At 54.5% G+C, this 201,859-nt stretch overlaps 3 protein-coding genes across 4 annotated transcripts; 1 reads left to right on the top strand and 2 right to left on the bottom strand.

The window, feature by feature from the left end:
• Positions 1–333: 333 nt before the first annotated feature.
• GCK (glucokinase) lies at positions 334–56,460 on the bottom strand. 2 transcript variants are annotated; one of them, XM_079931702.1, is made up of 11 exons: positions 56,375–56,460; positions 48,076–51,202; positions 11,335–11,497; positions 10,600–10,754; positions 9,464–9,583; positions 7,691–7,786; positions 7,403–7,502; positions 4,170–4,353; positions 2,861–3,016; positions 2,081–2,314; positions 334–1,823 (listed from the first exon to the last, which is right to left on the bottom strand). In XM_079931702.1, exons 2-11 carry the CDS (start codon positions 48,118–48,120, stop codon positions 1,679–1,681), a joined length of 1,398 nt encoding a protein of 465 aa, XP_079787828.1. In that variant the 5' UTR covers positions 48,121–51,202; positions 56,375–56,460; the 3' UTR covers positions 334–1,678. The 2 variants fall into 2 exon arrangements, with proteins under 2 accessions (XP_079787828.1, XP_079787829.1); XM_079931703.1 differs by lacking the exons at positions 48,076–51,202; positions 56,375–56,460 and adding an exon at positions 15,597–16,442.
• A 45-nt stretch (positions 56,461–56,505) lies between these two features.
• Positions 56,506–66,822, top strand: YKT6 (YKT6 v-SNARE homolog). Its single transcript, XM_079931704.1, has 7 exons — positions 56,506–56,787; positions 59,239–59,321; positions 60,510–60,610; positions 61,625–61,729; positions 62,017–62,082; positions 64,330–64,431; positions 65,133–66,822. Exons 1-7 carry the CDS (start codon positions 56,684–56,686, stop codon positions 65,166–65,168), a joined length of 597 nt encoding a protein of 198 aa, XP_079787830.1. The 5' UTR covers positions 56,506–56,683; the 3' UTR covers positions 65,169–66,822.
• A 2,459-nt stretch (positions 66,823–69,281) lies between these two features.
• Positions 69,282–164,146, bottom strand: CAMK2B (calcium/calmodulin dependent protein kinase II beta). The gene is made up of 24 exons (XM_079931701.1): positions 163,961–164,146; positions 130,466–130,560; positions 112,103–112,162; positions 105,059–105,113; positions 101,279–101,344; positions 95,473–95,545; positions 92,052–92,154; positions 91,880–91,963; positions 91,080–91,174; positions 90,798–90,920; positions 90,255–90,338; positions 89,456–89,498; positions 88,459–88,533; positions 83,253–83,293; positions 83,018–83,089; positions 81,488–81,532; positions 79,876–79,924; positions 78,365–78,478; positions 77,943–78,023; positions 76,763–76,876; positions 71,932–72,007; positions 71,732–71,826; positions 71,317–71,551; positions 69,282–71,098 (listed from the first exon to the last, which is right to left on the bottom strand). The coding sequence occupies exons 1-23, from the start codon at positions 164,023–164,025 to the stop codon at positions 71,319–71,321; spliced, it is 1,941 nt and encodes a 646-aa protein (XP_079787827.1). The 5' UTR covers positions 164,026–164,146; the 3' UTR covers positions 69,282–71,098; positions 71,317–71,318.
• Between the last annotated feature and the right edge of the window lie 37,713 nt (positions 164,147–201,859).

Here is a 201,859-nt window from a genome sequence, read left to right as displayed (position 1 = left end):
TACTCTAATAACCTATATGGGAAAAGAATCTGAAAAAGAATGGATATATGTATAACTGAATCACTTTGCTGTACACCTGAAACTAACACAACGTTGTAAATCAACTATAGTCCAATATAAAATAAAAGTTAAATTAAAAAAAGATGATAACATCCAAAAACCTGAAAAAAAAGTGCGTGCATGTTAAAATCTTACGAATACGTGTTCATAAGTAACTGGTCTTAGGCCCTAGGTTTGGCTAACTTGAAGTAGGCATTTCATTCAGGACCAAATTGGAAGGACCGCAGAAATCATGTGACTCTTGTAATCCTGGCCTCCCACTGCAGTCACTGTCACAACCCAAGTGGCTCCAAGGGATCCCCTGTTGAGACCGACCTGCAGCAGAACCAGTCCCAAGAACCAGCCGTGCCCCTTCCCAGAGCAGCCCCACTCCTTCCCTGACACTCCCTTGGAGCTCTCGGAGACCTCAGAACCACACCCCGCATCCCACAGGCTGGTGGGCAGAGGCCTGGGCAAGTCCAGGACCTCTGACCACACCCCGCCACACCACCCCATTCCTGTTCCTAAGGCCTGGTCTGTCACTCTTCACAATCCCTGGCATAGCTCTGTGGAGAGGATGGCAAACTCCAAAACACGCCTAGGCCTGCAGAGTGTCTGTGTACATGTGACCACGTCTATATGTTTACTGTCCCACAGTCTTATACACAGAGATCAAAGAATGGTGGACAAGGTCATGTTCTAAACTTTTAATTAAAAAAACCCACACAGTCCCAGGTTGGGCATGGAGAGGTTGGTGTGGTACATGGAGGTCTGGTGAGAAGAAAGAGGCCTGGGTTGTCCCTTGGGGGTGTGCTGAGTGCTGCTGGGGTTTCTGAGTGCCCAGCGCCGTGGGAGCTGAGGACTCGATCCTGGAGATGCTCCCAGGCCTGTCTGTGGGTAGGGGGACTCCTCCTCTTCCTGGGCCCCTCTGGGCAGGGGCTTTGGGGACTCTGTCTCTTGTACCTCCTGTGAGGGTCCATCCCAGAACCAGAAACCACTCAGGGATGGCAGGATGGGAGGGAAAAGGCTGCCATCTCCAGGCCTCGGGGTACCCACAGCCTCCAACATGGAGCTGGTCCCTTCCATTTCCCAGGCCTGGGTGATCTGCAGCTCCTCGGGGCCCCCTGTGGAGCCCAGGTCTAGGTCTGGCCAGGTCATGAGGGTTGCCTCCCTATGTGGGCTGGGTTCCCAGGGAAGCCAGGCCATGGTAGAGTCCAGAGGGCACCCCCTTCCCAGAGCAAGGGCTGAGCCAGGCTGAAAGCTCCAAGAGGCAAGCAGTGCAGAAATGCAACAAAATCCTGAGTTAATAACTCCCTTCTGGGCCCCTGATTGCAGCAAGAAAGGTGAGGTACTTTGGGGGTTCTCCATTCCTGTTCATCTCAGCCCCCAACCCAGTCAGGGCCCTAGGGCTATCCTACCAACTGACCCTGAGAGAAGAGGCCTGCTCAGGGCCTCACCGCATCCCCAGAGAAGCTTTCCCCATCTCCTGGGGTGACAGCGGGGATGGGAGGCATCCAAGGTCCTTACAAGGAGAAGCCTCTTGACTGGACCAGGTTGGGGGCACCTGTAGGAAGTGTGTCCCCTGGAGCCCAGGTCTAGAAGCGGCCACAGCCTCCTCCTTGCCTTGCAGCCTTTATTCTCACTGGCCCAGCATGCAGGCCTTCTTACAGGCCACCGCGGAGATCAAGGCCGCACCCCGGCCGCTGCCCTCCTCCGACTCAATGAAGGTGATTTCACAGCTGGGCGTCAGCCTGCGCACGCTGGCGTGGAAGCGCTCCTTGAAGCTGAGCAGGGGGCAAGCGGGGCTGCGGTTAGTTAACGCGCTTAAGACAGGGCAGGGGGTAAGCCAAGGGGAACCTCCCCCTGAGTCTGTGGGCTTAGGGGAGCGAGGAGATTAAGAATCCTTGGGACCTCGGAGAGCACCCGTTTCGGTCTGCATATCATAGATGGAGACCGATGCCCGGGCTCTGCCCTTACGAGGCGAATTCACAAGAGGGAGGCTGGACCCGGCGGGGAGGTGCAGACGGCTAAGCGGGCCCACCTGGGGTGCAGCTTGTACACTGAGCCGTCCACGCCCACGGTGATGCGCATCACGTCCTCGCTGCGGCTCTCGCGCATGCGGTTGATGACGCCCGCCAGCCCCGCGGCGCACATGCGCGCGGCGCGGGTGGACACGCTCTCGCAGGCGCGGCGCACGATGTCGCAGTCGGTGGCCGATGGCCTCAGCCCCAGCGTGCTCAGGATGTTGTAGATCTGCTTGCGGTCGCCCGAGTCACTGCGGGGCGGGGACAGGAGGGCGTCGCGGGAGGGTCACTTGGTCCCGGACCAGCCCAATCCCCACAGCGGCGGCTTCTTCTCCTCCCCCTGGCCACCTCTCCCAGGCAAAGCGCTTTTGGGGCTCAGGCTTCCGAGCGGAGCGGGTCTGACTCCGCCAGGGACCAGCAGTAATCTGGTCATTACTCCTCTCTCTAAACCCAGGGTTTCCGCCCTAACGTGGGTGACACTGCCGCGCCTCGGGGCTGTTGCGTGGATGAAGTGAGACGAGGTCCACAGCGGTGGGAAGCACAGAGAGGATGCCTGGTCTCCGTCAGCTGCCCGACGCCGGGTTCCCCTGGGGGCTGAAGGCTACTACTGCCCCGGTTGCCCCACCCCGGAGCCTTACCAGGTCCTGGGCTCCTGCCCACTGACCTCACCAGGGCCCCGCCCCTGCGCTCTGAGCCCCGCCCGGGCCCCGCCCCCACGCCCCGTGGGTCTGGGTCCAGGACCCACCCCGCGCACGCCACCCGTGTACCCCACCCTTCGACCCCGCGCGCCCGCGCACCTCTCCACCTGCGACACGAAGCGTGTCTCGAAGGCGCCGCGCGTGCGCAGCTTCTCTGAGGCCTCCCCGTGGAAGAGCAGGTTCTCGTCCACAAGCTTCAGCAGCACGAGCCGCACCAGCTCGCCCATGTACTTGCCGCCGATGAGCTTCTCGTACCTGGACAGAGAGCAGCCGGGTCACCCCCAGGAGGGAGGTCCCCACCAGCAGGCAGAGGCCAGCCACCACCCCCAGTCACGGCCACGAGGAGGCCATGTGGGACGCTGTGACCACCCCCCGCCTTGGCAAAACCGGGTTCATGCCCGTTCCCACATTTATCAACAGGGGCTTTGGGGCCTTGGGAGAACACTCTACTGTGGGGCCTCGGTTCAGTCCCTCTGAGGCCATCCTCAGGGAGGACCCTGCGCTGAGCCCACTTGGGTTTTCCCACAGCTGTGGAACGAGTGCTGTTCTCATCACCCAGTGTCAGTTGGGGGAGCTCAGGCTTAGAGCGGCTAGTGACCAGCCTTGGGCGGGCCTCTGCTCACTTGCTAGGGCTCCTAGGTCCCTGCGCTCCTGGAATCCACGGAGTTGGCCCGGTGGCGCTAGAGTCTGTAAACCTCCGTATTTTCATCTTGTAGCACATTGAATACTACCGACCTAGCAGAGGTTTATGAGAGCCCGAGAGGAAGCTCATGAAAGCATTAGCACGTGCCTGGCGCGCCGCAGAAGGCGGCTGATAAAGGAGAGCCCTGACTCAGGACAGGCTCTGTGAGGGCTGGCTCTCCAGCTGTCCGCCAACCCGCAGCACACCCCCAAATACTATGATTCATTCTGTGAACGTGTTCAGAGCTGTACTTTGGGGAACTCTGGGCTAAACCCAGTTAACGTTGCTGGGGGGCGTCTCAGAGCCTTCCTGTGCCAGGGGTCACCTGTCGGAAGCGGGGAGGTTCCTGCTCATCTATCCACAGACCCTCTTTTTTTTTTTTTGGAGTCTTAGTTTGGGCACACTGCGCGGCATGTGGGATACGACCAGGGATGGAACCCACGCCCCCTGCAGTAGAAGCGCAGAGTCTTAACCACTGGGCCGCAAGGGAAGTCCCCATAGACCCTCTTTTTAAAGACTAATCCTTGGCATCTCTCACTGTTCCCGGTTTACAGAGGGGCACACGCATACGAGCTGAAGGAAGAGAAGAGCCAGCTTACGAAGGGATTGTCAGTTTGCTTTTCCCCAGAGCTGTTTAAAAACAAGCCCATTATCTGCGGGCTGGCCCCATCTGCCGCCAGAGCGGGGCGGGGCCGTCGTGTGGGGAGGGGGAGGGGCGGTCCTTACAGCTGCTGGCCGGGGTTCAGGGAGTTCTCGTCCACCACACGGTCGTACTCCAGCAGGAACTCGTCCAACTCGCCCGAGTCCCCGAAGGCACCCCACTCGGTGTTGACACACATGCGGCCCTCGTCCCCTTCCACCAGCTCCACGTTCTGCATCTCCTCCATGTAGCAGGCATTGCAGCCCGTGCCTGCAAGAGGCGGCAGCGTCAGGCCGCACCTGGCGCTGCGCTTCCTGGGATGCCTGCTCTGCTGGGTGCATCCCTCCGGCAGGAAGCCCCGTGTGGTCCTGTCTTCCCAGCTTCCTTGAGCCCTCCACCCCCAGCACTTCCTACATCCCCTGGAGCAAAGGAAACCAGCTCTCCCAAGAGCTGGAAGACCTGGGTTTGCTGTGTGACCTCAGGTAGATAAGCCCAACTCCCTGGGCAGTTCCTCTTCCCCAAGAGGGGTTGGTAACACCTACTCCTATTACCTAGGTAGTTGAGAGAAATGAGGGAAAGAACATGTGTCAGAGTGCTTTGCCAATTAGAGATGGGTATGGGATGTTATGATTTTGTCTTATCTATGCACCACCCTTGTGTTCTGGCACTTTCTAAGCATGTGTTTGAGCTCCTCTGTACCAGGCTCTGTTGTGGGGAGGAGGCGGGCACCCAGAGGTGAGTATGTCACAGCGTGGGCCCTTGGGAGCAGCACACGGGCCATTGCAGGCAGGCCTGGCTAAGGAATTTGTAATTTGCAGCGTCCCATGCAAAGTGAAAACATGGGGTCCTTTGTTCATAAACTGAGAGTTTCAAAATGGTGACAGCAGAGCTTCAATCTGAACGTGACTGCACAGCCCTCAAGCCATCAGGGACAGCAACTCAGTCATGCTAACCTCACACCAGCAGTGGAGCTGCCTGGAATTCAGGCCCAGTGATGCCGGGCCTTCCAAGTTTTTGTGGGGAAAAAACAGAAATCCAGACTTTGATATGGTTTCTCCCAATGTTTAGTGCTTGGTGATTATCATAAACATGTTTCTAAGCACATCAGGGCAGATGCGACCACGCGCCACTCTGCCATCTCTGCTCCAGATGGGGCGAGCCCGAGGCAAGCGGCTGTAGAGCCCAGGTGGTGGTGTCTTGGGGAACCGGAGAGAGCCAGGGGAGCACTGCCAGGGCCCCTGGAGCTCCTGTTTAGGTGTGGACTTAAAGAACTTTCCTATCAAACTCTTAGAGGAAAACAGGCAGAACACTCTGACATAAATCACTGCAAGATCCTTTTTGACCCACCTCCTAGAGAAATGGAAATAAAAACAAAATAAACAAATGGGACCTAATGAAACTTCAAAGCTTTTGCACAGCAAAGGAAACCATAAACAAGACGAAAAGACAAACCTCAGAATGGGAGAAAATATTTGCAAACGAAGCAACTGACAAAGGATTAATCTCTAAAATATACAAGCAGCTCATGCAGCTCAATATCAAAAAAACAAACAACCCAATCCAAAAATAGGCAGAAGACCTAAATAGACATTTCTCCAAAGAAGATATACAGACTGCCAACAAACACATGAAAGGATGCCCAACATCACTAATCATTAGAGAAATGCAAATCAAAACTACAGTGAGATATCATCTCACACCAGTTAGAATGGCCATCATCAAAAAATCTACAAACAATAAATGCTGGAGAGGGTGTGGAGAAAAGGGAACACTCCTGCACTGTTGATGGGAATGTAAATTGATACAGCCACTATGGAGAACAGTATGGAGGTTCCTTAAAAAACTAAAAATAGAATGACCATATGACCCAGCAATCCCACTACTGGGCATATACCCTGAGAAAACCATAATTCAAAAAGAGTCATGTACCACAATGTTCACTGCAGCACTATTTACAATAGCCAGGACATGGAAGCAACCTAAGTGTCCATCGACAGATGAATGGATAAAGAAGATGTGGCACATATATACAATGGAATATTACTCAGCCATAAAAAGAAACGAAATTGAGTTATTTGTAGTGAGGTGGATGGACCTAGAGTCTGTCATACAGAGTGAAGTAAGTCAGAAAGAGAAAAACAAATACCATATGCTAACACACATATATGGAATCTAAGGGAAAAAAATAGGTCATGAAGAACCTAGGGGCAAGATGGGAGTAAAGACAGACTTACTAGAGAATGGACTCGAGGATATGGGGAGGGGGAAGGGTAAGCTGGGACGAAGTGAGAGAGAGGCATGGACATATATACACTACCAAATGTAAAATAGCTAGCTAGTGGGAAGCAGCCACATAGCACAGGGAGATCAGCTCGGGTGCTTTGTGACCTCCTAGAGGTGTGGGATGGGGAGGGTGGGAGGGAGATGCAAGAGGGAGGGAATATGGGGATATATGTATATGTATAGCTGATTCACTTTGTTATAAAGCAGAAACACACCATTGTAAAGCAATTATACTCCAATAAAGATGTTAAAAAAAAAAAAAAGAACTTCCCATCCAAAAGGTGAGAATGAAAGGAGGAGATGTGAGAAACTAGAGGAGAGGCAGAGAGCAGGTCGCTGTTCCCTTAGGACATGTGCATGCAATTGGAGATGGGTCCTAAGAATACAGAAACCCTCAGGGCTGGCCCTGAAGAGGCCATGGAAGCAAACACATTTAATGCTGACTTTCTGGGAACCAGGGAAATACCCACTCGCCTGTGTGTCCAGTAAACACTCCTCAGTAAACACTCATTGTAAGGCCTTGGGAACTTCTGGGAAAGGCCCTTGGTTGGTGGGAAAGGGCCACTGGGGCCAGTGCTGCCTCCTTTCCTGGTACCTGCCTCCACTTCGGGCAGGGCAGATGGCTGCCCCGGGGTGTGGTAAGACTGTCCAGGGAGGGATGACACCACTCTGGTTTATCCTCTTCCACTTGGACAAATCTGTCCAGGTCGGTCAACTTACCAGATAAGGTGATTTAATTAAATCCTGATGGGCCAGGTGGACGTGAGCTGGTACCCCATCTGAGGCAGTGACTTGTGAGTGTTGAAATGCTTCCTACCAATAAACAGCACCTGTTTATTGGTACACCCAATACCAATGTACATTGGTGTACTGTCTTCCGGGACACCCCTGCTGCTCCCTAGGACCCTGGGCTCCAGCACCTCTGGGGTCCATGACTGGTGCAGAGGCCGTGTGCAGCCTGCTGAAGACGGGAAGCCTCGGCCCCGTCTTTGGTGGTGGCCAAGGCCCCTGGGTCAGGCAGGGGGCGCATCCTTACCCACAATCATGCCAACCTCACACCGGCGGTCTTCATAGTAGCAGGAGATCATCGTGGCCACAGTGTCGTTCACCATCGCCACCACGTCCATCTCAAAGTCCTGCCAAGAGGCATAGAGGCAGTGGTGATGGGGCTGGGGGGGTTCTCAGCCTGCTCCAGGCCAGTCCAGCCAGGTGCAGAAGGCAGAGTCCACTTCCTGGGGGGATGCCCAGAAAGCCCTCCCTGGCTTCCCCGCAGGAGGGGAGGGGGAGGGGGCCCAGGGTAGGGGCAGCTGCAGATGCTACTCACCCCTCTCCGTTTGATGGCATCTCGCAGGAGCCCCACGATGTTGTTCCCTTCTGCTCCTGAGGCCTTGAAGCCCTTGGTCCAGTTGAGAAGGATGCCCTGGGGGGAGAGGGGGGCCTCGGTGGCTGCTGGATGCTGGGGGCAGGCGTGAAGGGACGGGAGCTAACTTGGACCACAGGGATGTGTACCCACTTTATAATTAACTTTTCTTTTAAATTAATTTATTCATTTTTATTTATTTATCCGGCTGCACCAGGTCTTGGTTGCAGCACGTGGAATCTTCGTTGCGGCATGCGGGATCCTTAGTTGCGGCATGCGAACTCTTAGTTGTGGCATGTGGGATCTAGTTCCCTGACCAGGGATTGAACCCGGGCCCCCTGCATTGGGAGCACAGAGTCTTAGCCACTGGACCACCAGGGAAGTCCCTGTGCACCCACTTTAAAGCTGAGGAAACTGAGGCTCAAAGCAGCCGTATAAGTTCAAGAAGTGTTGGAGGTAATTTTCTACCAATATCTCCTATTTCTGCAGGGCTGGGTCCCAGCCAATTTAAGAATGCTTGTGTAGTTAAGCCCAGGGTCGTCATCCCAGAGTGAGGATGAGGTCCAGAGGGGCGCAGCCAGTAGAAGATCGGGGTTCCTCTCCTGTGTGCACCCTCTGCGTGTGAAGGTCCCACCTGGCCCTCAGTGCCCAGCAGGGACTGGGGCTTGGAAAAGCAATATGAGACGTCGCTCCTGCTACTGCTTCTGCCAGGAGTACTGACCTGGCTTTCTCTCTGACCCAGAGGTCCTGTGTGTTATGTATAACTGTGCGTATGTTTGGATAATTTACACACACGTGTATATATGTATGTATAATCAATGCGTGTGGGTGTGTATGTATCGTTGACCTGTGAATGTGTATATATGCATGATTGACATGCGCATATATGCATGCATGTATACTTGACGTGTAAATATGCATGTTTATAAAATATGCACGTTTATATGCATGTATACTTGATATGTATAATTTACATGTATATATGTACGTATGATTGGCATGTGTAGCTATATATGAATACATAACTGGTCTGTGTATATATGTATGTATAATTTATGTATGCATAAAAATATGCATGTACAATTTATGTGTTTATATGTACGTATAATCGACATGAGTGCATGCATGTGTATAATTTAAATATGTGCAGTGCATACATTTATGTGTACAATTCACATGTATAATTTATGTGCATATATATGTATAATTTACACATGTCTATGTGAGCATGTATAACTGGTGTGTGGTGTGTGTGTGTGTGTGTAATTTACATGTACGTATGTGTGTGCGTGTAACTGTGACAGCCTAACTTGCCAGCTGGAAGTCAGGGTAGACCCTCAGCCCCGGCACATTGCCACCTCTGCCACAGGCAGCGGTACAGCATAGAGGTGACACACAGGTGTGCTGGAGCCTGTTTGCCTGAGTTTGAGCCGCAGCACCGCCACTTCCCACCATGGGCAAGTTGCTACACCTCAGTTTCCTAACCTGTAATGGGGGAGATACGCACGCCTCATAGGGTTGTGGGAGGCAAATAGTAAGAATCAGCTAATACGATCATTTCCCAGAGTCTCACGAGAGGTAAGTGATGGAGCCAGTTTGAATCCAAGGCTCTTTCCCAACAATGGGAGCTGCATTTGAAGGCAGCACAGGGCAGAGTTCATGGGTGCCCTTCTCCGGGGTGTCTGTCCGTCCATCCGTCCACCTCCCCCCACCCACTCACTCTACACCTGGTCCCACCTTGTCGATGTCTTCGTGCCTCACAGGAAAGGAGAAGGTGAAGCCCAAGGGTAGCTTCTTGTGCTTCATCTGATGCTTGTCCAGGAAGTCGGAGATGCACTCAGAGATGTAGTCAAAGAGCTGCGGGACGCACACCGAGGAGGCCATCAGCGGCAGGGGCGAGCCTCCTGCCGAGGCGCTCCTCAGCCCGTGCTGAGCCACAGGGCCCCAGGAGAGCGTGGCCTCCGCACTGCTTGTCGGGACTCAGGCCCTGAGCCCCGCCCCATGCCACAGTCCCGCTGACAGCAGCCCTCGGGACAGGGCAATGCCAGGACGACGGGGTTGGTCCCTAGCCCAGCTGTGCTCTGTTAGCCTGGCCCTCCCGGCTGGACCCGGTGGAGTCCAGTCTCAGGCTTTGGACAGAGGCACATCCCTGGCGATAACTACGATTTCTGACTCCAGCATAGAGTGTTCTTTGTTGCCTCCAAGTGTTCTGGCCACCCCAGCCCTGGGCCTGCGAGGACCAGCTGCCACCCCATTCACAAAGGCCTATCCACAGAGCTGGGCATTACAGAGTGCCCTGCTGATTGACCGAGCTCCCTGGTGGCACCAGCGTTGCTCCACGCCCAGACCCACGGCATGTGGGGCTGCGGCAAGGACAAGGCGGCCGCTGGCCTCCTACCTTGAAGCCCTGCCCCTCGCGGGGATTGGCTCTGGCTGCTCCCCACCTCCGCCCAGGGCTCATCCTACTTCTGTGGTCCTTCCCGAGTCCTCCCCGTGGTCAGATATTAGCATTGCAGTCATGCCACTTGGCATCCATGCTAGTGGAGGGTGAGGGCGACACGTGGGGTGGAGATAGAACGATGGGCTGCGAGCCTGTTGGACCAGCGTGCTCTCTTGGCTGCCCTGCCTTGTTCCAGATCCTTCTGGGAAATTGGGCAGGGGTGCGACCTTCTGGGGCCACACCCAGTGGCCGTCCACCTAAGCCTCTCAGCTCCCTCCTCCTCCTGCAGCAGGGTCCCCTGAGGCTGGGCCCACAGCTCTGCCCGCCCCTGGTAGACAGGTGGGCCCTCCCACCAGGACTAGCCATGCTCTGAGATCCTGGGTGGTCCTGACCGAGGTCCCTGGTCCCACAAGCCCTAGCCCGAGCTGCTCACCATCTCAGCAGTGCCCGTCATGGCGTCCTCGGGGATGGAGTACATCTGGTGCTTGGTTTTCACACTCCACTGTCCCTCCTCCCCTTCCCCCACCTTCACAAGCATCACCCTGAAGTTGGTGCCGCCCAGGTCCAGGGAGAGGAAATCCCCGACTTCTGCAGCCACAGAGAGAAGCACATCAGTCTCATGGGCACCGCCGGGCAGGAGCCCCCAAACTGGGAGAGGAGGAGGGGAAGGCATGGTGGGGGGATCAGAAGAGCTGGACGAGGGGCCTCCGATGCCAGACATCTGGGGGACCCCAGGATAAACTGTGGAAAGGGCAAAGGTGAACTGGGGAAGGCAGCAGGAATCCCTTGTCTTGGGTTGAAGCTGCCCCCAGCCCAGGGCCCACCTGAAGACCTAGGAAAATGGCCCAGACTCAGGATTGGGCTGGGAGTCCCCCAGATGACTGCGGGAAACCAGTTTCTCATTGTGAGATGAAGAGAGCCAGTTTCCTGAGGCCAGAGTGAGCCTGAAGGCCCCAGGGCTGGGCCAGCGGTGCAGAGGGTGAGACCTGGCTGGTGTCTGGGGCACAGCATTTTGGGGAGCTGACTCGGGGCTGCTGGGGACAGTCAGGGCTGTTAGGAAGGGCCTGGGGCACTTCTCCCTGCTGGGGCCAGGGGAGAGCTGCCTCTGGATGAGGACCTGATGGTTCCCATGTGAGTCCCATCCCTGCCCCACCCTGGACCGCGGTACCTGAGCCTTCCGGGGTAGAGCGCACGTAGGTGGGCAGCATCTTCACACTGGCCTCCTTGTGTGTCTCCAGCCTCAGGCCTCGGTCCATCTCCTTCTGCATCCGCCTCATCACCTTCTTCAAGTCCTCGTCCTGCAGCTGGAACTCCGCCAGGATCTGTTCCACCTGCACAGGGAGGGAGATGGGGAACAGCTGGGCGGACGAGGGGCTGTGCAGTACGGGGAAGGGGGACCACAGAGTGTGTGTTTCCCACACACACCGACGGTCTCCTTTTGCCCCCTGACCCTGGGTCCAGGATGGCCCATCATTTCAAACTACCACAGTTACAACCAGTTGAAAAATTAAGACAGCACAGTTCCAACGCCAGCTTCCAAACAAATGCAGCTTGGGGCGTGTTGGGGGGTGAGGGGCAGAGGGCAGACATGGCACCTCCCTTTGTACCCCTGATCCAGGCCAGGGGAGGAGGGAGGCGCTAACCAGGAGAGTGAGTGAGACAGGGGCTGGAGGAGCCCGCCTGGAGGGCGATGGGCAGCTGGCGTTACTGTCTAAAAGATCCGATCATTATACCTCTAGGAATCTATGCTAAGGGAGTTAGTGGGCCAGTGCGTACACATGTCCGTAAGTGATGGTCAAGACACACTACTTAGAGGTGAAAGTTAGTTAGAGGTGTCTGGTGGACTAAAGCATGGCAGTCCATAGCCTGGAAGGCGCTGAGGCCCTCAGAGGGAGGAGAGGTCCCTATACATTGACAGGAGGGAGGCTGGTACACAAAGCTCAGATTCAATTCCGCCATTCCCGTGAGTGTGGACGGCCTGCGTTGGGTTCTCCTCCCGCTTGCTCATCCCTTCATGGTGGCATGACATTGGGCTTAAACACCGTGCCCATGCCCACTAGTCCCCCGGAAGCAGGGACCCTGCTCTGACCTTGCGTGTGGACCGTGGTGTGGCTGCCCTTTCCCCTTTGCACAACAGCACGTGTTCATGGAGAGAAGACCACTTTGATTCCCTACATATTTGGACCAACAAGGAAAGGGAGGCTGCTCGAATAAAAGCCGTGGGTCCACTCTTCAAAAAACTCCTACTCTCTCGCTGGTAGTTTTCCATGTAAGCTCGGGGGGTGGAGATGCTCTGAATTCCAATCAGGAGACAACACGGCTGCTTGCCCCTTCTTCCTCAGTTTTTAGAGCCCACATTTTGTTGGGGGCCTGGGGAGCTATCACGTCAAAGGAAGACAGCCCCTTCCTAGGCCCAGGGGACAGCCCGTGACTGAGCTAAGCCAAGCCCAGCTATCTTATCCCCTTTTGCTGGTGACTTGGTTTAGAGATGGGCATGTGGCCCAGTTCTGGCCAGTGTCAGGTGAAGGGAAGCCTGATTTTAGCAGGAGGGGGGCCTTCTGGGAAGGTCAGTGCGCCTCTAACTTTGTGAACATAGCTGTATGAGGGTGTGTTGACCGGCACTGCAGCAGCTATCCTGAACCACGAGGAGACAAGGCTGAAGAGAAAAGGTTGTTAGCATATTATAGATGGCAGAGAAGAGAGACAGAGTGAGCCCAGCCCTGATGACATCACTGATGTGCTGAGCCAACCCTGGACCCACCCACCTCCAAGTGCCGGTTGTGGGAATAGATACTAATCACTTAAGGCCACAGTCAGTCAGGTCTTTAGTTTCCTGCAGCCCAAAGCACTCCTAATGCATACAGATCCTTACTTAGGAGCGAATTCTCTTACCAAAACCTCACACTTAGAATTTAAACCCAGGGAAGGTCACAAAGGGATGGGGCTGATAAAGTCTATGACAAGACACACAGAGTCAAACACCAGTATTTGCTAAGCCATTCTGCAGCTCTGGGGTGAGCTACAGCCCCAGATGGGGTGAGGGTGCAGCCCACCCCAAGGCCGTCCTGGCAGGACATACCCCCGGAGAGGCCCTCACGCTCTGTGAAACGATCCAGGCTGTCCTCAGAGGCCATGCCTACAGCCTGGCCTCGTCTCTGTTTCTTTCACACACTTTCAAGTAAAAGGCGCCAGGAAGGAACAGTAACATTAACATTTGCTGAATCCTTGCAATACGCCAGGCTCTGAGGTGAGTGCACTACACAAGCTGCCTTTCTTTCATCCTTGACACAGCTCGGGGGCGGGGCTGGCATCCGCTCATCTTCTAGATGCAGCCACTTGCAGCCAGCACAGAGTGAGGCCAGCACCCAAAGCCACGCACGCAAGGGCCGCTGTCAGAAGTCCTCAAGAGGCTGCCCGGCATCTCTCCCAAAACAGAACTGTAAGACATCACGGCTCTTAACAAAAGCGATGCTGACCCTGCAGAGGTCCAGCCCGCAGGCCCTGCTGGGCTCCATCCCCTCCCTCTCTGTCATGGCAGCCCAGCCAGTGGCCTCGAGCCTGGACTCATGAGGGGCTGTGACCCAATGCCTTCACCCTCTGTGTCCAGGCCCATTGTGGGCAGAGTTTGGGAAGGGTGCTGGAAGGTTCCATGGCTGCAGTCCAACACTCCAGGCGGCCACAGGCTCACACGGGCCTCCAGAAACCCTCCCTGGGGCCGTGGGGCGCATCCTCCATGGTGGGTGTGAGCCCCTTTCTCGGGTGCATTGGGGCCTGCAGACACCACAGTTAGCCTGCAACCCTGAGAGGAGGCACTCCGACCTTACCCCCAAGGCTGCGTGTCTAGGCGGACGCCAGTTGGGTTCAAGTCACGGGGCAGAGGCCTGCCTCACAGACCCCGTGGAAACATCCCCAGAAGCAGGCACTGTGCACCAGGCCCCGCTTGGGGCATCCCCAGTTCTCCCTTACGCTTAATCCCCCTGGAACCCAAGCATTTTATCATCTCCACTTCCTTTCCAAGGCCACAGATCTAGATGCTCGGAGCTGGCTTTGAACCCAGGTGCTGGCTCTGAGCCCTCCTCCCCTCCCTACCCCGCTGGGCTGCCCAGCCCTTCCCTGAGCGCAGGCTGGGTGTCCGTGCAAGCTGGCTTAAAGGTCTTGCCGAGCAGCCTAGGAACCCCAAGAAGCCACCTGTCCCCCCCAGGTCACAGAAGAACAAAGCACAGACAGAGCCTGTCCCCCCAGCCCTGCCCCCATAGCTGCACCCCTGCCTGCTCACCAGGAGGTCACAGGACACAGCATCAGGGCTCACGGCTGCACCCAAACATGGTGGGAGGGGGTCTCCTCCCTGAGCAACTCTCTTACTCTCCAGGCAGGGCCATTGCCACCATCTGACAGTGCCACAGCCCCCCAGGACTCCGGCTTCTGGTGCCCTGGCCCGGGGCTTCGCAGGAGAAGAGCCAGACTGCCCAGTGCCCTCTGGCTCTCCGGGGTCCTCCCATCCTGGCTCTCCTGGGATTCTCCAGGAGAGTCTGAAGCTGGCGGGTTGGGGACACACTTCCCCAGGAGTATGCGGCAACTGGCCCAGGGTCACCCACTGTGTGTACACAGCCATCCCATGGCTGCAGCTGGACCCACGCAGGGCTCATACTGCCCTCCAGGACACTGGGATGGGTTCTGGAGCCCACAGGGCACCCAGCGTTTGCCCAGGGGCCCCATGCCTTGGCCCTCTGGGGCCCATCCACTGCTGTGCAGGTGTGGGAAGCCCTCTCAGACCTTTCCCTGTCTCCTCATCTGTCAAATACAAGCCCCACAGGATGTCCTGCCATCTTTCCTGAGCCCTTGGAGCAGGGTCCCAAAACACTGACTGTGGCATAAATGGGGCAGGTGTCCCCAGCCGAGCCCCACCAGCCCCCGTCATCCCTGCCCAACCAGCTTGGCCCCTCCCACTTTGCTTCCAACCTGTACAGCCTGTGGCCTTGTCCAGACCCGTGTCCTTAAGGACTGTCCTCATACTGATGGCTGAGCGCTACGAGGGGACGTTCTGCAGACTGAGAAGGGGTGGGTTGGGCTGGGGAAATCCGCCTGGTCTCTGCAGGCACATTGGCGTGTCTGTTAGCCAAGGGGAGATGGATGCCAAGTAGCAGTTGAATAGTGAGGCCAGAGCACAGGGGACAGCCTAGCACTGTCAGCCCCAGGAACAAGTCCCCTAGAAGAGGCCGTCCCTGGAGACCCCTCCTGGAGAGGCTGGACAGTGGGTATCGGGAGGGACCAGCTGCCTCTTAGCCTCCGCACCTCTGCGCCTCCTTCCAAGGGGTCCAGAGCTCCCCCTAACCTCCACTCTACCAAACCACTTGCCCTACCCACACAGGAAGAACCTGCCCCAGCCGTGGCCCTGGGGACCACTTGCCCTGGCTTTGGGGTGACCCTTACCAGATTCAAAGCTGTCTGGACCCAGCTCCTTGTGGCCTCCATCGCCAACTCTCTGAGGCGCCAAAAGGTAGGTTTGCGGGGAGGTAGAGACACTCCTGTCTGCGGAGGCGCAGGCTGGGCTGCAGGCCGGGAGTCTGAGGCCCGCCCGTGCAGGCGTGAGCCGCCTAGCCGGGGAGTTGCCCGCGCAGGCCGCCCAGGGCTTCTGCAGAGAGCATTCAGCAGCTGGCTGTTGAAATACTCAGCCTACCGCCACCGGGTCAGACCAGGCCAAAAGGGCAGACGAGGCCTGCCTGGAGTGAGGGGTGATAAGGGCCACGAGGGGAGGGCTGTGGGGTGGTGCCCCATGCCTTCAGCCCACCGGGGTGGGGATTCGTCGCCCAGAGTTTCTGCGGAGGGAGCAGAACCGTTCTATATGCGCTCCAGTCCTTGGATGTGCCAGGGCGGCAGTCATCACGCTGCTCAGGTCAGGAAAGCACGTTGCAGAGCCGGGCAGACAGGGCGGGGCTGCTGAGGGGCTGGCCCCATGCAGGTCGAAGGGTCTGGGCTTGCTCTTGGACCACGGGGATCTCTGGCTAATTTTCACCTGGGGCCTGTCCTGTACTTGGGAGGGGAGACAGGCTGGCGGCTGGGAGGCCAGGCCTGAGGCCCTGAGCAAGGCAGGCTCCTCGTGAAGCAGGGCTGCAGAGGGCAGGGACCTCCTGGGCCGCTCCTCTCCTAAGCCCTCAGAGCCCTGCCGTGTGGCCAGTCAGGATCGGTTGGCAGGATTGGTTAAGGGGGGCGGGGGTTGCACGAAAGACCTCGGTCGGGTCATTGAGAGCCAGGCTCAGGCCCTGGGCAGAGGCGGGACTGGAGGGTGGGGGTGAGGGATGGTGGTAGGTGGGGCCAGGAGGTGGGGTGGGGAGGGGAGGGGAGGGGAAGTGAGGGGGAGCAGATGGAGGCGGGGTGGGCACCACCCTGATGACTGGCCCCACCCCCACCCAGGGCCATCTGCCCCCACCAAGTAGAAAATGCTTGTTTTCATCAGGGGTCTTCAATTGTAAATCGTCAAAACCTGCCTCAAAAGGCCGGGAAGGTCATCCTTGGGTTTTGGGTCTGCAAAATCCAGGCCAGAGCTCGCTCTGAGAGCCACCCCCTTCCCCACTCCCAGCTCCCTGCCCGGGAGTGAACCCGTCCTGCCTGGACCTGCAAGAAGCTGCTGAGCCCTGCTGAAACCAGCAAGAGCTCAGGAGTGGGCGGGGTTGGGGAGCGGTAGCCTGACAGGATGCCAGGCTCTCCCGCCAATGGCCAGTGTGGTCATCCCTGAGGAAGCCCCTGACATGACTGATCCCCTTCCCAAAATAGAGCCCCAAGGGCTTCACCAAACCCACATGTGACAGATCACTGTCCCCCCAGCCCCTGGCTCTGAGCCGCTGTTTGCACAGGGTGGGCAGGGCTCACCCCTGGGTTTGGAGTTGGGGGCCTTCTGGAGCAGCCAGGCCAAGAAGCAGCTGCTCTTCTCTTGGTCCAGGCACATAGCACCTGAGAAGACGATCAAAATCCTCCAGCTCGGGGCTTCCCTGGTGGCGCAGTGATTGAGGGTCCGCCTGCCGATGCAGGGGACGCGGGTTCGTACCCCGGTCCGGGAGGATCCCACATGCCGCGGAGCGGCTGCGCCCGTGAGCCGTGGCCGCTGGGCCTGCGCGTCCGGAGCCTGTGCTTCGCAACGGGAGAGGCCGCGGCGGTGAGAGACCCGCGTACCGAAAAAAAAAAAAAAAAAAAAAAAATCCTCCAGCTCTCCTCTGGGAAGTGGGAGAGGACAGGGCTGGGCAGAGATCAGTGGGGCCCTTTCTTGTTTGTTGGACTTCCAGTGTCCTCTCTGGCTTGCACTTTGACCAGCAAGCACCCCTCACCAGAGCCCTTTCCTGGGGCTGCCTCCTTGCATTCCCCAGCACCTGTGAGGGCAGGAAGGAAGGCGTCCAACAGCCCCACTTCCCCATACTAGTTAATCCTCCGGAGCCAGACTCTCGTGCAACATGCCAGCTCTCCTGTGCTCCCACCACAAGAGGTGTGCCCTGTCTCACCGCTTCCTGTTTAGGTGAGGGAGTGACCCCAGAGGGTCAACACTGGGCTGGGGTCAAGGATCCCTGCAGCAAGGGATAGACCTGTCCAGAGAAGAGGGGCCAGGAGAGGGAGGGCCTCAGAGACAATGGCTCCAGAGGGATGCCCAGGACATAATTAGAGTCTTCAATATCTCAAGGGTTGTCCTGAGGAGGTTGAATGAATGTGGTTTCTGCTTAGACTTCCCCCCCCAAAAAAAACCAGAACTGCACAACAATGGGCTAGTATGTCTCAGCAGATAGTGAGCTCCCGACTTAATAGGGAGAGAGAGATGTGGGGCATCTGAGAGCAGGACCAGAGGGACTTTTCTCTATGTCCCAGTTGGTACCCTCATCTCTCGGTTGCTCAAGGAGCTGACTGACAGGCATGATTTAATTTTCTTTGTAATTTATCTCTAGGAAATAATCTGACAAATTCGGAGATGGATATTCCAGGTTACTCTTTCTAGGATCCAAAAATGGGACATAATCCTCACACCCAACCTTAGGAAATTGTCTAAATAAATTATGCTACATTTATATGCAGTCATTTAAAATGGTAAGATTGATCGGCCTCTATTGGCATGGAAAGATGTTCATGACATCCTGTTTAAAGAGAATGTGGTGGCTACCCTCCAAAAGGGCCTCCAATGAGCCCCATGTCTTGCATTCAACCCCCCGGGTAGGCTCCACCCATGCTGAATAGGTCTGGCCTATGTTACTAATAAGCTATTGCAGAAATGACGGAGCGTGACTTGTGAGGCTAGCCCATCAAAGACACTGAGGCTTCTGCTTTTCTCTCTATTGGATTCTTTACTCTGGGGGAAGCCAGCACCAGATCATGAGGACACTCAGGTTGTATTGGGAGGTCCACTGAGAAAAACTGAGACCTCCTGACAATGGGCATCTCCAACTTGCCAGGCAGGTGAGCGAGCCACCTTGGGAGCAGATGCAACCATCGAGCCTTCAGGTGATGCCATCCCAGACAACATTTTGACTAAAACCTCAGGAGAGACACCAAGCCAGAGCACCCTAGCTGAGCCACTCCTGGACTCCTGACCCACAGAGACAGTGTGAGATAATAAAGGTTTGTTTTTTCAAGCCGCTAAATTTCGAGGTAGTTTTTTACATAGCAATAGAAGACAAATAGAAAAAACAGTTATAAAATATAGCATGATTCATTTTTGTCATGTATATGTATATTATATCTAATATACACATGGGAGGAAATACAGAAAAATGGTAATAGTAGTCATCTTGATAATGGAAATATGAGTGACTTAATTTTCCTCTTTGCTTATCTGTATGTCCTAAGTTTTTCTGCAATGAATGTGTATTAATGGAGTACTGTTTTAAAATCAGGTTGAAAAATAAAAAGTTTGGGCCTTATCTGCTATTTTTGCACAGAGGCTCTGATGCCCAGACTCTGAAGGATGCGGGCTCAGAGTTAAATGTGTCAAATTGCCGGCCCCCATATTCCAGTGGGAAAGAAAGCGGGGCTGGGATCTGGAGATGCCAGCCCCTCCCCAATGGCCTGATGGCTCTCGGCACCAGCTGGGCAACAGTGTGGGCACTCCCTGACCTGAAGCAATGGGGCCTGGAGGTCAGCATGGCGTTGCACGTGTTTGCCTACAGCAGGGTTGACTGGAGACTCGCTGTGCCCTTGTGTAAGGGCAGGCCAGGGGCCTGGTGGTGAGAGGGTGTCAGGCAATGTGGCCATGTCAGGGATACAGGCAACGGGGAGAGGAGACAAGAGACAGCAGAGTGGGCTGGGGTCATGATAACCACAGCTGGTGAGTACCCAGGGGCTTCCACGTGCTGGCTGCTGTGCTAGATGCTTATGTGGATCACAACTGGCCTGAAAGCCCAGGGCAGTCATTTTAAATGTGGGGAAACTGAGGCCCGTGGGAGTTAAGGGAGTTCCAAGATACCACAGCCATTAGTGACTTGGCCAGGATTTGCCTACAGCCCAGCCTGACTCCAGGTGTACTGGAAGATTAGTCTTCCTGACTAGAGGGGGAGGGCTCCTTCAGGGCCAAGCACATGCTGAGGGTCCGGAAACAGCCTCTGGAGCTGCTTCCATGCTGGAGCGTCAGCTGGTGGGGCTGGGACAGCAGCAGCTGCCAGGGTCTGCATGGCATGGTGCAGCCTCTGACAGCAGGTGGGCCTGGAGGCCTGGGGCCAGGTTTCAGGGGGACACCTAAAGGCTGTGGCCATGGGAGGGGTAGGGGAAGAGGGTGGGTGAGGAACAGGGAGTGTCCGGCACATTGGTTGGGGAGGGGGAGGCAGGCTGTGGGATCATCCAGGACCCCTACAAGGAAGGCAGGATAACGCTGGGGTGACACAGGAACACGAGGTCACCAGCCTGAGTCGGAAAACTGCAGTTCACTGGCTGTAGGACTTGGGCAAGTCCCTTAGTTTCTGGGCCTCAGCTTCCTCATCAGTAAAGTGGAGGTAACGACTTACCTACCTCACAGGGCTACTGAGGAGATTCAATGGGATAATGTAGATAAGACTCTTGGCAATACAAGTTGTTCAATAATTTGTAGCTATTTTTACTACCAAAGGATGCTTTAGCCCCTGGGTCAGAGTTTAGAATACAGGCCGTCCAAAGCTCTAGATCTCTAGCAGGTCCTAATCCAAAGCCCCACCCCCATGCCTGCTGATTATTTTGGTGTTCTGAGGAGGCAGACACGTGGCACAGCCTCTTGGATGCCACTCCCACAGTAAACCAATGAAGCTTATTGTCTGGAAAGAGGATGCCGTCACAGAAAATGGTGGAGTAGGAAGTTCCAGAGATGAGTCCCTCCACCAAAACAAACACTACACTAGAAAAAAATGATCAAAATAAACCTGATTGGACACTTATAGCAACCAGGGGAGTGCTTGATGAAAGGAGAGTTTGCTGATGGTTTGTAAGTGAGTAGTGGACACAAACCAGCTACCAGCCCCGTTCCCCACCATGGCCATGGGAATGGCACCCGTGTTCCTTGGGCAGTCAGGACCTTGGGCTGTGCATTTTGGTTATTCTGGTGGTTCCCTGAGGGCTCAGTACAGAGCTTGCCTTTGTTTCATCCTCCTCAGGCTGCAGCAGCCTCCCTGGTGGCATTTAGCAGAAGAGTTAAAGAGACATACATAACAGTTTAATTTTTTTTGTATTGTTTTGTTTTTTGGATCCAGACATTTAAGGATTTCTCTGTCAGGTCACAGGCTGACTGCAGAGAAATCAGAACAGAAACTTCAGTGAACATATACAACAGGAAATACGGATTTTGAAAAAAAAAAAAAAGTTTGGATAAGTCACTATACAAATGAACAACTGCAGTCCTCAACAAGCAACAAAACCAATCTTTACAGAGGGGGAGAATCTGACTTCCAGAGTTACCACAATATAGTACTCAACAAAAAATTAGAAAGCATCCAAAGAAACAGGAAAATACGGCTCATTCACAGGAAAAAAAATCAATAGAAACTATCCCTGAGAAAACCTGAACACTGGAATTTACTAGTCAAACACATTAAATCAATTGGAATTACCAGTCAAAAAACTTAAGTTAAACATGCTCAATGAGCTAAAGGAAAAGAACTAAAGGAAATTAGAAGAACAATGTATGAAAAAACAGGGAATGACAATTCCCTAGAATTTAAATTATAGAAAGGAACCAAATAGAAACTCTGGAGCTGAAAAGTACAATAGCTAAAATGAAAAACAACAAAAAAGAAAATGCTAGAGGGCTGTTTTGAGCGGGCAGAAGAAAGAGTCAGTGAACAAGAAGATGCGGCAGTTGAACTTATCCAATCTGCCTAGCAGAAAAAAGAATGAAGTAAAATAAGCAGAACCTGAGAGACCTGTGGGACACCATAAAGCATTCCAACGTAAGTACTGCAGGAGTTCCACGAGGAGAAGAGAGATGGAAGGAGGCAGAAAAAGCATTTGAAGAAATAATGGCTTAACAATTTCCTAAAGTATTTAAAGTATATTCCCCAAAGCATTAAAAATGCTAATCTTCATAGCAGCATTATTCACAGTGGCCAAAAGGTAGGAACAATCTAACTTTCCATTAACAGATGAATGGATGAAAGAAAAGTATTATTAAATATACTGGGATATTATTCAGCCATAAAAAGGAATGAAGTTCTGACACACTACAACATGGATGGATGTTGAAAACATTATGCTAAGTGAAATAAGCCAGACACAAAATGATAAATATTGTATGATTCTGTTTACATAAAATATCAAAATAGGGGCTTCCCTGGTGGCGCAGTGGTTGAGAGTCCGCCTGCCGATGCAGGGGACACGGGTTCATGCCCCGGTCTGGGAGGATCCCACATGCCGCGGAGCGGCTGGGCCCGTGAGCCGTGGCTGCTGAGCCTGCGCGTCCGGAGCTTGTGCTCCGCAACGGGAGAGGCCACGACAGTGAGAGGCCCGCGTACCGCAAAAAAAAAAAAAAAAAAAAAAATCAAAATAGGCAAATTCATAGAGACAGAAAGTAGGATAGTTGCTACCTAGGGAATGGTAGGGAGGAATGGGGAGTTACTGAGTTTTCTGCCTGGGATGATGAAAAGGTTTTGGAAAAAGTGATGATAGTTGCACAATATTGTGAACGTAATTAATGCCACTGAACTGTACACTTCAAAAGTGGTTAAAATGGCTAATTTAATGTTTTACATGTTTTGCCACAATAATAAAAGAGAGAATACTAACAAGCTGTTTATTTTTATGGTAAAAGCAAGTTTTTTACTGCCCCAAATGGAATCACCACTCAATCACCCTTGCACCTTCGTTCATTCTTTCAACAATGTTTACCAGCAGGTGCCCTGCACACTATATGGATGTGATATGACTTATGAATAGGGTGAGGGAAATCTACTTCTGGATTGCCCCAAACTGGACATAAGCCTGAAGAAGGTTTTGAGAAGGCCCGTTCAGTCATTTCTGTAAACAACAGGTCTCAGACCTGTGGCAAAGACTAATTCTCACTGTGATCTGTTGTTTTGGATGCCACTAAGAGGGGAATAGGGACTAAGAAGAAAGACAATATAAAAACCATGTCGAGGAGAGAGATTTTGGTTGTAGTTACTGCCACCATTTGTCTATTAGCAAATAGATGCGATGCCCTAAGTTTTTGAGGAATTGTATTGCTAACCCCCCCATGAACTTGGCCTGAAAAAGCTTTTTTTTTTTTGCAGTACGCCGGCCTCTCACTGTTGTGGCCTCTCCCATTGTGAAGCACAGGCTCCGGACACACAGGCTCAGCGGCCATGGCTCACGGGCCCAGCCGCTCCATGGCACGTGGGATCTTCCCGGACCGGGACACAAACCCGTGTCCCCTGCATCGGCAGGCGGCCTCTCAACCACTGCGCCACCAGGGAAGCCCTGAAAAAGCTTTTGATTGCTTAAGCCACAAGATAATCCTTGGGCCCCCAAACTTTATCAGAAAGAAGTAGGCTGTGAAAGGGTATTACATCATAGAGGATAGTGGTCAAAGAAGAATCTCCCAAAGGGTGGGCCCTGGGGCTGCAGAGTCTCCCCCAGAGGGCAGAACTGGAGTCCTAGGGAGGAACATGTCCCCACCAGGGCAAGGTCTTCCCAGTCCCTGCCTGGTGAGATTTCATCATCACTATGGATGTCACTTCTTTGTTTTCCATTCTTCCCCTTTCCCAATAGGAATTTGGATTGTGGACACTCTGCCCACTCCCCTGGTCCTGGAGGGAGGGAGGAAGGATGGATGGTGACTCATCTTTCCTTCCCAGACGATGGGACCGTGCTCAGCATTACTTGCACCTGGTGGAGATGCCTGCATCTCCCCCTGGATACGAGGACTGTGTGGGATCTTGGCTCATCACCTTTGGGGAGGGATGAATGTGAATTCTAAGTGTAAGAAGAAGGGTACCCGTGGACTGTGGTAGAGATTACCAGCTGTGGGCCAAAATCCGTGTCCTCTTTGCCCGCTGTGATAACAACTCCACGTGCATGGCTGGCTAGCCACTCTGTATTCTCAGCCTCTCTTGCTCTGAGATGTACCACCCTGCGTGAGCCTACCATTTCCTGGTCCAGGCTTTCAAACAGAGTGGCTTTTCTAGATTCTTTCTTACCTTTCTGCGGGCTTCATCACACTGATGATGAGGAAGCTTTAGGAGGCAGTGGAGACAAGAAATGTAAGATGCCTGGATTCCTAGATTACCATGTAGAGGACAACCTCTCAGCCAGCTCACACTTGCATTGACTATCATATGAGCCAGAAATACAATTCTGCTCTGTAGACCCATTTCCTGTTTTGGTGTTGGTTACAGCAATTAAGCTTGCCCTAATTAATACTCAGAATGATAGCACCAATGAGCAAAAATAGAGCTTGGGAGGGGACTGAATCACTCATTTATTTAACATTATTAAGCACCTAATTTGTGCTTAGTATGAGGTTTGAAAATGACTAGGTTTTAGTTCTCAAGGAGCTTACAATCTAGCAGAAGGAACAAGCAAATAACAAGTACAGACTGATACTGGCAGAGCTACAGAGTCTTGGGGGAACATGGAGGAGACTGATGGGGTTTTCTGGAGAATAGGATTTCTCAGTACTGCTTCCTGCTGCCCTTAATGCATGAGTGGGAAGCGGCCAGCAGAGAAGAACATTCCAGATAGAGGGGCCAACAGGACAAAGTCAGAGGCATTTGGAGAAACACCGATACTTACAGTGGTTTGAAACAACATGCACAGAGGGCACACCCAGGAAATCAGATTGTTGCAAATGGCATTTGGGCTAAACAGGTAATCCGAGTTGGGTTACAGATCCCTTTGAAATGCATAACCATGAGTATACCGAAAATAAAAAGTATGCGTAGGGACTTCCCTGGTGGTGCAGTGGTTGAGAATCTGCCTGCCAATGCAGGGGACACAGGTTTGAGCCCTGGTCCGGGAAGATCCCACATGCCACGGAGCAACTAAGCCCGTGTGCCACACCTACTGAGCCTGCACTCTAGAGCCCGCAAGCCTGCATGCCACAGCTACTGAAGACCGCACGCCTAGAGGCTGTGCTCCGTAACAAGAGAAGCCACCGCAATGAGAAGCCCGTGCACTGCAACGAAAAGTAGCCCGCTCTCGCCGCAACTACAGAAAGCCCGCGTGCAGCAACTAAGACCCAACAATGAAGACCCAGTGCAGCCAAAAAAAAAAAGTATGGGTAATAGCCAAAGCAATACTCCAAGGAACATTCATGCCCTTAAAGGCACTCACAAAAAAATAAATGGAAAATCAATGAGCAAAGCATTCCTCTCAAGATCTTAAAATCCCCAACACAGAGAAGATAAAGTAAACCTAAGAATAAAGGAATCAGTAATGATAAAAGCAGAAACAAATTGTACAGAAAGCATGCAAACAAAAACAATAGTAAACTTGATTAAGAAATCCCAAACCCAGATCTTTAAAAAGACCAATAAAATAGCAAACACTTGGTCATCTAATCAAGGATAAAAGAAGACACCAATAAATAACTTCAGGGATAAGAAAGAGACATAACCACAGATAAAGAGGAGCTTCAGATGTCTTATGAAAGTTATGTGTAAGACTTGCTTCAATAAATTTTTAAAATCTAGAGAAAAGGGATGATTTTCCAAATAATATGAATTATCAAAATTGACTCAGGAAGATAAGAAAAACCTGACCAGATGGAGAAAAATAGAAGAAATGTTAATAGATGTCAAAGAACTTCCCTTAACAAGAATACCAGGTCCTGCTAGGTTTTTTGTTTGTTTGTGGTTGCTGCTGCTATTTTCATATGGCTATGGAAATGTCCAGTGCAAGGCCTGGTCCATAACAAGTCTTAATAAATGCTTATTTAATGACATGATAAGTAGATAAGACTTAATTGGCAGGCAGGGACAGTATGTGAGGGGCCCAAAAGTTGGGGCTGTGTGTTCAACTGCGTCCTGCAGACAGTGGAAGGCCGGATGGTTTATGACAGCAGGGGGACAGGGGGAAGGGAGATGCGGTGGCAGAGGTGGGATGGATGGGGCTGGGAAAATAACAACAACAAACAACAACAACAATAATGGCTGTTTATGTGCTGTGCCAGGTACAGTCATCAAGACACAGAAAGGTAAGTTACTTACCCTTATCACCCTGCAAATATGAGGTTCAAACTCAGGCATTCTGTCTCAATGACTCTTAGTCACTGAGCTATCCAGCCCCAGACGAGCTTGGGGTGTCATCACAGGAAGACTGCAGCGATGGGTGAGGGCTGTTGCCCAAGGGTTCAGCAGTGGGAGCAGAAGGCTGTGAACCCTGTTCATAGAAACATGTTTCCACGTTCCTAATAGGATCCCTGTAGCTTTACTCTCACCGCTTTGGCAAAACCATGTCTGATAAAATGCCTTGTGTCCAGAACATATAAAGAACTCTTACAACTCAATAAGAAGACAATAACCCATTTTTTTTTAACATTTTTTGATGTGGACCATTTTTTTTAAGTCTGTATTGAATTTGTTACAATATTGCTTCTGTTTTATGTTTTGGTTATTTGGCCCCAAGGCATGTGGGATCTTAGCTCCCCGACCAGGGATCGAACTCCGACCCCCTGCATTGGAAGTCGAAGTCTTAACCACTGGACCACCAAGGAAGTCCAATAACCCAATTTTTAAAACCTCACAAAGAATGCCCAATAAGCATATGAAAATATGTACCTCATTAGTCAACCACTGAAATGCCAATTAACACCACAATGCTCTGCAACTGTACACCCACCGGAACGAATAGAAGTTAAAAGATGGCCAAAAGCAAGTGTTGGGGAGGACGTGAAGTTACTGGAGCCCTCAAATATTAGGAATGAAAATGGTACAGCCCACTTTGGGAAAGAGTTCGGTGGTTTCTTCCAAGGTTAAACATACACTTGCCACCTGACGCCACCTGGCATCACTCCTAGATATTTATCCCACCAAATGAAGACGCAAGTCTACACAAAAGCTCATAATTGAATATTCACAGCAGCTTCATTCATTGTAGCCAAACCTGGAAACCCCCCAAATGCCTATTAGCTAGTGAATGAATAAATGGACACATAGCACATCCCTGCAGTGGACCACAGCTCAGCTGTGGAGAGGTAAGAAGGACTGGCAGACTGCTGATATGTGCACAGCATGATGCAAAGTCAAAGAAGACAGACACAAAACACTATATTCTCAATGATCCCACTTATATACAAAAGGCAAAACCAAAGGGACAGAAAACAGACCAGTGGTTTCCAGGGTCTGGGAGTGGAGGAGGTGACTGACACCAAGAGGCTGGATGCACGGCCACCATCAAAAAATCTACAAACAATAAATGCTAGAGAGGGTGTAGAGAACAGGGAACCCTCCTGCACTGTTGGTGGGAATGTAAATTGATACAGCCACTATGGAGAACAGTATGGAGTTCCTTAAAAAACTCAAAACAGAGCTACCGTATGATCCAGCAATCCCACTCCTGGGCATATACCTGGAGGAAACCATAATTCAAAAAGACACATGCACCCCAATGTTCACTGCACTGCAGCACTATTTACAATAGCCAAGACATGGAAGCAACCTAAATGTCCATCGACAGATGAATGGATAAAGAAGATGCCGTACATATATACGATGGAATATTACTCAGCTATAAAAAGGAACGAAATTGTGCCATTTGGAGAGATGTGGATGGACCTAGAGACTGTCATACAGAGTGAAGTAAGTCAGAAAGAGAAAAACAAATATCATATATTAACGCTTATATGTGGAATCTAGAAAAATGGTACTGATGAACTTACTTGCAAAGCATAAATAGAGACACAGGCTTAGAGAACAAATGTAGGGATACCAATGGGGGAAGGGAGGGTGGGATGAACAGGGAGATTGGGATTGACATACATGCACTACTATGTATAAAATAGATAACTAATGAGAACTTACTGTACAGCACAGGGAACTCTACTCAGTGCTCTTTGGTGACCTAAATGGGAAGCAAATCCAAAAAAGAGGGGATCTATGTATACGCGTAGCTGATTCACTTTGCTGTACAGCAGAAACTAACACAACATAGTAAAGCAGCTGTACTCCAATAAAAATTTATTAAAAAGAAAAAGAGGCGGGATGGAGGGAATCTGTTGGGTGACGGGAAGATTCCGTATCTCGACAGTGATGGTAGTTACATAACTGTACACATTTGACAAAACTCATCAGACTGTACACTTAAAAAGGTGAATTTTACTGTATGCATTTTATATCGTCATTTAAAAAAGAAGAGTAGCAGTTGAAGTTGAAGAGAGTCAGGGAACCACATTAGAGGTGGAAAGACACAGGCGCCCGTGCAGAGAGCTGCTGCCTTCCTCAAGCCTCCTTCTGCAGCAGGGTCTCTCCACCCCGAGGAGCCAGGACCCTGGAAGTCATCGTTCCAGCTCCCTCGTGGCACTTGGAGCAGGAGATGGGAGCTGGTGGACACTTGCTACCTACCTGACCTCAGACATGTGATTCATGCCTGCTCCTAGGGGTGAGGGCAGACACTGTTTCTTGCCCCCCACCACTGGTTCCCCTTCTTTCTTGCTCATGGACCCTCCGTTTTGTTTGGGGATCAGGTGGCGACATGCCCAGCACTGGGGGATGGCCCCATCTGGCCTAAAGCCCACCCCTTCTGGAGCTGCCAGGAGGGAGGCACCTGGGGAAGATGTGGCAGCAGAAGGCCCACCCCTCTTGCATTTGGAGCCTCACTAGGTCTGTTGGTATCCCTTGTGCTGTGGCTGCACCTTGCAGCCATGAGGGGGAGGTGAAAACAGCCAGCACAGCTGACCCAGAGCCTGACATCAGGGTGTCACTGTATTGGGCTGAGAACCACTTCTGGCCTGTTTATTGTGTGAGATTATGAGCCCTATCAGAGAACTCAGTGATAGTTGGGTATCTGGTACAGCCTACTGGACCCGAACTGCCACAGTGGGGACTAACAAGTCATTCAGCTCTGCTGCATGTGAGAAAGCCTAGAGAGGGGGAAGCAAGGGACAGTGGGACACCCATAGGTAATTACCCTCAACAGGGTGGCTCAGGAAAGCCCCCAGGAGGTGAGGCAGAAGCTGGACTTTACTCCCTTCGAGGTGATGGAAACCAGCGCTCTGCCGGAAAATGGTTAACAACTGGCTCTCCAGGGGAAAAGACCTGAGTGGAGGAATTGAACAGAGGCCCCCCAGCCTCCCTGGAACCTGATCCCCTGACCCTTCTGGGCCACCTCCCGGAGGCTGTGGCTCTGGCAGTGGCCATGTGACAACGGCATGGGGGCTCTGCTACATGCTCCCCCCATCGCTCTGGCCCCACCACCTGCAGACAGAGTTGGGGCTGTGTCTGAAAGGATGGAGGGAAACGCCCTGTTCTACCCTCTGACTTACTCCATGGCTAATGGTGCCACTGGTCAATCTAGGTCTGTCGCTTCTCCCCACATGGATTCCCCAGGTGGCTGAACTACACTCATGACTTTGCAGCCACTCTGAAAACATGTTGGTGAACTAATTTCCAAGAGCAAGAGCCTACATTCCTTGTTTTAAATGAAAAATAAATGATGCCCATCCAAACACTCCATCTCATTCTCCAAATATCACTAAAGCTCTCTTTATATACAGCAATCCACCAACAATTTTTGCATACTATAAAGCATTCAAAACACCAACTACCTAATCATTGAACTCTTAAAGAACTCAGCGGTGGCTGTATTTGTATGGAGTACACAGTGGTCCTGCTCACGGCACATAACCTATCACGTTATAGGTGGTGTTGGTACCTGCCACGATTCCCTTTGCTGGGCACTGCACCTGCTCCCCAGCTGCTCCAATTGGCTGCCAGCAGCTCACAGCTGGACCCTTCTCCTAAGACTTGTCTTCAGTCTATGAAGTCACCCCACCCATAAATACCTGGAAGGTTATGTGCCTCCGGGATTGGCAGAGAAAATACAGTGTGTCACGCAATATTGGGAACATATATTAAAAATTTATTTGTTGTTTATCTGAAATTCAAATGTAACTGGGCATTCTGAATTTTTATTTGCTGAATCTGGCAGCCCTGGCCCTCCCACTGGGACCCCCAGCCAATGACTGCCCAGTACAGGAGCGCAGAGGCTGCCCGGCCTCAGCAGGGATGACTCACGACGCCATCCATGCTCCAGAGCTCCCCGTGAGATCAGACTGGGGATTGACTTCTGCTGAATCCGAATCTGCCTCCAACCCTGTCTTACCCCAACACCCATGCACCTGGCCTCACCTGAGCACACCCTCTCACAAGTGACCGGTACCGGAAGCCTCGTTGCACACCTTGTGGGACCCTCCTCCTAAGCCCTAAGTTGGTGCCAGGCTGGTCTTAGAAGTGAGGTGGGGCTCTGGAAGTGGATTGTTTGCAGCGGGATTGACGAGAGGAGAGGAGCGTCACTGGTGGCAGAAGCAGTACTGGTGGCAGACTTCCACTGATTCCCATGGTGGGGGCAGAGCGCTGATGGAAGGGAAGGCACCGCCCGTGTGATGTCTGGCGCCGAGGGCTCTGCGGGGGGACATCAGCCTAAGGACCGTGCAACTGAGTGGCTGTTGATAAGTGTCACAATGCACTGAAAAGAGAAAATGCCAGGCTCGGATCTCTTGATTTAAAGCAAAGTGGGAGAGGAGGAGGGTCTTCTGGGCAGTATTTGTCTCCTGCACCCAAAGGCCAACAGAGCTGGAGACCAGATGCAGGACTTAATTGTAAGGGAGCAGTATATGAACTTCAGAGAGGGCAAGCTTGCCCCATGAGGGAGGAGTGTGGGCAGTGGTGTGCTGGCCAGTGGTTAACAAGTGGCTCTCAGGGATGATGGAGGTCCTGGTTGGTAGCATTTTCTTTTTTTTTTTAAATTTACTTATTTAATTTATTTATTTTTGGCTGCATTGGGTCTTCGTTGCTGAGCGCGGGCTTTCTCTAGTTGCGGCAAGCAGGGGCTACTCTTCGTGGCGGTGTGTGGGCTTCTCATTGCAGTGGCTTCTCTTGTTGCAGTTGCAGAGCGTGGGCCCTAGGCACGCAGGCTTCAGTAGTTGTGGCACGTGGGCTCAGTAGTTGTGGCTCGCAGGCTTAGTTGCTCCGTGGCATGTGGGATCTTCCCAGACCAGGACTCGAGCCCGTGTCCCCTGCATTAGCAGGTGGATTCTTAACCACTGCGCCACCAGGGAAGCTCCTGGTAGCATTTTCTGATTTTCATGGTGTAAGCCCTCCCTCCATGGCCAATTTCAAGCTGCCAACACGGCATCACTGAAGGAGGAGTTGGAAAGAGAGGCATGTGATTGGCTTTCCGAGTATGTGTAGATGAGCTTGAGAATTTTGAATTCCCAGATTCCCATGCAGCCTCTGCTCTGGGCTTACAGAGTAGCCTTGTTTTGAGAAGGAGGCCTTGTCTCCCTTGACGACAATGCAGAAGTCTCAAAGAGACGATGTATGTCCTTCTCAGGACCTGCCTCTGCCTCTCCCCCTGGCCATATGCACTAATGTCAAATCTCAAAATGGCCAGTTGGGGAAGGCTTGGACCTGCTGAGGGAGGAAAAGAATGATATGCTGAGGTTTCTGCAGGCTCTGGCTAACATGTTCTGGCCGGAAGTGGGAGACTTGACCTGCACGTGCTGGACCAAGGCAGGTAGACTCTAAGGAGAAGGGTAACTTTGCTGACAAGGCAGCATTCACTGGTGATGCAGGATTTAACACCCTGGCAAGGGTCCCAAGAGAGGGTTCCATTACATTGCTGGGGTGGCTCTCAAAGCTTTAAAAAAGCAATGACCCACATTAAAGGAGGTAGAGTCTTACTATATAGCACAGGGAACTATATTCAATATTCTATGATTATCCACAATGGAAAAGAATATTAAAAAAAATATATATATGTATAACTGGATCACTCTGCTGTACAGCAGAGATTAACACAACACTGTAAATCAACTATGTTTCAATTTAAAAAAAGGAGGCATAGGGCTTCGCTGGTGGTGCAGTGGTTAAGAATCCACCTGCCAATGCAGGGGACATGGGTTCGAGCCCTGGTCCGGGAAGATCCCACGTGCCGCAGAGCAACCAAGCCCATGCGCCACAACTACTGAGCCTGTGAGCCACAACTACTGAGCCCACAAGCCACAACTACTGAAGCCCGCGTGCCTAGAGTCCATGCTCCGCAACAAGAGAAGCCACCACAATGAGAAGTCCGCGCAGTGCAACGAAAAGTATTCCCCGCTCCCCACAACTAGAGAGAGCCTGTGTGCAGCAACAAAGATCCAACACAGCCAAAATTAAATAAAATTTTTTTTAAAAAGCTTTAAAAATAAATAAATAAATAAAGGAGGCAGAGGTTCTTGAGTTTATATAGCAGACCGTGGAGGAAGTGATCAAAAGGATAAGAGAAATGGGTATAATAATGTTGATCTGCTCTGTAAGACTGGAAAACCCAAAAGGTGGCCATACTCCTTGGAAAAGTAGAGGGATACTCTGTTTTCCAAGGCTGTAGGGGACATGCTGATGAGGGGACATCAACAGAAAGGCTCAGAGGGGGCTGTCCTCTGTAGACCAGAGCTGATGGGAGGAGACGTTGTTTCAGAACTACACTCCTTAGTAGCAGTGGGGATGCCAGATCCCTTAATGGCAGAGACCAGAAGCAAAGCAGGAATAATTACCATACTGAGCAGCAAGACTGGCAACCAGAGGGGGTTGGCCTACAGGGACCTAAGGAGAAAGCTGATAGAGTGTTGTATCCTTCGGGCCAAGAAAGGGTGAGCAGAAGGCTGAGGTCAGCCACCCCAGTGGAAAGTTAAGATGGAAAGGCGTAGTTTCCAAACCCGAGCCTGTTCTCAGGTCCAGAACCCATTGATTGAAAGAGGGACTGAGTCTCCATGAGGAAGGAAGGACCCTGAAACACCACGGCAAGTATATATAATAGGGATATGTGGCTATTTGTCTGAATACACATAATATTCAGATACTTCAATGGCTATTTCATGGCAATTGACATTGATATCTAGGGTCCCAATGTATTATCATGGCTCCCCTGTTAGCACAGGGGCATACTGGGGTGAGGGGATAAATAGGGTTCTCGCCCTGGTCTGCCTTATGTGGGATCTACCAGTTCCACGGATTCACTCAGTGGCCACTTCCCTGGATCCTGAACATATAATTGGAATGGATTTACTTAGCTATTGGAAGAGCCCTCACAGTGGTTCCTTGATCCATAGAACGAGAACATTTGTAATAGGAAAGGCCAAGTGCAAGCCCTTGAAATTGCCACACACACACACACACACACACACACACACACACACACACGAGCCAAAAGAAAAGTGTCAAATCCTGGGGAAACGGCAGAAATGATTGCCATTCTTAATGACTCAAAGGGCGCAGGGTGTGGGTCACATCATATGATCATTAAATTCTCCAGTCTGATCCCTGAAAACTGAATGGATCAGAATGGATGGCAGTGGACTGACTACCACACATTCAGTAATACAATTGCAGCTGAAGTGCTGGATATAGTATCTCTTCTAAAACAGATTAACACAGTTTATAGTAGGTACATAGTAGGCAGCTATTAGTCTGGCAAATTTATTGTTATGGACTGAAAGTCCCCCCAAAGTTCATATGTTAAAGCCCTAACCCCCAGTGTGATGGTTTTTAGAGGTGGGGCCTTTGGGAGGTAATTAGGTTTAGATGAGGTCATGAGGGTGGGGCCACCATGATGATATTAGTGTCCTTACAAGGAGAGGAAGAGACGGCAGCTCGAGCTCTCTCCATCATGTGAGGACACAGTGAGAAGGTGGATATTTGCAAGCCAGGAAGAGGGCTCTCACCAGAACCCAACCCTGCTGGTACCCTAATCTCGGACTTCCAGCCTCCAGCACTGCGAGAAATCAATGTCTGCTATTGAAGCCACCACCCATACTGAAGCTATGGTATTTTGTTATGGCAGCCCAAGCGAAGGCATTCATTGTTTTACAATTCCGTTCAGGAAGGAAGAGCAGAAGCAGTTTGTGCCCACATGAGATGGATAACAGTATTCAGTCACAGTCTTGCTCCAAATGATGTGAATTCTCCTGCCCTCTGTCACAGTACAGTCCCAAGACACCTAAACCATCTGGTCTACACAGACCACAGAACACTATATTGACTCACCATATTGATGACACCATGCTAGTTGGACCCACCGAGCAAAAGGGGCAAGTACCATGGATGTCCTGGCGAGGTACACCAGGAAAAGACTCAGGGGCCTGCCACATCAGTGACGTGTGAGGGGCCCAGTGGTCTGGACATGCCAAGGACAACTGCTTTCCAGTGAGTAACAAATGATGTGCCTTCTTCTCTTATCGCTAAGAAAGGTGCACAGTGCTTGACAGGCCCCTTCAGATTTTGGAAGCAGCATATTCTGCCCTTGGCAATACTGTTCCAGCCTATTTACTGGATGAAACAGAAGGCTGACAGTTTAAGCGGAGACAGAGAAAGAAAGGGCTCGGCAGCTAGTCGGCCACAATCAGCCCTGACTCTGAGGCCATGTGACGCGGCAGCCCTGATACTTGAGGTGTTACACTGTGTGAAGTGTGATAAACCCCCAGAGGAGGGTCACAGACCAGAACCCGGGCTCTGCACCAAGGTCCTGCCAACTGCAGCAAAGAACCAAACACCACTTGAAAGGCAGCTCCTGGCCTGTCACCGGGCATAGGTAGAGACAGAGCATCTGACCATGGGACATCGAGTGACCACGTGGCCAGGACTGCCCGTCATGAGCTGAATGCTGTCAGAGCTGCTAAGTCATCAGATCGGGCAGGCCCCGCAGGCATCCATCATAAGATGGAAGTGGGGCATCTGCAACCAGGCTCAAGCAGGTCCAGCTGCAGGAACAGCTGGCCCAGACCCACCTGTCACCTACCACTCCTGCACCGATGCCCCCGTGCCCCTCTCTCAGCTCACAGATGGCCTTCCCTTTGCCTGGCTGTGGAGGAGGGCAAAAACCCACCCACGCTTGGTCCACGGACAGGTCAGCTTGGCCAAGCTGGGTTGGTACAAGCTGGGAGTGGACTTCTGCTGCACCGCAGTCCCACTCAGGGGTGGCCCCAGAAGACAGCGGTGAGGGGAAATCCTCTCAAGAGGCAGAGTGTGGGGCCGGGCACCCAGTGACTCACTTTGTGAGGAGAGAGAAGTGGCCCAAAGGTCAAGGTACGCAGAGACCATGGACAGGGGTGAATAGCTTAGCTGGAAGGAGAGAGATTAAGAGGACTGGGGACAGGAGAGGTGTGGGGAGGAGGCGTATAGATAAATCCAGGTGCATGGGAGTTACTGCCTGTGAGAAACCATCTGCTAGAGAAGAGGCACTAAATAAGCACGTGGAGGACTGACCAGCAGCTCCTTACGTCAGCTCAGTGTTTACACGATGCCCTCACAAACCAATAACAGTGGTGGCGGAGGTGGAAGCATAGGCTCCCTTTTGCCAAGACTGATCTAGCTTTTGCTGCTGTCAAATGTGTGACCTGCCAATATCAGAGACCGACCCTAAACCCCTGGTGTGACACTGTTCCTCCAGGAGACCAACCAGCCACGACTCGGTGACAGGTTGACTACCCTGGGCCCTTCCCTCTCTGGAAGGGGCAACAGTTCATCTGATATTCCAGGCACGCATCTGCCTTTCCTACATTCAGTGTTTCAGCCTGTTCCACCAACCGAGGAACCACAGAATGTCTGATCTACTGATATGAGATCCTCCACAACACGATCGCAGACGAAGGGCCCCTTCATGGCAAAGGAGGCTTGGCAGACAGCACACGGTCCACGGGATCCACTAGTCCTCCCACCTAGAAGCTGCCCCCCTTATACAGTGGTCACACAGCCTCCTGAAGGTACAACTGAGCTGTCAGCTTGAAGATGCTCCCCTATAGAAGGGGCAGGTGACCTCCAGGGTGCAATGTCCTCTTTAATGGCCACTGGGTGATGCTGTGTCCCTAGAAGGTAAAATACATGGGTCTGGGAACCAAAGGCTCTTCATCACTCCCCCCGACCCATCTGGGGAACTTGTTCTTTCTGTACCCACCACCTTAGGTTTTGTGGGCCTAGACGTCCTGGTTCTCAAGGGAGGGCTGCTTCCAGTAGAGGTACAAGAAGAGTCCCGCTAAATTTAAAGCTATAATTGCGACCTGCTCACCCATGCTCCTTGTGCCGGTAGCCAGGCAGGCAGAGGACAACAGCCAAGGCCAAGGAGCTCGACTGGGTACAGTGAAGGGCACTGGGTCTGGGGTGGCTGGAGTGTGGCTGCAGATTTCAGGCCTTGAGGCTAAAATCTGGGCCGCCCCATGAGGGTCTGGCTCTGCGCTGAGGCCACGGGAGGTTCTGTGCAGGGAAGGCACACCTGGAATTGGGCTCAGATGGCTCACTCGGGAAGCAGTGGGAAAAGTGGGCTTGCAAGCTGAGGACCTGGAGTGGGACGGCCAGCGGAGCCAGGCGTGGGGGCGAGGATGGTAGGGCGGAAGGGCTGCTGGGGCCAGCTGGCCAAGGGGCACACAGCAAGGACGGGCTATGCAAGACAAGAGCCCAGAGCAGGCCTGTGAGCGTCTTGGTGAGTGGAGCTGGGCTGCGCGGGGACCACGCTGCTGTTAGGACAGGCATGGACGGGGGTCAGGCCGGGTGTGCCCAGAACAGGACCCTTGTCCTGCGTCCCTACACCAGCCCCCTGACTCCTGAAGGCGGCTGATTCTAGTGTCTCAGGCAGCTAGTGCCTCGGGCTGGGCCGGTCAGATTGCGCGCACCCTGTGGCTCTCCAGTGGGCTCGTGGTCCCAACAGAGCCCCGAGGAGTCCTTCCTGGGAATCGTGTCTAGCGGCAACTCACAGGGAAGAGCCCTCCTTTCCCTCTGGTTATAAGGCTGTAAGGCTGTGAGCCTGGAGCTCCATCGTCAGGTGGGGAGAGTGACGCCAGCCCCAGACAGAGGTGGACAGAGGGGCCTTGGCTGCCTTTGAGTCTCAGGTCCTGCTCCCCAGAGCTGTCCTACCCTCAGCACATGGAGCTCGGTCCCATCAGGCCAGTCCAGCCCCTCTTTGCTTCCTCTGGTTCCACTGAGTTTGCGTTGCTTATGGCCAGGGATTCCTGACGATTCCCTGGGTGACCACCTGTCAGAGTGGCTGTGACCTGTGCTATTGAGGGCGGTAGCCACTGGCTACATGTGGCTCTTGGGCACTTGAAACGTGGCAAGTCCACACTGGGAGATGCTGTACGTGGAAAATACACATGGCTTTGGAAAGCAATAGGAACCATAGCGTGTGAAATAGTTCATTGACAGTTTTTATGCAGATTACACATTTCAATGATAATATTGCTTTTGTTTTTTTTCTTGGCCGTGCTGCGCAGCTTGCAGGATCTTAGTTCCCCAACCAGGGATGGAACCTGGGCCCTCAGCAGTGGAAGTACAGAGTCCTAACCACTGGACCGCCAGCGAAGTCCCAATAATATTCTGTTTATAGTGGGTTAAATAAAGCATTATGAAAATTAATCTCTCTACTTCTTTTTACTTTTGTAACGTGCCTACTAGAAAACGCTGCGTTTCCCCCGGACAGTGATGTGCAGGGGTATGTGCCTGCATTGGAGGGAAGGCTGACTGAGGGTCACCCATCAGACACAAGCAGAGCACTTGGCCGTGGACAAGGGGAAAGGCGGGGGACCCCTGGCTCTTCCTGGCGGTGCTGTCCCTTCATCCTCACGGACCAGAAGCGTCAAGTCCTTGCCCCTCCCCTAGGGAAGTGGTTTTCTCCTGTGCTGCAGGGCCTCATGACCCAACGTGTCCCGTCCTGAGTGTTCTTCCTGCCTCGAAACCCTCATGGGCACATCCCATCTGGGCTGGCTTCCCCCACAGGCCCCTGTGCAGCATCCCTTCTTGCTGGCCTTCCTGGCCAACCCACCTGGAAAAGATTGAAAAGGAAGGGCGTGCCGTGCACCTCATCCCAAACTCCCTAAGATGTCCAGGAGCCACTTGCCGTGGTTCTCAGTCCCTTCCTTCTGCTGTTTATGGGCCCCCAGGCCCTCCCCTAGCCTGGCCTCTCCTGCCCTCCACTGGGCCACGCAGGAGACTGGTACCAATTCCTGAACGTAGGGAAAATGCAGGCTGTGACCTTGCACGGGTCTGGGCTTGGGCAGCCTCCTCTTTTGCCCTCCTCAGGGCTGCCCAGGAGCGGGAATAGCTCTGTGTGGTCTGCTTTATAAGATTTTGATTAAAAGTGTCCGAATTTTTCTCTTTTTTGGCTGTGCCCCACGGCATGCGGGATCTTAGTTCCCTGACCAGGGATCGAACCTGTGCCTGCTGCGTGGAAGCGCAGAATCTTAATCAGTGGACCACCAGGGGAGTCCTAAAAGTGTCAGAATCTGATTAAAAGCGTGTGTGCAGTCGGGGGCGGGTGTAGGGGGCGGATATCTACAGCTGCAAAGAATAAGTCCTCAAAGCCAGTGAGCCAAAGGGTGAGGCAGGCAGGCGGGGCTGTGCCCGTCACTGAGCTGGGGGTGGGGGCAGGGAGGCAAAGCCACCCCCTTAAGAATTCCTAGTCCCTGGAGTCTGTGAAATGTGGCCTTACACGGCAAAAGGGGCATGGCAGCTGTTAAGAACCCTGAGATAGGGAGATGGTCCGGGATTATCCCGTGGGCCCAATGACATCATAAGCATCCTTAGAAGAGGGAAGGGGGAGGCAGGAAGATCAGAGAAGATGTAATGACAATGACGGAAGCAGAGATCGGAGGGATGGAGGACGCAGGGTGAGGACTCTGTATCTTCTGGAAGGGGATGCATCGCGTTCCTCCTTCCATCTGTCTACTTGTGGGACTTCTCTGCACTTCTACTCACGGTGGAAGTGTTGTTCTGGAAAGGTCGGGGCTCAGTTACCTAGCATGAGGGCCCCACCCTGCTCATGCCTGCAAGAGGTGCACACTCAGGGGCTCACACCCATACAGCAGCCCAGGGGGGCACTGTACAGGAGGGGAAACTGAGGTCTGGAGGGATTTCAAAGTCGCCGAAGGCCACCCTGCTGGAAAGGGGAAGAGTGAGGTTGAGCCTGCAGCCCAGCCAGGCACAGGCTGGGAGCAGAGGGCAGTCCTTGGAGGTGGAGCTGGCCTCCTTCCCTTCTGGGTGCCCAGACCAGTTCTGCTCTCTGGGGAGTGCTAACGAGGGAGGGTCTTTATCTCCTCCCCGCCCCTCACCTCCCCTGGGGGCCAAGGATGGATCTGCTGGGTCCTTACAGGCCGGAAGCACTCCACCCAGGTCTGTTGCTGATGCCCTGTGAGGGACAAGACAGACGGGCTCCAGGCTAGGCATTTACAACTTGGCCTCCTGTTCACATTGCTTGGGGTGAGAAGAAGATGGGCTTCAGGTCAGACATTTACAACCAGCCTCCTGTTTGCACTTCAAAATAGAAATAACGACAGAAACAAGGTAAACAGCCAGGCTTTGTCTCCTGAAGACACTTTAAGATAACGGTCCTGGCAGGAGCAGAGAGGGACTAAACCCTGTTTGAGTGAAGGATCAAGAGGTCACATATTTCCCATCCTTGGGGCAAGGGAGACACTACACATGCGCAGAAAGGCTCCTTGGGGGTCAAAATGGAGGGGGCGCTACCCCATAATATGTGATGCCAAGGCCCCCCCATAGGCCTCTGGGCTGGAACCCATCATGAAAGAAAGTTGCGCACACACGTTGGGGAGGTCCTAGGGCAGGACAGGTGTGGAAAAAGAAACCAGGTAATTGGCCAAAGGTAAACAAAGACCCGGAAGAACTGCCCTATATGAATGCTTTAACCGCTTCTTTACCGCTCTCCTCCTCATTAGGGAGGACGCCCACACCCTTGCTCACCGGGTGTGCATCTCTGCCTTACTTCTGTCTTAACTAAACAAACGGTTTCTCTGTGTGCTCTCCCACTTGTTGTACTGTGTCTCTAATAGTCAACTTGTACCCGTTTTTACAGTTTTTGCCTCCTTGAGAAATGCAGTTTTCACTGGGGGCAAGGGCCAGGGGAATTTTGTTTCTAGCCTCTAGCCCCTGGTGGTCTAGCAGCTAGGATGCCTGGTTTTGATCCAGGCTGCCCAGGTTCAATTCCTGGGCAGGGAACTAGATCTTGCTTCAAGCCACCACTCACTGCCGTCTCTCCGAGATCAAACAGGTCTCCTGCCTGGGCAGGGTGGCCGGCACAGTGGGCCGAGGGATGGGCAAGCCCAGGGTACCCAGCGTGGAGGACCACAGCCTGTGCCGAGCTGGCTCACCACTCAACACCCAGGGTCCTGCTGAGCTGTGTGTGGCAGGGGTGTGTTGGAAGGTCAGCAGGCATCTACAGACATTCACGGAACATAAGGCCATGGTCCTAAATGTGCTTCCGCAAGCACACTATGCTAGGACACCTTAGAGGGGCGGAAGCAAAGGAGACAGTGTAGGCACTATCAACCCCGGAGCAGTGAGCAGTGGTGGCCAGAGCCCTAGGGCCTCTCAGAAGCTCCTGGTCCCTGCGTCCCCATCTGATCGACCTCCAGCTACACCTCACAAAAGTCTCCACACCCAGCCTAGGCGGCACACGCTGCTATTGCCCCATTTTGCAGACCAGGCGGGTGAGGCCCAGAGCCACGCAGATCTCACCAGGCCTCGAGGGAGCTGGCTCCAGAGCCCATGCAGGCTCTGCCCTCTGCAGGGGCCACCTCTGGGCTCATGAAGTCACTGCCTAAGAACACATGCTCTCACTGAACCCAGGTCTCCATCACTCACCCTGTGCGACTTCAGCAACTCACGGGCTTCTCTGCCTGCAAAGCCCTCCTCTGTGAAATTAGGGGCAGGGCAGCCTCCGAGAACCATCGCCAAGAACAGCCAGTGGTTGAGCAGTGGGCAGACCTGGCCGGTGGGGACTTGGCAGCAAGGGCCCATCGCTGGGGCTCTTCCCCTCGGTGAGACTCCTGCTTGGGTCCAGCACCAGTGGGGGAGACTTGGAAGGCCTGCCCGCTGCCGCCAGCTGGGCAGGTGCAGCCTGGTGGGGGGCAGCCGAGGGGGGAAGAGCAGACATGGATTGAGCGAGACATGTGAAGAGCAAGTGCAGGGATGGGAAGGGGGCAGTGATCGGGAGCAGGGCAGCAGCGGGCCCTGAGGCATCGGGGCCCAGGGGCAGCCGGCCGCCCACCCGGAAGGGTGGGTTCTCTGGCATGGTCTGCCCGCACACCTGACCCTTTGTCCCCCTTACCCCGCAGGACCACTCGTGTTCTGGGTACACACTCTGGCCTTCATGGCCTCTGCAGCCCCGCTCCCCCCAGTGCCCCTCCCAATCACCTCCCTTCGGTCTAGAACATGGCTGGGCTGTCAGCACCAGGCAATTCCCACTGGTTCCAGCAGCTGGTGGGACCCCCAGCACCCAGCTTGGCGTCCGGGGGCTGCCCTGCAGGGAGCATGTGGGAGGCTCAGAGTCCAAGCACCCTGGCCCGCCCCAGCCCTCAGGACGGGACCTTCTGGCGTCAATGGCCGGAGGATGAGCCAGACTGGCTTTCTCAGGGGCCAGGGAGAGGCCTGGGCCAGAAGCCCAAGTCTCGTGGAGAGGAGAGTCCAAGACCCAAAGAGAGAAAATGTGAACACGTGTCCGAAAAGCAAAAAAGACCAAAAAAAGACCATCTGAATCAGGGGGAAGTGGTCCATGTCCTGGGGTGGAAGGTTCATCTCTCCCCAAGTCAAAACCCCCATGGTGCTTTTTATGAAACTTGACAACTGGCTTTCAACTTCACTGAGAAAGGGGAGGCAGGAGCCGGCACCACAGCTGCATCTGAAACGCAAGTGGTTTTAGCGTTTTAGTTTACTTCTTTAGTTTTAGTTTACTTCTGCTTCCTTGGAGCAGAAGTAAACAAACAGAAATGGACCCTCATCAGGCACATGTACTTGCTGGAACTTCGTCCCATAAAGCTGGCTTCTCTAAACAGCTCGATGGCCTGTACACAAACTGGTCACCAGGAAACGGCTGCTCTTTCAGAAATAAAGGAATAGAATACATGGCGCAAGAGAGGAGATGGTGGTGGTCAGACGACCAGGGGCCTTGGTGGACGCCAAGAAGCTTCCTGGGAGGCCCCTGGAGGCTGAGGAGGGAAGTGGCCTGGAAGAGGAGGACGTGGGCTCAGCAGGGAGCCCTGTGCTGAGCAGAGGAGGGGTGCAGAGGAGGGGCCCGAGGGGACTCCAGTCTGGGAGGAAACTGGGCAGGGGGCAGACCCAGCCCTGAGGGACTGATGTGGGAGGCAGCAGGCCTGGGGGGGATGAGGGGGCCTCTTCTCAATGTGCACCCAGCCTGAGACAGAGAGAGGGACAGAGACACAGAGAAGCAGCGAGACACACAGAGAGAGACACAGTGACAGCGAGACACACACACACAGATGAAGAGACAGAGAGACAGACCTAGAGAGACACAGAAAGAGAGGGAAAGAAAAAGAGGCAGAAATAGACAAAGAGAGAGAGATAGGGAGATAGAGACACACACAGAGAGACGCAGAGACAGAGACAGAGAGACAGGAGAAGGAGAGAGACAGAGAAAGAGAGAGAGACAGAGGAAGAGCCGCGTCCTCCTGAGGATCAGCGCCCACCCATGAGACGGGAAGTGAGGTGAAGGTGGAGGGGCTGGGCCAGGCTAGGCCTGCCCCGCTGTCGCCGGGATGGGGACACATGGGGAACACGCCTGGGCTGTCCCCAAAGGCTGCAGCGCAGCCCACAGTGGGGGCCCCAGAACCTTCTCTGGAGGGCCGCCCTTGAATGCAGCTCTCACGTCGCTTGCCTCAGGTGGCTTCAGGGCAGCTCGGCAGAAATGGGGGAGGCGGCCGAGAGCACTCTGTGCCTCTCCCCCGCTCCCACCCTCCGGTGCTGCTGCTGCAGGAGCAGGCGTGGGCCTGGCTGGGTCTGCACTGCGTCTCACTGCCGGGTCCCCTTGGCCTGCTCCTGACCCGAGAAGCCCGACGATGACGCCTCTCCAGAGCACAGTCATGCTGGGGATTTTAATGCTCTTCCTGAGGCGCCTGGACCCTGAGGCCTGGGACGCAGGCAGCTTGCTCAGCTCTCCTGGGGCAGTCTCTGCTCCACGGCCTCCCAGCCCAGCCCCGTCACGGGACCACAGGGACAATGTCTCACACTGCTCAGAGCCAGAGGCTCCTGGCCGAGAGGGGCCCACGGCAGGCAGGCACAGCCCCAGCCCCTGCTGCTGAATCCACACCAGCCACGGGGAGCCTGGTTCCCCCCACACTCAGGGTCTTATCACCGCTCTGCTCAGCGGAGCCATCTGCTCCTCCCTGCATAGGCCCCTTTCCCAGAACACCTGCTTGGGGCCCACCTGGAGCTTCGCGTCCTCCTGAGCATCTGGCAGTAGCAAGGTCTCCAAGGGGCTTGGGGGGCAGGGCATCTCTCCTGCTGGGGCCCCAGATCCACTGGGACAAGTCCTGCCAGGGAACCTGGATGCGCATGCCTGCCAAGTGATGCAGACTCACCCCATCTCTGAGCCTTCTCCTTCAGCAGTGAAGTGCCCAGGGCAGCTGAGGGGGGCTGAATGGAGGGAGGTCAGTGCCCCCTATGGCTCTCACCCCCACCCCTCATGCTATAGACTGAATTGTGTCCCCCCAAATTCATATGTCGAAGCCCTAACCCCCAGTGTATGGTGTCAGGAGGTGGGGCCTTTGGGAAGTGATTAGGGTTAGATGAGGGCATGAGGGTAGAGCCCCCACAAGAGGAAGAGATCAGAGTGCTCTCCTTCCCTCCCTGCAACTATGTGAAGACACAGCAGGAAGGCAGCCATCTGCAAGCCAGGAAGGGAGCCCTCCCCAGAATCTGACCATGATGTCACCCTGATCTCAGACTTCCAGTGTCCAGAACTGTGAGGAAGCAGTGTCTGCTGGTTAAGTCACCCAGATGGCAGCTGGGCAGACTAAGACACCTGGAGTGTTACCTTCCCAGCTTTCCTCCTGAAAAGTGCTCCCTAAACCCACCACATAAGGCAAACTGTACCGGCTCTAGAGCCCCCATCGCTCCTGCCCACCAGCAGAAGGGCACAGATGAGGGAGGGGGAAGAATAGACCAGGAACTTCCAAGGTGGCTCCCAGGACCCAATTTCAGGTCTCATAGAAATTGTGGCCATCAAGAGATAGAACTCCATAGCAACCTAAATGTCCACTGACAGATGACCAGATAAAGAAGACATGGTACACATATACACTGGAATATTACTCAGCCACAAAAAAGAATGAAATAATGCCATTTGCAGCAACATGGATGGACCTAGAGATTATCATACTAGGTGAAATAAGTCAGATAGAGAAAGACAAATATCTTATGATATCACTTATATGTGGAATCCAAAAAAATGGTACAAATGAACTTATTTATAAAACAGAAATAGACTCACAGGCATAAAAAACAAACTTATGGTTACCAAAGGGGAAAAGGGAAGGAGGGATAAATTAGGAATTTGGGATTAACAGATACACACTGCTATATATAAAACAGATAAACAACAAGCACCTACTGTATAGCACAGGGAACTATATTTCTTATGTTGTAATAACCGATAATGGAAAAGAATCTAAAAAAGGATATATGTATCTGAATCACCTTGCTGTATACCTGAAACATTGAAAATTAACTATACTTCATTAAAAACAATTTTTTAAGGAAAAAGATGATATTTTTAACCCATTTACAGATGATAAAACTATGGGGAAAAAAAGAGAGAGCTCCATGCCAAGGGAATGACTCTGTGGTGGAGTTCCACAGCCGCAGGCTGGAGGGGAGAAGAAGCAGCATCAGTAGGAGCGGGCCTGCCCCCAAGGAGCTCTAGAAAAACCACGTAAGAAGCTGCCATCCCCCCAGGGAAGACACTGAAAACGGTACTGAGGCCACACACTCTTGCAGATTATAGGGGGATGACCACAGGTGATCCGACAGGTACAGAGGCAAGATGAACCAGAGAAACAGAAACGGCAAAACCAGGACTTCCCTGGTGGCACAGTGGTTAAGCATCCGCCTGTCAATGCAGGGGACAGGGGTTTGAGCCCCAGTCCGGGAAGATCCCACATGCCACGGAACAACTAAGCCCGTGTGCCACAACTACTGAGCCTGCACTCTAGAGCCTGCGAGCCACAACTACTGAAGCCCGTGTGCCTAGAGCCCGTGCTCTGCAACAAAGAGAAGCCATTGCAATGAGCAGCCTGCGCACCACATCGAAGAGTGGCCCCCGGCTCGCTACAACTAGAGAAAGCCCGCACGCAGCAGCGAAGACCCAACACAGCCAAAAATAAATAAATAAATACATAAATTAGAAAAGAACGAGCAAAACCAGCAGCACTGCAGTTCCCTCCAAAGCAACCCGAACGCTCTCCTCCTGGGAGCCTGTGTGGATACAGCCCCAGCCGACCACTCCAGGCTACACGCTGGCTTGGGGTGGGTGTATCACTTCCCAGGGATGCAGGGCTGGACCTGGGTGGGCCTGGCAGCAAAACCTCAGATCCTTAGGACGGCCCTGAAACCAAGCTGAAGCACCCCCACCCCGCTCCCCCAGCCCCCAGACAAGAGGTGGGTCCTCTGGGCAGCTAGGACAGACGGGAGGGGTGTGGACGTCACAGCCCCACGCCTCCGTTGTCTGGCCCTGGCACCTTGCTAGCTGGCACTCTAAGGGCAGCCGGCACAGGCCTAAGACAAGCGAAAAAAATCAGTAATACTCAGGCCCTCTTTCTTTAGAAATTTGGCATTTTGCTCATCGTAATTTTTCGCATGGATTTTGATTCTTTAGAATTTGAATTAGAATATTATTTATCTTGATGACTGATGTTTTTGGTACCCCCTAAGGCACGTGCCAGAGGCAGTGCCTCCCTCTCCTCTCTGCCCTGACAAGGCTGTCAGTGAAACACCCCTCCGTCCCCCACCAGCGATCTGGAACCAGCCTGGCTCCTGAACGGGGGCCGGCACACCGCATGTGTGGAACAGAAACGGTTTACCGCGTGGAGCATTGTGTCCCTGGGACAAACGAGAAGGGGGCGTGGGCCAGCCCCAGTCTGACGTGGTGGCCTCCCCACACCAGCTCCCCACGGCGAGCCACAGGCCCCACCTCTCACTGTCGCCACGCTAGCTCTCTGCTTGTGCCAAAGACCCCGCCTCCCTTCTCCCCAGCTGGCCTCCACGGCCCCTTTGCGTAGGATTTCTCATCCAAACTCCGGTCATCGGCCCAGGAACCAGCAGACGTGGGCTTCCTGCTGCCTGCAGCTGCGGGCACCCCGACCCAGGCTGGTTGTTTTTCTCCCAACATCATTAGCTCTGCCAGGAGCAGAACGAGCCCAGTGTTTATGCTGACCTTGTCATTTCACAGAAGAAGGAGAAGAAAAGACATGTGAGGAGGAAACCATGCCAAAGGGACTGGATATGGGCCCTCTCCTCCGTCTCCCCCGCCCCGCCTGGCTTGGGGGAGCAGGCAGGCTCTTCCTTCTGCCCTGTCACCAGCCCTGGCTCCGCTCGCACACAGGGCTGGCTCAGAAGACGTCTGGATTTTTCTTTGCTTTGGAAAAAGTAACTGCTCTCAACTCCTCACCAGGAGCAACAGCCCTGAGGCTTCTTAGGAAAAGATTCCTGCAGGGAAGCGCAGGCATCTGAGACCTTTCGTGATGTCTGTTGAGTCTTGCCTCATGGCTGGGCAGTTGGTTCTGCCACCAAGATCCCAGGCCCCAAGCCCCCCAGCTGGGGCTCTAAACTCCCCGGACCCTCTTCCCAACAGAGGTCACCTCCTGGGCCTCCTGGCAGCCTGTGACTTCCAGGTCACAGGGCCGGAGTCTGGAGCAGTAGGGAGAGGACCTGGTTTGCCCAATGAAGTCACTGTCTCAACTGGACAGCTACATGTAAAAGAATGAAATTAGAACACTCCTTAACACCATACACAGAAATAAACTCAAAATGGATTAAAACCTAAATGTAAGGCCAGACACTATAAAACTCTTAGAGGAAAACATAGGCAGAACACTCTATGACATAAATCACAGCAAGATCCTTTTTGACCCACCTCCTAGAGAAATGGAAATAAAAACAAAATAAACAAATGGGACCTAATGAAACTTAAAGGCTTTTACACAGCAAAGGAAACCATAAACAAGACGAAAAGACAACCCTCAGAATAGGAGAAAATATTTGCAAATGAAGCAACTGACAAAGGATTAATCTCCAAAATTTACAAGCAGCTCATGCAGCTCAATAACAAAAAAACAAACAACCCAATCCAAAAATAGGCAGAAGACCTAAATAGACATTTCTCCAAAGAAGATATACAGATTGCCAACAAACACATGAAAGGATGCTCAACATCATTAATCATTAGAGAAATGCAAATCAAAACTACAGTGAGATATCATCTCATACCAGTCAGAATGGCCATCATCAAAAAATCTAGAAACAATAAATGCTGGAGAGGGTGTGGAGAAAAGGGAACCCTCTTGCACTGCTGGTGGGAATGTGAATTGGTACAGCCACTATGGAGAACAGTATGGAGGTTCCTTAAAAAACTACAAATAGAACTACCATATGACCCAGCAATCCCACTACTGGGCATATACCCTGAGAAAACCATAATTCAAAAAGAGTCATGTACCAAAATGTTCATTGCAGCACTATTTACAATAGCCAGGACATGGAAGCAACCTAAACGTCCATCAACAGATGAATGGATAAAGAAGATGTGGCACATATATACAATGGAATATTACTCAGCCATAAAAAGAAACGAAATTGAGTTATTTGTAGTGAGGTGGATGGACCTAGAGTCTGTCATACAGAGTGAAGTCAGAAAGAGAAAAACAAATACCGTATGCTAACACATATATATGGAATCTAAAGAAAAAAAAATGGTCGTGAAGAACCTAGGGGCAAGATGGGAATAAGGACGCAGACCTACTAGAGAATGGACTTGAGGATATGGGGAGGGGGAAGGGTAAGCTGGGACAAAGTAAGAGAGTGGCATGGACATATATACACTACCAAACGTAAAATAGATAGCTAGTGGGAAGCAGCCGCATAGCACAGGGAGATCAGCTCAGTGCTTTGTGACCACCTAGAGGGGTGGGATAGGGAGGATGGGAGGGAGGGAGACGCAAGAGGGAAGAGATATGGGGACATATGTATATGTATAACTGATTCACTTTGTTATAAAGCAGAAACTAACACACCATTGTAAAGCAATTATACTCCAATAAAGATGTTAAAAAACAAAAATAAAATAAAAGCATTACCAAAGTCAATGCCTCATAATTCACTCCCAGCAGGTCGTCCCTAAAGCACCTGCACATACAATCAGATATTGAGGCACAAACACTTGGTCAAGTTAAACAAACCACTGAATACAGGAACGTGTAAGAAGCACTTCTAGAAAACCGAATGCAGCAGAGAGCTACCTTTTCCTTCTTGGCGATCTCCATCCTGGCTCTGTCATCCAGCATTTGTACCGCAGCCCGCCTGGGGGAGCTGGAACCCCTCAGTGTTCCCCAATGGGCTTCCAAGGCAGAAATATCCCCAGGCTTCTCCCAACCAAGGGTCACGGCCGGCCCGAGTGTCTGGTAGAATATGGTCCACCTTCTGGCTGGCTTCTGGCTTGAGGTTCAATCACAGAGTTTCCTCCTTTTCATTGTTCTCCAGCAAGCCTGCCAGCCTTCTCTTCTGGGTCCTAGTCGGGACCCTTCCCCACTGAGGCCTTGTCAGGCCAGGTATCATCGGGGCAGGGCCATTGCCGGGCTCCAGAGCTGGTCAGCACTGGTCAGCTTTCTCTCCGGGCTGTGCTGAGCTGTGACGGCGTGGTGTCCTCTAGACAGACTCAGCAGAAAACGTCTTCTTTCCTCCTGTGGCTGGGGGACAGCTTTTGAGTAATTAAGCTGTGGGCGACTGTTCTTTTCTCACACCCCAACCTGCTTCCCTGAGGCTCAGTCACGGCCCAACACTTCCTGCTCTGACCAGGTATGGAGTGGGGAATTCTCCTGCCAGGGCTTTCTGCGCTCCTGCGAGGGCCCACGCTGCCATGGCAACCAGGAACAGGCCTCTGCGCTCACACCCTCCAGCCTCTGCAGGGCTGACCATCCTGTCATTAGAGCTGCCATGCAGAAAACTGGGGCTGATGGCAAAAGGCCTCCATCCCCATCACCATAGCGACAGCCCAATCACCTTATCACCGCAGACTTTGCCACCTGTCCAGTTCCCAGGGCAGGGTCACAGGGTCTTCCAAATTCATGTCCTAAGGAGGAGAGGCCCCCTTGAGTCTGGGAACCAGAGGAGAGGGAGCAGGTGGCTTAGCCAGTGGCATTGCCACACGTGCCCAGGCCACCCTCAAGCTTTGGTCACTGCCTTCCCTGACTACCATCTGGAAACATGAGCTCTGCTGGGATCCAGCAGAGGGAGAGGGAAGGAGTGGCCGGTGAGATCTCTCCAAATGGGTACGCTGAAATATTTTTAAACCAATTTCGTATTGATGGTCATCTGGGCAGTTTCCGTTTTCCCCTGTTATAAATCTTGGCCTTTTACCAGGGTCAACACGTGCATGTGTTTCTTCTGGATGCTTCCTAGAGGCTGAATTGCTAGGTCCAATGCTGGGCACATTTTATGATTGTGCAGACAGGACTACATTGGCCCCTTCAAATGGCTTCACCAATTAATCCTTCCAGCATCATTAGGAGTTTGACTCCATGCTGGCCAGTCCTTGAGATGATGAATCTTTATAACTTTTGCTTATCTGTCGTCTCATTATCATTTGAATTGCAAAGTGCTGGACACCTTTTCATATGTTTATAGTTATTTGTATTCCTTTTTCTAAGGATAATTTGTTTATATTACTTAACTGTTTTGTTATTGAATTGTCTTCTACTTTTCAATTTGTATAAACTATTTTTATATTCCATCCATAATATCTATTAATCCTTTTCTTGTTGAATATGCTGTATTACCTATTGCTAAACATATGGCTTGATCAATGGTGTCTTTTAACACACAGAAGTATTTCTTTTTTATGAATTTGGCTTTCTTTCTTTTTTTGAAGCTCGTGTCTTGTTAAGAAAAGCATTTCTGGGGGCTTCCCTGGTGGCACAGTGGTTGGGAGCCTGCCTGCCAATGCAGGCGACACGGGTTCGAGCCCTAGTCCTGGAGGATCCCACAGGCTGCGGAGCAACTAAGCCCGTGCACCACAACTACTGAGCCTGCACGCCACAACTACTGAAGGCCGCGTGCCTAGAGCCCGTGCTCCACAACAAGAGAAGTCACCGCAATGAGAAGCCCACGCACTGCCAATGAAGAGTAGCCCCCACTCGCTGCAACTAGAGAAAGCCCATGCGCAGCAACTAAGACCCAATGCAGCCAAAAATAAATTTTAAAAATATTTTTTTTAAAAAAGAAAAGCATTTCCCATCCAAAATTAGAAAAATGTTCTCCTACATTTCCTTGTAATATTTTTCCAATATTTAAAAAATGTTCAGCACTTCAGCCCCTCTGGAATTTGCTTGTGTATAGTATGAGGTAGGAGTCTAACATTTGTTGGCTACCTTTTCCCCACTGATTTGTATTGATAACTGCACCACAGTTTATGCTCCATTGTTGTATTTCTCTGTTGTGAGGGAACGGCTCTGCTCTGGTCACCTTGCAGGTGTCCTCAAAGGCCACCAGGCCAAGTCTGGGACCACAGCTAATCTGAGCCTCTCAGAACACTTTGTGATACTCCAGGAACTGAGGTTGGACTTGTGAGGAGCTGCTCTGAGGCCACCGCCCACTCTCTTCCACATCTGCCCAGGAGGCATCAGGAGGGTTTCCCCTCATCTCTGGTTCCGAGATACGAGGTTTTCTGTCCCTGCCCCCAGGGTGTAGCTGCCATCTAGAATGGGCTCCCAGCCAGAGGTGATGCCTTGGGGTGACTTGAGGCGCAGGCATCCAGCTCTCTTTGGTTGGGTGTCATCCTTTCTGGTGCATGGGACAAAGATGGGAAGTGGCACATTTGGGTGCTTTTTTTCTTTCTTTCCTTCCTTCCTTCCTTTTCTCTTTCTTCTCTTTCTTTCTCTCTCTCTCTTCCTTTTCATTTTGCTGCCTGTGTCAGCAACAGACTGTCTAAATGTAAAAGTGGCTCTTGGTACTCTGCCTGCCTTGGCCTCAGCTCTGTCTATGAGCTGGATGTCTCTCTGTCCGTTCCTGTAGATACCACATTCTTTCAGTTGGCACTTTTCAGTTTTTTGATATCTGGTGGGAAGGGATCCCTTCCTTTTATTTTCCTACAAAATTTTCTTTACCATAAGGCTTTTATCTTTCATATAAATCTTAGAATCTACTCTTCCCATTTCACTAAAATAATGCTGTTGATAATTTCATTGGAAAGGCATTGAATTTGTGGATTTGGGGATCCATTTTAGAGAACAGACATCTTTATAATGCCAAGTCTTCTCATTCAGAAATGTAGCCAGTTGCCCTGTTTGTTGAAGTCTTCTTTTATGCCCTTCAGGTGAGCTTCATTATTTTTCTCTTATAGATCGTATATATTTCTTATTAGATTTATTCCTAAAGAAAGAAAATATATTTATATGGAGGAGAAATTGTCATTATAATTATACTGATTGAAACGTTTATGATTCACAAAGTACTTTTGTATTCATTCTGTCATTTGATCAGACAGTCTTGGGGCAGTAGGCAGGGGTGGTATTATTTTTACCACTTTCAAATGAGTTCACTGAGACTGGGGATGTTGAAGGATTGGGCTGCAAAGGCTCACCATCCCCCAAGGACAGGGGCCAAGGCAGTCCTCATGCAGAAGTCCCAGGCCCTGCTGCATAGCCCTGCGGCCTCCCTGGCCACAGATGACTGGAATGTCACCTGATCCAAGGGCAGCCACACTGCACACAGGTCAGAGCCTTGGGAGTGACCTCACAGGAGACATTTACCCAACAGGGACTACTACTACCCAACAGGTGATTTCACGGGGGCCTCAAAGTGGCAGAATCGCTGAACATTCAAGTCTCCACAGGAAAGTCCTGCATCTTCCTCCCTAGGGTGAGGCAGAGGATGGTACATTCCTGGGGGAAGTATCTGTGGTGCAGGAAGGAGGAGCGTCTTCAGGGCTCCCCTTGCTTCCTCCCCGCCCGCCCCCACCCGCCCCTGCAGCTCCGGGACCTTGTGCTTCAGGCCCTCACTCTGCTAAGCCCCCATCACCCCGCCTCTCCCCAATTTAAACCTGCCTACCCTGGTTAGCCTCTCACTTTTTGCCATTCTCCTCCTGCCCTCTTTGTGTCATTCTAGTGAAGCTCATATAAACATATGTATTTCATCTTCTATGTTTAAGCAGAAGTTTGTACCAATACTGTTTGGGGTTCGCTGACCTTTTTAACCTGGGCAAATCCCATTGCTTCTCCCAAGTGTCAAACACGAAGTCCTGGGCTTTGCTCTAATTGGACGGCCTACGCTGCTGGTGGGGGGAGAAGGTCTGCATTGATTGGCTGAGACGTGGGTCAGGTGCCCATCTGTAGACCAATCTCTGAGGCAATAGGGATGGGACTGTGTTGATTGGCTCAGACTTCCTGGCACCCATGTGGAAACGGGGATTGTGGGGATGGAGGGGGCTGGGGAGGGGGCTCTATCGCTTGCACTTTCAGATTCTTAGTCGTGACTTTTCCTTTATGATGACTCCCGTCCTTGCTTTCTGCTCTCAGAGGTCCTGGGGACCAGGCTGCTGTGAGGCCCAGACTCCTCTTTCATGGTGGCCGGCTCTGCCTCTTTCCCAGGGCCTCTGCCTGCCCCCCTTCCCCCCTTCCTATTCTGCAGACTTTCTCCCACTTTCTGTGCAGGGCAGCACCACAGGAGTAAGGGCGCCTCAGGTCAAGTCACCTGCCTAAGTGACCATGTATCCAGAGTGGGCTACACATCCATCCCTAGATCCGGAGCAGGGGAGGGGTGCCTGGTGGTACAAATACAGCTCCTGGGAAGCCCCTGCAGGAGAGGCAGTTCTGAGGGTGCCTGTCCCTCTATTTCAGGGAGCTCCCAGCTGCCTCCTGTCTTCCTTGGCTGTGATCTCTTCCTGCCCACTGCCTCCAGGTAAACCTTATAGTATACCCGGTCCTCTCCTGCTCTGTCATCTTCTGTTCCCTCTCTGCTGGTGGCAGAGCCATGTCTGTGCCTGTCTTCCCTGTGGCCTGGAGAACCGAGTGGGAGCACAGGACACGTGGGTAAGCAGTGGTGGTAGTCAGCAGCCTTCCTGGGGGCTGGGTCTGCTAGTAGACCCCAGTTGATGGCATCAAGTCCATGCTCCTTAGACTTGGTGAACTACTAAGAAGGTGTAGGGGAGAAATAATTCTCCTCTGCCCTCTTTGGCTCTCCAGCTGGGCCTAGGAACTAAACTGACATTAACAGGAGAAAGGCATACAGGTTTTATTTAAATTTTTACCTGTACAGAGGCGCCTTCACGAGAGAATGAAAATCCAAAGAAGTGACCAGAGAAAAAGCTTTTATACTTTTATAAAAAAACAATAGTGATGTGCTCTCAACTCCTTTGGAGGCCTGACCACATTGGTGGCCCCTTTCCTGGGAAGGCTGTGGAGGCTGGTGTTAGGCTTAGAGTGAAAACAGCCCTACTGCCCTGGCCTTGACTGGCCGGACAAGGTGGTATGGGGACCGAGGCCACTGAATGGCTGGTTTCCCCCCTGGGCTGGGCCTCCTGGAGTATGCCCCTCAGCCAGCTTTTATCCAGCTCCCTAGAGGGTTCCACTGTGCAGCTAAATTGAGTGCCTTCCGAGAGCTGAGCAAAGCCTCGAAGGTGGGTGGCTGCCTGCCTTGCCCAGTGGGGGCGAACTTAGAGAGCCTCAGCCATTTGTCATGGGCAGCCTTGTTCCAGTTCTGTCTGCAGGGCCCAGCAAATGAGGGGGGCCAGGACTCCAGAGAAATATGCCATCCCCACAAGTGTGGATGCTGCATGCATGACGTCAGCGCCCTGCCCTACAATCTTTTCTATCCCCATAATTGCAGACTTACAGGACAGCTGCAAGAATGGTACGGTGAAACTCCTGGATACCCTTCATCCTGACTCTTTAAATTTACCGTATTTGCTTTACCGTCCATATGTATCATAGATCTGAACCCTTTAAGAGCATGTTTCAGACAGGCTGTCCTTTTACCCGAGTACTTGTGTGTATTTCCTAAAAACAAAGAATTCACTTACATAACCACAACACCATGAGCAAATCAAGAAATTAAAACAGATACAATACTAATCTGCAATCTATAGACCTTCCTCAGATTTCAGCCTACCATCAAATCTCCACTTCCCACAGCCTGCAGGACACCTGTAACCCACCATGACCTCTCCTCCTTTTTGTCATGAACGGTAACAATACACGTAATCATCATTGTTGTTAGTTGTTAAACAGCTACTGTGAGTAGAGCTTGGAACATAATGTCTTATCATTCCCAGCAACATGCTTATGGAAAGGGTATTTGTCCAGTTTTACAGATGAAAGAGAGAGAGACTCAGAGGAGTTAATGGTTTGTTCACTTCTGTGGTTTTGTGGTTTGTAGAAGTGCTGGGACTGAATCCAAGCTGGGTGACAGCTGGGGTGTTGGAGTGGAAGGTGGGTCTTGCTATTAGTAAGATGGATGAGCTTGGGGAGCTGGTAACCACATAGGCCAAGCGAGGCTTTCTGGGGTGATGGAGGACAAGCAAGGCCAGAGAGGAGGGAGAGCGCTGCTAGAGCTGTGAAAGTTTGTTACGTGTTTTGGTGTTGACGTGTGCCTCTTAGGAGCAATTTCCTTAACCTGAATCTCAGTTTCCATGTCTGTAAGGTGGTAATAATATTTTCCTCTGTTTTTGTGAGGATTAAATGAGGACGCATATGGAAAGTGCTTGGTGTAAGGGAAACTTCAAGACAATTACTATTACGTGTCACGTGAATACATTTAAATCTATTCCAACCCAACACTGTCCTCCTGATTCCTCCTTTTGTACGACTTTTAGTGGCAAAGGAAAAGGGACTTTGAGAACTGTCTTCAAAAATGGCTCTCACCCGCCCCCTATAGGTCAACCATGTCAGCGCAGTCAGGATGGGGCTGCACAGCTCTCCACCATCCCGTGACACTGGCCTGGCGTTGGCCAAAGTCTGTTCTTAACGTTTAGTACCAGCATGGAGGGGATGTGGGAAAGCTCTGTTCACCCTCTGCACTTGGAAATAGCCAGGGAAGAGGGTCGGTGAGGAAGGTACTGAGTGAAAGCAGGTGGTGGAAACTTCCTTCAGCCACAGGAATATTTAGAGCAATGGTTCTCTAAGCCACTGTTCCCCAGGGTCCATTTGGCAATGTCCAGAGACATTTTATTTATTTGTCTGTTTGTTTATTTTTGGCCACACGGATGCAGGATCTTAGTTCCCGACCAGGGATCAAACCCGTGCCCCCTGCAGTGGAAGCTCAGAGTCTTAACCACTGCACAGCCAAGGAAGTCCCACCAGAGACTTTTTTTTTTTTTTTTTTTTCAGTACGCAGGCCTCTCACTGCCGCGGCCTCTCCCGTTGAGCACAGGTTCCGCACGCGCAGGCTCAGCGGCCATGGCTCACGGGCCCAGCCGCTCCGCAGCAGGTGGGATCTTCCCGGACCGGGGCACGAACCCGTGTCCCCTGTATCGGCAGGCGGACTCTCAACCACTGCGCCACCAAGGAAGCCCCAGAGACATTTTTGGTTGCCAAATGGCCGGTGGGGTGTCACCAACATCTAGTGGGTAAAAGGCCTGAGATGTTGCCTGCAATGCACGGACAGCCGCCAACAACAAAGAATTATCCAATCCGAAATATCAACAGTGACAAGGTTGAGACACCCTGATTTAGGGTAATGTTTAGAGTGATGCCGTTGGTTTTTCAAATATTACCATCTCTTTCCCATCATTTCAGATCTGGCTGCTTCTAGCTTCTAGCATGATAGTTGTGTAACCCTTCTGCCAACTTCCAAACACCAAGGTTCTTTCACCTCTGGCCTGCAAGATGCTTTCGGATAACATACCATTTAACAAACAAGAAGCATGAAAGATGTACTACTCTTAGGGAACTGAGCCTCATTCATCCCGATCCATTTAAAAAGCACTATTCCAACATCTCAAGCAAAGTAAGTTTTTCCAAGTCACAGTAAGCCAAGCTGCTCCCTCAGTTTGGAGATGAATTTCTGCCCCTTTTGAGGTGAAGTGGCTCTGCTACTCTGTGAGGTCAGCAGTTTGGCTCCCAAATCAGTGGTTAGACATCTGGTTTCCCAGGTGGTGGGCAGGCCCAGGAGCCCTCACCCCTGCGGGCTTGTGCTGAAGGGACCTGTGTGACCAGGGACTTGCTCCCAGGCAGGCAGGAGGAAGGCGTGGGAATGGCAAGAGAGGACTCAATCATCTGAAAATGAGAGGCATGCCTTCACCTCCCGGCAGGTCCCTGCCTTTCTTCACTCAGAAAGGAGATATGATTCACAAAACACTTTCCAGGGACAGCAGTTCGCCCATAAATCAAAGTCCCTTGTGTGGGGTTTACAAAGCCCTAGCGTGTGGGTGGGACTCTGGGTCTCACCGTTCGGAGGGAGGACAGCGCCGGGGGACACAGGCGACCCTACAGGGCTCAGAACGGACCGGGAGGAAGCGAAGGGCCCCTGGGAGAACTCAGGACGGCCAGGGAGAAAAGGACAAGCCCTCACAGAGAGAAGGACAGCGGGGGAAGGCTAAAGACTTACGAGCAGCGAGCCGGCCGGCCTACGAAAGCCCGAAGGGCGGGGACCGACCTCATGCGCACGCGCAGCACTCTGCCCCGCCCCCTCGCCCGTGCTTCCGGCTGCTCCTTTCTGCATCCGGGGCACGAAAACCCTTCGGTAGGCCTCGGGCGGCGGCCTCTGATCGGAGCCGGAAGTGGACCCAGAGCCAGGCGGAGGAAGCCGGCGGCCGACCCGTCAGCAACCTGTGGTGGTCTCGAGGGGCGGTGCTGAGCTGCTCCCTGCGAGCCGATCCCGCGGCCAGGCGGGTAGCCGGCCCGAGGGCGCGGCGCCATGAGGCTGTACAGCCTCAGCGTCCTGTACAAAGGCGATGCCAAGGCGGTGCTCCTCAAAGCCGCGTACGACGTGTCCTCCTTCAGCTTCTTCCAGAGGTCCAGGTAGGCGGGCCCAGGCGGGCGGCGCCCGGGCGGGGAGCCCCGGGGTCGGGGTTGGAGACGGCCCCGGAATCGGGGAAGGGCCGTGGCTCGGCCTCCCGCAGTGGAGCCGGCGGTGGCCTCTTCCTCGGCCTGCGGACTGTGCCTCTGAAGATTCATGTTTTTTTCGATCGCAAAAAGCCTTATCCCATCGTAGAACGTAATGCTGTAATCAGGGTTTTTCCAAATTTCTGTCGTATAAAAATTATTAGGGGGCTTTGAAAAAGTGCAGATTCCCCAGGTTCACGTCCAGTGGAGGCCCAGCGATCTATATTTTAAACCAGCAACGCCCACTTAGTGATGCTGACCTAGGAAGTTCACGTGCCACTCCTTAAGAGCCACGTTTGTATTATCTGGTGGGGCTTTCCAGCAATTCCGTATGAGAGATATTGGTATACTGTCGTATTTTATGGGTGAAGTCACTGAGGTCCCAAGAGATGGATGGCAAACCAGCCAGGACCCCAACGCAAATCGTACGCTCTTTATGGTTGGGCGTTAGTGGTACAGAAGGGTTCTACGGTGAAGATTTGGAAGGAAGCGTGGGATTTGTAGCGCTTACAAGCTTTTGAACGTTCGTGAGGCACTTTAATGCAATCAGGTGTGTGTTAGAATTACCACAGACACTTCCAGCCTGTTCGTGGGAGGGATGGGGGTGACTCAGGCACAAAAGGAGAAGGACCCTACAGAGTCTGGGTCTGTGGTCATCCAGACTCCGGGTCTGGGGGAATCTGCAGTCTGGGTTCTGTTTTCGCTGCTTCAGTGCGGCTGTTTTGTTCTTAATGAGAGTGGCTTACTGGCAGGATCTCAGACAATTCCTCTTGTTATTTTGTCGAAACTTTCTGCTTCTTTCTGGGTCCTTCTTGGCACTTGGTAGCTTTCTTTATCATGACCTCTAGTCTCTGTTCTGTGTCCCTTCTTTTCTGTGATCGAACTTTGGGAGCTAACTTGGCTAATTCTGATTCTTTCACTTTTTCTTTTTCCCCTCCGCACGTATACTGAAGATTCTCAGAGATTTCACTGTAGGACTTTCACCTCACTGGTTTGCGATACTCAGACCAGTTTCAGATGATTAACACAACTGCGATACTGTAGGGACAGCTCTACCAGTGCCTCTTAAAACAACACGTAGTCCAGCCGAGCTCACTGTTTTTCTCATAAGTCCTCTTCTCTTCCATCCTGCCTGTCTCAGGATTATCAGAGCCCAAGCCTCAACCCTTCGAAGGGTTTTCCAGCTTTTCTGGCCCTTGTAGGCAGACTCTCACAATGAATGCAGTTCTTCATTTGTCTAATTATAGTCCTGCTCTAAGCTCTGTCTCTTTTTAGCTTTACTGCAAGGACTTCCTTATTTTCAGAGTTTTCTCTAAGGGATCATCTTGATCCTATCACCCTCTCAAAATAATAATAACAAGTAATACTGTGCGTCAGACATCGTGCTAAGTGCTCATCTAATCATCGCAGTAAATCTCGATTTGTAGATGAAGCCTGGTGCAGTAAGTACCTTGCCCCGGAGGTCATACGTCTCATAAGTGGTGGAGCTGGGATCCCAGCCAGGGAAGTCCCCTCCCGAGTCCTCAGTCGTCTGTGTGGCTCTCTGTGCGGTTTCAGAAGTATCCACATCTGCTGGGGCTAACTGTGGATTCCCCAAGTCACGGCCCTGTGCTGATGGCCCTTTACATGGCATTCCCAGTCAGAGGCTTCTTGTTAACTTCGCTTCCTCCAGCTGGACCGTCATCACCTGGGACCCTTCCTTTCTGGCCACATCTCTCAGTGGGGCCCGTGAGCCGCCTCCTCCCTCTCAGCCTCTGTGCGAGCCATTTTCCGTTTCCTTGTCTTGTCTGAGCTCTTGCCCTGCCTTCCTTCCAGAGTGCCCCGGGCTCATAGGGTAGATTTGACCCAGCAGACCGGAGGCCTCGTTCTCTGCCAGAGCCAGCAGTCACTGCGGACATGTCGCATTGCCGGGTTCAGCCAGTGGCAGCTGCCATAACTGACTGTGCATCCGCCGAACAGTTGTTGCCACTTACGTTATTCTGTCACACATTTTACTTGTCCCCGCTTCTCAGACGTCAGTGGAGCCTTGAAAACAGGAGCTGGCTTTTGCTTCTCCGCTGTGCCCCAAATCATACACTGACCAAAATGTTAAATTAAGTATAACCTGTAGAAAGTTCCCTGGAAGTCTGGAAGTGGTTTGTTTGAGCGAGCTAGGTAGCAAGCAGATGTGGTTTGAATGGTCTTGGTGATTTCTAATTACCTGTATTTGTGATCATTGACAGGGTGTTTATTATTTCGTCCTAAGGTTGGGAGGGAAAGGAATGAAACCAAGAAGCAGTGTCTCCTTAGTGTATACGCTCAGAGGTCCCTTTCCACTGTGTTGGGGACAAGGTGACAGGAACAGGTAATATGTGTTGTGTTTCTTAGCGTTCAGGAATTCATGACCTTCACAAGTCAGCTGATTGTGGAGCGCTCCTCGAAAGGCAGCAGAGCTTCTGTCAAGGAACAAGGTAAGAGGACCTGCTACCTTGTGAGTGTGTGCTGGCCTGGCTGCCCCACCTCAGGCAGCTCGGAGCTCGATCAGCAGGAGTGGTTGCCGCGTGATGAAGTGGGCTACCGGGACCCCACTCCTCTGCTAGCTGCTCTCTTCCCTCCTCCTCGTTTTCCTGTTACGCAAAATTCTATGCCCACTGTTGGTGTCGAAGTTGCCTGGTTAAAATCACCCCCAAAAGCTTGGACTCGCTTAAGATTGGGGTCCGCCTCTCGGAGCAGTAAGTGGCCTTCCTGCTGTGTCCTCTTTCCCCTCTGGAGTTGTAGACATCTCAGGAAAGGACGTCCACCCAGCCCTGTGGAGGTAATACTGTATTCTGTGCTGCTTAGATTTTTGCCCAGGAATCTGGAAACTCATTATTTTTTCCTCTTGACCTTAGTTTTTTCTTTTTCATGATTCAGGTTTCCTTTAAAAATTTTTAGACATTTATTTTAGAGGCATTTGGTGAGCTGTGTCATCTCTGAATCCTTTTAGTGACAAAAATTAATTTCAGGAGTTGTGACTGTTTTGCAGAAGCCCTTGTATAGACTGTACCTTTTGATAATTTGATGACTTCAGCACATGCTTGAGACCCCAGCCAGCTGTGGCTAATTTTTTTCTGGATGGGCTTTGTCTCTTCCTCCCATCCTGCCCCGTCCCCGCCAAGGCCCACCAACAGAGTGGAGCAGGCTAGGTTGCTGTAATGAGGAAGGCTGAGGCCCTGACAGGTGATTTCTAAGAAAGTGGAGGCTGCTTGGCTTGGCCAAGGTTCCATCAGCTTGGGAGCAGAGCACAGCAGAGCCCCAGAGGGCTGCAGCTTCCCAAGATACAGGCGAGCCTGACCTAGAGCTCAAGGACGTGACTTGGACATGCACCTGGGGCCCTGTTGCCTGGGATGTTTCTGCACCACTGGTGCTCCTTTAGACCCTGGCTTTGCACGCTGGGCCTTGGGGCATTCACTCACCCTGCAGCAGGTGTTGGGCCGCGCTGCCGTCAGAACTACACGCGCTGTCCTATGTGCAGGGCCTGACCATAAACCTCACTTAGAGCCGCTTCGTTGGCCCAGGAGGCAGGAGCCCAGCACTGTAACACTCTGACTGGTTTTGGTGGTGAGAAAGTCTAAAGCCCTCACGTCACCCTCTGTGTGTCTGGCCTCTTGTCTCCCTAGAATATCTGTGCCATGTCTACGTGAGAAACGACAGTCTGGCGGGAGTGGTCATTGCTGACAGTGAATACCCATCCCGGGTGGCGTTTACCTTGCTGGAGAAGGTGTGTCTGCAGCTCGGCTGGACTGTACTTGGACAGACGAGTGTGGACTGGGGCCGGGAGTGACGACAGGGCCCAAGGCGGAAGGGGCGAAATAGTGTGTCCAAAATCAACCTGTTCTCAGCTTTTCTCCTCACCCTAAACCAAGAGAGAGTGTGGGAGCCTTCCCAGTCCCGTCCGTCCCACCCCACCGTACCCCCTGCCCCTGCCGATTTCTGCTTCTCACCCTACTAGTGTCCCTGGTGCTGCCTTGACTCTTCTTGTTGGCCACAGAGTCACAGCAACTCTCCTTCCGGGAGGGGGCCCTCGCGTCAGCTCTGGCTGTGCTTTTGCCCCCGTCACTCCTCTTGCTGGCTCTCTTCCTGCCTCTGCCCTCAAGTCATGACTTTCATTTCTTTCTGAAGAAAGAAATGCGTGCTCTGCCCCGTGACCCACGTCCCCTCCTCCCCTCTTCTGCTCCGACAGGCTCGTAGGGCACACACTGGGCCCCTCCCCACCTCTGTGCCTCTGCTGCAGGAGTCCCCCTGCTGGCCCATCGTGCAGTTACAGCAGCTTCTTGCCCCGTGTGGGGCTAGCGCCGCCACGTTCTTCAGTGTGTTTGTGTGGTGCTAATGATAAACTCCTCAAAGGCCCTGGCCTCACATCCCCCAAAACACTCATACACTTATAAGCACATGAAATCTGGTGGCTGCTTAAACTCAAGGGACCTAATTACCTTTCTGAAGAATTGTTTTGGAAAATTAGAGGGCCAATATCCTTTGTTCTGGAAATTCGTAACCTGATAAAAGTGGAAATCTGTAGTTTGAAATTCTAATACTTCTGTCATTCACCAGATGAGGTTCATATGAGGCTAGGCATCCTCGGTTTTTAATTCCCAGAATACTGAGGAAGGAGGAACTTGAGCTTAGATTTTCCCCTTGCCATTAGCCATCCTCCTCTACCCTCCTCCCTGGGTCCTCTCTTTCGGATGAGCACAGCAGAAGGGAGGGCGTGTTGCTGAGCTCCTCTGTCCTGCAGGTACTGGACGAATTCTCCAAGCAGGTCGACAGGATAGACTGGCCAGTTGGATCCCCCGATACCATCCAGTACGCAGGCCTGGACGGTCACCTCAGTAGATACCAGGTAGGGTGTAAAGACTGTGCCAAAGCTGTGTGGAACAGAAGAGCCGGTGGCCCTGGTGGCTGTGGCTCTGGGTGATGTGGATGTTGATGTCCTTTTGAAAAACGCAGGGACCCACATTAAGACCTGGAACCCGAGCTCCTAGGCAAGCTTTTGCTTCTCTATCATGTGGTTAAACAGCCTGTGGTTTTTAACTTCTGAAAGTGTGTCCAGCTCACTTGGTTTTGAGCCCCGTTTTCCAGGTGGCCACTCCAGTCCTGACATGGTTTTTATTTTTGGGTCTTTCCTAGAACCCCCGAGAAGCTGACCCCATGACTAAAGTGCAGGCTGAACTAGATGAGACCAAAATCATCCTGGTAAGTAAGTAGGAGAGCAAGTCCCCAAACTGAGGGGCAGAAAGATTTGCCGGTAGTCAAGCCCGCGCGGCCGACACTTGCTTTAGTTGTAGTCGAAGCACTTTTCTGAAAGTGGTGTTTGCCCACCTGTCCCCGTGCATCAGAGGCCTCAAAGCCAGACTCACTCAGACAACCCTAGCAGGATCCCTCCCGCGCCCCGTCTTGGTTAACGGCACCCGTTGTTTGAGGGACCCAGCATATTCCCGTCCGCGCTCCCTGTCTGGGTAGTTACTGGGTTCGGGGGATCTGAGTTCTGTGGTCCTGCCTCTGCAGTGCCTGTCTTAGCTTGAGCCACTGCCCAGCAGGCGCCTCCCTTTCAGGGTCTGGGCCTCGGCACAGACTGAGGCTCACCCGCTCTGACTAAATGCAGGCCCGGTGTTGTCAGAATCAGGCCTGTTTTAGAAGAGCGGGAACCCTGCATTTTTAGCTGAAATATCCTGGTTTGTAATTGCTTCAACATTTTCTTAAAACTCTGAGCTACCTTTGGCCCTCAATCAGCACTGGCTTTGATTCTTGGGGCCTCTGCCTCTGACTGGTCCCCTGGCTTCCTGCCTCCCTCCAGTCTTCTGTCCACTACATAGTAGCTGTTGATCTGTCACTCTTCTGCCTGAAGTCCTTGGCAGCTCCCAAGTCAGCTCCAGGATAAAGTGCAGGCTCCCTGACATGGTCCCGCATCCCGGGCCCTCCCTCCCTTTCCTGTCTGCCTCCTGCACGGGCGCCCTGCACTCAGGCCACCAGGGTACTCGGAGGCTGTTCAGGCCCTTTCCGAATGTCGCTGCATTGTCATTGCACGTTTACGTGAATCCTGACCCGTGTGCGAGCTCCCAGGACTGGGAGCTTATCCTGAGCTTTACGCCCCTGCTCACAGAACAACGCCCGGCTTCGGCTTAGGGCGAGGGCTTAGCCCGCGCCCGGCAAGTAATGGACACCTAAGTAGATGGATATAAAACCCAGGAAAGGGGACTTCCCTGGCCGTCCAGTGGTTAGGGCTCCACGCTTCCACTGCGGGGACACAGGTTCGATCCCTGGTCAGGAAACTAAGATCCCACAAGCTGCGCAGCACAGCCCCCCGAAAATTAAAATAAAACCCAGAAAAGGTGGCCAGACAAATCCTACCCCAAATATAAAACTCCTACCAACGCTGGCTCAGCTTTCATGCACAGGTCTGGGGCAGGACCCAGCAGGCTGTGTTCTATAAAGAGCATCCCAGGGGCTCCAAGCCTAGGTCTTCTAAACCATGCTTTGGATAATGTTTGGGGGCTTTGGAATGAAAGTTAGATGTGACAGTTTTCAGGCACTTCTCTGTCTTTTGTGACATGTTTCTGCATGTTTCCTAACCGAGCCCTGTCTCTGCCTTCTGCTGCTTCAGAACCTGCGCACGTGAGCACCACAGAGCCGGGGGACACATGCTCCCCGTCTTTCCTTCTCTCTCCACTGCACAGAGCAGATGGGTCCTGGACACCCAGCCCATTCTGGCTGCAGTGATAAAATCTGGATTACTGGTTATGCTACCTTTTATCCCATTCATGTCTTGAGCCAGTTAACTTTTTATGGTGGAAATCTGAGTTGCTCGGCTGTGTGTAGAGATAAAGCACATTTTTGCTCACTCCTCATTCTGTGCCGTTTCACATGTGCAAAGCTAGGTTCGTGCCACTTGTTCTGAAGAGGCCTCTGAGGGCCTTGCGGCTGCCCTAGCAATGGCCGTCTGGGGTGGGAGTGAGTCGGCCACTTCCTGATGGTCCTGGCAGTGGGGCTGGGGGCTCTTCTGAGGGCCTCCATCCCTTCACCCGTTCAGAAAGGGTCTGTCTGTACTGCCTAAGTGCAGAAGTGCTCTCGCAGAATTGACAGTAATGCGATTTAGACACAGTTCCCCTGGGGGAACAGGAAGCGTTCTGTGCAGTAGGAATGTGTGTGTATAAATACAGGCGTAGGTGATCCCTCCTGGAGTGTGGCTGGCTGAGCCTGTGCTGTGGAGGATTTGGGGGAAGTGCTTTATGTCCCAGTTAGAACCTTCTAGGTTCTCCAGGAAGGTCACTAGGTCCTGTTTCCTCCACAGGTCTGGGACACTGTGTCTTGATGCAGTGGCCCAGATATGGCGGAGGGGCCCAAAGGAAGTGCTTTCTTGTGACTGAGCTTCTCGAGGGGGCTGGCGTCTACTCACTTTGTGAACAGAGCAAAGTGTTCTTTTCTGTTTTTCTTCTTGTCCAGCACAACACCATGGAGTCTTTGTTAGAGCGAGGCGAGAAGCTAGATGACCTGGTGTCCAAATCCGAAGTGCTGGGAATACAGTCTAAAGCCTTCTATAAAACGGTGAGTGCGGCCCGGCTCCCGAGCACCCCTTCCCCAGAGCAGTGCTCACCACTAAACAAGTCTTCCTTGGAACGTTCAGTAACGTGGCCGGTCAGTAGCGGCAGGTTCACTGGGGCGCTGTGGGAGCCTAGGTGAGCTGGGGCCTTGCCCCGCCCTGCCTCCAGGCTCCCCCCTTTCAGTTTGAACAGCGGGGCGCTGCGTTTACTTGGTCCATCCACACACACGTTTGCTCTCACGTGTGCCTTGGAGGGCGATGCCAGTGGGGCTAGGGGGCATCTGCGAACAGGAGGTGAGAGGGAAGGTAACGGAGGCCCCACAAATGAAGTGTGAACCTCTCTGTTCTCTGAGGACATCCTCAGGAAGAAGCACCCCTGTGGGTTAAGACAGCTTTACGGGGAGATGGGGCCGGAGCAGAGGAAGAGACTCAGCCAACCCGACTTAACGTTCCTGTTCTTTGTACTTGGCTTGACAACAGGAAGTTTACTTCCTTACTGATAGCGTTAACGGAAGGCGGACAAAATAACTTCAGGGGTATGAACTGCTCCTGGACAGCTTCGCTCCAGGCGTCGCGGACGGGCCGGTTCTCTCTCTCTCTCCTTGCGATTCCCGGAGCCCCCGGTAAAGCCGCCCAACCCCCACGGAGCCCCCAGTGCTACGTGTGCCGAGGTCCACCTCTTCAGCTCTTCTTTGTCTCTTTCCAGGCCCGGAAGCAAAACTCGTGCTGTGCGATCATGTGACAGCGGCCGGCAGAGGCCCCTGCGCTGGAACGCCACCGTCACTCACATCGGAACTGCAGCCCCCAGGGAGCAGACCCACCGTGGAACGACCCGAGTGGGACAGACTCAACTTTGGCTTTGGAGCTCGTGGGAGGAACCGAAGGGTGGAAGGGACCTGGGGGTGGGGAACGTTCAGATTCACATGTCTAGTAATTTGAGGCCCCCTAAACGTGTATTTTGGGGCCGAATGAAACCATAAAGCTCAGTGACTCCTGTAGATGCTGCAGGGCTCGTTTCTAACCCCCTGGGAAGGACGTGTGCAAGGCCCACGGCGGGGTCAGAGCTGGCTCTTTGTTGATCGTCAGTACACCTTTGGGTTTTATCTGTACGCTAGCTGTGTTAACAGTCCAGTGAGTGGGGTGCCCTGACTACAGGGCTGGGGTGGGACAGACAGCCACTGCGGGCGCAGTGGGCGTGGGGGGCGCCAATGGGGGCTCGGGCCAGCGTGTCCATGTCGGGAGGAGACAGCCACTGGGCTTCACAAGTTCTGAGACCTTGTTTGCGCTCCTGCTGAGGTTGACTTTCTGCAGTGCCCGTCCAGCGAGCTCCAAAGAGATGCCTTGGAAGTTCGGGAGGGGCACCTGCCCGGACTTGCGGTCTGGCTTTGAACATCTGGATCATAGCAGGGTGTGCTGTAGGCTCTCATGAACAGGTTTCACTTGCCTTTCTGGTGACAAGACTGTCCTGACAATCACCTGGGACTTAACACACGTCTTAGCAAGTGACCTTTACTGTGGCCACCACTACCAGGCACCAAGAGAAGGTGCCAGCCAGCCCGGGGGCTCCCAGCACCCCACTTACGGCCTGAGCCTTCCACACTCCAGCCCAGCCCCCTGCAGAAGCACCGCTGAGCCCGCACCCTCCCCCCCCCACCCCAGCTGCCCCCAGCAGCACGAGGCCCACGGCTCTGAGGCCCAACCCTGGAAACAGACACGCAGAGCAGCCCAGGCAGTGGCCCGGGGGGCTCTGGGCCCTTCTCAGCCTCTCTGGTCCCTCGGGCCCTACTGCCATGTTCCAGACTGCCTCCTGGGGCCCTGCTGCGCTTCTTGAGGACACAAGCTCGGGATGCCCCTGCGGGACTCAGTCTCCGCGGAAGCCCGTGCTGGGGTGGTGTCAACCAGTGTGGTCTCGTCCCTGGGTGTCCATCCCTGCGCACTCTGTTCTTGCCCTAACTGGGAGGTCCCACTGCCCTGACGGGCAGTGCCAGCGGCCGCGAGTTCCCTTGCTTGGGCCAGAAGGTGGGATCCGCGTGGCTTCCGAGGACCCCACCCGAAGAAATTCACCTGCCAGCTGCCCTTTTTCTCTAAAAGCAGCCTGCCCGTGTGAGTCCTGCTGCCGCGGATGCCCCTGAAAGGCGCAGACCCAGCCTGCTCGCTGGCGCCTGAGGTGGCCGTGAGCTCCCCTTAGGAATGATTTGAGCTTTGTCTGACTCTCCTCCCACTTCGGAGGATACTGGGGAGGAACTGGGGGTGGGGCTGGCCGAGACCCCGCATCCGGCATTTCCCCAGCTCCTCTTGTATTCTAATGTTAAATCGTTTGGCAAAGTGTATTTTAATAAGTGCCGCCTACCTTTTTCTCTCTGTGTTCTGTCTGAAAGGTTCCTATCTGGATAAAGTTGACTTTTGAAATTCCAAAATAGTCCTGTGCTTTGTTGGAGCCCCAGGGACCCCTTTCCGCGGGAGCCCTGCCCCTCCGCGCCGTGTGCCTGCAGAGCGTGGGGTCCCCCGTCTCCTGGGGCAGTTCCTGTGGGGGGAGACAGCATCTCCCTTAACCCCCCACCCCCGCTCCCCTCCCCACCAGGCCCAAGCGGTCATCTCCCCTCAGACTTTTCTAGCAGGAAGTGGGTGACGGAGCCGCAGAGCAGAGAGAAGCCCTGCTCTGAACCCTGTGACCTGGTTCTCACTACGCCTGGGAGGCTGCCGCACAGCCACAGGGCCGGGGCCACGCAGATGGGAACCCCTCCAGCGCGTGCTGTCTTTGCTGGGGTGTGGGAGCTCCCTGTGCTCCAGGCATCCTTGCAGGCCTGGGACTCTCATCCTCGTTTAGGGGACATCCTCGGCAGCTGGCCATCAGACGGTCTGCAAACACTTCTCAGTCCGTCTCTTCGCTGGCCTGGGGCCTGTTTTCAGCCTTACTTCTGACCATCGCAATAGGGAGCAGTGTGGGCATTCCCGGCTTTTCGTGCCCAGAGGACCCGCCAGGGCAGGGTTTTTACCCATGGTGCAGGGAGCTATGCCCAAAGCACGTGCCTTTTAAAATGACAAGTGAAAGGCCCTCTCACTGACCTCCCTCTGCCCATCCTGCCGGCCCTGCTCTGGGTTTCGGAGTCCTGGCACACCTCAGGGTTCAGAATCTGCAGTGGGGGGGATGGGGGGTGGGGGGAGGCGGTGGCGGGTGCCCGGAGGGAGGCCTGGCCTGGAAAGCCTCCTCGGATTACAGCTGATAGGTGAGTGGAGCCCTAGATACTGCGGCGGCGGGGACAGACTCCACTCGCGGGCTCTGTCCTAGATTCTCTGTGCCCTGCTCTCGGATCCTCCGAGGTGCTCCCCGTGCAGCCCTCCCTCCTGCCTGCACACCTGAGAGCCCCTGCCGGGTATCGGCCACGGGGCCGACAAGCTGGCATCGAGGGCCTCCTGGCCCATCTGAAGGTGCCTGCAACCAGATGCCGAGGCTGGAGGAGGAGGCCTGTTCTGTCCCAGTGGACAGGACTGAGCTGGCCCGAAGCGGCAGCTGTCTCGTCAGAAGTCACTTGGACCCCCCTGGGTGGGCGCGTTTGGTGTATCAGATTGTCTTGAAGCCTGTATTTCTGTGCTGAGTAAGCTCGAGGCGTAAGGTACAGACTGGCAGCAGGGCCTGGGGACCAGGCGTGGAGGTGACGCTGCCCATCTCCACAGGAGGGTGCCTCTGAGGTACCAGCAGGGCTGCCCAGGGTCTGCCTGGGAGCGAGGTGGGCCAAGAGGTCTGCGGGAGGGACAGCAGAGCACAGGCAGGCCCCAGAAGCCCTCGCCCGGCGGGGCCTGAGTATGTGCGGCCACGAGGGCAGATGTCCGGAGGGCCAGGCGACCATGCAGCGGTGTGGTCATGTGGCCACGTGGTCAGACAGCCGCGGGGCCGGGCTGCCATGCGGCTCTGTGGTCAGGTGATCAGAAAGGCCAGCAGCCACATGGCCAGCGCTCACTCAGCCACACAGGCCGAGGGTGAGTGTTCCCGAGGGAGGCCCAGCAGGCTTTTGTGTCCCCTGCTGTAGGGGTGCCATGGGCAGCCAGGTGACACGTCCCTCCATGCTGGGGCTAAGCTGCAGAGGGAAGGCCTGGTGGGGACCACCTGGCTGTGCCGACCCCGGGCCCTCGCTCCCTCCCGCCCTCTCCTCAGTCTGGGACCATCTGGGAGCCTCCGTACCTGGCATCCCTCTGTCCCCCTGGTCTCTGCTGGGCTCTTGCCGTGCGGGGCTCCTCGCAGGTCTCTCCGGGCCCCCGTTGTCATCGCCCGCTCTGTCCTCTGCATCTCAACAGCCACTGCTCTTCTGCTCCTGACGTCGGTGTCTGACGTCCACGCTGGCCTGTGTGACACCTACATGCTGTCTACACAAATCAGCGTGAGGGCCCACAGGAGCAGCGGGGGCTGGCCTTGGGCACCGCGTGTTCTAATCAACGTGCACGAAGAACGGATGGGTGGAGGGAGAGATTGGACAGGGCAGCAGGCCTTGGTCCTGTGGCTCTTCCCACATAGATCCGCTCTCCCAGCCTCATCTTCAGAGGCCACTAGGGTGACGGGAGAGGTTGGGGGCGTGGGGACTCAGGGGTCTGTCCAGGGCCTCAGGGGAACCAGAGGTTGGGGTGGGGATAGCTGGCAGAGCTTGACCTGCAGCGGCACGGAGGGGCCCCACCTGGGCGTGCCATCCACCGAGACGGGCTCGGGAACGTCTGGCCTAAGGTTTCTGCAGCCTGGCCAGCCCGGGGCGCACATGGTGGAGAAGGGACCTGCCGTGAGGTGAGGGGTCAGCAGGGTCCCAGCATAGAGCACGCGGATGCACTTGAAGCAGTTTGTCCTGTTTTCCTTTTATTTGCAGTTTCCCGAGACAGAACAAAATAATAATTTTGTACACTTACAAGGCTCAGAAAGAAAAGACAATGAAACTCAGCAAAAAGAGAGAAGAGGAAAGGCCGGCCAGCACCGCAGGCAGCCGACCCTCTGCAGGGCGGGCTGGCCGACGCTGCCACACCGCGGACATCTAGCTAGAAGAGCGGGTGTGGCTTGCTCATGAGGGGTCATGCAAAAGAACTATCCCCCAGAAAAAAAACCCCAAATTATCCCAGACAGGCAGCTCCGTGGAGAGAAGGGGTAGAGGAGGGGAGGAGGCCCAAGGAGGCGAGGTTGGCCGGGCCACACGCTGTCCACGGCGGGCCCTGCCGCTGCCCGAGGCCCAGGGAGCCTGGCAGGTGTTTACCCCGCGTCCGTGGGTGGGGACAGCTGTCCTGAGCACAGCCGCGGACGGGCAGGCGAGCGTCCACTCTGAGTGTCTGTCGATGGACAGTCCCCTTGGAGACCAGCATCCTGTGTCCTGTTCCCCACTCCAGGCCCCTCCCTTGGCTTGATTGGGGGGGAAGATAAAGAAAATCCGTGTTGAAAACAACATGAGTGGAAGAGGGCAGGTACTGGGGCAGGGGGTCCTGCACCTCTGCGATCACGGACCCTGCACCCCCCCAACCACAGCCCAGCGGGCCAGCTCAGACCCGCTCGCACACCCAGACGACGGCCCTTGACTCTCTCTGCCACCCCCTGGCCACGTGGCCCATCCCGGAGGCTCGCCACAGTGCCCGCCAGCACGCAGGGGGACCCCAGGTGAGCCCAGCCCGCCTTCTCCCAACCCCGGGGTTCCCTGTCACACGCAGCCCCGTGCGGCCCTCCGCTCCCTGCTGCCCTGGGCCCAGACTCCGAAAGCGCAGCTTCCTTCAGCAAACACCTGCCTGGACTCTGCCTCGGCCTGGGAGCCAAAGGCACCCACCCGCCTCTGACCCCTCTCTCCTTCCTGCCCCACACCCACACGGGGGGAGGGGGGAGGGGGCAAAGAGGGAGAGGTGCCTGAACAGAAGGGAGGCCAGCCCCGGGGTCCCCTGCACACTGGGCCGCAGCCAGCAGCATCCTCTCGGCATGTCTCTTGCCAGGCATGAGGTCTGAAAGTAAGGGGTGACCCCCCTACACCCCCTGCCCGACCCAGTGCACCTCCCTGGCCCCAACGGGGCCAGAGCTGGAGCCCTGGGCCCGCCGGGCCTTCTCCGAGGGCTCCGCATCCTCCCAGAGGGGCTGGCCCAGCCTCTGCACTGCTCACCCATGCCAGGGACACCGGGAGCTCGCACCTGCGCCTCCCCGGGGAGGACAGGAGGGAAGGGAAGCAGGAGGGAGGACAGCCATGCTCAGCCCCCCCAGCCCCTCCCCAGACGACACCTGACACTCCTGACAAGGAGCCATGCGCGGCAGGGAGGATGCAGACGCGTGGGGGTGGGCGCCACCTAGCAAACACCGTTCCTTGGGTGGCAGGCCCCTGCGGACAAGTTCACTGCCCCGGCCGGTCCCCGGAGGAGGCCAGGAGCAGACGGACACGTGGAGCTTAGGCGGGGAGCGGCCAGAAGGTTCGAAGCCCCACAAACGCCAGGGCTTTTTACAGCTTTTTCCCTTGTTTCGTTTTTTTTCCATTTCATCCGACATCAATTTTGTGTGTGCGGTTGTCGTCTTGTTTTTAAAAAGAAATCACATCTGGTCTTGGTTTTCTGCAGACACAGGCACCAGGGGAGGAACGAGGCAGACACAAACATGCGACAGGCAGGCCGTGCGCCCGAGGGCAGCTGGGCTCCAAACACCGAGTCTGTCCCGTGAAACCAGCCGCGGCAGCTCTGAAACGGGGCGGACCGAGGGCGGGCAGGTCAGCGTCCGGCGGCCGCTCTCCGTCTGACACGGGTTTGGCGTCTGCAAGGTGGGCGCCTGCGAGGCCGCCCGGCGAGGAGCCTGGAGGCCCTGACCCGGCGCCCCTGCCCCCCTAACACCACGCTGGCCTCCCCACGCTCTCCGCAGCCCCGCCCGGGCGGCGCTCTCCTCCCCCCAGGGCGCTCACCTTCACTGCAGCGGGGCCACGGGCGCCCCCGAGCAGTGGAAGTGCACGTTCTGCCACTTGCCGTCTCGGCGGTGCCACACGCGGGTCTCCTCGGACTGGCTGGTGCGGGGCCGGCCCTGCCCGTCGATGTACTGCGTGAGGCGGATGTAGGCGATGCACGCGGCGTCCTCGCCGATGACGTGCACGTGCGGGTTCAGGATCGTCGTGTGGATCGGCTTGCTGTTCTTGGCGAGTACTGTGGGCGGGGCAGGGGCTTGGCACCGCGCCGCCGGCCCAGCCCCCTACGAGCGCCGGCCCGGCCACCCCTCCCCCTCCGGCGGGACGAGGACGGGACAGGGCTTCCCTGCGCGCCCGGCTGGGGGCCCGCGGGCTCCCCGGGGGTGCCGCCCTCTTCCTGCCGCCGCCCCGCACTCACAGTTCTCGAAGTAGAATCTGTGGAAGTCCATCCCTTCAACCAGGTTGCCCAGGGCTTCGGGCTCAAAGGAGGTCAGGCCTGGGTCGCAGATTTTCCTGGGGGGCAGACCCAGGTGAGGAGGGGCCCCTCAGAACCCGCCCCGTCCGTCCACCCCCCTCCCACCCCGCAGCCCCAGGATGGGCCCAGGAGCCCTGACTCACGCATAGGCCTCAAAGTCACCGTTGTTGACGGCCTCGATGAGCTGCTCCGTGATCTTGATGATCTCCTGCTTCCGCGCTGTGGGGGACAGCCGCCCAGTGACCCGTGAGCCACCCCCCTGCAGCCCCGGGGGGGGTCCCGCGCAGAGCACCCCCCGCCCCCTCCCCCTCCCCCCCCAGGAGGGACCCCGAGGCTGCCCGGCTTAGACTGCTCCCTTCAGGGACACCAACGGGGTCCCCATTTCCAAGTCCAACAAGCCTCTGTCTTATTTGTCTTAAATACAACATCCCTGAACGACGGAAATACTCCATCCAGAGTACAAAAGGTCTGGAAGAGGCAGGAAGGGGAAGCCAAGCCTGCCACGCCCCAGTCCTTCCGGCTGTATCCCCTGGGCCCTCCGCAGCTGCAACACTGTGACCAGCCTTCCCAGCTCCTGCCCGCCCCCCACCACGGACATTGCTCTCATAGGCCTTCTTCGGGAGGCAGCTGTCTAGGCCGCAGGCTGCCGCCTGGCCTTCCACCTCCTCCAGCCTCCACCTGTCTGCGGTCCTGGGACCCCAGGCCAGTCCTCTGGCATCACCTTTCCATCCTGCACCCTCCACCTGAGGCCCTGCGCCAGCAGCTTTCTCCGGGTTCCTGCCCACTTGACCTCTGGTCCTGGACAGACCCAGTCCCCCGGGTGCGCGCCTGGGGGCTCCTTTATCTCTTTAACTACCATTTATTTTCAGGCAAAACATTTTAAACACATGGAAGAAGCAGAAAGAATAATATAGCCCACAGCCTGCTGATTCAAATCTGAACCATTTTCATATTTGCTTTAGATTTCTTTTCAAGAAATAAAACCTTCCAGATAAAGATGCAGATGCCTGTGTTCCCCTGAATCTTGTTGTTCGCTCACCCTCCCCAGAGAAGTACCGTCCTGAGGTGCTTAACCACTTCTGTGCAGATACAGAAACACCCAAAGGCACACAGGAAATACACACGAGTGTGCACACAGGCACAGACGCATCCACACGTGGTGATCTCTTAAAGCAGTGATAACATGCCAGTGATAAAACTCAGACCCAAGAAGGCCACCGAAAGCACGACCCCAGGAGCTCTGTCCCCCAGTTCCCTCCCCGGTCACGGCCACACCAGCTGCGCATGTCTGCGCACTCCCAGCATGGGTACTGGTGTCCCCCCTGCTCCCAGCAGCACATCGGGACCACAGACTCTGCACGGCCACTCCTGTGGGATGGGCATCCCCACTCAACCAGGCCTAGTGATGGGCATCTGTAGGTCTCCAGTCTTCAGCTGGCAGAGCAGCCGGGACCAGGACACACGTGAGTTGATCTGCAGGCTACATTCCCAGAGCGCGGGTTGCCAGCTCCAAAAAGGTGCAGTTAGCATTTTGAAGCATGTGCCCACGGCCCTCCCATCAGCACCTTCGGCTGTCTGGGCGCTCACTTTCCCAGGCACCCAGCTAGGAAGCGGACAGAGTCCATGGTAGAAGATGCTGCCTGCTGCGTGCGAGCCCAGGCGTGCCCGTGTCTGAGCTGGGAGCCTGGGTCGTGTCGCACCAGCTCTGGACAGTGGCTGCAGGGTGAGCTCCATGACACCCAAGGGTGTCATGGTTGAGCGCATGCATGAGCATATGTGTATGTGTGTGTGCACCTTCGTGCACACGTGCGCAGGTGAGAGAGTGGGCATGTGGGCATGCGTGTGTGTGTTTGCTGTGTGTGTGTGTGTGTGTGTGTGCGCGCGCGCGCACACCAACCCGCAAGCACGCGTGGGCTTCCGCTATATAAAAGAGATGCTCTCTCTGGACCCGGCGGCGCTTCTGCCGCCGAACTCCGTGTCTGGACTACAGCAGGGTTTGGGCTTAAGGCTGTCTCTGCAGAACCCGAGCCCCACCTTGTCTGGTCAGCCCTGGAAGCTGGCCTCCAGGAGGCGGGCTGTGGGCCCAGCTGTCCTGATGCCCCACGTCCACCTGCAGAGCTCGGTCCCAGCACAGCACGTGCAGGCCGGCCTCTGTCCTCACCCTCTGGGTATTCCACACCTCCACCCACACACCGCGCCCTCCCTCGCCCATCCCAGCACACTTCGTCTCCCCTCTCAGGGCTTCCCCCGCAGCCTGCCCACCTCTCCACCTTCTGCCTGGGCGTTTCACAATTCTGGGCAACCCTCTCTCCTCTGGGACCTCATCCACCCCCATCCCCAGTTCACCTGTCACCTCTGCGGAGGTGGCCTCGAGCTTCAGGCTCTGATCTCCCCCCAGTGCAGCCTAGCTCCCCCACCAGACCCCGCCCAGAGGGGGGGCAACACCCAGCCCCTGCCACTTCCGTCCCTGCCCAGGGCGGTCTGTCACCCGGGACCTCGCCGCCTCCCGCCTGTGGCACCAGGTCCAGCCCCTGCTCAGGAGCCCCCACCTCCCACGTGCGATTTACTCTGTCAGCTCCAGGCCATCCTGCTGATCTCGCCAAGGGGACGTCTACGCACCCCGACACCCCGACACTTGTCAACCCCCCTTCTTCACAAACGTCGTGAGCCGCCCCCGCCCCATGTGAGCCCTTAGCCAACAGCCTTGCAGCTGGAATTGAGTGACCTTTTCTGTTTTGCTTCCCGTGCACTCTGATTTTACAGTCACCCTACTGCACTGTGGCGAGCTGAATCTTCCACTTAATGAAGTAATATTGAGCATTTTTAAACAAAGCGTAATTAAAAATGGAGTCAGTGTAAAGAGAAAGAATTAAGTAAATAGAAACCTAGGGTCGCAGCACACATTGCAAAGTCTGAAGTTTAGGAAACAGCCACCACGTCCATTCTGCAGATGGGAAAGCTGAGGCCACACGAGCCCAGTCACAGCCCAGGAGTGGGCTGGACGCTCCTGACCCTCGGAGGGGCTGCCGCCCACGTCTAACCCCACGCTGCGGAGCAATCCTTCCTCCCCCCCAGTGGCATGCTGCGCGAAGGGACTCCTGGGGGCGGGGGTGAGGCTTGTTATTGAGGACAAGCCCCCCCCACCAGACAACTCCGGGGACGGAGCTGAGGTCTGGCTTGAAGTGCAGCCCCCATGTCCCCTCCGGCTCTCCTGGGGTGAGTTAACAGGCCAGGGAGGCCCGGCCACCGGCAAAGGGTCCGGGGGTACCCCAGTGACCCCAGGCTGACCCCAAGGCCTGTCCCTCGGCAGCTGCAGGGGTGCCAGGATGCCCCCAGCCACCCCAGGGAGGCAGCTGCACAGGATCAGCCTGGATTGTGCGTAATCCCTGATCGTGGAGAACACGGCCCCGGCCAGTGGGCACCGACCCCATTTCCACACTGAGACAGCTGGCGGGGACGTTCCCGGGAAAGGAGGGTACCCACAACCCAGCCCAGGGATGGCCCTCTGCAGCCCGGGCCTCGGTGCCGTGAGGGGCCGAACCCTGGTCCCAGAGCTGGAGAGAGGGCACCCCGGCTCTGGCACTCAGCCCACTGAGCGCCATAACTCACCCCACAATGGCCCCTCAGAAGTCCCTTCTCCGGGCCGGCCCCACCCACGTTCCTTCACCCGAGGACCCTCACACAGGCCTATGGAGCTGGGATGCTGGGAACTCCGGGTGAGAGGAGGGTGCACATCCCAGCACGAGACCCCTCTCCCTGAGGGAGACTGATGGGGCCCCCCCGCCCTCGGTGCCCCCGGTGCCCCCCAGGGCTTTGCATCTTCCCCTCCCCTGCACCCTGCAGGCCCGGCCACCCTCCATCCAGTGCTGGTCACAGCACCTTCTGTGGCCACACCTCCCGGAGTCAAGCTCAGGACAGACCCCTAAAGGGGCAAGCCAGTGCCGTGGGCCCCCCAGGTCAGCCTGGGGTGCTCAGCACCCGTGGCATGCCCTGTCCTCAGAGGTCCCCACCTGGCCCGCGCACGTTCCTAGGGTGGGTCGCAGCCCCGGGCCGAGGTCACGCTGCAGGTGGCCCCCTTGGGCACAACCCTCCGCATCTCCTCCCCTCATCGTTCTCATCTGTGAAAGGAGGGGCTGCAAGGATCCCAGAGATGGGGACGTGGTGGCCTCTAGACTCGGATAGGACGCCGCACAAATGGGGACGGGGATCGGCCCCCTCCCACAGGCTCCGCTGTGCGCCCGCCTGCAAGACCCTGTCCCTCACCTCGGACACTCGCCTCCACGCCCCTCAGGCAAGCCCGGATTCAGGCCACAGTATTCAGGCCTCCGTGCCTGCCCGGCTGCTCCCAGGGCCTCCCTCCCCCCTCCCTCCTCTCGGCCAGGCCCCTGGGCCTGGCCCACAGCAGGTGGGCGGGGGTCAGCACCCTCCCGGCCCGGCACTCACCCAGCCTCTCCCCCGCCATGCCCGGCCCCCGGCCCCGCAGCCTCTCCTCTGAGAGCCCGGTGTCTCCCCGGAGGTGGGGATGGCTGCCGCCCTGGGGTGTCATCCATCCCTGTAAGCGATACTGGCGGGCGGGCGGCAGACGGGCTGCGGCGGCTCCTCCCTCCCTGGGGAGGTGGCCCAGCCCAGCGCCTGCCCGGCCGGGCCCCCACCCCTAGCATCACCGGCGGGGGCGTAACCCCAGGCACCACCCGGCCGGCGCCGTCCCATCCTCGCTGCGGAAGAAACCTGCAGACTGCAGACCCTGGGAGCGTGTGGCTCTAGATCACGGGAAACTGCTTCCTGGTTCTCTTCGCACACGTGCATGTCTTTAGCCAAACGGCAGCTCCGTGTGGAATTCCCTGCACCCCACGTCCCCCTACCCCCGAGCCGGCCCCTTCCCAGAGCCAGGGGGCGGCGCACCGCAGCCAGGGGTCTCCACACCCCTGTGAGCCCCCAGGAGCAGCCAGCAGGGCCACTCAAGGTGCTACTTACACAGGGTGGGTGGGGAGCCTGGGAGAGCCGGAGGAGGGCAGGGTGGGGGGCCCTGGGCTTCTGGGGTCCCCGAACCCCTCCTCACCGTGTTCAGGATGTCAGAGATCCTGAGGGCTGGGGCGGAACAGACGAGACGTGAACACGAGAAACACGAGGCAGGCGGGAAACACACAGAAGACAAAACCTATGAGCTGGTGAGCCAAAGCCAGAGAGTGGGGGGACGGGGGGGTCACGAGGGGACATGGGGGATGGAGGGGGACAGAGGGGGGACATGGGGGATGGAGGGGGACACGAGGGGACATGGGGGATGGAGGGGGACAGAGGGGGGGCATGGGGGATGGAGGGGGACAGAGGGGGGACATGGGGGATGGAGGGGGACAGAGGGGGGACATAGGGGATGGAGGGGGACACGAGGGGACATGGGGGATGGAGGGGGGCAGAGGGGTGGAGAAGGGACGTGGCAGTGGAGCGTGACAGAGAGGGGTGTGGGGCACAGGGGGAAGCTTCAGGAACGTTCAGCCAGCTGCACCTGTCTGACCAGGTCGGTGGGGGGACGTGGAAAGCTGCTGCGGGCGGAGGGTGCCCTCCATTGAAGGGCAGCCTGGCCCAGGAAGGGACAGAGGAGACAGCCCAGATGCAGGACAGGCCCTCGGTCAGCGCCCGACAGGTGAGGAAGGGGTGAGTGAGTGAAGGATGAGCAGAACGTCCGGCCCCTCTGTGGAGAACCCAGTTCTGCAGGGAGGCCGGGCCCTTTCTTCTCCCCTTAAACCCCCAGGCCTGTGGTTGAGAGGATTTCTATAACAGCTCCTTGTGCCTGGGCTCCCCGAGGCTCCCCGGGGCCCACACGGAGTCAGCGTGACGGGCAAGGGCACGGCCCAGGGCCCGAGGGGCAGGGCACATGGGTGGGCGGCCTCAGAGGGGCCCTGCCGGCTGCCCTGGGCCTGGGAGACCCTCTGGGGGAGAGGCCTGGGGCCCCGGACAGCAGTGCGGGGAGCAGTGTGGGAGGTGAGGGTCGGGGAACCGGGCTGGGGGGTAGTTAGCGCGTGTGCCCCCCGACGGCCAGCCAGGCCACACAGTTAGCCAGGCCTCGGCAGCCCGGCCTGGGAGCAGCTGAGGCCGTGCACGGCAGGACGCAGGAGCCACTGGGCAGCAGAAGCAGCAGGCCTGGGGCACTACTTACATGGGGTGGGCGGGGGGCCCTCGGCTTCCGGGGTCCCCGAGCCCCTCCTCACGGAGCTCAGGATGTCACAGATTCTGGGGGCTGGGTGGACAGGAGGCAGACATATGAGGAGGCTGCCGGGCGAGGCTGGGGGAGAGGAAGCAGGGCCCCTGCTCTCTGCCGCCCTGGGGCCTGTCTCAGCATCAAGGAGCCCTGGCCCTGACACCCGAGCAGAATGGTGGACCGGGTGGCCCCCAGGCCAGTGGGGAAGGCCCGCACGGAGGGGGGCTTGAGGGGCAGAGGCCCTGGGGAGCCTCAGAGGGGGGCTGTCGGGGGCAAGCTGGTGCCCAAGCTCGGCCAGCCCTTGGCTCTCAAGTGCCCCCTCAGAGGAGCTGCAGGCCCTTCAGGGAGACCCCCACAGCAGCAGGGGCCCGGCTACTTACATGGGGTGGGCAGGGGGCTTATGGGAGCCGGAGGCGGGCAGGGCGGGGGGCCCTCGCCTTCTGGGGTCCCCGAGCCCCTCCTCACGGAGCTCAAGATGTCAGGGACCCTGGGGGCTGAGCGGACAGACGAGATGTGAACACGCAGGTGAGGACACGCAGGAGAGGAGGGGGAGTGCAGGAGAAGGAGAGGGGCTAAGCTGGAGAACCACGCGGTGGGGTCCAGGGCTCCTGGAGCACCATCACCCCCGCGCGCCCAGGGCTGTGCGATCACAGCAGGTATGTGAGGCAGACACAGGACCACGTGCAGGGCTGGACACGGGGCCTTCGAAGGCCGGCCTCCAGGTGGGAAGGTTGTGTGCCAAGGCCAGCAGAGGCCAGGCCTGGGCCCACCGAGGCTTCTCCGCATCTGACGGATGACACAGCTGAGGTGAGAGGCTCCCGGGGCCCCTGTGCCTGCCCTGCCCTGTCCCGCGAGGCCCCTCGGGCATCTGCCCACCCTCCCCCAGCCAGACAAGGGGTTGGGACGAGGCTGGCCAGGCTGGCCCGCTCCCCTGTGCTCCTGCAGGCTCGGGCTGCCTCAGGCCCCCAGCCTGCTGAGGCAGGGACAGAACCACAGGACAGGGCCTGGGAGAGGTCTGCAGACCTCCATGCTCCATGCTGATGGTTCGGGGCCTGCAGTCTGGAGAAAACACGTGAACGCCCACCCTCCCTGCATCCAGAGGCCAAAGCCTTATGCTCGCTTCCACTCTGGGGCAGGGAGGGTACTCAGGACAGGGTCACTGCATCCCCCCTAAACTGGCTGAGTGGCCACTGTCCAGCCCAGGGGCAGCCCTGAGGGCACCCAGCGCTCAACTACAAGCGCGTGGCCAAGAGGGTCAGGCGGGCCCTCCACGTGGGGACGGGCGGCCTGGTCTGAGTGGAGGGGGGACCAGATCCCCTCCCTGGGGGCAGCTGAGGAAGCCGAGGGTGGAAGAGGGGGCCCTGGGTGAGCACACGGCGCCCGGCACCCTGGGGCCCTTGTGGGGCACAGACGGAGCACGGCCCAGCTCGGCCTGGGAGCCCTGAGAGTGGGTGGGAGCTCGAGTCTCTGCAGCCCACCCCCCAATCCCACAACAAGCCCAGGAAACGCCCCTTGCTGCCCGTCCCCGAATCGACTGCCAGACGGGCAGGCACAGGTTTAAGGACCTTTGAGAGAAGAAACAGCAAATTCAACCGTGGGAGCTGGGCGCACAGCCCCCAGAGCAATCTGGGGGCCCGTGCAGAGAACCGGCCCAGCCAGGGCAGCGGCTTCCTCGCTGCTCAGGGAGCCCGGGCCTGTCAGGCTCTGCTTGGATGCTATTCCGGAGACTGCCCGGCGCCGGTCTGTACCCAGGCTCAGGTGGGACTGCAGCCCTGAGCAGGGTCAGCCCTTGGGCACACGCCCGCACCACAGGCCTCGGCCTTTCTCCATCCCAGCTCCCCACCCGCCAGTGGCCCGCCCCGCTGCCCCCGCAGGCGGGGAGCTGGGGTACCTTTTGTGTCTTCGTCCTCTATGGTGGTGTGGGTGCTGTCAGACGACTCCTGGGGAGACACGGGGAGACAACGGGTCAGGACGTGGCCTGAACCCCAGAAACCCACAGGCAGCGCTGGAGCTTCACACCAGCCCCAGGGGTCACCTGTCCCCAGGCTGGGCCGCCATGTCCCCAACAGCTGAGGACCCCAACTTCCCCTTCTCCCCACAAGGCACACCCAGTGGAAAGACTCCGTGTGCTCAGATGACTCATCCACAGGAGAGGAAAACAAGCTTTTTGGAATTCCAAGATTCCGAGTGGAGCAGAAAATCACCCAGAGCCCGTGCATTTTGGCAGACAAGGCGGAAGCTTCCAGTAGCTGCTCCGGAGCCCTGGCCTGGCCCAGACAGACTGCAGCAGCGACCACACCTCCTCCCCAGGCCCAGACCGTCCAGCCAGGCCTGGCCTTACCTCTCGGGTGGCCTTAAGGGCAGAGAGGGGGCCCCAGCACCTCCTACCTCACTCCTGGCTTACTGCCCTTCAGATATAAAACCAGGTGCCAGCCACCTGTCACCGGGTCCCCAGAAGGCCTGCCTGCTCCTCAGAAGGAACATCTTAACAGGGTCCCCAAGGGACCCCCCCGCCCCCTCCAGCCCCCTCACAGGACACACTGCTTTGGGCCCTGGCCCAGGAATGCGGGTGTCTACAGGTTGTAGGATCAGGGCTCACACCACAGCCCCAGAAGCCTCACTCCAGACACAGCGTCCTAGGAACACCCATCCCTGGCCCCGAGTCACAGAGGACACCCGGGCTCTTCCTAGCACCTTGAGCCTGGGGGCCGGCCCACAGCCAGTTGCCCAAGGCCCCCTGGTCCTGGCCCATGGCTGGGGTGTGTGGGGACCCTTTGAGGATCCCAGGCCCAGGTGGAAGTCCGCTTCTGGAAACACAGCGTGGCCGCCCACCCATCCCTCCCCCCACCCCAGAGAGCCAGCCCCTTCCCTGGCCCCGGGGTGAAGATGCCGATGGGATGGGAGCTGATGCCAGAGCAGAGAGGAGGGGCAGGAGGAGGGGGCAGCTCAGCGGGCAGCACCGGGCGCAGCGGGCAGAGGCGACGAGCAACGGGTGAGGTCGGGGAGTCTGTGCTGCTCCCCTCTCCCCCGCCCCACACTCGGGGGCACGCCGGGCAGCCCACGCCGGCCCTTCTCCCCCGGAGCACGCAGCCCTGGCCGCGCATCACGGAGGACACCCAGGCTCTTCCTGGCGCCCTGAGCCTCTGAAATGGGCCCTGCATTCAGCTGCTCCTGGCTAGGCTGGACCTGGCCATCACCAAGGCAGGATGGAGAGGGTCTGAGAAGTGGACCCTGCTCAGGACATGAGGAAGCCCAGGCTCCTGTGTCCACCGTGGACTTGGTACAACCATGCCTCCAAAAAGGGCCGCACCTGGGGCCTTTCCCCAAAAGGGAGCAGCCCGCGGACCTGGGGGGCTCTGTCCTGCCTTGGGAGGGGTCCCTGCACAGTTGTCTTGGCACAAATGCTTCCCCGGGGTCAACATCCCAGAGCTTCCCCAGGGCCAGGGGGTCTGCCTACTGCCTGAGCAGACACTCCCAAGAGGGCGGTGAGGAACGCGCAGTACCTTGATCCCGTCCACTGGGTTATGAATGACGGTGGTTTGAGGTTCCTACAGAAGAAGGAAGCACAGAGGAAGGAAAGAGGGAAGTGAGAAGAGGAGGAGAGTGGAGGCCCCCCAGAGGAGAGGAGAGGAGAGGAGAGGGTGGCAGCTCAGCAGGGCGGCAGATGGCCAGCGGGGAGCAGAGCAGCTGGAGAGAAACCTGGGACGATGTAGATGGAACAAGCAGACCTGCCGGGACCTCGCCGGCGCCTGCGACGGGAGGGCGATGGAGAGCGTGCGCCTGAGGGCGGTGGCGAGAAGCCACACGCTGGGTGCCCTGCCTCGGGCGCGCCGCCTCCTCTCTTTGCAGCCGGGCCCTCTGCCTCGGCATGGGCGGGGCACAGTTTGAAGATGTCATGGGGGTGGGGTGGCACATGGGATGGATGGGGTCCGAGACGGGGCTGGCTGCGAGGCCGGCACGTGGGACCCTCCCCTCCTGGACCAAGGCCGCCCTCCCACTCGCTGGATGGCCATTCGGCAAACCCAGCCTCTCCACGGGCGGTCCAGGGCTCACACCCAGAAGCACGGCCTGGGGCCCGCGGGGACACCAAGTGTGCTTTCAGCAAACTCAGAACCTGTGGACCAGCAAACCCCAGCCTCTCGGGATGGCCTGCTCTACACGAGACACCACAGGCGCACAGCATACTGGGCAGGAGGGCCGGTACCCGCTGGCCACAACCCTGCACCACCAGCTCCATCCCCTGGACAGGACCCTCCAGGTGAGGGCTGGTGCTGGCGGGTCCGTCTGACCTCACGTCTGCCCAGCCCTCCCCAGCAGGAGCCCCCTGAACCCTCCAGGCAGCCACAGGCCCGCACAGCCATAGAAGTGTACCTCCCCACACCTGCCTCGGGGCCTGCAGGACACAGACTCTGATGGGAAATGCCATGGCTGCTGCTGCCCTAGACCCGACAGCTGCTGCTGGGCCATCACCAGGGAAACCACCGAGGGGTCTCTGACTCCCTCCAGATCACCGGGCTCTGAAGCTAAGGTCAGGCCCACCCATTCTTCCCGGGGAGAAACCAAAGGCTCCCACCTCCCAGACAGCACACCCCTGCAGCACCCAGGAGAGGGGTTGGCGGGGGAGTCCCCACTGCCTAACCTGTCCTCACCCCCGACCCCCGGGCCACTCTCCCTGCAGAGCCTGCCTGGGCCCATCAACGGGGGTTCAGCCCGTTGCGAGCAGAGAGGCCGAGCAAGGTTGGTGCCCTGGATCCTGGCTCTCAGCCTCACCGGCTCCCTGACGGGCTCTCACTGCTGACCCACAAGTCAGCAGGGGCCTGTCCGCTGCACCCAGAGCGGCTCTCCGGCACGGCCTGAACTGGAGTCCACCCTCACTCCCACACCCGAGCGGCGGTGGGGCTGGAAGGGCTAAGTGTCATCTGTCAGAGACAGGCTGGCACACACCCCAGCTTTACCCCAGGCCTCCCGACAGGTGGCTAGCACACAGCCGGGGTACAGGAGGGCCGAGAAGCGGGGGACGAGGGGTTCAGTACCAGGGCAGCTGGAGGAAGCGTCCCCTTGGGGCTGGTGGCAGCTGCACTGTTTTTGGTGCTATTCGTCTGGGGCTGCAGAGAGAGGAAGAGAAGCCATTAGGGAGAGAATGAGGGGGTCATGCCCCTTCCTTGGGAGGGGAGGAGGCCCAGAGGGAGCTTCAGGTATTGGGCAAAGCTGTAGGCTCGAGATGGGGGCGGGGGGCCCAGACCCCCCAGGGCCAAGCCAGCGCCTCACCTTGACTCCGTCTGCTTTCTTGTTGAGTAAACTCTTGGCTGCTGCATTGGAGGAAACAGACGTGATGAGTGAGGGGCCCGGGTCCCAGGACAGCCCACCCCCTCGGCGTGAGGCAGCCTCGGGGGCCTGCGAGGAGCCTGGGCTCCCCAAGATTGAGCGAGCAGGCGACCCAAGGTCCCAAGGCAGAGGTAGCTTCTGCGCCCAGCTGGGGACAGAGCGGGCCTGTGCCCTGTGCCGAGCAGGGCCGCCCTGGGGAAGGCCTGGCCAGCGCTGCCCGAGGACCCTCGTCCCCGGGACAGGGCCTTCCCCCCGGCCATCCGCCATGACCTGGGAGGACACCAAGGTTTCTCCTCCCACCTGTGACCAGCGGCTTCCGGGAGGGCAGCATGCAGGTTCCCCGAAAAGGAAGGCAGGGCTCTGCCCCTCACCCGAGATGGGAACACAGGGCAGGACAGCAGGTTGGAGTGGTAGGCACCCCCATGTCCTCAGGCAGGGGTGGGTGGGCTGCCGCTGGCCACCCACAAAGGGAGGGGCTTGCCCCAACCCCAGGTGCCTGCTCTCAGCCTCCTGGCCCCCCTCCCCTGGCAGACAGGACTCGGAGCTCTGGTCCCACGGCCAGGCCTCAGGCCACGCCTCTCAGCTCAGAGCCCCGGGGGGCAGCCTCACTCTCCCTCTTAAACCACCCCGCAGCCCGAGCCTTGGGGCCACCGCTCGGCCTTGCTCTGGCAGCACTGACTGGGCCAACTCGGGCCTCTGTGCCCACCCACCAAGGACCTTAAGCTCTGAGTGACATCAACAGGATGACACACCTGGGGGAGGGTCCGAAGAGCCACCTGCATCCCAGGTTCCCACCACCCCTCAGAAGCCCAGGCCCAGCAGACGGCCCGTCTCATCCCAGCCTTCCCCGCACCCCCGGGGAGGAGGTCGGGGGCGGCTCTGCCTCTGCCTCTCTGTGAGCCAGCTTCAGGGGCCCTGACCTGCCACACCCCACAGGCCCTTAGCCCCCCAGCATCTGCACCCTCTGCAGAGGTTAGTTTTAATTACAGAACTCGAAAAAAAAAAAAAAAGAAAACAAAGGAAGTCAGCTTACCTTACGGAAAAGGAAAGGTGAGAAGGGGAGGAGAGGGAGTGAGGAAGAAAGAAGAGAGAGAAAACAAGGTTTGTGGACGTTCAGGCAGGGAGTGCAAGTCTGCAGCCCAGGGCTCAGCGGCTCCTGCCTCACCCGCCCTGCCCACGCTCACACCAAGCAGTGCCCCAGGACAGCCGGTGCGGGTTAGAGAAGCAGCCCTGGGGTCGGATGCCGGAGGGTGGGGTCCCTCGCCTTGGAAGGAAGGTGGCACAGTCCCCACCACCGGCTCCAAAAGCTCTGGCTGGCCAGCCCTGAAGGGGAGGCCGCCTGCCCAGAGGGAGGAGGGTGGCCCCCAGCAGGCCTGTGCGGGGGGGACCTTTCCTGCTGGGAACACCCCTGGAGGCCGTTGACTCGGCCGGCACATCAGAAAGACCCAGAGAGATGCAGCGATTCTCAAAGTGCGGTCCCCCTGGACCCCACCCCCGCCCCCGCCAGCAACGTCAGCATCTCATTGCCTGGGCTGCCCCAGACCTCCTGAGGCAGAAACTCGGGGGTGGGCTCGGCATCAGTTTAACTGTTCATCTGCTCTGGGGGATCCTGCTTCAGTTCGAGAACCACTGGTCAAGGTCCCCAGTGCAGCGACCAGGCCGCTGGGCCACCCCCTGCTGATCGCCTTACCCTGTCCAGGTGGCCATCGCCGCCCTCCGGGCTTTGCTTTGGCACACAGGTGGCTGCCCCCAGCCAGAGGGCCCCGCGGGGTTATCGGAGACCTGCTACACTGGGCGCAGCCTCAGTTCCCAGCCTTCCTCCCCAACGGACCCATCAGTTCCCTCAAGTTTCCCTCCCAGGATCCACAGGCCAAAGTTTAACGAGAAACCTGACTCCTGGCCCAACCCTGTCGCCCAGTGGGCTTCACCCCGTGAGAAGCACCACAGTACCCCAGCGAGTGACGGGACCACAGGTCATCCCTTTCCTCGTCCCCCAGTTCATCCTCGCAAGGGCGAGGCCTCACCTGGTGAGGCCGGCCTCCGCAGGCATCCAGGACCAGAAATGCCGCCTGCTCAGGGCCACAACCCACTTCCCACTGCGGGGACTGTGAAAACCTCCCAGGTGGCAGCTACGTCCGCATGCCTGTAACTCACCACGGAGGAACAATCGAGTCCTGCAGACATGGGAACTCCCAGGCCTCCAGGGCCTGCAGCCTCACTCCTGACCAGCATGGCCCTAGCCTCCCTACTGACCCCGAAGTGGGGGTCGTGCTGTGGTCACAGAGCCCGGGGACCCTGTCTATGCTGGCCGACCAGCTGGCTGGACACAGCTGGAGGAAAGTGGGGTCCAGCCCGTCTTGAAGGCACTCGTCGTGAGAGCTGAGCAGACGAGCAAGCTGACCCCCGCCACCCCAATTTAAGGTGGGCAGTCTGGGGAGAGTCACCTCCCAGTGCCACACAGCCTTGGCCAGCGGCATTCCCGGCCAGCTGAGTTAGGGCCAGTGCACGCCAGTGCTGGTCTGAGAAGTCCGGTCAGGGCCAGCCCAGTGCCCTGGTGGGGGCAGAGTCAGCTCTGCCTGGTCTTCCCCTTGGGCAGGAAAGGGGGGCCCCTGGGTCAGATCCTGGGACAGTCCTGGGTCTTAAGAGGGTTCCCTTCAGTCCCTGATTCTATCAAAACCCACATTCCAGACCGTGCTACACGGGACGGTACCAGTTCCCCTCCCTAACAAGCCACCCCTCAGGTGACTCAGTCCGCCACCACGGCCCAGGCTCCAGGATGCCCTGCAGCAGACACCTGTCCTTGTAATCGATTCCCGAACACTCCTCCTTGCGAACCCCTGTAACCTACACCTGCGTGTCTGGGTACAGGGTGTCTGGACACACAGCTGCCGTCTTCCTGAGCTCAGCTCCTGGCCGCCGCGTTTCCTGAAAATTCACATCTCTGGCTGAGAATAATTCCAGAATCCTGTTGACTCCTGTCTACACTAGCGGTCAAAGGCATAGGGAGTTTCCTTTGTGTTTCCTCAAGTCGAATTCAAGTCGAATTCATTACTACACAGCAGGAGCCAAGGTGGACCAACCAGGCGCCCTAGACCCCCAGAGACAAGCAGAGACCCTCTGCCCCACCCCGGCCCGGGTCCTTGGGGCCAGGCCATCATTGCCACCCCAGCAGTTTGCCTGAGTCTCCTCTTGGTGAAGGCCAAGTGGGACTGACCAGGCCGCCTTGATGAACTGCAAGAGATCTACAAAGACACCCGGTCTTCCGCTGGCCGAGGGCACTACGTCACCCCAGAGGCCGTCATCCACAGAGAAGCAATGGCCTTGGGACTGAGCCCCCTGCTTGCCGTGTCTGCTGGGTCCAACGCACTGGCTGAGGTGGGCTGACCTAGCGGGGATGGGGGCTCAACCCACAGGGCCCAGCCTTTACCTCGTCCCCTAGCTCATCACTCAGGGACAGCCATGCTGGGCTCTGTCCACATGCACGGACCACCCCCAGGACAGAGCAGCCCTGGGCGCCGGGGGCAGAGCCGCACATGCTCGCGGCCTCATGCACGGACGCTCCACATCCCCTTGCAGGCAGCGGGCATTGCAGGTGGGAGCCCCGGGCAGATAGCGGCTCAGAGGCGCCTGCCTCGCTCACCGCTGCCCCACCCCCGGCTTCACCAGGAGCCCCTAGTCTCACTGTCCCGTGTCCCACTGCCCCTCCCTCCCTCTCAGGTGCTCCGGAAAGGCCCAGAAAATGAAGCTGACTCAGGACGACCCCGGGGGCCTGCCTGCTGGACCCGTCACCGGGCTCACGGGAGGAGCACAGGCCCTCCTGCTGAGGACAGCCCTGCCCTGAAAGCCCCAGGAGGCAGCAGCCAGGGTCCTCTGGGTGGGCAGGCGGGCCTGCACACCCTGTGGGGTCACGGGGTAAGAGCTGGGCTGGATGTGCAGTAAAGAAAGGGCCCGGGGGCTTCCCTGGTGGCGCAGTGGCTGGGAGTCCGCCTGCCGATGCAGGGGACACGGGTTCGTGCCCCGGTCTGGGAGGATCCCACATGCCGCGGAGCGGCTGGGCCCGTGAGCCATGGCCGCTGAGCCTGCACGTCTGGAGCCTGTGCTCCGCAACGGGAGAGGCCACAGCAGTGAGAGCCCCGCGTACCCCCCACCAAAATAAAAAAAGAAAAAAGAAAGGGCCTGGGCCTGGGAGGGGCTGGGCGTCTGCCCTGTCCCGGCCGACACTCAAGGCACCGGCAGGAAATGCCGGGCTTCTTCTAGGCCCCTCAGCTGCAGCTGGCTCTGCCCGCCCTACACTTGTGCCACCCTCAGCTCAGGCTGGGGCCATGGGCCCACTAGGAAGTCTTGGGGTCCACTAGCCTCATGTGATGCGGCCAAGGTCACGGTTGGATGAGCGGGAGCTGGCATGGGCCTTCTGGGAGGTCTGCCCCTCACAGACTGGGGCACAGGTTAGCAGAATGAGCCTCTCCCCTCACAGGGTGGGGACGAGGTAATGGGGGCCTCGTAGAAAGAAACCAAGAGGAGGCCTTCAGAGTCATTCTCTGGGTGGCCGAGGGCCCCGTCTTGGGGCTCACGGGGCAGACGTGCGTGTTTGGGACTCAGCACAGACCACCGGCTCCGTGCGAGCGGCTGGAAGCACAGGGCAGAGCCCTGGGCGCGTGTGCGGGACAGGTCGGGGGTGGCCAGGGTGGCCAGTGGGCTCTCACGGGGCAGGGTCTCTGCCCACGCCCTTCTCCCCAGGGCCCCCACTCGGGATTTAAACTCCCAGCAGCAGCCCCGAGGCTTCCTGGGGTTGGTGTCAAGGTCATTCTGAGCGGGGGTCATGATGGACAAGCGGGGCGTGAGACTGAGACAGCAAAGGGCTCTGACCAGAGGGGTCTCCTGACCCCCAGACTCAGGAACCAGGACTGGGGAATTCGGTCAAGGGCATGGAGGGCAACTCGGCTCAGGGGTCAGCTAGCCTGGCCCCTCCTGAAATAGGTGGGGTCTGAGGCCGCTGGGACAGTTGGGGCTGCCTCCCTGCCCACGGGGGCTCTGTGGGCGTGTCCACGGCGGGAGCAGGGGCTCCCGGGGCCTCTGGGGAGGCTCTCAAGGCCCAGCCGGCGGCTGCGTGCAGCGAAGGGACCTGCATGCCGACAGGCGGGACATCTACCTTGTTCCACCAGCCCCATGGTGGTGCCGGAGGCCGCGGTGGACATTGTGGCTGGAGCGGTGGTCTGTCTGCCCACTGTTAGCACCGGGTTAGAGACGAGGGGAGGGGCGGACACAGACGAGGGGTGGGCGAGGTGAGGGAAGAGAAGAGACAAAGGAAGCAGAAGAAGATTAGAGTCAAAGTTTAGGTGACAGATGGTTCCAGAATCCCTTCACAGGAGCGTGAAAACAAGATGGAGACCGACGGACACCGGAAAAGCGTTTGCCTCCTTTCTCCTTGGAAAACCCCAGCGGGGCCTTCCGGGTGCCGGGCTGGGCGTGCGGACAGGACACGTCCTGTTAGTACTGGTGTGACGGCATGCCCCCCCGCCCGGCAGCACAGCACCACAGCAAAAGTAACAGGATGGGGCGCGTGCTGATGCAAACGGACAACGAGGACGGACCACAGACGCACCCGCACCAGCATCGCGGGCCACAGACAAGCCACAGGAGCGCCGGGGGCAGCGGCCCTCCTCGGGTGACACTGTCCCCGCTGGGCCTGCCTGGGCCCATGGCCTCAGGGGCGCCGACAGCCCCCCAGAGCGGCCGCACACCCCCAGCCCTGCCCACCCTCGGCGCCCGGGTGGGCGGCCGCCAGCCAGAGCATCGGAGCCTCCTCTAGCCGCCCCCCAACCCACACACAGAACGGGTGCTCAGAGGATTCAGGACAACAACGAGGCCACAGAGGTGCCGACCAACGCCTGCACAGACACACGGAGCTGCGGCCCGGCCGGCGGGCAGCTCAGACACAGACCCAACACTCAGGGACGGGCCCTCGCGGGGCCCGGCCGTAGCCCAGGCCTCCTCTGTGGCCCGAGGGTCTCAGAGGGCCGAAGGTCGGGCCGGGCCAGCAGCAGAGGAGGGGACAGTGGGGTGAGGACACGGCAGGCAGCTGGTGGCGGGTCGTTCCCCAGCCTTCCCGCCGTAGGCCTGCTCCTCCTGGAGAAGGCTCTACTCACCTGAGAAATTCCGCGTGGCCAGCATGGTGGTGAGGATCGCGCCCTGGGGAGAGACACACGGCTGAGGCCAGGCGGAGACCCCCGCCCGCACCTCGAGTCACGGCCTCGCAGAGAGGCAGCTGCACCCAGACATGCCACCCACGTCCAGCATTAAAACAGGGACGCACCCCAGGTCCTAAACTGCCCACTGAGCCCAGCTCTTAAAGGCGTCAAGACCCCCCGGGGCTGCAGCTGGGGGTCTGCCTCTCCCCACGCCACCTCCTCTCCCTGACAGGCACGTGCACGCCAGCCGCCAGGCCTGGACACTCACTCTCAGCACAGAGCAGCCTGTCGGGAGGGCGGGCCTGGCTCCCAACGGCCTCCCTGCCCAGGGCCCTCCACCCTCCCTCCCGCCCTCCCCCTGCCCACGCAAGCAGCAGAGCTCAGCTGATCTCCTGACCAAACCTGCCCCAGGTCAGAAGCTTCTCAGCCTTCTCCCGCTCAGAAAGTATGACCGACCACAGGGCGCCTTTCCCCCCAGGGAGCCCCAGGAATGCCTCATGGGCGGCGTGGGCGGCTGAGGAGGGACCAGCTGTGCACCTGGGGGCCAGGCTCACGTCTGGGCACCTCTGGTGTTGTTGCCATGGGGGGGCTAGTCTGGGACGGCACTGACGAGCAGCCCATCCTAGGTGACTGGGACCCCCACAGGCCTGCCCAAGCCCCTCCAGCTGCTCCCAGGGCAGGGCCCTCGGCCCCTCTGGGTGGGTGAGCACGTGTGCCTGGCGTGGCACCCTGGCCCTCACTGGGGTCGGCATCTCACCTTGAGCTTCCGCCGGGCATTGAACTTTTTCAGGCACTCCACGGTCTCCTGCCTGTGCATCATGGAGGCCACAGTGGAGCGTTGCTGTGGGGAGGGGGGAGGGAGGAGGGGGTCACACGCTGCAAGGAGCCCTGAGGGGCATCAGCTCTGTCCCCAAGGCGGGGCTCTAAAGAGGGGGCTCGGAGCAAGGCTCAGGGCAGCAGCACCCCCAGGGCCCTTGTGCCAAGAGCTGCCGGCCGCCCACTGCAGCCAGAGGCCACCTGTCCCCGCTGCTTGCCTAACCCCCCAGCCCGTCACCCCTCATGGCCCGTCCGCCCCCCTACCTGTCCCTCACCCACCTCACTACTCTATCCCCTCACGCCCTGGACTGGGCCTCCTCTTCCCACAGAGCTCCTTAGTCTCCCAGGGACTAAGGTCTTTAAACCCACCAGCCTCAAAGCCACAGGCCACGCAGCCCCCGGGAAACCAGGGGACCCACCGGATGCGAGGAGAGCGCGCCAGGGTCAACGCGCCGGGGGGTGGTCCGAGGCTGGGGCGACTTACGCAGACCCATGGGTGCTTCAGCGCCTCGTGCGCCGTGATGCGCTTGGCAGGGTTGATGGTCAACATCTGGTTGATGAGGTTTTTGGCTTCAGGAGTGACCGTGTCCCACTCCGGGGATGGGAACTACGAAGGGAAGCCACGCACAAGGGAGCCTAAAGCCCCCTTCCCAGGCAGAAGACGGAATTCTCCGGGGGGGGCCTCATCTGGACACGGGCGGCGTCACCCCGCTCCCTGCCTCTGCCTCCCCCAGATGGGGAGGGTCGGGGGGGTCCCGGCACTCACGTCGTAGGCCCCGGCCTTGATCTGCTGGTACAGCTTGTGCTGGTCCTCGTCCCAGAAGGGTGGGTAGCCCACCAGCAAGATGTACAGGATCACCCCTGCGGGGAACCGCAAGCGCAGGGCCTCGCACTGCCGCCCTCACCGCCTGCGCCCAGCGGCTCAGCCCCAGCCCACAGAGCCCACAGCGCGGCCACAAGCCAGTGGGGCGCTGCTGCGTGGGGTCAGCTGTGTGACCCCCGGCGTGGGGGTCATATGCCCAGCTCTGCCGCCTGACAGCTAGGGGACCCTCAGCCAGTTTCTCAGCATCAGCTAGGGTGGGGGTCACTGCCCGAAGCCAGCAAGCCCCATGAGAACACTGGGACCCTCAAGGTCCAGTGGGACCCCCCCCCCCGGCCCCCGCAGCCAGCGTCAGCAAGTGTCACTGTTTGGAGACCCTGACGGCGGAATGGCATATACATCTCCTTCACCTCTGCTCTACCCTCAGCCTACTTCACAGGAGAGGCCCGAGGCCGGCCCCCTCCGCCGCGCAGAGGACAGGCCCCGCCAGGGTGGTGTGCACGGTCTCCAGCCCTCCAGCATCCATCCACCACCTGGGCTCCTGCCGCTCCTCCTCCAGACCGCTCTGCAGAGCGCGGGGCAGGTGCTGGGGCGGTGGGCTTCTCAGCAACCGCCAGGATCGCATTAGCGACTCCAGTCTGGGTGGAGAGGGCGCTCCTAGCGGGGGGTAGCCCTGTGAGTCAGCCCAGCGGCGGGTCCCTCACAGTGGCCCTGCGGCCCTACCCCGCCCCGCACACCAGCCTCACCGCACGCCCAGATGTCCACCGGCTTGCCGTACGCCTCCTTGCGCAGCACCTCTGGGGACAGGTAGCCTGGCGTGCCAGCGAACCCTAGCGGGAGGGGAAAGGGCCGTGTGAGGGGCCCCGGGGGCAGCTGACGCCCCCAGCCTGGCCCCCGGTCGGCCAGCCGGCTACTCACCAAACCAGGCCTGCTGGTCCCCCTGCACCTCGATAGCCAGGCCGAAGTCCGCCAGCTTCACTGCGGCCCCTTTGCACTTGCTGGCCAGGAGCAGGTTCTCGGGCTGCGGGGAAGGCGACCAGCCCGAGAGCGTGTGGTTTACACCCGGGGGTGTCACGGGAGGGAGGGGGACAAAATAGTGCTTTGCAGACAGGGGCACACAGGCCTGACCTGTCACCACGTGGGTGTCCCCCCAGCGCAGCTGACACCCTTGGCTTGGGCGTATCCCAGAGCTCTGGGCCCCGCCGGGCCTGCACCCCGCAGTCTGTCCCTGCCCCGCACCCCCGGGGGGCAGGGACAGGCGCCCCAGAGCTGAGGGAAGCTGGCTTTCAAAGCGCAAGCTTGTGAACTCAGGGCGCTGGGACCAAAAACTGAGCGCAGCCTACAGGCCCTGGCAGGCTGTGCAGGGGCCCGGGACGTCCACCGGCAGAGGGGCTTCCCTCCCTTCACCACGGCTGGCTGCACAGACAACTGCCTGCCGGAGCGCTCAGGTGCTGCTGGCAGGATGGCAGCCCTCAAAGGGCAAGAAGGAACAACCGAGGGCCCCGAGAGCCTGGCAGTGCAGGACGTCTGTCCACCAAGTCCCACCGGCCCCATGCTGGCCGGAGGGGGCCTGCCTCGACCGCAGGTGGGAAAGGTCCCATGCAGACCTCCCTGAGTCGGGCAGCAGCGCCCTTGCTCAAGCTGGAAGGACATTCATCCCTGTCCCACTGGAGCGCCAAGGCTGCTGCCCCCTGATTGGGGACACTTGGCCCCGAAGGCCCAAGGGGGTCCCTGTGCGCTGGGCCCTGTGTGCTGGGCCCCTCCCATCCCAGCCTATCCCACCAGCCTCACCACCTCCCAGCGGCCAGCGCTCAGAGCTCAAAGCCGCTGGACTTCCTCATGCCTCTCTGGGCCCTCGGCTCCCTCGCCAGGCCACCCTCCCGACGGGAAGGCCCGCTGAGACCACGCTGCCACTTTGGTGCTACCAAGAAAGACAAACACCACGAACCGAACTGAGTTAACCCCGCTTGTACACCTGGGGTGTTAGGACGACACACGTGGAAGAGATGAAGTATGCCAGTCCCACCCGGCAGAAACCAGTTCTTCCAGGCCCACACACAGCTGGCTGGACGAGGTGCTGTCCCTGCAGGTGATGTGCGCTGGGGACACTCAGCCCTGTCTGCCCAGCACGGCCTGGAGGCCTCTGAACATCTTTTTTTTTTTTTTTTTTTCGGATTATTGGTCTTTCTTGTTTTTAATACTCCCCTTTTCTTCCTTTTTTAAAGTTTATTTCTTAATGCATGTCCCATCAACTCTTTTGGCCACAGTGCACGCCATGTGGAACTTCCCCGACCAGGGATCGAACCCGCGCCCCCTGCATTAGAAGCACGGAATCTTAACCACTGGACCACCAGGGAAGCCCGCCTCTGAACACCTTGATTTTGCAAATGTGCGTGGGGCAAGGGGACCCCAACCTCTCCACACACCCCACATCAAGAAGTCTGAAATAAACACAACATTGTAAATCAACTATATTTCAATTTTTTAAAATTAAATTTAAAAAAGAAGTCTGAAATCGTAGGGGTCAGGGACTGCAGCTGGGGGCTTGACCTGACTTCTACAGCTCAGATACCCCCACCCTGAGGAAACAAACCAGCTCTCCTCCCCAGGAAGAAGGAGCTAAGTGAACTTGGTCCCTGGGAAGAGCTGGACAAGAAGGGTCGGGGCCGGGCGGGGCGAGAGGCAGGGGAGCCAGCTGGGTCCGAGCAGTGGTGCCCTGGCCCCGGGCTCCACCCTGGCTCCCTCGCAGCACCCTGGGATGGCATCAGCCCCCTCCACTCTCTCCACCCTCCACACCTTGGCTGAGAGGACACCCACCACAGCACCGCTTCTGGGGGGCTGTCTCAGTCATGATGGTGGAGGCCTCTCTAGAGGAGGAGGGGCAGTCTGCTCCCCCGACACCTGGCAGACTCCTGCCCCCTTTTCCTCTTTTCGGCAAGGATTCTGTTTGCCCCCAGGGCACACCTGGCCTGGGGGGAGCATCCATCTCCATTTGCCTGCTTTGGCCTCTAAGTTACTTATGCATCACGGGGTCCACAGTCAAGGGGGGATGCGCGCCCACTCCCCTGCGGCCCCTCCTCCCTGAGGCCCCCAATGAGGCCGATTCAGACAAGACACAGCGACAGAGGGGGACCCACAGGACAGGCAGACACGGCGGGCCTGGGTGGGCATGTGAAAGGACAGGGGACCACACGGCACATGCAGAGAGAGAGCGGGAACGTGAAGGGCACAGGAGAGGGTCCTGGGCCTGCTCCTGGCAGGACAACATTCCAAGAGCAGCCCCACAAAGATTAGCTCACAGACACACACCCCTCGGTGGCCCGAGGAAGGGCGTGACCCCGTTCAGCCCGAGCACGCATGGGAAAGTTGGTCTCAAACGCCACCAGCAGGTCTCTTAGCAGGGATGACAGGCCCAGGGGTCCCCCCACCCCCCAACAGAAGAAACTGACCCAAACCCAGACTTGAAGAAAGCTAAAATCAAAGAAAGGAGGAGAAATTGAGAGGAGGAGGAGGGCGGAGGGGGAGGGAGGGGGAAAGGAGGGAGGGAGGCAGGAGGATGGGGTGTAGTCCTCCTGAAGACCCTCCCACCGCACTGAGCCCTGTGGGTGACAAACCTTGCTTTAAATGCTCTATGGTCACTTTGCCCAGAGCTGAGCCAAGAGCTACTAGAAGAAAGGGCTGGAAGTTTGCAGAGACCATCCAGGCTGGTCCCTCAGCCCCTGCTCCCGAGGCATCAGCCCCACCTGCACGCACATCACCTGCCAGGTGTCCCACCTGCCAGGTCCGAATCTCAACCGGAGCCCAGAAAGCGAGACCCCGAGTGGACACGTGTTAATAGGCTGATTTTTGACAACTGTCCCCTCTCAGCCCCGGAGCCTAGAGGTGTTGGGAGGGACGTGTGCAAATACACGCATGTGTGCACACACACAGACACCACGCACACAGATGTGCACACATGCACATACTCTCTCACACGTGCAGGAACGCACATGCATGTGCACACACGTATACACACGTGTGCATGTGAGCACATATACACCTGTGCCCACACAGGCACACACACATACACGTGTGCACACAGACCCACATTCTCGCATGCACGTACCTTCACACACAAACACACATGCACACACACAGGTGCTCATACACGTGCTGATGCACACGCACACACACTCTCACATGCATGCACTTTCACACGCAGACACACACGCACGTGCACACGTCCCACACACACAGTGTCTCCTGGCGCTTGCACTGCCCCAGCCCAGAGCCTCCTGGTAAACGCAACATGCAGTTACAGACAACAAACACCTGGCACAGAGCGCGGTGGGGGACTCACCTTGAGGTCCCTGTGGACGACCCCCATTTGGTGGCAATGGAGAACCGCCTCCAGGATCTGCTGGATGCAGTGACTGAAGCAAACAGCAGGCGCGTTAGTGCGGGTGGCCCCCGAAGAGTGGGCGGGGGCGCAGGAGCAGGGTGCTGTGTGGCACTGGGGGGGGTCCCCAGCCTGGCAGGGGGCCGCGGGGAAGCAGGGAATCAAGGTGCGGCCTGCCACATGGGAGAGGAGACACTGGCCAGGAGGGGACCTCTGAGGAGCCTTCCTCACCCCCAAAGGTCAGCACAAGGCCCAGCCAGGCCCCCTGCGCCCCCCACCCTGCCTTCCCCTCGGGCCAGGCCCTTGGAAGTGCTGCTCAGAGGAGACACGCCTGGCCCCAGGGCCCTCCTCCCCAGGCTCATGCTGGCCAAGCCTGGACCTGAGCTGGGCGCCCTGCAGGAGGGAGGCCCGGCCTGAGCCCACACCCTGCAAGGCAGGCTGGAGATGGGGGAACCCGGGCAGGAAAGGGCAGAGGTGAGAGGGCGAGAGTGGGGTGCCGCAGTGTGGGGTGACGCCCTGGCCACTAGGGCCCCCCTCTGTTCTGGGGCAGCGCTAATGCTGCAGCCTCCAGTCACTCATGTGCTGGGGCAGGAGTCACTTCATTTGAATAAACTTGAACATCCACACTGGCTGCTGGCTGCCGTGCTAGACAGCTCAGCTCTTAGCAGCCCTGGGGTCCCGGATGCGCTCCTGGCGAAGAGGCAGCCTGGCACGGCCCAGGGCCCCAAGCCAGGGGCTTCCTTCCAGAGCCGGGAGAAGTCCCGAGCCCTCCAGGGTATTACTGGCTGGAGGGAGAGACCCAGCTCTCCTCAGGCGCCTCCAACACCGGTGCTTCAGCAACGTGCCCTGAACATCAGACCTAGATGCCCCCAGCCCCTGTGGCCTGAGCCTGCCTCCCCCAGGTGGCCCCAGGGGACTGGAAAGTTTCCAGCTGTCCCCAAAGCCAGGCACAGACCCTGGGCTCCCATAGCAGCCCTGCAGCGTTACCAGCCACGGGGGACAGGAGGGCCACAGGCTCCCTGGAGCTCACCCCCTGGGGTCTCAGCCACAGCCCCTCTGGGTGGGGACGAGGGATGCACAGGCAGACTCCCTCAGGACCCTTCCTGCCGTGGCTGGACCCTGTGGGGTAACTGAAGGTCAGCTGGAGGGGTGGGCTTCGTTTTCCTAACAGCAAACTCAGAGAAGGGACAGGGGACCAGGCCTCTTCCTCAAATACCTATGGCCACATCTGGAGCCCACCTGCTGCATAGAAAAGTAAACCTGAGTTCCCTGCTGCGGAAACCTAGACCTCAGAATCCTGATGATGGATTCCTGAGGTTTGCAGGGGTCAAGAGGAGCCGGGCCCAAACCTGTGGGCGACAGTCCCCCAGCACCCCCTGCCCTTAGGTGCCTCTAGGGGCTGGAAAGCCCATCCCCGCCCCACGCCCTGAGCTCTCCTGCCCGACCTGCTCCCAGTGCCTCCCTCCCCACTCCTGCCCCTCCCACAACGTCCTCATCTGCCAGGAACAATCCTTTGTGGTCCTCACGCCCATCCTTGCATCCCCAGCTCCACACCCAGCCACCACCAGCCCTCCCGTGACTGCAGACACGGGCTCAGCACCCCTCCTGTCGCCCAGGCTGACCCACTCAGGGGCTTCCCTCCTCATGGGCAGAGCTCAGCCATGAGGTCGGGGAAGCTCTTTTGAGGTCAGGACAGTCTGCTGGGTGGAGACAGAGGCCAGATAAAGGCCCAGCACTTGTAGCTGAGGCCACTGAGCCAGGGCCCTGGGCAGCGGACTCTGGCTTTCCCAGTCCCCGGGAATCTGCGGCTCCCTGGCAAACCCAGAGCCCTGGGGAGGCATGCTGGGGGCACCAATGCATCCTCCCGGAGCTCAGCCTCGAGTCCCTGGATCACCCACACGCTGCAGCACCCGACCCCATACAGGGCCTCGGGGACCCTGGGGCAGACTAGCCCCCGCCTGTGCCGCTGCAACCGGACCGTGGTTCTGCCCCGGGGGACACCCGTCCCAGCCGTGTGCCGTGTGCCCTGCCATCCCCGTGGTACCCCGCTCCTCCCACCAGCGCATCAGCAGCCCTCGCAGCCCACGGGCCGGCATCTCCTGGGCCCCTGGCCACTCCCCGAAAGCCCTGGAACGGTCCGGCCCCAAGCTCAGGCCTGCCGAGAGCCCTGCGAGTCTTCAGCTTCGGGTCGAGCCCCTCTTCTTCCTCCACCCTCGTGAGCTTGCCCCGCTCTCAACCCCAGGATGCTCTCTGCACTCTCCTCCGTGTCGAGCGAGCGTGAGGCACCCCCGTCGTCCACACTGCAGTCACGCGGTGGCCCTGCGCTCTGTGTGGGCGTCTGGGCAGCGTCCGTCTCTGCTCCGGACTGTGGCCTCCACGACCACAGGGACATGTCGGTTCTTTCCTCTCGATTGTGTCCTCAGGCCCAGCCTTGTAGGAACGTGTTCCCCAAACGTCGCTCGGACCCAGGGATCCATCGGCCGCAGCACCGATTGATACGTCGGCTCAGATGGGGGTGGGCTGTGCCCTGTGCCCTCCCCCGCGTCTCCTCTTGGGGATGCAGGGCCCCAAACCAGCGCCAGAGATGGGGTGACTGCTCCTGCTGAGCCAGCATGTCTCCCCGAGCATCACAGAACTCAGCCCGTTGGCTGAAATCCAGCCCTACAGCTCTGATGCAGCCCCTGTCCACCCAGCCCGCAGGCCCTGCTCAGGTCGCTTCGTGGCCGCCCTGATGGAGAGATGTGCTGGCTTAGCCCCCAGTACTCACAAATGAGCTGGCCAAGCAAACCACGTTCCCCAAGAGAAAACGGTGCAGGTCTGCTCACCCCCTCCCCACAGCCAGTGCGGCAACACTGCTCGCCTGTCTCCCGGGCCTACTCTTCACAGCATCTCTGGGACCGACGTGGCAGTGGCCTCTGCGGCCTGCAGGTGGACACCACCTGCCTGGAGAGCGGCCCATTCCAGCTAGTCCACCCTCCAGGGACCTCTGGGGGGCCGCTCCCGGGGCTCTCGTCACCCTGCTCTCGCCCTGGTCTCCCGGCTGAGACCACGGCCTTGGAGGACATGAGGCCGCCTGGCCAGTCATGAGGTCCTGCCTCCCTTCTGCCTGCCATTTACATCGTACCGTCTTCCTCGTGGGGCCTTTTTTCATATTCTGAACAACTCAGAAAGTCACTTTTGTGGTCAGAATTGTTCCCAAGCGGCATTCCAGACGCTGGCCGGTCCTGGACGTTATTCTCATGGTTCTGGGCTCTGCTGTCACCTCAGATGTGCCCCTCCCCCCTCCTCCCCTCCCCCCTCGCCCCCTCCCTGGGACAGCCAGCCTTCTCACGGGCCCCCATAAGCATCCCTCATGAGCCATATTGCTTTTCAGGGTTTTTAAAAGTGGGCTCTAAATATTTTGAACTTTTTGCTTTCCCAGGTTTGAAAAAGACCCCTCCTTTTCCCCACAAACTCCAAAATAAAGATCCCACTTCTTCCTCAGAGGAATCTCCAGCCTTCTCGCTTAGAAAAAGGTTCAGAAAAGCAACTCCTGCCCTGCTTCCTCTTCCTCTAGAGACGTGACACGTTGGAAATTCATCACTCGCTCAGCTTTGAGCAGCACGGCCCCGGGCAGGCCACCGGAAGGGTGGCTGACGCATTTGGCGGGGGCCAGGCCTGCACGCTGGCCGGGAAGGTGCCCACCACCACGGCTGGGCGTCTAGGGCTCCAGCCTCAGCAGAGCCCAGGCCCCTTTCACTGGGGGTCCTGGGGGAACACCCTCCCAGGGCGGGAGAAAGCGTTCACCCCATCTGCCACAGTTCCTGACGATGCCCGTGGGAGACCCACCCACGTGGGCATCCACGTCACTCTCAGGCCGTCCTGTCCGAAGGCTAAGCACCGACACAAAGGTCAAAAGCACACTTCCAGGGTCCAGGACTCCCGGGAAAAGGGGCAGCCTGAGGTGCGGGTTTAACGAGTGAGGCCAGCTGGAAGGGATCCCCGAGAGTGTCCCTCGCTCCCTCTCGCCCCCCTGGTAGCCTGGCTATGAGCAAGGTGGAGTCTGTGAGAGGAAACTAGGCATTTGTGGGTGGGGCCCCAAACGCCAGGAAAGCCTCCACAGGGGAGGCCCAGGCAGGAAGGTCAGGATGCCGGCCATCCGGGCAGGCAGGAGGGAGCCGCAGAATTGGGGAGCGGGGGCGGGGGCAGAGGCGGTCATCGGAGAAGACGAGGTTGGAGGCAGGTGAGAGTGGGCAAGGGAGGAGCTCCGAGGACACAGGTGTTGGAGGGACGGGGCATGCGTGGGGGACGTGGCAGGGGAGGGAGTGTGGCCGTCGGGCATATGGGGAAGAGGCGGGCACTGGGGGCTCTGCTGTGGGCCACGTCCCCCTCCAGCGAGACCACCAACCACAGAGCGCAGGAGGCTGCCAGGCCCTGGGCCGTGCCCAGCGGTGGGTGCTGAGAACCGAGGAGCCCTGGCAGGACGCTCCAGGCGGGGGTGGGACGAGGACGGTGAAGGCAAGCGCCCCCCGAGGCTCCCCGGTACCGCTGGAAGGCAGCCCTCCTGGCCCCAGCGCTGCCCTGGCTGCGGGCCCTGGGGCCCGACCTGGGGGCAGCCGCTGGGGACCTCCTCTCCTGTCCTGCCCTGACAGATGTCAGGACCCCGGGTCTGGGGCTCTGGCTCCACCCAGCAGGCAGGCACGCATACTTGGGACATTCTCGCCCAAGCATCCCAGAGCAGCAGGAGGTGCCTCTGTTCTACTTTTCTTGTAAGTAGGAAATAAAAATGGAGTCTTCCTGCTCTCGGAGGGAACGGGTCGCTCCCAGGCTGCTGTGCAAAATGAAAGCCCTTCCTCAAGGAGCCTCAGAAAAGCAGCCAGTGCCCTGACACCCCAGCTCACCCCGGCTCCAGCACCCCACGCCAGCGCCCGCCAGGCCCCCAGCCTCCTGCCGCCCAGCTCTGTGGGTGCCCGGGTGACACCAGGGACCCACTCACATATTCTCACGGGGACCCAGGCTGTCACCGACGGGCAAGGTTGCCTGGGGGTGCAGAAGCAAGTCACAAAAAGCTACTTGTTAAAATAACGTTCATTTTCTTGATTAGAAAAGGAATACATATTCGTTAAAGAAAAATTTTAAAATAGACGAAGAAGATTAAAAAATTTAAAAGCATCCGTAACTCCGCCGCCTAGAGAGGGCCACTGTCGGCCTCTTTTCTTTTTCTTTTAAACGCGTGTGTCCTTGGGAGCTGGGCGGGCCGGGCTGGGCAGGCCGGGATTGGTGGCCCGCAGCCATCTCCAAGCTGAGATGCGCTGTCAGGAGTGACACACCTGTCACGGCTCGGGGTGGCATCTGGCCCACAGCACGGGCCAGAGCAGGTCACGGGGGGCCTGCCCTTCTGGGGGGAAGGGCCCTGCTATCTCCCAGCAGCTGCACTGCAGATGGTATCTCTGAGAAGGTCGGTCCCCTTCGACCACCATGAGGGCTGACCAAGTCCAAGGGAAGGGCAGGAGGATGCCCACCGCCATGCTCTGTCTGCTCTCCCCCCACCAGCTACCCCAAGGAGAGCCCCTCTGTGGGCCAGTTCCCACCCACCCCAGGGGAGACGGGGCAGGCGTCCGCCAGGCGGGCCGCCTGACACTTCTGCCCAGTGGACCGTCGGCCTGGGCCATGTCAGGGAAAACGTTCACGAGAGCAGATGTGGGCCAGAGGGGCAGGAGCCAGGCTTAGAGAGGGAAGGCCGGGCAGGAGAAGAGGGGCCAGGATGGTGTGAGGGCTCTGCACCCACCTGGCGTCTGCCTCACTGTAGTACTCTCTCGCCACGATGTCCTCAAAGAGCTCCCCACCAGTGACCCTGTGGGAAAAGCACACAGAGGTCGCCCTGTCACCTCCATCGCCACCTGCTCGTCACCACCGCCGGCAGCACCGCCGTCTTCACCTCCACAGCCATCAGTCCCACCGTCCTCACCACCACCGCCTCCGCCCCTTCTCCAGCGTCACCCGGGACTGACAGCTTACCGAACGCTTACTCACATAGGGCGGTACTTCACATTTTAGCCTTCACGCCCCCTCCATGACACTGGCACTCTTAAGCTCAGAAAACTGAGTCTCGATGATCTCAGGGACTTTCCCAGAGTTTGCGCTCAGGCAGCCCCGGAGTCTGAGCCAGGCCTCTTCACTGTTACCCAGGCCCTGTGACTAATTCCGGTTCTCCCTTGTCAAACCCCCCGAGGCCAGGGATGCGGCCCACACACAGGGCACAGCGGCAGAAGAGACGGTGCCTGGAGCTGGCCTCGCTGGTGGGCGAGGGCACGACGTGTTCAAAGCCCCACTTCCAGAAGGAGAGTGGGACCTCTGTCCACACACTCTCTTGCCATGTGTCGCTTGCCAGAATGACTAGATCCCCTGGGCTGGGAAATGTGGGCGTGGACAGCAAGGTGAAAAGCAGGGCTGAGGGATGGATGCACGGGGAGCAGGGAGGAGCCACCCCTGGGTCCGCCCAAGCCCTTCACTCCACCGGGCAAGCCCTGAGTCCACCGGAAGTCTCCATCTAGGGCTTTTGTACCCCTGTGTGGTCCAGAGTCTCCCTCCTGTGTCCTGTGGGGACACCGAGGGACACTCCCTCCGCAGCCACACCCTCTCTCCACCTGCAGCTGCGCTGGCCTCATGCACTGTGATCTCTCCATTTGCATCTCAGTTCCCATTAGTTCTCGAAGTTGGGGCTTGGGTTGGCTCCATTTTGTGCCCAGCACTCAGCGACCACGGGCATGGGCCCTGCTGGACAGTGGCCCCGGCGTGGGTGGGCTCCCTCTTAGTGTTAGAGAAACACAAAAACGAGGATGCACTGGGTGTTGGCGTGCTCCCACTCGAGGCTAGATGCTGGCCCTCAGATCCTGTCAGGCTCCCAACGAGTCTGGGACTTGGGGGAGCTTTTAGGGTCCCCCTCTGCCACCCGCGGAGGTTCAGGCTCAGAGCAGGTGACCGCCCGAGGGAGCAGAGCCTCATGCGTCTGTGTGCACACGTGTGTGTGTGAAGCGGGAGGATGAGGTTCTACGTCCAGCCCAAGGGAGTGGGACTCACTGCCTCTCTCTCTGCACACACAGCTCACAGGTCAGGCTCTGCAGACCCTGAGTCCAAGCATAGGGCGGAGGTGGAAAGGCCACAGGTATTGCTCGGGGCTGTAGCAGGGGCACAGGGAGCCCCCGCAGGAGGCTCCACCTGGGGCCGGGGACAGGCCCTCTGGGTCCTCGCATCCACAGGAGGCTTCAGTCTGTGCCTCTGGGGCCTTGTGGTCCAGAGCTGTAGGTCAGGCAGTTGGCTGCAGGGGGCTGGCGTCTCGAGCTGGCCGGGAAGGGCCTGGTCTGGAGGCCAGTGTTCTCCCTTTCCTCAGGCTCCAGCCAGACAGCATGGCTAGTTCTGGGCTGCAGCCACAGCCCCTGGGAGAGCCCTCTCCTCTGTTCCCAGGCCTGGTCCCCAAAGCCGAGTGACATTCTGAGGCATGGGGAGTGGGGAAACCTGTCAATCTCCAAATCCACAGAGCCCCCAAACTGCCAAAGGGCCTGGGGCTTCCTGAAGGTGAGGCCAACCCAGGCCAGAAACGTCTCCCCAATTCTGGGGCTACAGAGTGGCAGAGGGGATGCAGAGTGGCACAGGAGGGCTGTGCGCAGGGTGGGGGGCATCTCCACGCCTCCAGTCCTACCCCTCCCTCAGCAGCCCCCCGCGCAGGCCTTCCCTGCCCCCCCAAACAGCTGCCTGAGGCCTAGGGCTGTCCTGGATGCTGCAGAGTGGGAGTTTCAACAGGCCTGGGGGCCACAGAGGTTTGGGGGGAGGATGTGCGAGGCCCAGGTCCCCCCTCCTCGTCACCCTCTCCAAAAACACCAGCCAGTTTCCTCTCTCCAGCCCTGCTCAGAGCCTCTCCCCACACCTGCCTGTTGTGTGGAGCAGCAGATTCAAGACCCTCTCACACACGTGCACGCACTCACATGCACGAGTGTGCACACACGTACACACACACGCACGCGCACACCATTCTCTCCCATCTTGTCCACTCCTGAATCACACATACCCACCCACCTGTCGGCCACCAGGGGCCCGTACATGGCCACCCTCCAGCCCGGGGGCCTCTGTATTTCCTGGAAAAGAGGCTGGTGGAACTGGGTGGGTCTGGGGGCCCACGGGGGTGACAGCAAGCTTGCCACCTCCACAGGGGCCAGGCGACAGACGTTTCAGGGCACAGCCTTCACCCAGCAGCGGCAGCTGTGTCACAGGTCGGCCCTGGTCACCCGGCTGGTGACTTGAAGTGGTGTCTTGTGGGACACAGGGGGACCGAGAGGTGGCCCAGCCCCTGCAGGCCTCTCCTGGCCAAAGGACCCCGCGTGGGCCAGGGGTTCAGGCCTCCACGCCCCCACGGCCGAGGCATCTGTCGTTTGAGAGAGATGGGAAGCTCTCCCATGGAGACACGCCCTGCCCCCATGGCCACAGACCCCAGGCTGGGCTTCGTGGAGGCCACACAGAGCCACCCCAAAGCTACAGCCCCTGCCCACCCCAGGGTCCCGAGCTGTGCTGACTCACGGACAGCTAAATATAGCAGCACTCAGCCGGAGCTGTCGGGAAGTGAGGGGATGAGATCACCGCTTCTAAATCCAGCAGGAAGTGAGAGGCAGCAGAGGCCCCAGACGCTCTCACTTAGCGCCACACACGCATGCATGCGTGCACACACATGCACAACATACCCATGTGTATCCACTCCCACAAGTCACATGTGTACGTGTACACACATGCATGCGCACACCCCATAAACCACATGCGCGTGTACACAGACACGCACATGTGGGTGCACATGCACACCCACAAGCCACATGTGTGTGCACACATGCACCCATGGACATGCACACACACATGTGCATGTCCACACCCCAACTCATACACATGTTCTCACACACACACATAAACCACACACGTGTTCGTGTAATCACACTCACATACGTGCACACACTGAAACACACGTGCACACTCATAAACACACACGCACACATGCACTCATAACACACAGGCACTCTTGTGCACACCCTTCCACAAATCACGTGCACATGTGTACACACGTACACGCCCCCACAAATCACACACACACGTGCCCATTCATCAACATACACAAATGCATCCACGCAATCATAAACCCAGAGGCACTCTTGCACACACATGCACACACGCAAATGCTCACGCCAGCCGGTGGGCCCCAGCCAGGGGAAGGAAGGGGAAGGAAGACCGAGGGCCCGTTCCTCCGGGGGTCCTCCCCTCCCTCCCTCCCCTCCGCCCCAGCCTCCAGGAGGCCCTTCTGTGTGGGGGAGGGGACCAGCCGGGCAGCCCCATCCCCCTGGGACTCCGTGCGCCAGCCAGCGCAAAGCCAACAGGCTAAGAGCAGAGCCGAGGGAGGCTGGCCCACGCGGCTGGGGGCGAGGCTACCCGGGAGGCGGAGGACTGCCCGCAGGGGCTGGGGAGACCAAGGGTCCCAGCCCGGCCCAATGCTGGGAGCAGATGAGAGCACAAGTCCCTAGGCTCCGGCACTTACAGATCGAAGACCAGGTAGTGGAAGCCTTCCTCAGAGATGCTGTCGTGGAGACGCACTGTGGGGATGGGAGAGGCCGTGAGCGTGGGAAGCAGCCCGGGGCCTACCCACGCCTCCCAGCCCGCCTCCGACCCGTCCAGTCCCATGGCCAGTAGCACAAGCGCTCCAAGGAGGAGGGCCGAGGCCTGGGGCTTCCCACAGCCCGGGCTGGGCAGGGCCCGGGGGATGCTGCAGGCAGAGCCCGAGGGGTGAGCGTGGGCCCTGCAGGCCGGCCGGCCCCAGGCCAGTATCCAAGGGCCTCAGGGGTGTGGTCTTGCCTTTCCTTTCCTCTGCCGGAGGGAGACCCTGACCCTTCTCAGCCCCCGCCGGGTCCCCTGCTCCCAGACGCAGCAGGGATAGGGCTAGCGGTGCAGGGACGAAGGCCCACACCACCAGGTCTGGAAAGGAGCCGTCCAGGGGCTTCATGGGAGAGGAGTGCGGAGGGCGCCATTGCCAGCCTCTCGGGCCAGGCTGAGGAGGCAGGGACCCCCGGGCGGAGGACCACCTGCCCAGGGCCCCGTGCGGCATCACTTCCAAAGGTCAGACCCTGAGCTCCCATTCCAGAAGCGGCATGGTCGGTAGGATGGTGCCAGGCCACGCACGCGCTCTCTGCTTTAGTGCGTTTTCTTCACTCCCTGAGCCTGGAACAAGGGCCCGGCCAGAGCCGTGCTGGTTAGGAGTTGATGAATGAATGAATGAGGGAATGAATGAATGAGTGAACAGCGAAGTGGATGTCAGCACAAGGAACACAAGCCCGGTGCCTCCTTTTCCTCGAGGTGAAGACGCGCCCGGCACTCAACAGCAGGTATTTCTAGGAACGGCTCATTTGGACACTGCCCCCCACGTGACGGATCCTGCCTCCTGTGTCAGGAGCCCGCAGTGTGCTCATCCCGAGAAGTTACACGTGCACAGAGAGGGTAAGTTACTGGCTGAGGGTCACACAGCTCACACAAGGCCAAAGCAGTAGTGTGGACGGGGGCTCGGAGCCCCCACCGAGCTGCTGCTCCGCCAGCCTCGGCCCGCTCCGCCCCTCAGCTCCTTAGGCCTCACTCCCCACCACCACGAGGGATGGGGCCACCAGCACCAAAAGGGTGAAGAGCAGAGCTTCTCCCGGGGCCCACAGCCCCTCACTCACGCCCTCGAAGCTGCCCTAGCTCCCAGCTTCGCGGCCAGCATCCCCCCTCTCCCAGCTCCGGGCTTCCCAAGGGCCCCGCCAGCAGCGTCCTCACACCAGGAACCCCAATGTGACCTCGGCCACGGCCTGGCGCCCGGGGGGCAGGCCCCTGACGCAAGCAGTCAGGGCATCTGGTCGCCAAGGAGAAGGGGCATGGGTGGCTCCAGGGGCGCCTCGGCTCACACATCTGCTTCTCTCACCATCCCCCCCTCCCATCGCTCACTGTGATCTCTGCTCAAGGGCCCGGCGTCCAGCCTCACCCCACCCAGGTGCGCCCGGACCCCGACTCCATCCGGGCGGGTCTGCAACTCCCTAACACACAGCAGACCCCCGGCTCACTGCGACCTCCTCGAGGCCCCTCTTGCAAAATCCCTGAGGGACCAAAAGCCCTCCCCCTGCTGACTCCTTTCTGCGGGGGGCCCAGCACATCGGCCCCTCCGAGCAGCCTCCCCTGGAACTCCAAGCAAAGAAAGGCCTGGGGTGGAGGGGCGGCATGGAGGGGAGAGGTCCACCCTCCACCACCCCGCCAGCCCTGCAGACAGCGACCCAGAGGACCCCCTCCCCCACCGTGGGGCCTTTCTCTCCTCCCATGCAGGGGAATCCCCCTTCCCCAGGGGAGCCTCAGGGGTCCATAAGTCTGGGGTGCTGCTGGGCCTTCCTCCTGGTGGAGGCCACCCTGCCCGCAGGCCCCGCCCCCCGAGCAGGTGAGAGGGGCTCAGGTTCCCAGGTCCTGATGGCAGGGCCCTGGGCCTCGCCCTGGGAGACACTGGGGGTTCTGCATGGGAGTCAAGGCCACGTGGGCATAGACACTTTTTTTAGTTAAACAGTTTTAACATTTAAAAAATAGTTATGCGTTACTTTAATGGTTTAGAAGAAAACCTACCTAGCACATCAGACCCGTGATTTCACAGGCAGTACTAAGTCAGGAAAGGAATTGTCATAGAATCTATTTTACTTAAATAACAGTAAGTAAATAACACTGCGGGTGGCATACAGAGGCGGCAGATAAAGTCCCAGTAATACCTGAAAGAGTCTGGCCTGGGAGCACTGGGTCACGGGGACGAGTGGGTCGGGGGAGCCCAAGGATGCGCCTCCTGCTGCTGGGGCCGCAGCTCCTCCAGGGACAGGACCCCGAGTCCCAGGCCAGGGGCCTCTCGGTGGGGGGTCCTTCTGCCCTTCCAAAGCTGTCCCTGAACCCCTCCCTGGTCCCTTGTGCTGTGAGGGAGGGCAGGGCCCTGCGACCTATCATATGATGGGCTTTGGGAAGGAAGAGCTGAGGAGTGACAGCATGGGCCCTGAGCGTTTGGAGACTGGAAACCTTTCACCTTCCCCTCCTGCACTGGCCTCCTCATCTCAGCAGGAAGTCCTTGCAGGGCCATTGTCCCCCGTGGTGCCCACCCGCCCAGCTCCTGGCTGGACCATCCTGCAAGGGAAGGCAGTTCCAGCCCCAGAAACCAGGAGCTGGGAATTTGCCACCAATGAGCCGGGCCCAGGAGAGAAAGGGTCAGCGTGCAGAGAGGAGGCTGACGGGGGACTAAGGGGAAGCTGGGGGGAAGCCAGAGAGAGGCTAAAGGGAGGCTGAGGGGAGGCTGGAAGGAGGCTGAGGGAGGCTGAGGGGAGGCTGAGGGAGGCTGAGGGGAGCCTGGAAGGAGGCTGGAAGGAGGCTGAGGGAGGCTGAGGGGAGGCTGGAAGTAGGCTGAGGGAGGCTGAGGGGAGGCTGAGGGGAGGCTGGAAGGAGGCTGAGGGAGGCTGAGGGGAGGCTGGAGAGAGGCTGAGGGAGGCTGAGGGGAGACTGGAAGGAGGCTGAGGGAAGGCTGGAGAGAGGCTGAGGGAGGCTGAGGGGAGGCTGGAAGGAGGCTGAGGGAGGCTGAGGGAGGCTGAAGGGAGGCTGGAGGTCGGCTGGGGGCTGCCTTCTGAGTCAAGGCTGACGGGCTCTGCTCACTGCCCGATGGGACCCATTCTAACAAGGCTGTGGAAGATTCTGCCTGCCACGGGCACTGCTTAATCTCTGTCACCCACAGTCCCTGGGGGCAGCGTGGGAAGTCTGGGACACCCTCACGTGCTGAGCAGCAACCTCTTGAGGTGGCTACAGCCCACCAGTGAGGTGAGGGTGGAGGTAGCCTTGCCCTCGGCCGAGTCTCCCGTTGGCACGGGGTAGGTGTCCGTAAACATGCGCTGACGAGGGGATTCCTGAGGCCCCGGGTGGAGGGAGCCAACCTCATGGACAGTCGAGTACAGCGCAGACGTGTCTGTGGAGGGCATGGCCCACAGCAGGGCCCTTGCGGGTCATGCCCGTCCCCAGACGCCCGGGCCTGCTTCCCGGGACGGGCCCACACTGCCAAGGCCGGCCCACACCTGTCTCCTCTGCCCAGGTGTCCCCTGGTCTCTGAACAGAAACTAAAGCCCCTGGGAGGGGAACTTCTACCCGGGGGCCTGACTCCGGGTACCAGCTCCTAATGCTACAGCCCAACCAGCAGCCCCCACTGCCGTCGTGCTGATGGGGGGAAGCACTCACACCCTCTGCTGGGCCTCCTTTAAGAGGGGAGCTTGGCTCCTCCACCAAACAAACAGAATAAGGCAGGGTGACAGCCTGACCCCTCCCAGACTGGATCATAACTTCAAAAATTAAACACAGAACCGCCATATGGTCCAAGAATCCACTGCGAGGTATACCCGCAAAGGACTGAAAGCAGAGACTTGGACACCCATGTTCATGGCGGCATTAGTCACGATAGCTAACAGGCCAAGTTCCATTGATGGATGAAGAGATAAACACAATGTGGAATATACATACAGTGGAATATTATTCAGCCTTAAAAAGGAAGGAAATTCTGACACCTGCTACAACACGGATGACCCTTGAGGACATTAGGCTCAGTGAAATAAGCCCGTTCCCAAAAGACAAATGCTGTATGGTCCCCACATCGATGAGGTTCCCAGGGTGTCAAATTCATAGAGACAGAAAGTAGAATGGTGGGTGCCAGGTGCTGGGAGCAGTGGGGGCGGGGTAGTGTTTAATGAATGCAGAGTTTCCCCTGGGGGTGATGAAAAAGTTTTGAGTACAGATGAGGGCGATGGTTACACAACATTGTGAATGTACTTAATACCACTGAACTGTACACTTAAAAACAGTTAAACTGATAAATATTGTTACGTATGTTTTACCACAATTTGGGGAAGAAAAGGCACTGTGCTCCTTGTTCTCCTTCCCTCTCCATCTCTGTCTGTCTGTCTGTCTCAATCTCTGTCTCGGCCTCTCTCTGTCTCTCTTTTTCTTTCTGTCTGTCTCTGTCTCTGTCTCTGGAGCCCTGGGCAGGGCCAGCTCATGGCCAAGCCACCTGTGTAGCTGCCCCAGGCCCCAGGCTCAAGAGGGCCCTGCCCTGCTGTTGCTGTTTTGAAATTCATAATAATTTTTGAAAAAAGTCCCCACATTTTCATTTTGCACCGATCCCACAAATTAGGTGGCCGCCGCAATCACCCAGCTGAACTGCTCTTGAATCCACAGAAACAGAGAGCATCAACGCTTGTTGGTTGCGTTTGGGGTACTTAGTTGCCAAGCCTGGACGGCTGACACACTTGTGAAACACGCCTAGTCCACAAACAAGGAGACTGTGCCTCAAAGCAGTTCAGTGGCTGCTGTGGCTTTTGAGGGGAAAGGTGGGGTCCGAGTCCAGATCTCTGAGCTCTGAACCTCAGCACACTGCCTCGGAAAGGAGGGCTTTCACAGCTCACGCCCGGCTCGCCAGGGGAACCCTCTCGGGTCCTCTCAGGGGGGTCCCTGTGAGTAAGGTAGCAGCATCTCCACTTTCCAGACGGGCAAACTGAAGCTCCTCCCCTGCCCATGCCCTGAGCACAACTGCTTCCTGAGTGAGCCAGGACAGGAAGGGGAGCCCCTCCCAGAGCCCCCACCCCGCCTCTAACTGAACGTGGTCCTGCTTCCTCTCCCGGGGGTGAGGGGCTGGGAACACTTCTGTTCAGAGATGGGGCTGGGTAGACACAGGCCACGGAGCAAGGGGCTCCCCTCACCTCCCCCAAAAGTCTCCCCCACTACTCACTCCTCAGAGAGCCCCTCCTGAGTCTACAGAGAATGTTCAGCTGAACCCCACAATCTCAGCTCTGCCTCCCCTGTGTTCTAGAATAAGCCCCCTAGGCGGACTCCAGGGACCACTCGGAACGCACCCAGAGCCACACGGGGTATGCAGGCAGGGCAGGGGGGCTTCTTGTTGAAGAATTGGCCCCGAACACCAACCCAAGAACACCTGGGTCTTCTCTCTAGTAAGAGGATTCCTGAAAATCACTCAGAATGGGGGACCCACACTTGATGGGCGCTCAGCGGACACAGGGGAGGGAGCTGGCATGGGAAGGGGTGTGGGTAGAGCTGGCGGTGCGGTGGCACCAGCCAGGAGCACCAAGAGAGAGGGTCCTCGGGCGCCTGGACCTGGACGGGCAGAGGGGCAACAGCCCTTTTGCCAAACGAACCCCAGCCCAGTGAAGAGGGGGCTGGGGTCCCTGTGGACTCCCACCTCAGAATCACCCATCAGGCTGGCTCAGATTCCGATTCCTGGGCCCGCTCTAGGCCTCCGAGCCAGGCTTTCCCGGGGGCAGGTCGGGAATCTGTGCACCGTGGTTCCAACAGTCTCAGCCTTGAGAGTCCGTGGGCCCAGGCACAAGGGGTGGCAGCAGCCCTGGGGCCGACACCAAGGGACCCCCCCAGAAACGGGAGATCTGCTTTGCGCCCGGGCTGGGCCAGCTGCAGAAGAGCCAGCGGCCTGGAGGGGCCACAGCCAGGGAGGCAGCAGCTCCCACAACCAGCTCCGAGGACCCCAAGCCCCACTGCGGCCCTCCTGGCCCCGCGGCCGAGGCCCTGCCCTGGGAGTGGCACGGACATGACTGCTGAGCACAGCCTGGCGTCCCTTTTAGACAGAGTCCTGGGCGCCATCCCAGCACAACTGAGTCAGCGCACGGGCAAGAGTGCCCAGGAATCCTCCCTGATGAGCTCCCTGGGTGCCTCTGAGAACGTGGGCCCGCCCTCCCCCCGTGCCACCCGGCTGCTTCCCGGTGTGGTCAAGGGCTGGGTCCTGGGTTCCTCAGGAGTCCCTAAAGGGACCAGAGGTGCAGAAGGACAGGCAGCTGTGCTGCGCGGACAGGGGCCGCTCACGGCTGAGGCGGGCAGGCGGAGGCTGACAGGCCCCGGGAGATCTGCACCAGCTTCCGGGGTCTGGGGTCCCAGCAGCTCCTACGCTTGTGTCTGGACTGAGTCCCTACTCAGTCTGGGGTTTCAGAAGGAAGGGGCCTACCGTGGGCAGGGCACCCACACTCCCTGAGGCCAAGACCTGGGCTCCTGGGGCTCCACGTGCCCCCAAGGGGCAGCTGATCCCCGCCCCAGATGGCAGTTCCAGGGGCCCCGGGCTGGGGGGACGGCAGAGGTTCTCCAGAATCAGACCTCAGACCTCAGGCCTCAGGCCTCAGGCCTCAGACCTCAGGCTGGGGCTGTGCCTCATGTGGTCTTCGGTTTCCAAACTTTTTTCTCTGTATCAGGTCGTCTTGTGGCTTTTCTGAAGCCATGGAACGTGAGGCCCCTGTGTGTTTTCACCAGAATCATGGATCAGACTTACAGAGTGGTGGGCAGGGACCCGTCGAGGAGGAGTCCAGCCTTGACCTCCCCCAGAGGGTTGCCCCAAAGTTCCTGCAGGAATCCCTCCGGGTCAGGAGGAGATGTTTCCAGGGGCCTGAGGGTGGGATACTTCAATGGAGAAGGAAAGGGACGGACGCCTTTGGGGTCCTCCTGCTGGCTGTATGGGAGAGCTGGGACCCCTACCCCGAGGGCTACTCACCGATGTTGGAATGCTTCAGAAGACGGCAGATTCGAGCCTCTCTCTCCAGCTTCTGGTGATCTGGGGACAAAAAGGGACACGGTATCACCTTGTGGCCCTGCAGCCAGTGACACCCTGTGCCCCTCGACTGCATGCTGGACAGACTGCCAACCACGAGACTCACGGCCAGGAGGACCTAGCCACCACCTCCCTCAGTGCCCACCCGGGTGACCGCTGCCTGCCCAGGGGACACGTCACGTTGTGCCCCCCACCCCCATCCCGATCCCTGGCTGGCAGTGTTGAGCTGGAAGAGGCTGCCCAGTGCCTGGGGTGAGAGGCCCATGGGAGATGGGAGCGGTGCTCACTCGGGGCCAAAAGTTTCCCCAGGTGATTCAGGAAGAGAAAATGCCATCTCTCAGCAACAGAACGGACAGCACCAATTCAATCTTCACTAATTTGTCCTAATTCCAGACTCTGCAGAGCTTTCTGCTGAGGCCTAATTTGCTCTTCAGAAGCGGCTGAGGGGCTGGCAGAGCAGGGCTGTCAGCCCGCTGGGGGCGTCCAACCAGCGCTGCGGGTCAGCATGGGCCTGGGCCAGCCTCTGGCTGGACATCTGGGCAAAGGATGCTCGACCTGACCCCCACCCCTACGCACAAACCTACAAAACACAGGCCTGAATTTTGACGGGCCCTGGTGTTCATTGCAACGTCAGCAGGAAGGAGAGTCAAAGCCTCAGAGAGAAGTCACCCCGGGTAAGACTGTTGCTGGTCCCTTCCCCCCTCCAGCCCTGTGTCCCTGCACCCATCCCCAAGAGGCACAGGACCTCAGTTCCAGAGGCCACCCCCCCACAAGGACCAAGCAACTTATCAGCCAGAAATTTTATCTTTCAAACAGAGGTGCCAGGAGGATTTTAAAAGCTGATGGAGATTGTCACAGTAAAAAACTAAAAAAAACACATTTCCACTGAGAGGAGAAGGCAGAAATAAATCACACAACAGAATATACCCATCAACGTGTGCACATCACCCCAACCTCCCAACGTGAGGCCAAGTGGAAAAAGCCACTCACGGAGGAGGACCCAAACCGCGCGTCGTTCACATGGAGGCTGACACGCACGGCACCGGGCACACGGGTGGCCGGACAGTGAAGAAAGGTGGGGATTCAGGATGGCAGCTGCTCCAGGGCGGAAAGTGACTGGGGAGGGGGTGCTCGGGGCCTGGGACCCCCCCACCCCGCCGCTGCTTGCACTGAGCCCTTCACTACAGGGGCCTGGAGAGGACATTAATACACCAGACAAGACCACAGGACCGCCTGATTCACCAGGGAACGCCTGACAGCCCTCACTAGCGGGACACAATGTGCTAATTACACAATGTCCTCAGAAGCAGTAAAGCCACTCGGCAGGGCTCCTCAGACCTGCCAGCCCATCCCTGCCTCTGCCTGGGGGGAAAGGACCCAGCCACCAACAGGTCCTCCTGCAGGAAGGGAGCCCGCTGGCTAGTGTGTGGTCAGCTCTCCCTGGGCCATGTGACAGAGGCTGGGAGACTCAGGACAGTCCTGAACACGGACATACCTGGAAACACACATGTGCCTCTCCTGAACGGGAAAGTCATGCCTGCAGACAGGAATCTCTCTGGGAACACCTGGGGCATCCAGCTGGCTCTCCCTCCTCTCAGGATGAGCACTCAAGCCTCCCGGAGATGGTAACACCTCCCTGAGCTGCCCACCCGGCTCCCATCTGTCTTGCCAGGCCCCTTGGCCCTGGGAGGGCTCTGGCAGAACCGCAGGGCAGGGGCCGGGCGTTCGGGACAGACCCTCGCACCCTCCCTTGCTCCCTTCCTCACACCTTCACCTCCACATCCAACGCAGCAAGCACTCTTGTGGCCCATCCTGTGGGGGGCGGGGGGGTGGGAGGGTGGGCGGGGCAGCTACAGCATCAGCAGGCGAGATGCAGCCCAAGAGTCACCATTAGGAGGGATAAGTGGAAAGTGGCCGCAAAAGAACACAAGCGGGGTGGCTTTCACTTTTCCATCTGTATGAAGCTCCAAAACAGGCAACAGTCAGCATAACCAGGTGGGGGGCGGATGGCTTTCCACAGATGTGAGGCCCACTCTAGAGAAGAGCAGGGGAATGGTTCTCGCAACATCCAGGACCACTGCTCGCCCGCAGGGTGGAATTACAAGGGCTGGATGTGCACGGTTGTGGGTTTGTGGGTTGCTTTGTTCTTTCACAGTGTTTCTTTTTACATATATCATTCTGAACATTTTTCAAACTTAAAGTTGCAAGAATAGTACAAAGTACTATTGGACCGCACTTCTGTATCTCTGTCCTTCCTATACATACACTTAGCTCCTCTGAAGCATGTGAAAGTAAGCCCCGCATTCGGTGTCCTTCTACCAGGTAACACTCGGTGTGTTTCATAAGAACAAGGACGTTCTCTTACATAATCTCAGGGCAGTTACCCCACTCACTAAATCCAGTGCAGATACGATACTCAATCTAACCCACAGTCTACGTTCCAATTTTGTTCCTGTCCCCATAATGTCACAGCAGATTCCTCCTGATGCGGACGGCACCTGAGCAGCTTACCCTCATGCAGATGGGGCCAGAGGAAGGCTGAGGTCAGAGAGAGACAGGAGGCTATGAGGCGGTGGGAGCAGGGGTAGTTTTCTCTGGAAAAACTGCCTGACTGCAGTCATAGATAAAAACCGGGAGAAAAATCCATGTGGGACTCCATCTTTGGAAAGCAGATAACAAACAACTATATGTTTTTACTGAATCTTGTCACCAAGGTCAGAGAGCCTCATCCAAAAAATCTGGACCTACTCCGAGGCATGTTCGGGGGGATAAATTATTTGTTTGGGGTCGAGAAGAGACACCATTACTCAGCCATAAAAAGAAACGAAATTGAACTATTTGTAGTGAGGTGGATGGACCTAGAGTCTGTCGTACAGAGTGAAGTAAGTCAGAAAGAGAAAAATAAATACCGTAAGCTAACACATATATATATTTTAGTATAACACATACTAAAAAAAAAAAAGTTTCCGATGAACCTAGGGGCAGGACAGGAATAAAGATGCAGATGTAGAGAATGGACTTGAGGACACGGGGAGGGGGAAGGAGAAGCTGGGACAAAGTGAGAGAGTGGCACGGACATATACACACTACCAAATGTGAAATAGCTAGCTAGTGGGAAGCTGCCGCATAGCACAGGGAGATCAGCTCTGTGCTTTGTGACCACCTAGAGGGGTAGGATAGGGAGGGGATATGGGGATATATGTATACGTATAGCTGATTCGCTTTGTTATAAAGCAGAAACTAACACACCATTGTAAAGCAATTCTACTCCAATAAAGATGTTAAAAAAAAAAAAAAAGAAGAGACACCAGGCTGCCCAGCCCAGGTGCTGGTGTCCACCCCACGGCCACGCAGGTCACTGACACTCCCGGCTGTCCCCTTTCCATATTGGGCCCAGCAGCACTCAGCCAGAGAGCAGCTCTGAAACTCTGCATCACAACACGTGGTCCGAGCTGGTAGGAGTCCAAGTGTGTACATCACATCAAGATAGTAATTGCTTCACTCTGGGTGGCAGAATTACGGGTAATTTTTATTCTTTATATTTTTTCCCCAACTTGGACAACAATCTTGTGTTACTTTTATCATAGGGAAAAATATTGGGTTTTTTTAGAAGTTTGATCCTGTCTCCAGGGAGCACAAAGCCACTAGGTTAAATATGATGAGGGTGTGTCATAAAACCCACTATGGTAACATTTGCCCTGGAATTAAAAATCTAAGCTGATATTCCATGATCTCAGATGGGAACCAGAAGCCACAAGAAGGGGCTGGAGGAGGAGGCTGTCCCTCTCCGGCCCAGGAGGCCCATCACGGGCCCAACACGTGGCCATGTGAGGAAGAATCCAGCATCCTAACTCTGCCTGCATCCTATGATTTTCTTTCTACAAAGTTGAGGCATCATTTCTGAATGTCCAAATGAACATCGTAAAACCCACCATAGACATGGTGGGTTTAATTTAACCCAGTCTGGTTGGCAGGAAGTGTGTCCTGGCTCTAAACCACCAGTGGGAACCTGGGAGGACACCTCCACCCCACCGCCGTCCCCCAGCGGACAGCAGGACGTGGGACCGGCCAGCAACCCCGGGCAAGCCCTGTGACCTCTCAGAACTGCCGCACCTACTCATCCCTGCCAGCCTCCCTCCTTTCCGGGGCCCTGGCCCCAGGGACCTGCCTGGACTCAGAAGACCACGGCAGTGACCACCAAGCAGGCCCGTGGAGAGAAGGCAGTCAAAAGGCTGCCCATCCCACCCAGGACCCATCAGCACCCCGGGTACCCCAGCCCAGTACCCCCTCCTGAGGGAGGTCCCAAGAGTCCTCCTGCGCAGCCAGACCCTGCCCTGCCCACCGCAGTGATGGGCAGGCAGCGGGTGACCCCAGGAGGGGCCAACCAGGCACCTGCCAGGGCTGTGGAGGCCACGGTGCCAAGAGGCTCGAAAGGGCCCTCCCAGGGCTGTGGCCTGGTGCCCTGAGGGTCCGGGTGCCCGGAGCTGCCCTGAGGCCCAGGCACCTGTTGCTCGTGGCCCTGCTACCACGTCGGCTGGCGTTTTGTTACGGAACATTGGGACGTGTCTCGGAACGTGAGCCACACCTGTGCAGTTTTGAACGCAAGGACGAGTGAGCCCCGAGAACCCACCCACCCCACTGACACCCCCGTGCATCCTGTCCCCAGAGGGCGTTGGGCCCCCTTTCCAGGGTCGGTCCCTGCATCACCCCTCACGTGCCCTGTCTCTGGGGTCTGAGGGCGACCTCTGAAATAGGACATGGAAAAATGGGGAGCCAGGGAATGAGGGCACAAGCTAAGCTCCCCGCCAGCCTCCAGAACCCCACCCTGTCAAGGCGAGACCTCTCCGCCCTCCTCCCCGCCACAGACCCAAGGCCAGCACTGACCGTGTCCCGGGGACCCATGGGACACTGGTCCTGGGTCCCAAGGAGCAGGTGCAGCAGTGTTGTGATCCCTGAGGACAGTGGAGTCGGGGTGCGGGGGCTGGTGCTGCCTGAAGGAGACTCAAGGGTGGGGCGCCGGAGTGGGGCTTTGGAGGAGCGTGCCATTCATGCGGGCACAGACTCGGTTCTCACACCCCCTCTGATGTGAAGCTCTAGGGAACCCCTGAGTTCAGCCATCTCTTAAATGCTCGGGTGCCTGACAGATCCACACCCCACATGGAGACCAGCCTAAGTGCCTGCGGGCCTGTAGCCAAAAAGCGACCGTCTTGCGTCTGGGGCAACCTGACGTGCACGCGACACTTACACTTGCTCCCGCGAGGGGGCCGGCAGAGGCAGAAACAAGCTACTTATTTCTCCTAGCAGAGAAACACCCCATCGATAAAACACGGCATTCACTTATACTCTATAAAAGCGCTTATCAAACAAAACAAAAAGCACTTTACTCAAAGACACCAGCAACACTGGACCTGCCATCACCAGCTGTCACCCGCCTGAGCTCCTGTCGCAGCCCCTGAGGCTCCAGACCCTCAGCTCTGTGGCCCGTGCCCCAGCAACGCGGGACCTGGAAGCTTCTGGGTGATTCTGCCTTGATCTCTGTGCAGGCCCACCCTGCACTCTGGGGGTCCCCGAGGTGTGGCGCCGGGTGACCCGGGAAAGGAGGTGGCCCCGTGCAGCCCTGCACGCCTCACGCTGGGTGCACACCCCACACAGGATGGCAGCTCCCAGACCCCAGGAGCCCCCAGGAGGCGGGGAGGGGCCCGCTTGGGGTTGTCACTGTGCCCTGGCTGGCACCCACCGCTGCGAAGGGGATGGGTCAGGGGACCCCAAGGGGCAGGAAGAGACAGGCGCTGCCACACGTGACCACAGGGGGGCGCTGTCCACCCACTCTAAGCGTTAACTTTGACTTCAATAACTCCCCGTGGAATGGCAGAGAGACTCAAACCGGCTCTTCCCCGCCACAAACTAACTCATCAACAGGGCGAGTCCTCCCAGGCAGGGACCCCCAGGTGGGGGCAGCCGGAGCTGAGTCAAGAATGAAGAGGTAGCAGCTGAGGGCAGGGCGGGAGATGCCACCCTTGGAGGTGGGAGAGGATGTCCGTGGGCCCTGCTGCACCCTGCAGGGTGGGGCGCACCGCAGGGTCGAGAAACAGGCACCCAGAGGAGCTCAGAGCCCCCGAGGCTGGTGGCCTCCCTCACAGCCCCCCAGTGACGGCCGCCTTCCCAGCCGCCACCTGCTCCCTGGCTGTGGGTGACTCACAGCAGAGCGGGGCGGTTGGAGGGTGAGAGGAGTCAGGAGAAGGGCAACGGAGGGACGTGGGTGGGTGCCTGGCCCCTCGCCAGCTGCCACGAGCGGCAGCAGTGCCGTCACCGGCAGAAGGACACCCGCGAGGCGCCGGGCACGGGCAGAGGAAGGACGGGGCGGTGGGGAGAAGACAGGAGGCCCAGCCGTGAGGAGGGGCTGCCACGCTCTCCCCGGGGCTCGGCCTAGGACAAGTGCGGCCACGTCCCGGGAAGTCAGGAGTAAGGACAGGTCAGGCTGGACCGAACATGAAACCCCGCGTGGAAAGCCCACACCACCTGGCACGTGGAGGGGTTCAGGAATGCTCTCTCCTCCCCGATGCCTACTGGACCCCCCTAGGCCCTGGGGCCGGGCGGGCTGTGTTCACTGGGGACACCCCACCTGCACAAGGGTCTCTGCGGGCTTCTGCATTTCCCCCCCCTGCCCACCCTGGCTGGAGGATGACCTGGCCAGGGAGAGCTGGGGACGAGGGGATGGCAGAGGGCTCTGCTGGGGTCCTGGCCTGGGACATGGGAGGCTGGGACACGTCAGGGAACCGGCTGGAGATCGTGGGCCACCGTGGCTGCTGCCCAGGACACTCCGCCAAACTCAGCAGCTCCTGGACACCAGTCAGCAGGGATCTGAGCTTCAGGTTGGGGTCAGGCCCCCGCCCCGGGGTCACCATCCACTTCTGCACTGAAGCATAGACGCCCACCCCTTGTGGCCAAGGCCCCAGGGGAGAAGGATGCCCACGGCGAAGGGGTGGACAGGCTGCGGGGTGTGGGAGTGTGCGTGTGGCCAGGCCCCAGAGGGTGACTTGTCTACAGAATCACCTTCCTGAACACGCAGCATGGGGGTGCGGGTGTGGCTGGAGGACGGCAGCTGCGGGGAGTCCAGGCAGCAGCCCCTGCCCTTGGCTGCCTCGCCTGTCCTCACCCGGGTGGGTGTGACCAAAGGCCAGGCGTCCTGCACCAGCCAGAGACAGTGCCTCCCCTCCCCGGGGGGGGAGGTCAGATGCCCACGTTGCCCACCTCAGGAGGTCCGAGGACAGCCGTAGCCTGCAGGGCTAGGGGCAGCTCCCACGTCCCATCCTGGCTGTCCAGCTGTTGGCTCCACAGGGTCGGGGGCTGCCCAGGCTCCTGTTCCTTCCAGGCTAACCCAGCAGTGAACCCAAACAAACGTCGTCAAGCTGGGGTGTGGCAGGCTCGCCTATGGGCCGGGCTCGGGTGGCCACTGGGACACGGGACACAGGGCCCTGAACGGGACCAAGTCTTGTTCTCTGAGTCTGTTTCCCATGTGTGAAAAGGGTTGGGGGGTGTTCCCAGGGATAGGTCATGGAAGAGAGGAAACCCCAGCTGCTGGCCCCTCCCCGCTGCCTGCCCACAGAGCTGGGCACCTGGCCTGTCATCCTCGCTGCTGTTCTCGCTTCCCTCCTCCAGCCTCCGTCCAACACGACACTCAGGACCCCAGCAGTTGTCTCCTCTCCAGGGGCTTCTATTCTTCCAAAGGGAGGTGGGGGTCCGCGGCTGCATTGGACAAGGGCAAGGACCCATTGTCCCCAGGTGACCCGCGTCACTGGGCCCCGGGATGCGTCATCCGGGGTTCCCTCCTCTCCTTCCCACCCGTCTCCACCACCTACGCCATCGGATGGCACAGAGAGCTTTCTAGACTCTTCAGACGCTCACGGATATCCACATCCCACTTCATGCGGGCTCACGGTAATCACTGCCCAGCATCAACTCCTTCACTCAACGTGTCCCAAAGCTGTCAGGCTCCAGGGGAACAGAGCGCGGGAACACGGGCCGGAAGCTCTTGTGGTTCCAAGCTGCTGAGTCAGACTCTGATAGGACATCCTGGACATTCACAGCAGCCAGCGGGGTCCACAGCAGCGCCCACGGCACCCTCCAGCCTGCGCACCTCGCCCTCCCACCTACAGTCCTGCCCTCAGGGTCCCAGGAAGGGGATGAGCAGGCCCGGGGGTGGGTGGACCAGGGCAGACAGAGGCCAGTTCAAGTGTAAGCACCGGCACCTGCTGACCCTGGAGGCTCCCGCCTCAGCTTCAGCCCCTTTCTGGGTGCAGCAGGGACAGACTGCAGGAGAAGACAGGGCTTTCGGGAAGGACGTCCCCAAGCCAGGGCCTCGGGGGCTCTCGCCTCCTGACAGGGCTCGGGGGCTGGCACATGTGGGAGCGACCCCAGGGGCAGCGCAGGGTCCTGCAGCGGGGTCTGACCATCCGGTCACTGTCAAGGGGTACAAGCTGGTTCAGGAGCTGGAAGAAGGTCACAGGGGAGCGTTGCCCCGGGACCCTGGTCGCTCCTCTGCTCCAGAGCACGAGAGCGTCTGCGGGTGGCCTCGGATTAGCCTCTGCTGTCTGCTCTTCGGCTCTCCGGGGCTCCCCGCGACATAGGGCTGTTATTAACATCGCCTCCAACTTTCAGATGTAGGATGCGGCACAGGAAGGCCGTGGGGTGGGGCATCGGAGCTGGGCCACCAGCCAGGGGGGCTGGCGTGGAGACCTCAGCCATCCTATGGTCTTTCTCCTGGGGCTTCTCAAGCCTTCAACGGGCTAACATGCTTGACCCCAGCCTCCTCACCCAGGGAGCATCTAGGGCCCTGGGGGCATCCCATCCTGCTCTGCATCCAGCACTGGGGTCCCCAGGAAGGTCTAGTCACGCTTCAGGCCCTGGCGGGCACTGGCAAAGCCATGATTATGAAAAGAGCAGCTCCCATAGTTTCCTGTGTGTGTTTTCTTTTTAAAAGGCAGCACGCAACCAGCCATGATGACACCAGCGTCACCTGGCAGCCACACAGCCCAGGGAGGGCACCTGTGTGGGTCCTGCAGCTGCCACTGCCTCGTTGGGACAAAGAAAGGGCCCTCGAGGGGCAAGGACAAGCTGCCAGGTGTATGGGAGCTGGGCCAGCGACCTGCCGCTCCCCACACCGCAGCGCTGAGGCCTCTGAGCTGTTAGCTGGCCACGTGGTCCCCAGAGCCCTCCCTCTGCAGTCCCCGTGGCCCTTCAGCTGCTCCTCCATGGGAACAGATTCGCCCTCTTCAGGCTCAGAGCCGTCATCACCCAACACGGGGCACAGCTCAGCTCTGAAACAGACGTGGCATTTCATGATGTAAGGCCTGGCACTGAGGCCCCGTGTGATGTGCTGCCCTGATGTCTGGTGAAACCGGGAGGGCCCGAATGGCCTAGCTGTAGGCTTCCCCAGCCCGCTCACCCAGCCAAGCGGCCCTCCTCCCAGGCAGACCAGGAGCAGAGCAGACCCATCCCCAACTAGTGGCCTCGGTCCCCTGCCAGCAAGGAATTATTCAAACAAGCAACCACATTCCCCTGGGGCAGCCAGGGGCACCCCACTCTCTGGTCACCTGCTCATTCTGCCCCAAGTGCACCCGAAGTGGCCTGCGTGACGTGCAGTGTCCTCCCCGGGCTCTGAGCCTGTGTGACACAGACTGCTGTCCATCTCAGCTGTCTGGGGTCCCCATCCTGTGTTTGGTCATGCCCACGACCCTAGGGCGGGCTCCCACGCTGACTAATAGGCAAAAAGGAGGTGATGTGAATAAAAATGACTACCTCTCGAGTCCTCAGTTTTGTCAACTGTAAAATGGGACAGTAGCACCCTCCAGTACAGTAGGGCATGGTGACAGCAGGAGCCCACCAGTGGCCTCCTCCTTTCCTGCTTCCTTCCCCAGCCCCAGTGCAGTACGTCCTATGCCGGGGCTGGGGTCTCATCACAGCCCACCCCAAGAGAGCACCCGTGACACTGCCACAGCACGGCGTGCTTTCCAGGCTAGGGCATGGCCCCCAGAGGGTGCAGGGCTTATTCTGTCAGGGTCCTACTCAGACTCAGCAAGGCCTCTGGGACGCCTCCCTCCCACCAGCCTCCTCCTTCCATCTGTAGTTACTGGTGGCCCAGACCACCACCTCCCAACAGACCCCTCCTCCAGCTCAGTTCTTGAGTTGGAAGCGCTCTGCTCCCCCTACCCCTTCATCATGTTCATTAGGGACTTACTGTGCGCAAAGCACAGCCTTGGGCTCAGGGAGGGAGACCAAGAGGCCCCTGCGCCCCGCCCCCCCCCCGCCCCCGGAGCTGGGAGACAGGCTGTGCGGAGACAGAGAGCCAGCCTGCTGGGAGCCGGGGGCTGCCGTGCTGACCAAGACGGCGGGTCCTCAAGCCTGTGGCTGCCCCTCTGACCCTACGCTCACCTCCAGGGGGGCCCTTGGTGCATGTGGGGTGCACAGGGCTGCCGGTAAGGACCCCCCCAGATTTGGGGAATGACAGGAATGGCTGATAAAACAACCCCACAGGGGCCCAGGAGTTCGTGGAGATTTCCTCCCAGTAACCCTGAACCAGTCCCCCTTTTAGGCGCTGCCACCTCCCCACCCTCTCTTGACCCTCTACAGCTCAATGGGGTGGGCACCGCTGTGGCCTGAGTTCACAGAGCATCGCTATCAGGCCCCCCCAGCCCCTGGGACTCAGGGTTCACAGAGGCAGCCATGCCCCAGAAACAGACACACCCCAGAACCAGGGAACAGGGCCACGGAGCTGCCACATTCTCCTCCTCACAGGTGAGGCCACCAAGCACACGGAGGGGGTGTCCACCAGGACCCCTGCCCACACAGCCTGGCCTCCACCCCCCCTTTCTTCTCCTCTCCTGCCTTCACTCCAGTTTGGGGAAGTTCTGACTTAGCCTGTTTGAATAATGAATTAACGACAAAGACCTCTTCTCTCAACAACTCTGTTTGGCATTGCCTGATAAAACACAAAATGACCAGTTAAATCTGAATTTCAGGTAAGCAACAAGTTTTTTTTCATATACATATGTCCCAAGTTCAGATAAATAATTTTCTAATACAAGTATGTCCCGTGCAGTTTGGGACGTATTTGTCTTCAAAGATTTTTCACAGCCTATCTGAAATTCAAATTACTTCTAAATCTGGCCACCGCAGCCGGTTCCCTCATTGCTCCCCCATCCTGTCCCTGGCATGGGACTGGGGGAGGGTCCCCCCCGCCCACAGGGGCCCCCAACTTTCCCTCTTCCTCCCTCCCCACCTGCAGATGGGCACCCCCAACTCCGCAAAAACCCAAGTCCTGGCAACAGAACCCGGGAGGGATGGGTCTGTCCAGTTAAAGACTGAGCCTGGGGCCAAGGAAGGGACCCTCCTACTCCACCCACCTTCCGGGTCCCTAGGAAGACCCCTCCCACTACCCAGGGTCCCCTGGAGCCCCGATTCGAGAGCAGGGTCGATCAAAAGCTGGCTGGGGGTTTGGGACATACTTATTCTAAAAAAATATTGTTTATCTGAAATTGGGACATTATACGGTGAGGCCCTGACTCCGCCCCTGGGACGCTAGGAGCTGCCAGGGAGGGGCAGGGGCGGGGCCGCGGAATAGGCGGGAGGGGTGCCCAGGCTGGGGAGGGGTGCCCGAGGGGAGAGGGGGGAGGGGAGGGGAGGGGAGGGGAGCCCAGCGCCCGCGGCGCATGCTCAGCCGACCCTGCAATGCGGCGCCGCGTCCTCCGGTAACCCAGTTCCGCGGATTCCCCCGCGCCCGTTATCCTCTGACTCGGTCGTCTTCCCGTTTGTGGGTCGCGGGGGGCCGACAGCAAAGCGGCAGCGCCGGCTGCAGCAGGAAAGCCCCCGGTTCCTGCTGGGCGAAGGCTTCCGGGCAGGTTTGGCCGGGGTGCAGGCTCAGCCCCAGAGCCCCTAGGGGCCAGACAGCTCCGCCCTGCCACAGCTCCGGCAGGGGTGCCCCCCAAGGCAGAAGGGGCCACACAGGCCCTGCGGAGGGGGTGGCCCCAGGTGAAGGTAGCTGGGGGTAAACTGGGCATCAGCCTGGGGGCGGGAGGAGGCTCAGAAGTGAGCCCCAGATCTCAACGTCTGTGGCCTGTCTCACCTGTGCGCTGAGTCCCTCACCTGTGCGGTGACTCCCTCACCCGGGCGGTGACTCCCTCACCCGGGCCGTGAGCCCCACCTATGCAATCAGCCTCCCACCTGTGAGGTCAGCACCACCTGTGAGGTCAGCTCCCCACCTGTGAGGTCAGCCCCCCACCTGTGAGGTCAGCCTCCCACCTTTGAGATCAGCCCCCTACCTGTGAGATCAGCCCCATGCCTGTGAGGTCAGCCCCCCACCTTTGAAATCAGCCCCCCACCTGTGAGGTCAGCCCCCCACCTGTGAGGTCAGCCTCCCACCTTTGAGATCAGCCCCCTACCTGTGAGATCAACCCCATGCCTGTGAGGTCAGCCCCCCACCTTTGAAATCAGACTCCCACCTGTGAGATCAGCCCCCTACCTGTGAGATCAGCCCCATGCCTGTAAGGTCAGCCCCCACCTTTGAAATCAGCCCCCCACCTGTGAGGTCAGCCCCCCACCTTTGAAATCAGACCCCCACCTGTGAGATCAGGCCCCTACCTGTGAGGTCAGCCTCCCACCTGTGAGGTCAGCCCCCCAACTGTGAGGTCAGCCCCCCACCTTTGAAATCAGACCCCCACCTGTGAGATCAGGCCCCTACCTATGAGGTCAGCCCCCCACCTGTGAGGTCAGCCTCCCACCTGTGAGGTCAGCCCCCCATCTGTGAGGTCAGCGCCCCACCTTTGAAATCAGCCCCCCACCTGTGAGGTCAGCCCCCCACCTATGAGGTCAGCCCCCGACCTGTGAGGTCAGCCTCCCACCTGTGAGGTCAGCCCCCCCACCTGTGAGGTCAGCCCCACACCTGATCCACCCTGGGTCCTCCGCAGCTGGGTGAAATCTAGAGCCGCCCGTGTCCCAGGCTCTGCTCATTACGGCTGTGGGATCCTGAGCACGTCTCTGCTTCTGTGGGACTCAGTTTCCTCGTCTGTGGAATGGGGCGCCCACCACCGACCTCGTGAAAACTGCTGCTGAGGGTCAGGACACAATAAATGCCTAAGCCCTCGTTCCTGTGCAGGGTCCTTCCCCCGAGTTCAGCTGCAGGCCGGGGTCATTTCTGGGACACCTGCTCCCTGGACACTGGGGGCCAGTAAGAACTAATGGAGCTCAGTCCATGGGGCTCCCTGCAAAGGCCAACAGACCAGCCCCTTAGTGCTGGCAGTGAGCGGGGGGGAGGGGGAGGGGGAGGGGACGCAGGAGCAACAGGAAACCTTTGTAAGCCTCATGGGCCCATGCTCTCCTTATCCCCCCACCCCGTCAATTAATTTTCCTCTGACTGCTTTTGTTAACAGTTTAATAATCTCCCATTATTCAGTACATTCACAGCCTCTGAATGCCTCACAGTCCTCTATTTAATTATTAAATTAAAAAAATCTAACTCTTCCTGCCTTGGGCCCAAGCTGGGTATAACCTGCAGTGTCCTCGTGGCCTCAAGGACTGCCAGCTACCGGGTGGGACAGTGTTTGTGTGTCCAGCACCAGCATCGTCCTCCTGCTGCTCTCCTTATCCCTGGAAGCCTTGAAGGACTAAGCCTGTCTCCTCAGCCCAGGAGTGGACACCCTCCCTGCAGTGCTGAGTGAGCCCGCTCCACACTGCACTGAATATGAAGCCGGCACAAGTGGGGCCTCCCCTCTGGCCTCTGGGTCCAGTCTCCACTTCCCCACTCTCCCTCTTTCTAGGGCGCTTGCCTGGCGTCCTCCTCCCCACCCATGGGCCGCTCCCCTCCACTCGCGCCTTCCAGGGCAACAGGTGGGGCAAGCATCTCTGAAATGGCCTTTGTGGGAAGGGGACCGGTCTGGCATCAGGACCCTCTGCTGGGAGCATGTTGGACCCTGCAGAACACAGGTGCAGGCTGCACGGTGGTCACCAGGATTCAGGGAGGAGCAGTGGGCTCCAGGCCTCCCCTCCCTGCTTCCCCACCACCCTCAGTCTTCACCATGGAACTTCTCCTGAACTTGGACCTCCCAAATGCTCAGGCGCTCAGGGACCAGGGGCCTCCCCTGCAAACCCCACCCTGCAGCAAACCCTCTTCTAGACCTCACTCCACCCAGTCCCTATCCCAACTTCACACCTGGGAGACTAACCTCACTCCAGCACAGACTACACATCTGCTCTTTCAAAATCCATTCACTCGGGCTTCCCTGGTGGCGCAGTGGTTTAGAGTCCGCCTGCCAATGCAGGGGATGTGGGTTCGTGCCCCGGTCCGGGAAGATCCCACATGCCACAGAGCGGCTGGGCCCGTGAGCCGTGGCCGCTGAGCCTGCACGTCCGGAGCCTGTGCTCCACAACGGGAGAGGCCACAACAGTGAAAGGTCCGCATACCACAAAAAAAAAAAAAAAAAAAAAAAATCCACTCACTCAAAACATTCATTCATTCATTCAAAAACATGGAGAGCTCAGCACCAGTCAGGGCCTGAGCAGGGTGTGGAAGACACAGTGGTGAATGAAACAGATGAGGTCCTGGCAGTCTCGTGGGAGAGACAGCCAAAAAATAAAAACAGGGTGCTTAGGTCCCAGATTCCCACTGGACGCTCAGGGGAAACCCCTCTGAGGAAGTACCCCTCTGAGGAAGTGTCATCAACAGGAGTTAAGCAGATACAAAGTTTAGGAAAAGCATTTCCAGAGAGAAGGCAGGTGCAAAGGCCCTGGGGTGTACAGAACCAGAAAAGACCAAGTGCCTGAGCAGAGCTGCTGGGAGGTAAGGAGAAGACAGGGCCAAAGGCTGAGTGTCAGGCCAGGTGAGAACTTTGGGTTTTATGGAGCCAGTCCCCAAAGGCTGGTAAGGAGAGGGTGGGATGTTCCTACGTGTGTTTTCCCAGGCTCTGGGCCGGGAAAGGCCCAGAGACGAACCCACTGCATTTGCCCTCAAGGAGCAAGTGATCAATGAAGAAATGTCTAAGGTGACTGCTTCGGGACCTGGGGGGTTCCAAGCTGGATGTGAGGGCCCAGGGAGGCTTCCTGGAGGAGGAGTCCTGGAGCCTGCAGGCTGGGCAGGATAGTCTGGCAAGAAAGGGGGAAGAAGGCAGCAGGTGCCCTGGCAGCACCACACTCAGCCAGCTCCTTCCAAGCACCTTAGTCCTTCTCTCACCCTCACAATGCCCCTCTGAGGTAGATATCAGATTTATCCCAATTTTACGGCTGGGGAAACTAAGGTACAGGGTGGCTAAGTAACATGGCCAGGGTCATACAGTAAGGTGGTCAGGGCCGTGCGGCGACGAGACCAAACCCAGCAGCCTGGCTGCCCCATTGCTGGTCCACACTCAGCGTAAAGATGAGGGTCGGGGGCCCAAGACCCTCTCCCCTCACCCCTTCTGCTGCTCACTCAGCTCGGAAAGCCCCGAAAGGGGCTGGAGAGGGTCAGAAGATCCCTGGGTCCCTGCACAGGGAGGTGTCAGTTGTTTCTCGAATCCTTTTCCGTTACAGAAACATGCTGAACACTATGGGTGAAATGGTGGCCGGCCTGGGATCTGCTGCAAGATACATGGGCAGGGGTGGGAGATGGGGAGGGTTAGAGATGAAAACTAAATTGCCTGGGAGCTGGAAACTGTTGTGTCAAAGCTGGGGGCTCCTTCTATTATTTTTTCTATATTTGGGGATGTTTGAAATTTTCCATAATGACGAGGTAAACGGGGGGAACAAATGCCCAAGACCTCCACAGACCTGGGCAATGCAGGGGCCCAAGAGTAGAGGCAAAGCAGGGGGTGTCCTGGCTTCCCTGGCCCGGAAAGTGGTCCCGAGGGAAGGTGACAACAGACAAGGGCTGGCTGCTTCGATTCCAGACCAGTCCGGGCTGGCGGCGCTGCCTGCCACCATCCAACCCAGGCTACGCCCAGCCAGGAAGGAGACTGAGGCCAGGCGCAGGGCTGACGGAGCCCCAGGTCTGCACAGCTCCACAGCGGTGCCCTTAGCAGGGGTCTCCGGGGGCCCAGCCTCCGGGACTCAATGGAAAGCAGGCTGGCTCTCAGGAAGTGGGCAGCAGGCCTGCTACTGCAGGGGTGGAAGAAAGAGCAGGTTGTAATTGTGGAGCACGAAAGGAATTTCAGACTTCCACTGCTTTTTTTTTTTTTTTTGCGGTACAAGGGCCTCTCACTGTTGCGGCCTCTCCCGTTGTGGAGCACAGGCTCCGGACGCGCAGGCTCAGCGGCCATGGCTCACGGGCCCAGCCGCTCTGCAGCACGTGGGATCTTCCCGGACCGGGGCACGAACCCGTGTCCCCTGCATCGGCAGGCGGACTCTCAACCACTGCGCCACCAGGGAAGCCCTTCCACTGCTTTTGATCCTCCCGATTTATAGAACACTTTGAGGATATAAACAGGGGAGCATGAGGTCCCTTGAAAGGAGCTGCGTGATTCCACGGAAACATACACAGGTGGTTTTCTGCCTGAGTTCCACAAACTCCTATTCATCCTTCAAGACCCATCCAACCTCCCTGTTCTGTCCCCTGTGCTCCCACCCCTCGAATGGGGCTGTAGTGGCTTGTTTGGGTCTGTTTGCTCATCACCCCATCCTCAGTGCTGGGCACTGACTGGGAGAGGCTAGGTAAAGCTGGTGGATGAGTGAGGGTGTCCCTCATGAGTCCATGGGACCTCTGAAGGGGGGCTCTCTCTCCTCCTGTGGCCTGGCACGAGCCTATGGAATGAAGCGGAATGTTCCTCCTGCTTTAGACACTCCACGGACACACTGTGCGGACACATCCCCCCGAGAACCTCTGACACTGGTGGCTCACCACTGCCGCACACCCAGTGTCAGGAAACACGGACGCTGCCCTGCATCCGGCGGCACCACGCACACAGCAAACGCTCGGTAAATATTAGCTTGTGCATTATGATTACGATCGCAGTTTAGCTGCGGGATCTGAGCTTTCCCGACACGAACACCCCAGGGCTGTCTGGCTCGCAGACTCCTGTCTCTGCGGGGCCCTGTGTCATCCTCATCACCCGAGCACAACCAGCCCCTTGGCCAGGCTGGGACAGCAGCGCCCGCCCCTGGAAACACTCAACCCTGAAGGCCTGGGACGCAGCCGGCGCCCAAACAACACCTACACGCAGCTCAGCGAACCGCACAGCGGGCTCAGCCGCCTGCCCACACAGGCCGCCGGGCTGGAAACTGCAGACCCTACAGACGGAGGCGTTCTCAGCACCCGCCTCGGGGAGGGACTCGGGCCAGGACTGCCTACAGTCAGGGCCTCTCTGCGGAGTAGGAGCCTCTCTGTTGGCTCAGATTTGTGTCTGGGTGTTAAGTGGGGTCATGTGTGTGCCTGGAGGTGGGAGACCGTCAGGCCAGGGGCTTAGCTCCCTCTGCCAAAGGGGTCACCCAGCCCCTCCTGTCTGACCCTGGGGCTGGAGATCCGTGGGCTCCCCACAGCACAGGGGGCGGCAGTGGTGCTGCTACCTCACTGGGACGGCCCATGCCTCCACACCCACGCTGGAGGCCCCACCAGACCCCCTGCCTGGCTCCCGGCCCCCTGTCCCCTCGGTTCTGTGCTCTGACATCACCTGCTCAGGGCGGCACCTCCGCCTTGGCCTTGTCGCCCCATGTCATCCCCTGCCCCGACGTCCCGCCTCATCCCCGCCACGTGGAACTCCACTGGATCCCCCGAGGGCAGGGGTCTGTCCGTCTGCCCAGAACGGGCCGTCCCCCAGCAAGGGCTCTCGACGGTGCTGGATGGGGTGAGGCCACACGCCCGGGGCCAGCACCAAGCCCACCCCTGCAGACCCCGAGCCCTCCCCAGCATAGGCAGATGAGTCCCCACGTGCATCCCTGCGTCCGGAAGACCGGCGGGGGCTGAGTTAGGAAACGCGCCATTTGTGCCGCCCCTCAAGCACTGCCCTGTCACCCAAAGTCTTCAGGTCCCCGAGGCCCCCTCTGGCCCACAGTTCGTGGGCAGACGACCTTACCTGGGCACTTCAGCCACCTGGCTGCACGCCTCTCCCCGTCCAGCCCTGGGGAGGTGAGGCAGGGGCTCCACGAGCCTCCAAACCAGAGCAAGAGTGCAATTCCAGATGTGAGGGTGTGCGGGTGCCTCTCCCGGCCCCACTCGGCCACGGGCACCATTCACGTCCCACTGCCCCCGCTCCAACTGTGCCCCCGTGAGCCACGGGCCGAGCCCGATCCCTCAGGACGGGCTCCAGCCCCGGCCCCCGGCCCTCGCCAGCCAGCACAGCCATTCCCTACCTCTGGCGGATAGCTTCTTGGTGTTGATGATCTTCGCTGCATACTCATGGCCGGTGCAGAGCTTGACACAGCGTCGGACCACAGAGAAAGCCCCCCTGGGGGAGAAATGGGAAACAGAGGCAGGGAGCCGATTAATCCCCTGGTGAACACCCAGCACCCGGTCATGAGGCCCAGCCTCTGTGCGAGGAAGGGGCGCCCCTCCCCCCAAACGACTCCCAGCCCACCCCGCCCAGTGCCAGCCCGGCAGGGGCCCCTTTCCCGGCAGCTGGCAGAGCCCAGCCGACTGGCACACCCAGCTCCTGCGAGACACCCCGCCTGGGCATCCTCATGGGCCAGCTGGACCGAGGGCCTCTAAGCGAGCATCCTCCCTCACTCCATGCCCAGGACGTGAGACCCAGTGAGTCCTCCCAGAGCAATGAACCCTGGCCCAGCTCCAGACAGCGGAATAGATTGGTGCAGCCTGCGGGGACTCTGTGAAGGTTCTGGAGGGAGGGAGAAGCATCGCATAATTAAGCTGCAAAGCTGGAGGCCAGGGCCCCCTCCCCCGGATCCTCCACCAACACTGCCCCAAGTTACAGCAGAGGCTGCAGAGGCCCATAGCAGAGGAGACGTGTACACGCCCACAGCATTAGTGCTCCTGAGAGGAGAGGGGACCAGCCTGGAGAGCCAAGAGAAGGGAACCCAGGAGAGTGGGTGACCACTGCCAAGGCCATCAAGACGTCCTGCACGTGGCCCCGAAACAGTGACCCTTGAGAGGAGGAAGTTTTGCAGGAGGCGGCACGGCAAGCCAGAGGCCAGAGAACAGGCCCGTGTGGGTCCAGGGCAGGCGTGGGGCACAGGCCGGAGGGAGCCTGGGGCCCGTCAGAAGGCCCTCCGCGGTATTCAACTTGTCACCACCGTCGGTTTAATTTGATTTGAGATCATCTTCGAAGAACATTAGACCCAGCACGTATGAGACACAGCCGGAACGGGAAATGTCTTGGGAAGGGTCCAGACTGGAGGCCGCCAGGGAGAGGTGGGCACAAAGGCCACAGGTGGCTGAGCACGTGGGGCCAGGGGGGCTGGGGACACCCCTGACCGCAGGCCCCTCCCCCGCCTTCCCTCCCCAGAGGCCCTGCAGGCACAGCCTCCATCGGAACACAGCCTCCCCCAGACCCCCGTCATAACCCCACCCCGGAGCCCTGCTGCCCACGCAGCCTGAGAAGCCCACCAGCTGCCCAAACCCGGACTCTGGGCCCCAGGAAAGCAGTGTCTTAAACAGGGAACGCTTTTTCGCTCTAATCCTGTTTGAGATCAAAACGTCATTAAGACAGACTATTCACTTCCTTGGAAAATAAATAAATATTACGCTAAATCTATTTGAACATTTTCTTAACGACCCGGGTCTTTACGATCGCTAGCTGTGCTCAGAGCCGTAGCTTTGCTTTTCCAAAGTCAGCCAGGGAACTGGGCAGCGGCTGCCTCTGCGGGACGGGGAGCCGGGGGGCACAAAATTCACTCTACATTCTCTGTCCTGTGTGATTTTCTCACTACGTGCATGGGTTACATTCTCAAAATATTCTTTTTTTTATTATTATTTTAAGAAAAATAACATAAAGAAAGGATTTTTTTTTTTTTGACCAGTGAGACTAGCTTGGGAGAGAGCGTGGTGAGGGGGAAAGGCCACAGGCTTCGAGCAGGTCTGGGTTCAAGGCCTGCTCTGCACCGGGTTGCACCCTCTGAGCCTCAGTTTCCCCATCCATCTAAGGAGCGGGAAAGGCTCACAGAGCCACTGCGAGGGCCGCCCGAGGCTGCGTTGGCCTCACCCTCACCAGCCCAGCCCAGCCCTGGTCTTCGAATCCGCTTCCTGCCCAGGAGGGCGGAGGGTATCACACGTACAGGGCTGAGCCGCCACCCTTCGCGTTCTGGCCCCCAAAGCGCACGGACAACCAAGCACTGGCTCACAAGCCTCCTTGGGACAGAGCTTCCTATGCCAGAATCCGACCCCACGATGCTGGAAGTTCCCAACAGCCAGAGGGCTGCTTTCAGCATGGTGGGCGCCAGGCGAGGCACAAAGGGGCCCTAGGGTGAGCTCATCCCTGGAGGGGGAAGGGACCCACGCAGCCTGTCCACCGGCTGCTGCCCAGCCAGGGTAAGTACGGGACTAAGTGACAGGGAGCCGGGAATCCTCCCTGGCGCACGGCAGGATGCGCATAAATAAAGTGAACGAGAGCCGGCAGCCAGATGGACGATCCTGGACAGGCTGCCCCACTGCCCCACATCTTCCAGCTCAGACCCTGCTCTCTCCTCCGTAGAAGGCTCTGGGTTGGTGATGAGGGCAGTGCCAAGCGGGCAGGAGCCAGACGCTGGAGGAAACCAGGAAGGCGGCAGGCACAGCTCCCGGCATCCAGCAAGCGCTCAATAATGGTGCTCACAGGCTGCACTCAGGCTGGCACAGGACCTGCTCCTGGACACAAGCCTTCCTCTCCTGGAGTCCTGCCTGCCGGGTGCGGGGGAGGGCACCTCTGGAGGCCCCTCTGGTGTAGGGCTTCTCCTGCCCCTGCTGCCCGGCCTGAAGAGAAGTTCTAGAAACAGCTGCCCGACCCCCGGGCCTGGCCACCCCTCCCTGGTCTGCCACGGGGCACCTGCACTCCAATGCCTGTCAGCTATAAGGGGGAACCTGGGCCGGCCTGGGGTGAGGCTGTGCCGGGCCCCTGGGGAGCCCTCAGAGCTCAGTCTCCCAGCTGAAGACACGTGGAAGTCGCCAGGAAAGCTTGGCCAGGCGCCTGCGGATGCTCACGAGTTAGAGGGCTCTCGGTGACTTAACTACCCAGAGGGAGAGTGCAGGGAAGAGGCTCTGCCCCCGATGACCACCGCCCCTCAGGCAGCCCCCCAGCTCCCCTCTTCCATCCTTGAAGCCAGCCTCCCAGTCACCACCATCCCCCAGTCTCCTCCCACCCCCACCCCAGGCATCCGCCCCCTTCCTGGTCGCTCTGCTAGTTAGTCGAGGCCCATCACAAGGAAGCCCCCCAGAAGCGCCAGTGCCGTGCGGGCCATGGGCTGGGGGCCCCGACACCTTGAACATCACAGACAACAGTGAGGCCAGCAACCACCCTCCCTCAGTGCTCACAGCATCTGCCTCCCAGAAACTTACAGTCACTGAGACAACACCACGGACGAAGGGCCCGGGTCCGCATCCTAAGCGCATCCCCGCTGCCCCCAGGCAAACTCCTTTGCATCCTTCAAGACTCAATTCAGTACCTCCTCTCGGAAGTCTTTCCCAGCGCCCACAGGAAGTCAGCCTGGTCTCCTCCGGACGCCGATGCTGCACGTGTCTCGGCTCACTTTGCCCACTTCATTATAATTACTCATCTGTCCAGTTCTGGCCCTACGCTGTGGCTCTCCACATGCAATCGGGATGCTGGGGTCAGGCCCAGTGTCCAGACTGTGATAAGAGAGTAAGAGCACCACAGGTCGACTGTGGAGAGTGGAGATGCTGGACCTCAGCATGTGTCAGGCCAGCGGGACAAGAATGGGCAGCCTTCTAGAAGGACAGGGAGAGCCCGGGATGGGGCAGACTCTGGACCGCAGGCCAGCAGGAGAGGGTCACCTCCCGAGGCTTCCCTGGATGAGTGTAGGTGGGGGGATGTCTCCTGTGGAGCGGAGGTCACGGAGCCCCTGATCGAAGCAGGAGGCTCCCCACCGTACCCACAGATAGGCTGAGATGAAGATGCAGAAGCACACACAGACAGGGCGGACAGTGGACTGCATCCGGGTGGGACCTGCCTGCGCTGCCCGACACTCCGACCGTCCACGAACGGCGTGGCGGGTGGTGGCCGGCTGCAGGGTCAGCAAGGTCACCCAGCCGCAGCTTGTGGGGGAGAAGCCAGGAAGGTGGGGGTCTGGGTGAGGGTGAAGGTCAGGGAGGGTGAGGGTGAAGGTCTGGGTGCGGGTGAAGTTGCCTGGGAAGAGGGTGCGCCTGGTGGGGGGACCCCCTGAACCTCGAGGTCGCCACACAATGCCCGGTGTGGCACGTACTGCTGCACTTGGGTTTCGAGTGATCTGAATAACGTGCTCAGAGGAGGAGGCTCCCGGGCACCAAGCATGTCATGGGGCTTTTAAAAATCAGGTAAAGCTAATGAAAGGAAGAAAACACTCTTTCAGTCCTTGCCGGCTGGTGGATCAGAAAGTGCTCTCCTGTCTGCTGTGGGACCACAACACCAGAGAGGCCGGCCAGAGAGAGGGGGACGTTAACGCCAGAGCTGCCTGGGGTCTGGTTTGCTGCAGGTGGGCGCCCAGCACTGCTGTGGCCGCGTGGACCCACGGTGGCACCCGAGGGTCAGTCTCTCGCCAGCGAAGGGGGTGACTGGCCCCTGCACACCGGGCAGACGCAGTGAGCCAGCCAGCGGCTCCCCATCCCCTTTACTCTCTCTTTGCTCCCCGTCCAACCTGTGGCCATGCCTCTGAGCTGCCCCCGTGACCGCCTGCCCGCTGCCACCTGGAACTTGCCCCTGACACTGATTACCTGCAGCCCCCATGGAGGCCCCCACTACGCCTGCTTTGGGGACCTGTCCGCTCCCTGCTCTGTTGGCCGAGCCCAGCTGCCCCGCCTGCCCTCTGCCCGCTGCCCGCTGAGCCGAGCTGGTGTTGGTGGGAGAGGCTGCTGGGGCGGGAGGGTCCGGTCTTGCCCTGTCCCCACGGCAGGGACACAGAAGCGCTGACCACGGATGCTGCTCTCGGGACCCTGCGTCCGGGGCCTGGGGCTGCAGGGCTTCCTCATGACGGTCACAGGCAGCACGTGCAGAGGTTCCGGCACGGAGCGGGCGTCAGAACCTTGCAGCCCGGGGAGCCCCTACTTGTGCTGCTCAGCGGCCGCTCCGCGCTTCCACTGCATCCCTCCCAGTAGACATTCCAGGGACGTGGCGGCTCCTGTCTCCACCGCCCCCATCCCTGGCTCCACCCTGCACCCGACTCCAGCTCTCTCCACCCAGTCCCGGCCTCGCAGGCACCTGCCTGCCTGCCACCAGGGCTGCGAGCTGTTTGCACAGCCCGGCGGCAGACACACCCGGTGGCCCAACAACCCGGGACATCCCATCCATACTCTGCTAACTCAGGTGCTCGGGAAGCAGGAATCCTGACAGCCAACCAGAGACAAGGGCCCACGCTCCGACCCGTCCACGGCCTTCTTAACTTTCACAGCCCAAAGCAGCCAGGAGTCCCGAGGGAAAGGAAAGGACCAAAGCCTTGTTTATCTGCTTTGTAAAGGCTCCCACACAGGGTGAGCGCAGGGGTGCCCGCTCAGTGAAAACAGCCCTCCTGGCCCCCGACTCCCCAGGCAGATCCACACAAGAAGAGCTTTCTGGAATAGGCTTAACAGGCAGCAGAGGCACTTGGCTGGTCCAACGGTTTTATTTACCGCGTTAATTAACACATGGATGACCTGAACCAGCCTGAGGCCGGGTACGTCCATTCTGCCCGGTCTGGGCCGCCCCAAGTCTGGCTGAGGAGGGTCTGGGCCAGCACTCGGGGGCGGGGAGAGCGGGTAGCGGGGAGGACAGCCCAGCAGACACACTCACTCACCACGCCAGGCCCTTGCTTGCTTGGATTTGTGGATTTAAACTACATCAAGCTGCTGCTTATGTGTGTGTTAGCAAAAATTTTTTTTTCTACCTTTGATTAAAATGACGGGGGAGGTCCCTTTATATTTTTAATCTGGACCTAAGCAATTTGGTAGAAAATAGGAACTTCTACATGAGGTTGTTGTGGGGGTTTTTTCCTGCTTATAATAACAATTTTGAAAACAGAATCCCTGCTCGCAGCAGAAAATGGAGTAAACAAGTGGTTTCAATAGAGCGAGTCGAAGCCGCCTCCATCTCCGTAACCCGTTGTCTGGCGTCCCACGATGTCCCATGATGTTCTGATGTGTCTCCAGTGAGGTCTGCACCACAGGAAGGCTTTCCTCTTCAACACTCAGGAGACTCTTGCTGTTTCTGTTCTGCTTTTCCCTCTCACTACTTCCCCACCCTGTGAACGACTCTTCCATGGCACAATCCGGCAGCTACATACCGCTTCACTGGTGGACGCCGTCCAGGGACACCAGGAGGGTATGGGACCCTCCCCAGGCTCCCAGGCCTCGGGGTCAGAGCCGGTGAGGAGAGTGTGCTGGCTCCGAGGGGATCTGGGCAAGCGCGTGCCATGCTGGGCAGGAGCACGGGGTCCCAGCACAAGAGTGACGTCCAGAGCGCAGGCCCATGAGGGTTGCCCAGCATCCACCAACAGGACGGCACACAGAGCTCGGGGGACCGTGTCCCACTCCTGCCCAGGACCCAGAACGTCCTGGGTTCCAGGACAGGGCCTGAAGTAGACACACTAGAGACCGACACTGGACAACATGTAATCCCTGTGGTCTCTGCAGCATCCTGGCATGCCTTTTATCAGCGCGTGAGTTCCTGCTTTTATATTTAACATCACAATTTATATATTTAACATCACGCAATTCCCACTCTCTGACCTAGATCGCATATACTTGTCATCTTCACCATAGAGAACGTTCCTTCCATGGGTAGCCGAGTGCTTCCTTGATTGGCAGGCATTTGGGGTGTTTCCAATTTCCCTGCTTGTAAATGCCTGCCGTAAACATCTCGGTTATTTCTGTAGGGTTTATTTCCAAAGGCACAGTCGCTGGGTGATTTACAACCCACGCCAGCGATGAAAACGCCACCTCTTGCCACTTCCCCAAAGTCCGACCCTGGGCTTTCCAAGGTCCTTCCTTGGAATCCTGGCAGCTCCCTGGCCCCGACCTCTGAGCCTGGGCCAGAAATGCAAGTCTTAAGTCATCCATGCTGTGCTAGGGTACTGGGGCCACCACAACACAGTACATGGGCTGGGCAGCTGAAACAACAGAGATCGTCCCACAGTTCTGGAGGCCGGAAGTCCAAGACCAACATGTTGGCGGGGTCGGTTCCTTCTGAGGCTGTGAGGGAGACACTGTCCCAGGCCTCTCTCCAGCTTCTGGGGTTTTGCTGGTGATCCCTGGGGCTCCGTGGCTTGTAGAAGCATCACCCCCATCTCTGCCTTCATGTTCACATGGCATCCTCCCTGTGTGTCTCTGCCCAAGTTTCCCCTTTTCATAAGGACACAGTCCTACTGGATGAGGGCCCACCCTCCACCTCAGCTTAACTAATTACGTCTATGACAACCTTATTTCCAGATGAGGTCGCATTCTGAGGTACGGGGGTTAGGAGCCCACATCTGAATTTGGAGGAGACCCAATTCAACCCATAGCACATGCTGGCCCCCAACTCTGCCTTATGGAATCTGCCACTGCGTGTACCAGTCAAACATTTCCCAAATGACCATCATCACATATTAGCTCCACAGGATGTTCCCAGATGTTAGGTACGAAAAGGGTTCTGTGGGCAAAAAGGTTTAGAAACCAGTAAGTTAAAATGTTTTCCTTCCTTCCTTCCTTCCCTCCTTCTTTCCTTCCTTTTTTACTGCAGGACTTCCCAGGGCCTTTAACATGGTCATCTGTACTGTGAATTTCCAACCAGTGAGTATGAGGTACAGCCTTTCCCTAACTTCTTTGGCCAGAGAAATTTTTTTTTTTTTTTTTTGGTCTTCACTGTTTCACTTTTTTTTTTTTTTGACAGCTTTATTGGAGTATAATTGCTTTACAATAGTGTGTTAGTTTCTGTTGTATAACAAAGTGAATCAGCTCTACATATATATATATCCCCATATCTCCTCCTTCTTGCGTCTCCCTCCCACCCTCCCTGTCCCACCCCTCTAGGTGGTCACAGAGCACCGAGCTGATCTCCCTGTGCTATGCGGCTGCTTCCCACTAGCTATCTATTTTACATTTGGTAGTGTATATATGTCCATGCCACTCTCTCACTACGTCCCAGCTTACCCTTCCCCCCGCCATGTCCTCAAGTCCAGAGAAATCTTTACCCAAAGAAGTCTCAATTGGTCCAAGAGCGGGGGACAGGGAGGGGTTCTAGTCTAAGGGCTCAACACCGAATGCAACCCTCAACAAAGAAACAAATGGCCTGGGTGGGACAGAAATGCCATCTGAGGACACCCACCCAAACACAAGAACAGCAGCGCTGCCCATGGAGTCTGTGGGTGCATCCCAGATGGAGAAAACCCCAGCGTGGCCCCCTCTTCTCCCTGCCTGCCCCTTGGAACAGGGCACCCAGGCCATGGCAGCCGCTCCTCCCATCGGAAGCCCCCTCCCCACCCATGCGGGCATCAAGGTTCCCCCACTGCCCTCCTCCCAGACACCCCGGGGAGCAGGGCTTCATCTGGAAGAGCCAGGAACGTCAACTCAGAGAGAACGTTTTCTTACATTTCTGACAGTGCTGAGAGCAGACGGAACGCTCCGTGAGCAGACTGGGGAGCCATGTCCTGACCACGTAAGGCTTATGACAAAATGCACCCTACATCCTAATGAGATTTAGATATAAATGACCACAAAGGGGAATCCTTTCACATTTCTCATGCGCTCATGTCATCATTGTTACTTTATACAGTCACGTCAAGTCTGTGAGTCCTACACAGATGAGAACAGCCCGACTCTGACGCTTGTCCATGACACCGTGTTGCTCTTAAACCTCTCGGGCCTCACACCTCACACGGTCACTCTCAGTACCGCCCAGATCCACCACCCCTCCCCGCCATAGCGGGGTCCCCTGAGTCCCCGTTCCACTGGGTACAGACATCCTTGAGAAGCTTCCTGGAGGGCTCAAGGCAGCAAAGCCAACAGGAATAAGAGGGTGGGCACCAGCCCAGGGGACACAGCGGGATCTGAAGGAAGTGGGACTCAATGGGATTACTGAGTGGGTACAGAGTTATTGTTTGGGGTGATGAAAAAGTTCTGAAAATGGGTTGTGGTGACGGTTACACAACACTGTGAATATACTTGACGGCACTAAACTCTACATTTAACAATCGTTAAAATGGTAAATTTTATGTTATGTATATTTTACCACAACGAAAAAAAGTCAAAGGATGGAGAAAGATATACCATATTGATCTCAGACAGAGCAGACTTGAGTACGGAAAGTTACCAGGGACAAAGAGAGATTTCCCATCATGATGAGGTGGTCATTTCTCTAAGACATGACCCTTAGCATGTATACCCCCAGCAGCAGCAGGACAAACTATATGAGGCAAAACTGAAAGACCTGTAAGGAAAAGTAGGTGAATCCACTAGTACACTTGGAAACTCCAGCACCCCTCTATCAGAAATGCACAGACCCAGCAGGCAGAAATTTGGGAAGGACACAGCTGAACTGAAAAGCACCATCTATCAACTGGATGTAATTAACATCTAGAGACAACTTCATCCAACAACAGCAGAACACACATTCTTCTCAAGCTCACGTGAACTTTCACTAAGATAGAGCACATTCTGGGCCATAAAACACCCTTAACGAATTTATAAGAAAAGAAATAATACAAAGTATGCTCTCAGGTCACAATGGAATTAAATTGGAAATGAAAAACAAAGAGATGGCTGGAAAACCCCAAAATACATGGGGATTAAACAACATACTTCCAAATAACACAAGAGTCAAAGAAGAAATCTCAACAGCATCACCTCTTGGGTAAGGAGGCTAATGACAGAGGATATGAATCAGGGAAAAGGTCAGTGGGTCAAGTTTACCTTTTTTTTTTTTACTTCTTTTTTTTTTTTTTTTGCGGTACGCGGGCCTGTCACTGTTGTGGCCTCTCCCATTGCAGAGCACAGGCTCTGGACACGCAGGCTCAGCCGCTCTGCGGCAGGTGGGATCTTCCCGGACCGGGGCGCGAACCCGTTCCCCTGCATTGACAGGCAGACTCTCAACCACTGCGCCACCAGGGAAGCCCACATTATTTTTTAAATGGAAAATCGTCTACGTGTAATATTTTACAATTTACAAACATTTAAAAATAAAAACTATGGAATAAATTACACAGTAAAATAAAAAAAGAAGAAATCTCGAAGGAAAATTTTAAACATTTTAACAAAGTGAAAATGAAAATAAAACTTATCAAAATTGTGGAATGCAGTAAAAAAAAGTGCTTAGAAAAAAATTATACCATTGATTGCATATATTAGGAAAGAAGATTTAAAATCAATAATTACGTTTCCACCTTAGGCGACTAGAAATAAGAAGAGCAAATTAAATTCAAAGTAAGCAGGAGAAAAGACATAATAAAAGTCAGAGCAGAAATAAATGACACTGAAAACAGGAAATCAACAGAGAAAAATCAATGAAACCAAAAGCTGTTCTTTGAAAAGATTCATAAAGTTGACAAGCCTTCAGCCAGGCTAAGATAACAAGAGAGAGGACACAGACGTCAGAAATGAAAGAGGGGCCATCACTACTGATCCCTTGGAAATTAAAAGGATAATAAAGAAATACTATGAACAACTCTATGTCCACAAACTTGATGAAACCTAGATGAAATGGACCCATTCCTTGAAAGACACAATTTGCCAAAACTCTCACAACAAGAAATAGACCAGAACAACAAATACTGTATTATATCATTTATGTGTGGAATCTAAAAAATAAAACAAACAAATGAATATAACAAAACACAGATTCACAGATATAGAGAACAAGCTAGTGGTTACCAGTGGGGAGAAGGAAGGGGGAGGGGCAAGATAAGGGTAGGGGATAACAAACTACTGTTTACAAAATGGATAAATTACAAGGATATACTGTACAGCACAGGGAATTCAGAGAATACAGCCAATATTTTATAAGAACTTTAAATGGAGTATAATCTGTAAAAATTTTGAATCACTATATTGTACACCTAGAACTAATATAATATTGGAGATTAACTATACCTCAATTTTAAACAGTAAAAAAAAATAAAAGAAATAGACAATTTGAATAGACCTATATCTATTAAAGAAGTTGAATCAATAATAACATTACAAGAAAACTACAGATCAATATTTCTCACAAACATAGATGCAAAAACCCTCAACAAAATATTAGCAAATTGAATCCACTAATGTATAAATAGAATTATACGTCACGACCAAGTAGGATTTATCCCAGTTGTGCAAGCCTGGCTGGTTCAACATTTGAAAACCAATTAATGTAATGCATCACATCAACTGGCTTAAAAAGAAAATCACATGATCATATTAATAGATGCAGAAAAAGCATTTGACAAAATCCAACACCCATTCATAATAAAAACTCTCAGGGCTTCCCTGGTGGCACAGTGGTTGAGAGTCCACCTGCTGATGCAGGGGACGCAGGTTCGCACCCCAGTCCGGGAAGATCCCACATGCCGCGGAGCAGCTGGGCCCGTGAGCCATGGCCGCTGAGCCTGCGCGTCCAGAGCCTGTGCTCCGCAACAGGAGAGGCCACAACAGTGAGAGGCCCACGTACCGCAAAAAAAAAAAAAAAAAAAAAAAACTCTCAGCAAACCAGGAATAGAGGGGAACTTTCTCAACTTGATAAAGAACATTGTATTAGTCAACTCAGGCTGATAACAAAATATTATAGACCGGGTGGCTTAAACAAGAGAAATTTATTTATTTTCTCATAGTTCTGGAGGTTGGAAGTCCAAGATCAAGGTCCGGCAGGGTTTGGTTTCTTATGTGAGCTCTCTTCTCTTGACTTGTAGGTGGCCACCATCTTGCTGTGTGCTAACCTGGCCTTTCCTCAGTGGGTACGTATGGAGAAAGAGCAAAGTGTCTGGTGTCTCTTCCTATGAGGACACTAATCCTATCAAATCAGAGCCCCACCATTATGACCTCTTTTAACCTTAATTACCTCCTAAATAACCAATCTCTAAATACAGTCACATGGTGGGGGGGTTAGGGCTTCAACCTATGAATTTGGGGGGCACACAATTCAGTCCGCAGCAAGCATTTACAAAAAACCTACAACTAACATCATATTTTTGGTGAGAAAGTAGGTGCTTTTCCTCTAAGTTCAGAAACAAGGCAAGAATGTCCCTTCTCACCACTCTTTTTCAACATCATACTGGAAGTCTCAGCTAATGCAGTAAGGCAAGAAAAGGAAATAAAAGGTATACAGACTGGAAAGGAAAATATAAAACTGTCTTTCTTCCCAGATGATATGATTATCTATGTAGAAAATCCCCAAAGAATTGACCAAAGAAATCCTGGAACTAATAAATGATTACAGCAAGGTTGAAGGATACAAGATTAATATACAAAAGTCAATTTCTTTTCTATATATCAGCAATGAGCGAGTGGAATTTGAAAGTAAAAACACAATACTATTTACGTTAGCACCAAAAAATGAAACACTTAGGTATAAATCAACAAAATATGTACAAGGTCTGTACTGATGAATGAAATCAAAGAAGAACTAAATAAACGGAGAGATATCCCATGCGTGAATAGGAAGACTCGATATTGTCACAATATCCGTTCTTTCCAAGTTGATCTATACATTCAATGTAATCCTAATCAGAATTCCAGCAAGATATTTTACGGCTATAGACCAACTGATTCTAAAGTTTATACAGAGAGGCAAAAATTGCTTCTCGGCTTTTTGGCTAAGATCAAATGTAGCAGACATTGAAGCAAAAGACCCATAATGGCCAACACAATATTGTTGAGAAGAACAAAGTTAGAGGATTGACACTACCTGACTTCAAGACTATAAAGCTACGATAATCAAGACAGTGTGGTTTGGTAAAAGAATAGATAATAGATCAATGGGAGAGAACAGAAAGCCCAGAAATAGGCCCACACAAATAGTCAACCAATTTTTTTGTGTGTGTGTGGTACACGGGCCTCTCACTGCTGTGGCCTCTCCCGTTGCGGAGCACAGGCTCCGGATGCGCAGGCTCAGTGGCCATGGCTCACAGGCCCAGCCGCTCCGCAGCATGTGGGATCTTCCTGGACCGGGGCACAAACCCGCGTCCCCTGCACCAGCAGGTGGACTCTCAACCACTGCGCCACCAGGGAAGCCCAGTCAACCAATTTTTGACAAAGGAATAAAGGCAATTCAAGGAAGAAAAGATTGTCTTTTCAAAAAATGGTGCTTGGTATGGACTGAACGTTTGTGTCCATGCCCACCCCCAGGCCCCAACCACCAAATTCATATGTTGAAATCCTAACCCCAACTGGACAGATTAAGAGGTGAGGCCTTTGGGAGGTGATTAGGTCATGAGAGCAGAGCCCTCATTAACAAGACTAATGCTTTATAAAAAAGACCCCAGATAAATCTTTCCAGCCCTTCTGCCATGTGAGGACACAGGGGAAAGATGACCATCTAGGAAGCAGGTCTCACCAGACCCTGAATCTGCCAGAGCCATGATCTTGGATTTGAAGTTCCTAGAACTGTGGGAAACAAATCTTTGTTTATAAGCCACCCAGTTTACGGTATTTTGGCTATAGCAGCCTGAACAGTCTAAGACAGTACTGGAACTACTGGACATTCAGATGCCAAAAAATGAATCTAGACACAGACCTTACACCTTTCACAAAAATTAACTCAGAATGGATCATAGACCTAAATGTAAGATGCAAAACTATGAAAGTCCCAGAAGGTATCACAGGAGAAAATTTAGGTGACCTTGGGTTTGGCAATGACTTTTTCAGATACAACACCAAAAGCATGATCCATGAAAGAAAGAACTGATAAGCTGGGCTTCATTAGAATAAAAAACTTCTGCTCTGTGAAAGATGGGGTAAACAAATGAGAAGACAGGCCACAGATGGGAGAAAATATTTGCAAAACACATATTTGATTAAGGACTTGTATCCAAAATATACAAAGAACTCTTAAAATGCAACAATTGGGGCTTCCCTGGTGGCGCAGTGGTTGAGAGTCTGCCTGTCAATGCAGGGGACAGGGGTTCGTGCCCTGGTCCGGGAAGATCCCACATGCCGCGGAGCGGCTGGGCCCGTGAGCCATGGCCACTGAGCCTGCGCGTCTGGAGCCTGTGCTCCGCAACAGGAGAGGCCACAGCAGTGAGAGGCCTGCGTACCACAAAAAAAAAAAAAAAGCAACAATAATAAAAAGCACACCCAAACAACCTGATTAAAAATAGGCCAAAGACCGGGCTTCCCTGGTGGTGCAGTGGTTGAGAGTCTGCCTGCCGATGCAGGGGACATGGGTTCATGCCCCGGTCCGGGAAAATCCCACATGCTGCAGAGCGGCTGGGCCCGTGGGCCGTGGCTGCTGAGCCTGCACGTCCGGGGCCTGTGCTCCGCAACGGAGGAGGCCACAACAGTGAGAGGCCCGCGTACCGCAAAAAAAAAAAAAAAATAGGCCAAAGACCTTAACAGACACCTCACCACAGAAGGTATACAGATGGCAAATAATCATATGACAAGATGCTCCTTATCATATGTCATCAAATCCAAATTAAAACGAGATACCACCGCAAACCTATTAGAACGGACAAAATCCAGAACACAGACACCACCACATGCTGGTGAGGCTGTGGAGCAACAGGAACTCTCACTCGTTGCTGGTGGGAACGCACAATGGGGCAGCTGCTCTGGAAGACAGCTTGGCAGTTCCTAACAAAACTAAACATACTCTTACCATGTGATCCAGCCATCGTGCTCCTTGGTATTTACCCAACGGAGTTGAAAACTTATGTCCATACAAAAGCTTGCACACAAATGGTTATAGTAGGTGTATTCATAATCGCCAGAACTTAAAAGCAACCAAGACATCCTTCAGTAGACTGAATGGATAATTAAGCTGCGGAACCTCCAGACAAGGGAATATTATTCAGCACTAAAAAGAAATGAGCTATCAAGTCACAAAAAGACAGGAAGGAAACTTAAATGCATGGTACTAAGTGAAAGAAGCCAATCTGAAAAGGCTACACACTGTATGATTCACAACTCCATGACATTCTGGAAAAGGCAAAATTATAGAGACAGTAAAAAGTGGTTGTCTGGGGCTCTGGAGGATGGGAGGGGATGAATAGAGGAGCACAGAGGATCTGAAATACTGTAATGATGGATGCATGACATTATACCTTTGTCAATCCTATAGAACTGTGCAACACAGAGTGAACCCTATGCAAACTATGGGCTTCAGTTAATATTAATGTAGGAATATTGGTCATCAAGTGTAACAAGTGTATCACGTCTGAACGCAAGTGAGATGGTTACAGGAAAGGGAACTGGGGCCTGGCTGTGAGGTAAATATGGAAACTCTCTACTTTCCATCCAATATTTCTGTAAACATAAAACTGCTCTAAAAAATAAAGTCCATCAGGTTTTTTTTTTAAGTATAAAGAGAAAACAAAGTATCTTTTTATGACAGGGGTAGGAGTTGGGGCATTTTTTTAACCACATGCAGAAAAGCATAAGAAGGGACTTCTCTGGTGGTCCAGTGGTTAAGAATCCGCCTTCCAATGCAGGGGACGCAGGTGGTCAGGGGAACTAAGATCCCACATGCTGCAGGGCAACTAAGCCCGCGCACCACAACTACTGAGCCCGCGCACTCTAGAGCCCGCGAGCCACAACTAGAGAGAAGCCCACGACAACAAAAGATCCCGCGTGCCGCAACTAAGAGCCGACGCAGCCAAAAGAAAGAAAGAAAAGCATAAGGAAAAATCCGGTATATCTGAGTCACACTGAAACCTTGACACCCCAGCGCGACCGAGGACGTGCACAGGGTGAGGAGGGTGCTGGGGGTGTCACAGACTCTCCAGATCTGATAGCACTGGGACCACCCTCTACAGCTTCCAAAGTGTCTGCCCCTGGGCTCTCAAGACCCCTGTGGAAGATGGAAAGGGTGAGGGCACCCAACGCCTTGCTCACGGCACTGTGGGTGGCACAGGCAAGACCTAAACGAAGACACCCCTCCGCACCCTTCCTGCACATTCGCCTATCAGGTGCTCTCTGTTGGCTCAGAAAGTGTAGGGGGCTGGGTGGGAATAGATGGAATATTCCAGTGGGGGCGGGGCAGGAGCCGCTGAGTCTGGGAACCTGAGCTGAGCAGAAGTCTAGCAGCGCCATCGCAGCACGGAGAGCAGGGGCTCAGCTGCCAGGGCTCCTTCCAGGTCTGGCTCACAGGCTGCCTCTTACTGGCTACAGAAAACCAAACGTCGTGGTTGACATCATGCTGGTAGCTTGACGTTAGACATGATGGGGGTATTTACACCACAGGGATGGGCAAGCACTATGGATCAGGGTCCCTGCCGCCCACCAGCCCAGTTGTTAACATCTATCAGGCGCCTCTAGAAAGGGGACTACGACGGGGAATGCCACCACTCCCTTCCCCCTCTGTGCATGGGGTGGAGTGTGGAGGAAGGGGTGGGGTGGATGAGATCCTGGCCAGGCCAGAGGCTTGCTGGGGGCGGGTGCTGCAGGCTGTCCCAGGGGACAAGAGAGAGGCCCCTGGGCAAGAGCAGGTGTCCGCTGAGGACCCGCCTCAAATCCAGCCTGTCGCGTGCAGCCTCCATGGGCACGCCATTCCTGGGCTTCTCGTGGGGCCAGGCTCACGTCTGTGTGCCCCTCACTCTCGCCCACCCCTCCCTCCCCCGTTCCGTGTAGGTGTCTGTCTTCTCTCCTTCTCCACCCTTCTCTCCAGTACACTCTTCAGTAGCAACTACACTGGGCCCTGCCCCCCACCCCAGAAGCCATGGAGATGACCCGAGTACTGGGTTTGCATTAAGCAAAGGCCAAAATTAGGACAGAGGTGGGACAGGAGGGCAGGAAAGCCCCAGCACCACCCTGGACCCCTCGGTGCCCGGTGCCCCTTCCTCCCACCAGGCCGGGGCATGGCCTGCGGGTCAGAGCCGGCGGTGCGGCCTGCGGTGGCCTCTGCAGAGGCTGGGGTGAGCTAACAGGAACGCTCTGGCCCTGCTTGGCCCCTGGGGCGGGGCACTCGCTGGGAGGACAACCGGAGGAGGAGGGGGGAGGGGGGTGAGCAGGGCCTCCCGCAGCTGGACAGCTCAGCCTGGACTGGAGGATCTCTGGAATTCCTCTCCTGCCTACGCTGTGGGGCCTCAGCCCATCCCAGGCCCACACACAACACCCAGGGCCTCTGTTCATCCGCTTCAGGAGAGCTGAGCCCGGAGACTGATCGAGGCAGCCTCACCAGCCCATGGGCCACCTGGAAGAACCGTCTCGTACCTGAAGCCCGAGGTGAACTCAGGAACAAGCGAGCACTGGCTCTGGTTTAATTTCTATTCTTCATGTTTTCACGGGTTGAAAGAACTTCCATTTCGTTTTCTGTGAACTGCCTGCTTACACCCTTCATCCATATTTCAGTTGGAATTTTGGCTCTTTTCTTATTGACCTGTAGGAGCTCTTTATATGTGAAGGCAACCCCACCCCTTCGCCACCTGCAGCCCCTGTGGCCCTGTGTGTTACATGCTCGGGAGAGAGGGAGCAAGGCACGTTTTTGTTTGCCCCCTAAGATGAACTTGGAGCCTTCAAGGGCAGCGCTTGTATCTGCTCCTGTTTGCCCCCAGAATCCTGACAGCACGGGATTCCAGCTTGTCAAGGGAAGCTGGCAATGATCTGGGGGCCAGGGATGACGTTGGGATGGACAGGAAGGTCCAGCCAAGCCTGGAGCAGCCCGGGCTTCCCACTACCCTGTGTGCAGGTGGCACCCCACTTGGGGCCCTCGTCCTGAATCTCTTGCCCCCGGCCCCATGCCCTGCCTGGGGTGCATGCACGTCCCCCTCGAGTGCCCACCAGGCAAAAATCAACTCACCCTGAATTATCAGAGACCAGGGACCACAGAGGATGCCGGAACCGTTATTGACTTTTCCTCTGTTTTCCATCGTGAAGAGCCAGCTCAGAGAGAGGGCCCCGGACCATCCTGGATACCCACAACCATCCTTGCTCCAGCCACGGACAAAGCCGGGGTGTCACATCATGGGCCTCCCTTCTACTGACACTTAGAGAGCACCAAGCCATTTCACCAACAAATGTCTGCAAACACTTTGATATTTTCACAAGCATGAACATGTTATGGGAAGGAAGTGAATTCACCTCGATTATAAAGATGACAGAACTGTGTGGTGATAGAGGTGCTCAGCTGGGGGACTCTGGGAGCTGCCTGCCCGCCCACCTCACCCCAGAGACGCAGAGACCTGATGCCTCTCCACAGGGGTGCTGGGGGGCGCTGTTGAGAAGTCGTGCATGTGAACCCTGAGATTTCTGTTCCAAAAGGAAAACTGCAGTTGGGAGTGTCAGAGAGAACCCCCCAAGGCCAGAGGCCAAGGACACATGCCCCCCCCGGGCATCAGTCCATGGTCAGCTGCCCGCCACTGACGGCCAGGCCAGAAGGGCCCAGGGAGGTCCAGCAGAGGCACTGAAGGAACTGGTACAGGAGGTTCCGGCAAGGAGCAGCTCACACTTGCTGTGCTGGGCCGGGTGCTGGGGTCCAGGTCAGCCCACTCGCCTACCTCGGGCTCAGGCTGACTGTCCTGATCTGGGGACACTGACATCCCTTCCAGGTCACCGTGCTCTTAATATGGCCCCCCAGAACCTGAGCCCAGGGCCCGCCCCAGCTGCACCACCATCTGCCACCTTCACACTCAGGGACCACCCTGGATGGGGACGGAGCCCGGCTCCAGTCTCCACATCTGGGACACACCCAGCACAGCTGGAAGGGCCAGTGCGCTCCAGAAAGCTGCCCAGTGGCTGCCCTCCCAGTGCGACCGTGGATGGACCTGAGGGCCGATTCGGGTCACAGGACAGCGGGATGCACACCCAACCGCAGCGGCCGGGGACTGTCCTCCCAGCCCGGGTCTGTGAGCGAGGGGCCCGCAGAGCGACCTTCAAAGGCAGCTCTTCAAAGCCACATCCGTCCCCCTCGTCACAGTGCCAGGCAGTCACCGACAGGGACAGAACTGAGTCAACCCCCCGGGGGCCTGAAATTACTGCTGAGGCCGCGCAGCTCACAGAGGACAAGCAGGAGTAGACAGACGGGGAGGAGGGACACCGGATGGAAGGTTCCGCGGCCCTGGCAGGAGGCAGGGCACGTGGGCAGCGATCGCTACCCACAGTGGCCCCGACCCGAGGGGATCTGGAGCTTAGAACAATGGGCTTCCTGGCCTTTTGATTCTTTTTTCCTACGAGGTGTGTATCCATTAAAGCTCTAGGGGTTTGTTTTTGTTTTGTGTTTCAGGTCAATTCGACTTCATCCCTCTTAAGTTTTATTCTCCAGGAATACAAACACCTGTGTGATGGGCCTGTGGACACCCAAGCATCTGACAGGTGAGCTTTGTGGCAAGTCTCAGAGGAAGGAAGTGGGGTTTCCACAGAGCCAATTCGTGGAGACATGAGGGACCCCGCAAAGTCATTTGACCAACCCTCCCGGTTTATAGAGGGGGAAACTGAAACCAGAGAGGTTACATGGTGGCCCAAGGCCACACAGCCCAGTGTTGAGAAGTCGTGGCCAGCGGGAGGAGACCATGTATTCTGTTCTTTAAAACAGCCACAAGAGGGACTTCCCTGGCGGTCCAGTGGTTAAGACTTCGCCTTCCAATGTAGGGGGTGCGGGTTCGATCCCTGGTCGGGGAGCTAAGATCCCACATGCCTCGCGGCCAAAAAAAACAAAACATAAAACAGGAGCGATACTGTAACAAATTCAATAAAGACTTTAAAAATCGTCGACGCCAAAAAAGTCTTTAACAAAACAATAAAGAAAATTTTAAAAATAAAGAAAATAACCACGAGAGCCAAAGTCCATCGACAGGTGAATGGGATAAGCAAAATGTGGTCCACCCATACCATCAACTATTATTCAGCCTTAATAAAGAAGGGAATTCTGACACATGCTACAAGATGGATAAAACTTGAGGACATTATGCTCAGTGAAATAAGCCAGACACAAAGGGACAACCGTCGTATGCTTCCACTTACATGAGGTACTCAGAGTAGTCAAATTCAGAGACAGAAGGTAGGATGGTAGGTGCCAGGGGCTGGGGGGAGGGGATGGGGAGTTAGCATTTAATGGGGACAGAGTTTCAGTTTTGCAGGATGAAAACATTCTGGAGATGCATGATGGTGGTGATAATAACACAACAACGTGAATGTACTTAATGCCACTGAACTGCGCACTTTAAAATGGTTAAGACGGTAAGTTTTATGTTATATATGTTTTACCACAAAAAAAAATCTCCTGGCAGGATAGGCAGCCGTATCTCTAAGAAATCATTAAGAAAAAATGGAAGAAATTGGTAACTTGTCATGCTGACTCTAAAATCAGGTTTTTAAAAAGAGCGCCTTTGGAACCCCATGACAAATCAAACCTTAACCTCTGCTGACGAACAAGAAAAATTTAGAGGAGAAAAAAGCATAAGAATCCCAGACAGAAAGCCATGAACTGAAAGGGACGAGCAGCTGTGATGGGCCCAGTCAGGGCCCAGGCACAGGCAGGGTCGCCACTCTGCAGTCCACGCAGACTGCGCCCCAGTGGGGACCGAGGCTGAAGACCCCACGCACCCTGAGAGGTGACAGCACAGAAGTCCCCAGCAAAGCCGAGCCCCGGCCCCCCACCCAGTGCCAGCACCAACTGTCCCTCGGGGCGGAGGGACACAGGTCGTGGGAAAGCAGAGAGGACTGGAGCTCAGACGACAGCTCAATCCACAGGGAGGAATCACCTGCATTTCAGCGCGGAGGAGCCTGAGGATGGGGAGGTAGGAGAAGGCGTCCCCAGGACGGCATCAGGAGAGACCCCTAAGCATCCTTTAAGTGAGGGGAGAAAGGAGAGGAGACGGGGAACAGAGGGACCAAGCCAGCCCCCCAGCCTCTGCTCCACAGGGTCCCGCCAGCCCAATGGGGGGAAGGCCCGTCGGTCACCACACCAGGAAGAGCCCGGGCGCAGCTGAAGGAGGAAGGAAAGAAAAGTCTGAGCTTGAAGTGGAAGAGAGAGGTTAACCTGCCCCAGGACAGGCCGTCCTCGGCAGCCTGCCCCGCAGGCAAGTGGTCAAGATGAGCATTTGTTCACGGATCAGAAAATAAAAATGGAAGAATACGAACGCGCCCACGCTCAGGCCTGCAGAGGAACCGCGAAAAGCACCGCCTTTCAGGGACCACGGTCTGCACCCCAGAAGTCTCACTGCTGCTCCAAGGCCCCCCCCCAGACTTGAGGGCCACAGACCCTCGAGGAAGGAAACAGCACAGATGAGGAGACGCCAGGGCCCACCCCATACTGGAACGACGGGGACACCAGAGCCCTGGCTTCAGCGCCCAGGCTCTGGCCCAGGAGTCTTGGATGGGACAGTTCCAAGGGGCTCACTCAGGACAGAAGCAAGTGGATCCCCGGCATGTGGGGCAACGCCAGGGGCAGAGCTCAGAAGCCAAGGCACCTACTGGTCCCCAGAAGTGGGACCGCGAGTTTGAGGCGTTACAGCGGTGTCCTCCCCGACACCGGTCTTCACGAGGGGCTGGAGGACCCTCACCCCGTGTGGCACTTGTCTGCTGGGTTCCCGGCCAGGCCCTGCTCCTAGGCGCTCACGGGTTCCTGGATCCGCCTCGGCCAGAGAGCTGGGGACGAGGCCAGAGGGGGGGTCACAGCCCAGCCTGGAGGGTGCCCCAGGGGACAGAAGGAGTGGGAGACACGGGAGCCTGGGGAAGGGGCCTAAGGAGAAGAGGAGGTAAGGAGAGGTGAAGGGAGGAAGGGAGAAAGAAGGGCGAGCACCCAGCCGAGGCGGTGATGGAGGCGTGCGGGCCCGGGAAGGAGGAGACCAGACGTCCCAGAATCACGGAGCCCAGGGTTTGGGGTTTGGCTTCCATCCCCACTCCAGCCCTTCCCGTCAATGCCAGTCGCGCTGATAGCCTGTCCCCTCCTGCCAGGCACGCCCATCACCACACCCGCTGGGACCCACCACTCCTGCTCCAAGAGGGGCCTCACCCTCCAGCACCCATGCTGGCACAAACCCCTCCCCCAGTCAGGGCCAGGAGCACGATCCGGGTTGGGGGACAGGGTGGGGATGCGGCCTCTTGTGTCCCGCCATGGCCTTGTGTCCACTCTGAGACCACTCTGGACCCAAAGCCAGTCCAGACCATGGTAAATGGAACACCAGGACTTGGGGGAGCAAGAGGAGAGGTTTGTGGGTGTCCCCTCCCGGCCTCTCACCCCCTGCTGTCTGTCCCACGCCAGTCTCCAGCCTCCAGCTCCCAGGTGGCTCTCAGCGGCTTCTGGGCACAGTGACAGGTGCCCTGGTGTGAGACGGAGCGAAGGCTGGGGCTAAGGAACACGGGGGATGGCTCACTGCGGCTTGGCCTCGGCGCTTTGGACCCTGCCCTCAGGCACCACAAGCCATAATGTACTCCATTTCTTTTTATGCACGAATAGTACTCCAGTGTGTGGATATAACACACTTTCTTTATCCGTTCATCAGTTGATGGACATTTCGGTTGTTTCTGCCTTTTGGCTACTGTGGATAAGGCTGCTATGAACAAGTTTCTGTGTGGATATATGGGTTTTTTTCACAAGATACTGAATATAGTTCCCTATGCTATACAGTAGGTCCCTGTTGTTTACCTATTTTATATATAGTGTTGTGTATCTGTCAATCCCAAACTCCTAATATATCCCTCCCCCACTCCTTTCTCCTTAGGTAACCATAAGTTTGTTTTCTGTGTCTGTTAATTTTCTTTGTGTTTTATAAATAAGTTCATTTGTATCCTTTTTTAAGATTCCACATACGTAATATCATATATTTGTCTTTCTCTGTCTTACTGACTTCACTCAGTATGACAATCTCTAGGTCCACACGTGTTGCTGCAAATGGCCTTATTTCATTCCTTCTTATGGCTGAGTAATATTCCATCGTATATATGTGCCACATCTTCTTTATCCATTCATCTGTCGATGGACATTTAGGTTGCTTCCATGTCTTGGCTATTGTAAATGCTGCTATGAACATTGGGGTGCATGTATCTTTTCAAATTAGAGCTTTCATCTTTTCCGGGTATGTGCCCTGGAGTGGTATTGCTGGATCATGCGGTAGCTCTATTTGTAGTTTTTTAAGGAACCTCCATACTGTTCTCCATAGTGTCTGTATCCATTTACATTCCCACCAACAGTGTAGGAGGGTTCCCTTTTCTTCACGCCCCCTCCAGCATTTATTGTTTATAGACTTTTTGATGATGGCCATTCTGACCGGTGTGAGGTGATACCTCATTGTAGTTTTGGTTTGCGTTTCTCTAATAATTAGCAACGTTGAGCATCTTTTCATGTGCCTATTGGCCATCTGTATGTCTTCTTTGGATATTTGTTTCCATATCCCTTGGGTACATACCTAGGAAGGGAACATTTTGAGGAACTGTCAAATTGTTTTCCGTAACAGCTGCACCATTTTACATTCCCACCAGCAGTACATGAGGGTTCCAACTCTGCATCCTCACCAACCCTTGGCATTGTCTGTCTTTTTGATTCTACCCTTTCGAGTGGAAGTGAGGTGGGATGTCATTGCGATTTTGATTTGCATTTTCCAAAGATGTTGAGCATCCTTTCATGTGCTTATCGTCCATTAGCATATCTTTATTGGAGAAATGTCTATTCAGGTCCTTTGCCCATTTTTTAATTGGGCCATTGGTCTTTTTACTGTTAGGTAGTGAGTTCTTAAAATATTCTAAATGTAAGTGCCTTATCAGATATATGCTTTGCAAATATTTTCTCCCATTCCGTGGGTTGTCTTTTCACCTTCCCGATGGTGTCCATTAAAGCACAAAAGTTTTTTAATGTTAATTAAGTCCAATGTATTTACTTTTCTTGTGTTGCTTGTGCTTTATGGTGTTGTGCCTAAGAAACCATTGCCAAACCCAAGGTCACAAAGATAGACTCCTAAGTTTTCTTCTAAGAATTCTATGGTTTTAGCTCCTAGAATTAGGTCTATGACCCATTTTGAGATAATGATGTTGAGCATCTTGTGTGCTTACTGTTCACTAGTATATCTACTTTTGTATCTGGTGTTAGGTAGGGTTCCAACTTCATTCTTTTGCAGGCGGATACGCAATTGTCCACTGGTTGAACGGCCCCTTATTCTTTCCCCATTGAATTGTCTTGCCATCCTTTTCAAAAAAAATCAACAGACCACTGATGTATGGGTTTATTCTAGACTCTCAATCCTATTCCATTGATCTATGTGTTTATCCTCTTGCCACACTATGCCCACCTTTATGCCGGACAATACCCACTCTGTCTTGACTGCTGTAGCTGTAGAGTTAGTTTTGAAATTGGGAAGTCTGAGTCCTCCAACTTTGTTCTTTTTCAAGACCGTCTGGCTCTTCTGGGTCCCTTGCATTTCCATATGAATTTTATTTTTATTTATTTTTTTGAAAGGCAGCTGAGGGACTTCCCTGGTAGTCCAGTCGGTAAGACTCCACACTCCCAATGCAGGGGGCCCAGGTCTGATCCCTGGTCAAGGAACTAAATGCCCGCGTGCTGCAACTAAAAGACCCCACATGCCACAACTAAGACCTGGTGCGGCCTAAATAAATAAATAAATGATAGCAGCTGAAATTTTGATAGGTATTACACTGAACTTGTAGATCAACTTGGAGTGTACTGCCATTTTAACAATATTAAGTCTTAAGATCCATGAACATAAAATGTCTTTCCATTTATCTAGATCTTCTTTCATTTTTTTCAACAGTAGTTTGTAGCTTTCAACATTCAACTCTTGTATTACCTTTTGTTAATTTCTTAACATGTATTTTATTCTTTTAGACTACTGTATGAAATTGCATTTCCTAACTTTATTTTGGGATTGAGCATTGCTAGTATAATGAAATATAATGGATGTTTGTATTTTGATCTTGTATCTTGCAATTCTGCTAAATTCATTTTTCAGTTCTAACAGCTTTTACAGGGATTCCTTAGGACATTTTCTATACAAGATCATGATATCTGTAAATGGAGGTAGTTTTACCTATTCCTCTCCTATCTGGGTGCCTTTTATTTCTTTTTCTTGCCTAAGTGTCCTGGCTAGAACCTCCTGTATAACGTTGAATAGAAGTGGACAGAGCTGACACACTTGATTGCTCCTGGTCTTAGGGAGAAAGCGTTCAGTTTTTCACCATTAAATATGTTAGCTGTGGGGTTTCCATAGAGGCACTTTATCAAGTTGAGGAAGTTCCTTTCTAATCCTAGTCTGTTGAGTGTTTCTAGCAGCAAAGAGTACTAGATTTTGTCAAATGCTTTGCCTGCATCTATTGAAATGATCATATAGTTTCTTTGTTTATTCTGTTAATACGGCGTATCACGTTGATTGAATTTTGTGTCTTGAAACAACTTTTTATTCCTGGGATAAATCTTACCTGCTCATAATGACCCCTTTTTACGTGCTGCTAGTTTTGTTTTGCTAGTATTCTGTTGAGGATGTTGCGTCTATATTCATAAGGAATACCGGTCTGTAGTTTTCTTCAGATGTCTTTGTCTGGTTTTGGTATCAGGGTAGTTCTTGGCTTCACAGAATGAGCTGGGAATTCCCTCCTCTTCTATTGTTTGGAAAAGTTTTTGAAGGACTGGTATTAATTCTTCTTTAAATGTCTGATAGACTTTACCAGTGAAGTTATCTGGGCCTGACGGACTTTTCTTTGTAGGACATTTAAAAACTTTTAATTTATTAATTCATCTCTTTAGTTGTTATAAGTCTATTCAGATTTTCTATTTCTTCTTGAGTCAATTTCAGTTGTTTGTGTCTTTCTAAGAATTGGTCTGTTTCACCTAGGTTATCTCTAACTTGGCACACAATTGTTCATAGAATTCCCTTATTGTCTTTTATTTCTATAAGATTAGTTGTAATGTCCCCTTTTATTCCTGATTTTAGCAATTTGAGGCTTCTCTCCTTTTCCTGGGCCTGACCACCCTTTTCATAACTACAACCTTCCTAACTGGCACTTGTGAGTTTCCTTAATTATTCCCAGAGCAGAAGTACTAATCACCTAAGAACCTGATCGTATAATTTGTTTAATGTTTATTACCTGCCTCTCCCACCAGTATAAGCTCCATGAGGGCAGACACCCTCGATTTTGTTCACTAACTGTTTCCTAAGCACCTAGAAAATGCCTGGCAAATGACCAGTGTGCAGGCAGACTTGCTGAATGTGTGAAGAGCAAAAGAAACCAGAAAAGTTGCAAATAGTAATAATAATAATAGAAATGACCTTGAAACTCTAGTTGTGCGCTGTCCAATACAGTAACCACTGCCTACGTGCAGCCCTAAGAACCTGAAACATGGCTGGTCCACACTGAGATGTGCCGTGTGTGTAAAACACACAACAGATTTCAAAAACATAACACTTCTTAAAATATAAAATAGCTGAACACTAATTTTTGTATTGATTACATGCTGAAATAATATTTTGGATAAACTGACTTAAATACATATACTATTAAAGTTCTTTTCACCCGTTTCTTTGTTTAGTTTTTTTGTAAGTACTAGAAAAGTCTGAATTGCACTTGTGCCTGACATCTGTGGCTCAAGTTTTGTTTCTTCTGGACAGGCCTGCTCCAGGTGACTTGGATAGGGTCGGGGGTAATTTCGTGGAGTGTTCAGAAAAAGGAAGGCAAATTCCAAACATGTGGTCAGGTGAGGCTCTCACAGAGCCCAGAGAGGGAGCAGGCATGGGGGCCTGGCCTGGGGCACAGAGGCCCCTGCAGGATCTGTGTCCGCGCTGCCCACTGGATCACCAGTGTCCTCCTCGTGTCTGATACAGCTGGTCTGAGGTGGGGTCTGCCAGGTGTAGCCGGGGGCTGGGATCCACCGCCCTGATCGCCTTCTTCAGCAGGTGCAGCTCCTAACTAGACCGGAGTTCTTCACCCAGAAAGCCCTTAACAGACGGCCTGGATTGAACCAACGGCTTTGAAAATCAGGCTGCACCTCAGTGTACAAGATCAAAAGCCACGTGAAGAACTTTATTAAGAGACGGGCAGAACGCTGCAAACCCTTTGGCATCAAGCTCCGTGGCCAGCACCTAAGTCATGCCACCCTTCATCAGGTGACAAGACAGATGGCCACTCAGGCCGGGCATCTCCGAGGACCTCCGAGACCACCAGCACCTTCTGCCCCCAGCCACCTACAAGGCTCCCATCTTTTAGAGGGTGACATGAAGCCACTCTGTTGGGCACCTACTGTGCGCTGGGCATGGTTCTAAGCCCTGGAATTCAGCATGGGCTGAGTGACAGGAAGGCAGGGGCTGCCCCCCGCTCCTTGCTGCAAACGGGCACCAACTTGGATGTGCCCGACGCCATGGCGTCCTGTTACATCCGAGGACAGGACACTCTTCCCGTTTCATGGTAACAGTCACAGCATCTCTTCCCCCCAGTGCCCACCGGCTGCTCATAAAGTGGGGAAAGGTGGTAGTTCTCAAATTAGGCCCGTAGAACAGCGTGGGTTATGTGTCCTCCAAAAAAATGTTCTTAAATCTATGCCCGGCTATTGCCAATCTGTTCCAGAATTCAACAAATGCTTGTATCTGGCTTAACAAAGAATCATAACTTCAGTTATTTTAGGATCATTATGTCAATGCAAAAAGAACTATGTCCACCAGGAACTGCGGCCACTGAACGAGCTGGTGACCCTCTAACCTAGGAGATAAAGGCCACCAGAAAGTTAGGCACCTAGGAGCACCACGAGGATGTTTTCATTTTAAATAGATTTTAAATAGATTCAGATCCTTATATGAATAAAATATACATTTCTATGTAACATGCCAATATGATAATTTTTGGAAAACCAAGTTATACATAATGCATTTTTACGTTTCTACACTAACAAAGTGACTTGCAGCTGTGAAAGATGCTTTAAAAATAACCAAATCAGATTCCATTTTGAGGGGAGGGAGAGAGGGGGAATTAAACATGTCAAAAATATATTTGAAATCTCCAGAAAGGCCACATCTCTTGCCTTGGACCAGGTGGCCACAGAGAGCAGTGGGAGGGACAAAATGTTTCCAAGGAGCAGACGCCGTTCATGTCACCTCCCCTTGGTCTTTCTTTTTCTTTTTTTTTCCTTTTATTTTCCCCCTTGGTCTTTCTTATTAAAGCATTTGGTAAATTCCAGGCAGCTCAGTATGGGCTCTCTAAGGGAACCATCTCTGCTAGAATTTCATTTTAAGTAGAAGAAAGAAAATCCGACATGGCGTCTCTCTCCCCTAGGCTCTTGGGGGATCCCCCCAATTTTTTTTTAAAAAAAGGAGAGGAATACGTTCTTGGCTTCTTTTTGAACAAGACCCCTGTGTCCCACACCCAGGCCCCACCAAGAACAAAAGTGTTCCTTCATCCACTACGATCATGCATTCCTGATAACCCTGGGAGCCCCAATTTCAAACACAGCATCCTCTCTTCCCTCTGTCGTGCTTGTCAGAGAAGGGGGACCCGTTTTTGGTTTTAAAAATATGGCCACCACCTATACACCCATCTTTGCTTCTAAGAGAACTGGCAGGCACTTAACTGTAAGAAAAGTCCCCCTGACATGGAGGGATCATCATGAAAAAGTGTTAGAGGCAAACGAATTGAAGAATCACATATATGGCGACTGCATCCGTGTTTTTAAAACCATACATATGTGTGAGGTGTATATGTGTGAGTATACATACCTGCGTCTATATACACACACATATATCCTTATACTGACATTAAAATAGACAGGCCAGGTTCCTCTGGGGGATGAGGAAACTTGACTGTGGAAGAGTCACATTTCCTGCACATACTTATGTATTGGTTTTCTTTATAAGATACTATCCTTGTTGCCTGTTTAATCAATAAAATAAAATTTTAAGCCTTGCCGGCCTCAAATGGGGGCCGTGTTGGTTGTCACAGAGGGACGACCAAAGGAAATGACGTTTTTACAAAAAGGAACCGTAGGGCAGTGCCTTTGCGCTGGAAAAGCACAAAGAAGGCTTGGTGAGCAGCCTGTTAAGGACAGGTGAGGCCCTGAGGAGCCCAGGGTCAGAGGAGACCACAAGCGGGCCATGAGTCGGCCAGTGGAATAACAGTATTTTAAAAACACAGAATGGGGTAGGGTCATGAGCTTCTGAGAGAAGCAGAAGATGGATTCCAGAGTCAACTGCCTGGATTCAAACCCTGGCCCCGTGTGGAGCTTCTCTGAGCTTCAGGCACCTCTTCTGCAAACTGGGAGTGATCACGGTACCTATTTCACAGATCAAGCAGCTTAATGTAATGAGCACCATTTAACTGTTACCAGCAGAGAAAGAGTGCAAGTCGCAAGCGCAAGATATATTCTTAGCTCTCAGCAAAGTAGGTTATGGTATAAAAATACCGTTCAATAGTAACTAAACTAGCCTCACCTTCATGTGCATCTCACAGCAGCCTCAACATGTGCGACTTCTTCTCTAAATACCCTACATTAGGCACCCAGACTCCAGCGCTGGGGGCCAGCCTAGGAGACAGAGGCCACCGGGTTCACTCACCCCTTCCTCGCACATGCAGGAGACCCCACTGTGGGCAGGACCTGCCCCACACCTTGGTGTCAGATGGTGCCAAGTGACAGGGGAAGACAGAAGTGGGGAGAGGTTGAGTGGGGCAGGAGGCGGGAAGAGGGCACGGGGACCTCGCTGAGCCGCCAGGGGGATGACCTGTGTGGCCATCGGAGGAGGAGGGAACAGCGCTGGCAAAGGCCCTGGGGCAGGAAGCACCCAGTGTGCCCGAGAGCGGAGAAAGCAAACACGGTGATTCCTCCCCCACCTGAGTCCTGTCTTTCCTGGCAACCAGGCTTCGGAGCTCAGGAGGCTCACAGTCGATTTGCTCTGAATTTCCTGAGTTTATCTATTAACTACTTAGCAGGCCGCTTGCTAGTTGAGAGGACGCCGAGAAAGCCGATGGCTATCCTCCCGGCGAGGGGTCACAGCCCGGGACAGGACCTGCTGTCCCCCGACTGGGGCACGCTGGATGGAACCAAGGACATACCAAGGTCAGCTCGGGGCCTAGCTGAGCTTCGGGGGAAGCTGGGAGGGACAGGGGTGCCCTGGGCTGGAGGTGGGGGCCTTCCCGGCTGCCAGGGCAAGTTGCCCACCCACCCTGAGCTGCAGTTCTATGCCTATAAAATGGGGGGAGAGGGGAGGGGGTATTCCCCGGCAACTCGAATCAAGTAAAATCAAATGTTGGAAGTGATGCGCCCCTTAGGGGTTGTTACAACCTTCCCCCAAGGGGAGGGGTCCATGAACGCCTGAATTATATCCAAAGTGGAAGCTTCGGGAGCCTGAACACAAAATGCAAGACTGCTTCCTACCCAACAAACAGCCCGACAAATCAGGTTGGCACCGAGCCCGGGGAGGGGGCCGGAGGGAGTGGGCCCAGGGCGGCCACAGAGAACACCCGGACCCCTGCTGGCAACCCCACCAGGGGGGACAAACCCTAGAGAAACCCTCACACCTGCGCGCCAGCAAACCCGCTGCAGGAGTGGAAGAGAGAAACTCTGGGAACACCGAGACTGCCATGAGGAAGGGAGCGTGACGTACTACAGATACTACGGTCACTACACACAAGCAGCAGCAAAAGGTCAGAATGTGTCCCCATGCACAGATGCCCAGAGGCCTAAGCTGAGCGAAGAAGCACGTTCCCAAATTTTTATGTAAAGTTTAAAGAAAAAACACCAAAGAATCCTATATATTAGTTGGCGATCCTTCTATCTGTGCGTAAATGAAGTAAAAAGAGTCTGGCAGGATAAATTCCAAATGCATGACAGTCGGTTTGGAGAATGGTTACTTAACATTTCTTTGTAATGCTTGATTTCTTACAATTTAAAATAAAGGACTTAAAGCCAAAATGACAAAGGGGAACAGTTTCCAATTCCGGGTAGAAGAGACACAAGTGTTTGTTTTATTACCCCTGGAAGATTTTTTCCATTTAAAAAAATCTATCCAATATGGAAACATTTTAAGCCATGTTGCTGGCCGGTCCGTGTTGGGCCGAGGGCTTCACCGCCCTGACCTGTGACTGTCCAGGGCTCAAGGTGACTCTTGACCCAGGACTTAGGCCTCCAGGCTGGTGTCAGGGAGCCCTGCCCTGGCCGGGCAAGGAAGGGCAGAGCCCCAGAAATGAGCTTCTCCTGGCCCTCGGACCCGATGCCCGGGTCCCCAGGGAACGATCCCGCGCAGAGGCAGCAGTGGCGAGGGTGGGACAGGTGGAGAAGGGGACAGGGCAGGGAAGGGTGAGGCTGGTGACCGCATCATGAGAGCAGCTGTGGGCCTGTGGCCCGGCCCTTCCCAGGCAGGGAGTTTAGTGTTGCTTGACTGGTGCCAGGGGCTGCAGCTTTAAATAAACTTGGACGCATCCACCTGGGCCGGGAAGCAACACCAACTGTGCCTCAGGCCGGCCAGGCACTGTCAACAACCACCGACATGGCACTGAGGACCCCAGCCCCGGGCGGAGATGCTGGCCTCAGTGCCCGACCCTCCCTCCTGACCACCTGCCCCGCTGCAGCTCACCCTGCACTGGCCCAGCCTCCTCCCCGCCCCGGGACGCTCCAGCAGGGCTGTGACAGGCCCCTGGGCATCCCGCACTGGGCCTGGTGCCTGGGGGCCCCCGCCAAGGGGTGCTGGGCTGGCCCAGCTGGTGGGGTGTCTTCCCCTCCTCTCCCAGGCCCCTGGGCCCCCTAGACAGCTAGGCTTCCTCACCCACTCCCACCCCAGGCCCCCAGCTCCCTTCCCGAGGAGCCTGGCCTCCACTGCAGGGTCCGCCACCCTTCCCGGCCTCCCCGAGGGCAGCCCCAAGGACCTCCATCCCCCAGTGTGGGTGTGGACGGCAGCGATGAGAATAACCAGTCGCTGCTGCTGCAACCAGAGGCCCGAGGTTGGTCTGACCACCCTACAGGGCCGCTGGCCCAGGGAGATTCACAGAAAAGTGAAGGAGAGGTCAGCAGAGCCAGCTTCAGGTTGAGGAGACGGGGTGAACGGGAAGAGGCATTTCTGCCAAAGGGCCCGGGGGTGCCTCGTGGGAGGGCCTGGGTACAAGCAGAGAAACGACAAGAAGGTCCCCTAGAATGGGGTAACCTTCCCCCCACTGCCGCCCTCTGCCTCGGACAACCACCTGCTCCCACCTGAGGACCACCAGCCTGTCGCCCTGTCCTCACAGGCCTGCTCCCAGACATGCCCTGGAAGCTTCCTCAGGGCCTCCGGGATGCACACAGTTTGTGTGCTGGATCCCTTCTCTGCTCTCCAGGTCCCCCTGCCTTGGGGACAGGCACTCAACCAGCCCCTACCTGAGGGAAGGGAATTTTGGGGTCCCCAGGGCCCAGCCTTGCCCGCACCCTGCCGCGGGTTTTCTCCACTCCACCCCACTCCCTCAGCACCCCCCAGGCCTAACTGGCATCGTCCCCCACGTGCAGGGAGGCTTGGGGAATTCACACCCCCCGCACTCCTCCCAGCTCGCGCCCACAATTATCAGTGATCAGCTTCCCTCGCCAACACAAGGTATCACCACAGACGTTTCTTAATAAAAGGAAAAAAAAAGATCTGCCGCTGGATGAGTAAGAGGAAACCTCGCCAGCGCCCCTTCCACGGGGTGGGCTGGAGGAGGACGGGGCTCTGGCCGCGCCGGGCTGGAGCCAGGGCTTCAGGAGTTCTGGAGCCAGACGTGGAGATGCCAGGTGCAGCCACCCTGATGCACAGAGTGGAGACCCGCAGTCCAGAGAGGAGCCGCCGACCCGCTTCGGGGTAGAGCCCGGAGGCAGAGGCAGGTCTAGGGCCCTACACGGCTCCTGCTGGCGAGCAAAGCCCAGGAGCCACCTGTTCCCCGGTGAGGCCCTACCTGAAACGAGCTTTCAAAGTCCCTCCCATCACCTCCCCGCAAACAACTCTCCAAAATCCAGCCCCCACCTGCCTCCATGACCCTGAAGCTCATCAGGCTCCCACCTCACCCCCTCATCTTCACCCCGGTGACCTGATCCAAGCTCCCTGACCTCAGCCCCCAGCACTCCAGACTCCTCTTTCCAGAAGGATCTGGGGGAAAATCCTCCAGAACCCCGATTCCCCTGGGCACCCACAGCAGAGGCTGTTCCCACGCGGCGCGGAGCGCAGCTGGCACCCCCCGCGCGGATGGAGCCACGCGGAGAAGCAGGCGCAGAGCAAGTCCCGCCGCCCCCGCGCCCAGCCGCTTGTTGGGGGTGGGGACAGCGCGGCTCGCGCCGGGAACGACCCTCTCGGCTAGGTCCGCCCCCTCCCCCGCGCTCCAGGCCCCGCGGCCGCCCCCGCGCGCCGCTCCTCTCCGACCTCCGGCCGCCAAATGCGTCACGTCTGCCGGGCGCTCCGGGGACACCTGCTGCCGCCCCCGCTGCACCGAGCCCCGCGCCTCGAGCCGGGGCCTCCGGCCGGGCGGTCGCGCTGGACAGGGCCCGGCAGGGCCGCGCGCGCCGAGGTCCGGCGGCTGGGCCCCGGGGGCCCGGGGGTCGGGGCCGCGCGGGACCGTGCGCTCCGGGCTCGGAGCCGGGAGGAGCCGGGGTCGCGCGGGGCCGCAGTGCACCCGGAGCCGGCGGCGCAGAGGATCTGGGTCTCCAGGGTCCCGGCCCTCGGAGCGCGGCGCCCTCCGGGGTCCCCGGCCCAGCCCGCACGCGCCGCGGCTCTTACTTGCCAATATCCTCGTAGAGCTGGTACTCGTCGGTGAAGCGGGTGCAAGTCACCGTGGTGGCCATGGCGGCGACGGACGGGCTTGGCGTGCGCTCTGCTGCGCTCGGGCGGCGGCGACTCCGGCTCCCGCTCGCGGGCACGGCGGCGACACGGGAGCGGGCGCGGGCGACACCTCGGCTCGCGGCGCCGAGCGGGGGCCGGGCTGGGCTGCGCCGGGCGGCGAGCGCACGCGAGATCTGCGCGCTCCGTGCCCGACAGGAGCGCGCCGCACACCTACGCGCGGGGAGCGCGGGCGACGCTGTCACTGCCGCCGCCGCGCCCGCCCCGCCCGCCGCCCCCTGCACGCTCCCCGCGCCCGCAATCGCGCCCTACACTCGCACCCGCACACGCACCTGAGCCCTGCACCTACAGCAGCGCCCGCGCCCTGCACACGCTCTCGCACCCACTCCTGCTCCCAGAATTCGCACTCGCGCCCTGGCCCTGCACATGCTGCGCTGGCACCAGCACCCGCGGCCATGCGCCTGGGGCGAAGCACACAGGGAACCGCTGGCTCCCTGAGCCTGCTTCTCCGCTGCCTCCTGGCGACTCCCTGCACGAGACACACACACACACACACACACACACACACACACACACACACACTGCACACACACACACTGCACACACACACACACACACTGCACACAGTGAACCCAGCCCCCCTCTCTCCCCTGAAGGCCAGCCTTGACCTGGACCTCAGGAGGGGCCTCAGGTGCACATGGGGGAGGGGGGAGTCCTCCCTCCACAGACTCATTCCTCACACCCCCAGGAGGAGATGCTACAGGACCCCTCCTGACCGGGTCTCCACCACTCTACACCGCACAGTGCAGACCCCTGGCAGAGCTGCCCAGGAGCCTCCCAGACCAGGCCTGCACCCTGGGGACACTGGGAGTGGGAGATGAAAGGGTGAAGGCTACTCCCTCCCCCATGGTCCGAGCCCCTCCCTCCCTCCCTCCCTCCCTCCTCCTAGCACTGGACACTGGGGTGTCTGGAACAGAGGTCCCAGGAACAGACATTGCCAGTTCAGGCAGAGTGTCGAATCAGGGAAACAGTGGCTGCTCCGTCTGCATCTTGGGGTCCTGAGAGCTCTCAGCCCCCCTGCCCAGGTAGGGGCACACATTTTCCCTATCCCAGGCCTGGTCCACTTGCCTGCTTCCAGCTCGGGCCTGGAAGAAGCGGGTCCATCTTGAAAGTGGCCCAGGAGAGGAGGAGGGGTGAGCGGGGGGGAGGGGCAGGCGAGGCTGGGCTGACCCCATGCCCCACAGAAGAGCCCCTCCCAGGGCCACACCTAGGCTGCCATCCAGAGCCGGGGCTTCAGATCCAGTGAAGACAACCCACTGGTTCAGCAGCCCCATGCTCCTCAGAGGGGAAAGGGCCGGGTCCGTCCTGCGGAGGCCCTGGGGAAATGCAGTTTCTAGCAGCCAGCTCCGGATTTGGGCGGTTCAGCAGGCCCTGACAGGAACCACTTGCTGCACCGTGGGCTCCCCAGGCAGAGGGTCTGGGCCTGTCCTGCTCATCTCGCTCACCTTGGTGGCCAGCCCGGGGCTGGTCCCAGAAGCCACAATAAATATTTCCTGGATAAAAGATCTAATGCAGGGATTCCAAGGCAGGAGTGGGCGGTGGGGATGGACCCAGGGCCCCCCCCCGACCAGGATGCCTTTGGCACACGGCTGTCAGGCAGGTGAGTAGACCAGGTGGTGACCAGTCCCTGTACTGGGTGGTTCTGCAGACCCAGCCTGCACCCAAGAGACAGCTGGAGGCCAAGGAACACTTGGGGTAAAGGCCGGACCCGGACTGGGGGCAGAGGGGGCCCTGTGGAGGATGTGGCCTTGACCTCTGCAGGGCCGGGCAGAGGGGGAGACCACCTTCAGGGCTCAGTGCTGGAACCAGAGCACCACAGGTGCCTCCTCGTGGGCAGGCGCCCACCTCTCCTGGGGCAGCCAGGGGAGCACTGGAGGCCCCTCACCCACCAACAGAGGCTTGCTCTTACAGTTGTGTTCTGCCCCACAGGAGCCTCTCCCCACACATGCTGGGCCATCTGCAGCGGCAGGAGAAGGAGACAGTCCCACACAGTAGAATACAATTGGCAAGCAAACAAAACAAATTTGCACCCCTCAGTAAACCAGGCTCTGTCCAGGCTACAAGCAGACCCTGTGCGCTGACAGCGTCACACGTGCTCCTTCCAGTGTGAGGCCACGCAATGATCAAGTGGCATTAAAATCACCATGACAGCAGACACTGATTTGCTTATATGCATTCTACATGTATTATCTCATTTAATTCTCAGTCCTAGGAGACATATAGTATTATGATCCCCACATTAGTAGGGGGGACAGCAGAGAGACAGAGAGGTGAAACAACTTGCCCAATGTCACACAGCCAAGAAGTGGCTGGGACTCAAACCTTACTGCCCCATTAAGCCTCTTTTCTCTTTTATTTTCACACACACACATACAAACACAAATACACGCTCACACACATACACACTCACACAATACACACACATACACAACCCACACTCACATACACTCATATACCATACACATATGCACACACACTCAAACATACACTCTCACATACACACACATATATACACTCAATGCACACTCACACACATGCACGGCGTCCTACAGGCCTGGGCAAGGACACAGCACTCTGGGTGTCTGTTTTGAGGTCCCTTCCCCCGGGTGGGGAGACTGCCCAGGATCAAGTTTACGTGAGGTCAGGGTCACTAAAAGGGCGTGATCTGAGGCCGCCCTTCTACTCCTGTTAGCTCCTGAGGTCAACAGGGCAGCCCCTCCTCTGGGCTGGAACATTAAAGGCATGACACCGAGTGACCCTGAGGAGAGCAGGGAGGGCAGGGTGATCAGGGCACCACAGTGAGGAATGACTGAGCTACCAAAGGGACCCAGAGGGTCCCTGCCTATACAGCCCAACCCCTCAACTCCACTCACAGGACAACCCACTCCCCACCTCCAGACCCAGAGGGTTCCTCCCCAGAACAGTGGAAAAGCTGGAAGGGAGAAGGGCTACCAGCCATGATGCTTTCTGGAGTTCCAGACCCCAGAAGCCCTCTCATCTGGCTTTGGCCTCTCACCCCTCTTGCAGGAAGGGCCCTCTTCTACCCGCACCTCCACGTCATGTCCACCTCCCACCTTATCCTTTCTAGCTGGTTTTCGTCAGTGAGGAGGGCTCTCTCTCCCAGGTGGCAGCTGGGATGGATGTGGGGAATATCAGTTCTGGGAGGTTATTGTTAGGACGGTCACCATGGCAGCAAGCATCACATCTGCAGAGCCAAAAGTGCTGCACATGGGGCTCATTCTCGCAGGAAAGCCATGGCCTCCCCTATGCCCCTTGCCTCCAGGGGTTGCTGTCATGGGAGGGATGTCACTGCCACCACCTCTCCCAGTCCTAGCCATCTGCCTGGAAGAGCAGGCTGCCATACCCCAGAGCAGGGGTTCATCAATCTCCAATCACCTGGCCCTGACATGGCAGTCCATGCAGGACACTATGGCAGGCATGTGGGGAGATGATGGTAGTAGTGGTGGGGATGGTGATGACGGTGATGGTGATGATGATGATGATAGTTGTGGGGATGGTGATAGCAGCAGTGATGGTGGAGATGGTGACAATGATGGTGGTGATGTTGGTGATGGTGAGGATGGTGGTGATGGTGATGGAGGCAATAGTAGTGATGATGAATGATGGTGGTGATGGTGGTGGTGGTGATGGTAATGATGGTGATGGTGGTGATGGCAGTAATGATGGTGATGATGGTGGTAATTGTGGTAATGATGGTGATGGTGGTGATGGTGGTGGTAATGATAGTGACTGGTGATGGTGATGGTGGTGGTAATGATGGTGGTGATGGTAATGATGGTGGTGATGGTGGTGGTAATGTTAGTGATTGATGATGGTGATGATGGTGGTGGTGATGATGGTGATCATGGTGGTGATGGTGGTAATTGTGGTGGTAATGATGGTGATGATGGTGATGGTAGTGATGGTGGTGATGGTGGTGGTGATTACGGCAATGGTGGTGGTGATGGTGGTAATGATGGTGGTGATGGTAATGATAGTGATTGATGGTGGTGGTGATGATGGTGATGATAGTGATGGTAGTAATGACGGTGGTGATGGTGGTGGTGATTTGGCGATGGTGGTGGTGATGGTGGTGGTGATGATGATGATGAAGGCCATAGCTACAAGTTACAATGTACCCACTACACTATGGAAACTCTTCTAAAGGTCCAACACCCACCACTTCATATAAACTTATAGCAACCTTGCAAGATAGGGACTATCATTAGCCTCCTTTTACAAATGAGGAAACCAAGGCACAGACCTGTAACTGGGCTCAGATCACACAGCTAATCTATGGCAAAAATCAGTACTAGCTTCCAAAGTCGCCTGACTTTATAGTTGGTGCCTTTAATCACTACACTCTGCTCAAGGGTGACTACTGGCCTTGTGCATGAAGTGAGTGTGTGCCGACTGTGTCCAGCTCTGCCCAGGCACTGTGTCACACCAGGGAACAAGATGGGCAAGGTTGCCACCTTCACAGGGCTTACACCCAATACCAACAAGGAACAAACAAGAAAACATTGGGTAGTGATATTTGCTCTACACAGATTTAAAGCAAAGAGGGTGACAGGGTGACAACTTCAGAGTGGGTGTCCAGGAAAGTCCTCTCTGAGGAGGTGACATCATTTAAGCTGAGATCTGAATGGCAGAGAGACACTAGTATAGGGGGAAAGGGCATCTCAGGCAGAAAAAAACAGCTGTGCAACGGCCCTGTGGCCAGAACCAGCTGGTGTGTTTAAGGAATGAAGAGGACGGAGGAGAGAGTGCCTGCAAAGGCACCACCACATCTGTCATTTGTTCATCTGCATATTCTGCTTGGTACCTGAGTCCTCCAAGGGAGTCTAAGCCACCTGAATGACTAACAGAGTAATAAAGCTAACCGTAGGACATGGGCAGCGTCCCCTGGCCTTTCCAAGGGCTCAGCCCACGGACATGAGGGCGCAAACCCTCCAGGCCTCCTCCTTTCTCTCCAGACATCCAAGCACAAGGTAGACAGCACGGTCTGTCTGGGAGATTCACACTCAGGGTGCAGGGACCCCTGCTGAGGCAACGCTCCCTCCCACATGCTCACACAGGCGTCTCCATCAACCAGGGCTGCTCAGGCCGGCGGGGCAGGCAGCATGACACCAGGGTCCCACATGGCCAAGAGGGGCCAGGGAGCCATGCCCAGCTCGTATTTCCCTCGCCATGGACACTAGGGACTTGTCATGTGGAAACTGCCTCCTGACGTGAGTCAGGAGACCCTGCACTCGGGTCCCTCCTGTGCTCACCTGCTTGCCCTCCCCCCACATGCTTGAAGGGTATGCTGAAGTGGCTGCAGGCCTGGGATCCCCAGCACTAATACAGAGAACCTGGGTACAACAGCTAGGGGCTGCCTGGAAACAGACGTTTGTTCCCTTCTCCCCAGGCACCCAGAGGTGGCACTCCTGGTGGTCACGGTCATGGCTGCTCGGCTCCATGTAGCCTTCAGGGACCCAGCTGCCTACAGCTCTGCTCCACCACTAGGGGCAGGTCCTCTTCCCGGGACCCCAACATGGAGACCCAACCATCAAATCCGTGTTCCTAGTGGCCAGATAGCAAAAGGGAGGATGGACAGAGTGCCCTTGTCAGCTTTGGCCACATGACCCTCCCCATGATGACCCGTTGGCCAGAATCTATCACATGACTTCACTTAGCTGCAAAGGATGCTGGGGAAAAGGTCTTGACCCAGCTAAAATGTGGGGATCCGTCACTGAAGAAGAGGGGAGAAGGCATCTTGGAGGGGGGACAAGCGGTGGTCTCTGCCACCTTACCCGTGAGCACAGCCCACCAGTTCTCCAGGTGTCAGTCCTAAGGAGCCAATGTCTGCAGAGCCCACTGCTACAGAAAGAGCAAGGGCTTGAGTACACACCAGCTCGGGGATCTAATTCTGATCTCAGTTGGGAGTCTCTGCTTTGTGACAGGAGCTGACACCTAATAGCTGTTAGGATTTACTGTTGTTAACAGACGCAAAGCACTATAAACGAAAATGTGCAGAAATTAGAGACAGCCACTTTGGAGAACTGCTTGGCGGTTTCTTACAAAGCTAAACAAATACCTTCCCTATGACCCACTAATTCCACTCGTAGGTATTTACGCAAAAGGAAAAAATTGTATGTCAAAAGAAAACAAAAGGAATTTGTACAGCAATGTTTATAGCAGCTCTATTCATAGTAGCTGAAACTGGAAGCAACGTAAATGTCCACACACGGGAGGGCAGGGTAAACAAATCAGTGTATGTAAATAAGAACAACTACGGATACACTTGACAACATGGGTGAATCTCTTGGAACTAAAGTTGAACAAAAGAAGCCAGACACAAAGAACACATACTGCAGGACACAATTTCTACAAAATTCTAGAACTAATCCATGGTTATAAAAATCAGAAAAGCAGCTGCACTGCTCAGGCAATGTGGGGATTGACTCCCAGCAGCCCGAGGGAAGTCCCTGGGGTGGTAGAACTGGTCTGTATTTCTTTGTGATTACACAAGTGTATACATTGTCAAAAATGTAGCAAACTGAACACTTAAAATCAGTGCATTTTTATGTGAATGTAATTTATATGCGTGACATGTCATTATGTATGTAAATTACCCCTAAAATTTTTTTAGCTTTATAATAGTATTGATTGATTATTTTTATTGAAGTATAGTTGATTTACAATATTGTGTTAGTTTCAGGTGTACAGCAAAATGATTTTTATATATATATATATATATATATATATACACACACACAGAGATATATATTATGTATATGTATGTATGTATTTTTTCAGATTTTTTTCCCTTATAGCTTATTACAAAATATTGAGCATAGTTCTCTGTGCTATACAGTATAGGTCCTTGTTGGTTATCTGTTATATATACAATAGTGTGTTTATGTTAATCCCAAACTCCTAATTTATCTCTCCCCACTTTCCTCTTTGGTCACCATAAAATTACACAAAATGTTGGTATCACGTGTGGAGAACCATGTTCTTCTAGTCACATGGAACAGTCCCAGCGATTGGCCAAGTAGCAGACAAAGGAGGGTCTCAAAAAATTCTACAAAAGCAGGAATCAGTGACAACAGTGCAATAACATTAAAAATAAATAACTACAGGAAGACAATTACATCCACTCAGCAGGAAATTTAAATTAGAAACTACAGAAACTACAAAAATGAAACTTATAAACGGACACAAGTGACCACCATGCCTCACACGCTGTGAGATGCAGCCAAGCAGTGTTCAGGGGAGATGAGCCAACTTGACTTACTAGAAAACAAGCGAGATTGAGAATAAACTAAGATTTACAGCCGAAGACACTGGAAAAGAATGACAACCTCAAGAAAGGTAAAGGGAGGAGTTTGATAATGCCAAACAGAAACTAGTGAAATAAAAAACAACCAGTAGTAAAACTAACCAGTAATACCCAAAGCTGGATCTTTGAAAACATTTTTCATAGTAAAATAGACAAATTTTTGATGTCTGGTCAATAACAAAAATAAGTCCAAAAAGGTTAAAATGGGGGACAAAAATGAAATAAAGAGATAAAGGTTACAAAAGAACACTATGCACAGAACTTCACCAATAAATTGGAAAAACGTAGTTGAAATGGAAAATTTTCTACGAAAATACAAATGACTCATAGAGACTCAAAAGTAAAATACCATAGAAGAAATGCAAAAACTACGGTGAACTTTGCACAATAAGAATGTTTTCACTTATTATATTTGTACTATTTTTAAAAGTCAATGAGAATATGAAAACAAAAAGGTAAGTAAACAAACCCAACAGCCCTGACCAGGAAATGACCAGGGCCCAGGGCACCTGACAGCCTCTGCCCAGGTGCACGAGGAGCTTGTTCTAAATTTAAAGGACTAAAACATCAGGAAATACTGGGTGCTCCTTCCTTTAGTTTTTGTTTGGTTTGTTTATGCCCATGAACCTGGAAGGGGCTGCATTCCTGCCCCTGGTGCCTTTTTGTCCACTTGCCAGGCGACCGTCCATAGTGAGGGTCTACGTGGCGCAGGTGGGACGCGCCGGGAAGCAAGGAGGGTTTGGAAGGATGCGCTCGCAGGGCACCGGTTATTCAGGGTTTGGGAGGAAAGAAGGATTTGTAATAAAGACATGCATAGCAGTGCTATTTATAACCCAGAAAACTGGAAGCAACCCAAATCACCCCCCGCTGGGACTGGCCTGGCAGATACGCGGAGGAGGGGATGGAGATGCCGGGCCACGTGACACGTGGGGAGGGAGAGCTCCGTGGAGACAAGAGCCTCGTGCGTGGGGGGAGCCAAATATAATGCAGTTTGCACACAGCCACCGTAATTATGGGGCACTGCAGGCATGCGCTCCCTCAGAGGTGTCAGGCCACGGCCAGGCGGCCAACAGCCAGGGTGACTCAAGTGCTAGTGTAGCCGTGGCCCTCCGTATGCGGGCACGTGGTCACCTCTTTGCGAATGAGGACACTGGGCTCTGAGCTGTAGGGCCAACAGCGGTAAGGGTTGGGGGCACCCCAGCCCTCCCAAGGCGTAGGGGCAAGTGATCCAGCCGGTCGTGCAGCGCCACCCGGAAAGGGTCCAAACGATGGAAATAGAACTTTAAGATCACAGGCCTTAGCCCCAGGGAAGCAACGCCTACCTCTGAGCATGCTGCCTCCTCGCACACCCCAGAAACGTGGATCTCGGGTAGCGGAGGGGAGGTAACACTTTAAACTCTCCCCAGAGGGCCACGTTCCCTCATCCTGCCAGGACTCCCCCCCCCGGCCCTCTTCTGAGGTGCCCCCCACCCCCGTGTGCAGGGTCTCCTGCTCTGGCAGTCATCACATGGGGGTCTCCCAGGTTTCTGGGCTCCCTCTACCCAGGGGTCCTGAGGACAGTGGGTGGAAGAGGGGGCGGGTGGACTCTGCCGGGAGGCCGGCAGAGTGTAGTGGGCTCACTCCTGCCCAGGCCCCAGCCCAGGGTGCCTTGGCCTCCACCAGCTGCTGCCTGCACCTGGCCTTCCTGGTGGACCAGAAGCTTCACACCATGGACACAGCCCTCCTGCCCCTTTCCCCGGTCCCTGACCCTCCTGCACAGCATCCCCCCAAGCCTGGCAGGCCACTAGGGTTTGCGGGCTCTCATATAGGACAGTCACAAGAGGAGGAGGCTCCTTCTCCTTCAGGAAGGTGACTACAGAAACCCTCTCCGTACAGCTGGAGGGCAGGACCTCAGCTGGGGTCTCGGCAGGCTGGCTGGTGGGCCTGGACCCTCATAGCAGTCAGTGTGCACAGGCTCCAGAGCAGCCCCGACTGCGGCCGGTCCCCAGGCAGGTTGCCCCTCACACCACCACAGCTCCCTTGCTCCTACCTGGCTGAGTCTCTATCAAAGTGGCTGGTGCCCAGGGCTTTCTGCCCAGGGTTCTGCAGGGGGGCCATGTTGATTCTGGTCCTATCCTAGGACCCAGGGTCTCCTGAACCCTCCACAGCTTCCCCTTTCTCTCAACTCCCAAGAGAAGCTGCTAGGGGCCACACCGTGGAAACTGCACATCTCACCTTCTTCATGGTGTTAATGTTAACAATATTAATAATAGCTACCATTATTGGCAGGGGTCTAGAAGGTACCCATTTGGAATCAGGACTTGGTGGCCATTGCAAGGGAGAAATGAGTAGGGCTGGGGGTGGGGGCAGGGCTGCATGACCACTCCTTCTGAGGGGGCAGGGTTGGGGGAAGACACGAGAGAGGAGCAGCTTTGGGGTAAAGGCATTAAGTTCCACTCAGGGCCTCCTGGCACCACCACCTGCAGCATCAGGTGAAGATGGACCTGCAGGTCAGAGCAAAGATGGAAACTGAAGGTACAGACCAGGGAATCATCAGAAGGAGGAGGGTGGGAGCCATAGTGAACGTCGCCAGGAAGAGAGTAAAAGGCCAATTATGGGTCTCCGGGGGAAGCCTGCATTGAGCAGACGGTCTGAGGAAGGGTTGATCAAAGAGATCAGATGGAGAAAGCTGAGGGTGAGAGAACTAGGAGAGGAAAGAGTCCTGGAAGCCAGAGTTGAGAAGTGTCCAGGCAGAGAACACTGGTGGTGGGTCCAGTGGCTGGGGCACAATGTCTCAAGGAGGGTGTGGGGGCAGCGGGTGGAGATAAGTGCCACCTTCTCCATCAGAAAGCTTACTTGTGACTTCCATGCCTAGACATTGTGGATAAGCTGGGACCAGAATAACCTTTCCACCAGAGATAACCATAAAACTGGATGAAATGTATGAGACAACTGTTTTCAGGCCATAGGTGACAGACAGGCCAGACTTGAATCCCTGAGAGAAGGACAACTTACAATCACTCAGCTCTGTGGCACAGAGGTCACATGGACCTGCTGAGGTAAAGATCAGATTGGGCAGAGAAGCAGTGGGAGTATGTGGGACAGGATGCCGGAGACGAGGGAGCTGTGTGCAGGTCCCCAGAACTCCACGTGCGTACCTGCAAGTCCTTGGCCAAGAGCCAGTCTGTGCATATAGGCTGGGCAGGATCGGGTCATGCTAAATTAGAGGGCCTTGGGAAACACCTCAGATTTTCCAGGATCTGCAACAACAAAGCACAAAACCAAGGTCATCAGCCAGTGACTGAACTGCCTACAAAGCAGGAGTCAAAATTCTTCAGAGGAAATTAACAGAATGTTGAGTTTTACAACATATTAGTCATAATGTCCATAGTCAATTAAAAAATAATCACTATGTATACAAAGGAAAAGGAAATATGATCCCCAGGAAAGAAAAAAGCAATCTACAAAAGCTGAAAAACTGGACACAAAATGACCCAGATGTTGAACTTAGAGACTTTAAGGCAGCTATTATAACTGTGTTCAAAGAATTAAAGAAAGATATGGTCTTAATCAGTGAATGGATTGGAAATTTCAGTCCCCAAGTGGAAAATGTATATACAGATAGATCAATGGAAATGATCTAATCTGAAGATTAGAGAGTAAAAAGGCTGAAGGAAAATGAATAGTGCCTCAGAGACTTGTGGAACAATATAAAATGATGCCACACACATATAATTGGAGTCTCAAAGGAAAGAGTGTGAAATTGAGGCAGAATGAATGAAAGCACAATGATCAAAAACTTCCCAAATTTGATGAAAAACATCAATTTACATATTGAATAATCTCAACAAACCCCAATCAGGATAAATATAATAAGAACCACACTCAGACAGACAAAGTTCTGAAAACCAAAGAGAATTCTGAAAGCAGCCAGAGAAAAAAGACACGTTGCTTACATGGGAACGATTATAAGAATTATAACAGACTTCTCACCAGAAACAATGGAAGCCAGACAACAATGAAATGACATCATCAAAGTGCTGTAAGAAAAAAGCTATCAGCCCCCCAAATTCTTATCCAGTAAAAATGTCCTTAAAAAAAAAAAGGTTGAAATAAATTCACATAAACAAAACTAAGAGAGTCCACTGACAGAAAACACACACTACAGTTAAGGTAAATGACACCAGGTGGAAACTCAGATCTACAGGAAGGAATGAAGAGCACAGGTGGAGAAACCTGGCAGACACGATCTTACCCACACAACAGAAGTGAGCATCACCAGAGTGGAACAAATCGACATTGCAGCATTACCTCTGCATCATTTATGAGGAACACAGGGGAAGTAAAACAAACGAGACATTCTACAAAGCAGCAGACCTGAACTCTCCAAAAATTTCAAGGCCCAAAAGGAAGGAAAGACTGGAGAACTGCTCTAGGCAGAAAGAAACTGAACACACACAACAGCTAAATGCAACTCGGGGTCCTGGGCTGAATGCTGAGCCTATAAAGGACATTATTAAGGCCACAGGCAACATTTGCATGGGATTAGATGGTGATATTGGAGCAAGAATAATTTCCTGATTTCAACAGTTGTACTGGGTTGATGTAGGAGAGGACTCTTGTTTTGCACAGGGGCATGGAGGGATAATGAAGAATCATACCTATGGCTTATTATCACATGAGTCAGAAAAAATACATAGAGAAACAGATTTATAAGGCAAATGCAGTGAAGTGTTAACAATTGGGGCATTTGGTTGAAGAGCATATAGGTGCTCTTTGTACTATTTTGCAACTTTTCTGTAAATTCGAGATTATTTTTAAAAAACATTTAAATAAGAAGCATCTTCATTGGGGCAAAAAGGAGGAAGAGATGGCAACAGAATGGGTCAAAGTTCAAGAAAGATAATTATTTTAAATAATTATTTTTTTTGAGGTATCACATATATACAGAAAAGTGCACAAATCACAAGTATGTACCCACAAAAAACTTCCACCTTCACCCAGCACCCAGGTTAGGAAACAAAACAATGGCTGCATGCTTCCTATCCTCTCCCAGTTACGACCCCACCCCCACTGTGACAGCCGCTATAGCAACCTTTGCCAACACAAATTAGTATGGACTGTTTGTGAGGTTTCAACAATTGGAGCTGTGAAGCATTTTCTCATTTGTGTCCAGGTTTTCCCCCTCAATACCATGTGATGTCCAAACATGTTTCTGTGTCTAGGACTAGAAACATTTTCATTGTCACACTATCTCCAACCATGCAACTATACCACTGTTCCTGCATCCATTATGCTGCTATGAACATCCTTGCTCATGTCTCGGTGAAAGTGTGTGCATTTCTTTTGGCAAATACCTAGGAGTGAATTTCTGGGTCATTGGGGATGAGTATGCTCACCTTTAATGGACACTGCCAATTCTTCCCACAGTGGTTGTACCAAGTTACATTCCCACCAACACAATATACGAATTTTGGCTGCTCTACAGTCTAGCTAGTAAGAACTGGTGTTGTAAGATTTGGGGCCGTTCAGGTGGGTGCGTGTGACACTGTGATCTTAACTTTCATTTCCCTGATAACCTGAGGGTGAGCACCTTCTCATATGTTTTTGGGCCATTTGGATATCCCTTTTTGTGAAGTGCAGTTCAGGTTTTCCCCAATTTTTCTATTGGTTGCTTGTCTTTTTCTTATTGATTTGTAGAAATTCTTGAATATTCTGGATCAGAATCCTTTGTCAGATATATGCATTGGAAATATCTTTTGCCACTCTGTGGCTCGGCTTTTCACCTTCTCGCACATTATTAATAGTATCTTTTGATAAATGTAAGTTCTTAATTTCAGTATGATTAAATGTATCAATTTTTTCCTCCATGGCATTATGCTTTTTATATCCTATTTAAGAAGTTATTGCGTACCCCCAAGGTCATAAAGATATTCTCCTATGTCTTTTTCCTACAACTTTATCGTTTCTCCCTCTGAATTAGTTCTACAATCCTTATGAATTAAGAGGGTGTATGTGCATGTGCACGTGTGTCATGTGTGTGTGTGTGTGTGTGTAATTTTTTTCCATACGTGCATTCAATTCACCCAGCAGTAATTCTGGAAAAGACTCTTCTTCCCCCAATTTATAAGCAAGTGTTAATGTTGTCATACATGTGTGGGCCTGTTTCTGGACTCAGTTCAGTTCCATTGGTCTATTTTTTTTTTTAAGAAGATGTTGGGGGTAGGAGTTTATTAATTAATTAATTTATTTTGCTGTGTTGGGTCTTCGTTTCTGTGCGAGTGCTTTCCCTAGTTGTGGCAAGCGGGGGCCACTCTTCATCGCGGTGCACAGGCCTCTCACTATTGCAGCCTTTCTTGTTGTGGAGCACAGGCTCCAGACGCGCAGGCTCAGTAGTTGTGGCTCACGGGCCTAGTTGCTCTGCGGCATGCGGGATCCTCCCAGACCAGGGCTTGAACCCGTGTCCCCTGCATTAGCAGGCAGATTCTCAACCACTGCGCCACCAGGGAAGCCCCCACTGGTCTATTTGTCTATCCTTGACTAAGGCCACCCTGGGTAATTACTGTAGCTTTGCAGTGAGTGATGATGCTGCTGGTACAAGTCCTCCAGCTCCTGTTTCACCAGGAGCTCCATTTCCAGCTGGATTCTGATTTCCCAGGGGCTGGAGGCCACGTCAGACTTCTCTCTGCGGCCCTTTCCGAGTCTAGGCGGCACCCGATCAGGCAGTTACCAGTTTAATTTGTTTTGATCCAGTCTGTCTTAGTATTTATCTTGGAGTAATTAGTCCCTTTACCTTTAATGTACTTCCTGATATATTTGAGTTTATACCTACTATGTGAATCCTTGTTTTCTATTTATCCCACCTGTTTTATATTCTTTCAATCCTCTCCTTTCTTGCCTCTTTTTTGTTTTTTTGATTTTTTTTTTTATTATTCCAGTCTCCCATCTATTAGCCTGTTAATTACGCATCCCTTTACTTTAAAAAAAAAATGTATCAAGGTATAGTTGATGTACAGTATTATTTAGGTTTCAGGTGTACAACATAGTGATTCACGCTTATTAAAGGTTATACTTCATTTATAGTTATTATATACATTGACTATATTCCCTGTGTTGTAAGCATTCCTTTACTATTATTTTACTATTTACTATTTACATGCCTTTATTATTCTTTTCGTGGTTACCCCTGATGACAATATGCATCCTTTACTTATTAGGGTATTAGGGTCTACCATAAATTAGCACTCTTTTTTTTAACCTCTTCCCAGACCTTAAAACTCTCTATTTCCATTTCCAACCTTCCTAGTTCTTTTGTTTTTATTGTCATGCATTTTATTTTTACATATTTACATAGTCCTTTTCTTTCCCTAAAATTTTTGTTGCCTGGGTCCTTCTCTCATTTATTCAGTGATAGTCACTGCTTCATGGAAAAGGTAATTATAGTGGAGAACCAAGAAATACATTACTACCTGAATTAATTTATAAACTTTAGCTGAAGCAATATTATTGAAAGCCTGGCTTTCCATGATAAGAGCCAAGCTTTGGGGTAGAGAATAGGTTTCTTTTTCTTTTCTTTCTTTCTTTCTTATTCTTTCTTCCTTTCTTTCTTTTTCTCTTTCTTTTTTTCTTTCTCCTTCCTTCCTTCCTTTCTCTTTCTTTCTTTCTTTCTTTCTCTTTCTTTCTTTTCTTCCTTCCTTCCTTCCTTCCTTTTTTAGAGGAGTACAAATTAACTCAGTAGGTTGAGTAGGGAATACTAAATGCAGAAAGGGAAGATCAAATACAAAAGCAAAAAAACATAGCAGAATGCAATCATATGGGAAGAGCTACATTGTGTTTCCCCTTTTTGTCTTTGGCACAGCACAAACAAAGGGCTCAAGGTATACTTATTTCTATTTAAAATTTTTTCTCTTTCCTTTTTTACCACCATCCACCATCTATTTGCTTATTATAGTACTATCAGAATTGTTAACTTGTACTCCCATGGGTTTATGTACATTTTGAACCTCAGAAGGCCTTATTGTTGTTGTTTTATAGAGTCACTATTCATTTAGATTTACCCTTTCCATCCATTACTCTTTATTCCCTCCTCAGTTTCCATCTTTCTATCTGGGATTATCTTTTTGCCCAAAGAACTCCCTGTACTTTTTTTTTTTTAAGTGTAGATAATCTGCCAATGAAGACTCTCATTTTTAAGTTTTTTATTTTTCCTCAAGTGTCTTCATTTCACCCTCACTTTTGAAGAATATTTTTCCTATCAAATTCTATAGTATTCTAGGCTGGTAGTTATTTTTTCCAGCACTTAAAAATGTTATTTAATGCCTTCTGATTATTCATTTGTGTTGAAAACTCTGCTATGTCTGATTGTTACTCCTTTGAAGTTACTTTATGGTTATTTATTTTTACTCTGGTTCCTTTTAAGATTATCATTGTATTTATCCTGCTTGGGGGTTCATTGAGTATCTTGAATCTGTGGACTGATAGCATTCATTTATTTTTTTTAATTATCAGCCATTATGTCCACTAATATTTCTTCTGCTCCAATATCTTTCTCTTTCTAGGACTCCAGTGTACACATTTTAGAACTTTTCAACAGGTTCCATGTATCTCTTGCATTATTTTCTGTATTTTCCATCTTTGTGCATCAGCCTTGATATTTTCTACTGTCCTATCTTCTACTAATCCTATCAGTCAACTTTCATTAATCCTCTGTTCTCTCGTGTCCTATCATAAACACACGGATTGTACTGTAAATATCAATTATTGTGTTTTCAGCTCTAAAATGTATATTTATTTATTTATTTATTTTTCCTCTAGTGAAATTCTTCATCTAATCATCTATTTTCTTTAAAATATTAAAAAGTTATTTTAAAGTCTGTCTGATAACCCCAAGATCTGAGTCATCTGAGGTTTCCTTGGTATGTCTATAATTTATAATTGAATGTTGGACACAGTCCATGACAATTGATTGAGGTTCTGGGTTCTTTTACCTTTCTCCATAGAGTGTTCATCTTATCCTCTGGAGGCAGCTAGAGTGTGGGCAGACTATCTTAATCCAAAGTAACAGGAAGCAGGATTTCAGTCTTTAGGCCTCCTTCTATCTTTGGTTCATGGCCATTCCTAGGGTGGAGCCCTCCCCAGGCCCCAACCCAGATCCTAAATTCCAATTTTTGTCTCTTCATAACCATTAGATTGTTGAAAATTCCACTCTTAGCTTCTTAGTCTCTCATCATGTGCATTAAATATATAGGCAAATGCTTCAGGGGCAACATCTGAGTTTGGGGCTTCCAGCCTCTTGAGTGCTGGCTATTTTGTCAGCACTATAATTAAAATTTTCTCTGCTTCTCCAGGAACTTGCTGAGAACTCTGCTGGCTTCCCTGCCTCTCAGGTAGTAGCCCCATGCTCAGATTCCTAGCCACTCTAAGCCAAGAACTGGTTCACACCTGGAGATGTAAGTGGTGTGCAGAATACGAGCTCACATCTCTCCAATTCTCTTTTCTTTGGAAACTTGGCTCCTCAGTTCATGGTTGTCTGCAGCTGTCTGATGCCTTCAAACCAATTTTTTCATCTGGATTTTCTACTTGTTCTCAGTGAAGGCAGTGGTCCAGCCAAGTCCTCCACCACAGCTGGAAGTAGTAACTCGAGGAAGGGATGGCATCAAACTGGAAACTGAACAGGTTTCTCTCTCTCTCTCTCTCTCTCTCTCTCTGTCTCTGTCTCTCTCGCGCGCACACACACACACAAACTAATGATGACCGCTGCCCCCTAAGGAGCCCTTATCACGTGCCAAACTTGGTGCTATGTACTTACATGTGTTATGTCATTCGATTTTTACAGCAACCTCATAGGATAGGTATTATGTCCAGTCCCATTTTACAGATGAGGAAACTGAGGCTTAGAGAGGCAAACTAACTTGTCCAGGCAATCTGTCTATCCCCTGGAACCGAAATACATAGAAAAAAATTTAAGTTGTTTTTATTATAATATATATGTAATATAAAAGTTACTTCAACCATTTTTAAGTGTACAGTTCAGTGATATTTAAGTACATTCACAATGTTGTGCAACCATCACTACTATCGCTTTCCAAACTTTTTCATCACTCCAAACAGAAACTCTGTAGCCATTAACCAGTAACTCCCCATCCCACCACCATCCAGCTGCTGGTAACCTCTAATCTACTTTCTAGCTCTATGAATTTGCCTATTCTAGATATTTCAGATAAATGGAATCATACAGAATTTGCCATTTTTTTCATCTGGCTTACTTCCCATAGCATAGCGTTTTCAAGTTTCATTCATGGTGTGGCATGTACAGTAGTCCCTCCTTATCCACAGGGGAAACATTCCAAGCCCCCCAGTGGATGCCCGAAACTGTAGATAGTACTGAACACTATGTATATTGTGTTTTTTCCTATACAGACATACCCATGATCAAGTTTAATTTATAAATTAGGCACAATAAGAGAATGACAACAATAATAAAATAAAATAATTATAACAGTATACTGTAATAAAAATTATGTCACTGTGGTCTCTCAAAATATTTTATCGTACTGTAGTAACTCTTCTTCTTCTTGTGATGATGTGACATAAGAAAATGCCTACATGCTGAGATGAAATGAGGTGAACGAAGTAGGCATTGTGTGTGTGATGTAGCATCAGGCTACTATTGACCTTCTGACCATATGTGAGAAGGAGGATCATCTGACTGGAGTGATCCTGGAACATCGAGCCATGATGATGTCAGTGGTTGAATGTCAGGAGCAGACAATGTCAGTGATTGGGGATCTCGGGCAGAATGGCACAAGATTTCATCACACTACACAGAATGGCAGAAATTTAAGACTTACGAGTTGTCTAAAATTTTTCCATTTAGTATTTTTGGATCACAGTTGACCATGGGTAACTGAAACCTTGGAAAGTGAAGCCATGGATAAGGGTGAACTGCTATATCAGAAATTCATTCATTTCTATTTCGTTGTATGGATATACTACATTTTGTTTATCCAATCATCAGTGGATGGACATTTCTGTTCTTTCCACCTTTTGGCTATTGTGAGGAATGCTGCAGTGAACAATGGTGCACAAGTATCTGTTTGAGTCCCTGTTTTCAATTCATTTGGGCATATATCTAGGAGTGGAATTGCTTGGTCATATGGCAATCCTATGTTTAAGTTTCTAAGGAACCACCAAATTGTTTTCTACAGAACCTGCACCATTTTACGTTCCCACCAGGAATATGCAAGTGTTCTAATTTCTCCACATGCTCACCAACACTTGTTATTTGCCTTTCTAAAAAACATTATAACCATCCTAGTATGGGTGAAGTGTATCTCATTGTAGTTTTTGCACTTCCCTATTGAGTATTGACATGGAGGATCTTTTCATCTGTTTATTATTTGTATATTTATTTTGAAGAAATGTCTATTGAAGTCCTTTGCCCATATTTTAGTTGATTTGTCTTTTTGTTGTTGAGTTGTAGGAGTTCTTTCTACATTCTGGATATTAAAACCTTATTTTCAGGCTTCCCTGGTGGCGCAGTGGTTGAGAGTCTGCCTGCCGATGCAGGGGACACGGGTTTGTACCCCAGTCCGGGAAGATCCCACGTGCTGCAGAGCGCTAGGCCCGTGAGCCATGGCTACTGAGCCTGCGCATCCGGAGCCTGTGCTCCACAATGGGAGAGGCCACAACAGTGAGAGGCCCACGTACCGCAAAAAAACAAAACAACAAAAAAAAAAACTTTAATTTTAATGAAGTCCACTTTATCTAATTTTCTTTGGTTGGTGGTGCTTTTGGTGTAATATTTAAGAAGCCAATATAAAATCCAAAGTTCTGAAGATTTATGTTTTTTCTTCCAAGAGTGTTATGCTTTTAACTCTTATATTTGGGTTGTTAATCCATTTTGAGTTAATTTTTGTGTATGGTGTGAGGTAGGGGTCCAACTTCATCCTATGAAACAGGCAAATTCATACAGACAGATTAGTGGGTGATTAGGCCTGGGGATGGGGGGGTGGGATTAGTAGTGACTGCTAATGGGTAGGAGGTTTCTCTCTGGGGTGATGAAAATAGTCTACATTTAGACAGTGGTGATTGTTGCATAACTCTGTGAATACATTAACAACCACTGAATCGTACACTTTAAAAGGGTGAATTTTATGCTATGTGAATTATATCTCAATAAAGCTGTTATTAAAACAAACAAACAAAAAGAACAGCTGGTTGCCCCTTAGGAGGGGGACAGGCCTGGCAGCCCCGCCTCCTGCTTCTAGGAGAGAAAACATGCTGCCCTCCCGTGGCCTCCAGTGGCTGCCGGCCAGACTCTTGCACTGCCAGGGCTGTGTTCTAAATCAAACACGTGGCCCAAGCCCAGGATTCTTTCTCCTCTGCAATGTCACATTTTAGGGAGCCCTTCCTGCACTTGGAGGGGCACGGGTGTCAGCATCCTCCCAGGGGCCCTGGAGAGGCAACCTTAGTGGCCTTCCTAGGCAGAGGCTGTTGACAACGGGTCCAGAAAGGAGAAGGCGGCAGACACGGGGTGAGGACTGTGCCTGACAGACTGTGTATGGGTCCCTGGGCCACCCCCGGCCCCCTCCGTATGACCCAGGCTCTAGGCTGGGAGCAGAGGGCGGGAGCCAGTCTGGTTGGTGCCGCTGCTGTGTGGCCCCCAGTGGGCCTCTGCCCGGGAAGCTCGGGTTCCCCACCAGGCCCCAGGGGCCCTGAGCCGTCTCTGACTTCGTGCCTCCCAGCAGAGCAGGGGCCCAGAGGAAGCAGAATGCAGCTGGGTGCGAATGCAGGCTGGGGAAGGCAGCTCCCTGGGGTCCAGTGGCTAGGACTCAGCGCTTTCCCTGCTGGGGGCCAGGTCACGCAATGTGGCCAAAACCAGCAAACCAACAGACGAACAAAGCAGCCTGGGGAGAGGGTCCTACAATTGTCCCCGTGAGGTCCATGAGGCCAGGAAGGAGAAGGACCAGAGCGTAAGCTCCCAGGAGGGCATGGCCCTCCACCTCCTGGCTCAGAGGCCCTAGAGGCCTGGCTGGCCTGCGGCCCCTGGTCTCAGGCACTTGCAGCTCTTCAGCAGGATTCAGCAACCACCTGGCCGCTGCAGACCCGCCTTGGCATTTTAATTGCAGTCATTAAGATGCCTCCTTTTGCTGTGGCCATGTATCTTCCAGGCCTTTCTGTGCAGAGCACCTCAGCCTCATCCCCTCCACCTGGCTCCTAACCCTCTCCCCTGCCCCTCCAGGGCTCACAGTCCCCTAGGGCTTCCGGTCCCCGGGTCCTCAGCTGGAGGGGCTGGGTTCTAGGCTGCACCTCAGGAACCCCGCCCCCAAGGTGCCCAAGGGTGCTCACTGCAGTATCCCCTGCCCCCAGCCCCTCCCCGTTGGGAGCCCCCAGCCCCGTGTGCTGCCTCCACACAGGCTCCCCGTGGAGTGGGGACTCCTCCACGGGGCCACTGTCCCTCCACAGTCTGGGTGTGACACACACCCTGTCTGTTGGTCTGTCCCCTCGCAAGGCTATGAGCAAAGCACCCGTCTCCTTGTGCCCCCTCTAAGCCCTGGGCCTGTGTCTGAGTCTAATTCCCAGGAAAAGCTGTTCAGCCAAACTTAGCACAAAATGGCAATTCTGGGGTTGAACTCTACCTAGCAACAAGATTAGCAGCTGATTTTGCAAACTGGTATTTTTATCTCTGGGACTGGAACGGCTGAGAAAAGTGGCCTCCTCCTGCGCCACCTGGGGACCCCACGTCCCCACACGCTCCTCCTGGCCCCAGGCCCGGCTCTGCCTTCCCTTCTTGCTTGCAGGGGTCCCTGAGCCCGGGGGGTGGGGACGGGGATCGCGAGAGCCTCCCGCGAGCAATGTCAGCCCCCAGGTCCGTGAGGAGACGCTGGATGGACGCTGAGGCTCCCTAAGCAGCCTGTCTTCCTGTCCTCACTCACTGTCTCCCTCTTCCTTTTCCTCATCCCTCTGTCCCCCCATCCCAGATCATTTGCACTTTCCACACTGTGCTGTGCTTCGTGCCCCAGCAGACGCGGGGGTGGGGGGGTGTCTGTGGGGCCGGGGTCACAGCAGGCTGGGTAGCTGCACGATGCTCTGGACCACTTCCTCGCACCCCTCTCCCAGCTCCTCTCTGCCTGCCTTCTCTCCTCCCCTCACAATGATGGGAACCTTCCGGCAGCCTCAAGCCCCAGTGCCATTTGTGTGGGTTGCCATCTGCCAAGCTGTCATCTAGGAGCCATCATGGCTCCTTGTTTTAGAGAGAAAATATCGTGATGGGAGAACCTCCTGGAAATGGACTTCCAGTTCCAGAACAGGATGGATGGCGTGGACTCCCTTTTCCAGTTCCTCCTCCCTGGACATAATCCAGCAGACACTCATTAAAGGATCCTGAAAGCTGGAAAGAAGTCAGGCAGCCTGGGGCCACGGGACTTGAGAACATGTTGTATGTCCCGGCATTGCTTTTTATCTCCCACATCAGGGCTGGCGCAGGGGCCTGCAATCTGAATCGCCACTAGGCATCGACAAAACAGGCAGACAACAGGAAAGGCTGCCCTCGGGCCCAAGGATGGGAGAGGGGAGGCCCAACAGAGCTGGTGCTGTGGGCTCCCCCACCAGACACCTAAGGGAGAAAGCGTCATGGAGCCCTGAGTCTCTCCACCTCCAGCCAGTGCCATGCAGAGCCCCAGGCCCAGTGGAAGCACGCCGACCTCGCTGCCATGCAAGAACTCCAAAAACTAAACCTTGGAACCCTAACCCATAAAAGTAGGCCTGAAAGTATACATTAAACCTGAAAAGGGTGACTTCCTGCAAAAATAGAGGAGTTAAATAAGATTAAGACTCATAACATAATAACCAAAATATCCAGGATACAGTTGAAAATCCTTCGTCGTACCAAGAACAAGGAAAACCACAATTTGAATGAGAAAAGACAACCGAGGGCAATGCCAAGCTCAACTGGCAGTTGGAAGTATGGGGCAAGAATTTTAGAGCAGCCATCATAAAAATGCTTCAATAAGCAATTACAAACTTTCTTGAAAAACATGAAGAAATGGAAAGTCTCAGCAAAGAAGTTTTATGTTTTTTTATAAAAAATTTCTCTATAAAGAAAAATATTTTCTACAAAGTAAAAATTGTACCTACAGTTGTTGAGTTTTTATCAGAAATGGATGTTGAATCTTGTTAAATGCTTTTTCTGAATCTATTGAGATGATCATATGGTTTTTATCCTTCCTTTTGTTAATGTATTACATTGACTGATTTGCAGATGTTGAACCACCTTTGCATCCCTGGAATAAACCCCACTGGACCATGGTATATGATCATTTTAATGGATTGTTGAATTCAATTTGTTAATATTTTGTTAAGAATTTTTGCATCTATGTTCATCAAGGATATTGGCCTGGAATTTTCTTTTCTTGTGGCATCCCTAGCTGGTTCTGGTATCAGGATATTGCTAGCCTCATAAGATGAGTTTGGGAGAGTTCGATCCTCTTCTGTTTTTTGGAAGAGTTTGAAGAGGACTGGTATCAATTCTTCTTTGAATGTTTGGTAGAATTCACCAGTGAAGCCATCTGGTTCTGGACTTTTGTTTGTTAGGAGATTTTTGATTATGGATTCAATCTCCTTACTAGTAATCAGTCTGTTAAAATTTTCTATTTCATCATGAGTAAGTCTTGGTAGGTTGTACGTTGCTAGGAATTTATCCATTTTTTCTAGGTTGTCCAATTTTTTGGTGTATAATTGTTCATTCCTCTTTCATTTCTGATTTTATTTATTTATTTTATGTATTCTGCTTATCTTGGTAAGTCTAGCTAAAGGTTTGTCAATTTTATCTTTTCAAAGAACCAGATCTTAGTTTCATCGATCTTTTCTATTGCCTCTTTAGTCTCTATTTCACTTACTTCTACTCTAATCTTTGTTATTTCCTTCCTTCTACAAACTTTCAACTTTGTTCTTGTTTTTCTTGTTCCTTGAGGTATAAAGTTAGGTTGTTTGAGACTTTTTTTTGTTTCTTGAGATAGACATCTATTGCTATAAACTTCCCTCCTAGCAACACCCAGCTGACCACGGCACTACAGGACTCAGCAGCCAGCGTGGAGCAGTGGAAGAGGCAGTTCTCCCTCTGCCACGATGAGAACGACCAGCTCTGGAACAAGATTTGATGAGCTGGAAGAGCAATGCAGTGAGATAAACAGAGAGAACGAGAAGACTATCCAGTTGAAGAGAAGAGTTGAGGAGCTGGAATCAGAACTCTGAGAAAAGGAGACGAAGTTGAAAGACCTCCAAAAACAAAGTGAAATCATTCCACAACTCAGGTCAGAGTGTGAATACATCGCTGAGAAACTAGAGGCAGCAGACAGTCAGAACCTAGAAGACAACGTGTGTTCTCTGAAGACGGACATTGAGAAGAGTAAGTACCGACAGCACCACCTGAAGGTGGAGCTGAAGAGCTTCTTGGAGGTGCTGGATGGGAAGACTGACGACCTGCACAACTTCCGCAGGGGCCTCTCCATGCTGGGCGCCAACCACTAGGACCATTTCTGAGTCCCCAGTGTGTGCGTGAGACAGAGTAGCACTAGGATGTCCTCCCATTCGCGTTGCTTCTATAAATGCAGGTGCAGGTTGGCGTGTTTCCAAACCAGGGATGCCGTCCACTCTCTCCTCTCCAGAACAGAAATCTCCCCTCGCTTCTCTGGCCTTGCAAGTTTGCAGACAACTGGACAATTCTGACTCAGGAATCCAGAACTAGGTCTACCTTAAACGTTTATGCAGTCAGGGCAGGGATGTTTATATCTTTCTTAAGGGCTGTTGCAACCATATGAACTGAAAGAGTATTTTCTAATCCAAATATAAATACCCTTTCCACCTCCTGTTTTTGAGTAGCATTCATAGTATTCGAATGTCCATCAAGCCTCAGCGTATGGGGGTGTGGTGACAGCAACTTCCCTCTCAGTATATACAGACATGCTTTAAAACAACCACTTAGCAGAAACTTGTCCCGAGAAAGAAAACAAGTTTCTGGTGGGTGTGTTTTCTGGCACGGGAATCGCCTATATGCACTCTGCCTGCTTCCACCCGCCCCCAGTTTGTAGGGTTGTGACAACTTTCCTTTTCTTGGTTTTAATTTCTGAGATTACCATGCTGTGTGGACAGCATGCAGTGAGGGTGCATAACACAGTGCCTGGCACAAAGTAGGTGCTTAATAAATATTTGTTTAATTAAATGTACTTTAAAAAAAACACTTCCCTCTTAGAACTGTTTTTACAGCATCCCATCAATTTTGGTATGTTACATTCTTGTTTCCATTTGTCTCAAGGTATTTTTTGATTTCTTCTTCAACCCATTGGTTGTTCAGTAGCATGTTGTTTAATCTCCACATATTTTTGAATTTTCCAGTTTTCTTCGTGTAATTAATTTCTAGTTTCATACCACTGTGGTCAGAAAAGATGCTTATATGATTTCAATTCTCTTAAATCTATTAAGTCTTGCTTTGCAGTCTAACATACAAGCTATCTTGTAAAATGTTCCACGTGCACCTAAGAAGAATGTGTATTCTGTTGCTTTTGGATGGATTGTTCTATAAATATCTGTTAAGTCCATCTGCTCTAACATGTTGTTTGAGACCAATGTTTCTTTATTGATTTTCTGTCTGGATGTAAGTGGGGTATTAAAGTCCCCTACAACTATTGTGTTGCTGTCTATTCCCCCCTTTAGGCCTGTTAATATTTACTTTACATATTTAGGTGCTTCCACATTCAGTGCATACATAAATGTTATAGCCCCTTGTTGGACTGACCCCTTTATCATTATGTAACACCCTTCTTTATCTCTCATTACAGTCTTTTATTGTCTGTTTTGTCTGATATAAGTATAGCTATTCCAGCTTTCCTTTGGTTTCCATTTGCATGGGATATCTTTTTTCATCTCTTCACTTTCAGTCTGTGTGTCCTTACATTTAAAGTGAGTCTCTTGTAGGTAGCCTACAGATGGGTCTTGTTTTTTTAATCCATTCAGCCACTCTAAATCTCTTTTTTTTTTTTTTTGCGGTACGCGGGCCCCTCACTGCCGTGGCCTCCCCCCTTGCGTAGCACAGGCTCTGGACGTGCAGGCCCAGTGGCCATGGCTCATGGGCCCAGCCGCTCCACGGCATGTGGGACCCTCCCGGACCGGGGCACGAACCCGTGTCCCCTGCATCAGCAGGCGGACTCTCAACCACTGCGCCACCAGGGAAGCCCCACTCTAAATCTTTTGATTGAAGAATTTAGCCCACTTACATTTAGGGTAATTATTGATAGGAATATGCTTACTGCCAGTTTGTTAGTTGTTTTCTGGTTATTTTTACAGTTCCTCTCTCTTCCTTTCTTCTCCTTCCTCTTCTTTTCCTCCTTCTTCTTCTTTCTCTTCCTCTGTGACTTGATTTCTTTTGTGGTATGCTTATACTCCTCTCTCTTTATCTTTTGTATATTTACTGTAGGTTTTTGCTTTCTGGTTATATGAGGCTTACATATAACAACTTGTAAATATAACAGTCTACTTTAAGTTGATAACAACTTATGTTTGAGCCCATTCTAAAACTCAACATTTTTACTCCTCTCCTCCCACTGCTTAATGGTTTTGATGTCACATTTTACATATATTTATCTTATGTATCCCTTAGCTAATTACTATACTCGTTATTACCACTTTTGTCTTTTAATCATCATACTAGCTTTATAAGTAATCAAACCACTACCTTTACTGTATATTTACCTTTACAAATGAGATTTATACTTTCATATGTGCCCTTGTTACTACTTAGCAGCCTTTCTTTCAGCTTAAAGAAGGTTCTTTAACATTTCTTGTAAGGGTAGTTTAGTGGTGATGAATCCCTTTAGCTTTGCTTGTCCATAAAACTCTTTTATCTCTCCTTCAATTCTGAATGGTAACTTTGCTGGGTACAGTATTTCTGGTAGGAAGTTTTTTTTTCTTTCATCACTTTGAATATATCATGCCACTCCCTTCTGGCCTGCAAAGTGTATGCTAAGAAAAAAAATCTGATGATGGTTTTATGGGGGTTCCCTTGTATGCAACAAGTTGTTTTTCTCTTGCTGCTTTTAAAATTCTCTCGTCTTTAACTTTTGACACTTTAATTATAGTGTGCTTGGTGTGGGTCTCTTTGGATTCCTCTCTTTTGGTACTCTTTGGCTTCCTGGCTCCAGATGTTTGTTTCCTTACCCAAGTTAAGGAAGTTTTCATCATTACTTCTTCCAATAAGATTTCTGCCCCTTTCTCTCTCTCTTCAACTTCTGGGACTCCTATAATGCAAATGTTAGTCCATTTGGTGTTATCCCATAATTCCCTCAAGCTACCTTCACTCTTTTCATTCTTTTTCCTTTTTCCTGCTGTAATTGGGTGAGTTCCACTGCCCTGTCCTCAAGTTGACGGATTATTTTTTCTGCTTCATCTAGTCTGCTGTTGAACCCTCTGGTGTATTTTTCAGTTCAGTTATTGTATTCTTCAGCTCTGTTACTTCTATTTGGTACTTCCTTATATTTTCCATCTCTTTGTTGAAGTTCTCACTGTGTCTATCCATTCTTCTCTCTAGTTCAGTGAGCATCTTTATGACAATTACTTTGAACTCTTTACCAGGAAAATTATTTATCAGGTAAATAATTAAATATCATTTAATTATTTCACTGAAGTTTTTTTCTGGGGTTTTTATTTTGTTCTTTCATTTGGAAACTATTCCTCTGTTTCTTCATTTTGTTTGACTTTGTGTAGCTTTCTATTCAGTAGATGAAACAACCACCTCTCCCAGTCTTGAAGGAGTAACCTTGTCTAGAAGATAAAACTTGTTCAACCCTGCCCCAACTCTTGATTTTCCCTCAAATTTTGTACTTGTCCAAACAGCCTATTCTATTTTTAATAGCTCCCAGTAGTTAAGAATGTGCCAAGACCTGTCAATGTCCCAAAGAAGAGGATCTCAGTACCTAGATTCATGCTCATGCTGACTGGAAGTCTGACCTTCAGGCAGCAGCTTTTAAAGTATGCAAATACACACAGTCCTGTGGAACTGTAAGCGTAAGCCCTGCTAGCCACCAGAGCCAGGTGATCTGGAGTTATCCCCTGGGCCACAGTTACAAAAATCAGGGCTCCTGATGAGCATAGCTCTTTTCTTGGTGATACCAGTGAGCTGGAGCAAGGCAGGTGGAGAGTGCCAAGATGGTGTCAACAGCCTACACGCCTTGAGAGTGGCTCTATAAGCCACTAACTGTGGGCCAAACCTGAAGTCTGTCCCTCAAGCTGATGCTCTAAGATAAGCAAAGAAGGCTTCTTCACAGAAAGACTGGAGGGTATGCCTCAGTCCACTGTGCCCCGGGGGTGGCAGCCTGCCAAGGACCATCTCTCCAATTGCCACAGTGCTGTGCGACTCAGGAATGCAAGCCCTCCTGGTCCTCAGAACCAGGTGATCAAGGGGTGTTTCCTGGGTGGCCGCCACCGAAAAATGGGCACCACACAAAAATAACAGAGCACCAATGCAGGTAAAGATACCCTCCAGAAGACATGGCACTCTGTAGCATGGCAGAGGATAAGCAGAAAGATAACATCCACCCTCCGAGATCTCTAGAAAAGATTATAATTAGCCCCTAAATGCATACCTAATTAGAAGCCTGCCCCTCAGGCCTCAGTCATGATGATTAGCCAACAGGTCTTCTTCATAGAAAGACAAAGCTCCTGGGTCTGTTACTTCTTGCTGTACCTGAGGATGGCTGTTTAAGAACTCTTTCTCCATTGCTTACAGTCCTGTGAGACCCACGAGTGTACGCCCCACTGGCCACCAAGGCCAGGCAATGTATCAATAGATGTGTCCCCTGGAAGCAGTCACAAAAATCAGGGCACCAGACAAGGGTATGAGCTCCTTTCTGGGTGACGCCAGTTATTACAGTCCTATGGGACGAGGAATGCAAGCTCTTCTGACCTCCAGAGCCAGGTGATCAAGAGGCATCCCCTCGGCAGCAGCCACAAAAATCAGATGTGTGTAGAAGTTCCCTTCCAGGAGATACTGGTGCTCTGGAGCATGGCAAAGGGAAAGCACAAAGCACCACCAGTCTCCATCCCCAGAACGTGCTCTAGCAGGCTCTTAGAGGTGTGTGTTAAATTAGATGCCTGCCTCGCAGGCCAGTGCTTTAATATAAGCAGATGAGCCTTCTTCACTCTAAGTCTGGGTGTGATCGGCTGCCTGTGAGCTGGGCCCTAGAGTGTGTGGGTCCAAGTGCACCAGCCCTTTATAAGAGTCTCCACTCATATCGTTACAGTCTTGTGGGTCTAGGGGTGTGAGTCCCATTGGTCTTCAAAGTTAAATGTTTTAGGGGCTCGTCTTTCAAGTGCATGTCTTAAAAGTTGGGATGCCTGATGTGGGCACCTCTCATCAGAGAGAAGCTCCAGGTTTTGAATTCCTTCCCAGCCGCTCCTACCCACTTCGATGTGGTTTTCTTCTCATTTGCTGAGTACAGTTATCACTCAGCCAGCCCTTAGGTTTCTCTAAGGGGAAATTGTTCCATATATAGTTGTAGAGTCAGCATTTCTGTGGGAGGAGGGGAGTTTAGGATCTTCCTAAGTCACAGTCTTGAACTGGAACCAGGACTACATCAAACTAAAAAGCTTCTGCAAAGCAAAGGAAGCCACCAACAAAATGAAAAGGCAACCTACTGAATGGCAGAAAATATCTGCTAGTCAAATGTCTGATAAGGGGTTAATAACCAAAATACATATAGAACTCATACAACTCAACAGCAATAAAAAATAAATAAACAATAAAAATTTAAAAATTCAATTTAAAAATGGGCAGATCTGAATAGACATTTTTCAAAGAAGACATACAGATGGCCAATAGGTACATGAAAAGGTGCTCAACATCACTAATCAGCAGGGAAATGTATATCAAAACCATAATGAGCTATCACCTCACACCCGTTAGAAAGGCTACTATCAAAAAGAGGAGAAACACAAGTGTTGGCAAGAATGTGGAGAAAGGGGAACTCCTGTGCACTGTTGGTAGGAATGTAAATTGGTACAGCTACTATTGAAAACAGTATGAAAACTTCTCAAAAAATTAAAAATAGAAGTACCATACGATCCAGCAATTCCACTTCTAGGTATTTATCCAAAGAAAATGAAAACATTAACTCAAAAAGATATATGTTCCCTCATATTCATTGCAGCATTATTTACAGTAGCCAAGACATGGAAACAACCTAAATACCCACTGCTGGATGAATGGATAAAGAAATTGTGGTATACACATACAGCCATACACATACAGTTTTATTCAGCCATAAAAACGAATGACATCTTGCCATTTGTGACAACATGGATGGACCTCAAGGGCATTATGCTAAGTGAAATAAGTCAGACAGAGGAAGACAAATACCATATAATGTCTCTTATAAGTGGAAAGTTTAAAAAAAAAAAAAAAAGCTCATAGATACAGAGAACAGATTGTTGGTTGCCAGAGGTGGGGTTAGGGGTTGGAGAAATTTTTAATTTAAATAAAATAAATGTTTTAAAAATAAATATTTTCTATAAAGTAGAAAGTATAGGTGACTTCCCTGGTGGTGGAGTGGTTAAGAATCCGCCTGCTAATGCAGGGGACATGGGTTCGAGCCCTGGTCCAGGAAGATCCCACATGTCGCGGAGCAACTAAGCCCATGCACCACAACTACTGAGCCTGCGCTCTAGAGCCCACGTGCCACAACTCCTGAGCCCAGGCACCACAAATACTGAAGGACGCGCACCTAGAGCCCATGCTCTGCAGCAAGAGAAGCCACCACAATGAGAAGCCCATGCACTGCAATGAAGAGTAGCCCCCATTCACCGCAACTAGAGAAAGCCCACACGTGGCAACGAAGCAGAAATAAACAAATAAAATAAATAAACTTATTAAAAAACAAAAAAATGATAGAACTGAAAAATATACTAACCAAATTAAAAACTTTGCTGGATGAACTCTCTAGTAGACTGGAGATGACAGAGGATATAGAATCAGTAAACTTGAAGAAAGATCAATAGAATTTACTCATTCTGAACAACAGGAGGAAAACAGACTGAAAAATAAAATGAACAGAGCCTCACAGATCTATGGGACAACGACACAAGATCCAACATTCATATCATATCATTCATATCATCTCAGAAGGCAGGGAGAAAGAATGAGGGAGTGAAAAAGTAATTAAATAAGGTCTTTTAAAAAATCCTAATTCTTACAAAAGACATAAATGTACAGATTCAAGAAGCTGAGAAAACCCTAAATAGGAAAAACCTAAAGAGACCCACACCAAGACACATCATGATTAAACTTCTGAAAGCTAAAAGCAAAGAAGAAAATCTTAATAATAGCCAGACAGAAACAATATATTTATAATAGAGGAATACCATTCAAATGATAGCAGATTTCTCACCTGAAACCCTGGTGGTCAGAGGTGAGTGGCACAACATTTTTCAAGTGCAGAAAGAAAAGAATAGTCAATTGCAAAATCCAGTGAAATTATCCTTTAGGAAGGCAGGGGAAATAAAGATATTCCTAGATGAAGAAAAACTAAGAGAATTTGTTGCTATCAGACTTATCTTTAAAGAATGGCTAAAGGAAGCTCTCCAAATAGAAAATAATAACAAAAGAGGGCTGGAAACTTCTTCAAGAAAAGAACAATGGAAGGACAAATATAAAGATAAACAGGGAATTCCCTGGTGGTCCACTGGTTAGGACTCTGTGCTTCCACTGCCAGGGGCCAGGTTAGATCCCTGGTCAGGGAACTAAGATCCTACAAGCCACGTGGTGTGGCCAAAAAGTAAATAAAGATGAACACAATAGACTACTTCACTTCATAATTTCTTTAATCACATTTTATGGCTAAAGCAAAAATCCTAATACCATCTAATGTGGTTCCTCAATGTAGAGGAAATACTGAAGACAGTTGTATTTTAAAATTTGGAAGGATAAACAGACATTAACAAAAGTGTCTACACTCAACTCAAAGTGATAAAATGTCAACACCAATGGACTGTGATCAGTTATATATGTATATGGAAATACCTAGTGCAATCACTAAATAAAAGTATGCAAGGCAATATACTAAAAAATGTTACAAATAAATCAGAGTGGAATTATTTAAAAAGGTTCAAGAAATCCAAAGAAAGCCAAGGAAAAAGAAACAGAGGAATGAGAAACAAAGGGAAAAAACAGAAAATTGAAATAACAAATAAAAGCCTAACATACCAATAATTAACTATATATGGTCTAGCTACACCAATTAAGAGACAGAGATTGGTAGAATGGATAAAAAAAACATGCCCCAACTACATTCTGTCTACAAGGAACTCAGTTCAAAATAGAATGAAAATAAATGGATGGGAAAAGTATACCATGTAAACATTAATCAAAACATATACTTTTTATTATTTTTATGATTTATATTAATATAGCAGGAGTGGCTATATTAAGTTGAGATAAAACAGTATTCAGAGCATAGAAAATTACTAGGGACAGAGATGGACTTTACCTAATGATAAAAAGATCTACCAAATAGGTATAGCAATCTTAAGTGTGTATGTATCAAACAACAGAGCTTCAAAATGCATGAAGCAAAACTGGTAGAGCTGAAAGGAGAAATTGAAAAATCCAGAATTAAAGTTGGGGACTCTCAGGGAATTTCCTGGCAGTCCAGTGGTTAGGACTCTACACTTTCACTGCCAAGGGCACACATTCAATCCCTGGTCGGGGAACTAGGATCCCACAAGCCACATGGCACAGCTGGAAAAAAAAAAAAAAAGTGGAGGACTCTCAGCAATTGATAAAACTACCAAACGGACAAGGATATAAGAAGTGAACAACACCATCAACCAACAGGAATTAATACTTACAGAACACACTCTACACCCAACAACAGCAGAATACACATTCTTTTCAAGTGCCCACTGACACCCACCAAGATAGACCATATCCTGGGTCATAAAACAAACTTTAACAAACTTAAAGGAATTGAATCACACAGAGTATGTCCTCTGACAATAATGGATTTAAAGTAGAAATCAGTAGAAAGACAAGAGTTTGTAGGAAACTCTACAAAACTTGCTTGGAAATTTAACAACATATCTGAAAGAGGAAGTCTCAAAGAAAAGTAAGAGATAGAAAACTGAATTTAAAAAACAGTTGTTGGATGCAGCTAAAGCAGTGCTGAGAGGGAAATTTATAGCATTATGCGTACATTGGGAAAGAGGAAAAACTGCAAATTAATTACCTAAGCTCCTACCTCAAGAAACCAGTAAAAAGAAGAGAAAAATAAACCCAAAGGAAGGGGAAGAAAATACAAAGGATAAGAGCAGAAATAAACAAAATAAAAAACACAAAGACTACAGAGAAAATAAATGAAGTAAAAAGCTGATTCTTAAAAAAAAATCAATAAAATTAATAAAACTCTACTAAGATTGACAAGATAAAAAGAGAAAAGACACACATTACCAATATTGAAAATGAAACAGAGGATATCATAACAGATCCTACAACCATTAAAAGGATCATGAGAGGATGCTATGAACACTTTTATACACATAAATTTGACAACTTAGAAGAAATGGACCAATTTCTCAAAAATTACAAACTACCAAAACTCAGACAAGATGAAATAATAACCTGAATAGTCCCATAACCATTAAAGAAATTGAGTTGTAGAGAAAAACAAATACCGTATGCTAACACATATATATGGAATCTAAAAAAAAAAAAATGGTTCTGAAGAACCTAGGAGCAGGACAGGAATAAAGACATAGACATAGAGAATGGACTTGAGGACACAGGGAGGGGGAAGAGTAAGCTGGGATGAAGTGAGAGAGTGGCATGGAATATATACACTACCGAATGTAAAACAGATAGCTAGTGGGAAGCAGCCGCATAGCACAGGGAGATCAGCTCAGTGCTTTGTGACCACCTAGAGGGGGTGGGATAGGGAGGGTGGGAGGGAGACACAAGAGGGAGGGAATATGGGGATATATGTATACATATAGCTGATTCACTTTGCTATACAGCAGAAACTAACACAACATTGTAAAGCAATTATACTCCAGTAAAGATGTTAAAAAAAAAAGCCAATTTCATTTCTATATACTGAAAATGAATAAGAGGAAAGGAAAATAAAAGATGCAATACCATTTACAATGGACCCAAAGAATACAAAGTGTTTAAGTACATATGTCATTGACATATATACACTACCAAATGTAAAATAGCTAGTGGGAAGCAGCTGCATAGCACTGGGAGATCAGCTCGGTGCTTTGTGACCACCTAGAGAGGTGGGATAGGGAGGGTGGGAGGGAGACGCAGGAGGGAGGGGATATGGGGATATATGTATACATATAGCTGATTCACTTTGTTATACAGCAGAAACGAACACACCATTGTAAAGCAATTATACTCTAAAATAAAGATGTTTTAAAAAATACTTAGGTACAAATCTAATAAAACACATGCAGAATCTATATGAAGAAAATTACAAAATGCTGATGGAGAGATCAACGATGTAAATACTTGGAGAGACATACCACATTCATGGATTGGAAGATTTAACACAGTAAAGATGTCAATTCTTCTTAAATTGATTTACAGGTTTAGTGCAATTCTTACCAAAATCCGAATGAGATTTTTTGTAGTCTAGACAGGCTTATTCTAAAATTTGTATGAAAAGGGAAAGATCCTAGAATAACCAAAACAAGTATAAAAGAGAAAAAGATTCACAATGTCAAAGCTGACCATATAGCTACAGAACTCAAGACAGTGTGGTATTGACGGAGGGGTAGACACATAACTCAATGGAATAGAACTGAGAACCCAGAATAGATCCACTGAAATATGTCCAATTAATTTTTGATGAAGGAGCAAAAGCAATTCAGTGGAGGAATGATAGCCCTTTCAATAAATGGTGCTGGAGCCACCAGGGGGTAAAAATAAGAATCTCAGCCTATACCTCACACTGCATACAAAAACTAACTCAAAATGGATCATGGACTTAAATGTAAAACATAAACTATAAAACTTCTAGAAAAAAATAGAAGATCCTTGAGATCTAGGACTACATTAAGATTTTTTAGACTTGATACCAAAAGCATGATTCATAAAAAATTTTTTAATAAATTGAACCTCATCAACATTAAAAACTTTTGCTCTTGGGAAGTCTATGCTAAAAGGATAAAAAGATTAATCACAGACTGGGAGAAAATATTTGCAAATCACGTATCAAACAAAGGACTTTTACCTAGAATACATTTTAAAAACTTAAACCTTAACATTAAAACAATCAATCCAATTAGGAAATGAGCAACACACTTGACAGACATTTCACCAAAGATATATAGATGGCGAAAGGCACACGAAAAGATGTCTACCATAGTTAGCCAGCCGAAAAATGCGAATTAAATCACAAGATACCAGCACCCACCTATTAAACTGGTTAAAGTACAAAATATTGGCAGTGCCTGTATTAATTTCCTACTGCTGCTTTAACAAATTACCACAAATTCAGTAGCTTAAAAAAACACAGTTACTTTCTCAGAGTCCTGGGAGTCAGAAGCCCCAGATGGGTCTCGTGGGGTGAGAATCAATGTTGGCAGGGCTGTATCTTTGTGGAGGCTCTGGGAGAGAATCCTCCTCCTTGCCTTTTCCAGCTCGCAGACCCAACCTGCATTCCTTGGCCCACGGTCCCCTCGACCTGCAATTGCTGGTCAAGTCCTTCCATCATTACAGCACTCTGACACAAACTCTTCTGTCCCCCACTTCCAATGTCTGGATGCAGAGGGAGTCCATGGTGGGCAGTGCAGAGTGCTGGGGTTGCAGTATCTGACTGCCCACCTGCTACAGCCATTGCCCGGATCCCATCTGCCTGGGCTCCCAAGCTTTCAGGAGAGCCTGGAAACTGAGACTTCTGTAAAATCTCATTTCCAATACCAGCAATGAGTTAAAAAAAAAAAATTTTTTTTTTTGGCCACGCCATGCAGCATCGGGGATCTTAGCATCCAGGATCTTAGTTCCCCAACCAGGGACTGAACCCGCGCCCCCTGCAGTGGAAGCACGGAGTCTTAACCACTAGAACACCAGGGAAGTCCTTGAAAAATATTTTAACGGGTATGAAGTTTCACTTTGGGAAGATGAAAAGGTTCTGGACACGGACGGTGGTGACGATTGCACACCAAGGTGAATGCACCCAACGCCGCTTCAGAATCGTTAAGATGGTAAATTCTGTGTTATGCGTATTTACCACAACAAACATGTTGAAGGATGTGGACCTCCTGGCTGCCCTGGCGACCAGGTCACCTTCCCACCTTGAGGTCAGGAGAGGGAGGGAGCCCTGAGGAAGTGGGGAGGAGAACAGAGGGAGGAGGGAAAGAGGGATGGGAACAGGGGAGACGAAAGCAGAGGGGAGAGAGGAGAGAAAATTGGAGGTGGGGGAGTGGGATGGAGGAAGGGGGGGAGAGGAGCAGAGTGGGGAGGGGTGGGGATAAAAATGGAAGAGTTAAGAGGGGAGCCGAGGGGGCCTGGCCAGGGACTGTCCCCCCAGGGCTGGGGCTCCTTGAAGGAGGGCAGGGTGGTGACCTCTGTCAGGGTCTCTGAAGGCAATCGTGAGGGGCCAGCCAAGGCCAGGAGAAGTGGGAGGATCTGCAGGTGCAGGGTGGGCAGGAGGCCCGGCTCTAGGAGGCCGGGGCTGGCAGGCGGTGCTCCTACCCTGCCCCACTGCTGACCTGCCATGGGGTGGTACCCCAGAGGAGCTGCAGGCGCCAAAGGCCCTTCGCAAGCATGGGTCATTCTGCAGCTGAGGAAACTGAGGCACGAGGAGCCAGGCACCCTCCACCTCCCAGTGGTGGCCTCCAGCCTGAGGCAAGGTTGGGGAGACTCACAGGTGCACCTCCAGCCATGGAGGTGGGGGTGAGAGGGGGCAGGCTAGGGGGATCCATGGGGTTACGACGCCCCTGGAGGGGTCAACAGGTGCCTTTTCAGGACCTGTCACCCTGCACACCTGGGCCCGGGCCTGCACCTTCCGCCAGCACAGGGTTTCAAGTTTCCTAGTGGAGCAGGTCGTGGGCCAGGATCCTGGGACCATGCGAGGTAAGCTGGGACCAGCTGGGTCAGGCGGGGAAATAAGGAGGGAGGACTGGGAGGGGGGGTAGTAAAGGAGGGAGGAAGGGAAGCAGATAGGACGCAGAAGCTGATGGGGGCTCTAAGGGGCCTGGCCGCCACCCACCCCCACCCCACTCCCCTTCCCCAAGCCTGCTCCTCTTCAGCACACATCAGAAGCTTCTCCCTGCTCGAATCCTCAGGAATTTGGGGTGAAATCCAAGGCATGACCCTGGCCTTCAAGACCTGGACTCCTTGGACGCCCACTCCCCCATCCCTGGCCCCAGGCCCTGGGGTATGTGGGCGTGCTGTGGGCTCCACCTGGCCTGCCCGCCCCAGATCTCTGTGCTTTATATGGGTCACTAAGCCAGGAAGCCGGGGGTTCCAGAAGCCGTGCTGTCTCCATCCAGCGTAAACACAGGGTGCGCCATCTTGTGACTGGCGCTGGGAGGCGCTGATCCACAGTGAGGGGGCACCCAGGATGTCCTGATGCTGTCCAGTCCAACACACTGCGACGGAATGCTCCAGAAACACCGCCTGCCTCCCCCTTGACCAAGGGCTAAGGGCTCCCCCGAGGAGTTGGCACAAACCTTGCACCTCGGAGACTAGGGGTGGCCCGCGTTGATGCTTTGCCCTCCCAGACACCGATGGGGCTGTTCACCTTGAGGACACACAGGATGTACGGGGCCCAGCAGGGCACGTCCTCTCCCCTCCTTCCTGCCCCTGCTTCCACTTCCCTTTGCTATCCTCCACCCTCTGCCGGCACCCTGCACCCTGGCCCGTGGTCTCCTGCCCCTGCGCCCTCTGCACCGGCCCAGCCCTGACAGGTGGTCACTGAGGCTGCTGGCAGCTTCCCCACCTGAAGCCCCCGCTCTGCAGCCCTTCCCTGGCCTCTTGTTAACCCCAAACCCCCTGTGAGACGCTGTGTGGGCCAGGCACACCATCTTTGGGGCCTCTGACTTCCCGTGCTGCAGCTCGGCGATCTTCCCAAGTCCAGGCCCACCAGGGGACACTGCTCTAACCCTAACCGTAACACGATGCTCCTGACCCCAGTCCCTGCAAGGTCATAACCTGGGCAGCTTCCCAATTACGCGGCCCCTCAAGGAGCAGGCTCCCCATCCCTGCAGGAGGGACCTCCCCCAAACCCCTGCGGCGCCATTGCTTCACCGTGACCTCCAGTGGTCCCGTCCAGAGTTAGCCACCCCTCAGGGTCCTCCTCTGCAATGTCTGGGCTGATAGGGTTTCAGTAGGCGAATGCTGGGGGCCTTCCCCCCTCCTTCCATCATCCACCTGCAGAGCATCAGCCAGGGCCAGGCCATCTCCGGGGTGACGCTGGGAATGT

This window comes from Stenella coeruleoalba (genome assembly GCF_951394435.1).
Source record: "Stenella coeruleoalba genome assembly, chromosome: 9".
Classification (NCBI taxonomy): Eukaryota; Metazoa; Chordata; class Mammalia; order Artiodactyla; family Delphinidae; genus Stenella; species Stenella coeruleoalba.
The sequence above is the reverse complement of the archived record's forward strand: the minus strand, read 5'-3'. Positions and strand labels throughout refer to the sequence as shown.

Coding starts and splice junctions, on each gene's coding strand:
- GCK (XM_079931702.1), bottom strand. CDS start 48,120: ATGCTGGATGACAGAGCCAGGATGGAGATCGCCAAGAAGGAAAAG. Junction 7,503..7,690: donor ATGCCATCAAACGGAGAGGG/GTGAGTAGCATC, acceptor GCCTCTTGGCAG/GACTTTGAGATGGACGTGGT. Junction 2,315..2,860: donor TTCGTGTCGCAGGTGGAGAG/GTGCGCGGGCGC, acceptor CCCGCCCCGCAG/TGACTCGGGCGACCGCAAGC.
- YKT6 (XM_079931704.1), top strand. CDS start 56,684: ATGAGGCTGTACAGCCTCAGCGTCCTGTACAAAGGCGATGCCAAGGCG. Junction 60,611..61,624: donor CGTTTACCTTGCTGGAGAAG/GTGTGTCTGCAG, acceptor TCTGTCCTGCAG/GTACTGGACGAATTCTCCAA. Junction 62,083..64,329: donor ATGAGACCAAAATCATCCTG/GTAAGTAAGTAG, acceptor CTTCTTGTCCAG/CACAACACCATGGAGTCTTT.
- CAMK2B (XM_079931701.1), bottom strand. CDS start 164,025: ATGGCCACCACGGTGACTTGCACCCGCTTCACCGACGAGTACCAGCTC. Junction 112,163..130,465: donor CAAGAAGCTATCCGCCAGAG/GTAGGGAATGGC, acceptor TTTTGTCCCCAG/ATCACCAGAAGCTGGAGAGA. Junction 91,175..91,879: donor GGTGGACATCTGGGCGTGCG/GTGAGGCTGGTG, acceptor GGTTCCCCGCAG/GGGTGATCCTGTACATCTTG.